Genomic DNA, 245,221 nt, shown 5'->3' on the forward strand with positions numbered 1-245,221 from the left:
ACAGACATGCCAACTGTAGTTGTGTTTATAGAACTGACCTTTTTACTAACAAAATACAGTGGTATATTTTGGAAGCTATACTTAATATGCTTTTGCTGCACACCTCAGCAATAACTGTAGGGGTCTTTGTGCTAGAGTGGTTTGTATGTACAGCATTTTGAACAAATTGTTTTAAATATAAGAGAATTACCTTAAGGAAGTAAAGAGAATCGTTTGCTTATGTTACATTTTCAGTGAGGATTCAGTTTAAGCGAAGAGTCACTCTTCGGGCTTCCATTTCCTAATATTATTCATGGGTAATGAAGAAACGCTTTACATTTTGTGGCCAGTCCTAATTTATTTTCCAGCTGAGCCCTAACCTCCGGTTCCCACCTACCTCCACAGAATTCCTAACACAGAATCATGAATACCAGGATGTGTTTTTGTTAAGTCAGGTTCAATTCAAGTCCTGAGGTTGCCCCAGTCAGTTTTATACAGTGTGAGGGTCACTCGATTAAATCTCTCTCCTAGGTAGATACTACTGGGATGTACAGGTGATTTTGAAAACTGTTAACATTTTTAAAAGGTTAGAACATCCTTTGACCTCTTGGAAATCCGTATGTCTGGCTTGGTTATTATTACCACGTGCCTGAGTTCTTCAAAGGATGTAAGGCTCAAGTATTCTCATTTTCTGTTGGCCAAAATTCCTTCCTGATTTGAGTCACATGTTCCACTTGGAAAAAAAAGGGAACAGACAGCCTCCTCCATGGACAGTGTATGAATTTCTTCGGAATCTGGCTCACTCCAGCCTCTGCCTTTCTCTCTTTTTAACCTTACATTACATAATATTATAGATGGGCCGAAAAAAGAAAAGATGACAACATTTTGATGAATTTAACCTATTCACATCTCAGAATTTGTCAGCTTTGTTGGAAGACAGTTGAAGTAGCCTGGGGTCAAAAGCAATCTTCTCAATTGTGATCATACCTAAAACCTATAACCTTGCGGTAGATTACAAGCAATTATAAAATCATAAAATTGGGCCAGGCGCGGTGGCTCAAGCCTGTAATCCCAGCACTTTGGGAGGCCGAGGCGGGTGGATCACGAGGTCAAGAGATCGAGACCATCCTGGTCAACATAGTGAAACCCCGTCTCTACTAATACAAAAAATTAGCTGGGCATGGTGGCGCGTGCCTGTAATCCCAGCTACTCAGGAGGCTGAGGCAGGAGAATTGCCTGAACCCAGGAGGCGGAGGTTGCGGTGAGCCGAAATCGCGCCATTGCACTCCAGCCTGGGTAACGAGCGAAACTCCGTCTCAAAAAAAAAAAAAAAAAAAAATCATAAAATTGAATGTTTGCAGAATTCTGCAGCAATAGCTTCCTTGGTCTTTGGCCTGCAGACTAGAAAGAGGGCGGCACTAGTCTGCCAGAGCTTCCCTGGGATACCAGCCACGTGGTTTATTTTCCTTAGATCTGATTTTTGTGTCCCATTAGTAGATCTGATTTTGTAAACATTTCACCACCATCAAACACTATTTCTGAATATTGTGCCTTTTCATACCTAGCCTAGATGAAAATCGATCCCATGCTTGTTCAGGAAATCCCCACATCCTACATGACTTATCTAGACACAAAAGGGCATTTAATTCAAAATTTGGTTCACAAGGTAGATACTTTGTAAAAGCCAGCTGACCCAGCTTTTTACCAGGTGGAAATCTCTGCAAACCAAATTGCTGATATTCCTTCATACAGATTTGGTGTCCTAGCCAGAATAGAACAGTGTAATTACCTGGAGTTCGGGGGAGTATTTCTGCACCATTGCTTGTCAAGGAGAGAAGAAACCTACAAGTGTCCCTCAACAGACAATGCCAAGAAGTATGAAGAAATGTCCATTCACTAACTCACAGGCCAGGGATGCGGGACCCAAGTCAACTAGGTGAAACTGCTAGCAGACCCAGCTTCCCGGTAATAACCGAATCTGCAAACCATTCTCCCTATTGAAGTTTCCCTTGCCTGACAGTGTTGTTTTCAGGATGCAACGAAAGTGGATTTCAAAAGGCTTTGGAAAAATAAATGGAACATGACTTATCTTGAAGAAAAAATAGCAGAAGCTTAAATATTTGATATAGGTTTACTTAGCTACAACATACTTTACACTGTTGCCTTTAGTTATCTCACAGGCATTGACATTTTGTATTTAGAAAATACTTTAACTATTTCTAATCTTTTTTTTTTGTAAATATTAGTGTCCATCCATTGTGTATGACTTGCTTATCTACTTTGCAAGGCTTTGGGCAACCTTTTAGCTCATTAACTTCAAGATGATGTCATCTGTATAGGTCAAAGGGTGGGACTTCTTAACTGAGGAATTCGCTGTTGACAGCTGAAGTATGGTGTACAAGATTGATGTAACTTGATATGTATTTTTGTTGAATGAAGTTTTTGTAAAAAGAAATTATTTACAATGTTATTTGATTTTTTAAATGCTGTGAATCTATATTTGTTGTTTTATATATTAAAATTAATTTGCCAAACTGGTTCTGGTGATGCATTTGAGTAGCAGCCTTTAGAAGGAGGAAGTTGAGAGCTGGGTGCGGGGGCTTCTGGATTTATAACTCCTCTACTGCCCTGATGTTCCTAGACTTGGCAGCAACAATCATCCATGCAGGAGCTCCATGTAACCACTGGGTATGTGTGGAAGAAGGAGGGCTCTAGGGCAGCCTAGGCCCCCTGGCTTGAGAAACGTCCTTGGAGTAAGTGGGATGTGGGAGGGAACAGTGAGATGGGGCCGCTTTTGCTAGGGATGATGGAGAGGACAACAGAACAGACCGTGCCCTCTGACTGTCCCTGAAGGCTAGGCCCTGCCGCAGGAGCTGCGCTAGTGGCCCTGCTCATTAGGCCTTTGGGGTGGGTAGATTAGGATTTCCTTCTCTAATTAACAGCTCAGAAAAGCTAAGTCAACAGCCCATTGTTTGCTGTGGCTGTAATCAGAAAAGGATTCCTATGAAGGCTGCCAAGTGGCTACTCCCCACTTTTTGTTTACTCTTAACATCCACCTGCTTCCCAAAGTGACCTGCTCCCCCTCTTGGGCTGCACTGGGGAGGAGCGGTCGTTAGGGTGGGGAGGGGGCCAGCCCTGGAACCCATAGGGCATCGCATAGTGGGCAGCGCAAAATCACCTTGTATAGGAGGAAGTGAAAGAGAGGGCGGTGGCATTTGGTTCCAGGAGAGTTGTGGGGAGCTGACCTAATATTAGCGCGCCCCTACTCCGCACTGGCGAGGCGGGGAAGCTGGAGTGAACCGAGCTGAGCCTGGGCCACGCAGCCCTGGAGGCTGGAGGCGCTGCGGTCAGGAAGCGCCTGCAGGATGGAGCACTCCCCTGCGAGCAGGGGGCCAGGGTCCCGACTCCTGAGCCCGCTTCCCACGGACCCCAGGCAGGGTCCCGGAGGGGACGAGCCCGCGGGGTGGGTGGGTGCTAACAAAGCGGGGCCGCAGGTCAGGTTCTGGAAGCCTCTCCGCGTGGCTGGGCCGGAGTGTGCAGACGTGGGCGAGCCCGGCATGGGGAGGGCGTGGCCGGCGGAGGCCCGAGGCTGGGCTTCACTCGCTGGCTCCGTCCGCAGCTTTCAGTTTTGTCGTGTTGCCGCGTAATTACCCCAAGGTTAGGGAGAAGCACTGAAGCAAAGGCATGAACATCACTTTGAAAAAGGAACCTGCCTGGGGCACTCCTTTCTGGCTCTGGTCAAGGCCGGCAGGCTGCCCAGGCGGGCCTGTCCCGGAGCTCCCCAGGGGCAGAGGCGCGGAAGGCTGGAAGGGGCCAGGCGGCGGGACAGGTGTCCCTAGCGGGAGGTCGGGGACGCGCATTCCGTCGGGGTCGCCTGCGGTGCTGGGGGTCGGAGGCGAGGCGAGGCGGGCCCAGGGCAGTCCGGCCAAAGCTGTTCAGAGCCCCCAGCCGCGCCGAGACTCAGGAGCTCCGTGCATTTAGCCACCCAGAGGCGTGGCGGGCTGCAGGATGCCCGGGAGAAGCCAGATCCCGCTTATTTTACTAATTGGATCCCGCCGCCTGGGACCTCGGCATTGTCATGTCTGCTGCACTGACGGGGAAACTAAGGCACGGTGCAAGTAAGGGGAGAAGGAGTTGGCGCCGCCGAGCTGGGGCACACCGTGGCTTCTGCTCCAGCTCGGTGCTCCGCGGCACCTTGGGAAACTGGGCTGGGCTCCTCTGTCCTATGGAAGATACTCGTTAATTTTGGATAAATGTTACTAGATACGAGGAAAGAGAACCTATGATTACCGGCATTGAACAAATGGCTGTACCGCGTTCTCCGCGGTGGGTGGAGTGTGTGATTGTGAGAGGGGAATGGGCACTGAACCCATACCTACACAAATGCCTAAAATCCTAAGGAATGACGACACTGAGAATCTAATTAAGCGATAGAATTCTAATCGTCCGGGATCCAAATGAGACCCAGCCGCTGTCAATAGCCTTCAGTTTTGTTGTGTTGCAGCGTTAATTACCCCAGGGTCAGGGAGAAGCACTGAAGCAAAGCCTTGAACATCACTTAGAAAAAGAAACCTGCCTGCGGCACTCCTTCCTTCAGACTCCTCTTGAAGGTATTCCCTCATTCCATTCAAAAAGAGCTAACTTTTCTAAACAAAGTGGTGCTGGTAGAAGATGCTACCTGACTCAAGTGTGGCTGTAATTCTTGAAGCTCTTCCAAGACATCTCGGCCTTCCCCTGTTCCCTCCCCTTCCTGCTATTTTGCAGCCATATCCACTAGGGAGTTGTATGGCAGGAAGGCTGATTTTATTTAGCTGGCCCTTGATTCCTGGTTTGCACAGTACCTGGGTCCAGCCTGCAGTCCTGAGGTTCAGGTAAGTGCATTAGGAAAGGATTTCTTTACAGTCAATTTAAGGCATCTAGGTCCTAAAACAGTGCTCATATTATCTGTGGGATAATCCCGCTTAGTCATTTGCAAAAGAGTCAGATGTCTATAGAGTTTTGGGTAGGAAAGGATAAGCCACTTTCAAAATTCATTCTTGAGGAAGAGGCTTCGGAGGAGATAAAAGCAGACTTTGAAATTCTTCTGCTAGAACTCTGCAATTGGCTAGAAGGAGAGATAAAAACCATAGAATAAGTCATGAGAACACTGAATCTTTTTAAGAGAGCTTTCTAGAGAAGCTTATAGATTATTCTGCACAAATTTTAATGTATACTTTTTTTCTTGATCAGGTTTATCATATTCAAATTGCATAATTTTCATATTTATGGCTATGCTAATTTACAGTATAGGAAAAAAACAATATATATTGAAGAAGAAATGTATAAAGTTACAATATAGAGAGTGCATGGAAGACAATATATTTGATGAAAGCACCCTAGAGCTATTTGGACTCTTAGACTGTCAGAGCTGGGAGGGCTTTAGTTCATCCTTCCCAGTATAAGCAGGAGGAAGCTGAGGCTCTGAGGTTTGGAAACCTGGTAGAAATCACTCAGCTGATTTCTAGCAGGTTTGTATTAAATCTTAGTTTGGAGAAATTAAGACTCTTAAGAGTGATAACCTGGGCTGTTGAATTAAGGACACGACGTTCTTGGAGAAAATTAATCAGGAAGGGCACTGGGTGACCATTTCTCAAGAGATCCTTTAGCAAAGGACAAATATAGGTAAAGCATAGAACAAGCCAGAATAAATGAACTAAATAAGAACCCATTTTGGGGGGACTAATTCAAAGTTATTTGCGGTCTGTGTCCCTTTGCCCCGACCGAGCCAGTATGTCAGGCTCATGCGGGCACAGCGTTCTGCAGAATGACGGCCTCCATTCTCTATACATTCATATGATATGAATGTATAAAGATCTTGTCTTGACCTGTCCAAGGCAGTGACTGTTGTCGCTTTTTTACATATACGACGGGGAGAGTTGTATGCCCAGTGAGGCCCCAGCAGTTGTCACTCTGGCTGACTACAGATGTCTGCAAGCCTCCTCACTTCTGATGAGCGCCACACCTCGGGCAGCGCACACCTTGCGTTCGTCAGGAAATGGGCTCAGCTGTGTGTCCCAGAGACCCCACATAACAGTGGCTTAGGCAAGGTAGAAGTCTATTTCTGTTTCATGTACTCATGTCGAAGATGTGCTGGCAGGACAGGTCTGGTCTGTGGAGTCATCTGAGGCCAGGGGTTTTCTACCCCCAAACTGTTGCCCTCCTTCAAGGAGTTGCACATGGTTCACCACACCATGCACACACCCACACGGGAGGCGGGAAAGGACACCCCCTTACCCTTTAAGGCCGGTCATTGCACACAATTACATGCCTCACTTTTGCTCATTCCCATGGCCTATAGTCTAGTTCCATGGTCATATCCAGGCTGCAAGGGAGGCTGGGGAGTGCAGTCTATCCTGGGCGGCTAGGAGCCCAGCTAAAACTTCTAAGGCAAGAGGGCTGTGGGAGATAACTAGCAACTCCATGAAAGCACTGACAAGGATCAGAGTTGAGACCCGGTCACCTTCCCAAGCGATGGTCCACGCACAGTTGGAACCAGGAGAGTATTTCTTGCATGGCTGCATTGATTCATTCAACAAATATTTGACTGAAAATAAGGTACTGAATAAGGCACTGAAAATAAGGAAGTGGAAAAAAGCAGTCACTATCTTCATAAAGCTCTAACCCAGGCTGGTACCTACTAAGTGATCACTAGGCTAGGTGTGGTGCACAGAATAAGTCGGGACTAGGGAGGACAGAAATTCAGGTAAGAGAAGAGAGAGGGAGGAGGTGATTGCAGGGAAAGATGGGAGACAGAAGAGGATCCTAGCTCTAGTGCCTTCTGGAAAAAGACCAGACCCAGAAATTAAAGGTTGAGAATGTAACTGTGGTTGAACTAATGAAACTGAGAGTCCGACCCATAGCTTTGTGAGAGGCATGAAGGTACTTTTTTATTTTTAAAATAACATTAATAGAATTTCTTCTATATTCCTTGTGCAAATCATCAATGTTCTACATTGAAGAAGAGGCTAAACTGGAGGTATAAACTTTCTAAATTTTCTTATTAAAAATAGTGCCAAGCTGGGTGGTGGCCATATCTCTAATCCCAGCTCTTTGGGAGGCTGAGGCAGGAAGACCGCTTAAGCCTAGAAGTTCGCGTCACACCTGCACAACATCACAGGACTGTGTCTCTATAAACAAACAAACAAACAAATAAATAAATAAGAAACAGTGCCACAACTGACTTTGCTGCGCATTTGGGAGAACGTATATTAGGTTAATCAGAATCATTTGTTGGAAGGTTGTCTACTTCCTATATAAACAAGCTGGATAGAATCTACCTACATCAAGTACGCAAAGCTAGTGAAAGAATTATAGAAGAATAGCTGTTTGCTTTTAGCCTGGCTCCTTCTTCTCCAGAGGGCAAAATGGAGTTTATCCTAACTTGACACCGTTATAATCTTGTGATCATTTTATTCCTGGAATCATTGTACTCCACATTTTGAAAAGCTAAAAATGAAAATTACAGACCCCTCACCAAAGTTTGGTTGATGGAATTTAGATTTGACTGCTTCCAGTCTGAGTTTAACAAAGGAGGCTGGTGTATATTTCTCCTGGAGTTTGACTCCAAGAAAATGCAACTCGATTTCCTGAAATGAAGCGGATTTGTGACTTCACAGGGAAACATCTGCATTTCCTTTTCCAAAAATACTCCCATTTGCATTGGACTGCACCGTGTGACATTTCCCCCAGATAGCAGTACAGTCCTTTGGATGACAGTCTTGCTGGTTTTCAAAATCTCTAGAAATATTTGTATAGGCATTGTAAAAAAAGCATTTTTATAAATGAAATGCTCCCATAACCATCGCCATTCTATAGCAGCCGTCTTCATTTACATATATTCCCTTCGAGTTTTTGTAAATATTCATAGTCATAAGTACATTTATAATGTGCATGACATTTTAGTCTACTATTAAAATTCAGCATGACATGTAATTTACATATTTCTGCATGACTTTCATAATTATTTCAGCAGTTACATACTATTACATATACTAAGTCTTTCCCCGTTACACATTACGTGGTGTGCACTTTTTCACTGTTATAGATAATGCTGCAGGTAAAGTCACACAATTGGCACACGGTTTTGGAATATTAAGAATTTTAGGGATAGGAATACAGGGTGAAAGACATAGATGTCTTTTGCTCTTTAACGTTTCCAGAAGGATGTGCAGATTTACATGGCTATCAGTGCTATGAGAGGATCTGGGTTTTGACCAGTTGCACTAGACCCCAGTTTTTGTTTTTCAAAATTCTAAAAGCGAGGTGCAGTGGCTCCAGCCTGTAATTCTAGCACTTTGGGAGATTGGAGGATTGCTTGAGCTCAGGAGGTCAAGAGCAGCCTGAGCAACAGAGTGAGACCCAGTCTCTCAAAAGAAGAAGGAAGGAAGGAAGGAAAGAAAAGAAAGAGAGGGAGTGGGAAAGAGAGAAAGAAAGGGAGTGAAAGAAATAGAGAAAGACAAGAAAGAGAAAAAGAGAGGGAGGGAGAGAAAGACAGAGAAAGAAAAAGAAAGAAAAGAAAAAGGAGTAAGAAAGCAAATAAATAAATAAATTAGATTAGGGCTGGGTACAGTGGCTCACACCTATAATCCCAGCGCTTTGGGAGGCTGAGATGGGCAGATCGCCTGATGTCAGGAGTTTGAGACCAGCCTGGCTAACATGGTGAAACCTCATGTCTACTGAAAACACAAAAATGCCCTGGGCATGGTGGTGGCGCCTGTAATCCCAGCTACTCCAGTGGCTGAGGCAGGAGAATTGCTTGAACCCGGCAGGTGGAGGTTGCAGTGACAGGAGATTGGCCATTGCACTCCAGCCTTGGTGACAAGAGCAAGACTCCACCTCAAAAAAAAAAAAATTCGCCGGATGTGATGGTGCCTGGCTGTAGTCCCAGCTACTTGGGAGGTTGAGGCAGGAGGATTGCTTGAGCTGGGTGGTCGAGACTACAGTAAGCTTTGATTACATGACTGTGCTTCAGCCTGGGTGATGAAGCAAGACCTTGTCTCCAAAAATTATAAATGTATATATCCCAAGACATCTCCCATGATACCTTAATTTCATTCAACAAGTGTTTGTTCAATCTGCTGTTCCAAGTTTAATATTGAGTACTGGGAAGACAGTAATGAGGAAATACAGGCAGGCAGGGAGCCAGATTCTTCACCCTATAATTATACAAACAAATGTGAAGCCCGTGCCATGACAGGCGCCATGTAGGAGAGGAACATGGCGTCCACAGCCTTGATGGGGAGCGTTGCTGAGTCAGGAGGTCCGGCCGTTCACGTTTCATCTCCCTTCTGGGCCTTGCGTTTGCTGCTCCATCTTTTGGAGCACTGGCCAAGCACGGTCTTAGCTCCTGCTCCTGCTGCGGCGGGAAACCGCATGGATAACCTGGGGCGGGGGCAGTGTCTACAGAGGAAGAGACTTGAAAACACACTTCTGAACTGTGTGACCTTTTCTGTGTGCATGTGTGGCCCTTCTTCACAGTGGCCTCCTAGAAAAACAAGACCCAGACTCAAAGAATACCTCTCATTACAGTAAGACTGCTTGGAATGCTTTACTATTTTTTCTTTTTCTTTTCTTTTCTTTTTTTTTTTTTGAGATGGAGCCTCACTCTGTCGCCCAGGCTGGAGTGCAATGGCGGGGTCTCGGCTCACTCTGCCTCCTAGGTTCAAGTGATTCTCTTGCCTCAGCCTCCCGAGTAGCTGGGATTACAGGCTCATGCTACCTCGCCCAGCTAATTTTTGTATTTTCAGTAGAGACAGGGCACCATGTTGGCCAGGCTGGTTTCAAACTCCTGACCTCGTGATCCACTTGCCTCAGCCTCCCAAAGTGCTGGGATTACAGGTGTCAGCCACAATGCCTGGCCTGCTTTACTATTTTTTTTAATTTTTAATTTAATTGGCCAGGCGAGGTGGCTCACGCCTGTAATCCTAGCACTTTGGGAGGCCGAGGTGGGTGGATCACCTGAGGTCAGGAGTTCAAGACCAGTCTGGCCATCATGGTGAAACCCCATCTTAAAAAAAAAAAGAAAAAAAATAATTTAACTGTTTAATGTGGTAAAAAAATATATAACATAAAAGTTACCAGCTTAACCATTTTCAGGGCACAGTTCGGTGGCATTAAGTATGCTCTCTTTGTTGTGCAACCATCACCACTATCCATCTCCAGAACTCTTTTAAAATCTTCCCAGAGAAACTCTGTACCCATCAATCAACTCCCTTTTCCCTCTCTCTTCACCCCTGGCAACCAGCATCCTGCTTTCTCTTTATATGAGTTTGACTGTCCTAGATACCTCTCATAAGTGAAATTATCCAGGTCTGTCTTTTTGTGACTAGCAGGTTTCACTTAGCAAAATGTTCTCCAGGTCCATCCATGTTGTAACACGTGTTAGAATTTCCTTTCTTTCTAAGGCTGAAGAATATTCCCTTGTGTGGACCTACCACATTGCATGTATCTGTTTATCCACTGATGGACACTTGATGGATCCATCTGGGAGCAGAAAGAAAAAAATCAAAACTTCTATGGACCTTTTTAAAGATAAGTTGGTGTTTCTAATATGTCTCAGCTTATGGCATTTGCTGGCCTGATGGCTTTTTGAGTGAGCTGGATGAAGCCAAGGGTCACAGGAAGCAACTTTCTTTCTAACCACCATCCTGCACGTCTGCTCTGTGAGGTGTCTTCTCCTGGCTAACGTCTTCCAGAATGCTGTGGAAAATAATGCAACTGTGAACATGGAGCTCTGTTCCAGTCCTCGCTTTCAGTTCTTTTGTGTAGATGCACAGCAGTGGAATTGCTGGATCAGGTGGTAATGCTATGTTTGCTTTACTATTTCGAATGTGCCTTTATGCATATTGTGATACAATTTGGTCTTTACAACAGTCCTGTGAGATAAGTAGGCATTTATCTCTGGTTCAGAAAACTGATTTTCTCAAAGCTAGATGATGGAAGAGTATTCTGACCTTAAACTTGGCTTTTTTATTGCGCATTCACCTTGAAGAGTGGTTCCAATCACAAGTGTTACTTTCCAAGGACGACGTCTTTCTGATTATAACCAGCTTGGTCTGCTGCCAGGCTTCTGCCCTTCCCTGCCCTGAGCCCTCTGTCCAGGTCTGTCCAGGTGTGGGTCTGGGGCGGGGGACAGCTCATCCATTTCCCACTGCACGGAACGGAGGCTGTGTCCAGGGCCCCAGCAAAAAAGCTTTCTCCTTTGGGTTTCTGTTTCCCTCTTTCAGTTCAGAGTCTGTCATCTGAACCATGAGGATCTGGTGGCTTCTGCTTGCCATTGGAATCTGCACAGGGGGCATAAACTCACAGGACACGTGCAGGCAAGGGCACCCTGGCATCCCTGGGAACCCCGGTCACAATGGGCTGCCTGGAAGAGATGGACGAGACGGAGCAAAGGGTGACAAAGGGGATGCAGGTACTCACCTGGAGGCTCCGGCTGCCTTTCAGCTTCTCCCTTCACTCCTTTTATCTGCTTCACTCATCATCTGTGTGGTTTTCCACCTACCCACTCACACCCCACCCATTCATCCACCCATCCACCCAGCAACACTCACCGGGGCCTGACCCCATTCATCTATCCACCCATCCACCCAGCAGCACTCACTGGCCCTGCTCCATGCCACACTCTGTGCCAGGTGCTGGTGGAGAGCACAGGATGAGATGGACATGACCTCTGCCCTCCTGAGCTCTCTCACCCTTGATACCACAGAACATTTTCAGTAGTACATGATGTCATGGATTCGCCCACCTCAGGCGACAGGTGTGATGAATTTTTGGCAACATAAGGCCAGTAGAGATCTGATCACGAATTATTTGGCAGCAAGCACCCAGCTGCAGTGCAGGTGAGAGCTAATACCGCGTCGCGCCATGAGGCAGGAGATGCGGAATGACAGATGACACAAAAGGAGATGAGAATCTGAGCCATACAGCTGCTGCTTATGCATCAACGACCTAGGTTGGGACCCTGTTCCAGGGTCTGGGGATTTGGGGACCGGATCCAGCCTCTGGGAGGGAGATTTGCAAAAGCCGGGAAGTCTGAGTGGTTTCCATAACGACAATCAATAGACTTGGTTTCTGAATGGGGTGTCATTCTTGAGCCCTGTGCAGAATGATCCATCTGGGAGCAGAAAGAAAATATCAAAACTTCTATGGATCTTTTTAAAGATAAGTTGGTATTTCTAACATGTCTCAGCTTATGGCATTTGGTGGCCTGGTGGTTTTTTGTGGGGGCTGGATGAAGCCAAGCGTCCCCAGGAAGCAACTTTATGTCTTTCTAACCACCATCCTGCACGTCTGCTCTGTGAGGCGTCTTCTCCTGGCTAACATCTCCAGCTCATTCACACTATTCCAGTCCCTGGGAAGCAAACAGCCCAGTCCCAACAAACAGCCAAGCCTTACCCTAAATGAAATCAAGTCTTCTGCCCTCACACTGAGACCACAGTTGGGGGGGGTGTGTGTGTGTGCATGTGTGTGTTTTATTTCTGAATATATAGGATTTTCATTTTTAAAATTTTTGTTATAAAATATTACACACAAAAGGTGATAAATAGGTGGATGAAAAAGACAGAGGACTAAGACGAACACTCCTGTGTTCAATACCAAATTTCTCTACCTCTCCCCTGTTGAATTTCTCTACTCTTTGCTCAACAATGTCCATTCTTTCAAGTTTTACATACTCCTTAGAAGCAAATGTTGTATCTATTTTTTCTATGTGATTCGTAGGTATTTTATATATAATATAATTTCTTAGAAGAATATTCAATCACACTGCTCACACTAAGAATTTACTTCATTTTTATCTTATCATCTTAAAACGTATTTTTGTGTATGTTTTATAATAAACATATTTTTTATATACCACCTTGGCATAATTTAGAGACACATAAATGTCTACTGATCAGGGTCTGTGTTCATGCTTTGTGATTTGTGGTTGCGTGATCATGGGAGCTCAGAGGCCTCTGCTCTAAGAGAATGGGAGAACCGAGAACCAAGCAGGGAAACAAAGAGGGAAGGAGAGGAAGACACAGGGAAACAGTGGAGGGGAGGAGGGGAGGGAGGGGCAAATGTAGGGATGACTTCTCCCTGCCCCCTTTCAGAGGCCCCACACTGACCAAGGCCCCGCTCCAGAGCGCTGGTGTCCTGGGAGAACAGACATCATGACAGAAACAAGTCTGCCTGTGTCAGTCCTGTCTCAGGACCTGCAAGCCAGCCCAGCCTGCCCCCGTCGCCCCACAGCTGGGTCAGTGGGACTGAAGTACAGGGGTCTCTGCTGCTTTGCGAGAAGCTAGAGTCTGGGGTGAGCCGTGGTCCAATGCGTACTGCCTGCCATGGCCGGAGCCATCTTCAACCTGCTGAGGGATAGCACACCGAGCTGGGGCTCAGGGGGGCCTGTTTCGAGTACCAGGACTTGACCATGGTCAGTAGAGCCTCACTAGACTGATGTTCTCTGCCAGCTTGATTAGTGGCATTTACCCCCAATCTAAGGCACTAGGGAGATCCTTTCAGAACTCTCTCTTTTATCTTGGGCTAGTGTCACATAACCATAGTCATCTGTGTTTCGGAGAAGGCTAGCAAATCTTCCATTCCACTCTCCTCAGAGTGATGGAAGAGGAACAGAGTGAGGAAACCGCCCCACACCTCCAACCTTCAGATCACAGCCTGAGTCCTTGTCATAGGAAGGGAAGGGACCGTCACTCCCCATTGCACACACTCCCTCCTTGCTCTGTCTTGCTGTTGCTCTAGGTACGTCCTAGAGATGGGCGCTTGGGAAGTCACTCAGTTCATTTCTTAGATCACTTACCCTACACAGCTCAGCACTCCAGATGTCCACTCATGCCTGCCTCTCTCCATCTGCACTCGTGTGGGGGACAGAGCACCCCTCAGGGCGGGGGTCACCCCCAGACTCTCCAGTGCACGTGGCTGATGGAGATCAATGGCCAGAAAAATCAGAAACGGAATTTCAACTCATGCCTGTTTTCTTCTTTTCCACCTAGGAGAACCGGGACATCCCGGCAGCCCTGGGAAGGATGGGACGAGTGGAGAGAAGGGAGAACGAGGTTAGAAGTTCCTATTTATGGTGCTCCAATTCTGAGCTGTGGAGGATTTAACAGTAACTATTAAGTGTTTACCGTGGAAAAGTCCTCCATGCTGATTATGATCTTACGATAAAGGCGACACAGTTCTTACTCTCCAGAGGGGGAGATTCTGCCGGGATTGGCAGGCTTTGTCTAGGGCTGGGTAGTAAATATTCTTGGCTCTACAGGCCAGACAGCTCTGTCACTACTACTCAACTTCCCCTTGTAGTGAAAAGAAGCTGTAGATGCTCCATAAATAAGCATGGCTATGTTCCAGTGATGCAGTACGTGTAAAGACGGAAATGGGAATTTCACATGGTTTCCATGTATTGTGGAATATTATTGGTGATCATTTAAACATGCAAACCATGGCCAAGCACCATGGCTCACACCTGTAATCTCAACACTTTGGGAGGCCCAGGTAGGAGAATCGCTTAAACTTAGGAGTTCTAGACCAGCCTGGGCAACATAGTGAGACTTTGTCTATGCAAATAAAAAAAATTAGCTGGGCATGGTGACACATGCCTGTTGTCCCAGCCACTCAGGAGGCTGAGGTGGGAGGATTGTTTGAGCCTGGGCGGTTGAGGCTGCTGTGAGCCATGATCTCGTCACTGCACTCCAGCCCGGGTAACGGAGCAGGGGACCCTGTCTCAAAGAAGCAAAACCCCAGAAAAACAAAACCAAAAAACCCCCACGTAAACCATGTTTGATTAGCTTGTGGGAGGGAAGCTGAATTTGGCTTGTGGCTATGGTCTGCTGAACCTTGAACCTTGCTTCAGTGGATGAGCTCCGAGGAGTGAGATTGAGTTTTTGACTTGGTGCATCTGGCAGCACTGCATGGAGGAGGTGGCACTAGAACTGGTTCCTGAAGGGTAGGGAGGTAGTCACGGCGGCAAACTCATGTAATCTTCACTTTGTGCTTTTCATGTACTGACTCACTGAATGCAATATCCCGAGACACTAGGCAGTCTTATTATCCCAGTTCCATAGGTGAGGGAACAGAGGCACGGGATGTTCACTGTCTCGCCTGATGTCCTCTGTGTGTATGTGGTGGGGACAGAATGCAAAGCTGGCATTTGACCTCAGAGCCCACACTTGCGACCATGGCTCTTCAGTATGGCTGGGGGTGCAAGGAAGCAGCAAGGTTTCTGTAGAATGATGAATTGCTGGTAGGATGGAGGGGTTGGGAATGGGTTGGGCAGGAGAGGGCAATGAGTGCCTTGATGCAGCCTTTATTTTATGTTCCTTCCAGGGAGGAGGTTTTGAGAGGATGTCAGATGACTAGCGTTGAATGTTAGTTAATCTGCCTGTCTCTGCTCACAGATTGACATTATTTAATAGTCAGCATGGTAGACTTACATGGTAGAGTTGTAATTTCTAACGTGAGCCCTGATACTAATTTAGTAGGCAGTAGTCAAAAGGTGTGATGGGGTGTGTTGTGTGTCCATGTGCACACACACGTGTAATTGGAGTAATTGATATTGATTGATTGATTGATTGAGACAGGGTCTCACTCTCTTGCCCAGGCTGGAGTGCAGTGGTTTGATCATGGCTCACTGCAGCCTCACTCTCTTGAGCTCGAGCAATCCTCCCACCTCAGCCTCCCGAGTAGCTGGGACTACAGTTGCGTGCCATCACGCCTGGCTAATTTTTGTATTTTTTCTGCAGAGATGAGGTTTTGCCATGTTGCCTGAGCTGATATTGAATTCCCGGACTCAGGTAGTCTGCCCAACTTGGCCTCTCAAAGTGCTAGGATTACAGGCTGGAATAATTTAATTTAATTTATTTATTTTTTTAGAGTCAGGGTATTGCTATGTTGGCCAGGTTGGTCTTGAACTCTTGGCTGCAGACAATCCTCCTGTCTCGTCTCCCAAGGTGCTAAGATTACAGGCGTGAGCCACTGTAGCCAGATGGAGTAATTGAACTTTTTTTTTTTTTTCAGACTGATTCTCACTCTATCACCCAGGCTGGAGTGCAGTGGCATGATCTCGGCTCACTGCAACCTCCACTTGCTAGATTCAAGCAATTCTCCTGCCTCAGCCTCCCAAGTAGCTGGTATTACAGGCGTGCACCACCATACCTGGCTAATTTTTGTATTTTTAGTAGAGATGGGTTTTCACCATGTTGGCTAGGCTGGTCGTGAACTCCTGACCTCAGGTGATCCGCCTGTCTTGGCCTCCCAAAGTGTTCGGATTATAGGCGTAAGCCACCTCGCCCAGCCGGAGTAATTGAATTTTAAATCCTGGGCATATACTGAACCTGTTCACTACTTTGTTTCATTTGTGAGCTCAATTATAGAAAAACCAAAGTTGTTCACAAGGGAATCTTTGACAAACCATCTCTATTTGCTGTTTATTTAGGAGCAGATGGAAAAGTTGAAGCAAAAGGCATCAAAGGCGATCAAGGCTCGAGAGGATCACCAGGAAAACATGGGCCCAAGGGGCTTGCAGGCCCCATGGGAGAGAAGGGCCTCCAAGGAGAGACAGGGCCTCAGGGGCAGAAGGGGAATAAGGGTGATGTGGGTCCCACTGGTCCTGAGGGGCCAAGGGGCAACATTGGGCCTTTGGGCCCAACTGGTTTACCAGGCCCCATGGGCCCTATTGGAAAGCCTGGACCCAAGGGAGAGGCTGGACCCATGGGGCCCCAGGGTGAGCCAGGAGCCCGGGGAATAAGAGGCTGGAAAGGGGATCGAGGAGAGAAAGGGAAAATCGGTGAGACTCTAGTCTTACCAAAAAGCGCTTTCACTGTGGGGCTCACCGTGCTCAGCAAGTTTCCTTCTTCAGGTGTGCCCATTAAATTTGATAAGATCCTGTTTAATGAATTCAAGCATTATGACATAGCAACGGGGAAATTCACCTGCCACATTGCCGGGGTCTATTACTTCACCTACCACATCACCGTTTTCTCCAGGAACGTTCAGGTGTCTTTGGTCAAAAATGGAATAAAAATACTGCACACCAAAGACGCTTACATGAGCTCTGAGGACCAGGCCTCGGGCGGCATTGTCCTGCAGCTGAAGCTCGGGGATGAGGTGTGGCTGCAGGTGACAGGAGGAGAGAGGTTCAATGGCTTGTTTGCCGATGAGGACGATGACACAACTTTCACAGGGTTCCTTCTGTTCAGCAGCCCGTGACAGAGGAGAGTTTATAAATCCACCACACCATCCATCAGAATCAGCTTGGTGACAAACTTATTCTGATGATTTTACTTTATTAATTCCTCCAATTATTACAATAATTATAAACGGAAAAGTTATTCCCAAAATTGAGTCTGTGTAACTTACTATCTTTCCAGGAGTAAATGTTTAAAATAACCGCATGGTTTATTCTAATTTATTTCTCGCACTAGCATTCCTATTATCTGAAGAATCCTTTGCCTGTGTGTTTCTTGTGGGAAGAGTGTTTTGATATCATTTTACTGCTCTGAGGAGTCATGTGAAGATGTATCCCTCATCTGTGTTTCTGAGGACATTAAGGGGAAAGTAAAGAGAAATGTTTATTACATTTAGTACTAGTAACAGCTTTAAGCTGGTGACGCTGTCACAGTCCAGAAAGCTGTAGACACTGCTCATTTTGTCTTTTTAAAAATTTTTTCTTTTAAGTTCTGGGATACATATACAGAATGTGCAGGTTTGTTACATAGGTAACCACGTGCTGTGGTGGTTTGCTGCACATATCAACCCATCACCTAGGTATTAAGCCCTGCATGCATTAGCTATTGTCCTGATGCTCTCCCTCCCACTTTGCTCATTTTCTAACCTAGTTTTTTTTTTTTTTTCTGTTGTTTGTTTTGTTTTGAGACGGAGTCTTGCACTATCACCCGAGCTGTAGTGCAATGGCGCGATCTCGGCTCACTGCAATCTCTGCCTCCTGGGTTCAAGCAATTCTCCTGCCTCGGTCTCCTGAGTAGCTAGGACTACCGGCATGCACCCCCATGCCCAGCTAATTTTTTTTTTTGTATTTTTAGTAGAGAAGGAGTTTCACCATGTTGGCCAGATGGTCTCGATCTTCTGACCTGGTGATCCGCCCGCCTTGGCCTCCCAAAGTGCTGGGATTACAGGCGTGAGCCACCACGCCCGGCCAACCTACGTTTTAATCATCATTCTATCCAGCAAATCGTTGTTTGGTCATTATTTGCCAGACTTGAATCTCTATTTGTTTTCTAGAATTGCCCTAACAAAGTACACAAATTGGAAGGCTTTAAACAACAGCACTGGACTTGCTCACAGTTCTGTAGGCTAGAAGTTTGAGATCACCCTTTCAGCAGGGCCCTGCTCCCTCCGAAGGGGCTACAGGAGGATTCCAGCTTCTGGCAGCTGGTGGCAGCATCACTCCAGTCCTCGCCTCCATCTTCAGGTGGCTGTCCTGTATCAGCCAAATTTTCCTCTTCTTACAAGGTCAGCTTCCCTAATCTAGTATGACCCACCTTAATCATATCTGCAAACTCCCTATTTTCAAATAAGGTCACATGTACAGGTACCGAGGGTTAGGACTTCGACAACTCTTTTGGGAGACACAGTTCAACCTGCAACAATCTGCTCTCTGGTTCCCAAAGTTGATTTCCTTCCCGTGTGCAAAACACATTTTTGCCCCATCTCAACATTTCCAAAAGTCTTAACACTTTTCAAATCAACTCTTCTCACCATCTACATCATTTAAATAAGTTAAGGGGAGACCTACAGTATGAGATTCATCCTGTGGCAAAATTTCTCTCCATCTGTGATCCTGTGAAACCAGACAAGTTAATCCGCTTCTAAAAGACGGTGGGGGGAGGGGGCAGGCACAGGATAGACAGTCCATTCCAAAAGGGAGAAAGGGGAGGAAAAAAGGGATCATGGGTCCCAAGCAAGTCTGAAACCCAGGAGGAAAAATTCCATTAGACTTCTTTCACTATTTCTCATCTCAAATTTGTAAATGAGCTATGCAAGAGTAAAAACAAGTTACCGGACAGAGACATAAGACAGAAGTGCAGGATGAATTTATCAAGGAGTAGGTTAAAAGGGAAAGGCCTATGGTGGGCATTTCTTGTTTACTCAAGTACCTATCATCCCTCCCCTTCTGGTAAAGATATCCCAATGTCCATTCGAATTCGAATGTGTCATGAGTTTGCCCGCCGCCCCCTCCCTCGACCCTCCAGCCTCGTGGGAGGGAAACGCATCCCTAGCGGTTTCTTACTCGGGACACAGGGGGCGCTACATCGCGACGGCGGCCGAGAACGAGGGGGAGAGACGCTCTTGCTCTCTGGACGTCGACGTGCCCACGTCCTGAGCCCTTGCCCCGACACGGAAGCGGGGCCGTCACGTGGGGCGGCGTGAGCCGCTGCCTAGGAAACGCGGAGCGCGCGCTCCGGGCGAAAACTGGGGCGCGGGAGTAGGGGTCTCGCGGCAAGGAAGAGACTGCTCCGGGGACACGATGCTGTGCACCGGAAGGCTGGGCGGCTTCGGAGCCAGGGCAGTGGCTCTGCGGCCCGGGCGGGCGGGTCGGGGCAGCCTCGGAGCCGGGATCCGCGCCCGAAGGGTCAGCACTAGCTGGTCTCCAGTGGGCGCCGCCTTCAATGTCAAGCCCCAGGGCAGCCGCTGGGACCTGTTCGGCGAGCGCCGGGTGAGCGGCGCAGGAGAAGCTCTCCTCGGTCCCCAGAGCTAAGCTGGCTCTTGCTCTGCGCGGCCAGCGACGCTCCGGGAGAGATTGTTTGGGCCTGGGAGGAAGCCGGCAGCGAATCCACCTTGTACAGTGGGGTCTCGTGTGCGCCCTTAGTGACGGGCATGGTCACCTCTGCTTTGAGGGGCTGGGTTTAGTGGTCTCTTCCCCAGAGTGTTGGGTCCAGGAACTGCATCTGCATGAGCCCCTTGCTCCACGTGAATCTGAATAGTTCGTCCAGGCAGTGGCGGTGAATTCGGCCTGCCAGGATCCGTCCTCAATCTACACGCAGCCGCACCCCCAGCTAAAGCCCATTTAGCTCCAGCGCTACAAGCCTGTTTTAAGAGGACTAACCCTGTGCGTTCACAGGCGGTATCACGTGGTCTTTTGCAAGTACACAGGTGCCTTCAGTCGAGTAATAGTAATTTCATTGATACCCAAAATTCCATCACGTATTAATTTATTTCAAAGCTTTGGGGTTTCTTGTTTTAAAACACAAAACTGTTGAGACGAGTCTGACTTCCTATAGTACCATGGAATTGGTCACTTTGCTTTTTAACCCCTGGAAGTCACTAGACCGCATTGTTTGCTTATTTTTGTCTATACATACCATGCATTCAGTAGGCACTTAGTAACTTTTCAATGAGTAATTGAAAGGTGAGAGAAAGGCAAGGTTAGAAAGGACTTACCTGGTGCCTGTTCTTTTATCCATTTTAGGTTAAGGATTACTTTTATTTTTGTCTTTTAAAATTTTATTATACTATATTGCCTTATAAAGAGGAGTCTAGGGTATTGTTGCACTGAGCTAGAGGGCGTGTGATTCTTGTTTTGCCTCCGTTATCAGCTTTGTCTATTTTGAAATTATTTTGTGTGAAATGTGCTACACCACCTTCCTTAAGGGCATATGTAATGTTGGTATTAACATAATTGGTGTGAGGAGAACTGCTTGCAGGCAGTGAGCATAAAGACACGAGGGGAAGCCTGATTTGGGGTGGATGAGATATAACTAATTTTAGCTTTATTTTTCTCTTTAGTGTCATGATATTAGGCACTGATAGCAGATTTTCAAATTTGTGATTGGTTTTTTTGCCTTAAAAAAAAAAAACGGTTTATTCATTTTTTTAGCATTGTGGTCACTGGTAATCTGAGAGTTAGAAATCCCAAGAGCAATATGGGCAGGTTGTACTGGGAAGTGGAAGTAGTCTGTCTGTGCTCGAATCAAATTAAATCAATATAAAGATGACATTTGTTTTTGATACTGATTCTGCTTTGTCCCCAACTGACACTTTTTTTTTTAACTTGTAATATATTTTGAAGAGAGATTAATAGTTTAACTTCATGCTATCATCCCTTCTTGTAGAAACAGTAGGACTTATCAGGCCTGAAGGTTTACCTGTTGGTATTTCCGAAAATCTGTGTGTTAAGCACCTACAAAGCTGATTAAGGATGTCTAGCATGTGCTCCCATCATTTGTTTCCTTCATTGAGTTCCTCCATATGTTAGACGTTCTGTTGGATAGCTGGTTAAAGAAATGAAGGTCAGGGCTCTTGGGTCTGGAAGCTCAGCTTGTCAGGAGAGAAGACTTTTAAACAGATAAATTGTAATAGAGAAGTATGGAAAACTGTGGGCTTTACAGATGTCCAGAGCAGGTTCAAGTTCTGTCTTTCCCAGTATTAAATCGTGACTTCAAACAAGTTTTTTCTAACCTCTTAAAGCATATGTCCTAATCCATAAAAGAACGATAGTTCATTCTGTAGGATTGTGTGATTTAAATGAGAACCTATGTAAAGTAGGTTCCCATTACGTCAGTGATTTTTGCTTTTATCAAGATACCGAAATGTCTTTGGAAAGTATAAAATTTGCTGCCAGTTTCAGCCTGTGATTTTAATATGTTCATTACATTTTTCTAAAATATCTATTGCTTGATAGTTAACTCATCCTCTCTATTTTATAGTTGTAGAATAATTAGTTCTATGTACTGAGATCTTACTCTGTCAGATACTGCTTTTAGTACTTTACATATACTTAGTACCTGTATCCATGCTGTAAGGTATGTTTGGTAATAACATAATTGGTGTGAGGAGAGCTACTTGTAGGCACTGAACAGAAAGATGTGAGGGGAAGCCTGATTTTGGGTGGATGAGATATAACTAATTTTAGCTTTATTTTTCTTTTTTGTATCATGATATTGGACACTGATAGTAGATTTTCAAATTTGTGAGTTGGTTTTTGCCTTGGAAAAAAAAACCAGTTTATTCAATTTTTTAGCGTTATGGTCATCATTCCCATTGTACATGATGAAAAAAATAAGAGGCCTAGGAGGAGAAACAACATGGCCAGCGTTATAAGCTAATAATTCTAGCTAACATCTATTAAATGCTGTGTGCCGAACACTGCTGTGTATATATTTATACATATATTATCTCATTTAATCCCTGCAGCCACTCTTAGGTTCTGTAGAAGTGACAGAGCTGGATTTTGGACCCATACCACTCAGTTTTTGTTTTTCAGAAACTAATTAAAAATTGAAGAAAAATTATGGTCATAAAACATTTTTTGTGTAATTTATGTGGAGTGATATGGGGAGTATGACAGTGGTGTCTGTGATCACAGATATAACATGATACACCGAAGAAAACCAAGATTTCCTTTGTAACAAAGTAATTTTAGTAAATACAAAAATAGCATAATTTTGAATTTTGGTTATAAATTGGATGTATTCTTTGGTTCTCAGGGTCTTTTCGGAGTTCCTGAGCTCAGTGCTCCAGAAGGATTTCATATTGCACAAGAAAAAGCCTTGAAAAAGACAGAATTGCTTGTGGAGCGTGCATGTTCCACCCCGCCTGGGCCCCAGACTGTGCTGATCTTTGATGAGCTCTCGGATTCCTTGTGCAGAGTGGCTGACTTGGTAAGATGCTTTGCCTCAGACTTGAAGCTACCTCTCTTTCAACCTGTTAAGATTTCAGTGAAATTTATCCTTTGTTGTTTAATATTAATATTAGATTACAAAGTTAAAAATGTCTGAAACTGTTTGAGATCCATTGCATATAATTTGTTATGATGAAGTATGTCATTAGGAATGCGGAAAATGTTGTAGGAAAAGGTGATATTTAGAACTGATACTTTAATATGTATATTAAATAAAATATATCATATGAATGAATGATTAATATAGCAAAGATTTGCTATATTTGTAATACATATTTATATATGTATATTCATTTGACAGAGGTTCTTCACTTACTAAAGCTTCTCCCAAAATTCTAAGAATACTGTATGTGTTTACACAAAATTCCTCTTTTTCTTTCTTTCTTTCTTTTTTTTTTTTGTGTGTGTATAATAGAGATAGGGTCTCCCTATGCTGCTGGTCTTAAACTCCTAGCCTCAAGTGAACCTCCTGCCTCAGCCTCCCAAAGTGCTCAGATTATAAGTGTGAGCCACTTCTTTTTCATAAGAGATGTGAAAAGCAGTTTTAATATACCTTTTCAGGAATTTTTTTTTTTTTAAATAAAAACCAAGTTTTGACATCGAAATGATTGTAAAGACTTTCTTTCTTTCTTTTTTTTTTTAAACATTTTCAAGTTGAAATAGAAGTATATACCTAGATATCTTCACCAGCTAGGAAATCCATTGCTGAGATAGCAAAATTTTCTTTTTCCTTTTTAAGTTTTAATTTTTGTGGGTATATGTATATATTAATGAGGTACATGAGATGTTTTGATAGAGGCATGCAATGCATAGTAATTACATTATGGAAAATGGAGTATCCATCCCTTCAAGCATTTGTCCTTTGCGTTACAAACAATGCAATTATGCACTGTTAGTTATTTTTAAATCTACAGTTATTATTAACTGTAGTCACCCTTTTGTGCTATCAAATAGTAGGTCTTACTCATTCTTCCTGTTTTTTTGTACCCATTAACCATCCACCCATACGCCCCTGCTACCCCTCCCAGCCTCTGATAACCATCCTTCTACTCTTTATTTCCATGATTCTATTGTATCTGTTTTTAGGTCCCATAATAAGTGAGAATGTGTGATGTTTGTCTTTATGTACCTGACTTATTTCACTTAACATAATGACCATGCATGTTGTTGCAAATGACATGATCTCATTCTTTTTTATGGCTGACTAGTATTCCATTGTGTATCAGTACCACATTTTCTTTGTCCATTCATCGGTTCATGGACACTTGGGTTGCTTCCAAATCTTGGCTATTGTGAACAGAGCTGCAACAAACATAGAAGTGCAGATATTTCTTCGATATACTGATTTCCAGGAAGCAGGATTTTCTATCAGCCTGAAGGAGCTGACTCTTGTTTCAGAGAAAGTGGTACACACAATCCAAATAGTGATCATTTATGATCTTGTCTAGATGATATTGAACTACATAGCTTTTTCCCTCACATTCAGTCAATATTGAGCACCTACTGCATGCCAAACACAGTCTAACATGCAGGAATGAAACAGACACAATCTCTTACTTCCCAGAGTTTATATTCTGGCATTAACTTGTTTTTCAAGATTTACTAGGCTATAGGCCCTTTCTACAGCCTAGTTAGCTGAAGGAGCTTTCTTTGGATGAGCTGAGGTAACCTTTTCAGCGTATCTCCATTTTCACAAGAGGGAAGAAAGGCACTGGCTGATGAAGGGATGTGCCCGCTGTCACCTGGCTAGTATGTGGTGCAGCTGGGCTGGCAGCCCAGGCAGAGTATCCATCAGGCTCTTCTCCTTCCTGCTGTTCCAACCATTTCAGGGCTGGCTGGCTGCTCAGATCTCATGAACCCTTACCTGGAAAGGTTGCAAAGTTTGTTAGCCTTTCCATTTAAGAAAATATGGGCCGGGCACGGTGGCTCACGCCTGTAATCCCAGCACTTTGGGAGGCCGAGGCGGGCAGATCATGAGGTCAGGAGATCGAGACTATCCTCACCATGATGAAACCCCATCTCTACTAAAAATACAAAAATTACCCGGGTGTGGTGGCACACGCCTGTAGTCCCAGCTACTCGGGAGGCTGAGGCGGAAGAATCGCTTGAACCCAGGAGGCGGAGGTTGCAGTGAGCCGAGATTGCACCACTGCACTCCAGCCTGGCGACAGAGCAAGACTCCGTCCCAAAAAAAAAAAAAAAGAAAAAGAAAATATATATACTTGTTTTCAAAATTATTATACAGTAAAATTGACTTCTTTTGGAAGATGATGCAGTTCTCTGAATTTTAACTCATATAAATTTGTGCAGCCCCCACCACAATTAGGATACAAAGCTGTTCCATCAACTCCCAAAAATCTCCCTTTATAGTCACACCCACCCCTCCCCACTAACCTTCGGCAACCACTAATCTGTTCTCCATCCCTATAGTTTTGCCTTTTCTAGAATGTCATGGAAGGGGAATCCTGTATACCTTTTGACTGACTTCTTTCACCCAGTGTAACTCCTCCCCATCTTTATTTATTTTTCTTTTTTGGAAAATTTCCTTCCACCCATACACCTGACTTGAGCATGAACATCTTTCAGATGATTATATGTTCACCACCAGCTTCAGTCTTAAGGAAGCTGATAAAGTATCTTATTGTAAAGGGTTTTTCTCTGGAGTGAAGTTGCAGGTTCTGGGTAGTTCCGTTGTATTGGGTTTTTTTGTTCTATGCCTCCAGTATATGCATAAGAAATGTGCCTTTGAAAGATGGGGGAGCTGTGGAAACGCACTGCCCAAAAGGAGGTTTCATACCCTGTTCACCTAATTATGTCACTGAGATCTGAAAAGGAAAATCTGTGTCAGTGAATTTCACTATTCAAGTACAGTCAGCCCTCCAGATTGGGGGATCTGTGGAGTCAAAAATATTTGGAAAAAAAATTGCATTCATACTGAACATGTACAGACTTTTTTCCTTGTCACTGCTCCATAAAACAATACAGTGTAATAGCTATTTACATATTATTTACATTCATTTAGGTATTACAAGTAATGTAGAGATGATTCAAAGTATGGGGTATGCTGTGTATCGGTTATGTGCAAATACTACACCATTTTATGTCAGAGACTTGAGCGTCTGTGGATTTGGGTATCTGTAGGAGGATCTAACCATTGCCCATTGATACTGAGGGGTGACTATTGGCTTGGCTGTCACAAATCCCAGAATTCACTGTGTGTTTGTTGTCTTAGTGTTCATCTTAATTAATCAGTATTCTAGGATTTTTTTCTAAATTTTTGCTTTTGGTCTTCACTAAAAGATTTTAACTTCTCTGCCCTATATCTTTTCTTATTTTGACATTTTTAATAGTTATCATGTATAATAATATCTCATTTTGAAAACTAAAAAAAAAACTACATGATTTATATATGTAAGTCTCTGGGTAAAAAAGAACATTTTGAGAGAGATCCAAGATGGCCGATTACTAGCAGCTCAGGATTGTAGCTCCCAGTGAAAGCGCAGAGAACGAGAGGACGCCACACTTTCAGATGAATTTTTGTTGCTCATGGACCAGGAGATTCCCAGTAGAGGAGCCCCACAGGTTGCCAGTGCAACTCTTGTGGCTGGCGGCACGGCAGTTCTCAGTGCAGAGTAAACAGGACTGGGTCGCCTTTTGCTCGACGTTTGGAGCTCTGGGAAGGCAGAGTCGCCCATTCAGCTGATTGAAAAAGGGACTCAAGAGGGAAGCCAGACCGGAGATTCCTGGGCAGAAAAGCACCAAGAATCTTAATGCCGCTGTTTTAGCCGGCGCAGTGGGTTGCTCAGATTCCCGTGCTGGGAATCAACAAGTTGGACGTCCACTCAGAGACCTAATTTGAAAGTCGGTAATTACAAAGATGACAGGTGGATAAATTTACAACGAACGGAAGAAACCAGCGTAAAAAGGCTGACAATACCCAAAATCAGAATGTCTCTCCCTCTACAGGGGATCACAGTTCCTCATCAACAAGGGAACAAGGCCTGATGGAGAACGAGTTTGTTCCATTAACAGAATTAGGCTTCAGAAAGTGGTTAAGAAACTTCTGTGAGTTAAAAGAACATGTTCTAGCCCAATGTAAAGAAACTAAGAACCTTGAAAAAAGGTTTGACGAAATCCTAACGAGAATAGACAATTTAGAGAGGAATCTAAGTGAATTAATGGAACTGAAGAATACAAGATGAGAACGCCGCCAAGTATGCACAGGTTTTAACAGTCGAATTGATCAAGCAGAAGAAAGGGTATCAGAGGTCGAAGACCAACTTAATGAAATGAAACGAGAAGATAAGATTAGAGAAGAAAGAGTAAAAAGGAATGAGCAAAGTCTCCAAGAAATATGGGACTGTGTGAAAAGACCTAATTTACGTTTGATAGGTGTACCTGAATGTCATGAAGAGAATGAATCCAAGTTGGAAAATATTCTTCAGGATATTATTCAGGAAAACTTTCCTAACCTAGTAAGGCAGGACAATACTCAACTCCAGGTAATACAGAGAACACCACAAAGATATTCCTCAAGTAGAGCAACCCCAAGACACATAATCGTTAGATTCACCAGGGTTGAAATAAAGGAGAAAATTCTAAGGGCAGCTAGAGAGAAAAGTCGGGTTACCCATAAAGGGAAGCCTATCAGACTCACAGCAGATCTCTCAGCAGAAACCCTACAAACTAGAAGAGAGTGGGGGTCGATATTCAATATTCTCAAAGAAAAGAATTTTCAACCCAGAATTTCATATCCAGCCAAACTAAGCTTCATAAATGAAGGAAAAATAAAATTTTTCGCTAACAAGCAAGCACTCAGAGATTTCATCACCACCAGGCCTGCTTTACAAGAGCTTCTGAAAGAAGCACTACACACAGAGAGGAATAACCAGTATCAGTCATCCCAGAAACTTACCAAAAGGTAAAGACTATTTCCATAATGAAGAATCTACATCAACTAATGGGCAAAATAGCCAGCTAGCATTAAATGACAATATTAAACTCACAAAAATCAATATTAATCCTAAATTTAAATGTATTAAATGCCCCAATCAAAGACACAGACAGGCAAATTGAATAAAAAGTCAAAACCCATCGTTATGCTATATTTAGATCCATCTCATAAGCAAGGACACACAAAGACTTAAAGGGTTGGAGGAAGATTCACCAATCAAATGGAGAGCAAAAAAAAAAAATGAGTTGTAACTTTCGTCTCTGACAAAATAGACTTTAATAGTAACAAAGATTAAAAGAAACGAAGTACATTACATAATGGTAAAAGGATCAATGCAACAACAGGAGTCAATGATCACAAATATATATGCACCCAATACAGGAGCACCCAGATACATAAGACAAGTTTTTAATGACTTATAAAGAGACTTGGACTCCCACACAATAATAGCGGGAGACTTTGACACTATATTGTTAATATTCGACGAATCAACGAGATAGAAAATTGACAGGGACATCTATGATTTGAACTCAGACCTGGAACAAGTTGACTCAGTGAATATTTATAGAATTCTCCACCCCAGGTCCACAGAACATACATTTTTCTCAGTATCACATTACACCTATTTTGAACGTGACCACATAATTGGAAGTAAATCACTCTTCAGCATTTGTATAGCATTTCACAGACTTAAATGAAATATTGGTTGGCTATTTGTTTGTTATTTTCTTTCCCTATTCCTTCCTGTCTCCGCTGTTAAGCACAATTATTGGCATAAAAGAGATTTTTAATACCTATTATTAGATTGCATTCCAGCCTGGGCAATAGAGCAAGAATCCTGTTCTCTCTCCCCCTTTCTCTTTCACTTTCTTTCTTTTTCATTAAAAAAAAAAAAGAACTTTTTCCTTTTTGAATATTTAAGGTATTACCTGCCAGTAAGATTAGTACTATTATAAGGCAATCGTTTTATAAACTGTTTTTCACCAAATAGTCATTTTGGGTTTTTTAAATACAGTGTTTATGTAACAACTGTTTTCCTCATCACTATTACAAATCAGTTTTTAATATGTATGCTAGTGCTTTGAGTTTTAATATTGATTATAAATTCACAACCTGTAGATTAGAAATTTGTAAAAAAAAATGATGTAAGTTTACATAACTCATTTTTCAGGTACTTTGGTACTAATGTTATGTTATTGTTACCAATTGTTACAACAAATATACCAAACTTTGGATTTAAGTGTTTTGGCATTAAAACTATTTGATAATAAAATTAGGAAATTTTACCTTGTGGTGATTTTATTTCATGTTATAGTCACGCATCTTCTTGGCAAATAAAGAAAATTAGTGTTTTGTAGTTTCCCTGCTTTTTGTTACAATTAACATGAAAATGAAAATTTAGTTTTACATCATTTTATCTTTTTAAAAAAGAATTTTGCTCATTTTAATTTTTAATGACGTTAGCAGTAGTAGTTGTATACAGTATTACATGGAGACTATGAATTGATATTTTATTAAAAGGACTATAAAGCGAATGTTGCCTTTGTTTTCTGTGCAAAGACTAGAATGTAGTTAAATCAAAGACTAGAACGTAAGTAAAATCGGTTTCGAAACTATGCTATGTGTCAGTTAAAAAAAGTAAGCCTCTAAGAGTTGTTTCCTAGAGATAGGTTAACATGCAGTGAGAACCATATTGCAAAGAATTTTAGTGAGAAAGTTGTAGAATATTTGAAACTAGTGTCTGTTCTTTTGAAATAAAGAATTAGGAAGAATTTTCTTGGTGTTTATATTTGAAGGAAAAAGACTTTTCTGAAATAAAGTTAATAAAAGTATTTTTTTTAAATGAAACAAACTTGGTTTCAAGGAATAACAGAATTAATAAATGTTCAGGAAGAAGCTGCTTTTCTTTACTCGCTTAGGAAAAGGTTAGTAATGGAAATACACAGGCCAAGCCAATGGCACATCTTAAAACCCAGTTTTCATTTTCACCCTCAGATCCTGGAAGAAAGCTTCCCATCAAATTCCCTTTTGGTTTTGTCTTTCTCCTATATTAGGCTGATTTTGTGAAAATCGCTCACCCTGAGCCAGCATTCAGAGAAGCCGCAGAAGAAGCCTGTAGAAGTATTGGCACCATGGTGGAGAAGTATGTGCTGTTCTCCCCGCCCCGCCCCGCCCCCCTGCCAAGTGCTGGGTGATCTGGTTTCATGGACTTGTGCCGTAGACAGTTTTATTCATAGTGCTTGTCCCCGACCCAGCAGGGTGGGAGGTGTGTGTGACCCCGGTGGCTGGAGGGAGGGCTCGGGACAGGCCACTGGTTCACCTCACAGGCAGACTGGGCCTCTCAATCATTTCCTTGTCTATAAATGGGGTCATAACGTTAACCCTGCCTCAGGGTCCTTGTGAGGGTTAAATGAGATCAATGTAAAGGTGTCACTTGCTAATCTGAGATCACAGACACCCAGGATTCTTGTTATCACCATTATCACTTACCTTAAATAAGGGCTTTTTAGTACCTTAGTGGCAAATTGGACTTACTAGATTATCACTTGATTAAATTGCTGTTGCATCTATGGCTGTGGGCCACAAGGCGAGAAGCCAAAACGCTCTATAAATAGTGTCCTTGTGGCCCCCATCAAGTTGGAATTAGGGGAGTCTAGGGAGGCCATTAAAAATCTATGGGAGGGCTGGAGCAGGCTCTGGCTGAGGCTGTGATGGAGTGTAGTGATTTTGAGGTAAATGTAAATGTTTTTAAGCCACTTATGAGAGCTCCATAGTGCTTGTTAAAATAACTGTGGACAGCGCTGTATTCCAGCATACTTAGCTACATGGCACCATGCCAGGCAGTGTACAGAGCTAGGGAGAGCCCTGGGCTTGCCAGCATGGATTTACAACAGGAGAAAGGGGGTAACATGATAAGGCGATTCCATATACCAGAAATTGTTGGAGGAGGAGAATGGTGCCTTCTCTGGTTGGATGAGGCTTCCTTGAAAGACCCAATACTTCAGGATGTGCAGCTGCTGCTTTTCCGCAGGTCGAGCTACGTTTGTTCACTTTGGCACAATTGTGTATGACTTTTCCCATAGCTGCTAAAATCCATCCCGCGGAATGGGATAGAGCTGGGCCCTGCAGAGTGCAGACACTGGGCATGCTGACAGGGCTGAAAGTGGGGACTCTCTGGGAGAAAGCTTTGCCTCTATGGGAAGGGCCCCTGGAAAGGAGGCAGCAGCGGGCCGCCTGCTCGAGGCGCTCTGCACACTATGTCCTGTCAAATTGACGTGGGCTGGGCTCATGGACAAGCACTCTTCATTTTGCGGGAGGACAAGCACACACTAAAGTATGGATTTTATCTCAGGGTCTTCCAACATTAAACATACTGGGAGGTTTCCTTAAACCTCTGCAGTGGGGGCAGTGCGGGCAGCCTCTGAACTGCTGTCCCTTTGCCATGGGATGGCTCCATGGGTGAGCAGGTTAAGAGGAGGTAGGCCTCCACACTCTCTCCCTGACTTCTGGGATCCATGTGTGGGAGTCTGGCCCTTCTTGGTGAATGTTTTTTGATTGGTAATGACTACCTCTGTTTCCCTGGTGTTTGGGAAGGCCCATGAGAATGGTAACAGAAACCCTTTGATTCTTATAAGTCTTCAGTGTTTTTATGTGAACCAGTGGAGGAGTAGGAGTATCCTTGAGTCTCTGAGTAGGAACTGGTGGGTGGTTCTTATAACCTTGTCCCTCCTTGAAGATCTACCAAGCAGAGAGCAGATTGTATCTAGACCCAGCTCACTATTTAGCTCTGAGAGGGCCATGGCATTTGCATTTAGGAGAGAGGACTGGGTTCCTGCCAGTGGTACTGTGGGGTGGGTTGGGACCACTGCCCAGCCTTGGGCCCTTTGCTCTCTGGCTGGCAGAACTGCTGAACAGTGGTCATGGTTCATTCATATAGGATGTGTGTGCTGCACACATGATCTCGTTTAATCCTCACAGCAGCCTAAGGTCTAAATAACATGTCCAGGGTCCCAGAGCAGTAACAGGGCCAGTCTTGCATCCCAGGTGCATGGCTCTGAAACCTGTGTCTTGAGCTCTCCCTTACAGTGTGTGCCTGCCACTCACACCGACATGAGCGCAGGTAGCCTGTGTTCTAGGGTGTTCAGTCCAGGACTGGAAAATCTTTGTGTTGTTCATCCTCCCATCCTCGTGCCTTTCCTTTTATTAACAAAACAAGTGACCACTGGCATGTTGCTAACGGGGATAGGTTCTCAGTTAAATCACTAGTTACCATATCCCTCCCCTCCCCTCCCCTCTTTCCTGCCTGCCCTTTCTGTCCCAGCTGTGGACTGTGGGTTTAAACTTATCCTTTAACCTACCAGAGCAGTTAGTACCCCAACACTTCACCTAACAGACTGCCTGTGCTGAGTAGTTCAGTTTCTAAGAATGGTTTTGCACTGGATGTGGTGGCTCATGCTTGTAATCCCAGCACTCTGGGAGACCGAGGACTGAGCAGGGAGATCATTTGAGCTCAGGAGTTTGAAATCAATCTGGGCAACATGGCAAGACACCATCATCTCTACAAGAAATTTAAAAATTAGCTGGTCTTGGAGGTGTGCATCTGTAGTCCCAACTACTTGGGAAGCTAAGGTGGAAGGATCACTTGAGCACAGGAGATTGAAGCTGCAGTGAGCTGCGATCATGCCACTGCACTCCAGCCTAGGTGAGAGAGTGAGATCCTTGTCTCCAAAATAAGGGAAGGAAAGGAAGAAGGGAAGGAGAAAAGGAAAGAAGGAAGAAAGGATGGTTATGCTGTTCTTGGTAGATTATGCTATTCAGCTTCTGGGCATCTGTGTGGTACAATCTGACATCATTCTTTTCATGTAAAGTTAAAGTATTAGAAAATCATCTAATTTTTTCCTTTCTAATTTTTCTAGGTTGAACACAAATGTGGAATTATATCAAAGTTTGCAAAAATTACTAACTGATAAAAAACTTGTGGATTCCCTTGATCCAGAAACAAGGTATTCACTCATTTCTCTGCCTTGGTCGTGACCGTGACTGTAGAGGTGAGGTTGGGAGACTCCCCTCTGTACTTGCAGTCTCTGCTGTCTGGAATGTTTCTCCCCAGGTATCTCTTTGACTTCTGCACTTTCTCTAGGACTCCACTCAAATGGTGTCTCCCCCAAAATCTTTACACAGGGTCAGACTCCACCCTCTGATCCTGATTTATTTTTCTTCATAGTCCTGATTCGTTTCAACATATCCTATTTGTTTATTTGTCCATCATCTATCTCACCAGACTGCAAGCTCCTTGAGGGTAGGGCTTGGTGTGTTTTGTTCCAGCTGCACCCTCAGCACCTACACATTCATGGAATGTGGTCAGTGCTCAACCAATGAATGAACTCCTGTAAACAGTTAATAATTACACTTAGCTTTATGCTCAAAGTTCCTTAATTGATGCTATCAGAAAATATAAGCAAATCGATTTTATTTACTGGGAGGATGTCAAGATCCTTGTAATGATTTGCTTTGGTTCATTAGGCTGCATTTATTAAATCTGAATCAAAAAGGCCTAACTTCTAAATCAATACATGAGACTATTTGATATGAGACTTATTTCTTTGCTTAAATGTATTTATGAGTGTAGTAGGGTTTGTCGTTAACCTGCTTGTAATGTTTATGTCATAACACAGAGATTAATTTTTTCTCATCTGTTTGTACCTATTATCTACTTTTTATTAGTGGGACACTTCCTCTGGCAACTTGATTCTTTCTGATCCTGTTTCCTTCTCCTATTTTGTCTTTATGTGGCTTATTGACCCTCAAGTGAAGCCACTTTCTGTAGGGACCAGTTGATCATCCAGTTTGCTGTTAATCTGGTACACGAGCAGCATGGTATGTGAGCAGCACATTGGGGCTCAGTCTTTGAGGGATTATTTTCACCTGCCTGACAGGTATGCAGGTACCTGGTGCTGTTTCACGTTGTCAGTCCTGATGCTCAGAACACTAGTAAAGCTAGCTGTGTTATCACAGTAGTTTAAGCTTGATCATGATACTGCTTTCATGAGCAAAGCAAGGAAAAGTTGAAGACCTATTAATTGTGCCAGATTTATACTGAACTGGTACTGACTTTAAATAACAAAAAATGTTAAAAATAGAATGTTATTCATAATCTCTATTTACTAAAGATCAGCATGCCCCTGTTTGTGTATAAAAATTGTAATGGGCTAGCAGACCATCTTAGATAGAAAGGACTTGTACTGATAAGGATACATACCACATTTCTAGATATTTCTAAAAATGCCAATAGGAATTTTTAAATAATAAAATGATAAATATATTGGGAAAAATAAATTGGGTAGAATATTAATAGTGTAGAAAAGAAAAGCAACTTGGAAGTAGGAGAGAGAAGAATTTGAAGTAATCATTATTGCAGTATCATGGCACTTACATATCATTGAGTGTTGGCTAGCACCCAGAAAGAGCTATATTTTAGACCTATGCATATGGTAAAATATAAGACATTGGCTAAATCAAAGAATTATAGATTTAATAAAGTCTTTTCTGATTAGTTAATATACAGAGAAAATGATTTAAATTGAGTAACTCGTCATCTTATTCTTAGATTCAGTCTTTGAAATACTAGTTCTCTCAGATGTTTAGAAATTTTCTCAGAAGGGTTCCTTCAGTCAGTAAGTTTGGAAATCTCATATATCAGTGTATTTCCCTGCTTGAAGAATTTTAATAGTTTAGAGTCTCTGAGAAGCCCAGCCATAAAGAGACCTGTTTAACTTGGGGTTTTTCCAAAGCCATTAAGAGCTTTCATGTATGCAAAGGATAATAAGCACATTCTTCAGATAATATAATGGAGGGAAAATCCTAATTGCAAGAACAGCCAAAGCTGTAATACACCTTGGAATGAACTGAGGAAGGCAGAGTGGAGAACCTCAACACTCACAACACCTAGGAAGCATGAAAGTGACTGAAACGGAGAAACATGCTGTATTAGATAAGAAAGAATAAAACTCAATCATGTTTACTACAATAAGTTTAATGCTATCCAATTTATAAAGTTTTTTTTTTTGTTACTTAAAATGATTTTGAAGTCACAGAGAATAAATATGCCACAACAGGCAGGAAAACTCTCGTTAAGGGAAATTACTAAAAAGGAACTTATACCAGCTAGAAGAACATATAAAAATGCTATATTTAAAGAGCATTACACTTAAAAATGCCAGAATAGTCAGTTAGATCAATGAAAGAATAGAGAAATTTCAGACATAGACACAGATATACATATATATATACACACACACACATATATAAGTAAGACTATTTGGTATGTCATAGAAGTGTCATTTCACATCAGTAGGGAAAGACTTGGTTTTCAGTAAATGATGTTAGACCAGTGGATAACCATTTTGGGGGAAAAAGTAGATTGATTAAAGATTTAAATGTTTTTAAAAGAAATATAAAACTAGTGTAATCTTGGGATGTTGAAGGTGTTTCTTGGTATGATACAAATTCATAGCACAGAAAGATTCGTTGATTTTTATTATGTAAACATCACAATCTTTGGTATAGCAAAACACTTCCACATTCAAAGTCAGAACACACAAATGGGACAAATGGTTCTTATATGACAGAGGCTTAATATATTAACTATGTTAAGAGACCTTTCAGATTACTTTAAAAAAAGAAGAAAGAAAACCCCCTTATAGAAAAATGGGCAAAAGATTCTCTTCGTGAAACTCTTATTTCACAAAATTAGGAATAGCCACAGATGACTGTTAAATTGATAGCAGTGTGCCACAAGCGTAACATGGCAACAAGTGTGAAGTGGGTGAAAGTGCGTCTCCAGAGTGGAACAGCTGGGTTGGACGTTGGCTTCAGAGCTCATTTAGCCTTAGTTTTCTCCTTTGTAAAAGGGAAATATAAAGTACTTCATAAGAATCATATGAGATGTAAAGGAAATAATTTGTGTTAAGTGTTTTGCTCTGCACCTGGCACGTAGTAGTCATTCAGTAAATGGGACCCACCACCATTAAGGAAAGATAGAATGAAGCAGAGAGCCCAGCAGCCAACAAAGTTGAAACAGAATAAGAATAGTATTTCTGGTTTAAGATGATGGATCCTCTCTAGTTAGGTGTAAATTGATAAGTCTTTATGGAGGACCATTTTGTAATACATATCAGTGTGCATATTTTTGATTGATTTCTTGGAATTTATCCTAAGGAAACAAAGAAGGATTAAAAAAAAATGTAACAAGGATTTTTATTATATTATGGTTCATGGGAGTGGGAGAACAAAAACATTTACAGTCTATATGACAACACAAAACAAGCATCAAAAGCCAACTTTTTGAGGAATGTTTAAATATATGGAGAACTTCAGTGTTTGTGATATAATTTTACAAGAAAAAAACAAAAGTATATACAGTTGGACCTTAATTATTCTTAATATGTAATATAACATTAAAAGTAGATTGAAAGGAAATCCAAGAATTTTAATGGTCATTATCTTTGGTAGGATTTTAAATGTTTCATGTTGTTTCTACAATACAGTTTTGTAACATAATAGACCTATATTGTATAATACAATAAACAAAAATTTCCATTCAAGGTATATTTGACATAATAATCAGGAAGATAAATATATCTATTTTGAAAACTCAAGGAGAGCCAAAAGAATAGATCAAATATTTGATTGTTTTCATTCAGTGTGTGTGTTTTTTTTTAAATACTGTTGACAGAAAAAAGGTGTTACACTTGAAATTGGTTCCAAGCATGAAGCAGGATTAAAAAGAAAGAAAGCAATTCTCATTAGCCAAGAAACTCAGCTTCCAACACAGCATCAAAGAATTTAATATTCTAAATAGCTGCTACTGGCTGGAAGGAAAACTGAAAATCTCATGCAGAGGGCCTTTGAAAAATTGTCCAAATATAAAACCTATTTTATGTTTTTAATTATTGGGATTTGGATTGAGTTGAAATAAATAAGTAATTATTATGGTGGCTTTCACAGGTTTGTACTCTCTGAATAAAGGAATAAGCTCTTACATGAAGAGCCAATCATAATTATCAGTCAGCTAGATGTTTTGCCTGACTTCTGAGGATATTAAGCTCTGTGTTTAAAACAGAGAGAGAGAGTGTGTATGTGTGTGTGTGAGAGTGTGTGTGTGTGTGTGTGTGTGTGTTGAAAGAATTTTTGGCAGTGAGGCTCTAAAAGACTGATGATTTATTTAACAAAAAAAACCCACAATTTTTTTGTTAGTAATTTTTATTACCTGTTATAACCTGGGGCTCATTTTATTTATAGGCGAGTAGCTGAACTGTTTATGTTTGATTTTGAAATTAGTGGAATCCATCTAGACAAAGAAAAGGTACATCTTTCCTCTGTTTTTTGACTCTTCCTGTTTTACTAACATTCAGTTGGTATCATTGTTGTTACAGTCCTTGTATATATTGCTTGAATTTGCATATTGTAAAAATGTGCAGATCTTTTATCTGTTATGAAATTCTTCTATAGATTGTATTTGAATGTAGCCCTCTCTGGAAGCTGGCCTATCACACCATGATGATTCAGAATTAAGAAAGACTTGGGCCAAGTGGAATGTTTTAGATGTCATGGAATTAGGATGAGATGGGCAATATCAGAAAAGACTGGCAAGTGAATGGGAAAGCTGATGTCATTGAAGATTGGTAGTACAGGGAATATCACTGAGACCTTACGTAAGTGTATTTATATATATTGTAGGTGTCTTTGACAGATGCAGCAAGCACAGATTACACAGTGTTTACACTGGAGTTGAAGGCCTTCTACCTCGTCCAGGCCCTTCATTTTACAGACGTGGAAACAAGACAAAGTGATTTGTTCAAGTTGCCATTCTAACTAATGGCCAAAGTTGTTAAAATTTCTAACACTGGCCAGTTGTTAAAATTTCTAGCACATAACATCCCAAGAAACCTAGTGCCTCATTTCAGTTTTAAACTCAGGGCTGGAAGAACAGGAGGGACTTGACACCATTGAAAGTTCAGCCTGCCACACAGTCTCCTCCACTCACCTGCCATCTAGACTATTATGGCTTTTTGTTTGTTTATTTGTTTTAAACAGTAATACATTTCTCCTAGTAAATATGGTAGAATTAAGCCACTTACCTATGAAGAGATTAAGTTATCAAAATATCTTGAAAAGTAGAAGGGAATATGTATCACATACAGTAGATACTATCATTTTGATAAGTATTGAGTTTGAGTAAAGCTGGAGCCCCTCACACATCCGATGTGTTTGTGTGGCTTTAAAGGCTCAGCATGTGATTCTTGGTCTGACCCTGACCAGGGACATGCCTTCCCAGCAGCCCATGAGGCTTATAGGCTCTGCTATAAACTCACATTGCCTAAAGTGACCACATTTTCCCCTTTCAAAATCAGTTCTTCATTAATACTTCTCTGTAAAATAAAATTTTGGAGTCAGTTTGTATTCTTTTCCTTCCTGATATTCTCATATCTTCTAACCAAGTCCTTGCATTGTTCCTACAGTCTTGCATCTGTCTGAATCCCAAAAGCAAATCACTTTGATTCTTATCGCCAAACACCTGGGCTATTCTAAGGGCCTCTGTCTTCCTAACAGTCATTATATTTAACATCAGTTGAGCATTTGCTATTTTAAAGCATATATTTCTCATCAAATCCTCACAACAACTTTGAGCTTCGTGCTACTATTATTCCTGTTTTTTCAGATGAAGAAACTGAAACTGTAGAGGTTGTGGGAGGTTATTTTGTAAGCCAGACAGACTCCAGAGCGTACATGGCCAGCCCTGTCTGTCGGCATCCTGCTGGTCAGTCTTTCCTGTCTGTGAACATTGGATTAGTTTTTATAAGCATTGATTTGTTACTCTGCACAGAATCGTCCTGTGTGCTTCCCATTGTCTAGTGAAGTTAACAAAGAGCTCACACTCCTGGCTGTGTTCTGGCTCGCAGCCGCTCATTCACAGTGCCCTCCCCCGTGTGTGGTGAGCTGTCCTCCTCCTAGGCCTACTCAGCAGGTTTGCCTGCCTGAAGTCCCCATGAAGACTTCATCCTCATGCCACATTGTCAGTGAAGCTTTTATCAATCCCCCAGGTGGAATTTTATATTCATCCAAATGCATTTTACTTCTTTCACTTGTGACATTCTTCTTTACCTCTTATTGATGATGATGCTGTTATTGTTGTGTTGCTTATCTAAACTATAGGCTTATAAAGGATTGAGAACATGGATCGTGTTCTCATATTAGTTTGGGATTATGCATATTAGTTTGGGATTCAATAAAGTATTGAGTGAATGCATGACAAATAATAATGCTAGCTAGATATCTTCAGATGGAAGGTTGCTAGTAGAGAATCCACGTGAATAGTTTTAGTTTTTATGTAATCCTCATGAAGGATGCTTTTGAAACTTTGCTGACATATGTGTTTAGTTTCACCAGCATACACATTGCCACTTATCTAACATATTATTACAGTGTGGCTCCTCTTTCCCAGTGAGCAGCTCCCTGGGGAACCCATCAATATTGAATATGCAAGTTAAGTAAACCTGCTCAGTTTTTCTCTTGTAACTTCCATGTCTGTTTTCAAAGGTGCCCCACTAGTACAGGATATAAGGAAGACATGTTCCATTTTTCTAAAGAGAGATCATGAAATAAACCTACCAACATAATCTATAAACCATCAAAGCCTATATTCTTTACAGTTGGTTTCTTAGTTTTTTTTTTTTTTTTGAGAAGAGATTTCACCCTTGTTGCCCAGGCTGGGGTGCAATGGCGCGATCTGGACTCACCACAACCTCTGCCTCCCGGGTTCAAGTGATTCCCCTTGCCTCAGCCTCCTGATTAGCTGGAATTACAGGCATACGCCACCATGCCTGGCTAATTTTGTATTTTTACAAAATTAGTAGGGACGAGGTTTCTCCGTGTTGGTCAGGCGGTCTCGAATTCCTGACCTCAGATGATCCGCCCACCTCAGCCTCCCAAAGTGCTGGGATTAAAGGTGTGAGCAACCGTGCCCAGCCTTAATTTTTAAGGTCTAATACAAATATAATTTATAAATTTAAAATGAATAGAAATGTTTATTTTTAACATTATTTAATAACACAAAAATTTCATAGAAGTTTTGAAGAGTTCAGATTCTTGTACGTTTGTTACCACAGAATGATGAAGTGATATGCCTGGTAGATCATTGAAGTCGGTGTGAGCTCAGTTTTTACTTTTCAGAGATTTTATCAGCTGATAAAATCTTCAAAGTAATTAATTTTATCACTTTTTTTTTCATAGTAAAGGCTTCGAGGAAAATTTTGGAACTATAATGTAATTTCAAGATCCTGTTCATCTTTTTTGTTATTCCACTTGTTACCACTAGGTGGTGCTAAATGGTCGTATCAAAAACAAAATCAGCAAAGAGAAATCTGTACTGTAAAGACATCAGAGTCTCCGAAAACTTTTTTCCATGAAGTTTGAATTTTCTATATTGAAAACTTTGGGGTTAATGATATGTGCTCAATTTTTTCAGCATCTTATCAAGCATACCTCTACATCGTCTGTGTTTATCTTTAAAAAGTATATTAGTACTGTGGCTTAATAATTTTTTAGGAGCATAGTACAGTTTAGAACCTGTTAATTGCTATCTCCCCTCCCAGAAAGATTTGTGTACACTTTCACCTGAAGTCCAGCATGAGCCCAGTGTAGAGCCTGTCTAGTTTTTTAGTAACCAGTAACCGAAAATTCAGCCCTTGTCTTCCGGTAGACCTGACTCATAATGTGGATTCTAGTTTATATTTCATTTAAAGCATTTATGGCAACCCTTTGCTAATACATATTTTCTCAGGTGATTGTGTGTTACAAAGGCACGACTGCAAGATCAAACCTAGGCGGACGTGCTGGCACCATCCACATCCTCATCACTGACTATCTGAGGGTCTGGCGGGAGTGAGGAACATGAGCCACATGACAGGGACACAGAGTAGAAGACAGGACCATGCCCTGGGGCTCCAGTCTATTCTTAGGCTTTGCTGTGTCGTTCTGTAGCAGCTCAAGCACATACGAAATCAGAACATTGTTTTTCCCTGAGACAGGGTCTCGCTCTGTTGCCCAGGCTGCAGTGGTGTCATCATAGCTCACTGAAGCCTTGGCCTCCTGAGTTCAAGTGATCCTCCTGCCTCAGCCCCCAAAGGACTGGGACTGCAGGCGTGTACTACCACACCTGGCCAAAATCAGAACTTTTAAAATGTGCTTCCCCACTTATGGAGGCTCACTACACTTTTGCAAAGAACCGTATTATTATTATTTTTGAGGCAGAGTCTCCCTCTCTCTCACAGGCTGGAGTACAGTGGTGCAATCCTGGCCCATTGCAACTTCTGCCTCCTAGGTTCAAGCATTTCTCGTGCCTCAATCTCCCGAGTAGCCGAGATTACAGGCACATGCCACCACACTCAACTGATCTTTGTATTTTTAGTAGAGATGGGGTTTCGCCATGTTGGCCAGGCTGGTCTCCAACTCCTGACTTCAAGTGAGCCTCCCTTGTTCGCCTCCCAAAGTGCTGGAATTACAAGCATGAGCCATTGCATCTGACCTGTATTTTTTTAATGTTGTTAATTTCAATGATTAATTATATAACCTAAACATAAAATAGAACTAGAAGTTATGTAAACCGTAAAGCATAGAAACATCAGAAAACCATAACTATAATCTTTTTGTTAGGGTATTAAATATCTGTTAAAACTAAAATTAATATTTATGATGTATATTATATAGTAATGATATTTTCAGTATATTCATTTTACTAATATACTTAATGTTATTAAGTGATAATTTAACAATGTATATGTTGATTTGACATCTTTATATTTTATTAAATTAGTTGTGAAGTATTAATTCAAAATGCCTTTAAATAATTTTTACTCTTCGTGCATATAGCGTAAAAGAGCAGTGGACCTCAATGTTAAAATCTTGGATTTGAGTAGTACATTTCTTATGGGAACCAACTTTCCCAACAAGATTGAGAAGCATCTCTTACCAGAACACATTCACCGTAACTTTATATCTGCTGGGGATCATATCATAATTGATGGCCTCCATGCAGAAGCACCAGATGACTTGGTATGTATGTTTCATTCTCTTTATTGTTTAGGTCCCATTTGTGTGTTGCTACTGCTTTAACCCAAAATTCAGTGATAATATAATAATATCTTCAAACACTTTTTAGCAGGCTAGGCGCGGTGGCTCACGCCTGTAATCCCAGTACTTTGGTAGGACGAGTCGGATGGATCACTGAGGTCAGGAGTTCAAGACCAGACTGACCAACATGGTGAAACCCCGTCTCTACTAAAAATACAAAAAATTATCTGGGCGTGGTGGCAGGCACCTATAATCCCAGCTACTCGGGAGGCTGAGGCAGGAGAATTGCTTGAACCTAGGAGGCAGAGGTTGCAGTGAGCCGAGATTGCGCCATTGCACTCCAGCCCAGGCAACAATTTGAGACTCCATCTCAGAAAAAAGAAAAAAAAACAAAAAAAACCAACTTTTTAGCATTACTATGCTAAGCCCTAAAAATTTAACTTGTGGAATCATTAATGCCATAAACACTTTAAAGAATGAAAATGGTTTAATTATTTACATTTCATACAAGACTCGTTATTTTAAAGTATGATTAATAACAGCATTGATTGACATTCTAGACTGCAGAGGCTTTTTAATGCATGCAACATTGCTTCACCTGGTTAAGATGCTTTATAGCATAGAAGTCCATGCATTGGGTAGAGATTTGCCCCGCCGTACCTCAGAATAGTCCCCTAGAGTTGCAGTCAAGTAGGCTGTAGCATCCCATGCTGTTTTATGACTCTGGAAGCTTTATCGCCTTCTGTAGACCATTGCTTTATTTTGATCTGCAGATAAAATAAAGTGATCTACAAGTTATTTATATTATTTATATCTACAAGTGATCTAAAGTTATCTACAGTGATCATCTGCAGATAAAGTGGGATCATGAGCCTGTGTTATTGTCACATAGGACTGTGTCATGGTATTTATATCCTTTACCATTTACTTTTTAAATGTAGGTGCGAGAAGCTGCTTATAAAATTTTTCTTTATCCCAATGCTGGTCAATTGAAATGTTTAGAAGAATTGCTCAGCAGCAGAGATCTTCTGGCAAAATTGGTAGGGTATTCCACATTTTCCCACAGGGCTCTCCAAGGAACAATAGCTAAAAATCCAGGTAAGCCTGTTTATCCAACATTTAAGGACAAAATAGGTTGTTATGAAACTGAGCTTTTGATTTCAAATAGCTGTAAATTAGTGCTCTATTTTTAATACAGAGAGCCATTTATTGAGATTTTTAAATGTATTTTTATAGCAACCATTTTTAAATAGAGCTAATAATTTGCCATATATTCTGTCCAACCGAAGTATTTTATTTTATGTGAATGTTGAGAGTAAAATCATAACCTAACATTTCATTTTGATGTTAGTCTAAATTGTTTTCATTTTAACTCAATTAGTTTCTGTGCTCAATTTGACCAAATTGGTTAGAATTAGGATGAGAGAATGAAAGATGAGTATTTTTACTGAGGTCAAGGTTAAAGGTCAGCTAGGTCATATAAGAAACACATAGTCAGATAAGCCTCGTTTTCAGAGAGAAGAGTGCTGCTTAGGAAGGTTTGTGCTGGGTGGGGTGTGACGAAAGTGTGTCCTTGGGTTTGCATTAAACTTGCCTTGTGCTGTGTTGAGTTCCTTATGATTCATAATGTCTAAGAGAAAATGTTACACAATAATAATATAAATGTACATAATACGTTTTTTCAAAAGCATTTATTGAATTGTAGTTGTAATTTAGTTGGTGAGTCAGGAGTAGGGTGGCCATGGTGGTGGAGCTGAGGGAGATTCAGGGTCTTGGCAGTGAAGTTGCAAGCCTTGATGAGGATGAAGAGGAGGAGGTGGCGGTGTGGTGGCCCCCTGGATTTCTGGCTGTGCATCTGGATAGACATTCCACTCACAGACAGAGGGTACACTGTGGGCAGGTCATAACCTGAGTCCTCATTTGTCTTTATTCCTTCTGTGCTTATCCCTTCTCAGCCTAGCATGTTCCTCTCTTCTCCAGAGTTCTCTAAAGGCACTCAGTCTTCTTACTCTTTGATAAACGGCTGTTTCCCTTGACCTGTCAAGGCTCTCAGCTAAGCCACAGGCATGTCACTCTCATTGCAGCCTTGGTTCCCTCACTCATGTCTCAAAATCTCCAGTGGAGAGCACCTTCTCTCCCTAGTCTGTCTGTTAAAATCTTATCCCATTTTTTTAGTGCTCAGCTCAAAACCCACCTCTTTGATGAAGCTTGTTACACTTTTTCACTCTCCTTGGACTCCTTTGTTCTCGAACCCTTAAACCACTTAGAATTTGTTTCATGTAATTGAAGCTCCTAAACAGATACAATAAGTATGTTATGTATTATATGTGTGTTTTTAGTGTATGTTTTTTCTTTTTTTGTAAGCATCAGTTTGGTGAAAAATATGTTTTTCTGTCATCACTGTTGTCGACAGTTTGATTATACTAGAACTGTATTTTTATCTTATATAAAACCATATTAGAATTGCACTCAGTGCTTACTCTGTTGTTACCTCATTTCCTTCCTCTGCAGCTTTGTGAAGTAGGTATTTGTATTCACATCACAGATAAGGAATCTGAGGTTAGGTTATATTGCTAAAATGTGGCAGAACTGAAGCCTAAATACATACTCTACTTTTATGGTTTTACATAGGCTGCTTGAGACCTAATTCCCTATCTTTTATGTCATCTACATCCTGTTTTTATTTATTAATTCAGCAGATATTTACCGAATGCCCACTATATGTCAGATATTATTCTTGGCCATGGAAATAAATCAGTGTGTAAAGCAGAAGAAAATTCCTATTCTTTTGCAGTTTACATTCTTGTGAGCAAGGGAAGACAGTTAAGAACGAAATAAGGAGATAAAGTATGTGGGATGTTATTAGTTAATACAAGCCGTGGGGAAAACTGAACAGGGGAGGGGATAAGGAATGTGGGCACGTAGGCTGGTGTCGGAGTTTTAGAGGGTGTTGTCGGAGGGCTTGCTGAGAACATGGCATGTGAGTGTGCTCTTGACAGGCGCAGGCGTGAGGCTGTGGCTCTTGAGGGGAGGAAGGTTTCATGCAGAGGCACTAGCAAGGGCTCAGGTCTTGAGGCAGAAAAATGCCTGCCACGTTTGAGGAAAAGCAAAGAGGGCAGAGTGGCTGAAGCAGTGTGTGCGAGGAGAGTGGCGAGAGGTGGGACAGACTGACCAGGGGCAGCATTAAGTAGACTTCACACAAGAGCACCGGGTCACTGGAGGGGTTGGGGCAGAGGAGTGAGGTGATCTGACTCCAGTGCTAATGGTGGGTCCGTGCTAATGGTGGAAGAGAGACTGCTCAGGTGCTGGTGTGCAGTAACCATGATGAGAAGCGTTGGCATCTTGACCAGGTGATAGCAGGGAAGATGTAAGATGTGATCAGATTCTGGATATATGGTATTTGGAAGAGGGAGCCAATGTTTTTGACCTAAGCAACTAGAAAGAGGGTGAGTTACTGTTAACTAAGATTGGGAGGACCAGGAACTTGGTTTGGTTCAAGTTAAGTTTGAGAAACCAAATGAGGTTCAAGTGGCAATGTTGGGTAGGCAGTTAGATAGAGTGTGGAGTTCTGAGCTGCAGATGTAAGTTTGAACCTCTAAAATGAGACTCTGAGACCACTAAGGGAGTGCGCTTAGAGAACAAATCCAAGGACTGAGCTCTGTTTAAACATCTCCAAGTTTAAGAGGCCAGGCATGTGAGGAACTGCTAGTTAACACTCCCAGATGTAATGGCCAGTGGGAGAGGCGGAAAGTGATTATAATGTGTGGTCCTGGAGGCCACGCAGAAGGTCTGTCTACAGGAGAAGGGAGATATCGGCTGACTCATGCTGTGGGCAGGTCAGATGTGAGGAGGACTGGGCACAACCACTGGCTGCAGCACCGTGGAGCTCACTGGACCTGCAGCACCCAGCACCAAATTCCATAACTGGCAAGTCACCCTTGTGTACTAAGTGCTTGCTGTGCTGATGTATCGGCAGGGGGATGTGGTGCTCGTCGTCACATAGGATGTGCCCTGGGTCCGTGAGGATTTAAAGCTTAGTATATTCATAAAAAAACGTAAATAGTAATACAGGTTGGCACATTTTCAGTGCCGAGGGAGTAGTACAGACAATGCCGTGGGATTTAGAAGCTCAGGGTGTTTGTCAGATGTGTCTATGGCTGTTGAAGGCACCCTGAGGGAAACGAAACCCCTCATGCACAGTGATGGAGTGAGCCTTCAGCAGAGCAGAAGGAAGGCAGGAGAGGCTGACTGAGGCTAAGGCAGGCATTCTTGTGGCCAGTGAATGAGGAGGTAACTGCGGTGAGGCTCTTAGTGATTTTCAGGGGGTTTGAAACTCAGTCTTAATACGACAATTCTCTAGGTACACTAAGTGAGGCAGGCCAGGCGCGGTGACTCATGCCTATAATCCCAGCACTTTGGGAGGCCAAGGTGGGCAGATCATTTGAGGTCAGGAGTTTGAGACCAGCCTGGCCAACATGGTGAAACGCTGTTTCTACTAAAAATACAAAATTAGCCAGGTGTGGTGGGGCAGGCCTGTAATCCCAGCTACTTGGGAGGCTGAGGCAGGAGAATCACTTGAACCCATGAGATAGAGGTTGCAGTGAGCCAGATTGCACCACTGCACTCCAGCCTGGGTGACAGAGCAAGACTCTGTCTCAAAAAAATAAAAAAAGATTAATTGAAGCAGATTGTTCACATATAAAATTACTAGAAGAATAAGATGGGTGAACATTAAAACATGGTTATTAAGAAGTAAAAAGTGTACAAGCATGCACGGGGATTCATTTGAAAACAGTTTTGTATAGCACCTGGTATACAATCCTAAAATGAGATTTTATTGTTGACTAAATAATGTATTTTTTTCCCTCAAAATTTCTATTGTCATTTAATATGGCACATGAGGCAGTGTTTTCAGAATTTGTGTACACAGAACTTGTTTAAGTATTGACAGTGGCAAGAAACCTCATGGGTTGGGTTTAGGTTAACCACCATTATTTCCTTAGCCTTTTATTTCACTCAAAAGGAGATAAATTAAAGAGAGCAAGAAACTTAAAACCGTACCAAAGATTATCTGGAAACTATAAACACAGTGTGTGTGGTAAACTAAAATACATATGAAAGTTCTGCACATGTAAGTCAGTGTTAAAAAGTGCTATATTCAAAAATACTCACAAAACGTTTTCTATTGTGGGAGACTGTGGTAATTCTACTACACTGTCTTAATGGGTTTGTAAATTATGATAACTCTGAACCCGAGAGATAGAGGTTGCAGTGAGCCGAGATTGCACCCCTGCACTCCAGCCTGGGTGACAGAGCAAGACTCCGTCTCAAAAAAGAAATATTTTAATAAAACTACTTTAAAAATTCTATCAGAAGTTAAGATGTATTGTTCTTATTTTTCTGGTTTTTTTTTTTTTTTAATTTATCCTGAATAGATTATTCTGCAGTTAAAAACAAAATAGTTATCAAGAAAAACATTGATTTTTAAAAATGTATTTCAGTGAATCATACTTCTCCACTGCACCTATTTTTAGTAACAAACCAGAATCTAGATATCTCTTTAAAACTTTGAAAAAAATCAGACATGTCTAAAAACCTTTTTTCTTACACATATGAATAGATAGAAACACCTTGAAATTTTGGACTTTTTTCTTCAGCCTCCCATTAGTTCTTTTTTTTTTTTTTTTTTTTTTTTTTTGAGATGGAGTCTCACTTTGTTGCCCAGGCTGGAGTACAGTGATGTGATCTGGGCTCAATACAATCTCCACCTCCTGGGTTTAAGCGATTCTCCTGCGTCAGCCTCCTGAGTAGCTGGGACTACAGGCGTGCACCACCGCGCCCTACTAATTTTGTATTTTTGGTAGAGACAGGGTTTTACCATGTTTGCCAGGCTGGTCTTGAACTCCTGACCTCAGGCAATCCACACCCCCTCAGCCTCCAAAAGTACTGGGATTACAGGAACGAGCCACTGCTCCTGGCTCCATTAACTATTTTAATTTTGGGATATAATCTGAGGCTATGGATTATTACTATGCCAATTTAATTTTTTTTTTTTTTTTGAGACGGAGTTTCGCTCTTGTTACCCAGGCTGGAGTGCAATGGCGCAATCTCGGCTCACTGCAACCTCCGCCTCCTGGGTTCAGGCAATTCTCCTGCCTCAGCCTCCTGAGTAGCTGGGATTACAGGCACGCGCCACCATGCTCAGCTAATTTTTTGTATTTTTAGTAGAGACGGGGTTTCACCATGTTGACCAGGATGGTCTCGATCTCTTGACCTCGTGATCCACCCGCCTTGGCCTCCCAAAGTGCTGGGATTACAGGCGTGAGCCACCGCGCCCGGCCACCAATATAATTTTTTTCTGATTAACAGATCATGATTATCTAGAAGTGTTTACTATATGTTTGGAACGTTAGTAGCTCTACTTTCCTTTGAAAATCATAACTTTAAGGGAATTGTGGTATATAGATTATGGTAATCACATAATAATTTTAACAGATATGTTCATTTTATTTCACATAATTGAAGATATTTTCTTTTGTATTTCATTTTAGAGACTGTCATGCAGTTCCTTGAGAAACTATCTGACAAACTTTCTGAAAGGTTAGTTTTTACTTTACTATTTAGTTATTTGGTTATGTGTTATTTCGTTTTTTTAAAGAAGACTTGATTTATAAAAACTTAGGAAGTGAGCTAAAATATAAGTTTTGACATGTTGGGCCAGACCTGTCTCACTATGAGATAGACTTTGAAAGACCATAGTTGTCTTCCTAAGGTGCCAGTCATGAGTACATAGGCTGTCCCCTCCCATTAACCAGTTGTCTTTAGAAATTCATCTTTCATTTGAACTTGAAAAATCCTTACCAAAATGTTTCTGAAACTATTTATTTTAACTTGTATTATGAATTTTATGACAAGTTCGTAAAGTAGTATTTCTCTTCTTTTGGCCTAAATACAGGAGGCTTATGGATGTGGTGGCCTAATCTTTTTGATTTTGTGTAGTATTTTAAGAAAGTTCTATCTCAACATTTGTAATTTCAAGCTGAAGTGTTTTACTGCCTTTGGTGTGTCCGTTTGTTATATATAAGCTGAATGTCCCTTATCTGAAATGCATGGGACCAGACATGTTTTGGATTTCATTTTTTTGAGGGATTTTGGAATATTTGCATATATATAATGAGATATCTTGGGGATGGAACCCAAGCCTGAACACGAAATTCATTTATGTTTCATATACACCTTATACACATAGCCTGAAGATAATTTTATACAATGTTTTTAATAATTTTGTGCCTGAAACCAAGTTTTGGCTGTGACTTATCACATGACATCACATGTGGAATTTTCCACTTGTACTGTCATGTCAGCGCTCAAGAAGTTTCAGAGTTTCAGATTAGGGAGGCTCAACCTGTATTCCTGCCTCCCCTGCTCCTGCCCTGCTCAGTGCCTTCCATCATGCACCTGCCCTTCACTGGCCCTCTTCTAGGACTTAGTTGAGAGGCAGCACACCTTTAGGTACCGAGGATTCTAGGAAGAAGCAGTCATGGTTTGTAAAAGAGGATGTTTTCTCTTTTCTTTCTTGTGTTACTGTCTAAAATCTTTTTTTGCCTTTTTTGGCTACACGAACACATTGAATCTTGGCTCACATTTCTGTTTTGGACTATAAACTCATGACTTAGAACTCATTCCTCTCTAGTTAGGATTATGTTTATAAATTCTAAAAATTTCTTTTTTCTTTTTTAAAGTTTTTGAGACGGAGTCTTGCACTATAGCCCAGGCTGGAGTGCAATGGTGCCATCTCTGCTCACTGCAACCTCTGCCTCCTGAGTTCAAGCAATTCTCCTACCTCAGCCTCCTGAGTAGCTGGGATTGCAGGCACGTGCCACCACACCTGGCTAATTTTTTATATTTTTAGTAGAGACGGGGTTCCACTATGTTGGCCAGACTTATAGCGAACTTGTGACCCCGTGATCCACCTGCCTCTGCCTCCCAAATTGCTGGGATTACAGATGTGAGCCACTGTGCCCAGCCTAAAAATCTCCTTTAATCCCAGTGAACCACTGTGTCTTTGGTAAAATAAAGAAAGAGGGTTAACTATATACTTATTTGAGGATTTATTCTACTTTACTTTGTTAGTTAAGTGTTAGTAGTCTTTTTCTACATAGCTATAGATTTTTAAGCAATCATAGCTTCATAATTTTACAGGTATATATAGGAGTTAATTCCAATATACATGTCATATTCTACAAATATTAAATACTTATTTAATTATTGACCAGCTAGAGTTTTTCAATAGGGGAAAAATGACTAGAAATCTTAAATGTAACCAATGATAAAATTTCTTTCTTGAAGGTAGTTTGTTTAGTCTCTTTTAAAGGTAGAAATTACATTAATATACTGCTTTATATGTTATTATTTCTCATGACAGGTAAAATTTGGATTAGTAGTGATTTACATGTGTACTACTAATTATATCTAATTTTATAAATATTGGAATGTAACATAAGCAAACTAGTCCTTTCATAACATAGTTATTAAGATTTTGTCCTAAGTTTTCTTATTTTGCTGTTGGTTATAAAGAGTTAAATGGAAGGAAGAAGGAAATTAACCTCATTCTCAGAGAGAGGGTTTTCAGGCATGGGCTGATGTGGACATGAATGTGGGTGAATGTGCGTGTGCTCAGGGAGTCAGAGCACATGAAAGAAGCCAGGCACCCCCACACTATAGGGACTCCACAGAAGGGGCAGGTTCGTCCTGACCAGAGAGTTCATAAGAGTTTGTTCTGTCATGCTAGGAGTTTCTTTTCCTAAGAAGAGCAGGCAAAGGAAAGAATGTTTATTTTACAAGCACAATTTTTTTCCTGCTCTGGAAGTTGAGGGAACAGCCCAGTCCCACACCCTCTGCTGGGTCACTTTTTATAGTATTGTTTGCACCCAGACCATGCTTTAGGACCTCATGGTTAACATGAATCCCCATGTCCCTGCGCCCTTCCCCGCCCCAAGGCCTTTGAATATAAAGGATCTAGAAACCAAATCATCCCAACCTGAAATATTGGATGTAATGTCTTTTCTTAAACCTGTAACTTGGTACCAAAGAATGAAAATATAAGACTCCCGCTGCAGAACTGTGGGGTGGAATCTGTGTCACTTTACAGGATGGTTGGTTGTAAGCTGGACTTGGGCACAAAACTTGTGCTTCTGGGCATTGTCTGTCTTTCAAGTGCAAAGCAGGTATAGCTGATACCCTGCTTGTCAGAACCCAGTGGGTTCCTGCGTTCCCCCAAATGCTGAAATAAGAACCCAATTCTGGATGAGGCTTCCTCAGGGAAAGAGTGACTCTCAAACAAACGTCAGTGAGAGTCACAAGGGAGACCTCTTGTTTAAAAATAAAGACTTATGGATCAACTTCTGTTCCTCTGTTTAAGAGAAATTTCTATTGCAAAATATAGTTTGAAATGAGCAGAACAGATTAACAAATGGAGCAATTTGCTTTTGTTACCCCCATAGAAAAAGGAGATGATGGGGACAATATGACAAGTCAATCAAATTGCTTTTCCCGCACACCTCTTTTGGACGTTTAATCTACCACTACAAGCTATGCTGTCTCTTCTCATTGCTTTAATTCTAGGGTTGCTGAGTGACCAAAATGGGAAGAAAAAAAAATTTCATCTCATAGAGGAGAACTGCCTGCCATAAAGGATTAAAAAGTTGGAAAGTAGCTTCAAACTGCTGGCTCCCAGCTGCTGTTACAGGGGGAGAAGGCATTCAGAAATCTTGTTTGGTAGAAGCTCCTTTTACTATGAAATTTAATAGTGAATCCTTCCCCAGTGCCTATTCGGTTGCCTTTTGGCCATTAAGCTCTAAGTTCTTTGGTAAAGAGTTAATGTAGTTGAACATTTTTACTGTTTTTTATTTTGGAGTAACTCGGTGCTAATCTTTCTTCCTTCTCCCTAGCCACCCAACAAGCCACCCTTTAAATACCAAAGAGAACCGGTTTTAAATGCTTGAGAAACAAATTTTATTGAGGAAATGGATCTTTATTAAAATCTTTTCATAGTCAAAAAAAAAAATTGTCCTAACAAGTAATGCTAAACCTGTTTTATAGAACTCTAAAAGATTTTGAGATGATACGAGAGATGAAAATGAAACTGAATCCTCGAAATTCGGTAAGTATATTGGAATATTTTTATTACAATATAGACAATCTATCAGCTGAAATCAGTATCTTTTGATTCAGAAACTTTCTTGTGATCGGCTAGAGGTCCATTTAGTCTTGTTTCTGATCCTCGGTTTTGGTAAATAAAGATGTTGAAATATTTGATTCTTATGTCCCAAACCGATGTTGCCTGTACATACAGCATTTTTGTCGTTGAGTTGACATATTTTATGTCTATACACTAACACAGTGTGTATGTACACACACACACACACACACACATATATATATTTATGCAAAGACTGCTTTCATTCTGTGGAATGTTGACTTCTCAGTTTAAAGCAGCCTTTAAGGAGGCTCAGGGAGGCTTATCTGGCAGGTGGCAATTTTAACCATCGGTGTTAAGGTTGCAGTTCATTTGCTTATTTGTTTGCTAATTTATGGTGCTCAATTGAGTAGGTCAGTATTTGACTAACAAAGTATACCACATTCTAAAAACACTTAAGTGTTGTTTTCAATCATATGATTATAGATCTTCCTTATATGATCCAACAGTATAGGCTAGCGTTGTAATGGCCAGAATGCTGCGCAAGTGATTAGGGGCACTTGAAAAGTGTCGAGATTCCAGATATTAGGACTCATTCCCATTTGGTTCTAGGGCACTACAGGATTACTGGGGTTGTCTACACCATTCTTTTCCAAATACTGTTGTAAATTCTTGACTTAGTTGCTGCTGCCAGAGCCATAGTCATAGGGAAGATTTAGAGAAATCAACCTTGCAGATTTACAAACTGTTTACTAGCTTCCCAGATACAGCCACTAGGAAGCAGATTAATCCCATTAAACTCAGCGATGTGTAAAGTGGCGCGCCAGTCTGTTAATTTATGGAAGGAGCTGTGTCTAGCAAAGTAACTAGTGTTAGTCATCTGCACACCTTGGCCCGGTAGGTAGGCTCATTTAGGAAACTATGTAATAGATAAGAATTTAGTTTGGTGACAATAGAAACAGAAAAATGAAAAATAAAATGTGTTGCCAAAAGCTAATTCAGTAAAAGTGAATATGACTTTAAACTGTTATCTGTAGACATTTTCATATAGCTTATGGATATGATTATTCTGCAGATATTTGTGAAGTGGCCAGGTCCCTGTGTTGGTGAATGGTGCCACTATTCGCCCTGCTGCTCTTGTCAGGACCTGTACTTAATCCAGACCAGTGGTTCTCAAAGTGTGGTCCCTGGACCAGAAGCAGTAGCATCACATGGGAACTTGTTAGAAATGCAAATTCTTAAGCCCCACTTCCGACCCACTGAATCAAAAACTGGGGTGGGCTCCACAATGTGTTTCAACCAGCCCCCCAGACACTGCACACTCCCCTCCCCCAAGATCAGTTGTTAGGTCCTGCAGATTCTCCCTCCCTGTGAACTCTTGTGTCTTCTCCTCCTGTGCCCATTGCCATAGCCTGGATTGGGATCATTATTCTCACCCAGATGGTAACTGGGATTGCCTCACTGGTTTCTAACCTTTTGTTCTTGCTCCACACAAAGCCATCTTGGATTCAGACAGTTTAGCCATGTTTTTAGCCCAGTGTTAGGCATAGAATTGGTTGTCAACACGTATTTGAACTATGAATGAATAATGACTGAATGAATTGCCACCAGAGGGATTTGTCTAAAAAGCAGATCTGATCTTGTCATTGTGTTGTTTAAAGTTCTTCAGGAGCTCCCCATTATTCTCTGATTTCCCTTCCTCCTGCTCTGCTGCTCCCGCCAAGCCCTCATGATTTGGCCCTTGCCCGCTTCTCTAGCTTTATCTTCTGCTGCCCCTCCAAGCCATGACTGTGTTCTTTGCTCTCTCCTAATACCTGTGCCATGCTCACATGATCTATTCACTTAGATTTGCTTTCTTTGATTCTTAATTCAAATTAGTATTAATGTGCTGGACACATAAATATGGCATGTGGGCAGCTTCCAGTCATTTACAAACACCACATACAGGAATGCCTTTCCCTCTATCTCATCTTGATAAACTGCTCCTATCATAAAACCCAATTCAGGCTTTGCCTTCTCGAGAACATTTCCTAACCTTCCACTGTGATTTAAATATCCTTCTCATGGGCTGTGTTTTACATGGCGCAATATAAACGTGACATACTGTCCTCTGATTGTTGGGTCACTTGCCTTTCTGCTGCCTAGGTCATCATTCTCTTGTTTTTATCTCATTACAGCCTGTGCTCTGTCTGCATCTAGCAGATGGTAGTAAATAATCATTAGAGGAAGTGTGTGCCAGGACCTGAACACTAGGGGGCGAGGGTTCCAGGGACGCAGTCCCTGCCCTTGAGGTACTTGTGGGGAGAAAGAAGATAAGCCTACAAGTATCTTATGTTGTCGTACATCCCATGATCTAAGTATTATCATGGAATATGAGAAAGCACACTTCTTATTGGAGGAGGTTATGCCTAAACTGAAATGTTAAAGGATAATGGTGATAAGGAGAGCAGCCAACATTTGTTGAGGCCTTACTCAGTGCCAGATGTTCTACTTAATAGTGTAAGTGCATTCAGCAATCTTATTTGGGAGGTACTGTTAATTCTTTCAACAAAAGAATATTAAATAGTAACATGTTTACTGAGTGACTCCCCTGTGCCAGGCACTGTTGAGGGTACAGGAATGTAATAGGGAATGATGTAAACAAAGTCTCTGTCATCATGCAGTTTATAGTCTGGTATGGATTGGAAACTGGAACCCAGGCAGTCTGTCTTCACAGCTTGGTCTCTTAACCACCCTTTGTCCACCTGGACACCTAGTAGGAAGGACAATTCATTCAAGTATTCAAGGTTTCCCTTCTTTCAGTATTATGTACCAGTCATCAAAAGCAACTAGTACTACAGTACTTCTTTATGACGTATTTTCTTTGCCAAGATTAGAGTTAATTCTGCCTTGGTTACATTTTAAATGTTTGCTTTCATTTTTGATATCTATTCTAAGCTTCTTGTTTAGATTTAAAAAGAACCTTAATCTTACCGTTAGTACACTTATCTTACCTGCAGTATGTTTTATGGATTAATACATGGGTTAGATTTTGGGAAAAATTTCATCATGACTAATATAATTCTTTAATGTTGACTTTTGTTAGATTCCAATTTAGAATGACATTTGTTTACCTTTTCCCCAGATTCTGGGTTAAGTATTACTTATACCTCACTATCCCTTGGTTACAGGGAAGTCAAAATAAGGAGCCAGGTATTTTCTGCCAAGCTATCAATTTTTTAAGGGATTTTATAAAATTGTTCTGATTTACATGAGCAGTAGCTGGCTTACGTTCTATAAGCTAGCCACGTTGCTGATAAAAACTAGGAAAGAGTCAGAAGCTTTCCTTAACAGTGAATTATTCCATTGTAGGAAGTAATGCCTTGGGACCCCCCCTACTACAGTGGTGTGATTCGTGCAGAAAGGTAAGTTTTTCAAGAAATACCCATACAGGAAGAGGAAGAAGGAAACTAATGTTTATTCAGTACTTGACACATTAATTCTGCAGCTGTTGTCATCCACTGAGTCGCCCACAGTGCCAGCCCTTCCCTGACACCATCCCTTCTGCTGGCCTGGTCTGCTCCACTCACGAACTCTTCAGTGTTTGTATCATTTCCTGGTTTAAAACTCTAGAATCTGGTCCGTCTTCAGCCCTGCCCTTGCGTAGCTTTCAGGTTCTCTTCCTAGGCTGTGAGCATTGCTGGAGTCCTTGTTGTGTCCCGTTGCTGGCCCAGAGTAGGGGCTCAGCATGTGTTTACTGAACCAGTGGAAGAATAAAGCGGTACATGGCATGGTGCTATGTGATTTTCTTATGTTTTCTCATTTTTATTTGGACACATATATTGTCAAGACATTATTGGTCTACCTGGAAGGATATAAATGAAATAAGGATGTAAGGAACTTAAGTTGACTGAAGTACTCCTCTGGCTTCTATATCCTCCTGCGTTTATTTTATTGGAGAAAAGTAGGTATGTCCTTCTCTCCCTACATACACACTAGTTCTGTAATTTTTATATTTGTAAACTCAAGAAATAGGGCTCTTTTCGCAGTGAACACATTTAAAAATGTTTATAGCTCAAGCAACTTTATATACACAATAGGAATTTTTTAAAAAACATCTCAGAAACCAACCCTTTAACAACTTGTTAACATTTTTCTCTTGTAGTTAATTTTTGAGATATGCTGTTTAAGTAGGAGAGTTAAGGTTGTTTTAGGTAATAGCAGAAAAATGTGAGTTTTTTGTTTTTTTCCTCATTAAAGCATACTGGCATGTACTGTGATAATATGGATATTTATTTGGTATTAAGCTTTAAAATATTTTTATTACTATGCATTATTGAAGCATCAAGTAAACCATTGTAGGTACTTCTCCAAAATAAGATGTATTTACTTAATTATTTCTTTCGGCTTTTGTCATAAAAACAGAAAACAATAACTTTCTATGTCCTTTTCTATACCAGCAGGATGAGGTGGCCTAAGATTAATTAGTGTATTAAAGCACTTACTCGCTTAATTTTCATTTATTTTCCTCTCTCTGGGTGCCATCCATTACTGTTGCCAAAACCATTTTTACTTAGAAGATGCAATTGTCTCCTATCCTTTAGTTAAGAATATTTGCTCAGATGGTATTTTTTATTTTTATTTTTTATTAAAAAACTTTTTTTAGAGACAGGGTCTCACTTTGTTGCTCAGGCCAAAGTACATGACGCAGTCGTGGCTCACTGTAGCCTCAAGCTCTTAGGCTCCTGCAGTCCTCCTGCCTCAGCCTCCCGAGCAGCTGGGACTACAGGTGCATACCAACACACCCAGCTGATTTTTAAGTTTTTTTTGTAGAGATATAGGTTCTTGCTGTGTTGCCCAGTTTGGTTAGCTACTATTTTTTAAACATGTATCTTAAATTCAGCGTCAGTCTTCTTTTTAATGAAAACATATAAACTGTTATTCAAAATCTATAATTGGTTATGATAAACAATGAGGATTTAGAATATATTATAGCTTAATGTAAGATACTGTTTCACAAAATTGTTTTCTGGTTGCAGAATTTGAAACTCTGCTCCCTATAGTTGCATTAAAAAATATGATTTCTCTTTTAAAATTTTGTCAAAGATTTGGCTTGATTGTTTGGCGTGTTAAAGATTGTAGCATAAACCAGTAGTAAAATTTGTTAGTACTTCCCATGTTTATATAAAGCATTTGATTTTTGACATTGGATAGTAATGTAAATTGAATATATTTGTTTCTAATTTTTGCTAGTCTCATATTTATTTGGTATTCCTTTCATATCATGTGCCCTGTAACTGATTATTTTAAATAATGCTTTGACCTTAAATTTAAGTGATAGTTTTGTCATCTGTACTCTGTAAACATAGCATGCCCAAATGGTGATTCCAAGGTAGGAGATAGGCAGGACTTCTTTTCTGGTCACAACCTGCTGACTAAAACAGGATCTGGTCCAGACAGGATGAAGTAAAGAAACCAGCCCAGACCAGCAGAGGGCAAGGAAAGGGATCCCTGGCTGCCCTCACTGCTCAAAGACACTCCCACCGGCACCTTGACAGTTTACAAGTTCCATGGCCAGTGACCAGGAAGTTACCAGCCACTTCCTGAAAGTTCTGAATAACCTGCCCTCAGTTTGCATCAACGTACCCCTTAATTTGCATTTAAATAAGAGTGGTATACATACAGCTGCCAGCAGCCCATAAGCATGGCTCTGGGTGCACTGAGGATCTGATTACAACCCACTTTTGTTTTACAGAAAGGAGTATCTCTACTCACATTTATTTGTTCTGATTTTTCTTCCACCCCTGCTCTTCCTCCACAGTTTATCCCAGTCAAACTTCTCTCTGTCTCCCCAGAACCTGTGTCTGGGGAGCCGTGGGTTCCCATTGCCTCCTTTTTTTGTCTTACACACCTGTGACATCTTGCCAGGGGTCTATGAAGCCGCTGAGTCTGCACTAGCCTCATGTAGCTCCTGGCTTTGCTGTGCTAACAGCCTGTGCTACACAATTGACCTGCTAACATCCTCTTCTGGACGTGCTGTGATCTCATATGTGTTAAATGTGTCATGTCAACCATATTTTAAAGTTCTGTAAGAACAAACATTCTGGACGCTCAGTAAATACATATTAATTCATAGCCCTTATTCAAGCTTGTATCTAGACCAGTAACCATGAAAAGCAATCCAGTGATAAGTTTTTTTAGAAAGAAAATGTCATGTTTTTGCATGACGTGTTTGCAGTACTCACTGGTTGATGGAGTCTTCCACCTGCTCGCTGAGTCCTTGAAATCACCAGGTTTATTGGGAACACAGTAAACTGCCAGATCTCCACATGAGGCTTTAGCTTATCTTAATTAAAGTTTTAATACTAATTTATTTATTTGGCTAATAACTCAGTAAAAGAACCAGGAAAAGGGATGCAGAAATGCATCAGAAGAGTTTGTAAGAATCGGGTTTTAAAAATTGATTTTAAGTAGCTTAACAAGGAAATAAGATTGAGTTTTGGTTCAAGGCTTCAATAATCTGGATTGACAAGAGTAGGCTGAGAAGCATAGGTAATGGATGAGAAAAGAAAGGAAAAACATCATAGGTTGGGTTTGAGGGTAGAAGAGTGAAACAATGTAAAGATTTCTAGATCCTTGTTAAATTCATCACTTTTCAAGTAAAGACTTAAATATGTGGCTTGACACAAAATGAAAAATAGAAGGGGCTTCCCTTGATTTGAGGTTTTTTTCAAGTTAACCTCAGGGAGTCTTTTGCTTTTATGTTAAATACTTCAGATTTATCTCAAGTTTTTAATGTTCATTTAAAGAAAAGTAAGAACTTGTTTAGAAGTAGGAGGAGAAATTAACATGTTTTAAAAGTGCCACAGGTTGATCCTGGAAAATACCATAGTGGTATAAATGACTCTCAGCAAGTCTTAAAAAGCAGCTCATTTTTTCCTTTTTAAAGCTTTAGTATAAGATTCTTCATAAAAGAGTAACATTACTGCTTTCAAATATGAAAAGTATATCTGAAATTATTTTATTTGAAATTAAATTTTATTTTTGATTAGGCAGTACATTCACATGGCTCAAAAAATTAACAATTTTTTTTTTTTTTTTTTTTTTTTTTTTTTTTTTTTGAGACGGAGTTTCGCTCTTGTTACCCAGGCTGGAGTGCAATGGCGCTATCTCGGCTCACCGCAACCTCCGCCTCCTGGGTTCAGGCAATTCTCCTGCCTCAGCCTCCTGAGTAGCTGGGATTACAGGCACGCGCCACCATGCCCAGCTAATTTTTTTGTATTAGTAGAGACGGGGTTTCACCATGTTGACCAGGATGGTCTCGATCTCTTGATCTCGTGATCCACCCGCCTCGGCCTCCCAAAGTGCTGGGATTACAGGCTTGAGCCACCGCGCCCGGCCATCAATGTTAAAAAGTAGAACACTCATCTCTGAGACCTCTGCCCCAGAAGTCATCACTTTTAAGTTGTTTAATGTATCCTTCCAGTGTTTGGGTTTTGTTTTTAATGCTTTGGGGATTAAAACACTGTTTCTTTTCTGTAAGTAATGAATTTCAGTATTTCGTTGATTTCGGTGCTATTTTTGTTTGTTTGTTTTTTGTTTTTGAGACAGAATCTTCCTCTGTCACCGAGGCTAGAGTGCAGTGGCGTGATCTAGGCTCACCGCAACCTCTGCCTCCTGGGTTCAAGCGATTCTCCTGCCCCAGCCTCCCAAGTAGCTGGGATTACAGGCATGCACCACCACACCCAACTAATTTTTGTATTTTTAGTAGAGACAGGGTTTCACCATTTTGGCCAGGCTGATCTCAAACTCCTTGTCTCAAGTGATCTGCCTGCCTCAGCCTCCCAAAGTGCTGGGATTACGGGCATGAGCCACCACACCCTGCCAATTTTGGTGCTATTTTTAAATTAAGATATCATTGGGAAATGGATTTCAGTGTTGTCTATTTCTTGCTAAGATATAATCTTAAAACCTCAAGAGCATTCACTTGAAATAAGGATGTTTTATGTTTTAAACTATTCAAAAAATAGGCTTTCACAAAAGGACTTCTTTTTGATGTGGGAAATTAATATGCTTTGTTAGTATAGGCTTAGTGATCTTGGTGCTTTTACATTTTTAAAAATTAACCTTTATTAGGAAAACTTTCAAAATAAACAGAAGTAGCTAGGTTCAGTCAAAAGGAAAAAGAATAAAAAAATTGTTTAAGAAAAAAATGAACAGAAAACAAGTAGAAAGAGCAATATAAGTAACCTCTGTGTATTCATCTCCCATATTCTACAATTGTCAAGATTTTTCTATATTTGCTTCATCGATCTCTTAAAATTTTCTTTTTTCTTACTTTGCTCCTGTTTTCCTTCTTCCCTCCCTGCTTTCCTCCCTTTCTGTTTTCTCATTACTCAAGTACAGGGTTACCTTCTGAGAAATGCATCGTTAGGCAGTTTTGTCACTGTAATCTTAGAGTGTGCTTACACAAACCTAAGGGTAGATAGCCTACTACACACGTGCCTGTGCTCTCTGGTATAGCCTGTAGCCTGCATAGCATGTTACCATACTGAATCTGTAGGCAGCTGTAACACAATGATAAGTGTATGTGCATCTAAACATGTCTAAACATAGAAAAGGTACAGTGAAAATAAGGCATAAAAGATAAGAAATGGTACACCTGTATAGGGCTCTTACCACTACTGGAGTGAGTCCGTGAGTGAGTGGTGGGTGAATATGAAGGCCTAGGACATTACTGTGCACCATTATAGATTTTAGAGACACTGTACACTTAGACTACACTACAGTTATAGAAAGATATGTTTTACCTTATAAACTTTTTAGGTTTTAAAAATGTTTAGATACTTTTGTAATAATATTTACTTGAAACAAATACATCATGTAGCTGAACAACAATATTTTCTCTTTTTTTAATCCTAACTCTACAAGCTTTTTTCTATTAAAATTTTTTTTGTACTTTTTAAACTTTTTTGTTATAAACCAAGACACAAACACACACATTAGCCAGGGCTTACACAGGGTCAGGATCGTCAACATCACTGTCTTCCACCTCCACATCTTGTCCTACTGGAAGGTCTACTGGGGAAATAACAGCCATGGAGCTGCCATCCCCTGTGATAACAATGCCTTCTTCTGGAATCCCTCCTGAAGGACCTGCCTGAGACTCTTTCACAGTTTACTTTTTTTAATAAGTAGAAGGAGTACACCAATAATGATAGAAAGGATAGTTAGTAAATACATGAATCAGTAACATAGTCGTTTATTAAGTACTATGTACTGTACCTAATTGTATATGTTAAGCTTTCATAGACTGGCAGCACAGTAGTTTTGTGTTCACCAGTGCAGTGCCTTGTACTCTGACATTATGACAGCTACAGTGTTACCAGGCAATATAAATTTGTCAGCTCCATTATAATCTCAAGGGACCACTCCCTGTAGCATGTGTGGTTCATTGTTGGCAGAAGTGTTGTTACCTGGCTGATGACTACTTTAAAGGACATCCTCGCCCTCATGACATCTCAGTCTTACACATTTATTATGTACTTCTGAAAAACATGAACATCTTACATAACTACTGTATCATTATTACCTAATAAAAATTTAATAGCAATGTGTTGGCATCATTTAATATCTAGTCTCTATTCATATTTCCTTGGTAGTATCAAATCAGCTTTTTTCCGAGGTAGCTTGTTAGTATCAGGACCCAAACAAAGCCTCCACATTCTCTTGGCTTTTCTGTCTCCTGTCTCCTACTTTAGAGCAATTCCCCATGCCTCATGCTCTTCTCACTCCTTTTTTTCATATATCAGCAAGAGTTGTTGAAAAGACCAGGCCATTTGTCCTACAGAATTTCCAACTTTCTGGGTTTATCTGTGTGCTTCCTTGTGGCATGATTCCACCAGTTCCTCTCTTCCTATCATTCCTGCAAGCTGGATGTTACATATAATGACTTACTGTTAAATATTTGCCATTTTTGGCATGGACACCCATAGGTGATATTGTATACTTTGTGTCACATCACATCAGAAGATGTGAAATAGCCGGGCATGGTGGCACATGTCTGTAATCCCAATGACTCAGAGGCTGAGGTGGGAGGATCTCTTGAACCCCAGAGTTCAAGGCTGCAGCAAGTTAGGATCATGCTGCTGTACTCCAGCCTGGGCGATAGAGTGAGACTCCCTCTCTCAAAAAAAAAAAAAAAAAGACACGAAATATTTGCCCACCGAGGGTGATGTGTGATGTGAAGATGGACCCGTAGATAGACCGATGCCAACATGATCTCTGCAGTCTGCAGTGAGGGATTCCCTCTCAACTAGAAGGGGATCTGTGTGGCGTTACAGGCAACATGGAAACATCAGTTTTCCCTCAGTCATTTACCCAGTGGCTTTAACACCCATCAATAGTCCTCGTCTGAGTCAGTCATTCTTTTTAATCACCAATTTTCAAAATAAGAATTCATTTTAATAGTTTTCTGAACTGGTGACAAAAGAGTATTTTCTGGCTTTGTCTTTGTAAGGTGTCATTATAAACTAATGAGATTCCATTGATTCAATGTGTTTCAGTCCATTCCAGTCATTTTGGAGGGATGCCAAATTTGTCATAACTTGGCCAATTGCACTGAAAAGTTTTAATACCTTGATTTTCAATTCAGTCTTTGAGCAGCTTGTTGAGTGAGACTCAAAATACCTGTGTTTATTATTCCCAGTTGAGTTTAAGAACCAGTTGCTACATCCCTGCAGGACAAAAAAGGGATGGTGACTTCAGTTCTGAGCCAGGATCATCTGCGACCGGGAGAAAGGTCTGAGGATGGAGTCTGTCGCTGGACTCAGTAATTAGAAGAGGGTTGGAAAAGCTCTTTGGGCAAAGCGAATGGCCATCTGGCCACTTCCCTTTCATCATTTTCCATAAGGCTCTGGGGGCGAAAATCCCTGCCTATTTCCCTTTCTGCTGCTGTCACTTGCTCCTTCTCACTAGGTTTTCATTCCTCCCTGTCCCAGGTCTGACATGTACCCTCTCTTACAACATTTGCACATCTGTTCTGTTCTCCCTAAAGCAAGATGCAGCACATAGGCGTTATTTTTGGTTATTCTTTCTTAGTATTCAATTTTAGACATGGCTATTTGATTTCACATTTTGATAGCAGCTTAAGAAGCTGAATGAGACACTTGCATTAGAGGTCTCCTTGCTGTAGTAACATTTGGCCCCAGCCTCTGTGGTGAGAGTTCTGTCATCTAGTGGCACATCAGCATGGTGTCATCTTCTCTCCCTAAAGTCAGACTTACTGGTTCACTTTCCTAATCTCTAGAATGATAATGGAATTGTACTGTCTTTATTTAGCTTTGATTCTGTTAACCACAGTTTCCAGTGAACTGTGCTGCTGATTTGCACTATTAATGAAAATTGTTTCCTGGTTATCAGGAAGTTTGGCTGAAGCAATTTTCTTGCCACTAGCTTCAGAAGTCAAGATAGAACAAATTTAGCAATGGTAGATTCTGTATAAAATAGGGTGAAAGGTCTTTGCAGTTCTGTATAATTACCTGAAAGGCACAGGTTTCTAGTATCATTCAGTTCCTTTACTGCTACCTTCTCTATTTAACCAAATAAAACAGTAGCTCTTCCTGTGCTTTTCAAGACAGCATTTCACATTTCAAAATGTCATCCAACTATAACATAAGAATTATAGTTGGTCATTCCTGATGCCAAAACACAGTTTCATTTGCCTTCGATCAAGTTAAAAATAGTTTATCTGACAGTATTGTCACATGCTCTGTTCTTTACAAGTGTGCATTTTTTCCTTGCCCACATGTGCCCTCTGGCAGGCCATCTTGTCCATTCTGTAACGAGCCTCTGTGGGCATTTGCCGTTTGATGCACATGTTCTCTGTCACATTTGCTCTCACTCACTGAATAGACTAAGGTAAGACTGAAGCTATGTTTACCTGCAGTTTCAACATGGATTCTCTGACTGTACTAAATTGTGTTTTATATTTTCACTAGGTTTGAGGCCATGGTATTTGGACGTAACATCCAAGTTCTTTCTTTACCTGAATTCCAGGTGCATCAGAGATTGAAATATAAGTCTGACTCATAGGTGTGTTTCATAAATACAGTCAGTGATCCATTGATTATTTTTTAAATTCAAATTACAATGATGAATTCTTCAGTTGAGAGTCTCTTCTTGACTGATATTTCTGTGCTTATTTCAATCATAATTCGCATTGGATGAAGATTAGATGAAGATTTTGATACATTGCTAAATTCTAATGCTCTTAATTTACGAGACCTAATTATATTTATACCATTGTATCATGTTGATAGTTGTATGTTCTGGTTCTTTGAAAACTGAAAATTTGCAAACTCATAGGTAGCATATTTTAAACCAGAATAGCAGAGTGTTTATTAGACTTCATTCAGCACCTGTAGCGGATAACATAATTTTCTTCCTCTTTCTTTCTTCAGAGGAATCAAAGATTTCTAGAGATCCCTTACTTCTGGGTCCAGATCCGTGGAATTCTTTACAAAAAAATAGTCATAAAACTTTTGTAAAACTATAGAAGAGTCTGAGCTGGTGGCAGGGATGGCACTGAAGCCAAATCCTCAAAATGCATGCTAAGCTCTGTTCTCTGCTGGTTGTGGCTCTGCTGTGCTGTGAGGTTCTCTGTGCTGCCCGCGGTGCTTCCCACTGTCTTGGGTCTCTAGATGAGAAAGGAAAAGGTTCTCATGTGTAGATAAGGAAGCTGAGGATGGAGATGCTGTGATCCATTGTTCACAGGCCGGCCTCCGCCTGGAAGTGCTCTGCTGGGCAGGCGGAGCCACGTGCTGAGCCTGGCTTGGAGGGCCATAGTGGGGCCTGTGACCACTGAAACGCCCTCTGTGCATGTTTTTTCACTCTGTGTTAAAGCCGTGAGCTGAGAGCATAGCAGTCACAGCCACTTCACTGAGAGGTCACGTGGGACTGCTCCTTGGGGCCCCTCAGATGTGGGTTGGAGCTGCGGAAAACACCCTGTAGCTTTCTGAATCTCTTCTACCCTCTCTGGACCTCTCCTCTCTGGCTCTTGTTCAGGAGAGAAGTAGCTTGCATTTGGTGAGAGTCACTGAGGGTGTGGAGGGGCCTGTAGTCTCACTCTGGATGGCTGAGGCAGCTGAGTGAGGACTAAGGCACTGGTACTTGCTTGAGCTTGTCTGCCCTATTTGCTTGAATCCCCTTGGGCCTTTGCTATCCTCCTCCTTCCCCCTCGAGTGCCCTCCCTTTCTTCCAGGAGCCTCATCTTTCCAGGTGCACTTCAAATGCTGCCTCTTCTTTGTAGTTCTCTCTATTCCTCCCCTTCCCAGCTTCTCCCCTCTGGCAGGTGGAACTGACCACAGCCTCATCTTTGAGCCAATGCCTTGTTTACACTGCTCCTCTGCCCCGATCACTTGGATTTGTGGTTCATTATGGTTACAGTGTGTTCATCTTTCTACACTGAGGAGTTGTCAGGCAGGCACATGGCAGGTGATTAATGAAAGTTTACTGCATTGACACAGCTTCTTTACAGGGTGTTGCATTTCTTTTTAGAGGTAAGGGCAGCTTTGGGGAGTAGAAGGAAACTGGAATAGGAGTAGAAAACACTGGGTTTAATCTTGTCCCTGTCCCTGTCTCTGTCTAACAGCAACAATAGTGCCTATAATTTACTGTGTGCCTGCTTTTCTCCAGAACCATGCCAGATTCATTGCATGCGTTTCTGTAATTGTTAATGGAGGCTGGAAAGTATTCCCATTTTCCTAGTAAGGAAACTGAGGCTTCAAAAACCTAAGTAATTTTCTCAAAGCATGGAACCAGTGAGAAATGGTATTTTCAAACTCAGGGCTCTTTTTTTTCCACCTTTTTTTTGAGATGGAGTCTCGCTCTATAGCCTAGGCTAGAGTGCAGTGGCACGATCTCAGCTTACTGCAACCTCCACCTCCCAGGTTTCAGTTCAAGCAATTCTATGTCAGCCTCCCAAGTAGCTGAGATTACAGGCAAGAGCCTCCATGCCCAGCTAATTTTTGTATTTTTTAGTAGAGATGGGGTTTCACCATGTTGGCCAGTCTGGTCTTGAACTGCTGACCTCGTGATCTGCCCACTTCGGCCTCCCAAAGTGCTGGGAGCCACTGCGCCCAGCCCCAGGGCTCTTTCTTGTATTCCAGATTGCCTTAGACTGTCACAAGCCTCTTTGAATCTGAGTTTCCACAAGTAAAACTACTAATAATTCTGATAATAATTCTTGTTCCACCTGTGTCACAGAATCATGTAAGGAATAAGGAGATTCTTGATTCTTGATGTGAAAGTGCTTTGCAAATTGTCAAACACCAAGACGATATACAAACCATTACAGATCTTGCTTCACGAATTATTCTATCATAATCACCATCTCTTCCTTTGTATTAGCTTCTTCCCTTTTGCCTGCCGACCTGCTAAGATATCTCTTATTTTACAACACAAATAATTACCCCTCTGACTCTTGGAGAGACTGGTACTCTCATTTTTTTCCTGCCAAACTTCCCCCAGCACTGCTGTCTCCTGGATTCTTCCTCTTTCTAATCACCACAGTCTGGCTTATAGGCCTATCAGTCTACTCAGATAGTGTTTCCAGGTATCAGCCGCCTGCCAGTCATGAAATTCAGTAATTTGTTGTACTGCTCAACATCCCTGATGTCTGCAGTTTTCTCTGTTTGGGTTTTTTTTTTTTTTTTTTTGGCTTGGATTTGAGATCCTAATATCTGCAGTTTTTGACAGTGCTTTCCATGTTCAGTTTCTTAAAATTCTTTCTTCAGCACATACCCTCACACTTTTGGTTCTCTACTTTTTATCACCACACTTATTTCTCTTTTTACGTCTCTAAATTGGTGGTTCTCAATCTTTGTTCACTTTTAAGCTGCCATAGGAGTGAACTCAGGGATGTAGTGTCCTCATTGTGACCAGTAGCTCCTCCCTCTTCCGTCTGACTCTCTAAAGCATTTTGGGAAATGTGTATAAGAATGAATGATACAATTACTGTGCTTCCTTTAGTACTTGCTTTAACTTGTATCACTTATTTATGAAAAGCTTCAGTACCTCAGCCAAACAAAGATGTGCCCTCCTGATGATTTTTTCAATTTCCATGCTGTTATCATGCAATTATAAAGGGCGGTCTTCAGCCTTCTACTAAGTTATTCTGATAGCCTTGGGAGGGTTACTTACTGTCTTGTAAACCTGTTTAATCCATTGTAACATAGGAGTGACAGTATTACCTTAAATGATTGTTTTTGCTGTTAAATGAGATACATATAAAGGGCTTAGCCCACTGTCCTAGTGAGTACTCACCAAATGTTGGTTGCCATTAACATCATCATCATCATCATCTGGTAGTGATAGTTTTCTGTTTGTAGATTTAATTTAGGGAAAATGGACATATTTGCTATATAGGTCAAACATCCCTAACCTGAAATGCTCCAAAATCCAAAACTTTTTGAGTGCCAACATGACACCACAAGTGGACCTCATGTGACAGATTACAGTGAAAATACAGTTAAAATTTTGTTTCATGCACAAAATTATTTAAAATATTATGTAAAATTACCTTCAAGCTATGTGTATAAGGTGTATATGAAACATAAATAAATTTCCTGTTTAGACATAGGTCCCATCCCCAAGATACCTCATTATGTATATGCAGATTTTCTAAAATAAAAATTAAAAAAATCCAAAATCCAAAACATATCTTCTCCCAAGCATTTCGGATAAGGGATACACAAACTATATTGAACTTTCTTTTGCTATAATGATTGTGAATTTTTGCATTTTAAACTGGCCTACATAGATAGCACTGCCAGAATAATCTTCTAAAGCACAGGATTTTGTCATTTCTCTCCTCTTCATCCTTACTACTAATAGCAGCTGTTCCCACACTGTATGCATTCTGGGGATATCCAGTAAACAGTGGCAAAATAAAGGCCATATCTCTATTCTTCTCTCAGCAAAATTAAGAAAAAGAGCATCAATATATCTATATATATAATAACAAGACAGATCAGGAGGGCAAGGCAGGAGGAGGGGAATCAGTAAATATTATCTAAAATTGCTAAACCAATAAATAAATAGTTTAAATTTAAATTGCTAAACCAATAAATATTGTTTATTTTAAAACCAATAGAGACCCGCCTCTATCAAAAGTACCAAAATTAGCCAGGCATGGTGCTGCACACCTATAATCCCATCTACTAGGGTGGTGGAGGCAGGAGAATCGCTTGAACCCGTGAGATGGAGGTTGCAGTGAGCTGAGATCATGCCACTGCACTCTTGCCTGGGTGATAGAACAAGACTCCATCTCAAAAAAAAAAAAAGCAATAGAGAGTCTATAAGCTAAAATATAAACTAGAAATATCAATAAGATACTAAATTATTAGAAAGAAAAAGAAAATGCAGCATACATAGCCAAAGAAAGAAAATAAAGGAAGCATTAAAAAAAAATAACAGAATTACATTGGCAAGGGTGAGGTCACTAGGTATTTTCACACACTGTTGGTAGGAATGTAAGTTAGAACAACTTTTTTTGGAGGATAAGTTGGAAATACCTATCAAAAAATTTAAGATCTCATATTCTTTGCAACAATGTCATTTCTTCAGTTTATTTTATGGATAGGCTTGGGTGGGTGTGATAAAGATATTCACTATGGCATCACTTAAACAGATTAACAGCAGCTTACTGTCAGTTAAAAGGAACAGAGGCAGACCAAGGCAGGGAAGTGAGCTCTGGGTGTGGCAGCCATAACAAGATGCATTTTCGGTAGAGAGGTTAAAATCAATAATAAAACCGATGAAAAGTTTGGGCTCCTTTAATATCCCCGTGTGTGGGAAAGTCCAAACGATGTCAGTGATCAGATACTTCCCCCATTGATACTTCAGGCTGACATTGACCTTGCCTCCTCTGCCCACGTACAACACAGCAGGAGATGCATGAAGTAATTTTTGTCGTGTGTTTGCTGTGGACAACTCTGCACCCATGAAAGAAAACAGGATAGAGCTTTATATACTGAATTGGAAAGTATTTCAAATTATATTTTTATGAGAAATATATGTGTAAAAAATACATATCATTTATATATTTTTATGTTAAATGAAATTACAAGATAGTATGAATGGTATGATTCTATTTGTACCAAAATAGTTTTATGTATACATAAAGTTTAGATGCATGAACTTCTGAGAATGTGCATAGGGAATGCCTGGAAGGATACACAAGATATTTACCTCTGGGGGTGCGCATAGTGAGCCAGGGGACAAGACGGTGTACTTTTTGCCCATTGTCATTATTATTGAGGTGTTTTTATTTTAAAACAGGGAGTTTATAAATTCATTTCTTCCCAGTCAAAAATTTTAGGGTAATAACATTTGCTTTTCAGCATTCACAATGATTTCATTTACTGCATACAAATTGAAGTTGTATGCAGAATATTATATAAATTTATATTCTTAAATTTTTTTTCAAAGATAAATTATTTCCTTAAATTTTACCTAACATATATGGGTGTAATGGTCATTGGGTAAGTCAGTAAATATTTGTCGGTTATGGCTTAGTAAAATAAGCTGTGTTGTCGCTAGCTTTACTGTGTTTCTTTTCCATAAAAATAAATGTTATGTGTTCATTATAATCTTAAGAAGGGTATAATTTTAATATGTAAAGTTTCTTTTTATTCTCCTTTATTTTTGTGTTGATTTTTATTATCTAGCAACAAAAAAGTGAATTGCTTTTTATAATCAAGTTACCTAGTTAGAGCACTATGTAGTTAAGTTTTATTTCTGTTTCTTCATGTTCTGTGGTTTGAGCTTGACTTTTTGATTTCATTCTTTAAGGTCAGTCTGGTCTGATTCAATGTCATAACAGATAAATGACTTATTTATTTTCCTCAAAACAGACAGTATCTTATTTTATTTTATTTTATTTATTTGTTTATGAGGTGGAGTCTAGCTCTATTGCCTAGGCTGGAGTTCAGTGGTGCGATCTCTGCTCACTGCAACCTCCGCCTCTAGGGGGCAAGTGATTCTCCTGCCTCAGCCTCCTGAGTAGCTGGGATTACAGGCACCTGGCACTATGCCCAGCTAATTTTTGTATTTTTGGTAGAGACGGGGTTTCACCATATTGACTAGGCTGGTCTGGAACTCCTGACCTTAAGTAATCTGCCGCCTCAGCCTCCCAAAGTGCTGGAATTATAGGAATCAGTCACTGCATCTGGCTTTGTTTTAATATTTTTTCATTTACCCAAACAAATGTGTTTTGATGAGACAAGGATGCCATCCCCCAAATAAATCCCTTCTGAATACCAATAGTCCTTATGACCGTCGTTCTAATGTGAAAATCTGTGCTATGTATCCTACAAAAGATCATTTTTAAGGCCGTTAAATTCAAAAGGTGGCTAATATATTATTAGGACAATTTCAGTTATCATTGACAGAAACTAAGTTCAGACTATCTTAAGCAGAGGAGAGAAATCACTAACTGACATGAAATAAAGAGTCTAGGGGTAGTTCAGAGACATTTGCATCCAAGGTATAGGAGTACTCAGATTGGCCAGGCCAAGGTCAAGTGAGTGCTCCTGCAACTGGTGGGTTGTCTAAGTGGTCAGTGCTGCTCCAACAGCAGAGGCTTTCTGTGATCGAGAGAGCAGCCAGAGGGATTCTGTAATTAGTAGAACAGTGTGCACAGGGTTCAGCTTCTCCTCTTCCTCCTCTTCTCCTCATCAGCATGATTAATATTTATTGAGTTACTCATATTGAGTATTGAATATAATGTGCACTTTTCTGAGAACTTCACAGGCGTTAGCTCGTTTAAACTTTGCAACCACAGGCAGGTGTTTTTTTTCTCTATAGTCACAGATGACCAAGCTGAAACATGGTGAAGGACCTAATTGGCTCAGAATCACACAGTAAGTGGTAGAGGCTGCTCTCAGACTCCAGGCTTCTAGTTCCAACTCAGTGCTCTTAATCAGCACTCATTTATGATTCTAGACATAGAAACTTTTCCCCATCCGTAAGTGTCACTACATGATGTAGTGAAACTATCCGACATTCTAGAAAAAGGTTCTTCCTTCCTAGCCAAAGCCTGTCCAGGTGGAGCACACAGAGGCAAACAGGGCAGGGTGGGAAGTTGCTCCGGGAGCCGCAGAGCAGCGCAGCTCCCTCCTGCAGGAGGTCATATTAACACTGTTGCCCAGGTCCCTTTGCTTTTCAGTCTAATATTCTGGTTTGCGCCTGCTACTTAGAAACACTTTCTGGAACTCAGGTCCACCAGTTTATCTGTTCTTCCAGCCCCTTCGAGTTCCCTGATTTCTTAGGGGCCACTCTCTCCCATGGGTGACCTTGGTTTCAGGTCCTGATTGCTCATGTTACTGCCCAGGATAGTTCTAAGTGGACACCACTGGGCAGACACAGTAGCCTTTGGCATTCTTGATCATTTCCTTTCCCCTCCTAAGAAAGCGTGTGTTTATTGTTCACTTTTAAATATCATCTGTCCTAAAAATCAAAAACCAAGAGACATCTGGCTAAGATTAACAGGAACCAAATGTTCCCTCCTACATACACAGAAGAAAGAATCTAACAGCATGGACTAGACAATAATTTTCAGACATAGGACAACTGTCAGTGCAAGTGGGTGATCTCTGAAAGAAAGGAAACAAACTAATGAGCCCTACCTTGCCCTGGCTGACTCTCTGGAGGAATTTCCAAATTTACAGCCAAAGGCTGGAGCTGCAAATAGACCGTGCTAGAGTAGAGACGGAAGCTGGGAGAGCTTGGAGGTCAAGCAGGCAACAGTGCACAGGACAAAGTCACAGAGAAGGCTGCATACTGCGAGGGCTCTGGAAATTGGAAGAACACCCTCTTGAGTTTTCACTTGAATCCTGTTGAGAGCCTTGGCAATGGGAAATAATGTGAGGCTGAGGCGAGAACTACATTGGAGGAGCCAGGGAGCAGTCACAGTTGCTTACACAGGGTTGCAAGGATTTGTGTGCCCATCAGCCGTATTGCAAAATCATGATAATTTTTGGACTGTCAGAGCACTCAGAAGGATACTGTTATCATTAGTGGGGCAAAACTAGGCCTGAAGTTGCTCTGGGCCCTTGTAAGAAAGCGTAAAAGTAAGCCTCTTATGCGTGATTTCCCAACGATGGCACTATTGACTTCTTTTTGTGTTTTTTTTTAATTGACTTCATTTTAACAAAAATTAATAGATTTTATTTTTCAGAGAACTTTTAGGTTTATAGAGAGAATTTCCATAAATCACTACTTCCCCCTCACAGTTTTCCCTTTTATTAACAGCTTTCATTACTATGGTACATCTGATACATTTGATAATATTAATTAATTAAAGTCCGTAGTTTTCATTACAGCTCACTCTGTGTTGAACACTCCATGGGCTTTGACAAATGAAGAATGACATGTATCTTTCATGATACTGTCATGGAGTACTTTCCCTCCAAAAAATCCCCTCTGCTCCACCTATCTATTCTTGTTCCCCAGCCCCACTGCTGGTGCCTGGGAACCATTGCTCTTCTACTGTCTCCATAGTTTTGCCTTTTCTAGAATGTCATACAGTAGGGATCCTAGAATAGGTAGCTTTATTCAAATTGGCGTCTTTCATTTGCATTATACATTTCAGGTTTCTCCATGAAATGTTATGGCTTAATAGCTCATTTGTTTGTATTGCTGACTAATATTTCATAGTTTGGATGTACCACAGGTGGTTTATCCTTTTACTCATTGAAGGACATCTTGGCTGCTTCAGGTGTTTAAAAATTATGAATAAAGCTGCTACAAACATTCATGTGCAGGTTTTGGTGTAGACGTGTTTTCAACTCATTTAGTTAATATGAAGGAGCACAATTGCTGGATTTAGGGTAAAAGTATGTTTGGTTTTGTAAGAAACTGCCAAACTGTCTTCCAAAGTGGCTGTACCATTTTACGTTCCCACCAGCAGTGAATGACAGCATTTATTGCACTACGTCCTTGTCAGCATTTAGTGTTGTCAGTGTTTTGGATTTTAGCCATTCTCACAGGCACGTGGTGGTAGCTGCTTGTTGTTTTGATTCGTAATTCCATAATGACATACGACATTATGTATCTTCACACGTGTATATTTGCCATTTGTAGATCTTTATTGGTGAAGTGTCTGTTCCTGCCTTTTGTCTTTATCTTTTCATCTTCTTAACTGGTTTTTGAAGAGCAGAAGTTCTTAATTTTAATGAAGTCTAGCTTATCAATTTTTTATCCTGGGTTATGCTTTTGGTTGTAAAATGCACAACTAGATGCACAACTAAAAAGTCATCACCAAACCCAAGATCACCCTAGATTTTCTCCTGTTTTATTTTCTAGGAGTTTTACAGTTTTACGTTTTACATTTTGGTTTGTGAGCCATTTTGAGTTAATTTTTGTGAAAGGTATAAGGTCTTTGTCAAAATTTACTTATTTTTGCATGTGGATGTCCAGTTCTAGCACTATTTGTTATGAAGACTGTCTTTTCTGCATTGAATTGCCTTTGCTCCTTTATCAAAAATCTGGATAATATTGAGTCTTGTTATCCATGAACGTATAATCTCTCTCCATTTATTTAGACCTCCTTTGACTTCTTTCTTTAGGGTTTTGTAGTTTTCATCATATAGCTCGCACACAGTTTTTGTTAGAATAATACAGATTTCGTTTTAATGCTTATATAAAAGGTATTGTGTTTTAAATTTCACATTCCAGTTGTTCATTGCTGATCAATAAGAAAGCCCTTGACTTTTTTATGTTAACATTGTATCCTGCAACTTTGCTATCATTGCTTGTTAGTTCCAGGAGGTTTTTGGTCAGTACTTTGGGATTTTCTACATAGGTAATTATGTCATCTCCAAACAGACAATTTAATTTTTTTCTTCCCAATCTCCATCACTTTTATTTTCCTTTCTTGGCTAATTGCATTACCTAGGCCTTCCAGTATGGTCTTGAATAGGAGTGATGAGAAGGAATATCCTTGCCTTGTTCCTGATCTTAGCAGGAAAGCATCTAGTTTTCCTTCATTAATTATGTTATTAAATGTAGGTTATTTTGTAGATGTTCTTACCAAGTTCAGAAAGTTCTTCTTGTTTGCTGAGAGTTTTTATCTGAATAAGTGTTAGATTTTTTTAAAATGCTTTTTATGAATCTATTGATACAATTTTTCTTCAGCCTGTTGATGTGATGAATTACCTTAGTTCATTTTCAAATGTTGGAACAGCCTTGCATGCCTGAAATAAAGCCTAGTTGGTCGTGGTGTGTAATTCTTTTATACATTGTTATGTTTCATTTGATAATATTTTGTTGAGAAAATATTTTTGCATCTGTGTTCATAAGAAATAGTCTGTAGTTTTCCTTTCTTATAATGTCTTTGTCTGGCTTTGGTATTAGGGTAACGCTGACATCATTTAAGGAGTTAGGAAGTATTCCCTCTGCTTCTGTTTTCTAGAAGAAATTGTAAAGACTTGACATAATTTCTTACTTAAATGTTGGTAGAACTCACCAAACATCTGGGTCTGTTGCTTTCTGTTTTAGAAAGTTACTAATTATTAATTAACTTCTTTGATATAGGCCTATTTATGTTATCTCCTTCTTGCATGAGTGTTGGTAATTGTCTTTCCAGGACGTGGTTCATTTCATGTAGGTTATAAAATTTGTGGGCATAGAGTTGTTGATAGTGTTTCTTAATTTTCCTTTTAATGCCCCGTGCGATCAGTAGTAATGTTCCTTTTTCATGTCTGATATTAGTAATATGTCTTCTCTTTCTCTCCTTTTTTAAAGTTAACCTAGCTAGAGGCTTAACAGTTTTATTGATATTTTCAAAGAACTTGCTTTTTTAAAAGTAGTATTTTATAATACAACAAAGTATTTCCAATTCTTCGTTCCAGACCCTTGTAACATCACTGGCATACATCTCGCTGATCCATAAGATATTACTATAACTAATGTATTGTTGCTATTATTATTTTTAGGAAAAAATGTGATCTGTTAGATTACTTAAGGATAAGAAAACAAGATTTTGTTTTATCTTCACATATTCCTTCTCTAATGCCCTTTATATAGATACAAATGTCTGACCTATTTCATTTTCTTCCTTTCTGAAGAACTTCTTTTAACATTTTTTTTCAAGGCAAATCTACTAGTGACACATTCCCTCAATTTCTGTCTAAGAAATTCTTTATTTTCCCACTTTGGAAGGAAAATTTTACCGCACACTCTTCTTACTCTCATGGTTTCTGAAGAGAAGGCTGATGTGATTCTTATTCTAGCGCCTTTATAGGTAAGGTGATTTTTTTTTCCTCCAAAGTCTTAGATTTTTTTTTTCCTTTGTCTTTGATTTTCTGCAGTATAAATATAATTTACTTTGATATATTTGGGAGAGGTGAATTTATACCACCTGGTGTTCTCTGATTTTTTTTGGATCTGTGGTTTGGTGTCTGTATTTAGTTTGGATTCGTTGGAAACTTTTCAGCCATTGTTACTTCCTTTTTCTTTCTTCTCTCTCTGGTATTCCCATTATGTGTCCATTACACTTTTGTAATTGTCCTGCAATTATTGGATGATCTCTTCTGTATTTTTCATTCTTTTTCTCTTTGCATTTTAGTTCTGGAAGTTTCTATTGACATTTCTTCAAGCTCCCTGATTCTTACCTCAGTTGTGTCCACTCTACTGATGTGCCTGTCAAAGGCCTTCTTCATTTTCCTTGCAGTGTGTTTGATTTCTAGCATTTTCTCTTGATTCTTTCTTAAGTTTCCATCTTTCTGTGTACATTGCATATCTGTGCTTGAATGTTGTCTACTCTTCCCCTCTGGAGCACTTAGCATATTAATTGTAGTTGTTTTAAATTGACAGTCTGAAATTCCAGCATCTCTGCCACATCTGAGTCTGGTTCTGGCGCTTACTGTCTCTTCAAACTGTGTGTTCTTTTGTCTTTTAATGTGCCTTGGATTTTTTTGTTAAAACCTAGACATGATGTACGCATTAGGTAGAAGGAATTGAGGTAAATAGGTCTTCAGTGGGAAATTTTATGTTTTTCTAGGGATTAGGCTGTGTTACTGCAGTAGCTGTGGTGTCAGAGGCTAAGCTTTTGTCTAGTGTCTCTTGTTTTTGTCTCCTCTCCTGTCTTTAAGTTTCCCTAGAGACTTCTTAAATCAGATCTGAATGGTGCAGTTCTTTCAGCTGTATTTCCTGTTGTTACACAGGAGCATTATCGATGGTGTGGTAGAGTGTGGAGACAGGGGTTGCGTTCTGTAACCCCGTGATCAGATCTCAGTCCCTGGGCTGTGACCTTCACAAGTGCTTCTCCATTCTTCCCTCCCTCCTTAGGTGAGACATAACACTAGAGGGGGCTTGGGTTGGTGTTTCCCTTCCCACAGGCTGGTTAGGCTTTGTAAAGTAGTTTTTTTTGAGGATCTTATTAAGAAAAACTGAATGCTTTGGCGGAAATAAAAATGGTTATTTTTTCCTTCTTGATGGGAACATGAGAGAATTTTTATTGATCTTAACGATGAGAACTTGTTGTAGGACTTCTGAAGGTGAAACTCATAAAAGGGTGGGATTCCCTGTAAGATTGGGCACCCCTGAAGCTTTTAACTCTCAAAGCTGCCCCCTCCCAGCCTTCAGCAATTTGCCAATTACGGTTTAAACTTTCTTGCCTTGGTAGTAGTTTCTGTGGGAGGTTTCTGCTCTGGTAAGTTGTGAGTCTCTGTGTCTGCCTGCCTGTCTTTCCACTTTGAGGAGCAGCAGTTTGCTCTGTGGCCTCGATTCTCTGCTGAATCTAACAAGATTCTTGATTTTCAGTTTGTTCAGCTTCCTGCTTCTTAGGGTGGAGTGGTGACTTTCAGGTTCTTCATGTGCAGGAGTGGAATCCTCAAGCCTGGACTACTTCCTTTTATCATTTCTCTTCTCCCCTCTTTCTGTGGTTCTCCTTTCTATCAGCTTTTCAGTACCTCTGAACTGTCCTCTGTCTTCCTTCCCACCACCCTGCTCTGGAAGTTCAGGGGTCTGCCCTTTACCCTCTTCTCAGCCTACGTTGCTCTCCCCTAATGGCCATGTCTCCCTCTGTGGCTCTAACACCTAGACAACGAAGTCTCCTTGGTCTCGTCAGCTTTGGTGTCCTGAATGTCCGACATATCAGGGGCCCTTCACAGTCGGTGTCTCCAAAACGGAGTTTATTTTTTATTAGCCCTCCATCCTCCCATCGTTGCACCTTACCCTCCTCTCTTCTTTCACAAACACGCCCAGATTCCCCTCTTCATTTTTTTGTGTTCATTGTGCTGATACAGTGACTACCATCCACTTGTCCAAGCCAGAAAGCTGAGTGTTATTCTAGACTGTTCTGTCTTTCTCATCACCCTCCACATCCAATCACTCACACAGTCCTGAGATGTTTACATCTCAAAGGAAAAACACGTTCATCCCTGACCCCACTGCCCTCTGTCAGAGTTTGCCCTCTGAAGCCTGGCCTTCCGTCAGCCCTCCCTGCCTCCTGCAATCCACCCTCCATGCTGTCCACTGTGCAGTGTTCCGGAAAACATAGCTGCTCCTCTGTGGCCTACAGAAGCTGTCTCCCACATGGCATCTGTAAGCAATTCATCAAGAGTGTAGTCATAAAAATATTAGAAATTCTGTGTATATTTATTTTTCTTTATCTCAACTTATAAAAATGTTTTCTTTTTGCAATGTAATAAAATACCACATGCACATACTTTATAAATGTACTTGTAGAAGTTTGAATACTCAAAACTTATTTTACTGTACATTGGTGAGGAAGCTTAGAGGCCACGGCCTATGGCGTATGGTTCTAGTTCCTCAGCTTGGTGGACCAGGCCCTCTGTTTTCTGACCCCTGCCTGCCTTTTCCAGACTCTACTCCCATTCTTTCTCCATTTATCCCTGCTTTGGGAACTGCTTCATCTTTAACCACATCCTTTCTAGAAGTTACCAGGCTAATTTATGTCATCATACTTTAGTTACACTGTTGCTTCTGCCTAGAATTCCTATTACGATTCCCATTTTCCATTCCTCATCCCAGCCCTGCCTTGCAAAGTCTAATTCCTTTTTCTTTTCTTTCTTTCTTTTTTTTGGTTTGTTTTGAGACGGAGTCTCGCTTTGTCACCCAGGCTGGAGTGCAATCTCAGCTCACTGCAACCTCTGCCTCCTGGGTTCAAGCAATTCTTGTGCCTCAGCCTCCCGAGTAGCTGGGATTATAGGCACCTGCCACCACACCTGGCTAATTTTTGTATTTTTAGTAGAGATGGGGTGTCACCATGTTGGCCAGGCTGTTCTTGAACTCCTGACCTCTTGATCCACCTGCCTCGGCCTCCCAAAGTGCTGGGATTACAGGCATGAGCCACAGAGCCCTACCGATTGTTTAATTCCTTCCTGAGATGCGCTCCCTGGTGCTACTCTGCATTCCGCAAGTACAGTAATCACGATCTCCTTTGCTCTCTCATTGCACAGTGCTCAGTCACTCATCCTTCAGCACTGCCTATTGAGCGCCGCCTGGTGCCCACTGCCCCAAGCCTGGGACACAGTGTAGTTTGTTCACATCTCTGCCTCCTTCAGTGCCAGCTGCTTAGACACAAAGGCTCTTCATTCCTCTCCTCCAGCACGCTGCAGGTTTGCTGAGAGTATGCTTGAGTGAACAAACCAGCGGGGGAGGGCACTGGATCATGAACGTCTCTTCCAACACTAAGATTTCTGTTTAATGAAAAATCAGTCAGAAATTAAGGTGTAAATTTGTGGATGTCCATAGCCAAAATCTCATTTGTTGTGCAATTTATGTTCACTTACTAAACTCATTCATTTAGTGGTAAATATAAGTTCGTATATATTTTATATATAAATTTGTGGGAGCTCTTTATTTTGTGGAATGAAGTGTTGTGGAATTCTAGAATCACAAAGTCAATTGAAAAAAATGTATATTTTGGTAATCCCAAAAGGTAGAAGTGTAATGAGCACCTACAGTATTCGAGAGCCATTATTTTTGGCTATGGTTATACATTTTGGCTTGACTTTTAATGACTCAAATCTAACATTCAAATCACATATTTTTGATTTGCTTTGATTTACGTTGGAATATGTAGGACATAAAAAGTTATTTTCGGGTGAAGAATAATTCGCCTTACCAGTTATGTTGTCCTTAATTTAAGATATATAACTATAAAACAGATAAATTAAGATCTGATTATTTATATTCCAGGCATTTTTTTTCATAAATGAATATTTTACTGGATAAGAACTTTAAATTCACTTACTGTGCCTCATGATTTGTATTCATTTAATATTTATATGTCACAAGTTTCTAGAATATAACTCATCAGATGAGAGTTACCATTATAACTGAAACATCGTATTTTGCATATAAATGTGTATAAGGAATGTATACAGTGAGCAGTTGAGACAGTGATTAATTGGTTTAGTGAAAGAGTAAATAATGTGGAAGGGACAAAGATTAGGGAATGATATATCTACCGTAATTACTGACTTACTGCTAACACTCGTAATAATCAGACTGTCGTTCTGAAGAAGACTGTGTCTGAAAATCCCTCAAATGATAAAAATACACTTTTATGTTTGAATCCTTCTTTAGCTCCAGTGATCTTAAGTGTTTAATGAAAAGTTAATTGAATTTACCTTCAGAAATTGAAACAAACAAAGATGCTGTTGAACCTCTCTTCCTTCTCATAGGTATAATATTGAGCCCAGCCTATACTGCCCATTCTTCTCTCTTGGAGCATGCATGGAAGGCCTGAATATTTTGCTTAACAGACTGTTGGGGATTTCGTTATATGCAGAGCAGCCTGCAAAAGGAGAGGTGTGGAGTGAAGATGTCCGAAAACTGGTGAGCTCGCGCTCAGCCTACAGCTGCATGCGTTAGCCTTTCAGTTTGGGAGTTGAGTCAACAGCAGTTTCATCTTTACATTAACTTTGTCCTGATAGTTTCCCCTGCCTTATTTCTGCTTCACAAAAAAATCTAAATTGCACTTTTGATTAGGACACTGTATAAAGTATCTAAACATAGAACAGCAGAGTTCTCTTAAAAAAGTTTTTTAGGGCTGGGCATGCTGGCTCACGCCTGTAATCCCAGCACTTTGGGAGACTGAGGCGGGCGGATCACGAGGTCAACAGATCGAGACTATCCTGGCCTATTGGTGAAACCCCGTCTCTCCTAAAAATACAAAAATTAGCTGAGCGTGGTGGCACACACCTGTAGTCCCAGCTACTTGGGAAGCTGAGGCAGGAGAATCACTTGAACCCAGGAGGCGGAGGTTGCAGTGAGCCGAGATTGTGCCACTGCACTCCAGCCTGGCAACAGAGCAAGACTCTGTCTAAAAAAAAAAAAAAAAAAAAGACAGTTTTTTAGGAACTTGATAGAAGGTTGAATATATAAGCACCTTCATATATTCACAATTTCTAGTTACAGAAAAATTACTCATTATTTTGTATGTACCTCAGTGCTGTTTGTTCTGTTTGGTTAATTCTCAAATCCATTACATGAGAGACCTTTTTTCTTTCCAACCCCCATCCTGTGTTGTAGGGGCTTATGTTTGCATCAGATAATAATTTATGTCCTGTGTTCTGATTTATTTAACTTCTTTGATATTAACTTCAAGCCTAGCAATCATCCTTCTCCTGTGAGGGCCTGCTTTATTTGAGGCATGAGTATTTCCAATTTTTCCTCATAGGATTTGAGGCTTTGTTGACCTGTGTGTTAGTCACTAAGGTGTGGTATTGTTTTGTTGTTTGATTTTTGCTAGCATGCGTACCACACTGTGCTTTCTTCACTATATTTTAAGAAATACAAACAATCTCCTTGTCTCTTGGCTATGTCTTGTGAGTGTAGAGTAGGTATGGTGGTGGGATCAAAAGGAGAGTCAGAGTGGGAAGACGTTCATCACTGCATTGATTTACCTCAATATCTGTTTGTATTATAAACTTCCAAAAAAGATAGATGTTGATAAAATGCAGAGATATAATAAAAAGAAAAACTTGTAAGAGGAAACTGAGAGGACAAAATGCAGGTGATTAAGAGGTTTCCCCAGAACTGCAGAATCTGCTCTCTGCTGAGGTCCAACACTGTTCACTTCTGTATCCCAAGTGTCTTGAACAGTTCCTGGCACCAAGTAGGTCCTTAATAGATGTTTGATGAACAATAAATATATACTTGCAAATAATTTTAAAGCACAAAATTGGGGTTCTCTTTGATGGAACCCTTAAATTCTGAAAGGACAAAGAAGGCAAGATGGAGAGTAGCGGTTGAGTCTCCTATAAGCTATGCCTCTCGGAGAGGGGATAGTTATATTGATGACTTTGAACTCAAGCTGGGAGCTCCATTGTGGTGTTTTCAAATTCAAGGGTTATAATTTGCTTGGGCATATATCATGACATTCTAGGATTTGAAGGAAAAAATAGTTTTGCTGCTAAAATTGTCCAGTCAGCACTTCTTCCCAGCTCTTGTGGGTGGTTGGTAAAGGTATTGGGGAGGATAGGCATTCAGGACAAAATGCCCTTATGAGGAGAATTTCCTCTCCTGGACACAGAATTCTCAAACCAAAATCATTTGAGAGATGGAGCAGAAGAGGATGAGGGGGAAAAGAGAATCCACCTTGAGATAATGTGGGATGTAGAATGTAATTAAAATTTACATTAATTATGTCTATATGTGTGGCTGTAGATGTTTAATACACGGATTCTTGTGTTAGGGATATGGTCCTACTTTTAGAATATTGGATGGCCTCATTTACCACTAAATTTAATTTTTTTTTCCTAGGCTGTCGTTCATGAATCTGAAGGATTGTTGGGGTACATTTACTGTGATTTTTTTCAGCGAGCAGACAAACCACATCAGGTGATCCTTTCTTTACAAACTGGTCTCTCTAGAACTCAACAGCAGTTTATATGTATTAGTGTGAACTTTGTATTATTTTTTTAAATTCCATGATATTTAAAAGTTATTAATGATGGTTACCAAATATATACATTTGAAATTAAGATAGAATTTTAAAATTAAAAAGTTTATGGAAATAATTGTATCAATCTACGTTTGTCACTTTTACCTGGGTCGCGGTATTAATTATAGTAATAATAAATGACAGCTGATGTTTAAAGAATCCTTATTTGTGCCAACCAGTGCACTAAGTCCTTTATACACATCAGCCTTTTAATGTTCACCTCAACCTTTTGACTAGGTTCTCACATTATGAGGAAACTGAGGCCAGAGAGGTTAAGTTACTTGGCCAGAAGTGCTAGGATTTGAAGGCATACATTCTGAGTAGATCCCCAACTTTTAACTCTTTTCCATACTTGACAAGTCTAAAACTGCAGAAGATATTCCATGTGGAAACCTAACCAACCACCAAGTAGCTCCTTATGTGGAAGACTTGAGGCAGCTCATCTCCTTTCCTTTAGCTGTGGGCCAACTTTGACAGCCAGTCAGCTTTAGCTGTTTCATGCAGCTTGATGGGAAATGTCAAGAGTTTAGGTTATAAGTTATAACAGAAATAATGTACCTTATATTTAAATAGTGATTCACAATTTCCAAAGCACAGATTTTAACAGATGTGAGCTTATGAAATCTGGACAGCCGCTGTGGGATTTGACAAGGAAGCATTCTAGAGATGAGGCTTGCAGAGGCAAATCATTTTCCAAGATGATTTGGCTAGTAGGTGTGAAAGGTTGCAACAGGGTGCAGGTCACCAGACTCTGAGGCCAGTGTCCTTCCTCTTTGCTCAAATGGGTGAGTGGTAGAGACTCACCTTTAGTGATTAGGAGCCCTGGCTCCTGATAGTCAGCCTGGGTTCAGAGCCAAGGTGCGGCAATTATAGCTAGGTGTCCTTGGACATGTTACTTAATATTTCTGAGACAAGTTTTAGTTTTCTCATCTGAAAAGTGAGATACCTGCTGCATAAGGTTGTTGTGAAGGATAAGAATAAGGTGTATATATGTATATAAATAAAGAATAAGAATAGAATTAAGTTAAAGTTTGTTCTCACACATTTTGGTGAAATTTTATATTCATCGAAACTGTTTTACTCTTTAGATTGCCGAATACTGTCTTCTTCTTTTATGTTTTCTGATTCTTAAAGGATTGCCATTTCACAATCCGTGGAGGCAGATTAAAGGAAGATGGAGACTATCAACTCCCAGTTGTGGTTCTTATGCTGAATCTTCCCCGTTCCTCAAAGAGTTCTCCAACTTTGCTAACTCCTGGCATGATGGAAAATCTTTTCCATGAAATGGGACATGCCATGCATTCGATGCTGGGACGAACTCGTTACCAACATGTCACTGGTGAGCCATGAGGAGGGCTTTTATTTACTACAATCCTATACAAACATATATTTTCTTTTAAACTGGGAAAGGGGCTTTTCATTTGGAAAATGTGACCATTTCACCATGTCCTATGGTCTTTATCTCAGATTGCCTCATCCTGCCCTCCCCGTGTTGTGCAGCCTGATCCTCCTGTGCTTTTTTTTTCATCCTTGCTAACAGCTTTCACCAGGGAATAATCTCAGTTGTCTGTCTTTCAAGTTTGTTCCTTTTTACATTTCACAGTGTTTTATATTGAATTTAAGTTTGTGGCTATGTGTGTGTGAATAAAAAGGTATCTCCTTAATACCTACCACAGAGTTAATAAGTAAGTGAATGAATGGTGTCTCTTTATATCCAAAATCTGAAAACAAAATAAAGCATGCTTTAAAAAGATGAAGTCCTATTAATTTTTCATGTACTTTCCCCATGTGAAATCATAGTTCTGCTTTGTAGTTTTTTATGCTGTTATGTGGCCATATTTTATGATATTATAGACTTTTCCTCTTCATTGTCTTATCCTTAAGTCTTAAGCTCACTGTCACATATGGTCAGCATTAGACCACTAGTAAATTGTTGGCATCCAGCATTTATTAACTAACTTTACACACAGTATTTTGGACAAGGAGAAGGTAGTGAAAAGACTTTAGGTGGGCCGAACAGAATCATTAAATGTCATCAAAATTTCTTACAGGATTTGTTGCTTTAAGTAATTTTGAGTTTAAAATACTCCTTTTCCTCACTGAGAATTGACTTTGTTACAAAAAGCAATAAATGGTTAAAATAAAGTACTTGTAAAACAAAGGAAGGATAAAAGCATTAGGTAATGGAATTTAGTGAATTAAATACAAATGCTATATTAATATTAGAAATGTTTTAATTTGTGTTTCATGTATAGCCAGCATAGCTGGAGACAGGTTTGTTTGTAAAAGGTGTGAGCCATTACTTTATAAGGTGTTTTAGCAGCTGTGCAAATATTTTGTTTTACTTTTGATATAAAGGAAAATATATAGGATTATAATAAACTTTTCTGCAAATATGTACAATAATTTTATAGAAGCAAAATATTGATTTAATGAATTAAAGCTTATCATAGTTCATCAGAAGTACAAATAAAATTTTAAAGGGCACATAAAAAGTAAGATAAATATATTGATTTGATTCATGCCAACATTTTTTTTCCCTTGTTTTAGGGACCAGGTGTCCTACTGATTTTGCTGAGGTTCCTTCTATTCTGATGGAGTACTTTGCAAATGATTATCGAGTAGTTAACCAGTTTGCCAGACATTATCAGACTGGGCAGGTAGGAACAGTAATATTGTCATATTGTCCTTTGGGTTGTAATCGTTGGCATTTGTGACATCCTGGATAAGCTGAACTCTTTTTACTTTTTCAGAACTCACCCTCTGTTAGTAACAAACCTTTTATTGTTTGTTTTTTTCTCCTGATTCCCTATCTTTTCTTTGTCCAAACTATAGAATCATAGTCCTAGCATATAGTCATGTGTTGAAAAATAGCCATCCTTTATTATATGCCTGGTAATCTACCATGTAGTCCTCCTAACCATCCCGTAAGAAAGCACTTTATCCCCATTTTCCAGATGAAGAAACAAGCTTTGTGTTAGACTAGGCATTCAAGCCTGTCTCACTTCTAAAAAGCCTTTGCTTCTGAATATTTATTCTGTTGGTCTCAATTTTTATATTGTCTCATAAAACTGAACTGAGTGCCTTATTTTGCCAGTATGCTTAACATCTCCGTGATGCTTAATCTGAAAATTCCTTAATTTTAAGGCTTAGATTTCAATAATGCATTGTAATATTAAAGATTTTTAAAGTAAAACGTAAGATACCTTACACTAAGTTAGCTGTAAGTTGTCAACATTGTGCTGTTTACTGTCCACATGTACATTGGAAAATGTGTTCTTTCCCTGCCCTCGAAATTCTGATTATATTAGAACTGTATTATGTGAGGTGATGTTTTTCACCCTCAGGCTGTATGTACTCCCTGGTACAAATGTAAATTGTATTGATCTTTGAATCCTTAGCACCTAGAATCTTGTTTCGTACACAAAAAAAAGCACTAAAAGAAATTAAATGAGGGGATGAGTAGAATTAGAAACAGCAGGACCTTAACCACCTTTATTTGTGACTCTTGGTCTGATTATGTCTCCAGATGTGTAATATTTGTAAGGTATATTGCCGAGTCAAAATGAGGAAACTGAGGCCAGTGTGAGAAAATGAGAATCCAATTTATTCAGCTCCCAGGCGAGGTTCTGTGGTCCAGGAAGGGGCCAGAGAAGTCGCACTGGGCTTCTCAGGGTGTGGGGTTTTATAGGGAGTGGAGGTAATTGATTGGTCTTTAGGGAAACAAAGAGCAGACAGTTTCATTGGTGAGGAGGGTTGATTGATTATTAGGGAAACAAAGAGCAGACAGTTTCATTGGTGAGGGGGGTTGATTGATCATTAGGGAAACAAAGAGCAGACAGTTTCATTGGTAGGCTGACTGGCTGGGGAGGTCAATGTTAAGCTGCCGTTGGACAAATCTTTGACGGGCTTTTTAAATTTTGAAGGGGTCGAGTGAGGAATGCAGGAGTGGGTGTGTGGAGCCTGCATGGAGAGGCCAGATAGGAGTGGGTGTGGGGAGCCAGCACGGAGAGGCCTGATAGGAGTAATGTGTCTGGAATGATGACTTCATTATCCGGCACGGGGAGAGATAAGTGTGTCCATTTAGCTCCTGGCGAGGCAGCCGGCCTTACAATATTATTTGGTGATTTTTTTTTTAACTTGATTTTATCTGTTATTGTCAACTGTAGAATAATCAGTGATCTTCTGGCATGGTGGCTCATGCCTGTAATCCCAGCATTTTGGGAGGCTGAGGCAGGTGGCTCGCTTGAGCTTGTTCGAGACCAGCCTGAGCAACGTGGCAAAATCCTGTCTCTACTAAAAATACAAAAGCTAGCTGGGCGTAGTGGTGCATGCCTGTAGTCCCAGCTACTCAGGAGGCTGATGCAGGAGAATCACTGGAACCTAGAACCTGGGAGGCAGAGATTGCAGTGAGCTAAGATTGTGCCACTGTACTCCAGCCTAGGCAACAGAGGGAGACTCTGTTTCAAAAAAAAAAAAAAAAAGAATGAATGATACATTCTGGATAACTAATCTGAGTAACTCTTCAGCATAATCTATTTCAGTTATTAAGGTGGGAAATTGTGATCCAATTAACTACCCATCCATTAACTTACAAAGAACTGTCTGGGAATTATGTAGACTCCGCCAATAACAGACTGGCATACCCTACCATGGGATAGCATAATCCATCTATGGCCATGTATATTGGGAGCTGGGAATGATTAGAAGTTAATTGATTGCTCCCTGCCTGAGGTGCCTTGCAGCAGAGCCAAGTGCACAGGCAGGACCACAAGGGAAGGCCCCCAGCTCTGCCTGGGGGAACTGGGGAGGCGCAGGAGGAGAAGCGTAGGAGGAAGGCGGTAAGGGAAAAAAGACAGAAGGGGCATTCTCCAGTCAGCTCTCGACAGTACTCATCTCTTCCACTAAAAAATATTTATTGAGGACATACTGAGGACAGAGAGACCCTTCGGTCAGAAAATACTGAGTTTTACTGTTTACCAGTCTCCATTCTCGGCATTCGAGAAACAGCCAAGAATAAGTCAGGCAACATCCCATTCCCCGCGGCCTTTAATTCCTAGGGAAACCGAGATGGAGCCTGACTGGGGCGTTGCCACCCGAAGGCCAAGCCTGTGAAAGGCGTGGAGCAACCTCTAGGTAGCTGGGGAGGCCTGGCCAGGAGCTGGGGGCCAGGGGCTGAGGAGGAGGTGGACAGGGAAAGACAGATTGGGTCTGCTGCTGCTAGATGCTGCGGAGCACAGATGGGAGTTTGAATCCTGATGGAGGGGAAACCCAGTAAAGGCTTTCAGGCAGGAATCAAATTTTTACTTCCGGAAAATCACCCTGGTGTCAGGGAGGAAGCAGATTGCAGGGGTTGAGGTCTAGAGCCTAAGAGGCTTCCTGGAGATCGGTGGCTCTGCCGACAATACGTGGCTGTTGAGGGGTCAGGGTGGGAGGCAAGAGACGGCAGAGGGACCATCACATTTCCGAGGGTTCCTCCAAGGTCAGGCTGAGGGAGGCGCCGCTTGGTGTGGGAGACGTGGGGAGCACTAGTACCCCTATGAGGGGTTTCTGCGAGTCCGAGGTTTTGGAGGGCGCTGCTGCCAGAGTGAGAGTGTATGGTGCAGGGCTGGCGCAGGAGGGCGTGGGAGGACACGCGGGGTGACTGCACAAGAGGACTGGGCCTTGCACAGTAGTCATTTTTTTTTTAAAGTTAAATCTGGAGTGGAAATTCAACAAATACAGTTGTTATTATTATTATTTTTAAATTTCCATCTACTTACAGAACAAACAGGAGCAAAGAAGGGCTGGAGCCACTGCTCCAAGTGTGATAAAAGGTCCGAAAAGAGAGCGCTTCCCAGTGCCTGTATTCTTACTAAATTCTTGTGTAAGAGGATGCATTGTTGAACTAGATACAGGAAAACAAGAGTAAGCCCAAGTCTAATCCAAGATAGATGAGATAGGAGAAAAAGTTCAAAACTTAGTTAAAAACTAAGCTGCTTTGAATTAATTAAAGTTTCAGACAGAAGACGTGTCCAGTGCCCTTAAGGGACTTACAGACATAGTCTCTAAAGATTCTAAAATAATTTTGTGATTCCATGGAGAATGGAAAGCATGCCCAAAGGCAAGAGACATCTAAATGCTTTGAGCTTCACAAGGGCTTGCCTCTTCTTGTCACTAATTAAGGCACCAAGGAGGTTTATTTTCTGTTTTTTCAATTTTAAGGACAGTCCTAGCCTTAAGGATAAGAAGTTAATTCCCTAAAATCCAAGTCTTTATAAATAAATGACGTTTAAGCCCATAAGGAAAAAATAACAGGGCTGCATGTTTATGCTTAATTTCCTATCCTGCTGCATTTCAGGAAATGATTTCTTTAACATTGTGAAATATATTCCAGAGAGCTCTCAGATAGAGAATAATCAGTGACTTATTAACACCTACAAGTATTTTATCAGAACTGTCTCATAGCATAGCCAATGAATTCCTTGTAGTGGAAGAATTAGAAGTATACTTATCAGATTTGCAGGTGCCATGCAGCTGTCAGAGATAACAAATACCAGAGGTGCACATTCAAGATTCAGAATGTCTTGGCAAGCTGCAACGTCAAAGCTAAAGTAGAATTTATTGTAAATTAATCTTAATGTCAATACCACAGTATGGAAGGAGTACAGACTTGGTTGCAGTCAGGTGTTTGGACATAATAAACTTAACGTGGATCAATAGTCTAATGCAGTTTTCCCATAAATCTTCAAATTTAGGCTATATTAGTGGAGCTGTGGTGCCTAAGGACCCAAAAGTCATTGTTTTTCTTCTCAGTGCTTGCAGGTTTTGACACTTCAGCATTACTTCTTTGCTGTTGCTCCAGATTAGCACAGAATTCTGTATAGGTGGCCTCGTTCTTCTGGAAGTATGATCCTTGTCCTTGCTAAACCTTTCTAAGGTGCGATTTTTTTTTTAATGTTTTGATTTTTGTGAAAGTGGGATGCCCTTGTTAGTTACCTATTTATATTTAATTGCTGTATTAGTCCGTTCTCTGTTCCTTATAACAGAATACCTGAAAATGGGTAATTTATAAATCTATTTTTTACAGTTATGAAGGCTGAGAAGTCCAAGGTCAAGGGGCCGCATCTGATGAGCGCCTTCCTACTTGCTAGGACTCTGCAGAATCCCATGGTGGCTCAGAGCCTCACATGGCGAGGGGGCTGAGTGTGCTCACATGCTGGCTCAGGTTTCTCTTCCTCTTCTTATAAAGCCACGAGTCCCACTCCTGTGATAATCCCTTAATCCATTATGATCAATGGATGAATTAATCGTTCATGAGGGCATAGCCCTGACGTCCCAGTCATCTCTCAGTACTGCCCCACTGGGGCTTAAATTTCAACATCAGTTTTGGAGGGGACAGATATTCAAGCTATAGCAGTGGCATAGTGTGCTCTCCCCAAATCTGTCATAAAATCACAGGGGCTCTTTACAATTATTGGATTCTTAGATTCAAGAAAAGAGGATAGTCTAAGCCCCTATACCCAACACTGAAAGTGCTAACCACCTCCACTGTGCAGTCTGATACCTGCCCCTTGACCTCTGCTGTGATTAGAATATGGTGCATTCCATTAAAATTTATGTTAAGACTTGGTACCCAATGTAGTGGTTTTGGTAGGTGGTGCATTTGAGATGTGATTAGCTCCTTCAGATGGATAATATCTCTCTCTTGAGCTGGGTTATTTCTCTCTGGAATGGATTCGTTCTCATGGGAACAGATTAGCAGGTTGTTATGAAGCGAGATTGCCTCTTGTATTTTGCCCTTTACATATGCACCAGGTTCCCTTTCCATTTCTCTGCCATGCTTTGATGCAGCACAAGCCTCTCACCAGAAGCTGCCACATATGCCCAGTCTTGAAGTTCCTAGCCCACAGAATCATAAGCTACATAAGCCTCTGTTCCTTATAATTTGCCCGGTCTCAGATACTCTGTTATAGCAACACAAAACGGACTTAGGTAGTTCCCATCCCTACCCGCCTCTGCGAGGAAGCTAGGCTGTCTCCAGTGCCCAGATCATTTGGGTACCCAGAGTTTTCATCTTCTTTCTTTGACTGTCCCCAGATCCTAATTCCTAATGATGGCAGGATCTATTTTTCTGTGCCCTGGATTTGTAGTTTCTTCACATCAGATTTTAGGAAATTTCTGAAATGAGCAAAAGTCCAATACTTAACTTTCCTTTGCATTTTTAAGGTTCTCTTCCCATCCCACATTCTCAGACTGAATTTTCTCCAGGTGTGTGACTATATGTGGCCAAATTGACTTAGCCCATTCCCTGAGTAGTCCAGATGCTTGGTTGCCCACCTTTCCCCGACTCTACAGTAGCTACCGTTTTTCCCTTTTGTCCTCAATTCCTCAGTTTCCAACTAACACCTCCACCCCTACAGAAACTTCCACTGTCCTCATTTTTACCCACAATGCCCCTTTGTCCTCAGCATATTGCCTGGAGCTGGGCTGCCAGTCCCAGTGTGTTTGATCAATTTCAGATGCCCTATTTTACAGTGATGCTGATGAACTGGAAACCATCCTGAGGGGTAACTGCTGCTTTAATGTAAAATTGGAAACACTTCACATTAGGAGGGGTTTAAGAAAAGACATTGTTAGACTAGAAGAATAAAACTCAAGTCTTTCACATACCATTTGAAGGATACAATGTAAAGGAAGAAAGTCATTCCAGGAAAAAGCAGTATTACTAGGAATACTGGAAGGAAAGTACAATAAGGCTCACTTCAATTCAGGAGATTCTTCCAATAAATGATTAGAGCAGAAAGAGCGGCCTCTGCAAGTAATGAACTTATCTTTTATTTAATATTTAATATTACAAAACAATATTTGTAGAAGGAACCGCTATGAAGCCATTCTCCAACCTAAGAAGGAAAACATTAGAACATGCTCCTCTCTGAACCCATCTCTGCCCCGCTTGCCTCCCAGAGGGCAGCACAGTCCTCAGTTCTTAATTATTTTTTTGCCTCATTATCTGTTGCTAAAAAGTCTGTGTTTAGTTTTGGTTTTGAACTTCACAAAAATGGTATTTTGCTGTTTATAATCTTTGATTTAAAAAAATTATTTTACGCGTAAGATTCATCTGTGTTGCATGTAGCTGTGTATTTTTTTCAGTTCCAGATCATATTCCATCATTTATATACTCATTCTCCTGTTATGGGGCACACGGGTTCTTCCAGGGTTTTAGTGGCTCGTGTGCTACTGCTGTGAACATTTTTATACTTTCCGCTGTATATCCATGTACAAGATTGGAACTGCTGGATTTGTAAGGTGTTCATGTCTTTCAGTTTATGAGATAATGCCAAATTGTTTTTCAAAATCTTTCTACTAATTTATACTCCTCTCAGCAATGGTTTCTATCGTGCAACATCCTCACTGACTTTTAATATTGTCCAAAGTTTTAATTTTGCCCATTTTGTAGTTATAAAATGAAATGCTATCATAGTCTTAATTAGCAGCAGTGTTCTCTGGTTACTTTTAAGGTTTTTAAATTTTTTTTCTGTTTTGTTTTGTCTTGTTTAAAGATAGGGTCTTGCTAGTTTGCCCAGGCAGGCCCCTCAAACTCCCGGGTTTAAGCAGTCCTCCTGCCTCAGCCACCCAGGTAGCTGGGTCTGCACTCATGTGCCACTGCACCTGGCTTGTTTTTCATTTTTGTTTTCTGTCCGATGTTTTTTTGTTTCATACTCATTTTCCTGCTTGGAAATTTGTCTTTTTCTTACTGATTTTCAGGAATTCTTAGTAGTTGAAATAATAATCCTTTTTTAGGCATATGTCTTGTCTTAGTTTATGGCTTGTATTTTTACTTTTCTTTTAATATTGAATTTATCAAGCTTATCTTTATAGTTCAGAGTTTTTATATCTTATTTAAGAAGCCTTTGTTTTCTTAGAAAGCATAAGGATATTCTGCTGCTGTTTTCTTTTTTTTTTTTTTTGGTCTTCTTTTTTCTTTTTCTTTTTCTTTTTTTTTTGTTTACAGGCATACTACCCTGCCTGGCCAATTTCTATATTTTTTATAGAGACAGGATCTCACTGTGTTGCCCAGGCTGGTTTCAAACTCCTGGCCTCAAGCAATCCTTCCACCTCAGCCTCCCAAAGTCTTTGGATTACAGGCATGAGCCACTATGCCCAGCCTCTTCAGTTTTCTTCTAAAAGTTTTGTTTTCTTTTCTCTTTCAATTTTTAATCAAGTTGGAAATTTTTTCTAGGTTTGGCATAAGACAGGAATCTATTTACTTTCTTCCCTGTGAATAACAAACTGTTCAAACACCATTTATTGAATAATTTATCTTTTCTTCAGTGCCATTACTCATGTACATGCAGTTGTCAGTTTGTGGGATTCTCTTTCATTCCATTGTTTAGCTGTCTGTCCTACTATCAAGGCCATGCTGTCTGTATTACTATGCCTTTGGAATAAGTTATAGCAAGAAGCTTATTATTATTAATAAGTAATAATAAGCCTTGGTATCTAGAAGGATAGGTCTTCCTTGTCTACTCTTGGACCTCTGTATTTTTTCATTTACATATTAGAATCAGGTTTTCTTTTTTTTTTTTTTTAAATTCTGGTGAGCATTTGGTTGGGATTACATTAAATTTATAGGTCAATTTGGGGAGAACTGATATCTCTGAATATTGAATCTTTGAATCCATGAATGTGGCATATCTCTTCATTTCTTGAGTCTTTTTCAAAGGTCTTTGAATAAAGTTTTAAAGTTTTCTTTCAAAGGGCCTTGGTCAGCTTTTGTTGGGCTTCTTCCTAGATGCCCTACCTTTTTGATACTAAAAGTAGTATATACAGATTGTTTGTTACTGGTGTTTGAAAGTGCTGTTTATCCCTTACTGTATGGTGCTCTTATTTTCAGCAACTTTGCTAAACTTTCTTATTAATTCAAATAACTTGTCTACAGACTTTTAAAAGTTTTTTTAACCAGATAATTACTTCTGCTAAACATAATGACAGTTTTATTTTTCCTTTCCAACCATATATCTTTTCTCTTTACCTTGTTCTACTCTACTTATGAGAGCCTCCTTAATGCTGAGTAAAAGCAGTGGTATGGCCATTACTGCCTTGATCCTGGTGTTTAAAGAAAATGTTTTTAATATGTCACCATAAAGAAAGGTGTTTATTACAGGTTTGTTGGCGATGTTAGGAAAAGGAAATTCCTTCCTGTCTCCAATTTGCTACTTTTATTTTAATCGTTAATGGGTATTGCATTTTATCATATTTTTTCCTGCGTCTTTTGAGCTGTCAGATAGTTGTAAGAGCAACAATCTTTACAATAGTTGTTGTAAAGAACATTAATCTGTTAATGCAGTGAATGTTAATGTTAAACATTAGGCCACCTTTGCATTTCAACATTAAGCCACCTCAGTCCTAAATAATTGTTATTTTTTAATGCAAAGCTGGCTTTAGTTTGCTAATTTTGTTTTGTTTTGTTTTGAAACAGAGTCTCCCTCTGTCACTTAGGCTGGAGTGCAGTGGCGAGATCTCCACTCACTGCAACTTCCGCCTCCTGGGTTCAAGCGATTCTCCCACCTCAGGCTCCTGAGTAGCTGGGATTACAGGTGTGTGCCACCATGCCCAGCTAATTTTTGCATTTTTCTTAGAGGTGGAGTTTCACCATGTTGGCCAGTTTGCTAATATTTTTATATTCTTGATTTTTGCATTTATGTTTATGAGAGAGGGATTGCTTATGATTTTTCTTTGTCATATTATTCTTTGCTAGTGTTCACTTAAATATATACTATTTCATAAAATAAGTTGGTGAGTGTTTCTTCTTTTTCTTTACAAACATTTATTTATAACATGTAATCATTTGTTCTTTGAAACTGTCAGAATTCATCTGTGAAAACATTCAGGGTCTGTTATTTTCTCTGTGGGAAGATTTTTTAAATGACTGATTCATTAATAGTCATAGGATACTTTGGGCTTTCTTTTCTTCTCAAATAAACTTTGCTAACTTGTAATTTTCTAGAAATTTATCAATTTGATCTAAGTTCTTCAGCTTATTCACATAAAGTTACTTATAGCATTCTTTTATCCTTCAAATTCTGTTATAATTGTATCCTTTTTAATTTCTAATTCTGTTTTCTCATTTCTTCTCTATTAATCTTGGCAGAAGTTTGTCTACTTTATCAGTATAGTCTTATCTCAGTGCCTAAGCAGGATTGATTCCTGGGCCACTACCCCCCAACCACCATGGCTACCAAAATCCTTGGATGCTCAAGTCCCTGATATAAAAGGTTGTAGTATTTGCATATAACCTATGTACATGCTGCTGTATACTTTAAATAATCTCTAGATTACTCATAATACAATGTAAATGCTATAAAAATAGTTGTATTGTTTGGGGAATAATGCTTTAAATATTAGATGATGTGATGAAATGCTTTAGCTCCATCTATGATTTTAATACAAAATATTTTTAAAGTTGCTAATTTCCATTGTAATTTCTTCCTTGACCAATGACTTGTTTAGAACTATATTTAAAAAGTTTTAAACCTTTGCAGGGGAGTTATTTATCTTTTTGTTTCTGATATCTAATTAATTGGTCTATCTGATATTGATTCTTTGCAGTTTGTTAATATTTATTTTATGGCTTCATGTGTCATCAGTTTTTTAGAAATGTTCCATCTGTGATTGAGTAGATTGTGTATTTCTAATTGTTGGGTCTGCAGTTTCATACTAGTCTGGTAAGATCTTTGATATAACTAATATTTTTGATGTAGCAAAAATTAAGAGGAGTAAGTCTTCTACTGTGAGAATAATAGATACATCATTTCCTTTTAGTTCTATCCATTTTTGCTCTCTGTATTTTGAGAATATTTTATTAGATGCATAAAAGCATAGAGCTTCCCTGATGAACAATTCCTTTCTTCCTTATGTGTTATCCTCTTAATCTTTATTTGCTTCTTGTTTTAAAATCTTTTTTTTCCTAGTAATTTTGTAACCCTGGCTATATTACTAATCATCAGATATACCCAACTGATTTTTGAGAGAACCTGATATTTTTTGTATAGTTTTGTCCATTAGCCACTGCACTGAAATGTTTGCTGCTCTGGTTGTCTTTCTCACTGAATATTTTTAAAATAATAAGTAATAGAAGTTAATACTCACTCTCATAATTTTTTCTTATTTAGTCCCATCTAGCTCTCTGTGAAGATGATGGTTGGTACCCAGTTGTCCACACTGTAGGGACTAACTGTAATTACTGTGATTCCTTACCCTGGCTACCTTAGACTCAGCCAGGGCAAGTAATTTTCCAAAGATCACACAATAATAATGAAGGAGACAGTAGATCTATTAGTTTCACCTTAGAATTTCCTTCAAGTTCAGTTAGAGTTGATCAAGTTAGTATTTTAACATTGTGGGTATTTCCTTTTTCCAGTTTTTTTTTTCTAGTTAAAAATCCCTTAATATGTATCGCTTAAACTTCTGATAATACGTCTCACAAAATGGAAGCCCCGTATCCATTTTAAGTGTTATTTTTAGAACAGTAAAATTTTAGTGCTTTCATTTTAGAATTTTTCTGTCCTGTATCATTATAAGATTTAGTTTCTTGCCATAGTTTGTGAAAGTCAGCCCAAGGCTAAAATTGCTTAAGTTCTATTTCCAAGGAGACATACAGACTCGTAATAAATCTTCTCCTGTCATTCTCTTTCAAGAGACGTGAAAAAGAATCGAAGGTAAACATTACAGGGCGACTGGCATTAGATTAGCTTTGGCAGGTTTAGATTGTTTGGGAACTTTTCTTACTTTCAGTGTTAATGCTTCTCAATTATGTCTACACAAGAGCATTGAGTAGGGAGGTAGAGATAGATCTGAGCCCGGCCCCACCACCACACGCAGGTGACTTTAGACCAGTCATTGAACTTGTCTGAGACTTTTCTGCTCCTTTAAATAAAATAAATGAATAAATATTTAGAAATTAAAATTTAATAAGCCTCCATACCTGCCTCAAAACTTTTAGTCAAGTTTAATAATATATGCAAACTGTAAAACACAGTAGTATTGAAATATTTTTAGAAAAAAAGTGGAAGCTGGATCCCTATCACACATTACAATGTTTGGTGTTAAACCCTGCAAAACTCAAAGCCATCTGACTTATTTCTTTAAGCCATCAGTGGGTCTAGGATAAAATGTAAGCATTTTTAAAGGCTTTTTTTTTTTTTTAAATCTTACATCATCTTATTTCGTTTGTTAGAAAACACCACTAAAAAGTAAGTGAAAAGTAGTATTTCCTGTGGATTTAGGCTTGAGATTTTGTCTCTTTGGGCCGAGCCATCATTGATTATATGCCATCTGGATTACTGGTTATATCAAAACAAGCTAGTTGAGACATGCAGTCCAGTTGTTTTTCCATTATAGACACGTGAGGAGATGCAGTGCCGTGACACACAGCTTACGGTGCGATGGGATCAGCTGGGGAATCAGAGCTGCTGCCTGGCAGCCTAGTGCCTGGCTTTATGCCTCTGAAGTATTTTCTTGTTTTGGATGACTATGTTTCAACATGTTTTCTGTCATTAGACCCATCATGTACCCAGGGGACATCAGCGGTAGTTCTCTGCTTCAGGATGAGTTGAATTATTGCCATAACAAAGACTTGTACCAGAGATTGTCTTAACTGTTAAAATGTATGCAGCTGCCCACCACAATACATTTTCTCAATGGTCATAAGTAAAACAAGGTATTTTATCACAGTGATTTAGCTCCGTAAGAATTTGATACTAAACTTTTAATGTTATTTAAATTAGTCTAGTGAGATTGTGAAATGGTACAGAATACTTAGCAAGTTTATGAGATTACATGCTTACAAGTTAAGCTCATGACAAAATATTCAGAGAATTCAGGTGATAACTGGGTTTGCCAAAGCATTTGTATTTATTGATGTTATTTCTAGAATCTTTCCAAAATGCTGTGCTAGCTTCATATAACAGGAAAGCTATTTTTAAAAATGCTTTTGTTCCTGTACATGGTCAACAGACACTGCCACTTTTGTTTATCCCAAGAATGCAGTTGACACCCCTCTCTCTTTGGTAAGGCAGTATAGCGTAGGCTGTGGACAACTGACGCGGTGTTTGGCTCATGAAGCACTCAGTGAGTTAGTTATTAATAGGGTGACAATATGATTGAATGTCCAACCAAATGCTTTTTTTGGTGGGAGAGGGACAGGGTCTCACTCTGTCACCCAGGCTGGAGTGCAGTCATGCAATCTCAGCTCACTGAAACCTCAAATTCTTGGGCTGAAGCAGTCCTCCTGCCTCAACCTCCCAAGTAGCTAGAACTACAGGGCCTGCCACTGTGCCCAGCTAATTTTAATTTTTTTGTAGCGACGGTGTCTCGCTCTGTTGCCCAGCCTGTTCTCAAACATTCAGCTTCAAGCAGTCCGACAGCTTAGGGCCTCCTAAAATGCAGGGATTATAGGCGTGAGTCAACGTGCCCAGCTCCAAAATGCTGTTAAGAAGAAAGGGAGTACTATTATTGATCACACCAGGATAGCAGTCGTAACCTAGAACTGTCATGCCCACCTCCAAGTGTGGTCACCAAGCTGTGACAGAATTGAGGAAGTCAGATGTTTAAATGCAGGGACCTGAATTTTTTCCATTTAGTTAATACATTTTAGAAGTTCATTGACTGTTACCTTATTGAATCTTCATACTAATTTTGTGGCAGAGGTATTTTTATCCTCATTTTACAAAGGAGAAAATAGGATACTCTGAGATTTCTTTAGGCCAAGAGGCAAAAGAGTAGCAATAGAAAACGCAGGACGCCTGACTCAGACCCAGGCCTCTGTCTTTCACACAGTGTCACTTCCTTTTGGACCATTCTCTGCTTGTAAAATTAGAACGATTTAAATTTGCTCATCAAGTCATCGTGGTGACTGTTTTTTTCTAAGTCAGGTATCTCAAACTTTAACACAAACCACCTGGGGATCTGGATAAAATACAGATTCTGATTAATGGATGTGAAGTAGGTTCAGGATTCTGTATTCCAGGAAATGTCCAGATGCTGCTGATGCTGTTGTTCTCTACTTGCCTTGGGCTTCATATACTTGGGTAATTACTGCTCTTACAATCCCTACTTAGGGGAAGAAACAAGTTGCAATTCTGAGCAAGACAGATTTTACCTTCTTAATGTAAGAAAGAGGTCAGTTTTATAGTCTTTCATTTTCCCTTTCTGGCCATAAATGTGTTCTGGCATTAAAAACAATAGACTAAATGAGCACAGGGAGTCCTCTCTAGCACGGCTATGTGTTTGGGTACACAAAGAGGGTGGGGCCCCCACATCCTAGTGTCCTTTAAGGGGACCTTTCATATAAGAATGGCTGAGGCAGGGGAATTGCCTGAACCCAGGAGGCGGAGGTTGTGGTGAGCCGAAGTCGCGCCGTTGCACTCCAGCCTGGGTTAAAAAAAAAAAAAAAAAAGAATGGCTGATTCTGTCTCACAGAGTCTAGTTGGTGCTCCAGAAATTTATGTTTAAACCATTGGATGTGTCTTGGGTATAGGATGAATCAATTAACTAAATGCTCGAAATAGGAGCATATAGTTACTCAATCATAGTACAGCCTTGTGGAATGGGGCATTGTGAGGCAACAGGGCTTAGGTCAGTCCTTTTTCGTTTATAGGCAACTTTGGCATATTAGACAGACTGCGTTCTCTTGTCATATAGTAAAATCTTGAGTTTTTAGAAATAAACACAGGAATTACTGTTTTAAAGTACAGTGGTATTACGGAAAAATTCAGGTTGGATTATTACAATAAGCACATTAGGTCACTGTAGTTAATTATTGGCATAATATATTCCAATTGTAGAAACATTTCTACCTTTTTCCTATTTTAATAAACCACCATTATGTTTGATCTCTGCATTTGAAATACCACGCCTACAGTAGTGCAAACGGCACCATTGTTAGGGTAATTGCCCTTCCAACACTGTGAATGATTGCTCTCTTCTAAATTCCTTCGTTGCTTCATCTGTACCTCTTTCGTAGCTTTTGGTGCATTTTCCCGTGGTTTATTAATTCTGAAATACATTTGGCCCTGCTGTGTCCATAGAGCCAACCAACCATGGATCGAAAATATTTGGGAAAAAAAAAAAGTAATAGTAACAATACAATTTTTAAAATACAACAACAACAAAAGTACAGTGTAACAACTATTTACATAGCATTTACTTTGCATTAGGTATTATAAGTAGTCAAGAGGCTGTACATCATAGATTATATGCAAATACTATACTATTTCATACCAGGGACTTGAACATGTATGGATTTTGTTCTTGGAGGAAGGTCCTGGAACTAACTCCCCTCAGAGACTGCAGGTTGTACGTTCCTTTTCTGGTTCCAGGTAGCAGGATCAGGTGAGATTCATTGTGTATTACCCAGGTGTTTCATAGGATGCCTTGCACATGGTGGGGAGCTGGTGAAGATGAGCCCAGAGAGTGTCCGTGACAGGTCTCACCTGCTTTTCTTGCTTTGTCTTCTCTCTCTCTCACAGCCCACTTAGTAAGCACAGGAGGCAGCCAGCTTCAAACCAGGGCTCATCTGAACTCAGTGGGGTTCTATGGTGACAAAAAAAATCTGCAGATATTTTTATAAAAGAAAGTAGGAAAGGGCATACATTATTGGAAGTATAAGGTTCACTCAGTAAAAACTAGTTTGTAATAAATTCACATTAACATAAATTCTCAAGCCATTCTCAAGACTATTTAAAGTAGTCTGCCCTTGTTACGGGATACAGATTTTTTAGAAAACTGTTTCTGAACAACTCCATAGTAAGATAGTTTGTAAAGGTTGCAGATTGCAAAGCATTATTGAGGGTATAACTAGATTTACTATTGTATTTCAATAAAATGCCTCCATAAAAATAACAGTTGATAGGTGATACCTGAAAAAATAACAAAGTGGGAATCTGCCTCTTTTTACTGTGGATAAAGAAAATGTTGAAGGAGGGAAACATGGAGCTTGCAGTTGGTATTATTTGGCGTTTTTCAGCGTGGAGGCAGTGTTGGATGCTGGCTGTTTTTCTTCTGTTTTGGAGCAGATAAATTAGGAGTTTTGTGGATCAGCTACTGCATTGTGCATTGAGGAACCCAGGGCTCCTTCTCTGCACTATCCATTTGTTCCCTGGCCATAAGGAAAGGCAGATTCGTGTGCTTTCATGAGCTCCATCTACTTGCATTCCTTAGAAATACACACTCCGATGGGGCAGTGGAACTGGCTCAGGCGCCAGAGCTGCAGGATGACCTGCAGGCAAGTTCCCAGAATGCCTGGGGGTTGTGTTGGCCTGGGGGAGGCAGAGATAGGGTCGATGGAGAAGAGCTGAAGAGGAGCTTCCTAATAAAGTGGGTGTAAATATAAGACTGGAAAGAAGCCTTAAGATAGCGAGAATAATAGCTGTATTTATTCCTTTATTTCTTTTTTTTTTTTTTTCCTTTTTTTTTTTTGAGACGGAGTCTTGCTCTATTGCCAGGCTGGAGTGCAGTGGCGCAATCTCAGCTCACTGCAACCTCTGCCTCCTGGGTTCAAGCGATTCTTCCGCCTCGGCCTCCCGAGTAGCTGGGACCACAGGCAGGTGCCACCATGCCCGGCTATTTTTTGTATTTTTAGTAGAGACAGGGTTTCACCATGTTGGCTAGGATGGTCTCGATCTCTTCACCTCGTGATCCACCCACCTCGGCCTCCCAAAGTGCTGGGATTACAGGCATGAGCCACTGCGCCCGGCCTATTCCTTTATTTCTTTAAGACATTTTATTTACAAGAATTTTTTCTTTTATTAGTGAAAGTTTACATTTAATTGCTTTACCAAGTCATTTTCCAACCAGTGTTCTACATATTAAATCACCTGATTATAAAAGATGTATGGGGTGGGGGATTCAGGTGTTCTATGCTCAAATAATTTTGGAAAATGGATGTAGCATTAAGTGGGTTTTTATAAAGGGAGGACGACATGTAATTTAATATGCTAAAAACTGGGATCCCCAAGAAAGGTGTTTAGTTGAGTGACTTTCCTAGACCAACCTGACCTGCTTTTATCGTTGGCTCTTCTAACACAGGCAGGGCCTCTGTTCAGTCCACATAAGAACGAGAGTCAGACAACGGGAGGCCAAGTAATTCCACTCAACTGGCTTCTGTAGATACAAAGTTAAGAGCACTCAACGAGTTTCTCACACTTAATTTAACTACTTAACCCATTTTTAAACTGACACATCTGTAAACCTCTTCAGGAAGACATGTACAATATGCTGTGTGTGGAACACTTGGAATGAAAAGTGGTATTTGTTAAATGCGCTCTGAATGAAAGGCTTTGCGTGAGCAACAAGGCTGTCTGTTCACTAGGGTGCAAGCAGGCTGCATCTGAAAAGAGAGGGACAGTTTAGGGCATTTTTTTTTCAAGCTGGGGGCGGGGAGAGGTGGTGTCACAGGGTCCAGTGTCACAAGTTTGACCTATCAGTTGAAGCAGGAACAGTGGTAGAGTGTTGCAAGGTCAGTTAATCAGGCCACAGGGTCACAGGGTGCAATGTCACAAGGTTGAGGCAGGAACAGTGGTGGAATGTCACAGGGTCAGTTAATCAGACTACAGGGTCACAGGATGCAATGTCACAAGGTTGACTTATCAGTTGAGGCAGGAACAGTGGTAGAATGTTGCAAGGTCAGTTAATCAGGCTACAGGGTCACAGGGTGCAATGTCACAAGGTTGACTTATCAGTTGAGGCAGGAAAGTGGTAGAATGTTGCAAGGTCAATTAATCAGGCTACAGGGTCACAGGGTGCAATGCCACAAGGTTGACTTATCAGTTGAGGCAGGAACAGTGGTGGAATGTCGCAGGGTCAGTTAATCAGGCACTGCAGGAGCTAGCTGCTGTTCTCCTTTTGCAGTTTTTCTGTTACCTCAGACTCAGGCTCCCGGAGGCCACTGGAAGTGTACATGTGGGTCACAGGGGTCACCGTGGTTTGACTATGGTGTAGTCCATGGTGCAGTCAGTTCAAAGAACCTTGCAGTTTTTTCTTTTTCTTTCTTTTTTTTTTTTTTTTTGAGACGGAGTCTTGGCCTTGTCACCCAGGTTGGAGTGCAGTGATGCAATCTCAGCTCACTGCATCCTCCACTTCCCATGTTTAAGCAATTCTCCTGCCTCAACCTCCCAATTAACTGGGATTACAGGCGCACACCACAACGCCCGGCTAATTTTTGTATTTTTAGTGGAGACGGGGTTTCACTGTGTTAGCCAGGCTGGTCTTGAACTCCTAACTTCAGGTGATCCACCCGCCTTGGCCTCCCAAAGTGTTGGGATTACAGATGTGAGCTACCACGTCCAGACTTTTTTTAATTTCTTTTTTTCTTTTTTTTTTTTTTTGAGACCAAGTCTCTCTCTATCGCGCAGCCTGGAGTACAGTGATGCGATCTCACCTCACTGCAACCTTTGCCTCCTGGGTTCAAGTGATTCTCCCACCTCAGCCTCTTGAGTAGCTGGGATTACAGGCATCCACCACCATGCCAGGCTAATTTTTGTATTTTTAGTAGAGACAGGGTTTCACCATATTGGCCAGTCTAGTCTCAAATTCCTGGACTTGTGATGCACCTGCCTCGGCCTCCCAGAGTGCTAGGATTACAGGCGTGAGCCACTGTGCCCGGCCTTTAATTTATTTTTTAATAAAAGGTGGAGAATTAATGCTGTATTGCAGACAAAATATATAATACATAGAGATTTATAGTTCTCTGTCTAAAACTTTGGGATTAGATGTTTGGAATTTAGAATTTTCTAGATTTTTAGAAAATTAATATGGTTTATATTAGCAGAAGAAAAAATTACAAATATGGTTATAGATCTGTTACTATTTTATATGTGATTCATGAATTGAGCAGCCTCCGTTCTACAAAATAAATGAAAGCTCCCCCTGGGCAATAGCAGAACAGTGGGTTTTTTAAGGTGGGAACAAGGAAACAGAACAATAGAAGAAAAAGCCAGTTGGTTGGCATCAGGTTCCTTTTTTGTAAAGGTTAAAGCAAAGGGAGCTTTCTTATTACACTGACCAGGTAGACTGGGGTCTCCTGTTGTCAGGAAGCACTGATCTGTATGGGATCTATCTGCTTCTCTAAAACTTCAGTTTGATTGTGTGACATTTAGCATGAGTGACTCTGTGTGGTGGTTTGTCTGTTGGGGCCTAGTGCAGAAGCTCAGTGTAAAACAGAGGCCTCCCATAATTTTTGTTTAACCATATACTGTGGATGTTGAATATAAAAAAAAACAGAAGAAATGAATAAACCTAGCTAGTTCTGGCAGAGTACCCAGCAGTGAAACACATTCATATTTCTGCACATTCACAACGTGTAAGGGTAAATATTTTTAAAAGATAAATACTTTACAAACTTCACATTTGTCCAGGCCAGGTCTTGCCATCTAATGTGTTTCTGACCAATTTATGAAAAGTTTCCAGTCTCCAGACCTCTCTAGATTATGGAATTTCAAATAAGGGATCTAGACCAGTACTCACAGGAATTAGAATGAGGCAAATCATTGAATTTCCCTCTCTGCTGTTATGTTTCGCCTAAAGCTGCATTACATATTTTAAATTAGGTTTAAAGATTTCTCCATACATAATAAACTGTAACCTAACTGGAGGTATAAGCAACCTGTAACCTACCCTTGTACCAGTCACAGAATTTCGGCCAATCACAGGCTGTTCAAACCTCGTTCAAATAAGGCAAAAGTGAGCTGGAACCAACCCAGCTGTTTCTGTACCTCATGTCCATTTTCTATAGATCATTCTCCTTTTTCTGCCCATAAATAGTATCAGATTATATGGCAGCTCCTCTCTGAACTATTCTGGTTCCAAGGACTGCCCGGTTTTCAAAGTGTCTTTTGCTCTATTAAACTCTGTTAAATTAATTAATTAATTAATTAATTTATTTATTTATTTTTGAGACTGAGTCTCACTCTGTCACCCAGGCTGGAGGAGTACAATGGTGTGATCTTGGCATACTGCAACTTACTACCTCCCAGGTTCCAGCAATTCTAATGCCTCAGCCTCCTGGGATTACAGGTGCCTGCCATCATGCCTGGCTAGTTTCTTTTTTTTCTTTTTATTTAGTAGATATAAGGTTTCACCATATTGGCCAGGCTGGTCTCTAACTCCTGACTTCAAGTGATCTGCCCGCCTCAGCTTCCCAAAGTGCTGGGATTACAGGTGTGAGCCACTGTGCCCAGCCAAACTCTGTTAAATTTAATTTGTCTAAAGTTTTTCTTTTAATATTGCTTAGCCCACTGCAAAACCCAGAGCTAAATGTATGGCCCAACTGTGAAAATGACATGGAATTATAGGAAACATGTTTTAATGTGCCTAACCTCAATTCTGACCTCATTTTATTTTTCTGCCCTCATTTTTCCTTATCTAACTTCTTCGTCTATCAATCATAGACTAATTGCATATTAAATTACAAACTATATTCACTGAATGTTTTATTACTAGTACTGATCCTTTTGTGGGGGAACTTGTTGAAGTATCAGTAAAACAAATTTTGCATCAAAGTGCCTTTGCCATCAAGGGGCAGCATACCTTAATCTTTTTTTTTTTTTTTTTTTTGAGACGGAGTTTCGCTCTTGGTACCCAGGCTGGAGTGCAATGACGCGATCTCGGCTCATCACAACCTCCGCCTCCTGGGTTCAGGCAATTCTCCTGCCTCAGCCTCCCGAGTAGCTGGGATTACAGGCACGCGCCATCATGCCCAGCTAATTTTTTGTATTTTTAGTAGAGACGGGGTTTCACCATGTTGACCAGGATGTTCTCGATCTCTTGACCTCGTGATCCACCCGCCTCGGCCTCCCAAAGTGCTGGGATTACAGACGTGAGCCACCGCGCCCGGCCAGCATACCTTAATCTTAATCACAGGATCAAATTTTGAGGGTACACAAACAAATTGAAAGTGAATCAACAAGCCCAGAGTTACACACCTGCAGCATACATCATAGACATCACCTCCTTGTGATGCAGGTGTCAGAATTTTAATGCTTTCAAGGGCAGAGGATGATGTTTTATCGTTCTTGTTATAGGAAAAATTATTCGTGACAGTCGTTAAAGAACGGTAAGGCAGACTTTATCGGGGGGCTACTGCAGTGAGGTTTGGTAGTAGGGGAGAGATTCTGCTCAACTCCAAATATAACAAGGAAAAGTAGAGATTTATAGCCAAGGAACGAGGGAGTGGAGGGAGTTGGAGGATAAAAAATTACTAAGGTGGGGAAGGCAGGATTCTCACTTGGCTGACCAAACTGCTTGAGACAGTACTCAACTATGCTGTCTATCGTACGTGCTGAAGCATCACAGGTTTCTTTGTGACAGTCTGTGATGATGTTTAATTCCTGACTTACAAGGATAATTCACTATTTCTAAAGCTTTTCTGCCATCATGTTTGGTTTGGTTTTTCTCCATTGGAACTAAGCCCAAATGACATTACTTAATGAAATTCTGAACTGTTTGGGATTTGCTCATCCACCAAGGATGCAGAAAGCTCAAAAAGCACTGCTGGCAACCAGCCTCCCTACAGGAAAAGGCAGGTAGAATGCGGACTTTTCTCAAGCTCATAGGAAAGCTGAGGTGCAGGGCCCTCAAGATGTTGGAATCCAAAGAGATAGAGATGGCTCACCTGTGGCAGAGCATGGGCAGAAAGGCTGACTGCCATACAAGGGGTGAGAAGAGATCAGTAACACTGTAGCAAATTGTTGGAGACTCATTGTGGACTGGAATATCAGTCTGGAATACCCAAGGGCCCTGATACTGGGGGAGTTTGCATTCACTTGTAGGCCATTTTCTGTCGGCCTCCTCTGGGTGGGTGCTCATGAAAGCAGTGTGGGAAACCAGACAGGCCTCCTCCTTGTTGTAGGAAGTGATTGGCTGCTGCTACAGGAAAAGCAGAAAACCCTGACTCCCTGCTCCAAGATAAAGCAATCAATAAAAGCAGACTCAGGGACTTGAAAAAACTAACAACTGGAATAACTTCAAAGTCACTGTCTGTCAGGGACTTAAATAACCATTAAAGGATAATACGGAAAACATGGATAATATGTATGAACAGATAGGAGGAGAAATGGAAACTACAAGAAATAGTCTAATCCAAGTGTAGGAAATAAAGCCACGATACCACATGCGAAGAACTCCTTTGAGAAGCTCATCCGTACACTCGAAGCTGGGGAAGGAATCATTGAATTTAAAGATAGATCCAGTCAGAAATTATCCAAACTGATTTAACAAAGTGGGAGAAGGAGTAGGGGATGGGAAACACAAAACCAAGCATCCAAGAATTCTGGGACGATACCAGACAGTGTAACATACATGCAATTCAAGCTCCAGAAAGGAGAAAGCAATAACGAGGCAGGAGAAATATTTGATGGAATAATAACTGCGAACTTGCCAAAACTAGTGAAAAGCACACCAGAGATCCAAGAAGCTTCAAGAATCCCAACCAGGATAAATAATAAAAAAGAATGTATCTGAGTACATTGTTGTCAAACTGCTGGAAACCAAAGATAAAGAGAAAGCCTTAAAGGCCACCAGGGGAGAAAAGACACATTACAAACAGAGGTAATAACTGAAGTAGACTTTTCATCCAAAACTTTGAAACTCTGAACTATCTAGACTCATAGCATGAGATACATTTGATCATCAGGAGAGAGGTATTTTCCGATTAGTAGCAGTATTTTCTAAATATGAGCTAGAACCTGCAGATGAAAAACTGACTCATTGTTAGATAACCAGTTCTACTCACAGTGAGAGAAAATATTTTCAAAAAGTGAGTTAATGACCAAGTTTTGTGGCAGATGTTGAAATATTGAAGATACTAATAGATTAAACATTATTTCATTGTGGGTTTTTTTTGTAAAGCTTAAATTAATGACCAGGTTAGAGAAAGCATCCTCTTCTAAAGCCGGGTAATTTGAGGAGGCATACATTTTGGGTTAAAGATAATTGGCTAGTTTATAAATGAAAAAAAAAAAAAAAAAAAAAAAAAATAGGCCGGGCACAGCGGCTTATGCCTGTAATCCCAGCAGTTTGGGAGGCCGAGGCAGGCAAATCTCCTGAGGTCAGGAGTTGGAGACCAGTTCGGTCAACATGGCGAAACCCTGTCTCTACTAAAAATACAAAAATTATCCAGGCATGATGGTGCATGTTTGAAATCCCAGGTACTTAGGAGACTGAGGTGGGAGAAATCACTTGAACCCAGGAAAGAAAGAACAGAAGACAAAAAGGAAGGAAGGGAAGGGAGGGGAGGGGAGGGGAGGGAAGAAGGATCGGGAAACTAATTATTTAGCTCTGGTTCCTGTCTTCTGAGAACTTCATAAATCTGAAACAGACCACATTTGCAGACTATGTAGATGAAACAGTAAACTGTAACTAAAGTTTTTCAAAGTCAGTGATTATGTATTATATAGGGCAGCAGTAGTAGTAAAGAATACCGGCTACCATTTATTCAGTATCTACTCTATGTTAAACCTGACATAATAAAATTTTAAAACACATTATGTTGCTTGATTCTCATCCTATCAAAAGATAATATCAACATTTTGCAGATGAGGAAAATGTGGCTTCACAAAGTTCAATAAGTTACCCAACATCCATGCCACTCAGCTGGTATGTAGCACAGTTGGGATTCAAACTCAATTTGATCTGATGCTCCTCATTGTGCTACAGTGAAGTGCAATCATGGGAGTTTGAGATTCAGGCAGATTTTGGTGTTAAGGCAAGCCATGCTCTCAGTTCTACTGTAATGCGTTAAGTTCATGGAAAGAATGGTATTTCTGGATTAACTGGGTATTGTGAGGCAGCCATTTCAGTGGTCAAGAGTGAGAATGCTAGAAACAGCCTGAAAAGCCCAAAAGGGCTCTCCAGTCCTAACATTTCTTGCACAGTTGTTCTTTACCATGATTAGTTAATATAAACATTCTTGATTTATAGCATTCTTAGTACACTGGTAGGATTCTAATTTTTAATAAGAATGGTAGCGTCCATATTCTCAGAAGAATTGAGAAATTATATATCAGTGTTGGGATAGGAGGTTTATAGATCAGTAGAAGGGAGTATTTTCTGCCTTGAAAATTATGGAAATTGAAGTAGTATCTCTTAAAACATGCAGCTGATAATACGGAGGAAGTTATTTCTAATGGCTCAGACTTTGGTAATTTTCAAATTCAATATAATGAACATAATTATATTATTCAAGGTTTAGGTGTTATAAATCCATTTTCATTTATATATAATTGCTTGTTCCCTATTAATTCTGTTTCTTTAATATAGCAGATGTGAGAGTCTTTTGTTTAGGAGACAATAATAAACATCTGTGCTGCTCTGTAGACTTAATTGCTTTTGGAATTACAGCAAAATGGATTACAGTCAACTCCTGTATCTGTGGCTTCCACCTCTGGAGTCAACCAACAGCAGATCAAAATTATTTGGGGGCTGGACACAGTGGCTCATGCCTATAGTCTTAGCTACTCAAGATCTTGGCTGAAGTGGGAGGATCTTTGAACCCAGGAGTTCGAGGATGCAGTGAATAATGATTGTGCCACTGCACTCCAGCCTGGGCAATATAACGAGACCTTATTTCTGAGAGAGATATGTATATTTTATATACATATATATATGTATATATATTTTTATAGATATGTATAATATATGTATGGATATATGGGGAAGAAAAATGGATGGTTGTGTCTGTACTGAACATGTACAGACTTTTTCTTGTTACTATTTTCTAAAACATATGCTATAACAAGTGTTTACACACTAGAGGTGATTTCAGATATACAGGAGGATGTGCATAGGTTAAATGCAAATACTGTACCATTTCACAGCAGGGACTTGTGCAGCTACAGATTTTGGTATCTTTGGAGGTCCTGGAATTAGTTCCCTCATCTATACCAGGGAACACTGTAATTCAGTATTGGTTATCATGGCCACGATTGGTAAGCAATATTTACAGAAGAAAACCTTGACAAGGAACTATTTTTAAATTTCAGTTTTAATTTCTAAACATTGTTTATTTTTAAAAAATCTTTACACATAACTTTAAAAGAAAATCGATTCGTATGGTATTTATTTTTTCAAATTTGTTATTTTTTAAAAAGTATTTTCTAAGACAATAAGCATCTAGCTTCATTTCAATTAATACATTTATTAATTCCAGTTGATTAACCATCAAACTAGGTTTTTTTTTTTTTAAAAAAGAACATTTATTTTTCTATGTTCAGCGTGCTTATTTTTTATTTGTGACTTGATGAGTTAATGATTTTATCCTCTGAACTATTCTACTAGGATTGTACTTATTCTCTACTTATGTATTTCTTTATAAATGAATGTTCTTTGTATTTATTACAATATATATCATAGACATTGAATACATAACTGGAGTACTTAATTTTTTATTTTGAAATAGTTATAGATTCACAGTAAGTTGCAAAAAAAAAAAAAAAATGCAGAGAGGTCCTATGTCTCCTTCACTCAGTTTTCTCCAGTGGCGGCATTTTTTGTTTTTTTCTAAATTCACATTGTTTTTTAAAGGCAGTGTCTGGTTTGCCCATAGGGAAGAAAGCCTAATAATGGCAGTGAGTGAGGGAGGGGAAGGACAAGGCACGGCCAACTGCCCATCCCGTCATAGTCTGACTCAGCATCCAGGGTTTCTCTGGGGTCCCTTTGGCCAACAGGGGGTCTGTTCATTCAGTGAGGAGCTTAGAATTGTATTTTTATTTCTTAGGGTGGAGACAGGACCTGGCATGGGTCAGCTTCCCAGCTTCTCTAGTGGGGGCCTTCTTTCCTGTCCTCTGCTGGCTTCTGCCTTCTGCCAGCAGCCTTGTTCTTTCCTGCCCTTTGCGTGTGCTGTTTCTTCTGCCTGAAATGCTTCTTTCCCCTTCCCACCCATCCCTCTCTTGTCTAATTAATACCTATTCATTTTGCAAATCTCACTCCTGCATCCATCAAGCCTTTCAAGGTCATAGCTGACCTACTGTCCTACAGGCCTTTTTTTCTCAGCACACATTACAGTTAGTAACTGTGGAATTGGTGCTTATGTGGAGAATGCTAGCTGGGAAGCTTTGGGGGCAGGCACCCCACTGTTGCCCACTGTTTATGCCCCTTGTTCCTAATACAGTGCTTGTTCACATGGTCTTCATATGTGTTCGTTAAATGAGAAAATATTGTCACAGCTTGATGGGTTCTTCTTGCCCACTGCCCAGAAAAGCTAATGCACTGAGAACAGCAGGTGTTGCAGCAGAGAAGGAGTTTAATCATAGCAGGGCCAGCCAAGTGGAAAACAGGTGTTTCTTAAATCCACCTTGCTGAGAACTTGGAGTCTAGAGTTTTTGGAGTTACTTTATCAGGCAGGGGCCTGGGGAACTGAAACAGTTGATAGGATTCATGCTACATTTAAAAGATTTTTCAGGATTCATCCACAGCCTGGATGGATGAAATCCAGGAGTGGATAAAATCGCAGAAGTGTCTAAACTGTCTTTGCTCAGCTGAGTCAATTCCTGGTTGGGGGGTGGGTCTCAGGACCAGGTAGCATCTCCTGGTTTGTCAAAATGCTGAATCTGAAAAATACCTCAAAGACCAGTTCTTTAGGTTCCACAATGGTGATGTTATCTACAGGAGTAGGGGAAGTTACGAGGTATAGCTTCCGGTTATGTGACTGTGTGGCAGTAAGCAATTTATAGAAAAGCAAATTTAGCAGTGCCAGGTCAGTCATTGTTTAAGTGTGTCTATTGTTCAGCAAAGTTCAGGCCCCTACTGTAAATCAAATCCAGCCTTAGGAATGTGGCTTCAGTCCCCAAACAAGCAGGAAGGTCAGTTTTCCTTGCCTTGAAGTTTAACTATAAACCAAATTTTTCTCGCAGTTCTCTTGGCCTCCACACTAGAATAAGCTAAAAATAGTGTAGCCTGTGAGGTTAGAAGCAGGATGGAGCCAATCATGTTAGACTTCTCTTAATATTTACAATTCTTCAAAGGTGGGTTCAGTATCATCTTTCCACATACACTTTTTTTGTAAAAATAAAACTATTAAAACTTGGTGATGCCTGAAAAAATCTTTTAAATGCAGCATGAATCCTGTCAACAACATAAAATATGATATAAAGTAAGATTTAAAGAAACATGAACTTTTTAACGCAATCTATTGGCAGATATGACTTAACTAAATCTTGACTTTAAAAAATCGTGTTTGAGGAAATATTTCTTTCATACAAGATGGGTGCCCCTGGTGTTAGAAAGCCCCAGGCCTGTGACCTATACCAGAATCCACATTATGTAGCTTCGTCCCATCTGTGTCTTAAGTCTTTAAAATTGTCTTTCTACCAAATTTGCTTCTCGAGCTAACAAATGGAAAGAGAAGAGACTGTAGGTTTGTCATCTGAGTGGTCAGCAGATTCTGTGCCTTTCACTTAAGAAGCCATTTCCTAGCGGTTCTTCTATTAGTTCATTCATTCATAAACCTTTCCTGAGTGTCTGCCGGCTCCAGGCACTGTTGTAGGCCCTGGGAGTGGACGCCTACAAAGCAGTGGCTAGTTCTGCCTTCCAGCAGACAGCCCTCATTCTCATTCACAGGTGCTAAATCTATACAACCAAACCACTGAGTAACTTGCCATTGGTCTTTATATAATGTGTTTCTCTTTAGAGGGCCTTTTAGCTTAACTAGGTTGTAAATAGTTATGTAAATTGGTATGTTTCTTTAATAAACATCAGTGTTAATTATTTTTAAATTGAGTGAGATGGAGCAAATTTCTTGTTCAACAGCATTATTAATTTATTTCTAAGAGGATCTGTGTGTTACAGAGTTAGGCCTAATTTATCTCAAAAAGAAAACCTTAAATCACATAGGGACATTAAACTAAGTGTCCGAGCTCTACAGTTCTTTCAAGTTGGAAAAGAAAATCTCCAATTCACTATTATGACTATTTGTTAGGATATCAGTTCAGCATTAACACTGACTGACACCATGAATTACCATTTATTTCTTGACATTCTCATCCTTTAGTCCTATTGTCTGTTATTATATGCACCTAAAAGTCAAGAGAGTATTTGAACAGGTACTCACTGATAGCAAAGGAACAGAAAAAGTATTCTGTTTAAGGTTTTAAATAGACTTTTAAAGATCAGCGCCAGTATCTCAGTTCCACATAATCCTGTATTTTCATGTACAAACCCTTATTTGACAATTACCACTTTTTGAAATAAAACAGAATGTCTTTATTCATGTTGTCTTGCCAACTAAAATATTTAAAGTTATTATTTTTGAACTATAATGAAATTATGTTACTCATTTTACATTTGATGTTCTTTTTAAATTCCCTGACTCATAAGTATAATATACATAGTACAGTGATTTATTAAGCAGTTTGCTCATATGCATATTCTTTTGTTTTATCAAGCCACTGCCAAAAAATATGGTGTCTCGTCTTTGTGAATCTAAAAAGGTTTGTGCTGCAGCTGATATGCAACTTCAGGTATGTATGTACCTTTGTTCTGAAGTTTTTCAGAGTCATTATCCCAAATAAATATATAACTTTAAATTCTTGCCAATCATACCTATTTATTATAATAATTGTGCTTCTAAAGCATCTTTCATCTGAGTTCAAAGAACTTGACCAAAATTGACTCATACATCCTCACACTGCCCTTATGAAGTAGGCGTTAAATAAGGTGATTTTCCGGCTGGGCGCAGTGGCTCACGCCTGTAATCCCAGCACTTTGGGAGGTAAAGATGGGCAGATCCATGAAGTCAGGAATTCGAGACCAGCCTGACCAACATGGTGAAACCCCATCTCTACTAAAAATACAAAAATTAGCTGGGCGTGCTAGTGAGTGCCTGTAATCTCAGCTACTCAGGAGGCTGAGGCAGGAGAATTGCTTGAACCCTGGGAAGCGGATGTTGCAGTGAGCCGAGATCACGCCACTGCACTCCAGCCTGGGCAACAGAGTGAGACTCCATCTCAAAAAAAAAAAAGATGATTTCCCATTTTCAGTTGGGAAAAATCAAAGCTTAGAAAAATTACATGACTTCTAATCACACATTTCACCGACTAAATTAAGGCTCAAACTTAATTTTATATATATATGTTTATTCATTTCGTGTCTTTTAAAAATTTTTGGTTTTAGGTTTGAAGTTTAGATAGTAATTACTGTTAGTTTTAGATAATATTCAAAACCAACTTCCCAGGTTTCCAGATGAAGACAAGAAAACTTTCATGAACCATCTGGATGCCAGGTCTGCATGACACCAGATGCATAGATGTTTGTAATGACTGAGATTGTTTATGGAATTCTCACTCCTCCTCAGATCTTGGGAGTTATGTAAACATCCTAAACACCCATCTTTCATCTTAGGCAGTATTCACTTTATGATGATTCAGTTACCTGTTTAAGAAAGTAACCACTATTTAATTGCTTTATAGTTTTGTAAAATTCAGTCCCTAGAAAGTAATGAATGCGCTCTGTTTTTCTGTACCTTGAAGCATGGAATACATGTTTCAATGTAGGAAATCTGTTATATAGACAAAACCATGAATTTACATTTGCTTTAAATTACTTTATTCTATCAATATAAATTTTAAAGGATTTCTGAATTATTTTTAAAAATTAACATTACTTGGCAAAATTCTTTTGATTTGCTGGTATCTTAGTAAAAGGCCTGCCTTTTAAAAGTCTGTTTTGTGGCTTTCTTCTTGAAAAGTTGTTCTAATAATTTTCTTTTAAAATGAAAAACCAACTTTTCCTTCCCCCGCCTTACAAAAACAATAGCCCTCTAGAGACAGAGAGAGACAAAGGCCTGCTAGAGGAGCTGCTGGGTCCAGCTTTTGTATTACACTTGGACAGTGAAGACAAACCAGGGGGGAAGGAAGTGAAGCGTCAGCTTTCTATGGGGACATAAACAGTGTTTTTAAAACTATACGTATTTTTAAATTATTGTTTTAAAAATAGGTTCTTATTTCTGTAGCTTAATAAGCTTCTTGGTCCCACGAATGCATTGACTCCCTGGGTGGGCAGATACGCTCATCACTTTGGAATTCTTTAGTTTATCAGCAAATAAGCATAAAAAGAATGCACATTTAATTTATTTTGCTCTGTTTTCATATTTAATTTATTTTTCTCTGTTTTTATAATTCAAAAAAGTTACCCCATGTTTGTATCATTTGTAAAAGGCATAAATGAAGAAATGAAACTCTTGAATTCTGATTTATTTATACCTGGGACAAAATAACATCTCAGTTGAGGTTAGAATGTAAAAGTTTCAGTTCCTGATAATTTGCTCTGTTAGAATATAGGTAAGACATTGAGTAATTTTGGCTTCTCTGATTATCTTTATGCATTGTTATTCATTATAAAATGTAGAATTGAAAGAGCTATATTTAGCTGTATGTTTAGATTACCAGTTAGAAGAAAGCAATATTTATATTTAGGAAATGTCTGTATTTTTCTAGGGAAGGTTTAAACTTAACTCTATAATTTAGAACCATAATTCTATATCTAAATGCAGCCAGAAGCTAGAGGTCATTTAAATTTTTTCTTTTATTCAAACTAATCCTCACTTCTTTCAAGTCAACAGCTGCACATTCTCTACAAATCCCATTTCTGAATCACAGAGATACATATCAGAAGCATAATTGCATGTCAAAATTTGTCCTGTAAAATAAAGCATTTTCTACTTGCCTCCACGAAGTCAAATGTTCAAGTCAGTGTTCAGAAACAATATTTGAGTCAAATGTTGCAGTGAAAAAGTACCTTATGTTTATTTCAGATTTCTATGCAAAATTTAGTTTTCAGTACTTTGTAAAGAGCACATTTCATGTCCAGACTTTCTTTAGTGCTTTCTTCTACTGTGTTTCAGTAGCCTATATCCTCTACTCAGAGGAGAGTGCTTCTTTTCCCCTGGTCACCTAGTTGAGCCAAAATTGTCCTATACAGCAGCTGCTTCCTTTGTACTTCCTGACACCAGGTGTGGGATTCTAGTTCCAACCTCTCCAGCAGCTGCATCAGAATTCTTGGATACATCTGTACTCACCAGATGCTGCATTGCTATTTCTTTCTCTACCCCCACCACACCTATTTTTCTTTCACCTTTCATCACAAAACTAGGATTCTGACCATTTCATGTCTCTCATTTAAGATATATCAAGATTCCAGGAGGAAACCAAACAGGAGGGTCAAAAGTTGTAACTGTTTTTGTATATTTCGATGTACATATATTTCGGCAAAATTCCAGTTTTGTGGTCACATATTTAATTTGCCACATTGCACTTAAAGAGTATCTTATGGGCCGGGCGCGGTGGCTCAAACCTGTAATCCCAGCACTTTGGGAGGCCGAGGCGGGTGGATCACGAGGTCAAGAGATCGAGACCATCCTGGTCAACATGGTGAAACCCCGTCTCTACTAAAAATACAAAAAATTAGCTGGGCATGGTGGCGCGTGCCTGTAATCCCAGCTACTCGGGAGGCTGAGGCAGGAGAATTGCCTGAACCCAGGAGGCGGAGGTTGCGGTGAGCCGAGATCGCGCCATTGCACTCCAGCCTGGGTACCAAGAGCGAAACTCCGTCTCAAAAAAAAAAAAAAAAAAAAAAAAAGAGTATCTTATGGATATGATTCAAAATTCTTTAAAATTCTTATTTATGAAAAGGTTGAGAGCATTCCTTTTCATCTTTAGCGTGGTCTTAAATGTGGTATGAAATACATCTCAAACCATCTAAGTTTATTTTTGTGACTGTTTGCAACTATGATTTGTTCACTGTCACCCTAGTGCACTTACAGCATCTTTGGTCCACCACATCTTAGATGTGAGGGTGGGCTACCAAAACTAAGTAGATGTTTTTATCTGTCTAGGTCTTTTATGCCACTCTGGATCAAATCTACCATGGGAAGCATCCCCTGAGGAATTCGACCACAGACATTCTCAAGGAAACACAAGAGAAATTCTATGGCTTACCATACGTTCCAAATACTGTGAGTCCAGCATTTGCCTTCTGTTGTGTATACTGAGTGGTTCTGCTAGTACTTCTGTAGGTTGTGATCACCTTTCCCTTGGGAGCACCTGAAATCCCTACATTTATGTTGAGGCTTCACATGGCACACATGCTGAAAATTGCCTGGCTTGTGTAATATCTCCAACTACCCATTTATATGTTCTTATTTTCTACCCTCTAGCAGTGTTTTTCCTCCTTTCTGGAAATGTGGGCGTTAAAAAGGTCATTGGAGTTGATCTATATTCTTCTTTTTAGTTATTTTTCTGTAATGTGAAAAATAGTGATGTAAGATGAATGTAATTGCCAATCCAGAATCATTTTCATTGGAAAGAGAATTAACATGTATTAAGTATCTTATATTGTACCAGGAATTATGATAGATGGTTTACATTTCTTACTTGTTGAGTACCTATCAGGAGAGAGAGGAGGAGTAATGTTACCATTCATTGGATTCTAGGCGCCAGACTCTATCTACTTTCTTTGGGAAAAGATCTCTAATTTAGCTCTCAAAATAGCCTTATAAATTAGATAATATCCTTGTATTTGGGGCTCATTTGGAGGCACATACACATTATATGTCCTGTCTGAGATCATCTAGGTGGTTCAATGAGTGTATCGGAGTTCAAAACAAACAGGCTTTTTTCATCACTCAAAGGCTCCTGTAAGGAGCAGTTGATCACTCTGACTCCTGGTGCAATTAACAATGTGACTCCTGGTGCAGTTAGCAATGTGACTGACTTAACTTTACTCAGGCCTCTGTCAGTTGCAAGTGATAGAAACACAGTCCACATGAACTTAAACGGAAAATGGAATTTATTGAGTCTTATAACTGAAAGGTGCAGGGGTATAGGGGTGTTTCAGGTAAGTCGGATTTAGGTCTCCCACAGTATTGTTAGAAATTTTTCTTTCTCTTTCCTCTCCTCAGCTCTGTGTTTTTCTGGGTTCCTTTCATTCTCAGGCAGTCTCCCCAGACTGGATGGTTTGATAACTACTGGTAGGTTCAGGTTTATGTCATTCTAGCCTCGATGGTCTAATAGAGCTAATTTGAGAGTGTTTTGTAAACTATAAAAAGCAGAATAAATGTCAAGTGATTTTATTTGCTATGTGATTGCATAGCAGAACATGTTGTGCCAAGAGTTTAAGTTAATCAATAAACTACAACTGTCCACTAAATCTTCAGGTCCTAATGCTCAAATATGCATGGGAAAAGATCATATTTACCAGGCAAGTGAAGCAACAGGATATTTTATCTTTATAATACCCCATGTCATTAGTTTTCGATTGTCTTAGAAGCTTAATCATCTGCTACAAGTATATAATGCTGGTTATACTAACTACCTGTTTTTGATCTTACATGTAATTTACTGTTCTAATACTTTGTACTGCTGAGCCCTTGATTATCTGTGCTAGTGAAAATTTATAGTGATAAGAATAATCTAATTCTTCATGGAATAAATAATAAAAACAATTGCCAAGATTTTACTAGCATTTTCCAGTTCACAGAGCATTTCCTGATTCACCTGCTTTGGGGCTTGTCTGTTTTTGTTCTTATCTTATATTCTTCTTTGTGGATGTGAGTTAAATTTCATGACTAGTAAGTAGTAAAGTTATAGGAAGACTAACATTAGTAGAACTGGGATGCTTGCCAAAGCTGCAAAACTTCAGCTTGACTGAGTTGCTTGCCCTCTGCTCTTTTTTTAATCTTAAATCTTGTAATAATGTAACTATGTATCTTTTAAAAGGAAAACTCAACTTTTTTTACCAGCCAGATTTCTTCTCTGTAATCATTTAACATACAAAGATGAAGTAATAGTGGCAACCAAACTCTGAATCAACAATCAACAAATCACTATTAATTTGAAAGGAAGGGTGATGCTAAGTCCATGTGCCTTGTCCTAATTCCTTTTGAGAAAATAAAAAGATGTATCTCTTTACTGGGATTAGCTCCACAATTCATGTTCAGTAGCCATCGCTCTTCATGTAAATTGTTTTAAAAGTTCTTTAAAAGAAGCATAGCTATGTTTAGAGAAAAAAAGACATTATTTTAAGGCTTGTCTTAAAAAAAAAAAGTCTGAGAGTTTGTTTAGATTTGCACAAATATCTTACTCTTCCTACTTAGCAATTTCTGCATTTCCTCATTTGTTTCTCAATTCATTCATCAAGCCTGTAACCTTCCCGACAGCACGTTGGTGAACTTGACCACTCAGGATTCAAATAAAACTGTAGGAATTGAGACAGCGTAACGTTGGTATGGGGATGCACAGATAGCAGTGGAACAGGAACAAGAGCCCAAAAGCAGACTCAGCAAATTCATAGACTCTTGAATATAGGTTGAGTGACACCGTAGATCAGTGGGCGAAGAAGGAGCAATTTTTTAAAGTGGTGTTTTAGTGATTGATCATCTATAAGGAAAAAAAATGCAGCTCTGTATCACACTGCACACAAAAAATAGAGTTAAAGACCCAAATGTGAAGTAAAGCTTTACATTTTTAGAACGTAATGCAAAAGAATATCTTTATAAGTGTGTGTGTGTGTGTGTGTGTGTGTGTGTGTGTGTGTTTTGAGACAGAGTCTTGCTCTGTCACCCAGGCTGGAGGGCAGTGGTGTGTTATTGGCTCACTGCAACCTCTGCCTCCTGGGTTCAAGCAATTCTCCTGCCTCAGCCTCCCAAGTAGCTGGGATTACAAGTGTGAGCCACCATGCTCAGCTAATTTTTGTATTTTTAGTAGAGACGGGGTTTTACCGTGTTGGCCATGCTGATCTCAAACTCCTGACCTCAGTTAATCCTCCTGCCTCAGCCTCCCAAAGTGCTAGGATTACAGATGTGAGCCGCTGTGCCCAGCCATGATAGTGTTTTTTTGTTTTTTGTTTGTTTTTCTTCATCTTTCAACTTGAGATACTGTTTTTTTATACCCACTCTGAATATCTTATATTTTGTACAGATAGTCCTCTAGTTGCAGTCAGGTCCCAGTAAATCCATTGTAAGTTGAAACTGTCATAAGTCAAAAATACATTTAATACCCCTGCACTGCTGAACATCACAGCTTAGCCTAGCCTACCTTGAATGTGCTCAGAACACTTGTATTAGCCTACAGTTGGGCAAACTCATCTAACACAAAGCCTATTTTATAATAAAGTGTTGAATATCTCATGTAATTTATTGAATACTGTACTGAAAGCAAAAACCAAAATGGTTATCTGGCACCCAAAGTACAGTTTCTACTGAATGTATATTGCTTTCACACCATTGTGAAGTTGAAAAATCTTAAAGTTAAAAAATCTTAAGTTGGGGATTTTGTATATACAATAGAAAAGCCATTAAATGTAAAGCAAAAGACTGACAAATTCAATGATATTGAAACTGAAATACCACATAGCATAAAACTTACGTTTTTTTTTTTCCTTGAGATGGGGTCTTGCTCTGTTGCCCAGGCTGGAGTGCAATAGCGCAGTCTCAGCTCACTGCAACCTTTGCCTCCTGTGTTCAAGCAATTGTCTCACCTCAGCCTCTTGAGTAGCTGGAATTACAGGTGTCACCATGCCTGGCTAATTTTTGTATTTTTAGTAGAGATGGGGTTTCAGCATATTGGCCAGGCTGGTCTTGAACTCCTGACCTCAAGTGATCTGCCCTCCTCGGCCTCCCAAAGTGCTAGGATTACATGTGTGAGCCACTGTGCCTGGCCATTGGAAAAGGATATATTTTTAAATTACTTTGAATGAGCAGAAGACATGGATTTGTAAAAAATGACATAAAATAACAAATATTAGTCAGGGAATGCACATTAAAACTGTGTTACAATACTCCCAAAACATTTTACTATCACTGGTTTGGCAAAAAATAAAACAATTGACATTACCAGATGTTGGCAAGGATGTGGGGTCATAGGAACTCTTACACACTGCAGGTAGAAGTGCAAGTTGATACAACCACTTTGCAAAACAGATCTGTGAAATCTGAATATGGACCACCCTATGACCCAGCAATTCAATTCCTAATATAACCTAGAAAAAAACATTGTACTTTCTCTTCCAGGTATAGTTTTCTGTACCAGGCGTGAAAAATAGGAGGGTTTATAACAGCACTGTTTGTAAGTAGTTTTAACAAAAAAAATATGAGGGGGAGGATTCTGGGAAGAACCCAAGTGATTGTCCTCAGAGAAATGGATAAACAATTTGTGCATACAAGTGGAATACTGTTGAGCTGTGAAAATTGAGGGCCACAGATGATGAGCCTCACAAGCATAAAGTGAAATAAATGAATACCACATGAATCAAACTTGTACATTTATATGAAGTTCAAAGTGATGCAAAACTAAGCAGTACATTGTCAGATAAATACATGTGTGGTAAGACTATAAAGAAAAACGAGGGAATTAGAAGCACAGAATTCACAGGAATGGGTTCACAGGAGTCTTAGAAATATTTTCTTAAACTGGTCGGTACATGGTTGATGACTTTGTCATTCTTTCTACTAACAGTAGACATATAGTCTTGGCAGATAGAAAACACTTCCAAGGGTTAAAAGGTGATTTGGGCTACAAGGTGTGGGGTATGCCAAGAATGGATCTTGGCAAAGCTGCTGGTGGCTCGAACTAGAACAGTGACTGCGGGGAGTGGAAGGTTGAAACGGACCTGAGAACAGTGCAGAAGGCAGAATCAGTGCAGCAGGGGTGACTGGATATCGGGGTTGGGGTGATAAGCAAGATCCATGGGGATGAAACAACTGCAAGGCTTTCAACTTCCGTATCAGATAGAAGACGACTTTGTAGTGCCTTCCTGTGCAGGCCAAAGAGTGACAGTGTGAACTTGTCTCCAGAAATTGTTTCTCTGAAATGAATCCTTTTATTCCCCCCAAATAAACAATGAGAAAAGGAAAATAATAAGCAACAAAGAGTATTTATAATGCTTATAGAGTTGATAGAAAGGTAGGTACATAATCGGGTCTAAACTTTTGAACAGTGATTTTGCATTTAGCACTTCTTTAAGTGCATTAATTACTCATCTTGGGAATAAACTTGCGTTAGTTATCTTTCTTTGAGCAATATGTTTAAACAGCGTTGAGCTGGCTTCTCTACTGCATAACTGCTTGGAGTCTGTGATATGCTAACGAACATTATGAGTCTCTAGTGCTCTCCCCTCAAATCTATTAACCCTGGAAGTTTTCATGGATAATTTCTAGGCACTAGCTTTATGTAGGTCATACTTTGGAAAACTGCATTTACATGACTGTAACTATTTAATGGGGGCAGCTCCGTAGATATGCCATATTAAATAACGATGCTTTCTTTACAAGTCAGTAAGTAGCCTTCTAGTGTCAGCATTTTATTTTGTGCATGCTGAGTCACTGTATAAAACATAAGCCCATTTGTACTTGCTATTCTATCTACCACTAGTTTAATGCTGGAAATCCAAAAGTTTCTACTCATTTGTGAATAGAAGGCAATAGTGCAACGGATACCAACAGGCTTGCCTTCTGCCATTACCACTTCTCTTCCATATAGAGAACAGTGTTGTGTTGTTGTGTTTTTTTATATTCATGACTGCCTCTTCTCAGAATAGTTTTTCCAAAGTGATTGTATATCTCTCCTATTTTTAATTCAGAAAATAGAAAATCTGTTATTTTTATTTTTATAGCATTCTAGGTTTGTAATTTCAAATTTCCACCCTCCTCTCTGACACAGTTGATGTATAGTTGTGTCCAGGAAGCTCTGGGATGAAACTTCTAGTCTTTGATCCTTTGACTCTGTCCTAATGTGTATTTTTCAAGTGCAAAACGTGAACAGCTGACTCTAGGTTTTGACGATGTGTTAATGACGCAGTTGTATTTTAGTGTTTTGACCTAATTTTGTAGGCTTGTGGGTTTGGGTGGTGAAGCTGCGTATCCAGCACAGCTGTTCTGAGTGAGTGTTCTCTGAATAAATCTTGCCACCAGTGAGATTCCTTTTGCCCTTTAGCGACCTCAAATTGAAAACAGAGTAAGAAAGTTCTGAGCACTGTAAGTATTTACATGAAAATATAATAACATGTCTAAGAAAAGTGTCTTTCTTCACAACTCACAATTTAAAATTCACCATCTTCATGGCATAAAGTTGTTTAAAGCTAAAATGAAAAAGTTATTATAGGAAAGCAGTTACTAGGACTGAAGGATATGTTGATATTTGGTCCTTGTTAGAGCAAACACCAATGAAGAATATGAAAAGAAAACATGTTTCTTGGGAATAGGATTGATTCTACATTTAGGGTTTTATTTTCACATCTAGCAACAAACTGGCATATCGTAGTGGCACAGTGTTAGCATTAGTTAAAAATTATTCTAATTTGGCCAGACACAGTGGCTCACGCCTATAATCCTAGCACTTTGGGAGGCTGAGGTGGGTGGATTGCCTGAGCTTAGGAGTTCGAAACCAGCCTGGGCAACGTGGTGAAACCCTATATCTTCTAAGATACAAAACAAAATTAGCTGGGCATGGTGTTACGTGCCTGTAGTTCCAGCTACTCCGGAGGCTGAGACAGGAGAATCGCTTGAACCTGGGAGGTGGCATTTCCAGTCAGCCAGAATCACACTACTGCCCTCCAGCCTGGGTGACAGAGCAAGACTCTCTCTCAAAAAAAAAAAATTATTCTGATTTACCCTAGAGAAGGGATGAGGGATGTATTAGATGTATTAATTCTTTTCTCGCATTACTACAAAGAAATACCTGTGACTGAGTAATTTATAAAAAAAAAAAAAGAGAGAGAGAAGTTTAATTGGCTCATGGTTTTGCAGGCTGTACAGGAAGCATAGCACTAGCATCTGCTCAGCTTCTGGGAAGGCCTCAGGAAATTTACAATCATGGCAGAAGGCAGAGGGGAGTGAGGTGTCTCACATGGTGGGAGCAGGAGCGAGAAAGAGAGGAGGGTGGGTGCCACATACTTTTAAACAACCAGATCATACAAGAGCTCACTGTTATGTCAACGGCACCAATGGGGATGGTGTTAAACCATGAGAATCCGCCCCAGTGATCCAGTCCCCTCCTACCAGGCCCCACCTCCAACATTGCAGATTAAAATTTGACGTGAGATTGGGCAGAAACACATATCTAGACTATATCAGGGAATTTATATAATCTATACACATTGGTTACCTATCCATCTTTTTGAGAAGGTGTTGCTGCAGGCTTATCAGGGACATACGCAGATAGACCTAATTTGCTGCAGTATGCTCAGGGTGTATCAGTTGAGAAAGGCTGCTGCTGCTGGAGACTGGTTTCTATCCATACTCATTTCTATTAAGTCTAATTATGTAGAAGTGATATATATTTCATATTAAGTATAATTCTCTATCCGTAGCAAACTGTGTTGTTAGAAAAAAAGAACTGCTGAAAATTGTGTTAATCAGACACACCAAAGAGCAAACACACTTTTGTTTGTATTTAGCATAAAGAAAACTATTTCAAATCCCAGTTAAAATAGTTATACAATAATTTGCTTTTTGTATTTATATTGTAATGGCTAATATTTATAAATTTTTAATAATTGCTATAATGTTTATTTATGTTATATTTTTATTAAGTACCTACTGCGTGCTGCCGCATGGTCTAAGCAATAGATAGAACAGTGAATAAAGTAGACTAGAATCCTGGCTCTCATGGAGCCTGTATCCAAAATGGCTTTTGAGATGTGTATTTGCTAGCTAATTCTTCATTATATCTGGCTGTCCTGTCAAACATCTCATTATTAAACAAAATATTTATCAAGCCTATCAAATTGTATTGAGTTGTGAGCAGAGGAACTGAGCATAAAAGATGGGAAGATTGAGGCATTCTGATGCATATACAACTAACACTGAGGCTATATTGGGAATCCTCATTTTTAATTTCCAGAGGGAGGCTCCTTCCCTGAAACATTCATGAGAAAAAGGTGCCTTTAATGTTTTAGTAGGGCTCTTGCATTGCTTCATCAGCAAATGTTCCTGGAGGCTAAAGAAACAAGATGACCAGGCAGAACAGAGGAGTGCTCTAGGGGTTCTCGGCAGCCTTCAGACAGACCTGGGTGTTTGGTGCTTGCTAGTTTGGGAGGTGGTGATAAAAGAGGAGTGGGAATGACACCCACTGTTTTAATAAAATGGGCCATCTGTGGGGATGGGAATGACGTTCAGAAATGTGGAGCACAGGAGGAGTGGTAGCTGCTTTGCAGTGAGTGATGCACAGATGATGAGTTTCGCTTGATGTGACTGGAATATCCAAGTGGATGCACAGATGATGAGTTTCGCTTGATGTGACTGTGGAACATCCAAGTGGATGCACAGATGATGAGTTTCGCTTGATGTGACTGGAATATCCAAGTGGATGCACAGATGATGAGTTTCGCTTGATGTGACTGTGGAACATCCAAGTGGATGCACAGTTGATGAGTTTCACTTGATGTGACTGTGGAATATCCAAGTGGAGGTGAACAATGTTGCGCCAGTGGGTCTGCAGCCCAGGAGAGGGAGCAAGGCGGGAGCTCTGCAGATTTGGGAGTCATTAGTCTCTTGAGGGTACTCACTGTGGAAATGGGCAGCAGGGAGAGTTCACGGTGTAGGATGAGAGGAAATCGAGGATATTGCCCAGAGGAGTGTCTGTCAGAGGGCACAGACTGGGTCACCCAGTGTGGCTGGCATGATTTTCTCTTAGAACAGCCTTTTTTCAAGGACCAACAAAACCTAAAATTTAAAACATCATTTTCTTGTCAGTTTCTACTACTGCAATCACAACAATGTGATGCTCTGCTCCTTTCTGTTATTTTAGGGGGTTGCATTGGCTGAATGGTAGCTTGAAACATCCCTTATAGGACATTTGTTTTTGGATGTGTGTTCTGAGTTCCCAAGTAACAGACTAATGAATGAACGCTTAGCAGACAACTTATACGTAATTAGAGGACTTTCCATGTTAAAATTGCTTGGTTTCTAGAGCAGATTCCTAAGCTGAGACTACTGTTGCCATGATTATGTGTGCACAGGAAAGTACCCACTGTACCAGCTGGGAGATCGATGGAGCGCAGCTAGGGGTGAGCCTGGTTGTTTACATAGTGTGCTTATCCAGATTAACTTCCAAGAAGGCCTCTTAACCATGTGGGAAGATGAGAATAGGGAGATGAAATCAGTATAATGGAAGAGAGCAGAGAGATTTTGAGAATACTGTTATATTTACTGTATGGAGTGTTGGTTTTTTCTTCTTTCTATGTGTTAACACCTTTTTTATATATATACTTAAGTTCTGGGGTACATGTGCAGAATATGCAGGTTTGTTACATAGGCATACACATGCCATGGTGGTTTGCTGCACCCATCAACCCATCATCTATATTAGGTACTTCTCCTAATGCTACCCCTCCCCAAGTCCCCCACACCCTAAACAGGCCCCAGTGTATCATGTTCCCCTCCCTGTGTCCATGTGTTCTCATTGTTGAACTCCCACTTATGAGTGAGAAAATGCAGTGTTTGGTTTTTGGTTCTTGTGCTAGTTTTCTGAGAATGATGGTTTCCAGCTTCAGTCCCTACAAAGGACATGAATTCATCCTTTTTATGGCTGCATAGTATTCCATGGTGTATATATGCTACTTTTCTTTATCTAGTCTATCACTGATGGGCATTTGGGTTGGTTCACTTTGTTATTGTGAACAGTGCTGCAGTAAACATATGTGTGCATGTGTCTTCATAGTAGAATGATTTATAATCCTTTGGGTGTATACCCAGTAATGGCATTGCTGGGTCAAATGGTATTTCTAGTTTTAGATCCTTGAGGAATCAACACACTGTCTTCCACAATGGTTGAACTAATTTACATTCCCACCAACAGTGTAAAAGCGTTCCTATTTCGCCACATCCTCTCCAGCATCCGTTGTTTCCTGACTTTTTAATGATTGGCATTCTAACTGGTATGAAATGTGGTTTTGATTTGCATTTCTCTAATGACCAGTGATGATGAGCTTTTTTTCATGTTTATTGGCTGCGTAAATGTCTTCTTTTGAGAAGTATCTATTCATATCCTTTGTCCACTTTTTGATGAGGTTTTTTTTTTTTTTCTTGTAAATTTATTTAAGTTCTCTGTAGATTCTGGTATTAGCCCTTTGTCAGATGGATAGATTGCAAAAATTTTCTCCCATTCTGTAGATTGCCTGTTCACACTGATGATTGTTTCTTTTGCTGTGCAGAAGCTCTTTAGTTTAATTAGATCCCATTTGTCTATTTTGGCTTTTGTTGCCATTGCTTTTGGTGATTTAGTCATGAAGTCTTTGCCCATGCCTATGTTCTGCATGCTGTTATCTAGGTTTTCTTCTAGGGTTTTTATGATTTTAGGTCTTACGTTTAAGTCTTTAATCCATCTTGAGTTAATGTTTGTATAAGGTGTAAGGAAGGGATCCAGTTTTGGCTTTCTTCATGTGGCTAGCTAGTTTTCCCAACACCATTTCTTAGATAGGGAACCCTTTCTCCATTGCTTCTCTCAGGTTTGTCAAAGATCAGATGGTTGTAGATGTTATTTCTGAGGCCTCTGTTCTGTTCCATTGGTCTATATATCTGTTTTTGTACCAGTACCATGCTCTTTTTGTTACTGTAGCTTTGTAGTATAGTTTGAAGTCAGGTAGCATTTAATAGTCTCAAAAAAAAAAAAAGAAAAAGAAAAATGAAAAACCTACCATGAGAAAATAGCATTGCTATACACAATTTTGGTGTTAATGCTTTGATTTATTATTACTCCTAGAGTTTCTTTCCTGTCACCCAGGCTGGAGTACAGTGGCACAATCCCAGCTCACTGCAACCTCTTCCTCCCTGGTTCAAGCAATTCTCATGCCTCAGCCTACTGAGTAGCTGAGATTACAGGCACGAACCACCACCTTGCTAATTTTTGTATTTTTGGTAGAGACGGGGTTTCGCCATGTTGGCCAGGCTGGTCTTGAACTCCTGGCCTCAAGTGATCCACTCGCCTTGGCCTCCCAAAGTGCTGAGATTACAAGCGTGACCCCTGTGCCCGGCTGATAGTCGGTTTATAAGAGCTTCTTTGTTTGATATATGGAGCATATATGTATATATACACACACATATATAATAGATGAAAATAAGTGACATTTGAATACTCAGTCATATTAAAAATTGTGTGTGTATATATATATGTATATACACACATATACAATTTTTTGTTTCTTATATGAGACAGAGTGTTGCTTCATCTCCTAGGCTGGAGTGCATTGGCATGATTATGGCTCATTGCAGCCTTAACCTCCTGGGCTCAAGTGACCCTTCTGTCTCAGCTTCCCGAGTAGCTAGGACTATAGGCACTCACCACCACACCCCACTCCTAGCTTTTTTTTTTTTTTTTTGGTAGAAATGAGCTTTTACTATGTTTCACAGGCTAGTCTTAAACTCCTGGCCTCAAGTTATCCTCCCACCTCAGCCTCTCAAATGTGTTTATGTTTTTAATTTTAACTGTGTATCTTAAAGATGTTCATGGGTGACTTTACAGTTTTATTTCAGTTGTTAATATAACAGTGTATCGCCACGTATTGACTTCATATAGCATCAAGTATATAATAATGATTTTACTTTAAAACCTTTAATTTTAGAATAATGGATAAGACATGAAGATGAGAAAATAATTATCCATTAAATTATTTCTATCATCTAGATTATAATGTCAGTCAGATTTTTTCCAATTATTTTTAAACTAAGGCTGGTAAGAGTAACCATGATTGTATGGGGAGTCCTTATATAGCAATCTTAGGGCTGCTTTGGACCTTAGCTATTTTTATCTCACACTTCTTCAGATGTTGGTTGAAAGAAGGGCATAAGAGTCCCTTTTTTTAATGTATAAACAAATATATTGTCTATTACACAATAGGACTGGAGCCCCAGGCTGGTTAAATGTTTACTGCTCTTTCTCCGGAGAGTATTCAACTTAAACTATTTGGTAAAAATCCTTATTCCTCCTCTTTCCCCCTCCTCTGAGGAAGAAGTTTCCTCCTATTCTTGTGCCCCAGCTCTCTTGCAAATGGAAAATCTCTTCCATGAAGTGTATCTAGTGCCTGGGATTGAGTTAGCTTGGAATATTTGATGTTGCTAAGCAAACGTTAGGTTAAAGAAAACAATATTTATTTTTGTTTTTATCTTAAATACAAAGAAAGACTATATGGTGCATATCTAGAAACACCTAAGTGGTTAATTGCATGTTAAATTTCTTTCCTCTTTCCCTGCATAAACAACTGAGAAAATATTTACTTTCTGTGTCATGCTAGGTTTATTTATGACTTTGTAACTAAAACACAGAAGTGTTATAAATTGAAACTTTAATCTCATGATTGACTCATTTTCTAAAAATTTATATGGTTTCAGTTTGTGGGACAGCTGCAACTCTAGATTTCAGTGATTTAAAACATGGGGAAATTATGACTACCCGGGTTGTTTTTATAATATAGTCCTTTGAGCCAAATCACCAACTTTCATTTTTGTCTTGGTTTTCTTGAATACTGCTGCCATTTTTTTTTTTTTCTCCTTGGCCTGCAGATTGACACAGGCCTAGATATAAGGAACTAAAAGTCCAGGCTGTTAGTAGAAGTTGTTTCTTTACCAGGTAAACTTTGTATCTTAAATGATGCACATGTATCTTTTAGATTGAGGCTGTTTCTGTTTCAGGAAGCCTTTCCTCGGGTGATTTTCTGAGGTAAATCCCGTTCCTATCCACAAGGAAGGTGAGCAGGACCGCACTGTTTACTCAACGCACATGGTGATGGTACTCACAGGGCTCATGCCTCTTTACCTTCATGCCTTATCACTAACTGGGAGTCAAGGCAGCTTAGCAATATAAGGAAGGTTCCAGTTGAGTGGTGTTCATTTTAAATGTTAATTATATGTTGAGTAAGTAATATATATTCATGATTACAAACTCATAGGGTGTCAAAGGCTTTACAGTGCAGTCTCCCTCCTCCTCAGGTCCCTTTCCCTGGAGGCAGCCTGGGGTACTGGATCTCACACTGATTTGAAGATGAATTACCTCGGTTCAAAATAAATTTAAAGACATAAAGTCTACAGTTCTCAGTCACTTCCTTCTCTTAGTATTCTTGCCTTTTCTCGTGGATAGAGCAGCTCTAGACTGGACTCATAGTCTTCCCCTAACGAGTGTCCTAGGAAGGATCTGCTATACGGCTCTTAAATCCACACAGCATTAGTGAGGTCTGTCTGAATACAGATTTGATTATGACGTACATTCCCTTAAAACCCTTAATGGCGTCCATTGCTCTTAAGCTAAAGGCCAGAGTCCTTTGCCCATCCGCAGGTTCCTGCGTGGTCTGGTCACCCAAGCTTCCTCCAGCAGGACACACCCTGCTTACTTTGGCACCGGGGTCTTGGCATGTTTTCCTGCTGCCTGGAGTGCTCTCTTTCCGCTCCCTTTGCCTTCTGCTTGAACCATCACTTCTCCAGACCTGGCCAGCCTCTGTTACAGTCTCCCAGGACTGGGATCCTTTCCTTCAGATGGGTCATCCCAGTTTATAATGTATTGATGCCATTTGATTCATTTCTATCTTCCCAACTGGAGTGAACCTCACAGAAGACCATGGCCCATTTCTGATTTGTTTATTGTTTACCCAGGGCACTGAACAGTTAGTTACTTATCATAGTATGTACCCAGTAAATATTTATTGAATAATTTTTTAAATATTTTTAATGAGATATAATGTACATAAAGTACACAAATCCTCATTTATAGCTCCATGAACGTCTGGAAATATGTTTGCCTGTGGAACCACCACCCAGACCAAGATACACAACATCTACAGTTGTCCAGAGGCCCGTGCAACCCCCTTTCAGTCAATACACCTTCCTCACAAGTTAACCACCAGTTTTGCCTGTTTTGAGCTTCACGTAGGTGGCATCGTACAGAAATCCTCTTGTGTCTAGTGACTTTCATACAATATGTCTGTTCTCACACTGTCTTGTTGCGTGTTTCAGTTACCTGTTCTTTTTCATTGCTTTGTGGTGTTTTCATTTTCAGTATGCCACAACTTATTTATCTGTTCCGCTATTAATGGACATTTGAGTTATTTCCAGTTTCGGGCTTTTATGAATAAGGTTCCTACAGATATTCCTGTAAGTGGTTTTTGGTGGACATAAACATTCATTTTTGCCGAGTCAAATGGGGGATGTTTTTGTTTAATTTTATTGTAGCTATTGCCAGTTTTCCAAACTGGTTATCATGAGTTACATTCCAACCAGCAATATTTGGATATTTGTTTCATCCTCTTCAGTTATAATTAAAAGGATGTTATCAGTCTTTCAGTTTCAGCCATTCTAGAGCGTGGAGAATGATCTCACTATGGTTTTAATTTGCACTTTTCTCATGACTAATGATACTGGGCGCTTCTTCATCTGTTCAGAGGCCACTTGAACATTCTCTTGGTGTAAGAATTTTCTCTAATCTGGTTGAAATAGGAGGGTTTCAAGCAGAGGACTGACAGATCGAATGTGAGATGTAAGAGAAAGAAGTGAGTTGAAAATTACAGCAAGGGTTTTGGCCTCAGCATCCAAAGGATGGCATTGCCATTAAGATGGAGAAGACAGCCAGACATAGTGGCTCACACCTGTAATCCTAGCACTTTGGTAGGCCAAGACGGGAGGATTGCTTGAGCCCAGGCATTCAAACCCAGCCTGGACAACATAATAAGACTAAAAAATTACCTGGGCATGGTGGCACATACCTATAGTTCCAGCTACTTGGGAAGCTAAGGTGGGAGGATCACTTAAGCCCAGGAGGTTGAGGCTTCAAAGCTGCAGTGAGCTGTGATTGCACCAGTGCATTCCAGCCTGGGCAAGACCCTGTCTCAAAAAAAAAAAAAAAAAAAAATGGAGACGACTACGGGAAATGCAGGTCTTAAGGGAGATGAAGAGATCAGTTCAGGAAACACTAAGTTTAAGACGTCTACTAAACAAACCAGGAAAGGTGTCACATAGGCAGTTGGATGTACAAGTTCAGAGGGATAGTCTGTGCTAGTGATACCCATTTGGAGTCATCCCCACACAGATTATATCAAAAAACCAAGGAACTGGGTGAGATCAACCTCAAGAGTAAGTATAAATGGAAACAATCTGGCTAAAAGTTGAGCCTTCGGGCATTCCAGCATACGAAGGGCTGGACAGTGAGGAGAAACCAAAAAGGTGAATTGAGAGGGTGACATCAATGAAGCAGAAGGAAAAAGGGGGTAATATCTTGGAAACCAACTGAAGAAAATGTTTCAAGACTGAGTAAATGAGTGATTGTATCAAATGGTACCTTAGGTCAGATGAGCTGAGAACCGAGAAATAACCATTGGATTTAGCAAGGTAAAGGTCGTTGATGAGCTGGATCAGAACATCGTCAGTTGAGTAGTTGGTGGGACAAAGGCTAAATGGAGCAGGTTTCAGGAAAAGTGAGGGAGAGGAATTGGAGGCAGTGAGTGGAGGCACCTCTGGTGTTTTCCTGCAAGAGGAGAGAAATTGGATTTGGAGATGTACAGATAAAGAGAGGTAGTTTGTTTTTTTGCTTGACTAATTGATTTCATTTGGATTTTTATTGAGGTTAGTAGCATGTGTAAGTGAATAGGAAAGATGTATTAAGATTGAAAAGCCAGTGATGCAGGGAGAGTAGATGAGGGGAAGGGATTTTTCTACAGGTGGATAGAATAGCCCATAGAGCCCGGGTGCGCAGCCAGATTATCTTGAGAGTGTGTGAACAAAGACACAGACAGTGGGTAGAGGCAGTTGTGGAAGTCCTGTTCCAGGGCTTTGCTCCGTCAAGTCTGAAGAAGGACACTAGCTGAGCATGCAAATGACACAGTGCTGCTGGCATTTGAGGAGAGAGAAGCAGGTGTAAGGGAGAGTAGGAGAGGCGGCCAGCTGAGTGGAGATGTGAGTTACGATTGCAGACCACGTTAAGGGCCCAAGTGACATTAGTAGCTTTTCACCAGGGTTGTGATTTTGCCAGGTGAGTGTATAGTCCAAGAGCAGGCTGTGGACCTGAGGTTACTGAGAGCAACTATAACAACTGACCGTGGGATTGAACAAGGCAGAGAGGACAGTGAGCACGTGAGGGAGCTCTGGCCTGCTGAACATTTGGAGGTGGGTTGCGAGGTCCCAGTGGGACTGGAGATAAGGTACTAGAGAGTTAGCTGAAAAGACAGGGTGTGATGGTTGAGCAAAGGAATGCTTGGAATGGATATTATGAATGGGTTCCAGTTACAGTAATGCCAGGGCCTACATTGTAACCATGGAGTGAGAGGCTGCATTAGGGCCAAGAACATCATCACAAAAGAAGAGAAGGTCGAGGAGTCGGGAGGCCAGAGTATTAGTTGCCTGTTGTTGCTGTAACAAATTACCACAAACTTGGTGGCTTAGGATAGCACAGAAATGCATTTTCTTATAGTTCTGGAGGTCAGGAGACCACAGTGACTGTTAAGGGGCTGAATGAAGATGTCAGCTGGGCTGGCTTCTCCCAAAGGCCCCTGAGAGCATCCAGCCTCTTCCCGCTCCATGAAGCGGCTGCTGTGCCATGGCTCCGGGCCACAGCCTGCATTCTCTGCTTCCCCCGTCACATTGCCTTCCCACTCCTTCCACTTTCTGCTTTTCTTTTATGAGGACCCTTGCGATTCCATTTAGGGCCTACTAAGATAATTCAGGATAACCCTCTCACCTCAGGATCTTTAACTTAATCAAATCTGCAAAGTCCATTTTTTTCGTATATAAGGAGACATATAAGGTGACATTTGCAGGTTCTAGGGATTAGGATGTGGACGTCTTTGGAGGAGAGGGCATTATTCTTTCTACCAAACGGAACATTTGAAAGATTAGCTGTGGGGGCATTGCTGTCATTAGATTTCTAACAGAAGTAGGATTGGTGAGAGTGAAGTAAAACAGAAGTAAGAGATCATCAAGAAATGAGTGAGAAGGACTGATGCTCCTGCTAGTGACTGCAATAGTGAAGGGTAAAGAGGATTGGGGTCCACTGTCAGCAAAATCAGAGTTGGAGTGTTCTGAAAGAGAAGGAACTGGCAATGAAAACCAGAGCCAGCACCTACTTGCCTTCAGGCCCAGTCATACGCAGGATTTGCCATGTTGTGCAGAAACCAGCCATGTCGTGAAAAAGTTGCAAGGAAAGTACAATTCTTAGCAGAGACCCAGGGCTCTTTTAGAATAATAAAGTGAAAGGAACCTTCAAAGAAGGCAGAGGAAAAACAGGTGGTTTTGTTGACAACTAGATTTTAGAAAGCTCAGCAGAAGAAAGGGGAGGAGAAAGAAGAGAGCAGAAAGTGGGATACAGAGAGCAGCCCGGAGAGCAGTCATGCATATCCACAGGGTTGTAGGTCTCAGGACTGATTGCAGTGGAACCGTGAGCTGGGGTGCAGGGAGAGTGGGAAGCTCCAGCAGGGCGTGGGATGAGGAAAGCCCCAAACCCAGCAGACCCGGGAAACTGACGGGCATGGAAAGTGAGATCTGTTTTTATGTTAGCCTGCAAAATAAAAGTACAGTATTTCTATTTGTTCCTGATACTGTGGGTAATGCACAGGCCAGGATGGCCATTCAGTTTTGAGCTGAAGCTAAGAAGCTTTGCTGTAGCTTTCCAAACTTGGGAATAATGCTATGGGGCCAGAATAGAGGTGAGGATTAAGGCATTTACCTAAGGTGTTCCGGGAAGAATTAATACACACATCGCCTGACATTTGGACTGGAGCTCTTTCTGTTATTCTGTTTTACTGATGGAAAGAGTAGTAGATTTGAACTTTTCTCATAAAACGTGATGAATAAAATTTACTGGCAAACAAACTGTTTTTTTAAAATTATAACATCTAAGACATATGGTTTACATTTTGCTGCATAAAGAGCTCATACAAATAAAACAGTGACAACAGAAGAACAGTTTTTTTTAAATCCCAGTATTGGCCAGGCACAATGGCTCATGCCTGTAATCCCAGCACTTTGGAAGGGCAAGGTGGGCAGACTGCTTAAGCCCAGGAGTTCAAGACCAGCCTGAGCAGCATGGCAAGACCCTGTCTCTACAAAAAATAAACTTAGCTGGGCATGTGTGTGCATGCCTGTAGTCCTAGGTACTTTGGGAGGCTGAGGTGGGAGGATTGCTACACTGCGATAGGTCATTTTATATTTTTTCATAGGAGGATAAATGTGTTTGAAAGGGGGAACCAAGAACCTGAAGAGCTTACATATCCCTTAAGCCAATAATGTAACATTTAAGAATTTGTCCTAAAGGAATAAATAGAAATCCAGTAAACCTTGGTGACCTGATGATCGTCACATGTACAAAACTTTGGAAAGAATCCAACATTCAGGGAATAGCTAGGTAAACGAGGGCATGCCATGTGGTTGTCACTAGGCCTGCTCACTAGTAATCCAGCTCTCCTGTCTCTGGCCCACAGTTGAATTGCACTGCCTTGCCCCATGCAGTTCTTTGTGGCCTTGTGACTTAATTTGACAAAAGAAATGTGAGCAGAAGTGATGTGTATCATTCCTAGGCTGTGGCCTTCGAGAGTTACTGTGCAGTTGTCCACACCTCCTGCCCTTGGTTCAGCAGCCAGTGACATTCCAGTTAGTGGAGGCCCCGAGAACGTGGTTCCTAAATACTGAGAGTGCGCGATGGGCCCGCCGACCCGCGATGACGTTGTATGCTCAAGGAGCAAACACGGAGATTTTAGGGTTCATGTGATTGCATTGTAACATAGCATAGCCTGAGTAATATGGTTCATATGAAATAATAGGCAGTCATTAATGTTTAGAAAGAATTCATAAATAAGTTTAGTGAAAAACCGATATGAAAGTGTAGATAGTATGATTTTCTCTTTTGAAAACAGACTGAAGAAAACTAAAACGTTAGCAAATATTGATCACACACATGTGGATTAAGGGTGGGAGTTTCATTCTTTTTTATATTTTTCACAGTATTCCATGTTTTTCTCTAATGAGCATGTATTCCATTTAAAATCGGTAGAGGAAACACAAACATATGCATACCCACCCTCCTCCAGTTGACTCCCAGTGGCATGGGCACAGTTCTCTGTGAACCATCAAAGAGGCAAGGCTCATGGAAATGATGGTCATCATAGGGACCCTTTTTTACCTGGAAAGCGCAGCTGAGGTGGAAGATCAGGACTAAACTGAAATTGGGTTCAAAGCAGAAATTTCCTGTCGTCATGGCTTTAGTTCTAGATGTAAAATCCATTTCTTTGGAGCCTAAGTACTTTCCCTCTCCTTTAAATGATCTTGGAGGTGGAGAATGCAAACTCTTTTGCAGAAAAGCTACATCTTAAAAGAGATGTCCTTTGAGGTGATAACTAGACTTTTCACAGTGCTGAGCAATCATTCACTGTGGAGCAGTCTCTGGAAGTGCTATGTGGAGGACACGAAAGAGAAAGTGTGTTCTTCGTCTGGATAAAACATACATAAATCAATAAGTGACCATGAATGAAATTCTGACCCCCAATAGGTTGGTGTGAAGAGGTGGGACCTTTGGGAGATCATTAGGGTATGAAGATGGAGCCCTCATGAAGGGATTAGGGCCTTAGAAGAAAACAGGAGAAGCATGCTCACTCATGCTGGTGTGTGCTTGCGTGCTCGCGCTCTCTCTCTCTCTCTCTCTCTCTCTCTCTCTCTCTCTCTCTCTCTCTCTCTCTCTCTCCCCCCCCCCCTCTCTCCCCCCCTCCCCCTTCCCCCCCTTCCCCTCCTTCCCCTCCCTCTCTGTCCCCCTCCTCCCCCCACCTCTGTGTCTCTCTCCCATGTGAAGATGCAGTGAGCAGACTGCCAACTCCACACCAGAAGCAGGTCCTCATCAGATACTGGATCTGCTGGTGCCCGGATCCTTGCACTTCCCAGCCTCCAGAACTATGAGAAATAAATTCTGTTGTTTAAGTCAGCCAGTCTATGGTATTTTGCTATTGCAGCCCCAACAAGATGTGTAGTTTAAACTTTGCTCATTTATGTTCATCAGACATTTTCCAAAGACATTTACCACTGTGTGTTTTGAGTAGACAGTCTGCTTGCCACTTACCTGCATGTCAAGCTGTGGCCTTCCCATCACCCCTGGTGTGTCTTCCCAGGCCCATGTGTGACATCTGATCCTAGTTGAAGTAGTATTCACATTCCCTCTGCTGGCTCTGAAATCTTGCCTTAGACCCTACTCTTATTCAAGGTTGTGTGTACTCCTTTTTCACTAGAATCGAAGGCATGCATATCTCTTTGTGCACTTGACTACTGTAGCCTTAAAATAAGTCCATACAGTGTACTGCTGGGCTAAAAGGTAAGCACAGTTATGTTCCCAGACACGTTGCAAAGTCGTGCAACAGATTAGGTAGTTTTCCCTTGACAACCCTCACTGCTGATTCTCTTTTAATGTTTGCCAATCTGATGCATCACAAATGCTAACTTATTTTTGCTTACAATTCTTGTAATACTAGTAAAATCACTGTCTTTCCTTATGTTTTTTTTTTTTTTTAACCAACTATATGGGGAGTGAAATGCCTAGTTTTATTTTTCCCACGTTTATGTTGGTCTTACTTTTGCTATTAATTTTTATGAGAATGTTCATTATCCTTCTTGATATACGTTTCCCTTATTTTGTTATTTATCTTTCACTTGTTTTATGATTTTTTAACATTGGAAAGATTTTATTTTTGTTGGTTTGCTTGTATGTATTTTGCTTGTATGTATTTTGTTGGTTTGCTTGCTAGCTTTAGTTAAATCTATCAGACTAGCTTTAGTTTAATCTATCAGACTAGCTTTAGTTAAATCCATCAGATTAGCTTTAGTTCAATCTATCAGACTTTTTCAGTTTCCTGTCATGCTTAAAGAGAACTTCTTACCTTAGATTATTTAAATTTTTGCCCATATTTTCTTCTAGTACCTAGGATTTTATTTTTCACATTTTAATATTTAATTATATAAATTTATTTTGGTGTAAAGTATGAGATTTGGAACCAGCTCTAGTTTTTCTTTCTTTTTTGAAGACAGGGTCTCACTCTGTTGCCCAGGCTGGAATGCAGGGGCTCAGTCACAGCTCACTGCAGCCTTGACCTCCTGGGCTCAAGCAGCCCTCCTGCCTGAGCCTCCTGAGTAGCTGGGTCTACTGGCATGTGCTACCACACCTAGTTAATTTTTTTATTTTTATTTTTTATAGAGACAGAGTCTCAACGATGTTGCTCAGTCTGTTTTCGAACTCTGGGCTTAAGTGATCCTTTTGCCTCAGCCTTCCAAAGTGCTAGGATTACAGATGTGAGCCATTGTCAGACTAGGTGTCTCTACATGGTTATAATTCATCTTTTCCCCACTGATTTTACAAGATTTTTTTTTCAGATACTACGTTTTTATATGCAGCAAGATTTGTTTCTCAGCTTTCCATCTCAGGTGTTCTTGCCCAAGCTGGATAATCGTTTGTGGAGTTTATAATTGATGGTTGATGGGTTTTTATTATGACACCTTTACTCCACTATTCAATTTACCTGCCTGTTGCTAGCATACTATCATATATTTATGATGTTCTTCTTAGAAGTCCTTCATATGCCTTTTTAAATGAATTTACTTTATTATTTTTTCTTGTTGTGAATGGGATGCTTATCTTCCCACCATTTTCTAGCTGATTATCATTGATACATCAGAAAGTTACTTGTTTTCGTTTGTTGATTTTTACGGCTGGCAATCCTGATGAACACATACTATTTTTGATACTTATCAGCCACATTTTCGGGGTTTTCTGGATATACATTCCTCACGACATTTGTAAATGATATTTTTGCTGCCCCTTTCTGTTAGCTGTACATTTCTGTTTGTCCTCGGCTGATTGAATGGCTTGAACTTTCAAACTAATGCTAACTAATAATAGAAAAGGTGAACATCCTTATTTGGAATGTTTCTGGTTTGAGCTGTGATTCGAAAGAGTGCTAGTGTGTGTGCTTGAGGGAAGAGAACATTCCAGGATAAAGAGTGGCATATTCAAATTACAAAGACAGGAGTGAGAGAGTTGTGTGTGGAAACAGGTTGTACAAAGCTGAAGCTCTGTGTGGAGGAGTTACAACATGAATAGAGGTAGCTCTGAGGAGGGTGATTAATGAGACATGGTGGATAATTCAGGCATACTGTAGAGTGTGGTGCTATAGAATCAGTTAAGCTAGGCGTGAGAACTTCATCAGTGAGATGGTGATATCTAAGTCACAGGTCTATGACTGAAGTAATGTATGATCAAAGCACTTAGCCCAATGCCTGGTACCCAGTAAACACTAAACAAATGCCATGTATTATTATTATTGTGTCAGTATAATAAAATAATGTAGAGCTTGAAAGGGGAACTGAAAAAAAAAATAAAAGCGAATTGACATGATAAAAATGGTATGTGTAAATAAAATCAGTTGCATGTAGGATGTGTGAAAGCAGAAAAAAAAAATAAACTAAAATCAGCGGGAATCTGTGTGTTCAGCATTCTTTCATTAGTGAGTTTTGAGGGGATCCCTGCTCCCCAAGGCTAGCCATTGGCCGGGCCACCGGGGTCCCCATGATAATGCACAGCCAGTTGCTTGAGCACTGTTAGGGTGATTTGTGCTCCCAGCAGCCTTCCATGACCACATGTGATTATTAATGTGTTAGAATAGTTTACCTTAGTGTCTTGCACACATCTTGATTTGTAATGTATATATTTAATAATATGAAAGAAAGCAGTTATTTGCTTTCTTTAATATACATTATCTTCAAATTCCCAACTTAGTGATGATGCAATCATTCTTTTCACATGTGTATGTTTTTTTGTGTCTCGGGGAAGCTTTGAAATACTTGTTGATTTATGGAGAGTGAAAAGTGAACCGAACTTTCTCAGAACATTTAGAAAAACTCAGACACTTAAAAGCTAAAATCAAACAGTATTTGAAATGATTTATACAACTGCAGCCATAACTTTTTTCCACTTAAGCCAAAGTGCAGTCTAAACAACGCTTTCATACTGCTAAGTCCTTTAAATGGAAGCAATAGATGTCTATAAATCAAACGATAGTTTACATTTATTTCATAACTCATTTTCCCTCTTAAAACTTAGTATGTCCTCTAAAAAGTTGAACACTCAGACCTGACTGAATTTAAATTAACACAAATAAAGAAATACATTAAAAGATTTTAGACAATAATATACTGCCACAGTTAGTTTAGAGAAGCACAGTATTGAAGGCAAGTGGAGTGACACAAGGTGCAGTGGAGTTTGCTTATTTGAAATAAGAGAATTCAGCTCTAAGCTCATCAGTAGTGAGTGATAAACAGGATCACTGTGGTGGAGTAGATCTCGAAATACCCTGCTGGACTGATCCTTGGAATTCACAAAATACTCTAATTTTTTAATAACTTCTTATCTTGAAACAGTTTATGTTCAGAAGTTGCAAAGTACCTTTTACCCAGTGGTAACATCCTACGTAACCATGGTGCATTGTCAAACCCAGGAAATTAACCGTGGTACAATACTGTAACACAGTAATTGGAATTACTTTTACATCCTCTTATTTCATTATGATTACTTCTGAAATTTACTTTTATTTTCTAGGATGGTACATCTCAGAATGGTTAGCAAAAACTAATTTATAAGTTTAACCTACAACCTAGGACTCTTTTTGTTCTGTTAGATGATAACCAGATTTTCAGTGCATCGTGAAGACAGGAACAACACAAGTGAGATCAGGAGAGACTTGCACATCACTGGGACGTGCCCTGAATTCTGATGCTGCCATGTTAGAGAAACACAAATACTTTAAAGTGCTCAGAGAGCCAGAGTAGCCATCACTGTGTTTGTGGTCCACTTGCTCCATGTGTAAAGTCAGAATATGCCATGAGATCACCCATCTTAAGCATTTTCACCTGCTGTTACGTCCTTAACTTCTCTTTTTACTGTAGTAGCAATGGTTTTTTTAGTCTGTCCTTGAACTGTTGACTCATTGGCTTTTAAGCATTTTGAGCAAACCTGCAGTAGGAAATGCATTTTACATTATAATCTATTATACAAAAACATGTATGTACATTTAGGTGTGTATGTGTACATACATGTAAGAGTGAAACTGAAACAGAAGTACCACAAATCTAAAGTTACCCTGTGTGCGGTGAGCTACAGTGTTTTCTGTCCCATTTCTTTTTTTAAATTTTTTTAAATGCTGGTCACAAGCTACTATACAGATTTTACAAACCACCAGTAGATAATGCTGCATAGTTTGAAAAATCTCCATGTTAACTTATCCTGCCCAATGATTTTGTTTATTCTACTTTCTTTCCCAAGTCAACCATAAAACCTTTTTCCGATAGAGATGTTTTAGAACTCAATTATTTAGAGCCAATAAAACCACAACTTTTATTTCATCCCACCACCACTTCTCCTCATATGTGTTATTTTATTTGAATGACATCTTTCAGGATGGGTGGTATATACATGTACAAGATAGTGTGAAAAATGATACAATGAAGTGCTGTGAGAACACTATTATAGGTAGGGAAGTGTTGAATTGCCTTGTGTAATCAGAAATGACCATTAATCCAGGCTTAGTTGCTTCTGATTCAGATTTTACCCTAGTTTAAGCCACAGTAGGGAGGGAGTGAGGAACAAGTAAGGTATATAGAAAGCAGTTAGAGAATATGTTAGTCCTGGTTGCTTGATAATAGGGAACTTGGAACAGAAGGGAGGGGCTGTTGTTTGGGGGTCTAAAATCAGACTAGGATTAAGTTGTGAAGAGTCCTTTATGTCTGCCCAGAGGCTTATATGTGACTGGGGAGTGAATGGGGAGGCCTTAGAGGTTTGAAGTTTGTAAGCAGAGAAGTGACATGAGCAGATATAAGCTGCAGGCAAAAAGTTAAGGTTTCAGTATGGACTTTTTCAGTATGGTTGAGGGGTACAGAGATTGAAGGCTGGGAGAAAACAGTCTATCCAAGCAAGAGATGAAAACAAATAGAAAAATATGGTGAATCCTACCATATACTTAAAAACATCTAGTTTTTTATCTGTAAGAATGATCTACATTATTTTGATAACATTTTATTCTTTTCTCAGCATCACATTTAGAAAAAAAAATTTAATATTTTATCCAGCATTTAGTTGTTTCATTCAGCAGGACTGTTGGAAATAGCAAACCTGTCATGCTGCTGAAACAGAAGTTCCTCCATTTTATTTCTCTATTCTTCCTATGTTTTTGCTTTATTCTTGGAGATTGCCTTAATTTTATTCTCCTACTCTCCCCACTGTTTTGGTTTGGTTTTGGTTTTTGTTTTGGCAATGATATTTTCATTTCCGGTAGCTGCTGCCTGTTTTTTTCTTCATTTTTCACAGCATCTTGATTTTGTTTAGTGAATATACCCTTTTTTGGTAAATAAAAATACGTATGCACATAGACCCTATGTACCCTAAAAGCCTTACAATCTAGGCAAGAGATGATGAGGATCTAGACCTGGGCATTGATGATGAGTATGTAAAAGAAGAGCTACGAGGGATATACTGAGATAAAATCATCAAGACTTGAGGACTGATTGGCAGTAACTGAGGATAAGGAATGAAGAGTCAGTGCTGATTCTCAGCCTAAAAAGAGCACCTAGAAAAAGCCCACAGCTGACATTATACTCAGGGTGAAAGACTGAAAGCTTTCCTCTAAGATGGGAATAAGACAGCAATCTCTACCATTGCCACTTCTATTCAAAATGGTGCTGGTGTTTTTCAACACAAGAATTTGTCAAGAAAAAAAAAAGCATTCATATTGCAAGGAAGAAATAAAATTATATCTCTTTACAGATGACATGCATGATCTTGTATGTGGAACGTCCTAAGGAACACACACACACACACACACACACACACACACATACACACACACTGTTAGAAATGATAGGCTGGGCACAGTGACTCACACCTGTAATCCTAGCACTTAGGGAGGCCAAGGCAGACGGATCACTGGAGGCCAGGAGTTTAAGACCAGCCTGGTAAACATGGTGAAACCCTGTTTCTACTAAAAATACAAAAAATTAGCCAGGTGTGGTGGTGCATACCTGTAATCCCAGCTACTCTGGAGGCTGAGGCAGGAGAATTGCTGGAACCCAGGAAGCAGAGGCTGCAGTAAGCCAAGATCGTGCCATTGTACTCTAGCCTGGGCAACAAGAACGAAACTACATCTCAAAAAAAAATGAGAACTGATAAACCAGTTCAGCAGAGTTGCAGGATATAAGATCAATATACAAAAATTATATTTCTGTAATCTAGCAATAAGCAATCTAAAAATTAAATTAAGACCATTCTATTTACACTAGCATCTGGAAGAGTAACATACTTAGGAATAAATTTAACAAAAGAAATTCAAGACTTGTACAGTAAAAACTATAAAATATCATCAAAAGAAATTAAAGAAGATATAAATAAATGGAAAGATATCTCACGTTCATGGATTGTAATATTTATTATTGTTAAAGATGGCGATACACCCCAAATTGACCTATAGATTGAACACAATCTCTATCAAAATCTCAGCTGCCTTTTTTGCAGAAAATGACAAATCTAATCATAAAATGTCTCATGGAAATGCGAGAGACCCAGAATGGCCAAAACAGTCTTGAAAAGGAACAAAGCTAGAGGGCTCACATTTCCCAATTACAGCACTTATTACAGAGCTATTCAAGACTGTGTGGCACTGGCATAAGGATAAACATACAGGTCAGTGTAATACAGCTGAGATTCCAGAAAAAAAAAACCACACATTTATGTTCAGTTGACAACTTATTGGGGAAAGAATTGTCCTTTCAAAGAGTGGTGCTGGGAAAACTGGATCTCCACTTGCAAAAGAATGAAATTGGACTCCTACCTGGTACTATATATATACAAAAAGAAACTCAAAACAGATCAAAGACCTAAATTTAAGAGTTAAAACTAGAAAATTCCTAGAAGAAAGCATAGATTTACATATGTATTTATGACCTTGGATTAGGCAATGACTTCTTAGGTATGTCACCTAAAGCATGAACAACCAAAGAAACAAAAGATTTTTTAAATTTTAATTTGTATCCAAAGAACACTACCATGAAAGTGAAATAACAACCCACAGAATGGGAGAATATGTATCTGATCAGAGTTTAATCTTTAGAAAACAACCCATTTCAAAGTGAGCAAAGGGTTTGAAGAGATATTTTTCCAAGAAAGATATAAAAATGACAAATTAGCACATGAAAAGATGTCAGCATTATTAGTCAGGGATATGCAAATCAAAACCACAGTCCCACTGGGATGGATGTAATAAAAAGGTGGGCAGTAGCGAGTGTTTGTGTAGATGTGGAGAAATTAGAACCCTCATTTATTGCTGGTGAGAATGTAAAGGGTACAGTGGCCCTGGGATACTGTCTCGTAGCTCTTCAAAAGTTAAACAGAGTTACTAGATGGTCTAGCAATTCGACTCCAAGGTGGTAGGGAACTCCCACCCAATAGAACTGAAAACATATGCCCACCCAAAAATATATGCACAAATGTACATAACAGCATTATTCATGATAGCCAAAAAGCGGAAACCACCCAGTGGATGGCTGGATACATACAAGTGTTGTATCCACACAATGGAAAATTAGTCATAAAAAGACATGAAGTATTGATACATGTTGCAACATGGATAGACCTTGAAAACATTATGCTCAGTGCAAAAAGCCAGCCACACAAAAAACCACCGTTGTATGATTCCATTCATAGGAAATGTCCAGAACAGGTAAATCCATAGAGACAGAAAACAGATTAGTGGCTGCCAGGAGCTGAAGGAAGGAGAAATGGAGAGGGACTGCGAATGGGTCCGGGGTTTCTCGTGGGAGTGAGGAAAATGTAGTGGAGTTGGTGATGATGGTTGCACAATCTTGTGAATATACCAAAACCACTAAAGTGTACACTTTAAAAGAGTGAATTATATGCTGTGTCACGTTTATCTAAATTTTTTAAAAACGAGTCACTGTTGACATAATGTCTTAGAAGCAGGGAAGGGCTGTGATGAGCCACACTTGATGCCTCCATTCCTTTCCAAGAAGAGGGAGACTAAATTGTGACAGAAGTTAGAGACTAGCTTTCCTGGGAAGGCTGTTCTGGCTAGTATTCTGAGGGACTAGATTTAACGTTCTAACCTATAGATCGAGAAGAAAATATGGGACATCAGCTCACCTCAGCCTTCAAGAAGCCGTCACTCACCACAGACCCTTTCAATGTTGCACCTCAAACCTTCAAACTTAGGAGATGTGAGAAGAAAGCCAACTATTCTTACAGAGCTCCTATATATAAAATGCCTATCATATCATTATAGCATTTTAAAAGAATGCCAGTTGATTCTATTTTTTCTTTTTTTTTGAGACAGAGTCTTGTTCTGTCACCAGGCGCCAGGCTGTAGTGCAGTGGTGCCACCTCGGCTGACTGCAACCTTCACCTCCTGGGTTCAAGCAATTCTCCTGCCTCAGCCTTCTGAGTAGCTGGGACTACAGGCGCACACCACCATGCCCAGCTGATTTTTGTATTTTTTTAGTAGAGACGGGGTTCCACCATGTTGGCCAGGATGGTCTCAATCTCTTGACCTCGTGATCCGCCTGCCTCGGCCTCCCAAAGTGCTGGGATTACAGGCGTGAGCCACCATGCCCAGCCAATTCTATTTTTATACTAATAATTATTCAGTGCAGCAGCATTATTTACAGTGAATATTAATCTTAACCAATGGTTAAGATTATATGGTTGAATATTTTTATCTAATACGTTTTTTAAATTCCCATAATGTGTACTCTTTGGCATTAACCAAGTTTTCCATCTATTTCAGCCACAACTGTAACAGTTTCTTTTTTGTAAAAAAATAAATAAAATATAAATAAATAATTGCTGGAAACTGTTGCATCGGGAATTTTGGAAATTCTTCAGATGAAACAGCCAGGGAGGATCGATGACATGTTGACAGAATGCAGGCAGCCCTAGTCATTTCGGTGGCTCAGTTACAACCTTAATTTCTATCAGTTATTCTGAACAAAATACAGGTAGTAACACGATCTGCAGATGACATACTGTCAAGCTCTGGGCTGTCTTTTAGAATGTGCAGTTACTTAATAAGCTTTGGAATGCCTTCGAATGGGAAGTGGAGGGGCAGTTATTATGGATTCTTCTATTATGGAAGCTGTTTTTATCAACTTTAGTAATTCAATTTCATCTTGCCAGGAGCATAATCCTTAGTAAGACACACCTCCTAATTGCTCAGGTCTGGCTTTTTACCTCTCAGGCAATGTAAAGGAAAGTTAATAGGATGTACTTTTTAATATGATCTTGGAGGGGATCTCTCACCATTAAAATGAGAAAATAAGTTTGGGGAGCAGCAGTTATTCAAACCAAGGAAGTTGACTGTGAATCATTTAGAGTTATTAGGTAAGGGTAGGTAGGTAAGAGACGGTGAAATGAGGATGTGGCTGTGCAAATGCCACATTTCATGGGTTTCAGATGAAACATGACTGTTAGGGAAGAGCCTGTGTAGGAGCCATGCATTCCTCAGTACTGCACATCCACCTTGGCCTAAGCCTACGAGAAGCTAATAGAGTATTAATTTTGTCACTTCAGAAATGCAGACGTGTGTGTGTGTGTGTGTGTGTGTGTGTGTGTGTGTGTAGTCAGCAAGTTAGTTACATGTTACCTATTTGTTGACATCTATAATTTTAGTGGTTATTGAAACTGGTTAATTACAGAAAGATAATTTGAACTTACAGATGTAAATTGTTTCTAAATTACAGTTATTTATGTCTAATATTCTTATTCCTTTTATCATTGTTCCTATAAATATTGAAGTCACCATGCTAGTCACAGATACAAAGATGTGTCTGATGTCCTCCCTGCTTGTAAAGGATTCTGTTAGTAGCTGACAAGTTGGGCCATCCCCAGGACCAGCACAGTGCACACTTTTCCCTTCCCTTCTCTCCTTTGGCCCACGCCACAGCCCTAGGAGCGGGGTGTGGCCACAGTCAGGGTGGTTTTGGGATCTGGCGTTGCCGTGCAGCTGGTAAGTACAGAGCTTGCATTTCCATGGCACTTGCCGCAGTACGACCGTGGGTGATCTCGGATTTACTGTCCTTCCCTCGTAACTGTGACTGTGTGGCCATGAGGGCTGGGTCTTCCATATCCAGTGCTGGCCAGTTGTGAATTTTGGAAAGATGGATGATTTTCGAGTCTCTGTGCCTAGCAATTGTGTGCCATGTGGAGGGATAGAGGAAAGGGTGGTGAGCACCCACAAGACACAGGGCATGCCCTCACTGACAAGGCCCATACTGAGGGGAAGTTAGGACAGCCTCTCCAGTTGTCTCTGTGAACATTTTAAAGGCACACTACAGACTCATTAGAAAATATTAAACTCGTGTGTTCTAGTCCCTCTTCAATAAATCTTCCCACTAAAATGATCCTAGGTGCTGGCTAATTAGATTAATGGGGAGGGGGCAGTGGCTCTGAATTCGAGGACTGCAGCCCAACTGCGGGAGATCAGCCACCAGAGAGCACCTGGGGGAGGCCAAGGCACCAGGCGGGGGAGGTAGGCCCTGACCAAGCAAGACGGCATGGAGTGGGAGTTCATCTGCACAGACGTCACTGCTGGGGTCCCAGCTGCCTGGGGACAGGCGGACAGCAGTGAAACCAGTCGTTGCAATTGTTCCTGGAATTGGCACTGAGTGAGAGAGCATCCCGTCCCCCTCCCCTTTTTTTAATCATCAGAGAAGGTCTTGTTGAAGAAGTATAATTTGAAAAGACATTGAAGAAAGAGAATGAGCCATAGGGATCCACCTGGGGGAAGAGTGAGGCAGAGAGAAGGGCAAGGACCAGGAGCTTACCTGGAGGCTGCTGGACCAGCAAGTCAGTGGCATGTTTGCAGCACAGAGAGCAAGGGAGAGTGACAGGAAGTGAAGTCTGAGCAGGACAGGGTCTCAGGAAGCCATTCCAGGGTTTTACTTAGCTGTTTAGTGAAAGAAGTCAGTAGGCCCTTGTCCTAGTCCATATTCTGTTGCTTATAACAGAATACCTGAAGCTGGGTAATTCATAAAGAGAAAGAGTTCATTTTTTACAGTAATAAAGGCATGGAAGTTTAAGGTTGAGGAGCTACATCTAGTGAGAGCCTTCCTGCTCATGCGGACTCTGCAGAATCCCGAGGTGGTGCAGGGCCTCACATGGCGAGGGGGTGAGTGTACTCATGGGCTAGCTCAGGTTTCTCTTCCTCTTCTTATAAAGCCACCAGTCCCACTCCCATGATAATCCATTTATGAAGGCACGGCCCTCATGATCCAGTCACCTCTTAAAGGCCCCACCTCTCAATACTGCCACTTTGGGGATTAAGTTTCCACATGAATTTTGAAAGGGACCATAGCAGCCCTATGTAACATCAAATTATCCCATTCGTCCCTCTCCTTTTTGTATTGCAGCTTTATCTAACAGGGTAGAGGTGCTGGCTGCCTGTTTCCCCATCGCAGGTGGAGACCTCGGTTCTAAAGCTGTGAGCCCCTGGAGGAATGGAGCCTCTGCCCACAAAACCCGGTTATAGCCCTCCCTGCCCCACACCTGCTTTCTTGCACACCTGTGTGCAGTCTGTGGGTGATTCACCTGCCCTTGGACTCCTTCCCATTGAGAAGTTGCTGTCCCTTCTGCATTGCTGTTTGTTGTACTCCTCTCTATGCCTGGAGAGAAAATCTCATGGTCTACAAAGGGCAATCATGTCCTCTTCCACTTTTCCTTTCATGGATTTTGTCTGATCCTGTGCAGACACACCTCCTTTACTGAAGGACTCATGATCATCATGAAAACAAAAACAGAACCCTTCTGGTCCTGTGCTTTAGGGGTTTCATTGACTCCCAGAGCTACCTGATCAGGGTTCAGACACAGTACCTGTTCCTGCAGCAGCCCCGTTGCTGTCTTGGGCTGACTGTCCTGACCGTGGACGTCCTTATTTTCTGTGTTACGTCTCTGGCACTTTCCCAGTGTTAGCATGGGTTCCTTTAAAATGACGAGTCAATCTACCATTTTCTCTTCAGATGTTGCAGGAGAGAGCAAAAGCAATGTTAAGAGTTTTGACTGGGAAGAAAAAGAGCAAGCATTTCTTGATTCTACTTCTATGCTTGTTGCTTTTCATTTATCTTATTTAATTAGATCAGTGTTACCTTTCTGTGTCTCATCTAATAAGTGTATTTCCATTTGAGTCAGTTACATCCCTGCTCTGCTAATAGATTTGCTTTTGATAGACACAATTCTATATTTCCAGGGTTTTCTTTTCTTATTACATATAAATTAAATTGACAATCAAGGTTAGCATACTGAAGAGATGTGCTCCTAGTTAATATTTTGTGCGCCATTAATATTACACCTGCCATACTAGTTTGTTTGTTTGTTGTTTTTTGAAACAGAGTCTCGCTCTGTCACCCAGGCTGGAGTACAGTGGTGTGATCTTGGCTCACTGCAACCTCTGCCCCCAGGCTCAGGTGATCCTCATACCTCAACCTCCTGAGTAGCTGGGACTATAGGTGGGCTACCATGCCTAGCTAATTTTTGTTTTGTTTTGTTTGTTTTTTTGGTAGAGATGGGTTATCTCCATGTTACTCATGCTGGTTTCAAATTTCTGGGCTCAAACAATCTGTCCACCTTGGCCTCCCAAAGTGCTGAGATTACAAACATGAGCCATCGCGTCTGGCCAACATTTTAAACTATAATGTTTGCTTATCATCGCTTGTGTAAGAACTTTCTTTTCAGCTGTAATAAAAGTAGGTCCGTGGTGTGTTCTGATAGGTATTTTAGCAGACACGGTAGAAACGAGGTTGAAAGTTACAGGTGTCATACATACACACATGAATGTTGGCATAGGCATCGGTTTTGCTATCAGTGATGTGAAATCAAGCCGGGTGCAAGTGTGAACAACAGACTTCTCTGAGCTCGTACAGCATCACTAGCCCATCGTTTGTTTAGTCTCTGAGGCTTGAAGGAGATAGAAAGCATGCTTGAGGAAGCCCTGCTCAGATTGTCTACATGCTCCAGACCTGGAGATCTGGTACCAAAATTAGCCTGAGAAATCTTACACCATCTATCAAATGATGTAGTCAAAGAACTATTTTTAAAAACCATTAATAGCCTAAGATCCAAATTTGGTTTTTAACACCGTGGTATCATCTTACCTGCAAAACAGATATTTTTCCTGGGCTCTGCCCATCTCAGTCAGATATCCAGTTGTCAGTAACATTGAGCGTCATTGTGAAAGAATCCCATGGTCTCCATCTGTCTGTCCATTCATTCAGCAGACTGCTATTGAGTTCCCGTTGTGCTTCCAGTACTGCGCTAAGTCCAGACATAGGCATAGTATGTAGACCATGCCCTTAGGAAGTTTATGACACACATCAAGAAACCAATAGGTTGTCATTTCTGTACTCATGTGGTTTATGGAGTCCCCACACTTATTCTCGGGAGGTACGTTTCAAGCCCCCAGGTGGATGCCTGAAGCCACAGGTAGTACTAAACTCTATATGTACTATGCATACATACCTGTGATAAAGTTACATTTATAAATAGGCACAGTAAGAGATTAACAGCAATAATAAGATAGGACAACTTATATACCATAATAAAAGTTTTATGAATGTAGTTTCTCCCTCTCAAAATATGTAATTATAATTCACCTGCCTATTTCTGGACCAGAGTTTACCACAGGTAACTGAAACTGTGGATGGGAAAACTGCCGTTACCATTTCACTTGAGTGAGAGGACTACTGTATAACGTCCCTCAGTGTCTGTGGGGAATTGGTTCTAGGACCCACCCCCCCCACCACCCACCATGGATACCAAACTCTGAGCATGTTCAAGTCCTGCAATTGGCCCTGTGGAGCCTGCAGATAGGAAAATTCAGCCCTCTGTAGATGCAGGTTTCACATCTCTGGAATACTGTATTTCCCACCTGTGTTTGGTTGTGGGTGCAGAACCTGCCAATATGTATTCTACTGTATTCATGGAAAGAAATCCACATATAGCCAAGCAGGGTAGCTCACGCCTGCAATCCCAGCACTTTGGGAGGCCAAGGCAGGCTGATCACCTGAGGTTGGGAGTTCAAGACTAGCCTGACCAACATGGAAAAACCCCGTCTTTACTTTAGTATATAAAATTAGCCAGGCTTGGTAGCCTGTAACCCCAGCTACTCGGGAGGCTGAGGCAGGAGAATCACTTGAACCCAGGAGGTGGAGGTTGCGGTGAGCTGAGTTGCACCATTGCACTACAACCTGGGCAATAAGAGTGAAACACCATCTCCAAAAAAAAAGAAATCCATATACAAGTGGATCCACCTGTGTTTTTCAAGAGTCACCTGTATAGTGTCCCAGTGATAAAATCATTTTAAAATAAATTTTATCTAAATGCATTTCTACTTGTATAGCTGGACATGAAGACATGGTATACTATTTAAGAGTATAGTTGACTGAGCACAGTGGCTAACACTTGTAATCCTAACACTTTAGGAGGCCAAGGCAAGCAGATCACTTGCACCCAGGAGTTCAAACAGCCTGGGCAACATAGAGAGACCCTCATCTTTAAAAAAAAAAAATTTTTTTTTTAATTAACCAGGCATAGTGGCACATGCCTGTGGTCCCAGCTACTCAGGAGACTGAGCTGGGTGGCTGCTTGAGCCCAGGAGCTCCAGGTTACAGTGAGACATGCTCATGCCACTGCATTCCAGCCTGAGCCACAGATTGAGACCCTGTCTCTAAAAAAATTTTAAAAGAGTATAATTAGGAGACATGGTTAGTTCCTTCTTTAAATATTTAGCACACAGTTAATGAGTGCTTGCTCTGCACCAGCCCCTCTTCTAGGTTTGAAACTGAAAATCGATAATAAATGGCTCCATTGCTACCTTTCCATCTGTGGCTCTGGAAAATCGTGACATTAGAGAAGGGCTATAGATAAGTATAAATTATCAAAGAGCCTCCCATTCTCTGGAGTTCTGAAGCAAGTGACCATATCCACGGGTTTCTTGACATGTTCCTTTGCCAGCTCAAAGTTTTGTCTTTCGCATGGGATCACTGAGATTATCTAACTCAAGGAAAGTTTAAATGAGCATGCCTTGGGATCGTGATAGGATTTGAAAATCTGTCTCTCACCATAATAAAAGGAAAACTACAAAGACGTTTGCATGGTTTGGTTTTGAAATCGGATCCACACATTAAATATTGCAGGAAGGGTGAAAGCTTTTATACAGCTGACAAATATCCCTTAGGAAGAAGAAAACGTCAATTTAAAAGGAAGAGGATATCATAATTCCAGAGCTTAAGATGAAATGCTATCTTTCATTTTTCCAGATGAATGAGTGAAATGGCAATTAGGACTTAATGTTAGATTGAATTAGCAGGAATTCAGCAATTGTGTTCAAACAACAGTGGAATTGTAGGTCTTAGTTGGCCATAGACTTGCAAACCTATGATGAAAGGTGTCAGGTGGAGATAATTTATCTAGCATGTCTTGAGGTGTAGTCCTGAACCCAAACCTGTAATTAAAGAGCAAGACACAGCCAGGCATGTGTGTGCCAGAAGACCTGGCTTCAGCCGGGGAGTCAGGCTAAGGCAGAACCGGGGCTGTCCAGGAAATGGTGTGCACACAAATCCTGATGTCTCTTTCTACCATTCTGAGAGGTGTTATTTTTATTACTCTGTTTATGTGGGAACTCAGTTACGAGTTGATGAAACCAGGGAACTTAGACATTTCTGAGCTCAGATCAAATGCCACTATTGAAGTGGGCCTGCTTTCAAGATAAAATAAAGCTGTATTCAGCTTGAATCTAAACAGAATTAAATTCTGCTCTATACTGCAAAGCCTGCCAAACTAGTTCTGGCAAATCGCCATGAAGAAAAAGTTTCACAAAGTCCCTTAGCTGAATGCTACGGATTCTGGGGCTTCCACCCTGAGAGACGGTTATCATCAGTTGCACAAGCACCGGTATCTTGGTGTAGTATGAGATTGAAGCAGCATGCTGCAGTCCGTCACAGAAGATATCCTCACATGCAAACTGCTTCATATGAGACAGGCTACCAGGGGTCCATGTGTTCTCATCATTTAGTAGATTAGGATTCCAGCATAACAGAAAACTGACAGATACCCTTTTTAAATAAGACAGAGTATATGGAACTGTGTGTATGTTGTAAGTGAATTTTAAAAGCCTTTTGACTAAAAATGTAATTCAAAGTTTGTTATACTTTTAATTCATAGATGGTCCTAGGCTCTTTGCTTTTGTTTTAAATACCACTTGCATCTCAACAAGATGAAAAGTCTGTGTCTGCCTTTCTCTGCCCTTCACTGTGCTGGAGGGGCCTTGCTGGCCAAGAAACTTTGCAGGCCACATTTTGAGTGTCTAGCTCCTCCCACCTAGGGCACAGCTCCACCAAGGGCATGGCGTCTGTTGCACCTCCAGGAGCCTCAGCCCCACCGTTGGTTGTATTTTCATGGTACTGTGTGGGGGTGGCACCTGGGCCAGGGGTTGGAGTATCTTGCGAGGTAGGTTACAGGTCTGGTTGCTGTGACAGACCCAAAACAATAGCTGTGCGAGTGCACCTGCCCAGCACGAGGCGGCTGCCCCATCATAGGCCCACTCCTGCGAGGCTGCATCCCCAAGGAGGAAGGGGCGTGGCTCGTTCCTTCAGGACACCACTCACAAGGTACCCACCTGACTTCCAATCATATCCTCTTACAAAAAGAGGAGAGCGGATGTGGAGACGCACTGTGCGTCTCAGCGGTGCTGGCCCCATGTCCTAGATTGATTGCTCCCACACACCTTCCTTATGACAGAGCCCTTGCCGAACCCAGGCAAATTAGTTCTCTTGAAGAATCGGACACAACCAGAGTCACTAGCATTGCCATGAGTCTTTTAAGCCACTGTGTAGTGGATACAGGGAGTATGCTGCCACGTTCCTGTGATGAAGTAACCATACCTTTTAAAATGTATCTTGCTTGATATGTTAACTAGAATTCACTTATCTAGTTTATAGAGTTGTAGCAAGGATTTTACTTTGTTTATTCTCTATTTTCTTGGTTAACAGATTTGGTAGTGCGTTATCATTTAAAAAAGTTAAGCTTTTTAAAAAAATTATTTATCGTATTATTATTATTATTGAGACAGATTCTTGCTCTGTCACCCAGGCTGGAGTGCAGTGGTGTGATCTTGGCTCACTACAACCTCCGCCTCCCGAGGTTCCAGCAGTTCTCCTGTTTCAGCCTCCCGAGTAGTTGAGATTACAGACATGCGCTGCCACGCCCGGCTAATTTTTGTATTTTTAATAGAGACAGGGATTCATCATGTTGGTGAGGCTGGTCTTGAATTCCTGGCCTCAAGTGACTCAGCTGCCTCAGCCTCCCAATGTGCTGGGATTACAGGCATGAGCCACTGTGCCCAGCCCAAGCTTCTATTTTTTAAAAGAAATGTTTATGTCAGATAAAGACATAGAAGAAAGTGGATGATTGCTTGTCAGATTTGTTTCTTTCAGAAAAGTAAAAATGTTAAAGTCCTAAATGTGGCCTTTAAGGACAGTTTTCATAGTCCCAGCTTTGGCTGGGGTGACGTTGTAGCCGATGCGCCATCACAAGCTCGTGTGCTGGGCTTGCATAGACCGGCACGTGCTGACGGGTCAGACTGCAGGTGTTTTCCACTTTAGGGACAGAGAAAGAGCAGTATTCATAGGAAAAGAAGTTTCCAGTGGAACAGTGTCCTTCCATGAAAATCCATGTGGCCTTTCCTATCATAACTACATCATTGTCCTCAAAAAGAATGGGTGCTCTCTCTTTGTGCCAGACTCCAAATTCCCTCCTCCGATGTCAATGACCAGGCGTTCCAAGTGGGTTAGAACAGATCTGCACATCCACCCAGCTGCTGCCACTGTCTCTGGGCTGTCTTCTCTACGTTTCTGTCATAGAAGTGAATCCCAGAGTGATGAACTTGTGCAAAACAATTAGGCGTGCACTTCTTCCTTCTTACGATTAGAAAATAAGTGGAAGGAGCTTAGAGAAGGAGGGACCACAGTTTGTTGACCCTTCTGCTGAGAGGCGAGTTGCTGGTGGTTATCTTCGGTTCTTAGCATTTGTCTCTTCTGAAAAAAAATGCATTCCCAGATTACCTCCCTTTATATAGTTAAGATTTTTAAATTTCGTCCCATTTTTCTTCTGCTCTGTGACTTTTTGCTTTGTCATAAAATGTAATTATGATAAAAACATGGAAATTTTTTGTGTTACAAAAACTGGTTCATGAAAAGCAGTACATGCAACAGAGAATCATTGCAGAGTACAACTCTCTGAACTAACCAAATTATTAAAAATAAGTAAACTCATGACTTTATCTTTTTTCTAGTCATGTAAAATAAAATGTATTATAATCAGTGTAAGTAATTAAACTCACTAAATGAAGATTAACCATATATTTGAAGCAACATATGCATCTGTATATGATTATGTGATACAAAATGTTCTTTGTGTATGTCTTAGCATGCTAGGACTGCATTCACAAAATACTACACAGAAATTTACTTCGCACTGTTCTGGAGGCTGGAAGTTCAGACCAAGGTGTCAGCAGGTCTGGCTTCTCCTGAGGCCCCCTGGGCTTGCAGACAGCCTTTCCTCTGCACCCACACCCTGGCATCCAGCTTTCCTCTTCTTCCAGGACATCAGTGAGATTGGGCGAGGGCTCAGCCTAAGAGCCTCACTTTTACTGAATTACTTCTTTGGAGGCCCTGTCTCCTAATAAGGCACATTCTGAGGTGTGGCTTGGGGTTTCAACATGTGACTTTTGAGCAGACACAGTTCAGCCTATAACAGTGTATAACGTGGAAATATTAATATCATAGGTGACATAGCCTTCTAGGGTAAAATGCAAATGAAAACATGTGCAGTTCTCTCTGTGTCCCTGTTGTTTCTCACATGTGATATGCTCCAGGTGGAAACTGACTTGTGTCCTGTGCTGTGTCTCTGCTCTTGGCAGGCCTGGCAGCTGCGGTTCAGCCACCTCGTGGGATATGGTGCCAAATATTACTCTTACCTCATGTCCAGGGCGGTCGCCTGCATGGTTTGGAAGGAGTGTTTTCTACAGGATCCTTTCAACAGGTAAGAAGGGGATAAGTTCTAAAACGTCCTTGCCTTGGACCACAGTAATCCCCCACCCTATTACATCTGAAGTCGGGCTTGGAGAACCGCAGCCCACAGAACACAGCCGACCCTGGCAGAAAGCGGCAGGCTCCCAGACGGCCCCACTCCTCTCAGCCCTTCCCACCCGAGCCTGCTCCTGCTTCCTGCAGCTGACGGTGCCCTGGATGTCTCCCCACCCTTCAGTGCTGTCCTTTTGTAGTGGTGGGCCGTGTGGTGCCTGAGGGGACCCCTGTCTGAGGGCTCAGGTGCTACATGAAGCAGCCCATGCCGCTTCTGTGGGTTTTCTTGGCTTTTCTGACTTCACCACGTCATACAGGATGCCCACTCCTTTCCCCAGAACGGAGACAGAACAAGGCTGGAGAGGCTGGAGGCGTTGTAGGGAGGAAGTAGGGGTGCCTAGAATCAGTAGTCCTGTTTTCCCAGATCTTCCTAAAGCCAGGTAGTGGTTAAACTTCCATTGGGTGGAGAGGTGCAGGGAATCCCTTGATTCCTGGGGGGTGTGAGGGATCCCATGCTGTGGCTAGGAGGATACAGGGGATCCCATGCTGCGGCTGGGGGTGTAGGGGATCTCAGGCTGGGTTGGGGTGTGGGGATCCTATGCTGGCTGAGGAAGTACGGGGGATCTGATGCTGGGTCGGGGAGTGCGGGGGATCCTGTACTGTGGCATGGGGGGTATGGGGATCCCGTGCTGTGGCTGGGGTATGCGGGGAATCCCGTGCTGTGGCTGGGGGGTGCAAGGATCCCTTGCTGTGGCTGGGGGTTGTGGGGTATCCCTAGCTGTGGCTGGGGGGGTATGGGGGATAACTTGCTGTGGCTGGGGAGTGCAGGGGATCCTTTGCTGTGGCTGGAGGGTGTGGGGGATCCCGTGCTGTGGCTGGCGAGTGTGGGGGATCCCGTGCTGCCTGGGGGAGTGCGAGGGATCCCTTGCTGTGGCTGGGTGGTGCAGAGGATCCCTTGCTGTGGCTGGTGGGGTGGTGCGGAGGATTCCGTGCTGTGGCTAGGGGGTGCAGGGGATCCCATGCTGGCTGGGAGAGTGTGGGGGTCCTGTGCTGGCTGGGGGAGTGTGGAGGATCCCGTGCTGGGTGGGGAAGTGTGGGGGATCTGGTGATGTAGCTGGGGAGTACAGGGGATCCCGTGCTGTGGCTAGGAGTACAGGGGATCCTGTGCTGTCTGGAGGAGTGTGGGGGATCCCTTGCTGTTTGGGGGAGTGTGGGGGATCCCATGCTGGCTGAGAGAGTGCGGGGAATCCCTTACTGTGGCTGGGGGATGCAGAGGATCCCTTGCTGTGGCTGGGGGTGCGGGGGATCCCTTGCTGGCTGGGGGAGTGTGGGGGATCCCATGCTGGGTGGGGGAGTATGGGGGATCTGGTGATGTGGCTGGGGAGTACAGGGGATCCTGTGCTGTGGCTAGGAGTACAGGGGATCCCAAGCTGTCTGGGGGGTGCGGGGGATCCCGTGCTGTCAGGGGAGGTGCAGGGGATCTCATGCTGGCTGGAAGGGTACAGGGGATCCCATGCTGGCTGGAGAGGTCCAGGAAGTCCCGTGCTGTCTGGGGGTGTGGGGGGGATCCTGTGCAGTCTAGGGGGTGTGGGGGATCCCATGCTGTCTGGGGAGGTGTGGGGGATCCTGTGCAGTCTAGGGGGTGTGGGGGATCCCATGCTGTCTGGGGAGGTGCGGGAGATCCCATGCTGTCTTTGGGGGATGTGGGAGATCCTTTGCTGTCTGGGGTGTGTCAGGGATCCCTTGCTGTCTGGGGATTGTTGGAGATCCCATGCTGTCTGGGGGTGTGTGGGGATCCCGTGCTGGCTGGAGGGGTACGGGGGATCCCGTGCTGGCTGGAGAGATGCAGGAGCTCTTCTCTTGCTCCCTGATTTGGCCTCCTGATTCTCCTAACAGGACTCCTTATAGCAGTAGGAACCAGCAGGTCCTGTGATTCCTTAGAAGGCACTTTCTTTGAATACAAACCAGTAATTATAATCTGGTATTAGAGTTGTTTGTAGCATTTATCTTTTCACCACACAAATAACTACATCTCCAGATTCTTTTCAGGGACCTCTGGCTAATGAGTATATTTTTACCGCTTTATCTTGGTTTTTAGAGTGTCCTAGAGTTTTCACATAGTATTCACAGCAGTCTTGGCAGAAACCAGCACTTTCTCTAAGAGGAAACTGAGGCTCAGAGAAAACAGTTTGTTCAGTCTTCACCGTTAACACCTGGACTGAGACTATAATCTAGGTCTTCTTATTCCTGGTTTCATCTCCTTCCACCTCTGCCTCACCTCTCAGTCTTTCATACACTTTGACATAGGCTTGGATTTTCTCAACAGTTAATAATTACCACATTGTTTCAAGTGCTTTGAACCTGAATGTGATGTCATAGAATTTTTAAATATTTTGCAACTTGGTACTCACATATATTTTGTCTTCTGCCCTTTGCAGACTGTAGACATTTGGTCTGCTCTTCAGAGTTTATTTTTTAAGGCTCTTTAGCCAAACTTGACATTAGTAAATCAGTTTCAGGGATTATAACTTTTTACTGTAGATTTCTGTAAAATAGGCAAAATGTCATCTTGTTTGAAGTAGAAAAGCACATACTATAAAATATATACGTTTCTAATATTTATATCTTGTTTATATGTACGTTCTTGCCCAGGCATGTGGTTGCCATACTTTTATGGGCACATTAAAGTAAGCGAGTAAAAATGCTCACTGGACTAGAAAATTTCTAACCTCTGTCAAAGTCTCCTTTTTGATCTCACTTCTGAAAAAAATAACCAGGCTGGAGCCTATATCAGAAAGCCAGGCATTGCAGAGCTGAGGCAAGCCAGGAGCTAGAGGCCTGTCGGGAGGGATTTGATTTAGGGTCAGGTCACTACATGCCGTGGCTGAGAAGGGCCTCAGCGCGCCCAGGCCACGAGTCAGGCAGGGGCCCTCAGCTACCCCTGCCCCTGAGGAGGCTCCGCCTCAGTTCAGGCTTCCTGCTTTGCTTAGCACTCACTTCAGGTTGTGACCAGGGCTAGTGTTTGATGTCCACATATTTTTAATGCTGTAATGCTCTCAGAAAGTCTGATTAAAGACCATGTTCACAAAATGACCCACATGTAAAGAGGCTCCAGAGCTTCTCAAATGGTAACAATATCAAAATTTATTTAACCGGTCTCATCAGAGTGTGTAGTCATGTGTGTTAAAGGAATTGCATTTTTCATAAAATACAAAAGAGTACTAAAGTACTAAATAGCTTGTTTCCAGGTACTATTCCTTTGACAGATGTATGTCTACAAAAATTATTCGAGACCTACCTTCACATATTGTCATAGACAGTGTTCCTTGTGGAACTCTGTACGTAGGCATATCCAGCTGACACAGGGAACAAGGCAGCCTCCACTGTGCCTTTCCCACCAGCACACTACAGTGGTTTGCTGGTCTGTTAACTGTTACCCTGAACCAAGGTTTTCTGGTGCGATGAACCTTTTCCTGCCAGCTTCTCTCCCTTCACGCTTATTTTAGAGTGTTCTTTTTCTCTCTTTATTAGGTGCCATCCCGAATTCTTTCTTAATGGCATAAATAATTTCAAGCCTCATTTAAAATAATCCTAAAACTTACGGAGAATAAAGTATAATCTTTTATTTATTCTGTAACAGGAGCCCCCAGCCCCCAGGCCACAGACTGGTACTGGGAACTGGGCCACACAGCAGGAGGTGAGCAGAGGTGGGTGAGCGAGTGAAGCTTCATCTGTATTTGCAGCCGCTCTCCATCACTTCACCACCTGAGCTCCATCTCCTGTCGGATCAGGGGCAGCGTTAGATTCTCAAAGGGGCAGGAACCCTATTGTGAACTACACATGTGATCCTTACGATGCTCTCATAATAAGGATCTAGGCTGGGCACTCCTTATGAGAATCTGAGTCCTGATGAGCTGTCACTGTCTCCCATCATGCCTAGATGGTACCATCTAGTTGTAGAAAAACAAGCTCAGGGCTCCCAGTGATTCTACATTATGGTTGAGTGGTATAATTATTACACTATATATTACAATGTATAATGTAATAATAGAAATAAAGTACACAATAAATGTAATGTGGTTGAGTCATCCTGAAACCATCCCCTCCACCAACCCTGGTCTGTGGAAAAATTGTCTTTTTTTTTTTTTTTTTTTTAAGACGGGGTTTCACCATGTTGGTCAGGCTGGTCTTGAACTCCTGACCTCAGGTGATCCGTCGGCCTTGGCCTCCAAAGTGCTTGGATTACAGACATGAGCCACCACGCACAAAACCAGTCCCTGGTGCCAAAAAGGTTGGGGACCACTATTGTATAATACATAAAGTAATTATTTTTATAAGGTGAAGTCTCTTGTTAACAAAACAGAAAGCCATAAGTATACTTACCTCTTACAGAGAATATGTCACACCTGATTTAATTTATTTTAGAACAACTTAAAAGCCAGAATTTGATTTTTAGAAGCAAGAAAATAACTAAGGGCCAAATTGTCACACAGTGGCAGCTTTTATGAATATGACATCAGTGTGGCTTCCTTTGAGAATTCAAGACAAGTGTTAATGGATGCTGGGCAGGCTGTGCAAGCAGATGTCTGTAATGAATCCTTTCTTCCCCAGGGCCGCCGGGGAGCGCTATCGCAGGGAGATGCTGGCCCACGGTGGAGGCAGGGAGCCCATGCTCATGGTTGAAGGTAAAACAAAACCAAAATAGCACCATCTATAATGAAAGCTGTTTTATCTTTCTCCATATGTTTTTTTAATTTACGGAAATGCTTTAGGCTGGGCACAGTGGCTCATGCTTGTAATCCCAGCACTTTGGGAGGCCAAGGCGGGTGGATCACCTGAGGTCAGGAGTTAGAGACCACCCTGGTATCTAACTAAAAATACAAAAATTAGATGGGCATGGTAGCAGGCACCTGTAATCCCAGCTACTCGGGAGACTGAGACAGGAGAATCACTTGAACCCAGGAGCTGGAGGTTGCAGTGAGCCGAGCTTGTGCCATTGCACTCCAGCCTGGTCAACAAGAGCAAAACATCGTCTCAAAAGAAAGAAAAAAAAAAAGAAAGAAATATTTTAGCTGTGCATTGTATTCTAAGCATCTGTCTCACTGTGTCCTAAGTATATTAATTTTTAGTTGCCATGATTTAATCAGGTACCAGGATATTCAGGTTTCAGCTTTCAAAATGTTACTTATACTCTAATAGAAAAATTTTTTATTTGTCATAAACTCTCAGAAAATTTGTCTTTAGATTTTAACAGATCACAGTGTATTTTTTTAGCCTAAAGAACTCATTTATTTTTTATTCCTTTATTTATTTTTCTGAAAGTTTAGCTACACATTTTCAAGAAATTCCAAGGCATTGGGTTAGATTTTTTTTTACCTGTTGAAAAATTAGAACTTAATTAAATCTTCTCTGTGAAGTATCACAATTCTTGTTTTCCTATGCAATTTTCTCAGTAACTTTTCGAGTATTTTTGCTGAAAATTTAATTGTAAATGGAAGTGATCATGATTTTTCATGTATGAATGTAAAAACATTGAAATTTTCTTACAAATATTTATAGGAAGACATGAAAATTACTAGATACTTGTAATATATCGATGGTTATATTTGCAGCTGAGCCTATCTGAAAAATTTTCTGACTATCTCAAAAACTGCATATGGGAAATAACTCTCCATATTGGAGATGTGTGGTTTTCATTGTAGTATTTGAGTGGGTTTGGGTAGTCATGAGTGTGACTTAAATGTCTCCTTGCCTAAGACTGTTGAATCTAATGTCTAGATTCCTGTTTAGCAGAATTCCAGATTCTTGCCTTCAGCCATTCATTTATTCAGCAAATATTTGTGAAGTGCTAATTATGTGCCAGGCATGATTGTAAGTGCCAGAGGTGAAATAGTGAAAGACGTGTAGACAAACCTCCTGTTCTTTTGGAGATTTCATTCATTCATTGCATCAGCTTTTCAGGGGTGTCCGGGTCAAACTCAATCTGCCCGATGCCACGTCAAGTTTATGAAACAGAGAAGCCAGTCTAGGGGCCCTGCAGTCCAGGAGCCATCCTTGTGTTGGAGAGTGAGGGAAGCGTGCATGCTGATGCAGCCGCCATTTATGGCTGGTCCTTATTGGCCCTTATTGAACTCTGCCACATCTGGGGAGAGTTTTAGGGATTTCCATGTATCCATTGATTGACTCTTCTTAGTAACCCTATGAGGTAGGAGTTATGATCCCCATTATAGAGACAATAAACAAGTCAGGCCGTCTGCTCGTGTCACCAGGTAGTGAGTGGAAGAGCCAGCGATTGAACCAGAACCTCAGGCAGCAGACCAAGCTCTTCAGCTCCCTGTACTGTCAGACAAGACATCTAGTTCAGGGTCTGTTTCAGACCCAGGCAAAAGTGAAGCAATGGGCACATCATAATAAGCAACTGATTGTGTACCTTGTGTACTTTTGACTGGTGGTTGGTAGCACCAGCCCACCAGGAGATGAGGCAGAAAAGCAGCCTTTTCTGCTGAAACTCACTGTAACAGTGAGTTTCTGTGAAGTGTGGGCTCCCGCAGCTGCGCTTGGCTCAGCCTTTCCCAGGCCAGGCCTTCCATGCTGTCTGCACCTCAACATTCGCTGATAGGAGAAAAAAATGTAGATCTTTTTTCAAAAGAAAATAATGTAAATCTTTTTCAGTGTTTATCTTTTGGCTGGTGTGTTTTTCTAGTCAACTTCCCAGAATGTTGCAACTAACTCTCTAAAAATTCTGTTCTTTATCCAAAACAATTTTGTGTTAAGAAACTTAATATTTTCCACACTAAAATTCACACACGAGAGAAAAACAAGTCCACCATTCAAACCAGAGATGATAAAGTATTCAGATTCCAGTTAACACAGACAATAGAACAATTCTGCTTTTACATTTTAATATTTTTCTTAATGCTGTTCTGTCAGATCTCATTCATTCACATGATTTGTTTCATGTCAGAGATGAATAGGGGACATGCAAAGAGGGTTATGCCAGTTGTCACATCATAGGGCTGGATTTGTAAGCTAAGACCCACAGTGGCTTCTCTTTTTTTTGGAGGCAGTCAGCCTATACCGCACAACAGCAGGTCTTAGGTGATGGCTCACAGCCTTAACACTGGGATATCACCAGGACGGATGGGTAAAATTGAGAGTTGTAATATAAAAGCATATGGGATCTCATTGGCAGTTTTCTTCTGTGAAAATGTAGCTTTTTACAGGTACCTTATATATTTTGTTTAACTATTTCCTGGATAAATGTAGAGGATTACATTATGTAGCAAAATGCAAATGAATACCTGCCTTCAAATTATGCACCTCCCTAATCGTTTTTTTTTACCTTCTTAGTTATAAGACTGTGTTTCCTAGGATCAGAATACTTTTGTAATTATACTTGTGCTCCTTGAGTGATACACATTCAGACAAGTCAAATAGGGAATGCTTCTGATTTTTGAATAATAACTACTACATAAGCAAACTTCTAGATTATTTATCTTTTTCAGAAGAAGTCATCCCTTGGGCACAGGGCTCTGCTCAGAACTCTGAGTCCCTCGGCCATTTCTAGTCCTCACCAACTGGGCGAACACCCCGTTAAAGGAAGTCCCTGAGCACACAGAATTCCTCTACTTCATTTTTCCCTGATGTTTGCTTTGCATTCATCAGTGAAAGGCCACTGCTAGGCAACCATGTATCTATGCTCTTTAACTCTTGGCTGCAAGATATTTATTCAGCAGTTTTCTTTTACTTAACTTTAGGTAGAGTGATCCTCACAGGAAAAAAGACAAGTTGTAGCAGCAGGGGCTTTTCTTAAAGAATCTAACACACCAAATACCATTTGAAGGCAACATAGTAGTGGTTAAAACAGTATTCTCTTCCCCAGAGAAAGAAAGCAATCACATGGTTAAATAGAACTGGATTTGCAGTCACTGACTGCTGCTTACTAGCTATAAATTACTTGGGAAAGTCACTTCATTTCCCTGTGGGAGGTAAAATGTAATTTGACTTTAAAACAATTTTTTTTTTTTTTTGAGACAGAGTCTCTCTCTATTGCCCAGGCTGGAGTACAGTGGCATGATCTCTGCTAACTGCAGCCTCTGCCTCCTGGATTCATGCAATTCTCCAGCCTTAGCCTCCTGTGTAGCTGGGACCACAGGCATGTGCCACCACACCCAGCTAATTTTTGTATTTTCAGTAGAGACAGGGTTTCGCCATGTTGGCTAGGCTGGTCTCGAACTCCTGACCTCAGGTGATTCGCCTGCTTTGGCCTCCCAAAGTGTTGGGATTACAGGCGTCAGCCACCGCACCTGGCCCAAAACACTTCTTTTTAATCTGCCTTTTCTTTTTTCAGTCCATCCCTGAACGGGGTGAGGTGTATGTACAGACATGTGGCAGTAGTGTTACAGATTAACAGTATGGCTTTGTCTATTTTTAAACACAATAATAGCTTACATAAAGATATATATTATGGCATGACATTCAGTCACTTAATCCTCCACTAAACACATGTGGCAATACCTGACTGAAACCAACTTTCTTAATTGCTGAAGTGTCTGGGGTGAGGTTTAACTTTCATTGTCAGTGTTAAGGTTTTCTGCTGTTCACCTGTTACCCCCACAGTGGTTTTTGGCTTATGTTAAACCGCATTTCTGAGTAATAAGAGAACTTGAAAGTTTATGCTTTAAATAAACCCTGATGATATGGCATTTCCATTCATTTTATCATTTTATAAAATACATACTAAAATATTTGTTGGCCGGGCGGGGTGGCTCAAGCCTGTAATCCCAGCACTTTGGGAGGCTGAGGCGGGTGGATCACGAGGTCAAGAGATCGAGACCATCCTGGTCAACATGGTGAAACCCCGTCTCTACTAATACAAAAAAAAAAAAAAATTAGCTGAGCATGGTGGCATGTGCCTGTAATCCCAGCTACTCGGGAGGCTGAGGCAGGAGAATTGCCTGAACCCAGGAGGCGGAGGTTGCGGTGAGCCGAGATCGCGCCATTGCACTCCAGCCTGGGTAACAAGAGCGAAACTCCGTCTCAAAAATAAAATAAAATAAAATATTTGTTAATTATGCTGTGGTGAGCATGATCTAAGGTTCTGTTTCCTTTAAAGTCACTTCAGAAAATGTGCAGTTTTCTAAAAAGACAGACATGCTGAGGTTTGTGAATAGCACGGAAGTAATATTTTGCCCCCACTAGGAAGCAGAATTGTTTCTTACTACAAGAAATAGACAGGTGGAATTATATAGCTATTAGGAATGGAAACTATCTTAGTTCAGCAGTTTGTGAATGGTAGATGAATTCCTTGTGCAAGTTTTCATATTCTCCTCTGTAAACTATTTGGTCTTTTCGTGTTTTATGTTATGTAAAATTCTTAGATAAATGCATCTTAATGAGTTTTTAGGTTCAGATTCTAGTTATCCCGTGGTAAGTTTAATCTCCTATAACATAGGTCATATTGTCCCTATTTTTATAAATAATGAAACAGGGTTCATACCCTCTGCGCTGCCTTGCTCACATTTCTCTCCATTGATCCTTAAATTCTGACATGAAAATAACTGGCCTTTAGAAGGCAGGAGATGTAAGCAGTGTGGATCTTGGGCCCTGATGGTTCTCTTCACAATCCCCAAGTCTTTTTTACTTTTTCTTTTTCTTTTTTTTTTAATGATACAACCTATCTATTCTCGTTGACATTGAAGAGGCCTGCCTGACATCCACTGATCAACAATAAAATCTTCCTCTTTTCCTGTGAGCTCCTTTAGATTTTTGTGACAAAACTATCAATTTAGTTTATAACCATATTTATCCATGGTGGTCCTGATGGAAAGATTCTCCCCACAGCCACGTAAGCAGGATGCAGCCCAGTTAGTTTTGGATTCTGCCTCTGGTTACGGAATTCCTTATGCTCTCTTCCTTCAACTTTTCCACAAAGAATCTGAGGGGAGGTGGAAGGGAAAGGCTAAAGTCTAAGATTTTAGCATTCCAGGAGGTTATTTGTAAATATTAAACAACTTTATTTCTGTGCTTCTTTCTAAATAGAATCTCTCTCTGGTCAAAAGCAGTATGCAAGTAGAGATACTAAGTAATAATGGAGTTTTTCAAATGGACCAAACATCAGATCAGATGTAAAAAAAATAGTAGTAGCTAAATGAGTCAATTTTCAGCAAACTGAAACTCGCTTTCGTTTGTTTTTTCATGTTGTCAGACTGACTCACCAAACCAAAGTCTAGAAGCCCACAGGGCCTTACCTTAAGCTAATCAAAGTCATGCACCTTACAGTTCTGAAGAGCTTTATTTATAGTCTGATAAACACACTCACTTTTGCCATATTATCCTATATCATCTCTTCTAGCTTATTAAGTGTTACTTTTATTTAAGAAACAAACCAGAGAATTATGGCTTATACTCCAAAGGATCACCTCCACACTCCAAGAAGATAAATACAAACAATAAAGATACTTATCCACTACTTTCTTTAAAAACTATTCTCAGTTCCAGCAGCACAGAGCACATCAGCACCCAGAAATTGGGTTTACACCGTTCTCCAATAAGAGGAACCAAGGCTCCTTGGAGAAATGGCTGATTCCAGCGCTGGAACAAGGAAGATAGATGAGCCTGGAGCATCTTACAGTGCCAGGAAGGAAGGAAGTGCCCAGAAACATACACAGTGATGGGCGTGTGTGTCACAGCAGTGGGAGTCCACTGAAAGAGCTCCCAGCAGCCAAAGCTGGGTCAACTCGAGCAATCAAATAAATCACACACTTTTGGGATGTAATACAAAGTATTAAATATGTATCCATGAGTCCATACTGATGTAAATAAACAAATAAATGAATAGAATAGAATAGACAAATTTCCCATGGAGAGGAGTTCCAAGTAATTTATGTACATACTTCCCATCTCAGAGAAGTGGAACATGACTCCCCACTCGTTATGTCGGCTGTGCAGAGTGACTTCCTTCCAAGGTGTACTCTAGAGATGGGGGAAATGACAAATGCTACCTCAGCCAGGTGATCAAGGTCAATATCAGTGATGCATCCTGTGGACAGTATGCATCCTTGATATAACATGATGAGAAGTCTTACTCCCAGAAACCCATAACCCCCAGTCTCATAAAGAGAAAAACATCGGACAAACCAAATTCAGGACATTCTGCAAACTTCCTGAGCCGTACTCCTCAAAATTGTCAAGGTCATTGAAAACGAAGTCTGAGAAGCTGACACAGTCCAGAGGAGCCTAAAGATACATGGCAGCTTCATGTAGAGTGGTCCCTGGTGGGTCCTGGAACAGAAAAAAGACAGCTAGTTCTGTTCATACTAGGGCAATCTGACTAAAGTGTACCTGGAGCTAATAATACTTTGTGAATACTGGGTCGTGGGTTATGACAAATGTGCCACACCATGAAAGATATTAACAATAGGGGAAACTGACTGACTGTGGGGTGTAGAGGAACGCTCTTGACTCCATCACAATTTTTCAGTAAATATAAAACTATCCTAAATTTAAAATTTAGTTAAAAACAACCTCCTTGGGCAGGTTTTCAGAAATGACACTGCCACTCATGGTTTGGTCCACACCTTGTCTCTGCCATGTTTCCCTGTTTCCTGGTGGCCTTTTCAGTGCCGCTTCGGGGAGGGAGGGTCACAGAGCTGAGTGAGATTGGAGGGGGACAAAATGAGGCTGGAAGGTAAGTGGGCATCAGATCAGGCAGGGTATTGTAGATGCTGTGAAAGAGAGTTGGTGTTTATTCTGAGGACCATGAGAAACCATTGACAGTATTTTTTTTTTTTTTTTTTGAGATGGAGTTTCGCTCTTGTTACCCAGGCTGGAGTGCAATGGTGCGATCTCGGCTCACTGCAACCTCCGCCTCCTGGGTTCAGGCAATTCTCCTGCCTCAGCCTCCTGAGTAGCTGGGACTACAGGCGTGCGCCACCATGCCCAGCTAATTTTTTGTATTTTTAGTAGAGACGGGGTTTCACCATGTTGACCAGGATGGTCTCGATCTCTTGACCTCGTGATCCACCCGCCTCAGCCTCCCAAAGTGCTGGGATTACAGGCGTGAGCCACCGCGCCTGGCCGACGGTATTTTTAAGGCAGGTAGTGATGAGATCAGATTTATGTTGGCATGGAGGTGAGTGAGCCTGATATCAAGGATGACCCCCCTCCAAGCTCCCTGCTTCAGTTGTTACAGAGTAGGTTGCATGGTTATGACTGCCAAAGGAGACAGAAATCAGGAAGCCCTTATGCAGTTCAGCCACTGTGGAGAATTCAGCTCGGGAAGCTCCCAAGCCTTTCAGATTCAATTTCTGAGGGACTGCAAGGACTCTGTACAGAATGAGCTGTAGGAAGTCCTTGCCCCATACAGTTCCGATGATGGGAAACTCACTTTTTCACAAGAAAATTCACTTCAGTTTTAGACAGCTCCTCTGATAGACAGAATGACATGTTTATTCAAATTGACCCAAAACATTTAGTCCACTTGAAAGTTTGATATCTTGCTGACACAGCAGCTTAAGTAATAAGCATTGATGCATTTATTTTTTTTTAATAACCTGATTACTCACCTAGTAGGCAGAATGTGCTTAGCTCAAGGCTTTGCTGTTAGTGTTATTCGCACAGTACAAACATGATGGTAGTCAAGGAGCAATAAGTCCTGTCTGTCATCAGAAGTACATCTGACATTTAAAATAAGAAAGCTAAATAAACAATCATTGTTCAACTGTAGCTTGATTAATTTCCCTATTGTCAAAAAGTATACACTGTTACTGAAACAAAAGGCGTTTTACATTGTCTTATAGCACTGAAAATTAGTAGTAGTAAATACTTCCAGTTTTAAAGCATGCAGTTGGCGTTTATGCAGTCTGATTAATCACTAAATATTGGCGTTATGTGGCAAGGCTGGCATGCCCAGCACTGCAGGACAGTAAATGCACACTACCTGTGGATGGTTATTCCTAAATTTATTTTTTAGAAGGTCTCTTTGCTTTTTTAATTTTTTTTAATCGAGGCATTTTCAAGGGAAAGATAAGCCTTAATGCATGACAGGTTCTGTGTGACGGAGCCAGCAGCATCTGTGCCCCTGCATCTGTGGTTTGTGGAGGCTCAACATAAATAAATGCCAGAACATGCTCAAAGCACCTATCTTGGCTTGGGACAAGTGGCTACCCTAGGGTATGTTTTACATTTGTGAGGGACTTAGGAGGAAACCCCCTCACACAGATACAGTAAATATTAAAAGATAGATGATTTAAAACTACTAGCACTCCAAGTAAAACTATGCTGTTGGAAGTAAATCATTCTGATGAATTTTGATGGGTTGTTCAAACATTTATGAATAGAGTCTCTTCATTTCCCCTGTAGTCAGACACTCTCTACCCCCTTACTCTGCTTTGGTTTTGCTTCATAGCACATATTAATATTTACTTCCCGACATAATTTCAACATACATTGTTTCATTTATTGGTTTATGGTCTCTGCCCCTCAATAAAGTCTAAGCTCTGTGATGGGAGGGCAACTGACTGTCATGTTCACAGCTGTATCTGCAGCCCTGTTACAGGGCTCAGCCCATAGGCATTCAGTAAATATTTGTCAAATGAGTAAATACATTAATACCAAAATTAGACTTACAAGAGCAATTTTTTTCCTGTGCCATAAAATAGCTGTGATTTAGCTGGGTATTCACAGGCACGATCCCACTACTGATCAACACGGGAGTTTTGACCTGCTCCATTTCCAGCCTGGGCCGGTTCACCCTTCCTTAGGCAACCTCCGCTCCCAGGAGGTCACCATATTGATGCCGAACTTAGTGCAGACACCTGATCGGCATAGCGCACTACAGCCCAGAACTCCTGGGCTCAAGCAATCCTCCCACCTCAGCCTCCCAAGTAGCTGGGACTACAGGCACACACCACTGTGCCCGGCTAATAGAGCAGATTTTAGTTGAAGAATTGAAATTGACATTTGGTAACCAACTCCTTTATGAAATGTTGCCAGAGGACATAGGAACAAGAAGATTTCTCTTGGTTTAACTGGATTGTTTCCTGAAAGACCATTTACAGGACATCTTGTTTTTATCTTTGCCTTTTTCAACTATCTGTAAAAGAAACTTTTTCTTTATGACTGTAACATAATATCATTAATAATGAAATTTGATTAAGAAATTATATCTATACCTGATTTTTCTTTTATAGCTAATAGTTCATCTTTACATTAAAGTTTCTCTTATATATATATATATTTTTTTTTGAGACGGAGTTTCACACTCATTACCCAGGCTGGAGTGCAATGGCGCGATCTCGGCTCACCGCAACCTCCGCCTCCTGGGTTCAGGCAATTCTCCTGCCTCAGCCTCCTGAGTAGCTGGGATTACAGGCACACACCACTGTGCCCAGCTAATTTTTTTGTATTTTTAGTAGAGACGGGGTTTCACCGTGTTGACCAGGATTGTCTCAATCTCTTGACCTCGTGATCCGCCCGCCTCGGCCTCCCAAAGTGCTAGGATTACAGGCGTGAGCCACCGCGCCCAGCCCTAAGTTTCTCTTATTAAATAGTCCCTGCTTAATTATAGAGTTTGCACATCTCAGATATTTGAATAGCATTATCAAGTTCTTTTTCTGACCTATCACATAAGTTAGAGTATGTGAGGTAAAACAAAGTTTCTCTACTCCCTTTCCATTCAGTACTAAGTGTGTGTTTTGATTAAGCTTTAGGGTCAGGAGAAAGGCCAACTGTACTTACCTGAGCTTTAAAAAAAATTCTTAAAATCTTAAGTCACACACTCAAAATAGCAGAATTTCAACACTAGATTTATTTTTGTCTTCCTTTTCATGCACATACATTTCACATAAGGATAGGGATTTTATTTAAATGCTGCAATAGCCTGTATATTGATTTTCTAAAGATGAGTAATCTTTTATGTCAAATACTTTCAGTAAAACTAATTTCTGCTACTTGTATATTTCCAGCATTGGATAGGAGGGAGTTACAGTAGTAGCAATACAGAAATGCTGAATCAAACCAAACATGCATTTATGTTATTTTATTATTATTGTTACAATAGTGAGAGCAATAACAATAACTACAGCTAAAAGCGTTCGTTGAGTGTATTTGATGTGCTAAGTACTATGCATGTTGCTGTATGATCTCATTTAAGTCTCTGAGCAGTCCAGGCGATGCATAAGGAAGTTACTTGCCTGAAGTCACACAGCGGCAGGCATTAGAACTAGGATTCAGAGTCGGGCACTCTGACTCACCTGTGTGGGCTGGTAATGCCTTCAACTTCTTTCTCAGGTTATACCAGGAAGTTTTTGCTTTGAAATAGGTGCATGCACATTCCACTGTATTTTTTTTTCCTTGCTCTTTCATAATTTTTATCAACTGAGTTGCCTTGTCAGGAATAACACTGATGCTCAAAGCAGATATTATTGGGCCATCAGAGTAAAATGTCATAGAGACAAATCTGAAAAATGGCATTTGCTAACTAGTATGTATGAAGCATCAATTGCCTTACCCTACATTGAATGTGAATGCATGAATGCACAGCATACAAGGCAGGATTCAGAATTTTACAGGATGCTCATTGGCAGAAAGCTGCTTTTCTTGCACAATGTAGCAGGAATAAATGAGGAAAGCATGTCATGGAATCAGAGTTACAATTTAGTAGCTCTAGGATTACAACATAATTTCAATAATAGAGGCAGCCCAGAATAATGGCCAAGTAAATAGAATCCCTAATCTTTGGCTTGTTCATATATTTACCCAACGTAGCCTCTGAAATAGCTGAGAGCTTTTTGGAAGAAAGAAATGGAAAGGAGCACCTGCATTCTCAAGGCTAAGACCTCCAGCTTTTGTAAATGCACTAATATTTTAAGAGGGTGTGTGCATGTTTAATGCGTGGGTGTGTTTGTTTAAGGACGACATTGAGCTTCAAAAGGCAAGATGTTTTGTAACCCAGAAATGTAATTGGAAATGGAATTATTAAATCTGACAATGAAATTAAAATAAACTAATGTGTAAACAGAGCACATATGTGGGGCTGTACCTGCTGGCTCAACTTCTGTCTAACACAGGTTCAGAGGCTTCACTTCAGTTCAGTCAATAACTCTAGAGGGATAGAGAGAGCCTCACATGTGAACGCCGACAGATACTAACCCAGCCCAGGGAGCTGCAGAGTCTTTTTAGTTCAAAGGAAGAGAAGATTTCACTTCCTGGCTGATAGTCTAATTTTCTCAAGAACTGATTGTAGATAGAGGGAATCCACCTTTAGCAAAGGGTGTGGGTAACCACAGTCTTGTAGCAAAGAAAAACTTCAGAGTCAAGATGGTGAGCCATACATTTGCTCTAGGCTTGGGAGAGACAGCTCTGGAATGAGGATTCTGATCTCATAAAATTTACTTAAGACTTTTCAAACTAGCCTTGGTAGCTACAGTTCTTAATCCGTCTAGGCTGAGTTTGGCACATATAATTATTTCAGCAGAAAAGATAGCCATTAAACTATTACGATAAATTATTAGAACTGATAGTGGTACTGAGAATACTCAAACCTCCTTTTCACTCACTCCCAAATCTATTTAGATAATCTTTTTGGTACATCCAAGTTATTATGTCTAGCGGTGGAGGATGACGTAGCACAGATGGCTGTATATCTAAGCGAATGGCAGGTTATAAAAAGATTTCTGATCTTTTTTTTAATTGTGGTAAAATACATGCCATACCATTTACCATTTTAATCATTTTTAAATGTATAGTTCGAAGCCATTCACGATGTCCTACACTGACAATGCTGGCCAACGACACCAGTATCCATTTTCAGAACTTCCCCATCACCCCAGTGAAGACTCTTTTATCACAGAAGTTGCAAGTAGAAAAATGGATTTATTTTAATTCCATCTTTTGTTTATTTCTTTGAGTAGATAAAACAGTTCAGAACTGTTTGTATTAAAAAGCAGATGGCAAAAAGAAAAAAGTAAGCAGTGATTCATGAGCTGGATAAGTAACTTGTGATTGTGAGTTTTATGATAGTTGTATGATATTTAATCATAGATCAATGTTTCGTAATTGAACTTGTGTAAAAATAGTAAGCAACCTCATCCTTCAACTCTTAAACTAGGAAGTAAGTTTTCATTAATATTTGGGTCTGATTGTTATTGTAGTGAGTTACTGAGCATTTCTGTGTGTTAAATGCTATATCTTATTTAATCCTTATTAACAGTCTAGCAAAGTAGATGACATATGGCCAGTTTTATGAACTTCAAACATTATACTAAACTCCAATATTTTACTTTTACTCAGATTGCTTCCAGCAGAAGTTAAGTGACTGGTCTGAGGTCGCTTAACCAGTTGGTTAACCCAGGGTAATCACTTACTAAACCCTTGCTGTAACCTAACCATCAGGATATATTGCCTTCTTTAGAGCCACCCAAAGTTTTATTTAGAAAAATAAAAAGCTATTTTTTTCTCTCGATTCTTTCTTGGCACCTTTTCAAAGGAAAACTGTTGTATAGTCAGAAGAGAAATAGCCTGAAATTTTAAATAATAAGATACCATGCAGACCAGATAATGTTCCATTCAGCCCCAAATTCACACCAGCACAGTACCCCTGAGGCTGTTGGTGGAACGGCAGAATGGCTAGAATGACTGCTCTGCTGACCCGCAGGGCCCCACCTGGCTATCGTCCACTAGGGAGTCCTCAGGACATTTTCTTTTTTGGAGTCTGAGGCTCTTCTTGGTCTACCAGACTGTTTCCTAAGTGATACTTATAGGACTTAACTGGAAACCTGATGGGAATTAATTAATTTATACTAAGTCCAGTGCTGTGGCTGAAATGTAAGAATATGACTAGCTTTTGGCTTCTATTTTTTAAAAAACTTGGGTGTTTTTTTTGGTTCAGGTGTACATGTGCAGGTTTGTTATATAGATAAACTTGTGTCGGGGGGGCTTTTTGTACAAATTATTTTATCACCCAGATATTAAGCCTAGAGCCCAGTAGCTATTTTTTCTGCTCCTCTCCCTCCTCCCAGCCTCCACACTCAAATAGGCCTCAGTGTGTGTCGTTCCTTTCTTTCTGTCTATGTGTTCTCATCATTTAGCTTCCACTTGTAAATAAGAACATGAGGTATTTGGTTTTCTGTTCTTGCGTTAGTTTGCTAAGGATAATGGCCTCCAACTCCATCCATGTTTCTGCAAAAGATGTGGTCTCTTTCTTTTTTATAGCTGCATAGTATTCCTTGTTGTATGTATACCACATTTTCTTTATCCAGTCTGTCATTAATGGGCATTTAAGTTGATTCCATGTCTTTGCTATTGGGAATAGTGCAGCAGTGAACGTTCATGTGCGTATGTCTTCATGGTAGGATGATTTATATTCCTTTGTGTATATAACCAGTAAGGGAATTGCTAGGTCAGATGGTAGTTCTATTTTTAGCTCTTTAAGGAATCGCCACACTGCCTTCCACCATAGCTGAACTAATTTACAGTCCCACCAACAGTGTATAAGCATTCCTTTTTCTCTATAACCCTGCCAGCATCTGCTATTTTTTTGACTTTTTACCAATAAGCATTCTGACTGGTGTAAAATGGTATCTCATTGTGGTTTTGATTTTTTAGCTTTGATTTTAAAGAACTGATGAGATGTTTGTCCTGAATGTCTTGGCCTCAGGGCACTGGCCACTCCTTATTGGTATTAGGAATCCATCCACCTGGCCACACACACAGAGCACCCAGACCTCCCCTTTCCTGGGTACCCTTGGCCACCCAGTCCATGAACTTTCCTTGCACCTTTGAAACCTAAAGCAACGATACTTCCTTTCCTGACTCCACAAGGGAAGAGCTAGTTTCAGGAGGACCCAAGCTATGGAGGCAGTCCCTCTGTGGGACTTCCCCACACCTCCTGCCACACCCTGGCAGGACTCAGTGGCAGTGAGACACTGTTCTCTCTTTGGCCAGGAACAACCGCTGTTTTCCAGTGAACGTGGGAAGTAGAAATCAGGCATTAAAGCTTGCTTGTGTATCACCCAGACTTTATGAATCAGAGGAAAGAGAGAATTATTTAAATGAAAAAATAGGCCAGGCGCCGTGGCTCACACCTGTAATCCCAGCACTTTGGGAGGCTGAGGCGGGCAAATCACGAGGTTACGAGATCAAGACCATCCTGGCCAACATGGTGAAACCCCATCTCTACTAAAAATACAAAAATTAGCAGGGCATGGTGGCGCTCGCCTGTAGTCCCAGCTACTTGGGAGACTGAGGCAGGAGAATTGCTTGAACCCAGGGGGCGGAGGTTGCAGTGAGCAGAGATCGCGCCACTGCACTCCAACCTGGCGACAGAGTGAGACAACGTCTTAAAAACAAAACAGCTGCTTCAGGTACAAACCCTGGGTCTACAGAGGTGGTTGGTCTTTGATCAAATAAAAATATCAACATTCCCTAGATATCGTTAAATTCTTTTAATGACGGGTGAACTGATTTTTTTTCTTCAATCAACTGGGAATCTTCTTGAAAGAAATAGAACCAAGTCTGGCTTATCAAAGCAGAAAAGCAATTTTTTTTGGAAGAATATGCAGGATGCCCAGAAGCAGAGGAAGAAGTCAGGACAGGACTCCGGAAAAGCAGCTCCATGGGGCTGGGCAGAGGAGCGAGTGTGTTCTTCAGAGGGCTTGTGCCAGGATGGCTCAGCTTCAGCAATCCATAGACCTCTCTCTGTTCCACTCAAGGGTCAATCCTAAAAAAACACATCTGGCCACTCTCACTGGGTGAGCCAAGGGCAGGGAGAGCTTCCTCATTCATTGACCCACGACAGGGTCTCTGCCTGTGCACTGTTGACGTTTTGGGACCAGGTAAGTTATTTTTGTTGAGCCTGCCCTGTATGTGGTAGGGCAGTTCACTCCCATAATGTGACAACCAAAAGTGTCATCAGACCTTGCCAGATGTCCCCTGAGAGACAAAATCAACGTCTAAACCACTGCTATAAAGTAAAATCATTCTCCTAACCAGAAGGGAAATGGATGCTAGGTGGCAAAAAGAAGCAATGTTCTACCCCATTGATACCTTGGTGCCATATGAACAGCTATGTATTTCCATGGCTTTCTCCCCAACTCATGAACTTCCTGAGAACAGAAGCCATGTCTCACTCATACCCGTGTGCCTGCTGTCTCCAGTAACACCATGTTTGGCACACAGGTGCTTAGTAAAACCTTTGATATAACCTTTGATAAATGCATGAGCATACGTTCCGCCTGAGCCCCGTCAGGAGTGGTCGTGTTCCTGCTTGCTGCTGTGCACGGGGAGGTTGGCCTGCAGGCCAAGGCCTTTATCTCCAAACCCTAATGGCAGGAGAGGTCCACGCCTGTGGGGAGTCAGACCTAAACCACTGCATCCACCTTTCTTCTAAAATCACCCACTTTGGCAGAAATCATGGCCTCTCAACAGAGGGCCAGTCCCCTGCTGACGTCCTCATGTTTTCCTTGAGTAGTGGCTCCCCCTGGGCTCCTGACTGAGATTGGGTTCTATTTCTCAGGTTCAGAACAGTCAGAATGAAAGAAGCTTCTTAGGTGTGTGTTTCTGAGCTTTTCTCATAAAAGAATTAATAATTGGTCAACACTAGTTACTGTCCTCTAGAATGTTCCTAGTAATCAAAACATACCCTGCTTTTTAATTTTTTAAATGAAAGGACTACCCTAATCTCCAAAGGGCACCTGCCGTCTGGGAGGCTTCTTGAGCAAGTGTAGACCCCCAGCTTCCACACAGCTCATACTGACACCATGTCCCTTTCTCCTTCCCACCCCCCAACAGATCCGTAGGCCATATCCATGCCAGATCTACTAGATCATTGTAGGTGCTTTTCCAGCTAGCTGGGTCTTCACTAACTTGGAACAGTGTCGCAAACAAATCATAGTTCTACGTGAAACAGTTGTTTTCTGTTTCACCTTAGAAATCTTTTTTAGTTTAATTAAGTAGAAAATTATGTGCGTATACATCTTTCTTGCTCAGTATTTTTCAAGTTATAGTTTCCAGTTGAGAGAAATGACATCTCATTTTCAGGCTTTTAGGTTTCCACAGGTCCATCCGAGCTATGGGTCTTAAAGGTGAGCATGCAGCAGAATCACCACTGGGAAGGCTTATTAAAACACAGGTCACTGGGCCCATCCCCAGGTTCTGATTCTGCAGGGCTCAGATGGGGGATTAAGTATTCATATTTCTGACAGGTTCCGAGTTGACACACCAGTGATATCAGGCCCCTTTTAGATCCACTGGATCATAGTTTTCAGAAGAAAGTCCCGGCCAGTCACAGAGGTACATGCCTGTAATCCCGTGGGGCACTTCGGGAGGCGGAGGCAGGTGGGTCACTTGAGCTCAGGAGTTAGAGGCCAGCCTGGGCAACATGGCAAAACCCTATTTTTACAAAAAAAAAAACAAAACTGGCTGGGCGTGGTGGTACATGCCTGTAGTCCCAGCTAAGGAAGGCAGCAGGGGTGGGAGGATCACCTGAGCCCAGGAAGTCAAGGCTTCAGTGAGCTGAGATCGTACCACTGCACTCCAGCCTGAGTGACAGAGTGGCACCCTGTATCCAAAAAAAAAATAAGAGTCTTAGTAATTTTATATATATAATATATACAGGGTGTCTAATCTTTTGGTTTCCCTGGACCACATTGGAAGAAGAAGAATCGTCTTGGGCCACACAGAAAACACACTAACACGAACAATAGCTGATAGGCTAAAAAAAAGAAGAAAAAACTCACCCCCCCAAAAAAATCTTATAATATTTTAAGAAAGTTTATGAATTTGTGTTGGGCTACATTCAAAGTCATCCTGGGCCACATGCAGCCCACATCCATGAGTTGGACAAGCTTGGTGTATAACATCTTCCTAATAAATAACAAGTGATTTTTTTTTTTGCCCTTTTAAAATTCATATTAGGCATTCAGACAGAATAAATGGATAAATGAGTGGAAAAAACCCTTACAAATATTCAATTAATAGTTTATTCATTCATTCTTTGACTTTCATTAAACTTGAATCATACTTAGCCATTGATCAAACAGCCATAGTTTCATTTTATTGGACACCCTTGCTTGGTGTCAAACAGTATATGAAATAGGCTCAAATAGAAGATGTACCTATTCTTCTTCCAAGCCTTAAAATAATTCTACTTTATATATTCTACTTTATATGCCTGGTAATCCTCTGTATTTATGAAATTAAATGATATGCCAACCATATCACCCTAGGGGCTTAGGAAAGGGAGCCAGAACAAGATTCCACCTTTGCAAGGTTGGCTTGCAGGCATAATCTAACTGCCAACCAAATGCTCTCAATTATGTTTTCAAATAATTATATTAGTTATACATCCAAAAAGGCATTCAAGGGGTTAAACAGGTTAGGCCATGAGTATGCTGATTTTTAAATGAAGTTCTGGTTGGATTATGTGTTCATTATGTATTACAAAATAACAGGGTATGAACTTGCAGCTTTGTACACATTGAACTCATCCTGAAGCTGACAGAATTTTTTCTTGGCGAAAGTGTAGAAATATGCATAGTTAGGAGCCCCTTAAACCTGTAAGAGTTCCTGTTTGAAGGGGTTACCGCAGACACTTGGAGAGCACCCAGAAAACATCCCTAAGCACAGAACTCTTGGGTACTTTTTCTCTCAGTATCATGCCAAGACAGGAACTCCAGCAGCAACCAAGCATTGTGAGCACAGTGTGCCCTGATGGGATGAGGCTCTTGGTCGTGACTTGAGTGCCTGTCCTGGTCACGAGTGTCCCAATCACACCTGGGCCAAGCCATCACTGGCAGTACCAGACTACAGCCCTGTGAGACAAAGCCAGTGATCTCCGCACTCTTCTTCCAGCTAGATGGGCACAGTCGTGACTGCTTTTAAAGTGCTCCACAGAACAGAAGCTGTTTAAGTTGGGTACAAGTGCTCATGGGTGGCATCAGGAAACAATGAGACCTTTCTCTCAGGATTTTCCACATATGTAAGTTCTGGCACATCAAGGATGCTGATATTTAAATATAAACCTTTTAAAAATATAATTGACAGAATTTCAGGGCATGAGACAATATATCATAGTGCTTTAAGATCATGGGCTCAGTAACCAGACTGCCAGGGTTCAAACAAACAAACCCGTGAGCTGTGTGACTCTTGGCTTCAGTTTTCTTACTTGTGAAGATAGTTCTCTCAAGGTGTGTTTTAAGGAGCCCACGGACCAGTGCTCTTAGGACAGTGCCTGGCGCACAGCGAATGCTCTGTAAATAGCCACCATGGTTCTGGGATTGGAGTGACTGGCATTCTCTCTGATGAGCCCCATCTAGGCCAGCTGTCTGCAGGTCAGGTCCTTCTGCATGGGATCTTTCTCCTCACTTTCTTTCCAGCTGTATGTCTGCAGTCACTTGAAAGAAAAGGACTGGAAAGACACAGTTTGGAAACCCTGCCACTTTAAGACTCAGTCTTGGAATCTTGTTGATATCATAATTTATTTTAGTCAGGCCTAGAATAATTACCCTAGGACTTCAGGGTTATGAAACATGCTAATTTGAGCAGAGCCATCAGAACAAAAATGTTCTGGCTTGTAACATCTTTTCTTAGCCCATTTGCGTCTCAGGTAAAATGAGGAGAAAAATACATTAAATTCTCATTCTTTAACTACTCCTTGTATATTCTCTGTCCCTCTCCGTAGGACAAATAGATGGAGATCTACCTGCCTCCTTTTGTGAGCTCATATATGCAGTGTGTGTCCTGGTGCAATTTTGTCTTTCTTATATTGCTGTTGACACTTCCCTCTTTTTAGTTGTAAAGTTATTGCCTATTTGAGGCCTTTTGGCAAGATCCATTCATTCTCCCCCTAATTTAGGTGATTTCCGCAGTGAAACGTGTTTGTTATCCCCACCCACCTGAGTTGGAGTTAACAGCTCCACGCTGGTTCCCAGGGGTGCCTAGAAAATAGTTCTTACTAGTCACCCTTCTAAAACTAAGACTTGAAGGCAAAGGGAACATTTTTGTCAGCTTTGAAAAAGAAATCAAAGCTTTCTTGGAATTTTTTGACTATGTCCATCTATAAAAGCCAAGTCCAGTTTTTCTTACTTGTAGAACTACCTGAAACATTGGGTTTTTCTTTTAATTCTCTGTGTAGGGTTTAGTTCATGTTGGCACTCGCAGAACATTTAAATCTAATTAGAGCAGGGCTAACATAACAGTGCCCGGGATTCTTCCCCAGTAACTGTTCTCGATTATCCCTCCAGGCACAAGTCCTCATTTCCTCCCTTTTGAAACTTCATCTTCAGCAATCCCATTACATAGAAATTCACCAAACCATTTAGCTCTAACCATATTTCTTTAGAAAAGCCCACAAGTTTATGTATTTTTTTCTTGTGGCCGCAGTTGCCATTCTGTGAGACACAGGGATTATTTAAGGTGGGAAATTGGAGAAGGACGTGTGCTAGTTGGGCTTGTCTACTGGGAAGGAGAGAGCAGGGTCATGTTTATATTGGCAGTTTGTTGAGTTGAAGTGAACCACTTCAAAGAACAGGATGGCCATACTTACCTGAATAGCTTGGCTCTGAATAAATGGCTTTCCCTCTGACAGTTCCAGTCATTTAGTTATAAACAACCAGGCATGTAATTATAGAAATGTTTCAAATACTAAAAGGAAGAAAATGGTGTGATAGACTAGCACATTTTATGGAAAGCCATGTCTTAATTAAATATTTTCTCCAAATGTTCTCTGTATCAAGAAACCTGGCACATAGGGAACGCATGAAACCTGATTTATAACCTGCATCTAGAAGGTACGGTGTCAACCCTGCTGCTTTAGCCATCATCACATACCCAGCGCTTCCATCATTCTGACAGCTGGGCCAGAGGCAAGGCCTGCATTCATGCATCCAAATTATTTTACTGTAAAAAAGAACACTGTGTTTGGAACTTAATTGTACAAATAGACATAGCAATGACATTCTCTTCTAGTAACTGCCCATTATTCCTTTGTGTCTCCACACCGCCCTGCTCCTCCTGGATTCGAGCTCAGTATGTCCTTCCTGTTCTGTGGGTCACCTTGGTTCAGAGTCCCAGGTCCTCTCATGTTCCTCTCCCAGAGTCTCTTCCAGCCTTACTCTACCCCGCCAGACCCTTTCCTGGTCAGCATACATTGTGCATTTTTCCACTTTATGCCTTTCCTGTATCGTCTCCTCTACCTAAAAGGCCCCATCTGTTAAGTTGCTGGCCAGTTCCATCTCTTTCACAAACCTTCTGAATCTTTTCATTGGAATTCATCTTTCTCTTCTGTTCTCCCACATTGACTGCACTTTGTGTGCTGTTAGCATCTACAGTTTACTTTTCCTCAAGATTTTATGTTAAAATTTTTCAAATATTCGGAAAAGTTGAATAGTACAATAAACACTCATATACTTGCCATTTAGTCAACATTTTCCTATATTTACGTTTCTTCATCTCTCTATCTGACCTTGTATTTTTATGCATTTCAAAGTAGTAGACATCAGTACATCTTTTTTAATTGTGCTTTAGGTTGTGGGGTACATGTGCAGATCATGCAGGATTGTTGCATAGGTACACACATGGCAAGGTGGTTTGCTGCCTCCATGCTCCCATCACCTATATCTGGCATTTCTCCCCATGTTATCCCTCCCCAACCTTCCTACCTCCCGCTGTCCCTCCCCTATTCCCCCACAACAGACCCCAGTGTGTGATGCTCCCTTCCCTGTGTCCACGTGTTCTCACTGTTCAACACCCGCCTATGAGTGAGAACATGTGGTGTTTGATTTTCTGTTCTTGTGTCAGTTTGCTAAGATTGATGGTTTCCAGATTCATCCATGTCCCTACAAAGAACATGAACTCATTGTTTTTTATGGCTGCATAGTCTTCCATGGTGTATATGTGCCACATTTTCCCTGTCCAGTCTATCATTGATGGGCATTTGGATTGGTTCTAGGTCTTTGCTATTGTAAACAGTGCCACAATGAACATACCTGTGAATGTGTCTTTATAATAGAACGACACATTCTAAATTATAAATGTGTCTTTATAATTATTTGGGTATATACCCAGTAATGAGATTGCTGGGTCAAATGGAATTTCTATTTCTAGGTCCAGAGGAATCTTCCATAATGGTTGAACTAATTTACACTCCCACCAACAGTGTAAAAGTGTTCCTATTTCTCCACATCCTCTCCAGCATCTGTTGTCTCCAGATTTTTTAATGATCGCCATTCTAACTGGCATGAGATGATACCTCAGTGTGGTTTTGATTTGCATTTCTCTAATGACCAGTGATGATGAGCATTTTTTCATATGTTTGTTGGCCTCATGTATGTCTTCTTTTGTAAAGTGTCTGTTCATATCCTTTGCCCACTTTTGAATGGGTTTGTTTGTTTGTTTCTTGTAAATTTGTTTTAGTTCTTTATAGATTCTGAATATTAGCCCTTTGTCAGATGGGTAGATTGCAAAAATTTGTTCCCATTTTGTTGGCCAGTTCACTCTAATGATTGTTTCTTTTGCTGTACAGAAGCTCTGGAGTTTAATTAGATCCCATTTGTCTATTTTGGCTTTTGTTGCCAATACTTTTGGTGTTTTAGTCATGAAGTCCTTGCCTATGCCTATGTCCTGAATGATTTTGCCTAGGTTTTCATCTAGGGTTTTTATGGTGTTAGGTCTTATGTTTAAGTCTTTAATCCAACTGGAGTTAATTTTAGTGTAAAGTGTCAGGAAAGGGTCCAGTTTCTGTTTTCTGCACATGGATAGCCAGTTTTCCCAGCACCATTTATTAAACAGGCAATCCTTTCCCTATTGTTTGTTTTTGTCAGGTTTGTCAAAGATCAGATGGTTGTAGATGTGTGGCGTTGCCTCCAAGGCCTCTGTTCTATTCCATTGGTATATATATATCTGTTTTGGTACCAGTACCATGCTGTTTTGATTACTATAGCATTGTACTATAGTTTGAAGTCCGGTAGCTTGATGTCTCCAGCGTTGTTCTTTTTGCTTAGGATTGTCTTGGCTATGTGAGCTCTCTTTTGGTTCCATGTGAAGTTTAAGGTGGTTTTTTCCAGTTCTGTGAAAAGGGTCATTAGTAGCTTGATGGGGAGAGCGTTGAATCTGTAAATTGCTTTGGGCAGTATGGCCATTTTCACAATATTGATTCTTCCTAACCATGAGCATGGAATGTTTTTCAATCTGTTTGTGTACTCTCTTATTTCCTTGAGCAGTGGTTTGTAGTTCTCCTTGAAGAGGTCCTTTACGTCCTTTGTTAGTTGTATTCCTAGGTATTTTGTTCTCTTTAGCAATTGTGATTGGGAGTTTGTTATTGATTTGGCTCTCTTTTAGTCTGTTATTGGTGTATAGGAATGCTTGTGATATCTGCACATTGATTTTGTATCCTGAGACTTTGCTGAATTTGCTTATCGGTTTAAGGAGCTTTAGGGCTGAGACAATGGGGTTTTCTAAATATACAATCATGTTGTCTGCAAATAGAGACAATTTGACTTCCTGCTTTCCTAATTGAATACCCTTTATTTCTTTTTCTTGCCTGATTGCTCTGGCTAGAACTTCCAATACTATATTGAATAGGAGTGGTGAGAGAGGGCAACCTTGTCTAGTGCCAATTTCAAAGGGAATGCTTTCAGGAGTTAGTTTCTTAATTCTGAGTTCTAATTTGATTGCATTGTGGTCTGAGAGACTGTTATGATTTCTGTTCTTTTGCATTTGCTTAGGAATTATTTACTTCCAATTATGTGGTCAATTTTAGAGTAGGTGTGATGTGGTGCTGAGAAGAATGTATATTCTATAAATTTGGGATGGAGAGTTCTGTAGATGTCTATTAGGTCCTCTTGGTCCAGATCTGAGTTCAAGTCCTGGATATCCTTGTTAATTTTCTGTTTCGTTGATCTGTCTAATATTGACAGTGGAGTGTTAAAGTCTCCCACTATTAGTGCGTGGGAGTCTAAGTCTCTTTATAGGTTGATAAGAACTTGCTTTATGTATCTGGGTGCTCCTGTATTGGGTGTGTATATATTTAGGATCATTAGTTCTTCTTGTTGCATTGATCCTTTTACCATTATGTAATGCCCTTTGTCTCTTTTGATCTTTGTTGGTTTAAAGTCTATTTTATCAGAGACTAGGATTACAACTCCTGCTTTTTTTTTTGCTCTCCATTTGCTTGGTAAATCTTCCTCCATCCCTTTATTTTGAACCTATGTGTTTCCTTGCACTTGAGACAGCTTTCCTGCATACAGCACACTGATGGGTCTTGACTTTTTATCCAGTTTGCCAGTCTGTGTCTTTTGATTGCAGCATTTAGCCCATTTACATTTAAGGTTAATATTGTTATGTGTGAATTTGATCCTGCCATTTTGATATTAGCTGGTTTTGCCCATTAGTTGAAGCAGTTTCTTCATTGTGTCGACAGTCTTTACCATTTGGTATGTTTTTGCAGTGGCTGGTACTGGTTGTTCCTTTCCATGTTTAGTCTTTCAGGAGCTCTTATAAGGCAGGCCTGGTGGTGACAAAATCTCTCAGCAATTGCTTGTTTGTAAAGGATTTTATTTCTCCTTTACTTATGAAGCTTTGTTTGGCTGGATATGAAATTCTAGGTTGAAAGTTCTTATCTTTAAGGATGTTGAATATTGGCCCCCACTCTCTTCTGGCATGTAGGGTTTCTGCCAACAGATCTGCTGTGAGTCTCATGGGCTTCCCTTTGTGGGTAATCTGACCTTTCTCTCTGGCTGCCCTTAACATTTTTTCCTTCATTTTGACCCTGATGAATCTGACGATTATGTGCCTTGGGGTTGCTCTTCTTGAGGAATATCTTTGTGGTGTTCTCTGTATTTCCCAGACTTGAATGTTGGCCTGCCTTGCTAGGTTGGGGAAGTTCTCCTGGATAATATCCTGAAGAGTGTTTTCCAGCTTGGATTCATTCTCTCCGTCACATTCAGGTACACCTATCAAACATAGATTAGGTCTTTTCACATAATCCTTTATTTCTTAGAGGCTTTGTTCATTTCTTTTTACCCTTTTTTTCTCTAATCTTGCCTTCTCATTTTATTTCATTGAGTTGATCTTCAATCTCTGATATCCTTTCTTCTGCTCGGTCAATTCGGCTATTGAAACTTGTGTATGCTTCGTGAAGTTCTCGTGTTGTGATTTTCAACTCCATCAAGTCATTTATATTCTTTTCTAAGCTGTTTATTCTAGTTAGCGTTTCATCTATCCTCTTTTCAAGGTTGTTAGTTTCTTTGCATTGGGTTAGAACATGTTCTTTTAGCTCAGAGAAGTTTGTTATTGCCCAACTTCTAAAGCCTGTTTCTGTCAATTCATCAGACTCATTCTCCATCCAGCCTTGTTCCGTTGCTGGTGAGGAGTTGTGATCCCTTGGAGGAAGAGAAGCGTTCTGGTTTTTGGTGTTTTTATCCTTTTTGTGCTGGTTTCTTCCCATCTTCGTGGATTTATCTACCTGTGGTCTTTGTAGTTAGTGACTTTTGGATGGGGTCTCTGAGTGAATGTCCTTTTTGTTGATGTTGAAGCCATTTCTTTCTGTTTCTTAGTTTTCCTTCTAACAGTCAGGCCCCTGTGCTGCAGGACTGCTGGAGGTCCACTCCAGAACCTGCTTGCCTGGGGATCACCCACGGGGGCTGTGGAACAGTAAAGGTTGCTGCTGGTTTCTTCTTCTGTTACCTTCGTCCCAGAAAGGTACCCGCCAGATGTCGGCCTCAGCTCTCCTTTATGAGGTGTCTCTGGATATACGGGGGTCGGGGAGCTGCTTGGAGAGACAGTCTGTCCCTTATAGGAGCTCAAGTGCTGTGCTGGGAGCTCCGTTGTTCCATTCAGAGCTGCTGGGCGGGTACGTTTAAGTCTGCTGCAGCGGAGCTCACACCACCTCTTTTTCCAGGTGCTCTGTCCTGGGAAGGTGGGGCTTTATTTATAAGTTCCTGATGTGCTGCTGCCTTTTTTCAGGGATGCCCTGCCAAGCAAGGAGGTAGTCTAGTCATAGTCTGCCAGCAGAGGCGTTGCTGAGCTGTTGTTGTCTCTGCCCAGCTGCTGTTTGAACTTCCTTGTGGTTTTTTTTTTACAGAGGTACAGTTAGAACTGCCTTGGTAATGGCAGAGTGCCTCGGTAATGGCAGACTGCCTCAGTAGTGGTTAACTGCCACAATAATGGCAGACGCCCTTCCCCCCCACTGAACTGGACCACCCGGGGTCCAGCTGCAAAGCTCTCAATCCAGAGTGTTTCAGATTGCTGGTCTTTGTGGTGGTGGGACCCACTGAGCCAGATCCCTTGGCTCCATGTTTTAGTCCCCTCTTTTTCAGTTGAATGGGTGGCTCTGTCTCCCAGGCATTCCAGGCACCAGTTGAAACAGCCGCCCAGATGTGTGTGAGTTTTTGTGTGGAAACCCGTGGCGCTGGCTGAAACAGCTGTGCTGGAAACTTGTGGCCTTTTCGGCCCAGGAATCTCTTGGTCTGTGAGCAGTAAAAACTTGTTTGGAAATGCGGTGATCACTCACCTGCGTTGTTCTTGCTGGGAACTGCACTCCAGAGCTGTTCCTGTTTGACCATCTTGGATCTCCATCCATCAGTACATTTTACACCTAGATTCTTTTGCATGCATAGCATTAGAGTTCAATAGTTGCTTACCCTATTTAGGTAAACTTTTCTTTTTTCTTTTTTTTCTTTTTTTTTTTTTGAGATGGAGTATTGCTCTGTCATGAGGCTGGAATGCAGTGGCACAATCTTGGCTCACTGCAACCTCTGCCTCCTGGGTTCAAGCAATTCTTCCGCCTCAGCCTCCCAAGTAGCTGGGACCACAGGCACGTGCCACCACGCCTGGCTAATTTTTGTATTTTTAGTAGAGACAGGGTTTCACCATGTTGGCCAGGATGGTCTCAATCTCTTGACCTTGTGATCTGCCTGCCTTGGCTTCCCAAAGTCCTGGGATTACAGACGTGAGCCACTGCGCCCAGCCAGGTAAACTTTTCCTGCAGTGAAATGCACAATCTCAAAAGACCTTTTGGTGAATCTTGTTGCATGTGCACACCTTTATAACTGAAATCACTGTCCCGATGTAGAACAGTACCATCACACCAGAGGTCCTCCTGCTCCTTCTCAGTTGATTCCAATATCCACTCCCAAATGCAACTATGGTTCTGATTTTTTTTCACCATATATTGATTAGACCAACTTTTGAACTTCGTATAAATGAAATCAAACAGTTTGTACTGCTTCTCACAAGACTCCTCTCACTCAGCGTAATGTTTTTGAGATCCATTTGTGTTGTTGCGTGTATGAGTAATTTGTTCCTTTTTGTTGCTGAGTAATATTCCATTATATAAATGTATTGTGATGTGTGTATTCATATCCCAGTATTAGAAATTTGGGTTGTTTCCAGCATAGGGTTGTGCAGGTTGTTTCTTTGTTGACATTTGCTTTCATTTCTCTTGGATAAATACCTGGGAATGAAATTGCTGGATCCTAGGGTAGGTATATGTTTCGTTTTATAAGAAACTGTTAGACCTTTTACCAAAGCGGTTATATCATTTTATCATTTCATCACAAATGTATGACAATTCAGGTTGCCCACAGCCTTGTCAACATTTGGTATTTTTAGCCTTTTTAATTTTAGCAATTCTGGCTGACCATGGTGGCTCACGCCTATAATCCCAGCACTTTGAGAGGCCAAGGAAAGAGGATTGTTTGAACCCAAAAGTTCAAGACTAGCCTGGGCAACATGGCAAGACTCCATCTTTACAAAAAATTTAAAAACCAGCTGGGCGTGGTGGCACACACCTGTGGTCCCAGCTACTCTCAAATTGAGGCTAGAGGATCACTTGAGCCTGGGAGGTCAAGTTTACAGTGAGCCATGTTCACACCGCTGCACCCCAGCCTGGACAATAGAGCAAGACCTTATCTTCAAAAAGAAAAAAAATAGCTATTCTGGTGGATGTGTAATAGTATCTCATTGTGGGTATGGTTTTCATTTCTCTAATGACTAATGATGTTGAATGTCTTCTCAGTGCCTATTGGTTGTGTTATTTATTCAGATACTTCTTCTGTGAAAGGTCTGACCTTGTGAAGGTACAATCTTTTGTCGATTTGTAATTTAAAAAAATCTTTACGATGAGTTGAAGGTGTTCTTTATGTATTCTGGGTACCAGTCTTATGTGAGATATGTTTTGTGAGTATTTTTTTCCTACTCTATCATTTGCCTACTTGTTGGCTTAATGGTTTCTTTTCAAGAGACATTTTTAATTTTGATGAAATCTAACATATTAATTTTTTTCTTTTTATGGTCATTGCTTTCTGTGTCCTAAGAAACTGTACCTACTTCAGAGTCAGAAAGATACTTCATGGGGTTTTTTAAGACAATAATTTTAGTGTTTACATTTAGGTCTGTTACCACCTCAAATTAATTTTTATGTATGGTATCCAGGAGGGGTCAAGGTTAGCTTTCCCCATATGGATATGCAATTCCGCCCAGCCCACCACCGTGAGTGTCCTTCTCACCCTCATGTTGTGACTGAGCCTACCCGCCCATATGCCCATGACCTGGCCTGATCCTTTACACACAGTAGATGCTTCGTACATGTTCACTGAATTGCAATACAGATAAGAGAACAATAGAGGATTCCAGCCATCTTTTAATGCCTTGATTTTGAAAACTGTTTTACAGAATTCATCTCCCAAAGTACACGTCGGCGTATAGAGCCTGTTCAACCCTTGAGTTAGCATTTCCTGCCAAGAATGTAGGTTGAAGCAATAAGGCTAATGCATAAATCTTTGCCTTTGCTTTCTTTAGAGTGAAGAAAGCACATGAATTCAGCATTTTATTGAATTATTAACATACGCTAGGCATGCTGCTTCATTGATTCTGCTACATCTTGTTTGATCCTTAGAGCAACCTTGTAGGAAACTTGGGTGCCAGAGATGTTAAGTGACTTCTGCGTTACACAGTTAGTAAGCTGCAAAGCTAGGAATTCTGTGGGACAGGGAAATCTGAAGGAAAGCCAATAACTTGATTCTGATATAAGACTTCTAGAAAAGAATTAACATCTGACTGACTCTCGTAAAGTATATAGAACTTGATAGCAAAACTTGGTAGGTAATTAAACTTACTAAATTCTGAATCATCCCAGTCAAAGATAACTTCCTAAGTGTATGGTCATAAAAAAATTCAGTTTTCTAATATCACTCTCTAAGTGCAGGTCATATATGCAAAAGTAAAAGCCCTTAGAAAATATATTTAGGCCTGAATCTCTAAGCTAAGGATTGATTTGATAGTAAAAATGCATCAAAATTATAAATAGCTCCAGGGTCCACACACTGCCCATGACTTTATAAGATATTCTTACAATCAGATCATAGAGCCAGAGTCTTATTTCAGAAAGCCAGAGTGTTCCCCTAGTGTATGGATTTGAATTTATGTCTTTGTCCTTCCTGTTGCCTCCTGGAGAATGCAGTGCTGACCCTTCCTTTGTTTGCAGGTATGCTTCAGAAGTGTCCTTCTGTTGATGACTTCGTAAGTGCCCTCATTTCTGACTTGGATCTGGACTTCGAAACTTTCCTCATGGATTCTGAATAACAGAAATACCCTAAACCTCTTAAATCAAGGTCATGTAGATAATGACTTTATTATAAACGCTACAGTAGTGAGAGCTTGTTTCTGATTTCAGTGTTCACTTCTGTGATAACTTCTGAAAAACTTTAAACTGATAGAACTTGGAATAAATCATTTGTTTTGATTATGCTTGCTTTTCACCCATTTGGCAAATGTTTGAGCACATGGAAATCTCTGAGCTGGTAATTATGACACTTCTACGTGGCATTGTTACATGGAGGGTATGGGCATTTCCTTAGTATGACCACTGTTCTGTTGAACTTTTTCTGCTTTCCATGGATCTCTAATTGGTTTAATTAAATATTTAATTAAAAGCAAAAGTATTTGTTTAAGACACAGTTTGAAGCAATCTTCAGAAAGGTACACATATAGTTCTTTTAAGAATGACGACCATTGCTGAAGAACTCTATTTAAAGTAGGCTTAGAAAATGCACTTTAAATAGTCAGATGCAAGCAACCAGCAAACCAAGTGTATTCTTTATGTATTCTGGGTACCAGTCTCATGTGAGATATGTTTTGTGAGTATTTTTTTCCTACTCTATCATTTGCCTACTTGTTGGCTTAATGGTTTCTTTTCAAGAGACATTTTTAATTTTGATGAAATCTAACATATTAATTTTTTTCCAAAATACATTAATTATCTGCACTGTTTTTTCCTGAATGTTTAGGCAGATAGACTCAGAACACAGAGAACTTCTCTGACTTGGCAATGAAGGTAGAATGAGTAAGTGCAAGTACAATTAATGAGTGACCTGCCAGTGTCAAGCAAATGGTGAATCAGGAAACGAGGGTTCAGACCATGCCTGTTTTTTTTTTTTTTTTTTTTTTTTTTTTTTGAGATGGAGTTTCGCTCTTGTTACCCAGGCTGGAGTGCAATGGCGCGATCTCGGCTCACCACAACCTCTGCCTCCTGGGTTCAGGCAATTCTCTTGCCTCAGCCTCCTGAGTAGCTGGGATTACAGGCACGCGCCACCATGCCCAGCTAATTTTTTGTATTAGTAGAGACGGGGTTTCACCATGTTGACCAGGATGGTCTTGATCTCTTGACCTCGTGATCCACCCACCTCGGCCTCCCAACATGCCTGTTTTTATCTGGAACTCATTTGCTTTACACTATTGCATACCATGTTGTATTTTGGTTTGTTAATATCAGTAAATAAATTATTTAATGGGTTTTTCCCACTGTTAAAGTCAATACTTAATTACAGATTTGCAGTTTAAAAAGGTATCTGCTAACAGCCTCTTCCTGCTTCCCACCAAATGACCAATGATGAAAGGAAAGATTCAAAATACCCAAAACTAGGACACAAAAAAACCTATTCGCAGAATCTGGAGGAATTTCTTCATGCTCAGAAACAGATGAGACTGGATGGAGAAACGCCATCAGTGACCTGCCTGTGCCAGGTGCACCTGGATGCAAGGGGAATCGACCTTTCATTCTTTCCCACCTCCTGCTCACCCTTAGAAGTCCAAATCAGTACTAACCACAAAGCAGAGCAGCCGGCACCCGCTGAATAGGGCTTCGTGTTTGACCGAGTGCTGCAGTGGGTCCCTCCCCCTGCTGCTCCCCATCGGCGCTTCTCTATACAGCAGCTCTTGGAAACTGCAGCTCACACAGCCTTGAGCATGGAGTCGGGCAAGCCTGGCAGTGGTGTCTCCTCTACACCCAAAGCAGAGCTGAGGAAGGGAGACAGCGTTCAAGGAAGGGCTCTGGTCCAGTGTGCGGGGAGGAATCTCGCTGTTTCTATGTCTCACCCTATTAATTCACAGTAGCCGAGCTAACTGAAGAAGAGATCTTATCCTGACAAACTGGCATTACACAGATGCCAGCTCATTCTGGGAAAGAGACGTGGAGAAATTGACATCAACCTGCTAGTCAGTTACAGGTAAATCTGAAAAGTGCTTTCATCAGCACCCAGGTGCACCAACAGTGACAAAACCCCTGCATCTTTATCAGGCCTTTTTTGTAGGGGTGAGGAACCAAAAAAAGAAGTCTGTATGGAGCCTTTTTACAAGCATTCTTCAGAAGAGGGAAAGGAAGACATCACCTGGAAGATGCTGGAAAATCAGAACTTTGAAAATTATTTTTTTTGAGACAGTCTTACTCTGTCACCCAGGCTGGAGGGGAATGGCATGATCTCAGCTCACTGTAACCTCCACCTCCCAGGTTCAAGAGATTCTCATGCCATAGCCTCCCTGGTAGCTGAGATTACAGGTATGCACCACCATACCCAGCACATTTTTGTATTTTTAATAGAGACAGGATTTCACCATATTGGCCAGGCTGGTCTCAAACTCCTGATCTCAAATGATCCACCCGCCTCAGCCTCCCAAAGTGCTGGGATTATAGGTGTGAGCCACTGTGCCCAGCCAAAATTATTTTTTAAAAGGAGCAAATATCTCTTTGTATAGTGCAATAAATTTCTCTGGTATTCTCTTTTTTTGGAGACAGAGTCTTGCTCTGTCACCCAGGCTGGGATGCAGCAGCTTGATCTCAGCTCACTGCAACCTCTATCCCCTAGGTTCAAGCAATTCTCCTCCCACATAGTTAGGATTACAGGTGCCTGCCACCATGTCTGGCTAATTTTTGTATTTTTAGTGAGATGGGGTTTCACCATGTTGGCCAGGCTGGTAAACTCCTGACCGCAAGTGACCCATCCGCCTTGGCCTCCTAAAGTGTGGGATTACAGGTGTGGGCCACTATGCCTGGCCCTCTCTGGAATTCTTAAAGAGATTTGAGAAAACATGGTATCTATGAAGTTGAGAACCATAAAGAACAAGCAGAAATAAAAAGACGATAGGACAAGTTAAAAAGGAAGATTGGTAAAATAAAGAAATGCAGAGAAATGATAACCACAGTACAATAATTTAAAACATTGTCAGAATCAGAAAAGAAGAAAATTGTCAAGGAAAAACCTGAGAAGCATTTCCCAGAATGCAGGTTATAAAGGGATGTAATGAGAGCAGATAGCAAGACAGCAGAGTGGAGGTCCACACCCTCTGAGTTCTAGAATTCCTCAGATGAAGCCAGGGCATGTGCAGCAAAAGCAATAACCAGAAATAAATTCTGGTGTACTCTTGTATTCCAGGAGTACAGACCAGTGCTTCAGCCAGGGCCTGGCATTTAGTAGGGGCACTGGTGAATGAATGCTAATCACTGATTTCAAGAAACCCTTGTTAAGCTGAACGAATGACTGTGCAATTCAAAAGAGAATCCCTGATGGTGGCACACAGTGCAAATGTCCTCAGTGCCACTGAGCTATACACTTTCAAATGGTTCTGCTTTGTGGTAAATTGTATATTGCATATATTTTACCACAATTTTTTAAAAAGCAAACAAAAGAGAGAGAATCCTGAATTCCAGATTAAAACATAGTGAAAAGAGACCCTAATCTAGACGTATTCTACTTTCTTGGGAGTTTAAACGAAATATAATTAAAATTAGTAGGACAGATGTGGTGGCTCACACCTGTAATCCCAGCACTTTGGGAGGCCAAAGCGTGCAGATCACAAGGTCAGGAGTTTGAGACCAGCCTGGCCAACATGGTGAAACCCCATCTCTACTAAAAATACAAAAATTAGCCAGGTGTGGTGGCACATGCCTGTAATCCCAGCTACTCAGGAGGTTAAGGCAGCAGAATTGCTTAAACCCAGGAGGCTGAGGTTACAGTTAGCTGAGATCACGCCATTGCACTCCAGCCTGGGTGACAGAGCAAGACCCTGTCTGAAAAAAAAAGCAAAGAAAAATTACGGGCCAGCATATCCCAAATTGGGCTTTGCAGAACACTTCTCAAGAACTGTTAGTTGGTGTTCCAGGAACTCAGAAGGGTCCTGTTATTAAATATATTTGGGAATTACTCGGATGTTTTGAAGGTTCACTGTGCACATGAGCAACGCTTCAGTCGCAAACCAGATTTGACATTGCATACATGAGCTAGTATTTCCCAGACAGGTTTGGTTATGGCCCACCCTCTTTGTAGAGTACCTATGGATATTTTTCAGAACCCTGGGCAATAACTAAAAATATTCAGCTGGAAATAACAGGCACACCTATAAAGGAGCAAAGGAGCAAGAATTACAGTGACCAAAATGCAAGTGTTCATCACTATTAAGTGCCAAAGAACTGAACAAAGTTTTGAGAGATGAAGGCTGAGATATAAAATGACATTCTCAGATATATGAGGGCTCAGGAAACATCTCAACTTTGTACCCTTCTTTAAAAATTGATAAAAGTATGTGTAATTCTGACCAAGAGTCAGAGCAAATGAAACCTCCAAGGGACGTCACAAAATCATTACTTCTTCACAATAACAGCTGGATAAATCATAATAGCAAATTATTTTATTATGAACGTTTTCCCTTATGATGGTAATAAATCCATAAGCCACAGTCCTCTTCAGAAAATTTCTCCCCTGTAGTTACAATTTACCACCAGCTTCCAAAAACTCGAAAGTTTTTACGGATGTGTAAACACTGAAAATAATCTAATGAAAGAACTGGTGGATATTGAATAAAATGTTAGTGTGTAGGTGTTGATATTTGGGCCTTTTTTCATCTCCTGTACTCAAGGTTTAGCCTGATTTAGTAAAAGTGACTGAGATGAAATGTGAACAGTTGAGCTTGACATTTACTTAGCATTTCCAGTTTCCAGGGGCCGGTCTGGTAACTGTCTCACGTGAAGCACATGAACTTGGGAGGTAGCAGCCAGTGATAACTGTGGTAGTAGGGAGACGGACAGCCCAGCCCGGGACTTGCCCAGCGTCCTCAAGCTGTCACTGTGCCGACAGGGCTAGAGCCACCTCCCTTGGCTCCTTGTCCACTGCCCTTTGTACCTCATGCAGGTCCCGAGAAGACCTCGCTCCTGCCCTGCAGGCTCCTACGCATTCCTTAGACACTACCGTAGTGTTGCGTGGCCATGTGACACACACACGCCTTTTCTAGTTCACCAGTTTTTTGCAAGGGTGCTGGTTAGGCAGTGTCTCCAGGAGGAGCAAGTCCGAAACCAAATCTAGGCGTCAAAAACGAGCCGGGCACAGGGCTGGTGGGCCATCAGGGACCACGCTTCGGGTTGATATTTTGCTTCATCTGCATCTTTTGAGTCAGATCTGGCAGTATGAGCTGTTCTCCAGGTACATTTCTCTAGCTCATGTACAAAAACATCCTGAAGGACTTTGTCAGGTGCCTTGCTGAAATCCACATGCATTTGGCACTTCCTTGGTCCGAGGTTAATTGCACACTCACAGGCACTGGGCTCGTGCCTTCAAGTATTTTATCCTCACTTTGGGGTGGGTGAAAGATACCCACTAGAGGAGCCCTTTGGAGAGATCATATAAAAGCCAAGTCTTGAGTACATGCAGTAATGGAGTAGATGTGTGTGGTGTGTCTTCATTCCTGCAAGGTTGCTGGTTAGGGAGTGTTTCAGGAACAAGTCTGAAACCAATCTTGAAATAAATGGTAGGTGTGAACTGGAAAACTAATTCAAAAGAGAGCTCATGATATCAGTGTGGTTAATTCACCTTGGCAATGTGGGAGGCTCTAACTTGCCCATATTTGAAATAAGAATTCAGCTTTTTGTAGTACAAAATAACAAAGGATTCGGAAACATAAAGGTGTCTAATATATAAAAGACTCAGGAAACATATCAACTGCATAAATGTAAAATGCACGTGACCCAAGAAGGCCCCAAAATGGCAGACAACATTGTACCCATTTTCCCTTCCAAAATGTAAGTGGCTAGCATGCTGCTTTCAAGGCTGCCACACAAGATGTCAGCTGCTGCCCTTAGAGCCTTTGCCCTGAGTTCCACGTGTTTGTCAAGCTGTCTGCATTACCTGTAGGTCTTAAAGACACTTCAAATTTGACCTCCAACATCAGATTCCTCTTTTATGCCAGATACTCCCCCGAGTCACCGTTTTCATGAGTGGCATTGTAGTCTTCCAGCTGCTCAACTAGAAACTTCTAAAGGGGTGAGTCCCTCCTCGTCCCTGCACTTGGCGTTTTTCTTCCCTTCACACTTAACCTGTGCGTTACGTATCTGTCGCACTCGTAGTTTTCTTTTTGCCAGCTCAATTGCAGATATGTGTTAGAAAATCAGCACGGGGTGATCTGGGCGTGAAGTCATCAGGGCCCAAGGGAGTGAAGGAGGAGCCATCCCAGGAAATAGTGTGTGACCAGACTAGGACCACAGTAGGTATCAAATGTTTGGAGCCCAGTTCTGGAAGGTTTCAACAATTCCATCATACATCGTTTTCATTAAAAATAATTGGAAACTATGAAAATGTTTCTATTTGCTCCTATCACTGCTTTAAGCAGAACCCATGTCATGGTTAATTCTGTGTGTCAGCATGACTGGCCACAGGGCGCCCAGATGAAACATTCTGGGTGTGTCTGGAGAGTGTTTTGGGATGAGGCTGGCACTTGTCTCAGCAGACTCAGCAAAGCAGATGGCCCTCCCCGGTGGTGGGGAAGCTCATCCAATCTGTTGAAGCCCTGAATGAAACAAAAGGCGGAGGAATGAGGAATTTGCCCGTTTGCTTCCTGCCTGCCTGCTGAGCTGGGACATCCGTCTTCTCCTGCTTTCCACCTGGAATCTACACCATTGTCTTCCCCGGTTCATGGGCCTTTGGACTTGGACTGCAGCCACACCCCCAGCTTCCCGGGTCTCCAGCTTGCAGATGGCACATCACAGGACTTCTCAGCCTCCTTTATCACATGGCCCAGTTCTTCATAATCTCCAAAACGTACATCCAACTAGTTCTGCTTCTCTGGAGAACATGGACTAATATCCATGAAGAAATGTGGAGGGTTTTTGTGATTTACATAGAATGAATCAAACACCAAAAAAACGAAGACCAAACCAGACTCCACAAAGGAATTCTAAGCACAGCTGTACATCTCCATTAGCATGTGTGTGCACATACCTTTGACTAGTTTCTGCTGATTGCTATTCCAGTGCATGTTGTATCAATAGTTTGGAGAAAAAACATCACACACTAGGAGGAAGCTCTTTTTTGGTAGGGCCCAGATCTGTGACTCAATACAAACCCAGTGTTAATTTATCCAGACCCAGTAGGAGGAGGGACGCCTCAAAGGAGGCAAACATTATGACATTTAGGGGAAATTTTTTATGGCTTTTTACACTGACTCAGCAGCAAGTGCAAAGTTATTTTTGCTTTTTGTTGCCAATCATGGGAGAAGGGGCTGTTAGCTAGGAACTTGGAGCAGGGAGCCTGTAGGAAACGGCTTCACTTAGGAAGGCTCAAACCCTGTAGAATCCTCCTCCCTGTGCTTTGAGGCCAAGCTGCTCTGATGATCTCAACTTTGAGATTTTTTTAACTCTTAAAACTATTTCAAAGTTGATTTATTAAAATTTATTCCGTTTACTAAAAGGGCCAAATCATGTTTCTATTTCTTCAGATACTGCTCTTAAAATTCACTTATTAGTAATTGCTATGCATACCTAGTAGAAGGATTTACTTTTGCCAACAAAACAAAAGAGGGATGGTAGAGTAGCAGGCCTAGTTCTGGCTGTGGACCAGCAGGAGAAATCCCAAGGGGACGAGAAGGGGACCCAACACCATAGCATGTTGGGGACAAGCTGCGACAGCCACAGAGGCCACAGTGGTGGGCTGAACCTGAGGCCTTTCCAGCAAAGTTATCCTAAGGTAAAGAAATTAAGCTTACCAGGAACAAAGTACTGGAATAAGCACTTAGCCCCAGTCCAAAGAGCTGCTACCACGTGGAGGACAGGGCCGGCGTTGTGATGAGTGCCCTAGAGCTCTCTCTTAAACTCACTTCTTCCCCAGGACAATTACTGTTTTCAGAGTGCACAGACAGACATACATTAGATGGTTACGGTTGGGGGAAAAGCATGTGGACTGAGAGCAAGGATCGGAAATGCTCACAGAGCAGGGATTGCTGGGGAAGATTAAAGATAAGCAGTGTCAATAGCTCTGTGCAGCACAATATGTTTCTAATAATGCCCTCATTGTTTGCAGATTGGGTATGAAATAAGCCAGTTCCATACCACAGATGGCTCTTTATTGGCAAGCTTATGGCTCACTGTGTGTTCTCAAAGTCCTTTACAGTTTAGGTTGGAAATTGTGGCAGGGGGAGAAGAAAAAGCCAGAACAACACGTGATAGATAATACGGTTGGTTGTACACTTCTAGGCTGATGAATGACGAATGTGATGGAACATTGCATGGAGCACGTCTTGAGGAAGAGGGGGAAATACTCTTGTCATTTTTGGCCAGCAGTTATTTGGTTTCATCATCAAACGTCATGCCAGAATATTTAGCAAGCCCTCTTAGCTCTTGAGAAGTCAAAGGCCAGAGGAATTTATTCCTGACAGTTTTAATTGGACCCCGTATGTGGGAGCAGCAGCTACCCAGCTGGGGTGGTGGAGCGCACCCGTCACTAGTGGACATGCAGTGGCAGAGCTCCTGGGAACCACCTAGAGAAATACACAGGCACATGTGTGACACCAAGTGTGACAGCTGTAGCACTCACGTTTGTCTTGTTGGTGCCTGTCCGTGTGTAGATTCTCAGTACACTGTGTATTTGTTCAGAGGTTGCATCAATTGCTGCACATTTACTGAGCGCTTTGCTGGATGCTACAGACCCAAAGATAAATAAAACACGAATCCTGCCCTTGCACTCCTAACCATGTAATCAGCAGGTGCTGAGGAATCAGTGGAGTTTCAGAGTGATGCTGCTAAGTGGACAAGGATTGTAAGAGGAAGCAAGACCTCAGGAAGATCTTGAGGTAAATGATGAGAGAGAATTAGAAAAGCAACTGAAAACAGGCTCCGTGCACCGTCTGAAGGATCTGCCTGCCTCCACTTTGAAGGAAGTCCATTCCTACAAGATGAGCTACCCAAGGATTCCAAAATGTAAAAAGGATTATCGGACATCTCTACAAACCTATAGACTGTGCCACAGCGAAAGTGAACCAGCAAGACCTGTAGACTGGGTGATGGTGCCACATCACTGTAGGTTCATGGCCTATAACCAGTCTGCCGCTCTGGTGCAGATGCCGATATGGCAGAGACGGTGAGGGGTGTACAGGAAATCTCTGTTCCTTCCCTTCCATTTTACTGATAACCTAAAACTGTTCTAAAAAATGAGTGGATAATGTATGTCTTAAGGAGTTCCTTTGCAATTTGCACATTACAGCACTTCTGTCCTATACTGTGGAGGGGAGGGAGGTCCTGGAGAGAGAGAGAGCCCAGAGGAGTGACGGAGACACCAGGTCTGAGTGGTCTCAGTGTCCCTAGCCCCCACAGCATCTGATACAGTTTGGCTGTGTGTCCCCACCCAAATCTCAGGTCGAACTGTAATCCACACGTGTCGGGGGAGACCTGGTGGGAGGGATTGGGTTATGGGGGGGATTTTCCCCTTGCTGTTCCATGATAGTGAGTTCTCATCAGATCTGATGGTTTAAAGGTGTGTGGCAGGCTGGGTGTGGTGGCTCATGCCTGTAATCCCAGAATTTTGGGAGGTCAAGGTGGGCAGATTGCTTGAGCCCGGGAGTTTGAGACAAACCTAGGCAACACAGTGAGAACCCCATCTCTACTAAAAATACAAAAATTAGCTAGATGTGGTGATGCGTGCCTGTAGTCCCAGCTACTTGGGAGGCTGAGGCATGAGAATTGCTTGAGTCTGGGAGGCAGAAGTTGCAGTGAGCTGGGATCATGCCACCGCACTCCAGCCTGGGTGACAGAGCAAGACTCTGTCTCAAAAAAAAAAAAAAAAGTTTGTGGCAATCCCCCCCCTTGAACGTTCTCTCCTGCCACCACGTGGACGTGCCTTGCTTCCCCTTCACCTTCCACCGTGATCGGAAGTTTCCTGAGGCCTCCCCAGCCATTCGGAGCTGTGAGTTCATTAAACCTCTTTTCTTTATAAATTACCCAGTCCCGGGCATTTTTTTTATAGCAGCATGAGAACACACTAATACAGCACCTGATGCAGCTGTTACAAACTCTTGAGTTGAAGAGATCACCAGAGAGAGTGGATCATGGCAGAGGGAGGAAAGGGTTCTGAGTGGTGGCACAGTGACAGCGCTCAGCACCCCAAGGCATCAGGGAGGACATCAGGCTCCCAGGAATTCTGGAACTGAGGGAATGGTGAATGGAGCCAGAAGCCAGGAGAAAAGAAAGTAAGGAACGAAGGATGAGGAAATAGAAGCAATGAACACAGGTTATTCACAAATCCTGGCCAAGGTGGTGGGAAGAGCAGTGGGACGGCATATCATGCTCATCTGACCTCATGGTCAGCTGCCCCCAAGGAGCACAGGAGGCTACACCAGGCCATGTGTGACGCAGCAGGGCACCAACCCCAGAGTCTGTAGAAAGAGGATGTATTACACACTCTTACGTAATATGTTCATACATCCCCCACCGGAGCGGTACACATGTTACAACCCATGAACCTCCACTGATGTGTCACCATCACCCAGCGTCCACAGGTTACATTGGTTCACATTCACCCTTGCTGTGGTACAGTCTACAGGTCTGCAGTGCGGTGATACATTACACACCCTGCATCATCATGGAGCGGCACAGTGCTGTGTTCAGGGCTATTCACCACAGTCTTCAGATAGACATTGTGATAGTTAATTGTATGTGGCAGTCTTGCTGGGCCACAGTGCCCATGTATGTAGACAAACATTATTTATTCTGGGTGTTTCTGTGAGGGTGTTTATAGATAACATTAACATTTGAATTGGTGAACTTTGAGTAAAACAATGCCCTCCAAACATAGGTGGGCCTTGTCCAGTCAAGTGAAGGCTTGAATAGAACAAGACTGACCTTCCCAAGCAAGAGGGAGTTCTTCAGAATACTACCTTCCACCTTTATCTGCACCATCAGCTTCTGCGTGCCCACATGCCCGCCTTCAGACCTGGACCACAGCACTATCTTTCCCCAGGCTTCCAGCCTGCCAACCAACCCTGCAGATTTTGGACTTGCCAGCCTCAATAATTGCATGATCCAATTTCTTTTACATTTTTTTAAGAGATGGGGTCTTGCTGCATTGCCCAGGCTAGAGTGCAGTAGCTATTCACAGGTGTGACCATAGCTCACTGCAGACTCACTCCTGGGCTCAAGAGATCCGTCTCAGCCTCCTGAGTAGCTATAACTACTACAGGCACACGCCATTGCACCCAACCCAGCATAAGAAATGAAACCTATAATTACACTTTATCCATGTTTATCTCCCCACCAAACTGGGGGCAAATTGAAGTCAAGACTTGCATGCTTTCATCTTTATTTACCTAGTGACTAATAATACAGTGTCTGGTGCATGGTACCCAGCTGGCTGTATCTTCACCGAAGCTTTGCTGATAATTAAAAATTTCTTGCTAAGTGATCTTTTGAAAAAACATTTTTTCCTACCTCTGGTAGATATGTTTACTTCCTTGCCGCACTCGTTAGGGTGACAGGCTTCAAACAGCAGTGTCTGAATGGAGGTGCAATTGTTTCTGCATGATTTTCCAACTGATAGGACTTTTCCATTTTGTTATGAAATTGTAACTTTCCGAACGTACCTAGCACATATGAATCCTCATAATTCTTATTTACCACATTACCAATTTTAAGTTAGTCTTTGTATCTTCAGAGATAGATGAGATACTGTCATATTGAGAAAATTGGAATGTAAATTGCTTTTCTCTGGCTATGCAAGGTGACTCTGTCAACCTGTCTTCTTCAGGGTTTTTAGAAACATGAACATTTTATTTGCTTACTCTCTTAACTGCAGTGATAGAGTGCAAACTTCAATTAGCTTGAGTAAAACGGTGGATTTCTTAGAAGGATACTGTGAGGGTGTCTCTTAGCACATGAGGACTGCCAGCAGCAGTTAGGATGCTTTGGGTGCAAATAAGAAAGCTGGAATCGAACAGATTAAAGCAAGACAAAAATAGCCACAGTACATTGCTATGCCCTGTTTTTTTTTCAGCTGTGTGTTACATGCTGTTTTGTAACTAACCTGCTGTTTTGCTTTAAAATGCCATGACTTTTCTCCAATCATAAGTATTATTCGACATCAGTTTGTATGACTAGATAGTATTATGTTCAGTGTTTCTGAAGGTCTTTGGGAGAGCTCAGTAAGTAGCACCCATCTTCCCCACCCTGTCTATTTCTTCCCCTGCTGTGAGAAATAGACAGCAGGTGGAGAACCAAATATCACCCTTATTCCTAACGAAGGCGGAAACGGAAGACGTGCAGCGAGAGATGAAGTGGGCTTGTGGAGTCCGTTCTTTGGAAGACTGTAGCAGACCCTCTGTGCCACAGTGTTATTTCAATTTTGAGCAGTCTTAATGGAGGAGTCGTTTGAGGGGACCAAAGCACAGAACTTGTGAGAGAAACTACCTGAAGAGACTGAGCCATGTTTTCAATGGCTCACAGCCCCGCGGCCGCCCCTAGTCCTTCCACTTTTGTGCAGAGATTTTATCTTCCAACATCATCGTGAGGTTGAAAGAGGATGATTCTGGGAAAATACAATTACTTAACAGTTATGTGACCTGGGACAAGTTGAGCCTAAATATCCTCATCATAAAATGGGATTAAGTAACTTACCCCCATGTAAGAATGAGATCCTATGTGGACACTGTTTGGCCCAGTGTGGGCAGTGAATAAATTGCAACCATTCTGGAATCATCTTACAGTCTCTATGGTGGGGAGATCTGAAAGCTGCTTCCTTTCCCCCGCCCATTTTGTGTATGTATCTGTCTCTGCTGGTCTGCACAGGGGAGAGAGGTGGTTGAGAGTGATCTGGGCATTTCCAGGATTTCTGAGCAGAGCACCACTTGGTAACTCTCTGGGCACTCAGGATCTCTACACCTGGCAGTCACCCGGCAGCCCATCACTGTGTGCTTCACCCCTGGGGCTCACAGTGACGTTTTCTGGCCTCGTCAGGGTGTGCGGCACACCCGCGTGGAGTCTTTGCCAGGGGCGCTCTTCCCATCCCATCCCTGCCCTCACCAGTAAAAGGCCGAGTCAGGGAAAGGGAGTGCCTGACTCTCCTCCCTACCTGTTTGTTTGACTTTGGTTACCACCTGTGACTCACCCTTGTCCTTCATACCACAGAAAAGGCCTTGAACTCTCCATCCAGTGGCCCACGGTGTCCTGTACTGGCAGCAGGAGGCAGGCCAAGACCCCAGCCTCAAGCACCTCGTCCATTTTTCTGGGCACACCTCTCTCCAGGAGCTGCTCGGCTTAGAGTTTTAAAATTCCTTTTGTTCCTGGAAGTTGGCGAGGAAAAAAAGATGCGAAACTTACATCCACTCGTGCCTTCTAAGACCGGCAGCATCCTAACGGGTGATGGAGCGTCAAGGTGGCTAGCATAGAGGCTGCCCTCTGAACGCAGAGGTGCGGAGCCAGACCATCCACCCACCGTGGCTGCTGGGACAGGACTCAGTCAATTCTTTGGTGCCCTTTGGTGCCATCTGACCAGTGCCCTCTGTTCATCAGCAACACAGTGCACGCGTGCATATGCGTGGGGGTGTGTCTGAGAAAGGTCCCGGCCACAGCGGGATCTTCATAAATGCCGTGGGCCAGATTTTCATCCCTCTGAGTGCAGGAAATCCCTGCCACAAACCGCATTAGAGGTTTATTTACTTACACATGTCATTGTTGACATAGTTAATAATTTGGTTTATAAAATTCGCCACCTGGCACAAGTACATATTTAAAACATTTGTACACTGCAACTGCCAATAAATCACCTATTCAACAGTGGACCTGTCGGGCGGCCCCGTGGTGTTCATCTGAGGTTGCCCTTAGCCTGGTCAGAAATCATTCCAACACTCACACAGCTGAAGGCCCGGGCCACGTGGACACAGCCGCTTTCTTTCAGCAAATATTTATGGAGAGCTGAGTTGGCGGATTGCTGTGTGTGGCGCCATGGGGGATGCACAGACCTGTGAGGTGCATGGCCCGGAGGAGGGAGGATGCAGGCCACCAGGAGCCCACTGCCAGGCAGAAGGGAGGTGCCCGTGCCTGTGAGAGGAGCAGCGTGGAATACAGCAGCAGGGCGGAGCAGTGGGTGGAGGAGACCTGCTGTGTGCAGCACGGCCCCAACCGACAAATCCCCTGACTGCACAGCCCTCTCCGGGTCTTCCCCACACTCTCCTCATCCTGGCTCCCAGGCACGCTCCTGTCTTCTCCTCCTTAGTAATAAGTGCTTTCCCTTCCCTTCTGTGATAGGGCTTCTCATCCTCCAGGTCTCAGCGGCAATCCCATCTCCCCAGAGAGATCTTCCCTCCCCGTGCCAGCCCCACCGTCTCCCCAGCACCGCCAAGGATGACTTTCCACCTGCCTTGTCTATTCGCTTCGGAGCATTATCAGGATCTGAAATTATCATATGGCTTATCCGAATACAGTCGTGTGTCACTTAATGACGGAAACGCATTCTGACCAGTGCATTGTTAGGCAAATTTGTCCTTGTGCGAACATCATGGAGTGGGCTCACAAACCTAGAGGGCAGAGTCGACTACACACCTAGGCCGGGTTCTACAAACCTGCTGCTCCTAAGCTACAGGCCTCATAGCATGTGACTGTTCTGAGTACTGTAGGCAGTTGTAACACAAGTGTGTGTGCATCTAAATATGTCTAAACATGGAAAAGGTACAGTGAAAATATGGCATTTATAACCGTCCACCTGGGATTCATTCAGGGAATGTTTTCTACTGCTTTGGAAAAAGGAAGGGGCTGGGCTCTATGAAAGCCGCTCTTACGGGTACTTAAATCTCATCTCAGTTTATCTGGAGAGAGATTGTAGAAGAATCTTTTCCCCCTGAGTATTTATTTCACCTCAGCTATTTCAGAGTCTGGAGAAACAGAACAGAGATTGTCCCTGTGGTGCAGAAGCTTCTGTCTGCCCTGAGGTCGTGCCCGGAAAACTCCCCAGGATGTGCTTTGTGGCCTTGCAAAGCTTGCCCCACCCATCAAGAGTGAATCCAAAAAAGAAGACTTCAGTGACCCCAAAGTACCTGACTTTCCAGGGGTCCCCTGCCCTGTGTGAGCCCCAGGGGGCTGACAGAGCCAAAAGAAGGAAGGAGCAGAGGCAGAAAGCCACAGAAGCCTCCGCCCTTACTGGGGCTGCGAGCAGCGATGGCACATGGAAGGGACGGGTCTGTGTGGTCACCAGGGAGACCGTCACGCCTTCACTGTTGTTCACCATGAGTCTTCTCATCCCACTCCCAGCAGGTCATACAACCCCAAAAGACCAACAGGCCCCTCCTCCAAGAGAGTGAATCGCCTCCTCCATGCCTGAGAAAATGAAATGGAAAAAGAGTCTAGTGCGCAGCACATGTGCGATATTGCAGTTTAGGGACTCTTCTGACCTCTGTGTGCAGTTATGTTTAATTTCTGGAAAACTGGGTAGCCCTCATTGGCAACTTCCATCTCCTAGACAGGCGCAGAAGGTGCAGTCTGCCCCACCAGGCTCTGAATTTCCTGAGCTCTCCCCCGCCAGCGGGTTTCTGCCCACCCCATGCACGCACACTGTGGAGAGGTCTGGAGCAGCTCAGGCATTCTGACCAGGCGCTGGTGTTAGACAAGGGCGTTGCTGAGGATTCGTGTCTCCCACTGGTTCGTCGGCTTTGCTGTAGTTGCTAAGATTAGGTAAGTGTCATCCCACAAGAATCTTAAATCAGATCGTGCCCTTTCACTGGCATTCTCAAGCTAATTGAAGGCACGAAGATTTGGAATTTGACAGCAGTGTGCTGATGAAAATACACAAAAATGATATGAAACTTTTATTGAAAATAATCTTCCTTGTGTTTTATATTTTGCATTTAATGTGGTCTTTATTCATATTTTCTTTCCCCAAATCTAGTCTTTTGCTTCCAGATAAGCAAAAGACCATATTTAAAAGAAAACACCACAAAGTTGACTTTGTGCTGACTCAGTTATATTCTTACATTGCATTGTCCGTATCACAAAAATTATTTCGACCCTAGGGTTTGATACTGGAATTTGAAGAGTGTTGGGCCAGTCTTAATCAATATGAAGCAAGATCTTTTTCCCAAAACATATATACAGCCCTTCACATTTTTACTCGCATAATGTTCCCTCCAAGAAAGTTAGAAAGTTGGTGTTATTTCAAAAATGGCCTCATAAAGTGAATTTGGAAGGAACTCTTTTTTCCAAAGTGATAACATCCCTCCATCCAGCATCTGCCTGGGTTTCAAATATTGCAGTCGGGTTGGAGGGAACTGGATGACAGGAGAGAGCAGGATTGTAGAAGCTGATGGGAGACAGACAGGGGAGGCCCACCCAAGTCCTAGGGCACAAGAGGTCCTGGGCAAGGTAGGGTCCCAGAGGACCACTAGGGTTACTAAGTCACTCATACCTCGAGGTTGGATTGCAGATTTTCTGAAAAGGGGCAGGAGCAGTGTCTCATGCCTGTGATCCCAGCACTTTGGGAGGCTGAGGCAGAAACTTGCTTTAGCCCAGGAGTTAAGACCAGCCTGGGCAACATAGTGAGACTCTGTCTCTATAAAAACTAAAAACAAAAATTAGCTGGGCATGGTGGCATGCACCTGTGGTCCCAGCTACTTGGAAGGCTGAGATGAGAGGATCACTTGAGCCCAGGAGGTCAAGGTGGCAGTGAGCCATGATCAGGCCACTGCACTCCAGCCTGGGTCACAGAGTAAGACTGTCTGAAAAAAATTTCTTAAACTTTTTTCTGTAAAGTATACTAAAGATTCTGCCAGCTCTGAATGTGGTGGCACTCCTGCAGGCCAGGATGTCTTTGTAAAGCACCATCCCTGCCCCATGCTGATCTCTGTTACTGTGTAGCACTGCCTGGGTCAGATCTAATTTTGTCACACATGGCAACTTTATCACATTTTAAATTTACTTTAGTTTCTAGGTAACTCTCAAAAAATGAAAACCCCAACGACCTTGTTGGCTTGCCTAGGACAAAGGAGGTCGTTTTGAAAATTAAAAGTCTGTAGCAGGAGTGGTTCTCTCACCCTCTTTAGCCACGGGCATAATGACAGTGGCCTCTGGACCTTCTGGTGGGAGGACCAGGAGCGAAAAGGAAGGACTGTCCCCGCACCCCTTTCCTGCCTAAACTTGCTGAAAAATGACCATCTAATCATATTTTAGGGATTCTTGGAGCCCTTGAATTGTTTGGGGTATTTGAAGTCGGAACCAGCACGAAGAGCCTCTCCACAGATTACCAGCTGGTGGCACCCAGTGGGTGGCAAAAACGTGTCCAAGACAGAGACCTCGGGGTGGGAGTTTTCTAAAATTTTAACCGTGTCCATTCAGGTCATAGTTTTAAATTAGCTAACGTGCTATGTTAGCACAAGATTCAAAAGCATTCCAAAAGGTATGCTGGAGAATGTCAGGCTTTCTTTTAAGAAAGTCCTGAGTTAAACTGATTATGAATTAGTCATGGTTATCACTGAAAGGGAGCACTCACCATAGCTTACATCTCCCTGATGGGGATAATCGTCATATGTTGTCACTGCCAATGACTTAGGAATGATTTAGTAGAAAGTATACATGCACATATGTGAAGCATGAACCTTATTAATTTCCTAAATCAAATGGAATCCTGACTCCATCTCTCCAATATTGCATGTGTGTGTGTGTGTGTGTGTGTAAATCTTTCTGGTATTTCAGAGACAGGGCTCTGATTGGCTGAGGGCCCTGCTGCAGAAAAACTAGGTTACCTAAGTGGTAACTGTTAACAGTTGGTGTTGTTATTAATTTGATGATTTGGGGAACCTGAATAAATTTTTATAATACGCTATCGTATTGTTTGTACATACATCCCCCACTATGTAGAACACTGTTTTTAAGGATAGTAGCTTGTATCCCCTACATTTAGCACAGTGTCTGATTCACCGCTGACATTCAGTCCAGCTTTGTGAATGAATTCTTGTAAGGGGCAATTTCAGTTACATTTAGATGAAAGAGCTTTGGAGACTTTACTGTGTTGCCCATCACTGCATACCCGTTCCTTAGAACAATGGCTTGCACATTGCCATACTAGATAAATGATGTCGAAACTAGCCGTCAAGAGAAGTAGATCAATGAGAAATCACTAAGACCCAGAGAACTTGAGGTCTACGACAAATGGGACAAAGGAAAAACAGGACCTTTCTCTAATTAATTTACAGATATGAATGCCCAAAAGGCATCATTTATGGGAGGAGATCCACACTGGGTGTTGAATTTATCAACTGGATTCTATTGTGGAAGAAAATAAAACCAATAAGCAAGTGAGTATGCTAGAAGCCTTGTACTTGGAGGCAATACGACGTAGCAGAAAGAAACACGTTTGGAGTTTGATAGGTCCAGGTAAATTTGTGGCTCAGCCATTTACTAGCTATGCCGCCTTGGATGGATCCAGTTTTCCTGTACAGAAAACTAGGGTTTTAATATCTACCTTGACAGATTTGAAAAAATATATTTACCCAGTGCCTGGTACATTGGTACCCACTAATTCACGTCCAGGTTCAGTGGGAAGGATATGAAGCGTGAAGAAAACTATAAGATAAATGTTCAAAGAAGTATTATAACTACACACAGGCTGGGCACGGTGGTTCACACCTGTAACCCCAGCATTTTGGGAGGCCGAGGCAGGCAGATCATCTGAGTTCGAGAGTTCAAGACCAGACTGACCAACATAGAGAAACCCTGTCTCTACTAAAAATACAAAATTAGCCAAGCGTGGTGGCAGGCGCCTGTAATTCCAGCTACTTGGGAAGCTGAGGTAGGACAATCACTTGAACCTGAGAGGCGGAGGTTGTGGTGAGCCAAGATCGTGCCATTGCACTCTAGCCTGGACAACAAGGGTGAAACTCTGTCTCAAAAATAAAAAATTAAATAAATAAATAACTACACACAGATGAAGGTCATCTGGGTGGAAATATGATGGCAATCTTACAGATGAGTCTTATTGTCCCACCTGCATATTTGCCTTAAAAGACTGCTAACATTTGTAGCTGAAGCTTTAGTGCAGTTTGGTAGGACTGTTACAAAGTTTGTATCTCTGAAAATTTCACTGAACCCAGAGCAACAGATTCCTGTATTCATTTCACAAACTGATTAAGCACTTACTGTGCATTTGCTACTTTTTAGGAGCTAGGGATACAGCAGTGAACAAAACTGTCAAAACTCTCTAGCCTCATGGCACTTACATTCTAGTATACTGGGAATGACAAAAAATAAAGATGCTACATAAACTAGGTGAAAAGGTAACAGCTTCTTTTTTCTTTCCTTTTTTTGAAACAGGGTCTTGCTCTGTTGCCCAGGCTGGAGTACAGTGGTGTGATCATAGCTCACTGTAGCCTCCAACTCCTGGGCTCAAATGATCCTCCTGCCTCAGCCCCATGAGCAGCTAGGACCACAGATGCAGATGTATGTCACTACACCTGGTTAATTTTTTACTTCTCAATTTTTTGTAGAAACAGGTTCTCACTATGTTGCCCAGGCTGATCTTGAACCCCTGGCCTCAAGTGATCCTCCTGCCTTGACCTCCCAAAGTGCTAGGATGATAGGTGTGAGCCCCTGTGCCTGGCCTAGTAACAACTTCTGTGGGAGACATCGGCAAGAGACGATAGACGCTAGAGAAGTATGCAACTTAAAATAGGATGGTCAGCAGCGGCCTCACCAGGAAGGTAACTTGACAGAGGCCAGAGAAAGAGCCATGTGGGTGTCTGGGGAAAGAGTGGAGGAAGCAGCATGTGCAAGGCCCTGAGATGGGAAGGAGTCAGAACTGTAGGGGGCAGTAGATCACGATCTTCGAGCACCAGACTCTGCTGAATACCCACAATGTATTTTAAAGAGCAAAAAATAAAGGATGTTTTACTATTTATTTTATTCATTCATTATTTATTTACTTTTTTCTTTTTTACTATTTTTTACTATTGCCTGACATAAGACAGACACCTGTTTGGTACCATAAAGTTAATTTGATCACTGTGCTCCCCTTTCTTCTGTATTTTATTAGAAAATACTTAAATAGAATTCACTAGACTCTATGTGTTTTCCAAACACACTTTATAAATATAAATTCCCTTGGTTTTCATAACCACCCTGAGGTAGGTACTATTGTTATTTCCATTTTGCAAGGGGGTAAACTGAAGCACAGAGAAATTAGATTGCTTGTCTAAGATCATACAGATAATAAACACCAGAGCTAGCTGAGTGCGGTGGCTCACGCCTATAATCCCAGCACTTTGGGAAGCTGAGGCAGGCAGATCACTGGAGGTCAGGAGTTTAAGACCAGCCTGGCCAACATGGCAAAAGCTCATCTCTACTAAAAAATATAAAAATTAACCAGGCATGGTGGTGGGCACCTGTAGTCCCAGCTACTTGGGAGGCTGAGGCAGGAGAATTGCTTGAACCCGGGAGGCAGAGGTTGCAGTGAGCCAAGATTGTGCCATTGCACTGCTGCCTGGGCAACAGAGTGAGACTCTGCCTCAAACACACACACACAACCACACACACAACCACACACACACACAGCTGTGCTTTGTACCTAGTCTACCTGGCTTTGGAGCTCGTGCTCAGCCTCTGATGAAGGCACATCCCCTCCCAGTGGTGTGCTGGAGCCAGCTCAGCCCAGCCCACAAGAGCCGACTGTGTGCATCCCCTGCCTCTTCTGCATCAGTAACATCACTTTGGTACTTAACATTAGCCATAATGGGAGTGTTTACACCACAGAAATTGGCAAATGCTGTAAGTCCAGGCCTTGCAACCCAGAAAACTGGATGTTGCACATTTTCCAGCATACCATGATTCCCTCCTACCTTCTGCACCCTGACTCAGGTTGCAACCCCCTTGAAGCTTCCCCTGATTTCATTCTACCTAACTGTAAGGTTTGTTAGGTTCTCGCCGAGTTTAAAATGAAGAAACAGGCCAGCACAAGAAGATCCAATGTGAAGGGTTTATTCGGACTCCCAGGTGAGGTTCTGCGGTCCGACAGGAGGGGCCGGAGAAGTCGCACAGACTCCTCTCGGACGTGGGGTTTTATAGGGAGTGGAGGTGTTTGATTGGTTGTGGGAGAGCAGGGTGTGGGCAAAGCAGGACTACTATTGGGTAGGGTTACAAGCCTTTGTTTGCATACAGGACTCGACTGCTATTGGTTAGAGTTACAAGACCTCGTTTGCATACAAGACTTGTCCACTATTGGCTAGAGTTACAAGACTTCGTTTGCATACTGGCAGGGTTTTTAAAGGAAGGCTAGGCTGTGCAAATGGGAGGACATGTCCGATCTTTTGAAAAAGGGGGGTGGTGTGCGTCTGTGCTCCCGGCGAGGCAACCAGCCTTACACTAACATCTCCACTCCAGCCTCACCCGCAATTCTGGCATTGTTACATTACAACAGGGCTAACATCTGCCAGGGTTGTTTGACAGCTGAAGTAAACGTCCTCGTAGGAATTTCCAGGACAGCATAGTGGTAAGAACGGGCGTCTTGGTGATCAGGTGGACCTAGGTTTGAATTCTGACTCAGTGAGGTACATGGCTAATAGCAATTCACTTCCTATCTCTGTCCACTGGTCTCCCTCATCCATAAAATGAGACATAACAATTCACACCTACTTGAAGCCTGGTTGTGGGGACTGGAGCAAGGCCAGACAGTCAAATCCAAACTCATGACTTTCCTCTGCAGCCCCACAGAACACCTGCTTTTCAGCACTACCTCTCACCATCTCGTGCTTGGCCCTTGAGGCTCCACCACATCCCATCCTGGGACTTGGACCTGCTTTCTCTCTGCCCAACTCTCATCACGGATGCACGTGACTGCTTCCTCCACATGGGGTCCACTCAAGCCCAGCAGCTCAGCTCCAGGCCTCACTGCTGCTGCCCACCCACCCCATGCAGCCTCCTGTGCCCCTCTGCTGTTTCCTCCATAGCACTCACGGGGGACTGGAAATTATCTAACCTATTTTTTTCTGTCTGTTTTAGGAGCCCCTTGATGGCAAAGTCCTGTTTTACCCCTCCCTGTGTCCCCGGCACGTGGAGTATCACACACTAGCTGGGTGGGGTGTTGGGAAGGATCTTCCAGTCCTATGGGATCTCAGAGAGTGGAGGTTGGTAGGGGCTCTGACTGTGTCACTGCTGTCTGTGTCTGGGCCAGTGTGGAATCGGGCTGCCCTGTCCACCCAGGGAACCCCAGGGCCCTGCACTTTATCCAGGCAGAGAGAGGAGAGCGTTCATCAGAAGCTGCATTGTCAAATATTTATCAAAGGCTTTCAATTTGCAAACTTGCAATTCCAGCAAGCACAGAGCAAACCACTCTCTTTCAAGTGGCCTCTGGCAAGACCTCCAGCCTGTCACTGGATGCTGAGTGGGAATGTGTGGGCAGAGGGAGTGCTGCTGTTGAAATCAGTTTAGAATTTCCTGACCCCTGAGCCTTTTTTTTTAACTCTTTACATTTCGGCTGCTGCAGTCAGAGGAGGAAATCCCCTGTTGTCATCCTACCTTTAAGGCATCCAGCATTTTGCCTGGAAATCATCAACCTGATCATCCACCATCCAGAGACCTCCTGCCTGCCCCTGTGGGGTCACTCCCCAAACCTTGGCATTTTAAGAGGTTTTAAGAACTCACAAGCATCCCCTGATAAAGTGGCTCATAATTTGTACAAAGACTGCATGAAAAGTGGTAGAGGAGAGGCCAGAGGGAAGTCACATTAATCCTGTGAGAGGCCGTGTAGGCCTTCATGGGACAGAATCACTTCTTGTGTATTAACCACAAAGAGCACTTAGCAGGCTGTGCGCAGAAGCTGTCCTGGGCTGTGGTGCAAGCTCTCTTATGGCCCCATCATCAGCACTTAGGTGACAGGGGAGGGGCACCGTCCAGGGCTGCAGGGACCAGCGGTGATGGGGATCTAGGTGTACTCAGCTTCAGTGGTTCTGACGGTGTAAGAGGCTATTCCGGCCATGGACACAGGGCTATGGGCTCTAGCTTTGCCACTGCTGTCTCTGGGCAGGAACTCCAGGCAGGAGTCCTCTACCCAAAATACTATGGCCAGGAAAGCCAAGCAGTGCGTTATTTTTGCTGGGGTGCAAAGCATTCTGGAAAGCAGCCTGAAACGCGTGGCTGAGGCCTGTGGCTTGACGGCTCCTCCTGTCTCCAAGTCCTACTCGTGATTTTCCCTAGCTGGATGCACAGGGGAGGTGAGGGGAGGGCCCTCGCGTGTTTGACAGTGGAGTGGAAAGAGCTGGCCAGGCCCACCCATGGGTCACCACCTGGAGCAGGACATTGGAGGAAGGTAAAGAACAGAGACCTTCGAACACCCAGGGCCCCTGCTAGCCTGTGGACTGATGGTGACCAGACTCAGCTGATACCCGCTCCTTCAGGGAAGAGCTGCAGGAGGGAGGAGCGGGGTCCCCTCCACCCGGGCCCAGGGCAGCCAGAGGCTGCAGCTTCAACCCCCTAGCCATAAAAAGTGTAGCTTTTATGGGGAAGCAGAGGAGGAAGAAGGAGAGGAAGGGACTGGTTAAATGATACAAAATAACAGCTAGATAGGAGGAATAATTTCTAGTGCTGTATGGCATTGTAGGGTAACTATAGTCAACAAAAATTTATTATATATTTTCAAACAGCTGGAAGAGAGGATTTTGAATGTTCCCAACCCAAATGCACGATAACTATTTGAGGCAATGGATATGCTAATTACCCTGACTCAGTCACTATGCACCGTACGCATCAAAACTCACTCAATATACCCCGTAGACATGTACAATTATTATGTGTCAGTTTTTAAACATGTTTTTCAAATGTTTTTAAAAATCCGTGGGGTGGGGGGCTGGGGGTGGAGGACAAGGGGAGGGAGAGCATTAGGACAAATACCTAATGCATGCAGGGCTTAAAACCTAGATAATGGGTTGGTAAGTGCAGCAAACCACCATGGCACATGTATAACTGTGTAATAAACCCGCATGTTCTATCCCAGAGCTTGAAGTAAAAAAAAAAAAAATTCCTTGTGGGAAGGGATGCATATATTTTCAAGGAGCATGGGTGAAGGTGTTATAAAGATCAGTGGCTTCTGAGCTATGACTCAATGGGTATAGAGTTTCCGTTTTACAAGACAACAAGAGTCGTGGAACTGGAAGGTGGTGCTGGCTGCAGGGCATCGTGAGAGTGAGTAAAAACGCTGAGCTGCGCACCTCAGAATGGTTAGGATGATAAATTTCATGTGCACGTTGCCACAATTTTAAACACTGAAAAAGAAAATCAGTGGCTCTTTCCCTACCTAAGAGATTTGCAAAGACTTGTCCTGAGATAAGAATCGGGGCTTTCTGACCCCAGGTGTCCTCTGGGCATCTCCCTGAGCCCTAAAGTTCCCATTCCTGTGACCTCCAGGACGAGAGCCTGAAAGAGTGCCTGGACAGCTGGTCCAATTCATTCAGATGAAGAACTTCATTTGCTTTAAAAGTCAGCTCCTTTTGCTTTGATTACTAAGTTCACCTTTTTGGGTAACCTGTTTTTGTGAGCTCATGTTTTATCCTCAAGCTTCCTGAGCGCTATGCATTTTCTGAGCCAAATCATTAAAATCTGACATTTGTTTTTTGTTTTTTCCTTTTGGCCACAAGTAAATACACGTTTAGGCAATAGCTTCCTACAGCTTTTGAATTATGCAATATAAAAATGCCAGTGTGTTTTAATTTCAGATTTGTAGGTCATGTAATTGGAAAATGATTTCAATGAAAACAATGAAAAAAATGTAACTTTTAATCTCTGAAACAAGAATGAGAAAGTTATCGCTCATCTCACTCTCCATATTCCCAGGGCCTTGTGCCTCGCTGTGTCCTGGACTGGCCTCACTGCGCGTCTGTCCTGCTCCTGAGCCTGCTGCCGAGCTTCCAGACGCCTGGCCCCACCCGGTCAGACTGGATTTCTCCAGATGCTTCTGGCATTGTAGAAAAACAATCGATCCTATTTAACAAGTTCCTTTGTGTGTGCCAGACAGGATTCTAAGGGTTCTATGAACTCTGACAACGTATAATCCCCACCACAATCATGGGAATTAGGTACTACTTTCATTTTTATTTGTCATTTTCTTTAGAGACAGGGTTTGTCTCTGCCTAGGCTGGAGTGCAGTGGCACGATCATGGCTTATCGCATCCTTGAACTCTTGGAGTCAAGTGACCTTCCTGCTTAAGCCTCCTGCTTAAGTGAGTGACTGGGGCTACAGAGGGGCACTCCCATGCCCAGCTACTTTTTAATTTTTATTTTGTAGAGATGGGGTCTGGCTGTATTGCCCAGGCTTGTCTAGAACTCCTGGCCTCAAGTGATCCTCCACTGTAATTACAACTGAGAGCCACTGAGCCCAGCCTATTTGTAATTCATATTTCATAGACTTGATACTCAGGCACAAAGAAGTTAAGCAGCTTGCCGGGGGCCACACAGCCAGTGCGAATCCAGCCTTCCTGCTTTTCATGCGGATGTTATACTTCACGCCTTCAGAGAGCTGCCCCCTCTGCCATGACGCTGCCACCTCTTCCTTTGCTAGGTAGACTCCACTTCTTCTGTTAGAACTTTCACGTTGCTTGCTCTATTCCAGTCTCCCCCGTCCCTGTTGGTTTGGGCCGATTTCCCTGGACCTCCGAGTTCTTGCACTCACCCCTTGGCGCTGGAGCCTCGACGGCCACCTCCATCCCCCTGTTCCTGTGGCCCCGCTGAGGCTCCTGCTTACCCTTGTTGCATTGTAAGCGTCTAGCACAGGCTAGGCACGCAGGAGCTCAAGAATTATTTGCTGAAAGCATGAAAGACTGGCGTGCACAGTGCAAGCCCTGGCAGCATGTGCAGACAGAAAGAGAGACCTGTTTTAAACAGATGCTCAGGGCAGTGGCTATTGTGCCTGAGCTCCCTGGGTCTCTGTCAGTCAGTGGGGCCTCCCTGAGCTCCCCACCCTCTGCGCTGTCGGTGTTCCCTTCTGCCCACCACTGCTTTAGGCGCTTCTCTTGGCTATTTGGAAAACATGGGCAAAAAGGGGATCACAGGAAATTACAGAAAGACCAGGCCTGAGCAGGGTGAGGGGCTGGGGGTGGACTCCAAGTGAGGAATCATCTTTATCCTGAAGCTCTCGCCAAAGTCAGGGTCTGGGTGTGTGAGTGGGCGCAGGCAGGGCGGTCCTTGAGAAGCGCAGCCTCTGCTCTCAGAGGTGGTGTCCCGACAGTGCCGGTCTGGAAAGGCCTGCACAAAACCCCAGTCCCCCTGTCACTGAACACACCCGGAGCTCTTAGGGGCTCATGAGCGCCCTGCCTTGCAGACCGTGTTCCAGATTGCGATGCTGCAAGCCTGCCAGGGCGCCTGCTGTGATGTGGGAGCCACCTCCTACAGCCCTGAGGCTCCCGGGTGTCTCCGCAGCCATGACCCAGCACCCTCCGACTACACCAGCTGTGGCCTCGTGTCCGGCTGCTGCCTCCGAAGCGGGTCTGGGCAGTGGCCGCGGCTCTTAGTCGCCACTTGCACAAGTCCTGCTGCTTCTGCTCAGTCCAGCCCTCCCGCGCCTGGCCCTTTGCAGTTGCTTGCTTTCCAGGCCCTTCCGTGCATCTAAACCCTTCTGCTGTCCAAAGGCCCTGGCTCTGGTCTCTGGGGGCTTGTGGGGAGATCGCTCACTTCCTCGGTCCATGACTTGATACCTCAACTATGCAATTCAGAATTATTTGTGTTTCGTGTGGTTGTTTCGGCCGTATCACATTGCAAGCTCACATATAATTTGTTGGCCTTTTTCATTCCCCTGAGGTCTCTTTCAGTGTTTGTATTTTCCAAAGACTTTATCTCCTTGCCATTAATAACTATGTTTGGGATTCTTGTCCTCGGCGTAATAGCCTGCATTTTTTCCACATTGGACCTCCGTTTATTTACCGCCATTAATTATCGCCTTTTGCTATTTGCATCTTCTTCTTCTCCTGAGTGGGAGTCTGATTTAGTTTCAGCTAATGGACAGCCACCCACCCCAGGCTTCTCGAAGGGGAGGCGATGTCAAAGGGAATTAACCCTACCGTGGGGTTGACGGCAATGGGCCTTCTCCTGGCTGTCAGGGCTGTGTACTCTGTTCCTCCAGGTCCTGCCCGCCACGGCCCATCACTGAAGCTGATGGAAGGACTCGGAGATTGGATCTGGATGAAAATGTGAAATAACTGGGGCTGCTTCACTGGGAACGCCTTGTGTTCTTCTTGTGGGTGAGAAGTTATTATGTAATTCTATTTCCCATGTCTTTTACAGGATGTAAATTGGTTAATACTAGAGTTAAAGGGTGGCATTTAGATTTGAGAAAAAGCTTCCCAATATTCATCTTGAGGCATGAGACAGAGACGAAGGAAGGTTTCCTGGGATGGGAAAGGGGATTCTCCTCCTGCAAGAGCTTCAAAAATAAAACAGAGATTCTTCTATCCAGAAGGGCCTAAATCTTCACCCCTTATAAAACGGGGTCCTTAATACATTTAGACTCCCTCGACATTTTCTGGCTTTGATTCCAGCCCTTTGGACATTGCTCTCAATATTATGCTTTCCTTCGATTCTATATAACCATCTATCTCAGTATCTTTAGAGTTATTTTGATATAAGAACAAATGAGTCTCAACAGGTTTACAGCAGGCATTTTAAAACAAAGAACCTTATTTGATCTTCATACATCTCATCCCAGACATTGAAGATGATTTGCTTGTGTCTGCCATCTTGGGAGCTCATGTCCCACAAGAAACGAAGAGCTTTAGTTGCTTCAGCTTGGAAGTAACTCCAGGGAAGGATCTCAGCTGTGGGACAATGGGAACTGAATCCCTACATTGCTGGTTCTTCGTAACTACTGCAGCCCAATGCCCAATAACCATGACAGTTTCTACAGGAAGTGGCGAACACAGATTACATATGCCTGAAACAGATTACGTGCCCAATACATACGTTGGTGGCTTATGGTGATCATAACATGATAACAGAAATGATCCTAAGGCAGTTATTTTTCCTCTCTGTGTCTTCATATAGACATATTTATATTTATATTCAGGGCTTAATTATATATACAGGCGTACCTCAGAGAGATTGCAGGTTCCGTTCCAGACCACTGTAATAAAGTCAATATTGAAATAAAGCGATTCACACAAGCTTTTTGGTTTCCCAGTGGAAAGAAAAGTTATGTTTACATTATACTATAGTATAATAAATGTAGAATGGCATTATGTCTTTTAAAAAGTACATACCTTAATTAATACTTTATTTAAAAATGCTAATAATCAGCTCAGCCTTTAGCAAGTCATGATCTTTTTGCTGGTGGAGGGTCTTGCTTTGATGTTGGTCAGGGTGGTGGTCGCTGAAGGCTGGGGTGGCTGTGGCAATTTGTTAAAATAAGACAACAATGGCCAGGCACAGTGATTCATACCTGTAATCCCAGCACTTTGAGAGGTCGAGGCAGGCAGATCACTTGAGGTCAGGAGTTTGAGACCAGCCTGGCCAATATGGTGAAACCTCGTCTCTACTAAAATTATAAAAATTAGCCAGGCATGGTGGCATGTGCCTGTACTCCTAGCTATTTGGGAGGCTGAGGCAGGAGAATCACTTGAACCCACGAGGCAGAGGTTGCAGTAAGCCAAGCGCATACCACTGTGCTCCAGCCTGGGCAATAGAGTGAGACTCCATCTAAAAAAATAAATAAAATAAAAACTATGAAATTTGCCACATCAACTGACTCTTTTACAAAAGATTTCTCTGTACTATGCAACGCTGTTTGATAGCATCTTACCCACTGCAGAAGTTCTTTCAAAATTGGAGTCAGTGTTTTCGAACTCTACTGCTGCTTTCTGAACTAAGTTTATGAAGTATCTTAAATCCTTTGCTGTTCTTTCAACAACGTTCCCAGCATCTTCATTGGACTAGATTTTGTCTTAAGAAACCACTTTCTTTGCTCATTCATAAGAAGCAACTCCTCATCCATTCAAGTTTGATCACGAGACGGCAGCCATTGGGGTCGCATCTGCAGGCTCCACTTCTCATTCTAATTCTCTAGCTATTTTCAACACGTCTGCAATTATTTTCTCCACTGAAGTCTTGAACTCCTTAAAGTCATCCATGAGGGTTGGAACCAACTTCTTCCAAACTCCTGTTAATGTTGACATTTTGACCTCCTCCCATGAATCACAAACGCTCTTCGGGGCATGTAGAATGGTGAATCCTTTCCAGGTTTTCAATTTACTTTGCCCAGATCCATGAGAGGAGTCATTGTCTATGGCAGCTATGGCCTCACAAAATGTATTTCTCAAGTAATAAGACTTGAAAGTCAAAATTATTCCTTGATTCATGAGCTGCAGAATGGATGCTGTGTTAACGGGCAGGAAACAATATTCATCTCCTTGTATGCCTCCATCAGAGTTCTTGGGTGATCACATGTATTGTCAGTGAGCAGTAGTAATTTGAAAGGAATATTTCATTCTGAGCAATAGGTCTTAGCAGTGGGCCTAACATATTCAGTAAACATCATGTAAAAATGTTATGTTGTCATCCAGGCTTTGTTCTTCCATCTCTGGCAGAGCACAGGCAGAGTGGATTTGGTATGATTTCTAAGGGCCTTAGGATCTTCTGAATAGTAACTGAGCATTGGTTTCAACTTAAAGTCATCAGCTTCATAAGTGTCTAACAAGAGAGTCAGCCTGTCCTTTGAATCTTTGAAGCCAGGCATTGACTTCTCTCTAGCTAAGAAAATCCTAGCTGGCATCTTCTTCCAAGAGAAGGCTGTTTTTATCTATATTGAAAATCTGTTGTTTCGTGAAGCAGCCCGCATCAGTCTTAGCTAGATATTCTGGAGAACGTGCCACAGCTTCTACACCACCGCTTGCTGCTTCGACTTGTACTTCTGTATTGATGCAGCCAGCCTCTTTCCTCAAATCCCGTGAACCAACATCTGCTAGCTTCACATTTGCTTCTTCAGCTTTCTCACGTCTCTGAGCCTTCACAGAATTGAAAAGAATTTGAGCTTTGCTCTGGGTTAGGCTTTGGCTTAAGAGACTGTTGTGGCTGTTTGGATCTTCTATCCAAACCACTAAAACTTTCTCCATATCAGCAATAAGCTTGTTTCACTTTCTTATCATTTGTGTGCTCACTGCAGTAGCACTTTTATTTATTTATTTATTTATTTATTTATTTATTTATTTATTTATTTATAAGAAAGAAAGAAAGAATGAAGAAGAGGAAGAAAAAGGAAGAGAAAGAGAGAGAGAGAGAATGGGAGTATTGCTTTCTTGCCCAGGCTAGAATGCAGTTTAGTAATGGGTATTGAAAACCTCTTTTATACCAATAATTATACTTGATGTAGACAGGAAGGAATAAGGGAAGAAAATAACAAACAAGCAGCCAACCAATATTTCATTTAAACCTATGAAATGCTATGTGATTACTGAGGAGTGATTTACTTCCAATTATGTAGTCACTTTTGGAATAGGTGTGAGGTGGTAATGTATGTTTTGTGTATTTGAAGTGGAGAGTTCTATAAATGTTTATTAGGTTTACTTGTTCCAGGTCTGAGTTCAAATCCTGGATGTCCTTGTTAATTTTCTGTCTGGTTGATCTACAGAATCGTTAGCTCTTCTTGTTACATTGATTACCATTATGTAATGTCCTTCTTTGCCTCTTTTGATCTTTGTTGCTTTAAAGTCTACTTTATCAGAGGCGAGAATTGCATCTCCTGCTTTTTGTTTATTTGTTTATTTTTACTCTCTGATTGGTTGATAAATCTTCCTCCTTCTCTTTGTTTTGAGTCTTTGTGTATCTTTGCATGCGAGATGGGTCTGGATGCAGCATACTGATGGGTTTTGGCTTTTTATCCAATTAGAATATATATAAGTTTAATACTGGCATTTGATGCTAGCTGGCTGTTTTGCCCATTAGTTAGTGTAAATTTTTCGTTGTGTTAATGTTCTTTTCTTTTTGATATATTTTTGGAAAGGCTGATATTGGTTGTTCCTTTATATGTATAGTGCTTCTTTCAGAAGCTCTTGTAACGCAGGCCTGGTGGTGGTGAAGTCTCTAAGTACTTGTTTGTTCCCAAAAGAAAGGATATCCAAGATGGCTGATCACTAGCAGCTCGGACTCGTAGTTCCCAGTGAAAGCGCAGAGAACGAAAGGACACCACACTTTCAGACGAATATTTGTTGCTCACGGACCAGGAGATTCCCAGCGGAGGAGCCCCACGGGTCGCCAGGGCGACTCTTGTGGCCGGCGCGGCGGTTTTGCTGGCGCCTTAGCACAGCAGTTCTTGGTGCAGAGTCCGGAGATTCCCAGGCAGAAAAGCACCATCAATCTTAACACCGCTGTTTTGGCTGGTGCAGTGGATTGCTCAGATTTCGGCGCTGGGAATCAACAAGTTCGATGTCCACTCAGAAACCTAATTTGAAAGTCGGAAATCACAAAGACGACAGGTGGATAAATTTACAATCATGGGAAGAAACCAGCGTAAAAAGGCTGAGAATACCCAAAATCAGAATGCCTCTCCCTCTACAGGTGATCACAGTTCCTCATCAGCAACGAAACAAGCCCTGATGGAGAACGAGTGCGTTCCATTAACAGAAGTAGACTTCAGAAGGTGGATGGTAAGAAACTTCTGTGAATTAAAAGAACTTGTTCTAACCCAATGCAAAGAAACTAAGAACCTTGAAAAAAGGTTTGACGAAATGTTAACGAGAATGGACAATTTAGAGAGGAATATAAGTGAATTGATGGAGCTGAAAAACACAACACGAGAACTTCGTGAAGCATGCACAAGTTTAAACAGTCGAATTGATCAAGCAGAAGAAAGGATATCAGAAGTCGAGAACCAGCTCAGTGAAATGAAATGAGAAGACAAGATTGGAGAAAAAAGGATAAAAAGGAATGAGCAAAGTCTTCAGGAAATGTGGGACTATGTGAAAAGACCTAATTTACGTTTGATAGGTGTACCTGAATGTGACGAAGAGAATGAATCCAAGTTGGAAAATACTCTTCAGGATATCATTCAGGAAAACTTTCCCAACCTGGCAAGGCAGGGTAATATTCAACTCCAGGTAATACAAAGAACACCACAAAGATATTCTTCAAGAAGACCAACCCCAAGGCACATAATTGCCAGATTTATTAGGGTTGAAATGAAGGAGAAAATACTAAGGGCAGCCAGAGAGAAAGGTCAGGTTACCCATAAAGGGAAACCTATCAGACTTACAGCAGATCTCTCAGCAGAAACCCTACAAGCCAGAAAAGTGTGGGGACCAATATTTAACATCCTTAAAGAAAAGAACTTTCAACCCAGAATTTCATATCCAGCCAAACTAAGCTTTATAATTGCAGTAGCACTTGTAATTTCCTTTCGGAACTTTTCCTTGCATTCACAACTTGGCTAATTGTTTCACAAGAGGCTAAGCTTTAGGCCTATTTCAGCTTTTGACATGCCTTCCTCACTAAGCTTAATCATTTCTAGTTTTTTTTAATTTAAAGTGAGAGACATGTAACTCTTCCTTTCACTCAAACACTTAAGAGGCCAGTGTAGGGTTATTAATTGGCCTAATTTCAATATTGTTGTGTCTCAGGGAATAGGGAGGCCTAAGGAGGGGGCAGAGACAGGGAACAGCTGGTCCATGGAGCAATCAGGAGACACAAAACATGTATTGTATAAGTTCACCATCTTATATGGGGTTAGATCGTGATGCTCCAAAATAATTACAGTAGTAACATCAAAGATTACTGATCACCTTTACAGATACAGTATCAAAGCTAGGAGTTTGAGGCTGCTGTGAGCCATGATTACACCACTGCACTCTAGCCTGGGCAAACTTGCAAGATCCCACCTCTACAAAAAAAAAAAAAAAAGGAAAATTGGCTGGGTGTGGTGGCACACACCTGTAGTCTCAGCTCCCTGGGAGGCTGAGGCTGGAGGATTGCTTGAGCCTAGGAGTCAAGGCTGCAGTGAGCTATAATCACACCACTGGACTCCATCCTGGGCAACAGTGTGAGACCGTGTATCTAAAAAAACAAAGAAGAAAACCAGATATAATAATAATAATAATGAAAAAGTTTAAAACATTGTAAAAATTACTAAAATGTGACACAGAGACATGAAGTGACCCCATACTGTTGGAAAAACAGTGCTGATGGACTTGCTTGATGTACGGTCACCACAAACTTTCAATTTATCAAAAATGCAATATCTGCAAAGTGCAATAAAAGGGAGGTGTGGTCGCCAGGTGCTTACCAACCCAGGCTTGCTCTATGCAGCCAGAATGCCTCACCTCACCCCACCCCCAGATGCTCTTACATTGGATATTCCACCCCAATTCTATGAAAATAGAAAATCCACCCCATTCCCTTCTGGTCTTCTTATTTTTGAGAAAGAACGCTCTGCAGCATTGTAGGTCTGAGAAAGAGGGAGGATTCCAGTGTTCACTTGACCCAAAGTGGGGTCCCCAGGTTCCATGCCTTTCTCCTCACACTGCTGCTCCCAGCTCCCACCTCCTGCGCTGGGCATCAGGAATCCTTTGTGTGTAAAGCACAGGAAGTCAGGACCCAGCCCAACCACAAGTGACCGGCTGGCTCTCCTGAGATTCCCTAGCCTCAGGGCCAGTGCATTACCAGTGCCATGGGGTCTTCAGTCCGTGGCAGGCTGGGGCGGGGGGGCTCTCCAGCCTTCCCGATGCCCCTGCCGGGTGCTTCTGCTGTACTTAGAAAAGCATTTGGTTCCTCAGATTAGGTAAAGTCCGGTAACGTTCCAAAGGAAGGCTTCGTTTGCATTTTCAAGTTACGGTGAACTGAGATTTTTTTTTTTTCCTTTTTTTTTTAAATTGCATTTTAGGTTTGGGGTACATGTGAAGAACATGCAAGATTGTTGCATAGGTGCATATGTGGCAGTGTGATTTGCTGCTTTCCTCCCCTTCACCTATATGTGGCATTTCTCCCCATGCTATCTCTCCCCAACTCCCCACCCCGCACTGTCCCTCCCCTATTTGCCCCCAACAGACCCCAGTGTGTAGTGCTCCCCTCCCTGTGTCCATGTGTTCTCATTGTTCAGCACCCGCCTATGAGTGAGAACATGCGGTGTTTGATTTTGTGTTCTTGTGTCAGTTTGCTGAGAATGATGGTTTCCAGGTTCATCCATGTCCTTACAAAGGACACGAACTCATCGTTTTTGATGGCTGCATAATATTCCATGGTGTGTATGTGCCACATTTTCCCTGTCCAGTCTATCATCGATGGGCATTTGGGTTGGTTCCAGGTCTTTGCTATTGTAAACTATGCTGCAATGAAGATTCATGTGCATGTGTCCTTATAGTAGAATGATTTATAATCCTTTGTTTTTTTTTTTTTTTTTTTTGAGACGGAGTCTCGCTCTTGTTACCCAGGCTGGAGTGCAATGGCGCAATCTCGGCTCACCGCAACCTCCGCCTCCTGGGTTCAGGCAATTCTCCTGCCTCAGCCTCCTGAGTAGCTGGGATTACAGGCACGCACCACCATGCCCAGCTAATTTTTTGTATTAGTAGAGACGGGGTTTCACAATGTTGACCAGGATGGTCTTGATCTCTTGACCTCGTGATCCACCCGCCTCGGCCTCCCAAAGTGCTGGGATTACAGGCTTGAGCCACCGCGCCCGGCCAATCCTTTGGATATATACTCAGTAATGGGATTGCTGGGTCAAATGGAATTTCTATTTCTAGGTCCTTGAGGAATCGCCACACTGTTTTCCACAATGGTTGAACTAACTTACACTCCCACCAACAGTGTAAAAGTGTTCCTATTTCTCCACATCCTCTCCAGCATCTGTTTTCTCCAGATTTTTTAATGATCGCCATTCTAACTGGCGTGAGATGGTATCTCAATGTGGTTTTGATTTGCATTTCTCTAATGACCGTGATGATGAGCACTGAGATGCTTTAAACTCAGCGAACCCAGAGGGCTTGGGGCCCAGTCCTGTCCCTGGGCGCGGGGTGTGAGGGAGCTCCCGTGGACAGGCTGTCTCCATCATCCATCTAGACCCCGTCCCAGTAAGCACGATGAGCGCTGTGAAATGAGAAGGGCAGGCTGGGCTGACGGAGGGAAGAGGAAGAGGTGGGAGGGGAAGGAAGGCTCAGCCCGCACGCGGTGGAGGCGCACGAGGCACCGCAGCCACTCTGGCCGCCAGCCTCCCTTTCTCTGGCCATCCCCTGATCTCCCACTCAAATGAAGATCTGCCCTCCCTCCGAGCAGGCAGGCACGATAGGCCCAGCGTCTCGAGCTAAAGGGGCCCGTGACACGGTGGGTGGGACCCATTTGAAATGAAAATATGGGGTCCCTGTTTAAAAAAGTATTAAGGGTTCCGAGGGTGGCACGGGCAGGCCCTCTGCACGCCCCGCCGCACTCCGGAGCCTGGCCGAGGCCGGTTTGTTAACACTCGTCCTGGACTGAGCCCGGGTTAAACTGCCCTCCTTCGCACAGGGCCCGGGCAGGCGCCCGTGGGGCACAGGCCGGCGCCCGCTGCGGCTCCCTCTGCAGGCCCAGGGCGGGCGCGGCCTTTGGGCTCTGGGTTTGGATGAGGAAGCGCGGGGCCTTTGCAGGAGAAGGTGCGGCCGGCGGGGAGGGGCGCGCAGGGGGCCGGCGGCTGGCAGGGACGTCACAGGAATGTCGGCCGAAGGCCCTCGAAGGAGCCACAACAGAGAGGAAATTCTCCCTCTGCCCACCTCACCCAAGATGGCTGGCGTCGGATGATTGCCGCGGGCCACCTGCTGCAAAGAAAAAGCCCAATGCCTCGTCTAATCGCGCGCAGGTCGGGGGCTCCCGGCCCTGAAAACCCCGGCAGCCCCGCAGCGCCCACGGTGCCCGTGGCGTCTGGAGCGCGGAGTCCCCGGGAAAGGCGCCCTTAGGCAATCCGGGCCATTTCGGAGGCAAAGGCTGTGGCTCCAAGGCCGACACCCCCACCTGGAGAGGGCCCGCGGGCTGGCTTCGCGGCCGGGGAGGAGCACAGGAATTCCCACCGAGGCCCTGCTGGAGCCGGGTCAGGAGCCAGGCCGCTAGCGTCCCCAGCTGACTTTCCCTGGATGCCTCCTCAGGTCTTGCCACCACAGCAATCAAAAGAAAACTCGAACAAACACACAAAACGCCTTTTCTTTCTTGCAAGCATGAGCGTGTGTCTTTCCAAGAGCCTTGGCCTGTGATCCTGAAGGCATGGAGGCCCAGGGCTGCTTTCCCCTCCTAGCGGCCTGCCCTTGCCTTATCCTCCAGCCAGTCTTCTGACCCCCGCTCAGCAAGTTCCCAAATGGGCCGCCAAATTGCACAGTGTCAGATGTCCATTCCTTCATCATCTTCCCTATGACGCACATCCTATGTCCTTTAATAGACAGTAAACATATGGGAAACAGACACATATATAATCACACCTGAGGTGAAATAGATAGGAACATATTTCCATAGTTGTTTTAGCCGTCTTTTCTTAAAAAAATTAAAAATTACAATTTCAGCCACTCCCCACCTCAACCCTCAACCCTTTACCCTACCTTTTTCTTGACAGCTAAATCTATACACCATCTCAGTAGCTTCTTTTTCTCATCAATAATGGTATCAACCCTTTTTTGGTTATGTCCTTTGTAAATATCTTCTCCCTGTTTGTGGCTTGTCTTATTCATACGTGTGACTCTTCTGATAGACAAGTATTACATTTGAATGTAGTCAAATGTGTCCATCTTCTCCTTTACAGTTTATGTTTTTAATGTCACATAAAGAAAGCTTTTTCTGCCCAAGGCCAAAAAAGATATTCTCTTCTTTTTTTTTTTTTTTTTTTGAGACAGAGTCTCACTCTTTTTGCCCAGCCTGGAGTGCAGTGGCGTAATCTCAACTCACTGCAACCTCCGCCTCCCGTGTTCAAGTGATTCTCCTACCTCAGCCTCCAGAGTAGAGTATCTGAGATTACAGGCACCCGCCACCATCCCCGGCTTATTTTTGTATTTTTAGTAGCCAGGCTGTTCTCAAACTCCTGACCTCAGGTGATCCAGCCCACCTCAGCCTCCCAAAGTGCTGGATTACGAGAGCGAGCCACTGCACCTGTCCTCCTCTATTTTATTCTAAAAGTTTCAAGCTTTGCTTTGAACATTTAGGTCTTTAATTTACAGGGAATTTATTTTTGTGCATGGTGTGAGCTAGACCTCCACTTATTTAAAATGTTCATATAGAAACCGACGGTCCCAAGGCCCACTGACCTGCTGCCTGTCAAATGTTACGCTTTCATGCATGGTGTCTGCACTCTATGTTATATTATTTGTCTGTTGTGCAAATGTCAGGGGCATTTGAAACCAGAGCAACTTTATCTTGGATAGGGGCTGGGTAAAATGAGGCTGAGACCTACTGGGCTGCATTCCCACACAGTTAAGGCATTCTAAGTCACAGAATGACCTCGGTGGTCAGCACAAGATACAAGTCATAAAGACCTTGCTGATAAAGACAGAAGCCAGCTAAAACTCACCAAAACCAAGATGGTGACAAGAGTGACCTCTGGTTCTCCTCACTGCTACACTCACACCAGTGCCAAGAGAGTTTACAAACGCCACGGCAACGTCAGGAAGTTACCCCATATGGTCTAAAAAGGAGAGGCATGAATAATCCACCTCTTGTTTAGCACATCATCAAGAAATAACCATAAAAATGGGCAGCCAGCAGCCCTTGGGGCTGCTATCTATGAAGCCGCCATTCTTTTACTCCTTTATTTTCCTTATAAACTTGCGTTCACTTTATGGACTAGCCCTGAATTCTTTCTTGTGTGAGACCCCCTCTCTTGGGGTCTGGATCAGGACCCCTGTCCAGTAACACGAACACCGTACTGTCATAATTATTTCCTCTTTCTAGTGCCTTGATATCTAATAAGTGCTTTACCTTATTCAACTTCAGAAATGTGTTGGCTATTCCTGACTCTTCGCACTTCCAGAAAAGCTTTAGAGCACTTTGGGAGCTGAGGTGGGCGGATCATGAGGTCAGGAGTTCAAGACCAACCTGGCCAATATGGTGAAACCCTGTTTCTACTAAAAATACAAAAATCAGCTGGGTATGGTGGCATGCACCTGTAGTCACAGCTACTCAGGAGTCTGAGGCAGAAGAATAGCTTGAATCTGGGAGGTGGAGGTTACAGTGAGCCGAGATGGCGCCACTGCACTCCAGCCTGGGCGACAGAGTGAGACTCCATCTCAAAACAATACAAAACAAAACTTTAGAACATCAAGTTTAATTTTAAAATGATGAGCATTTTTATTTAAGCTGTGTTGCATTTATTGCAAGACGTATATTAAAATCTCTCACTAAAAGGATAAGTTGATAAATTTCACTGGGTAATTCTGGCCATACTGTATGCTAAAATAGCCAAAAGGATGAGAATCCAGTTTTAAAGAGTTTGTTTAAGCAAAAAGCTGGAAATAGCCATCCAGGAAACACAGACTCCAAACACACAGGGTCACGCTCCAAAGTTAAAAGTGAAGGTCTTGCTTACACAGGAAGAAGACAACAAAATTTAACAGAATTTCATTTTCCATGCAAGACTGGTTTAAGAGTTACAACAAATTAGTTAGTTACAGTTTGTTTTCTTTTCCGCAGGGCTTATTTTATTTTATTTTTACATAGCTTTCATTCCTTTCCCAATTTAAAAGAGTGCATTTAATGTTAATCTTAAAACAACATGATAGTCATGAAATCTACATGTGAGAAAGTTAAGGGGAGGTTAATCTATCATGGAGATCAACAGTGGAGAGTGAGGAGGTCTTCCCTGGCACTCTTTGGTCGTTTACAACATTTTGCACGCAGGTAAGGAAGAAAGTTTAATCAGAGAAACAGAGGTTACAGCTGCCTTGGTTACAGCTACCTATCATGTGACTCAGGCCTATAATCACATTCCTTTAAAGGGGCTCAAAATAATCTAGAGTTCCAATGGCTTAGATTTTGAATACTTATTTTCACAATATTTGGTCCATATTTCATTTGTTCACATATATTTGAGCCTACACCATCAGGATCACATACTGCTATATTTTCCTGTTGTATTTTTGTCATTGTACACTGACCTTTTTTTTTTTTCCACCCCCAAGACGGAGTCTCGCTCTGTCAGGGCGTGATCTCGGCTCACCGCAACCTCCGCCTCCTGGGTTCAGGCAATTCTCCTGCCTCAGCCTCCTGAGTAGCTGGGATTACAGGCACGCGCCACCATGCCCAGCTAATTTTTTATATTTTTAGTAGAGACGGGGTTTCACCATGTTGACCAGGATGGTCTCAATCTCTTGACCTCGTGATCCACCCGCCTCGGCCTCCCAAAGTGCTGGGATTACAGGCATGAGCCACAGCGCCCGGCCCAAAACTTTGGTTCTTAACTGAGGCTCTGTGAGTGGTAAATTCTCTCATTTTTTGTCTTATGATATTTATATTTTAGCCTCTCATTTAAATGAGATTTCATCTAGATACAGCATTCTAGGTTACCAGTTTCCTGCATCTTGAAACTATTGTTGAAAAGTCATCTGACCTCCGTTGTTGTACTATGCTCTGTTGCAAGAGCAACTGCTGTTTCTTCACAGGCTGGCTGAGTGCTTTAAAGATGTTCTCTCTGTCCCTTATGGTCTTGGTCTGAAGGCTCATACTATCGGCTTTACTTGTGGATATTTATGAATACTGATAAACGATAGAGGTAAGACCCTAAACAAACGCTCTTTTGAGTCCCTTGACTATAGAAACCATTTGAGTCACCACAGTCAGTGTGTCAGCATCATTTTGGCAGCCCGATTACATGTGACCCCAAGAAAGAAACTGCTTTGGCCAGTGGGAATAGGAAGTTATCTACCCACCAGGCTGTTCTCCTGGATCCTGGACCTGGCCACCTGGCCACAGGATAACCCGTAACGGCAAGACAGGAAGGCCTTCAGAGTATCTGCTGTCCCCATAAACTAGTTGGAGAGTCAGAGTCAGGGAGAAATAGGACCATGGCCCACACGAGTCTTGTTTCAGGCTCTGGGCACTTTGCCCCAAACCCTGCCTGCCCTGCTCATTTCTTGCCTATGACAGGGAATGTAGAAGACTTTGCAGGAGGGACTCCAAAGCACGGGGCTCCCTGAGGGCAGGACCCAAGGCAGGCGGCCTTCTCATTGGGTCTAAGGATGGTTCTTAGACCTACATACTTTGTTTTGGAAAGTGTCCTCAAAATATTTTCTTTCCCTCACCTTCTATGTTCTGTCTTCTAGAACTCCCATTACATATGTATCAGACTTGCTCTTTTTTTTCATGCACCCTATCATTGTATCCCTTCCATTTCCTCGAATCTAGTTTCCAATCCACTAATTTTCTTTTCAACTATGCTTCTTCTGCTTTGTAACCATCTGTTGAGTTTTAAATTTCAATTACAATATTTTCATGTTTAGAAGTTCTATTTGTTTATTTTCCAAATCTTCTGGATCTTTCACATAATTTGATTTGTTGCTTTGTTTTAATTTTTCGAGACAGGGTCTCACCATGTTGCCCAGACTGGCTTTGAACTCTTGGGTTCAAGTGATCTGCGTGCCTCAGCCTCTTGAGTAGCTGATTAGGACTACAGGTGTGCACTATCAAGCCTGGCTATTTCTTCTTTTATATCTTCGATTACTTAACAACTTTAATTGGATATTCTCTTCTAGACTGTGGTTCAATTATATAGCAAGTTCTTGAAAGTGGAATCCTGATCTCTGTTACATCCACTGGTGCTTGCTCATGGCAGCTAGTTTCCTTGGTGAGATATTTTGGTGAGAGACAGGGAGGAGGCTTTGTGTTTATCGTCCTTAGATTCCCCTGATGTTTCCTCGGAGGCCCCTCTGTCCCTGCAAATAGATAGCTGTATCTTACGTGCGTGGACAGAGCCCCAGCGTGAGGTGAGCCAGGTGCCATCTATATTCTTGGCTCTCTGGGTATTTCCTAGTAATGAGTTTTTCCCAAGCCAATTTTTGTTCCCTGAGAGAGTGTAGATAGCTTTACCCAACAGTGACTGGTGGAATCCCAGTTTCCCACAGAGCATATGATCATGGCAATCACCGTGGGCCCAGGTTGTGCGAGCTCACGTGCACACTCATGTCCTAGCTGCTGCCACTTCTGCTGCCTTTTCCTGTGGCTCTGCTCCTTCCTCCCACCTGCTCATCTGGCTTCTGCAGCCCGTCTCCACCCAGCCCCACCCAAAGGTAGTGGGCATTCATTACTGCATCTCCTTCTGGAGATACACAGGGACCTTCCTGACAGGTGCTAGATATCCTCCTGGAAAGCCCCACCCACCTCCTCCCACCTCTCACTGCCAGCTTCTTCACCTCTCCCCTTCTGCAATGTGGTAAAAAGCCCTGGCAGTGGAGCTGATGAGCCTTTCATCTCCACATGAGCCCAGAGTGGTTTCTTGTAGCTACCTTGGTGCCACTGTCTCCCATCTGAAAACCCACCCAGACTAGGAGACGAAACATCTCCTGTCTCCCCTCCATCCCACTCCATCCCTACACACACCTCCTTGCAGAGCATGAGCCAGGCCTCCAAACACCTGCCTGGCCACACTCTTTCCCCCGTTTCCAATTAAACAAATGAACCCATTGCTACAAGTTGGTTGACTATAAATACAATAGAAAAGTAGTCTAGGCCAGGCATGGTGGCTCACGCCTGTAATCCCAGCACTTTGGGAGGCCGAGACAGGCGGATCACGAGGTCAGGAGTTCAAGACCAGACTGGCCAACATAGTGAAATCCTGTCTCTACTAAAAAGTACAAAAATTGGCTGGGCATGGTGGCTCATGCCTGTAATCCCAGCTACTTGGGAGGCTGAGGTAGGAGAATTGCTTGAACCAGAACCCAGGAGGCAGAGGTCAGCACTGCACTCCAGCCTGGGCTACAGAGCGAGACTCCATCGCAAAAAAAAAAAATACATGTAAGCTTATAAAGGCATACAAAAAGATATAGACAAATATACAAATTACAGTGGCTCCCTTCAGGGGAGGGAAAGGAAGGGGACAAAGGGAAGCTTTTATTGTTCTATATACTTCTGTATTGCTGGAAAATTGTATTATGACAAAACGTATTTGTGGATTATTTGTACACTTTAAAAGAGCATGTTAAAATGGAGTTCTGACCAAAAAAAAAAAAGTAGTCTAGCCAGGCACGATGGCTCATGCCTATAATCCTCAGCATTTTGGGAGGCCAAGGCAGGCAGATCACCTGAGGTCAGGCAAATGCCTGGTCTCAAATGAGACAAGCCTGGCCAACATAGTGAAACCCCATCTCTATTAAAAAAACAAAAACACAAAAGTCAGCGGTTATGGTGGCAGGTGCCTGTCATCCCAGCTACTCAGGAGGCTGAAGCATGAGAATCGCTTGAACCTGAGAGGCGAAGTTTGCAGTAAGTCGAGATCATGCCACTGCACTCCAGCGTAAGTGACAGAGTGAGACTGTCTCAAACAAAAAGAAAGAAAGAAAAGAAAAGAGCAGTAGTCAGTAGGGTTATCAGTAGGGTTGGGCTAGGTGAGTTTGGCCCGAGGTAAATAGAGTAACGGGTAAGAGAGGGTATGCTGGATGCAGCATCTCACCAGGTCCCTACCCAGGGGGCGTTGCATGCAATTAGCCTCCATAGTGGGCTCTTTGTCTTGACAAGAACTGGGAACCATTTGGAGCCCATTTTGTGACTCAGACCCATTCTTTCTTCTTTTTAGAGACAGAGTTTCCCTCTGTCACCCAGGCTGGAGTGCAGCGGCATGATCATAGCTTGCTGTAGCCTTGAACTCTTGGGCTCAAGGGATCCTCCTGCCTCAGCCTCCAAAGGGCCTCCCAAAGATGGGATTACAGGCATAAGCCACTGCACCCAGCTGACTCTGACCCATTCTAAAGGTGGCCTAGAATGGGGTCAGATTGGGTCTGCAGGACTTCCGGGGGTCCAAATGCATGTCAGGTCCAGGGCAGCCTGAGTGCTCCACACAGGGCTTGGTCAGTGCCGGCTGCATGGACTTGACCCAGGATGGAACAGATCTCCCCTGGGGAAGAACCTTCTCAAGGCTGATGGAACCCAGGTGGCCACTCTTGTTCTGTTCCTGATACTCTCAGTGACTAACACAGTCCCTGCTCTGCACACCAGCTGAGCCACAGCCTCAGCCCTTCCTGGGGCTGGAGGGGAGCCTGCAGCTGCAGATGCTCACTGGGACAGGGGCCATCAGCTCCCACTGCACGCCTGCAGTTTACCTGCCTCCTGGGATAAACATAGAGCATGTGCAGGAGGGTCCCAGTGCCCCCCTGCCCAGGGAGTAAGGTTTAGGGTTTTTTTGTGTGTGTTTGATGGAGTTTCCCTCTGTCACCCAGGTTGGAGTGCAGTGGCGCGATCTCAGCTCACTCTAACCTTCACCTTTCGGGTTCAAGCAATTCTCCTGCCTCAGCCTCCCTAGTAGCTGCGACTACAGGTGCGCGACACCACGCCCGGTTAACTTTTTTATTTTTAGTAGAGACGGAGTTTCATCATGTTGGCCAGGCTGGTCTCAAACCCTGTCCTCAGGTGATCCACACACCTTGGCTACCCAAAGTTCTGGGATTACAGGCGTGATCCACTGTGCTTGGTGTAAGGCTCAGTTGAAGAAAGCCTTATCAGCTCCTGCTCGCTGAGGTAAACTGAGCTTTCTGCAGTAGCCCTGTGAACAAACGGCCACCACAGTGTGCCCCAGCCTGGCCTCCCTCCCTCCGCCTGTGTGCACCGCAGACACTGGTGAGCGACACTGAGAGATGGGTGCCACCCTCTGTCTGACAGGCCGTCCCCAGCTTTCCTCCTGCTCTCCAGGGGAGCCATGTCCCCACATGCATGCATCTCACAGAGTGTTGGGAAAAGCGTCCTCCTCCGGAGATCAGTGTGGTGAGAGAGCCTGGGGCCAGGAGCTGGGTGCTGTTCCCTCTCACACTTGCTGTGCGAAGGCAGGGAAAGATCTTAGGAGCTTTAGCCTCAGTCTTCTCATCTGTAAAATGGCAAGACAGGATGAGCAGTCCCCAGATGTCAGTTTTATAAGAATCACCTGGGGCGCTTGTTCCCACTGAGGGGAGCCTTAGTCACTCTGGGCTCATCCTGACTTAGATAATAGACTACACTTTAAAAATATGTATTGTAGTAAAATATACATAAGATAAAATTTCCCATTTTAACCATTCATAAATGCACAATTCAGTGCTATTAAATACATTGACAGTGTGTGACCATCACCATCTATACCCAAAGCTTTTTCATCATCCCCAACAGAAACTTTGTATTCATTAAACCCAAAGCTCACCCTTCCTCCCTCCCCCAATTCTCCTTTCTGTCTCTATGAATTTGCCTACTCTACTGGCCTGGAGTAAGTGAAATCTTACAATATGTGTCCTTTTGTGACTGGCTTACTTCCCTTAGCATAATGTCTCCAAGGTTCATCCAGGTTGTAGCGTGTGTCAGAATTTCCTTCCTTTTGAAGGCTGAGTAATATTCCATTGTATGCATAAGCCACATTTTGTCTATCCATCTATTCATTGATGAATAGAGACCATTTTTGAGAGAGAAAAAAAGGATTAGAGATCCTCCACAGTCCCTGACAGTTCTAGCAGTCTGCAATCTGCAAAGCTTTTTAAAAGCTGAAGTGTTTTGCGTTCCAACAGCGAGGAGAAATTTTGGAGGCGGTGTTGGGAAATCAGCCAGGTCCTGCTGCTTTCCTGGGATGAGAATAAAAGGAGGATGGGGCCCTGGGAAGTGAACAGGAAATTTCAATGCTGTCACTCAGTCTGGAAAGTCACTTTCTAACTGTACCGCAGGGCAGGAAGATCTCGGTTTAGGGAGTCCAAAATTCAGGCTTCAAATTACAGCTCTGCCACTTACTGGATGGGAATATCTCAGAACATTTTCTACCACTTTCTACTATTAACTGACTGTAGGCCTAGCTAGTTCATCTCTTAGAGTCTGCATTTTCTATTTTGTAAAACAAAATTGGTAACATTACACGCAGGGTGGATGTGAAGATCAAACTGAAATAATGGATGTAAAAGCACTCAATAGCAGATGAATTATTTTCAAATATTACACTTCATTTCAGCAGAGTCCCAGGTGAATACAGCATGTAAGGATGGGGACACCTTTCTGAGAAATGCATCGTTGGGCAACTTTGTCATTCTTCCAGCATCATAGAGTGACTTACACGAACCTGGATGGGAAAGCCCACCACACACCCAGGCAATATGGAATGGCCTGTTGCTCCCAAGCTAAGCATGTGCACAGCATGTTACTGTGCTGAATACTGCAGGCAGTTGCAACACCATGGTATTTGTACATCCACATGTCTGCAAACCTAGAAAAGGTACAGTAAAAATACGATATAAAAGATTAAAAATGGCACACCTGTTCAGGGTACTTATCATGAATGGAGCTTGCAGACCTGGAAGTCGCTCTGGGTGTCAGTGAGTGAGTGGTGAGCGAATGTGAAGACCCAGGACATTGCTGTCTGCTACTGTAAACTCTATAAATACTATAGACTGACTCCACGCTAAATTTATAGAGATATATTTTTCTTTCTTCAATAATAAACTTAGCTGACTACGTTTTTACTTTATAAACTTTAAAATTTTTTTTTACCCTTTCATAACATAACTTAACACACAGACACATTGTACAGCTGTTCAAAAATAGTGTCTTTATTTCTTTATTTTATGAGCTTTTTTCAAAATAGAAAAAGTTTTATTTGTATTTTTTTACTTTTAAACTTTTTCATTGAAAACAAAGTCACAAACACACACTTTAGCATAGACCTACACGGCGTCAGCACCATCAGCATCACTGACTTCCGCCTCCACGTCTCGTCCCATTGGACGGTCTGCAGAGGAAATAGGCATGGAGCTGCCATCTCTGTGATAACAATGCCTTTTCCCGGAATCCCTCCTGAAGGACCTGCCTGAGGCTATTTCACGGTACAGAGTCTCGTTGTTGATTATTGAGATTGTTTTCATTTATTTTTTATTTATTTTTATTTTTATTTTGAGACAGAGCCTAGCTCTGTCGCCAGGCTGGAATGCAGTGTTGCAATCTCGGCTCACTGCAACCTCTGCCTCCTGGGTTCAAGCGATTCTCTTGCTTCAGTCTCCTGAGTAGCTGGGACTACAGGTGTGCGCTGCCACACTCAGCTAATTTTTGTATTTTTAGTTGAGATGAGGTTTCACCATGTTGGCCATGATGGTCTTGAACTCCTGACTTCAGGTGATCCAGCTGCCTCAGTCTCCCAAAGTGCTGGGATTACAGGAGCCTGGCCTGTTTTCTTTTATTTTAACAGCTTTTTTTTCTTTTTTTTTTTGAGATAGTCTCACTCTGTTGCCCAGGCTGGAATGCAGTAGTATGATCTTGGCTCATTGCAACCTCTACCTCCTGGATTCAAGTAATTCTCCTGACTCAGCCTCCCAAGTAGCTGGAATTAGAGGCGTGTGCCACTATGCCTGGCTAATTTTTGTATTTTTAGTAGAAATTGGGTTTCCCTGTGTTGACCAGGCTGGTCTCAAACTCCTGACCAGGTGATCTGCCCGCCTTGGCCTCCCAAAGTGCTGGGATTACAGGTGTGAGTCACTGCACTCGGCCTTAACAACTTTTTTTAATAAGTAAAAGGAGTACACTCTAAAATAATGATAAATAGTATAGTAAATACATAAATCAGTACATAGTTGTATATCATTATCAAAGTATTACACACTTATAAATTGTGAGTGCTATAGTTTTATATGCCTGGCTGCACAGAAGATTTGTTTACACCAGTATCACCACACACACAAATAATGTATGCCACAACATTGCGACAGCTATGACATCGGTAGGCAATAGGAATATTTCAGCTGCATCGTAAGCTCTGGGGCCACTGTGGTATATGCAGTCTGTCATTGACCTAAACATAATTATGTGATGCATGACTGTAAATTCATCACGTCTGACAGAAATGTTCAGTGCGCAAAGCCTAGCTGTTAAGTATTAAGATTGTTTTTGTTTGTTTTAACGAAAGAGCTTGAATATTTCCTTCGGAGATGTGGTGAGGGATGTAAAGGAAAGGAGAAAGCAATGAAAGCAATAACTGAAGAAGAAAAGTCTTCCTTTCCGCAAGTATTCATTCTAATCCCGTCCCCCAAATTAACCTTATGCTTCTTGAGTCTTGAAAACACACCAAGATCCCACTTTTTCTTTCAGGATCTTGAGATTCGTTTTAGTGACATTGGTACTAACATGTTCATTTGCAGAAATGTGCAAACTGAACCGGAAAGCGACTGAGGCAGGTGTCTCAAAGGGTTCTAGGTTTATTTAGACAATGGTGAGGATGCGCCCGGGGGGATAATCACACATCACAGTGTTATAGGAAAGGGGTCCCAATCCAGAATCCAGACTCTAGAGAGGGTTCTTGGATTTTGTGTAAGAAAGAATTCTGGGTGAGCCCATAAAGTGAAAGCAAGTTTATTAGGAAAATAAAGGAATGGCTACTCCATAGACAGAGCATCCCATGGGCTGCTAGCTGCCCATTTTTTATTATTTCTTGACTATATGCTAAACAAAGAGTGGATTATTCATGTCCCCCTTCTTAGACCATATAGGGTAACTTCCTGACATTGCCATGGCATTTGTAAACTGTTATGGCGCTAATAGGAGTGTAGCAGTGAGGACAACCAGAAGTCACTCTTGTCGCCATCTCGGTTTTGATGGGTTTTAGCTGGCTTCTTTACTGCAAACTGTTTTATAAACAAGGTCTTTATGACCTGTATTTTGTGTTGACCGCCTATCTTTTCCTGTGACTTAGAATGTCTTAACTGTCTGGGAATGCAGCCCAGTAGGTCTCAGCCTCATTTTACCCAGTTCCTATTTAAGATGGAATTGCTCTTGTTCACACGCCTCTGACATTTCCCCTCTCCTTTTTATGAGAACCCTTAATCCTAAGGGTTGCCAAGGGGTAAAGATCCATCTTCTGTAACTTCTTGAGGCTGAAAAGGGGCGATGATATTCCTACCTGACCATTAGGGTCTCTTTATTCAGGGTAGAACTCAGTCAGAAAGCGTCAGTATGGCAAAGGCCATTCAACATTCTTGAGTTCCGACTAAAGGTTACATCTGGAAGATTAATAAGTGTTCAATTAAGACAATATTAAATAAGCTTATTCTGCATTCCTACACAAAGAGTACAACAGCAATATATTTCACAACAATAAAGCAAACTAAGTAATGTTATTTCAAGTAAACCAAAGAAGGCTTTCCATGAACTGCTGGAATCAAGCTGATATGGGGTTGCTAGTCAATTCTAATACGTGTCTAGAATTAGAATACTGATCCAGATTTCTACATTACCCATCTCTCTTGTTTCTTCTGAGCAGCAGTCAGAAGGAACCAGCTCACTGGTTGGTTCACAGGAATAAGCAGGGTTAGCCTAAATTACAGAAACAAACTTAAAAAACAACTAATGTGACTAAAATCTAATAAGAGATGTATCATAGTTCTTGAAACATAATATTTTTATCTCTAGTTTCCTGTTTTTACTAAAGACAAATCATGGTAAGACTGATTTGCTTTATTATACCAGGCATGGCTATTTGTATAAAGTGCAACAAGAATAATTGTTTTTCACATAAGCTCTTTTTAAATTGGCTTTGATGGAACTCTGTTCCATAGAAGGAATTTTAGATAAGACTTTTTAGAGTTGGGCCCTGCCATCAGTTCGTACCCTCAAATACCTGTGAGTTGGGTAAATTCCTCTCCTCTTGAGGTTCCAAGATAACTTGGGGCTCCTGGAACTGTTAGAAAGTGACATTCTTTACTCACCACTGGTCAGAAATCTTGCACAAGGACTGCATAGGCAAGGTATGAGGCATTTCTCCAAGGGGCTTTTATTGGCTTTACAAGTCAAGTTTGATTCCTTAAAGGAAAGCATGTCATTCCAATCAAAGCCTTGCTAAAATAACCAGTTTTTCCAATTGTGTTCTGATACAAAAGAAAGTAGATTCTTATTCTAGTTATGCAAATAACTATTTGCCATAAATTAAGAATACTCACAAATAGTTTTCTAATTCTGGAGAAATCATCAGGTAGAGAGAAACTAATATGCTCCAAATTTTGTTCACAGGAGTATACTTTTCTCAATTGTTAAAATCTGTAAATAGCTTCTTCTGTTAGTACAGGCTATGCAGTTAACTCCTGTTCTGATATTCATGAACATTCCACTTTTCCATGAAAGTTCTGAAAACTGTTTCCTCTATTCTAATGCCACAGTTTTTAAAGTTATCAGAAACCTGCATTTAAGAACACCTGTCAAAGCCCTATAGTTGATTATAAGTCACCTTCTAAAGAGGACCAAAACAAGACAACAATTGTTTGTGGATGACAAATGCCTTAGGACAGCCACAGTCAAAAACATGATTGACAAAGACATTTGGATACCTCTGTGGCATACAATGATTTTATGTAACAATTAATAACATATGCTAAGCCATAGTAGAATTATAGCAGTTTCTCTTAATTTTTGAACACATACCAGTAACACATTTGAATAAACAGCCCAAAGAAAGCCAAACACCATTTTATATTTGACAATGCTTCTGTATGAGTTTTGTACCAAATAAGCCAAATGTCACTGTTGCATTCGTGCATTATTGATGTCAAACCCCATTCTTTTTTTTTTTTTTTTTGAGATGGAGTTTTGCTCTTGTTACCCAGGCTGGAGTGCAATGGCGTCATCTTGGCTCACCGCTACCTCCACCTCCTCGGTTCAGGCAATTCTCCTGCCTCAGCCTCCCGAGTAGCTGGGATTACAGGCACACGCCACCATATCCAGATAATTTTTTGTATTTTTAGTAGAGACGGGGTTTCACCATGTTGACCAGGATGGTCTCGATCTCTTGATCTTGTGATCCACCCATCTTGGCCTCCCAAAGTGCTCAAACTCCATTCTTAATAAAACCTTACAGACATATCTACCCAGTTTTACTGTTTGAATATAAGGTAAGATTCTTATAAATCTTTTATAACCCTTCACAATTTTTGTTAAAGAGCAGCTCATAAGCAGGATTTTGCTCTAAGAAAAACCTGTTGTGCTTTTATTCCAATGTATAATTTATGGAAAAACTGAATAGTACCCCTTTAATTTTAGCCAAAATGTTCAAACACAGAATTTCTTTTACAAGATGAATTTTTCACAGACCTTCTACAACTTACTTGAACTTTTAGCTTTATCCTAACTTAAAACAGTCCTTTAACCCTTTTATCTAGACAAAAATATCCACATTCCCTTGATTTTTAATCTTTTGCTAAAAGTACATTACTTTCTTTACACACCTTACAAACTGTTTCTTCAGTAGTTTCAAATACATGTCACACCATTAACTCTGAGCAACTTTTACTTTTGGTGAAAACCTTGGTAACTTTGGGATTTTAATGATGTTCTAGGTGTGGAGCCTAGCCCAGGACACACAAGGCAGAAGTGCAGATAAGGGCTGTTTCCAGCATAGCTAGGGGGCCTGGCTAACACCACATGCCCAGGCCTTATCTAGAATCTAATGCTCCAAAGTATGTAAATTGAACAATTTTCAAAAGCCAAAAAAGCAGTTTATGACTTTAAAGCATTTAATAAACTTAATATCTGACCTGTGTAATTTACACCAAATGTTTACATTTTGGAAGATATTTTATTTTACCAATAATTTTCAAAACGCTCTTTATTTCCCAAATATTACTTGAGTCACATGAACTAAACAGGCATTCTACTTTTTACTTTTCCCACAAAATATTCCATTTAAGCTCTTATTATTACTAAACCAATTAATCAAAGCTCCCAGAGTGCTGTGATATAAACATCACACATACGACTTATATAAATACGTAGAAGATAAAGGACTCATTCCCTAAGCCAGAAATTGAACTCTGAACTTGGGCTGCCATTGGGAAAAGAGAAAGCATGGCCACATGGTTACAAAGTCAAGCTTCCAAGAACATAACTGACCAGTTTGCTGGGCTATCTTGAAAAGCAGGCTTACAAGTGTCCTAAGCCTGTGTTTTATCCTAAGGTACACCTCTCTGTGACAGAACAATACAGAACGACCCACGAAGCATATCAAATTTGCTACAGCTTACGACTAACCTTACAAATCCTTTTTCTCATTAATAAAAACTTTATGGGAGATAAACAGTGATTTTTACCATTCATTCAACCAGAGAGAGAGAGGAAAGGCAAGAGAGAGAGAAAAGGCAAGAGAGAGGAGAAAAGCATTGCTTGTGCCAGAGTGGGGAAGGTGAGGCGCTCAGGGAGGCCAGAGAAAGACCAACCCATGCAGCAACCCTGAAAAGTTCAAGTGGCCGCTTGTCGGTAGTGAAGGGATCATTTTCCAGCAGTTTTATCAGCTCTTAAGTTTACCCTTTTTGGGGAGGAAAAGCTCCCCATGTCCCATGATCCTGTACATGCCTAACGCTGTCACCCATAGCCATCAGCAAAGAGTGAAAGTTGATTAATCCAAAGAGAATAGAGGTTAACATCCCATAGTGCCAAGCTCATTCTTAGCCAACAGGGACTTTACTGAGAGGGTCCCCCAACCCTCTTAAGTTGGGCCTCTAATGCAAGGTCAGTCAAGCATCCTTGCCCTTTATTTTTTTATATTTATTTATTTTTTGAGACAGAGTTTCGCTCTTGTCGCCCAGGCTGGAGTGCAGTGGCACCATCTCGGCTCACTGCAACCTCTGCCTCCCAGGTTCAAGTGATTCTCCTGCCTCAGCCTTCTGAGTAGCTGGAATTACAGGTGACTTCCACCAGTCCCAGCTAATTTTTGTATTTTTGGTGGAGACCGGGTTTCAACATGTTGACCAGGCTGGTCTCGAACTCCTGACTCCAGGGGATCTGCCCACCTTGGCCTCCCGAAGTGCTGGAATTACAGGTGTGAGCCACCACCTCCAGCCCCTTGTGTTTTATTAAGAGAGGCCTCTAACCCACGCTGTCTTAGGAGGGAGTCTAACTCCCTTAAGTTGGGCCTCTAACCCAATTCCATTATTTTCCCAAGTACCCCACCACTTACCCCAAGTCATCCAATCGGTGCTGCAGTCTATTTCCTTTGGATTGGGGGGTTTCCTCAGTATTGTCCCTTCCATGGTTCACCAGAAAGATGTCATTGGACCCCACCACTTACCCAAAGTTAGCTGTTGGGTCAGGGGTTTCTGCACTATAGTCGCTTCCATGGTCGCCAGGGTCCTGATCCAGACCCCAGAGAGGGCTCCTGGACCTCGAGCAAGAAGGAATTCAGGGTGAGTCCATGGAATAAAGTGAAAGCAAATTTATTAAGAAAATGAAGGAATAAAAGAATGGCTACTCCAAGACAGAGCAGCCCCGAGGGTTTGCTGGTTGCCTGCTTTCGTGGTTATTTCTTGATGATATGCTAAACAAGGGGTGGGTTATTCGTGTCCTTCCCTTTTAGACCGTATAGGGTAACTTCCTGACGTCGCCATGGCATCTGTAAACTGTTATGGGCTAATAGGAGCGTAGCAGTGAGGATGACCGGAGGTCACTCTCGTCACCATCTTGGTTTTGGTGGGTCTTGCCTGGAGCTTCTTTACTGCAACCAGTTTTATCAGCAAGGTCTTCGTGACCTGTATCTTGTGCCGACCTCCTATCTCATCCTGTGACTTAGAATGCCTTAACCATCTGGGAATTCAGCCCAGTAGGTCTCAGCCTCATTTTACCCAGCTCCTATTTAAGATGGAGCTGCTCTAGTTCACACGCCTCTGACAACAGGGGTGTCTGTGACCTCTGCTTTTCCTAAAGGAAGCTTTGTCAATTTCAGTATTTAAAGGGGAAAGAGCAATCAGAAAAGGGGAAAAGGGAAGAGGGGAGGCAGCGAGGCCAAGGCTTACATCTTGTGCAGCTCTGTCTAGCTTCAGTAAATCTACATTTCACATGTGAAAAGATGGAGTACGGGAGAATCCCAGCTATGCAACACCTCCGGCTCAGTACATCAGATTCTACAGAAGATAAAGCAAGCTTGTGAAAAGAGGGAGCAGAGGGAATGAGGCTGTGAAGTCAGGTTGTGAAATTACAGCTGTTTGGGAAAACATTATCAGTGACTGAATTCCCAAGCTTAACTTCCCCTTCGGCATAATGAGTTTGGGTCCTGGGATTTTATTTTCACACGCTACAGTCACGAGGGAGCTGCTGCCTTTTAGTTCTAGGCCTTTGGAGAGCACCAGGGTGCATTCCCTCACATCTGATTGTTGAATCTTGGGGTTTTTGCGTTTTCCGGGTGGCTTCTTCCTCAACTTTATGCTTGGGCTTCGCCTCTAGTCAGTCTATGTATTAACCTAATTGTCTCTCAGTGCATTTATGTGTGGTTAAAATATCCAAAAACCTCTAGAGATGCAGCCAGAAGCTTTCTCTCACTTCACTAACGGGCCGGGGTGCTGGAAGCAGACAGACCAATCTGGGAGAAAGGAGGGCAAGGGTGACTCCCCCTGAGCTACAGAAGGTGATGATCGGAACCGGCCGCAGGCAAGCTGCACGGCTTCGCTGTCCTCCCCAAGCCAGCGGCCAGCCTTCTGTCCCCATGGGTTTCCCTGGGGGGAGGCTGCTCAGCCATTTGAGGGCAGGGAACAAAAGCAGCAGCATCTCCAAGACAAGGTAGGGTGCAGACAGACACGATCAGGCTACAGTTAGTTTTCAGGGAAGGCGACTGCCTAAGACTTAGAAACAGATGCACAAAGCTAAGATTTAGCAACAGATGAGCAGACACCCATCATCCTGAAGACCGGCCCAGATCTGGTGGTAGGTTCCTAGAGTTTCAGGCTGGGCGGGACCACGAGACAGCATTCCCGGCCCAGGATTAAAAGGCCACAAAGGTGCTTGATGCAATCCACAGGCGCAGTAAGGCAAGACCACTCAAGTGCAGTACGCTAGCCTTCTCAGCCTTGTCTCTCAGGACTCCAGTGGTGGCTGCTGAGACCTAAATTTTACCCCTGAGGCTCGGCACTCCCCCACTGGAAACAGGAACCCGACCAAGCGGACCCAAATGCCGCAGAACAAGCTCAGGCTCAGTATTTCCAAACAGGAGAGAGACTGTCTCCCTCCACTCCTGGCCGGTCCCTCCCAGTGACGGCGGATTTTCTGTTGCCGGAGAGAGGTCTACTCATCTCCCTCTAGAACTCCGAAGCTTCTGGAAGACTATTTTAGTTTTCATGTCTTCACTCCTTCCCATAGAGGGGAGTCAATTCCCCATGGGGGAAGCTTGAGTCCCAGGGCAGGGCTCACTGGACACCTGTTGGGCTAGAACCCCACCCTGAGCCCCTTCACCCATGCCTCATGCTCCAGCTTCCCTGCACTTCTCCCATTCCCAGCACAGGCTGACCCTTTCCACCTGTGTTCCAGCATTTTCCACCCCTCCACTTGCCTGGTGAATGCCACAAGTCTTCGTGGCCCCACGCACAGGACTTTCTCTCTCAGCTTCTGCGTTCCCTCCTCACCGTCCCCAGAAGGATTTGTACTTGTGTTTTCACAATTAAGAGCTAAAATTAGGGATAGGGTCTTGCTCTGCTGCCCAGGTTGAAGTACAGTGGCTCTAACACAGCTCACGGCAGCCTCAAACTCCAGGGCTCAAGGATCCTCCCGCCTGGTCCTCCTGAGTAGCTGGGACTACAGGCATGCACCACCACACTGGCTAATTTTTCCTTTCTTTCTTTTTTTTTTGTAGAGACGGGATCTCAGATTGTTGACCAGGCTGGTCTCAAACTCCTGGCTTCAAGTGATCCTCTCGCATCAGCCTTGCAAAGCGCTGGGATTACAAGCGTGGGCCACCTTGCCAGCCCAGATCTACTTTATAAACACCAAAGGGCTTGATTGCCTTGCATTCCTCCATATCGTCCCCGGCTCTGGCACTGCAGTTAGAACCCAGCACATGCTGTATGCTATATAAATGTATGTTGAGTGCATAAATTAAGGGCAGCCTTAGGAAACGCCTCTTACTAGAGTGAGGCTTCTGAGAGGAATTGGACTTGGGTTTAGAACTTCAAGGGAAACGATTCCTGTCTGATCTGTGGAGGGGTGACCTGCCTCGCGGTGGCATGCAGCCTGCTCCCTAACCTGCTATTAAAAGATTGCTGGCAGAATGGTCTGCAGTTCTTCTATTTACTGTAAATAATCAACCCAGGTAAGGAAAATCCCTCTGCATAGTTCTGCTAGTTAAATTCCACCCCAAACAAAGCTATCAGAACACAGCTATTTCTGTCTTAAGTAGGAACAGCTAATGCCATTAGAAATTATGGAAAAAAGAATCCTCTGTCTTTATAGAACAAAAAATGAAACCTGCTTCAGAAGACCACCCATGGTTCTAGAGAAAGTGGTTTTGCTGGTTAAGTTTTTAAAATACGGGTCTTTTGGAGAGGTGAATTTGAAAGCAGCCATAAATCACACTAATTCAAATGCCACTAGTCATTCATAAGATGACCCCACCTCGGCCAGCTGACTACAGAGGAGAAACCTTTCAACCCTCCTTTGGCTGAAGTGTGACATAACCAATACTACTATGAACTGCCGCCTTGACTCAGCATGATTATATCCCTATAATCACATACCAGAACTCATTAAAACTTGTTTGATGTTATAGAAGCTTTTAAAACTTCTGACCACTGTTCACTTTCAACACTGAATAATAAACTTAAGCTCTATCTACTGACCTTAGTTGGTGGCAAATTTGTTTTTAAAAAATGAGACAAGGCCAGGTGCCGTGGTTCATGCCTATAATTCCAGCAATTTGAGAGGTCAAGGTGGGCAAATTATTTGAGGTCAGGAGTTTGAGACCAGCCTGGCCAACACGATGAAATCTCATTTATACAAAAAACAAACAAACACCCAACAAAAAGTAGCCGGGCGTGGTGGCATGCGCCTATAATCCCAGCTACACAGAAAGCTGAGGCAGGAGAATTGCATGAACCAGGGAGGTGCACTCCAGCCTGGGTGGCAGAGTGAGACTCTGTCTCAAAAAATAATTAAATTAAATTAAATTTTAAAAATAAGGAATCAGACAATAACTTCTTAGTTAAAAATGGGACACACATTCAGAACAAGTAGCCACTTGCAGAGACCTTAATAAGAGTGGTAATAATGAAAATATGCCATTGCTATTTCTGTAGAATACTCCAGACTGGGAAGAACCTTATTAGCTTTGAGTTATTTTTCTCAGAGTTAATGGATTTATAGTACCCATAAGCTAAATCAGTCTCCATGGACACCAGGAAAGTCCACATACTCTGGGGGCTGGGTGTGAGTGGGGGTGTGGTGGGGGGAAGTCAATGTCCTTTCCTCAGAGAATCCAGTGTCAACAGCGGAAACTCACCTGCTGAGAGAGCAGGTGTCGCTTTAACATTTTTTCAAGTTTTTTTTCCAGGAAGTTTAAAGTCCTCTCTCAAAACCTAATAATAGCTTTAAAAGCTTTACTGAGTAGAGGGAAGAACAGGAAGGATGCGTCCTCTGTGGGAGTCCCGGGCTTCCTCTCTTTAGTCTCCCTCTGCAGGACACCTGGCTGAGCTCCATTAAGAAGGATACAAAACTTTCTCTTTAGTTCCTGCCCTCTTTGTGCCATAAAAGGAAGAGAAAAAATGAACAGACCATGATAAGACCTCGA

General features: G+C 41.8%; 2 protein-coding genes across 2 annotated transcripts; both read left to right on the plus strand.

Annotated features, from left to right (window-relative positions):
- Positions 1-4,639: 4,639 nt before the first annotated feature.
- Positions 4,640-17,408, plus strand: LOC105709520 (C1q and TNF related 9). The gene is made up of 4 exons (XM_012441480.3): positions 4,640-4,850; positions 11,244-11,431; positions 14,010-14,072; positions 16,451-17,408. Exons 2-4 carry the CDS (start codon positions 11,266-11,268, stop codon positions 17,221-17,223), a joined length of 1,002 nt encoding a protein of 333 aa, XP_012296903.1. The 5' UTR covers positions 4,640-4,850; positions 11,244-11,265; the 3' UTR covers positions 17,224-17,408.
- A 2,007-nt stretch (positions 17,409-19,415) lies between these two features.
- On the plus strand, positions 19,416-189,460 carry MIPEP (mitochondrial intermediate peptidase). Its single transcript, XM_021677332.2, has 19 exons — positions 19,416-19,690; positions 22,461-22,634; positions 29,663-29,751; positions 32,525-32,611; positions 36,909-36,972; positions 41,538-41,720; positions 42,680-42,836; positions 48,290-48,338; positions 51,840-51,900; positions 55,288-55,340; positions 79,632-79,785; positions 81,715-81,792; positions 83,030-83,234; positions 84,446-84,555; positions 112,312-112,386; positions 115,758-115,877; positions 154,883-155,004; positions 159,657-159,730; positions 188,527-189,460. The coding sequence occupies exons 1-19, from the start codon at positions 19,502-19,504 to the stop codon at positions 188,622-188,624; spliced, it is 2,142 nt and encodes a 713-aa protein (XP_021533007.1). The 5' UTR covers positions 19,416-19,501; the 3' UTR covers positions 188,625-189,460.
- The last annotated feature ends 55,761 nt before the right edge of the window (positions 189,461-245,221 follow it).

This window comes from Aotus nancymaae, unplaced genomic scaffold (genome assembly GCF_030222135.1).
Source record: "Aotus nancymaae isolate 86718 unplaced genomic scaffold, 86718_ANA_hifiasm-v0.15.2.pri h1tg000009l, whole genome shotgun sequence".
NCBI classification, from domain to species: domain Eukaryota; kingdom Metazoa; phylum Chordata; class Mammalia; order Primates; family Aotidae; genus Aotus; species Aotus nancymaae.

Bases quoted from the DNA above. Each gene is read 5' to 3' on its own strand.
- LOC105709520 (XM_012441480.3), top strand. From the start codon at position 11,266: ATGAGGATCTGGTGGCTTCTGCTTGCCATTGGAATCTGCACAGGGGGC. The intron at 11,432-14,009 runs GTACTCACCTGG...TTTTCCACCTAG, and splicing joins GGGTGACAAAGGGGATGCAG to GAGAACCGGGACATCCCGGC. The intron at 14,073-16,450 runs GTTAGAAGTTCC...CTGTTTATTTAG, and splicing joins TGGAGAGAAGGGAGAACGAG to GAGCAGATGGAAAAGTTGAA.
- MIPEP (XM_021677332.2), top strand. From the start codon at position 19,502: ATGCTGTGCACCGGAAGGCTGGGCGGCTTCGGAGCCAGGGCAGTGGCT. The intron at 22,635-29,662 runs GTAAGATGCTTT...CTCCTATATTAG, and splicing joins TGTGCAGAGTGGCTGACTTG to GCTGATTTTGTGAAAATCGC. The intron at 112,387-115,757 runs GTATGTATGTAC...TTATCTGTCTAG, and splicing joins CAGCTGATATGCAACTTCAG to GTCTTTTATGCCACTCTGGA.